The 270,491-nt window shown below is 35.4% G+C and overlaps 103 non-coding genes across 103 annotated transcripts; all 103 read right to left on the bottom strand.

The window, feature by feature from the left end:
- Nucleotides 1-3,636: 3,636 nt before the first annotated feature.
- Nucleotides 3,637-3,708, bottom strand: TRNAC-GCA (transfer RNA cysteine (anticodon GCA)). Its single transcript has one exon. It is a non-coding gene; the product is annotated as a tRNA-Cys (tRNA).
- Nucleotides 3,709-7,693: 3,985 nt separating this feature from the next.
- Nucleotides 7,694-7,765, bottom strand: TRNAC-GCA (transfer RNA cysteine (anticodon GCA)). The gene has a single exon. It is a non-coding gene; the product is annotated as a tRNA-Cys (tRNA).
- A 5,997-nt stretch (nt 7,766-13,762) lies between these two features.
- Nucleotides 13,763-13,834, bottom strand: TRNAC-GCA (transfer RNA cysteine (anticodon GCA)). The gene has a single exon. It is a non-coding gene; the product is annotated as a tRNA-Cys (tRNA).
- A 21,674-nt stretch (nt 13,835-35,508) lies between these two features.
- Nucleotides 35,509-35,580, bottom strand: TRNAC-GCA (transfer RNA cysteine (anticodon GCA)). The gene has a single exon. It is a non-coding gene; the product is annotated as a tRNA-Cys (tRNA).
- Nucleotides 35,581-36,016: 436 nt separating this feature from the next.
- Nucleotides 36,017-36,088, bottom strand: TRNAC-GCA (transfer RNA cysteine (anticodon GCA)). The gene has a single exon. It is a non-coding gene; the product is annotated as a tRNA-Cys (tRNA).
- Nucleotides 36,089-37,032: 944 nt separating this feature from the next.
- Nucleotides 37,033-37,104, bottom strand: TRNAC-GCA (transfer RNA cysteine (anticodon GCA)). The gene has a single exon. It is a non-coding gene; the product is annotated as a tRNA-Cys (tRNA).
- Nucleotides 37,105-37,540: 436 nt separating this feature from the next.
- Nucleotides 37,541-37,612, bottom strand: TRNAR-GCG (transfer RNA arginine (anticodon GCG)). The gene has a single exon. It is a non-coding gene; the product is annotated as a tRNA-Arg (tRNA).
- A 942-nt stretch (nt 37,613-38,554) lies between these two features.
- TRNAR-GCG (transfer RNA arginine (anticodon GCG)) lies at nt 38,555-38,626 on the bottom strand. Its single transcript has one exon. It is a non-coding gene; the product is annotated as a tRNA-Arg (tRNA).
- Nucleotides 38,627-39,564: 938 nt separating this feature from the next.
- On the bottom strand, nt 39,565-39,636 carry TRNAC-GCA (transfer RNA cysteine (anticodon GCA)). Its single transcript has one exon. It is a non-coding gene; the product is annotated as a tRNA-Cys (tRNA).
- A 434-nt stretch (nt 39,637-40,070) lies between these two features.
- Nucleotides 40,071-40,142, bottom strand: TRNAC-GCA (transfer RNA cysteine (anticodon GCA)). Its single transcript has one exon. It is a non-coding gene; the product is annotated as a tRNA-Cys (tRNA).
- Nucleotides 40,143-40,578: 436 nt separating this feature from the next.
- TRNAC-GCA (transfer RNA cysteine (anticodon GCA)) lies at nt 40,579-40,650 on the bottom strand. Its single transcript has one exon. It is a non-coding gene; the product is annotated as a tRNA-Cys (tRNA).
- A 17,283-nt stretch (nt 40,651-57,933) lies between these two features.
- TRNAC-GCA (transfer RNA cysteine (anticodon GCA)) lies at nt 57,934-58,005 on the bottom strand. The gene has a single exon. It is a non-coding gene; the product is annotated as a tRNA-Cys (tRNA).
- Nucleotides 58,006-58,440: 435 nt separating this feature from the next.
- On the bottom strand, nt 58,441-58,512 carry TRNAC-GCA (transfer RNA cysteine (anticodon GCA)). Its single transcript has one exon. It is a non-coding gene; the product is annotated as a tRNA-Cys (tRNA).
- A 1,447-nt stretch (nt 58,513-59,959) lies between these two features.
- TRNAC-GCA (transfer RNA cysteine (anticodon GCA)) lies at nt 59,960-60,031 on the bottom strand. The gene has a single exon. It is a non-coding gene; the product is annotated as a tRNA-Cys (tRNA).
- A 1,955-nt stretch (nt 60,032-61,986) lies between these two features.
- Nucleotides 61,987-62,058, bottom strand: TRNAC-GCA (transfer RNA cysteine (anticodon GCA)). Its single transcript has one exon. It is a non-coding gene; the product is annotated as a tRNA-Cys (tRNA).
- Nucleotides 62,059-64,016: 1,958 nt separating this feature from the next.
- On the bottom strand, nt 64,017-64,088 carry TRNAC-GCA (transfer RNA cysteine (anticodon GCA)). The gene has a single exon. It is a non-coding gene; the product is annotated as a tRNA-Cys (tRNA).
- Nucleotides 64,089-66,549: 2,461 nt separating this feature from the next.
- TRNAC-GCA (transfer RNA cysteine (anticodon GCA)) lies at nt 66,550-66,621 on the bottom strand. Its single transcript has one exon. It is a non-coding gene; the product is annotated as a tRNA-Cys (tRNA).
- Nucleotides 66,622-67,057: 436 nt separating this feature from the next.
- Nucleotides 67,058-67,129, bottom strand: TRNAC-GCA (transfer RNA cysteine (anticodon GCA)). The gene has a single exon. It is a non-coding gene; the product is annotated as a tRNA-Cys (tRNA).
- A 1,958-nt stretch (nt 67,130-69,087) lies between these two features.
- On the bottom strand, nt 69,088-69,159 carry TRNAC-GCA (transfer RNA cysteine (anticodon GCA)). The gene has a single exon. It is a non-coding gene; the product is annotated as a tRNA-Cys (tRNA).
- A 1,450-nt stretch (nt 69,160-70,609) lies between these two features.
- TRNAC-GCA (transfer RNA cysteine (anticodon GCA)) lies at nt 70,610-70,681 on the bottom strand. Its single transcript has one exon. It is a non-coding gene; the product is annotated as a tRNA-Cys (tRNA).
- A 941-nt stretch (nt 70,682-71,622) lies between these two features.
- Nucleotides 71,623-71,694, bottom strand: TRNAC-GCA (transfer RNA cysteine (anticodon GCA)). Its single transcript has one exon. It is a non-coding gene; the product is annotated as a tRNA-Cys (tRNA).
- Nucleotides 71,695-73,145: 1,451 nt separating this feature from the next.
- Nucleotides 73,146-73,217, bottom strand: TRNAC-GCA (transfer RNA cysteine (anticodon GCA)). Its single transcript has one exon. It is a non-coding gene; the product is annotated as a tRNA-Cys (tRNA).
- Nucleotides 73,218-74,666: 1,449 nt separating this feature from the next.
- On the bottom strand, nt 74,667-74,738 carry TRNAC-GCA (transfer RNA cysteine (anticodon GCA)). Its single transcript has one exon. It is a non-coding gene; the product is annotated as a tRNA-Cys (tRNA).
- A 436-nt stretch (nt 74,739-75,174) lies between these two features.
- Nucleotides 75,175-75,246, bottom strand: TRNAC-GCA (transfer RNA cysteine (anticodon GCA)). The gene has a single exon. It is a non-coding gene; the product is annotated as a tRNA-Cys (tRNA).
- Nucleotides 75,247-100,539: 25,293 nt separating this feature from the next.
- Nucleotides 100,540-100,611, bottom strand: TRNAC-GCA (transfer RNA cysteine (anticodon GCA)). Its single transcript has one exon. It is a non-coding gene; the product is annotated as a tRNA-Cys (tRNA).
- A 433-nt stretch (nt 100,612-101,044) lies between these two features.
- TRNAC-GCA (transfer RNA cysteine (anticodon GCA)) lies at nt 101,045-101,116 on the bottom strand. The gene has a single exon. It is a non-coding gene; the product is annotated as a tRNA-Cys (tRNA).
- Nucleotides 101,117-102,564: 1,448 nt separating this feature from the next.
- On the bottom strand, nt 102,565-102,636 carry TRNAC-GCA (transfer RNA cysteine (anticodon GCA)). Its single transcript has one exon. It is a non-coding gene; the product is annotated as a tRNA-Cys (tRNA).
- A 436-nt stretch (nt 102,637-103,072) lies between these two features.
- TRNAC-GCA (transfer RNA cysteine (anticodon GCA)) lies at nt 103,073-103,144 on the bottom strand. The gene has a single exon. It is a non-coding gene; the product is annotated as a tRNA-Cys (tRNA).
- A 1,448-nt stretch (nt 103,145-104,592) lies between these two features.
- TRNAC-GCA (transfer RNA cysteine (anticodon GCA)) lies at nt 104,593-104,664 on the bottom strand. The gene has a single exon. It is a non-coding gene; the product is annotated as a tRNA-Cys (tRNA).
- A 433-nt stretch (nt 104,665-105,097) lies between these two features.
- Nucleotides 105,098-105,169, bottom strand: TRNAC-GCA (transfer RNA cysteine (anticodon GCA)). Its single transcript has one exon. It is a non-coding gene; the product is annotated as a tRNA-Cys (tRNA).
- Nucleotides 105,170-110,298: 5,129 nt separating this feature from the next.
- Nucleotides 110,299-110,370, bottom strand: TRNAC-GCA (transfer RNA cysteine (anticodon GCA)). The gene has a single exon. It is a non-coding gene; the product is annotated as a tRNA-Cys (tRNA).
- A 941-nt stretch (nt 110,371-111,311) lies between these two features.
- Nucleotides 111,312-111,383, bottom strand: TRNAC-GCA (transfer RNA cysteine (anticodon GCA)). The gene has a single exon. It is a non-coding gene; the product is annotated as a tRNA-Cys (tRNA).
- Nucleotides 111,384-112,828: 1,445 nt separating this feature from the next.
- Nucleotides 112,829-112,900, bottom strand: TRNAC-GCA (transfer RNA cysteine (anticodon GCA)). Its single transcript has one exon. It is a non-coding gene; the product is annotated as a tRNA-Cys (tRNA).
- A 1,448-nt stretch (nt 112,901-114,348) lies between these two features.
- Nucleotides 114,349-114,420, bottom strand: TRNAC-GCA (transfer RNA cysteine (anticodon GCA)). The gene has a single exon. It is a non-coding gene; the product is annotated as a tRNA-Cys (tRNA).
- Nucleotides 114,421-115,864: 1,444 nt separating this feature from the next.
- On the bottom strand, nt 115,865-115,936 carry TRNAC-GCA (transfer RNA cysteine (anticodon GCA)). Its single transcript has one exon. It is a non-coding gene; the product is annotated as a tRNA-Cys (tRNA).
- Nucleotides 115,937-117,892: 1,956 nt separating this feature from the next.
- On the bottom strand, nt 117,893-117,964 carry TRNAC-GCA (transfer RNA cysteine (anticodon GCA)). The gene has a single exon. It is a non-coding gene; the product is annotated as a tRNA-Cys (tRNA).
- Nucleotides 117,965-119,920: 1,956 nt separating this feature from the next.
- On the bottom strand, nt 119,921-119,992 carry TRNAC-GCA (transfer RNA cysteine (anticodon GCA)). Its single transcript has one exon. It is a non-coding gene; the product is annotated as a tRNA-Cys (tRNA).
- Nucleotides 119,993-120,933: 941 nt separating this feature from the next.
- On the bottom strand, nt 120,934-121,005 carry TRNAC-GCA (transfer RNA cysteine (anticodon GCA)). Its single transcript has one exon. It is a non-coding gene; the product is annotated as a tRNA-Cys (tRNA).
- A 2,973-nt stretch (nt 121,006-123,978) lies between these two features.
- On the bottom strand, nt 123,979-124,050 carry TRNAC-GCA (transfer RNA cysteine (anticodon GCA)). Its single transcript has one exon. It is a non-coding gene; the product is annotated as a tRNA-Cys (tRNA).
- A 1,448-nt stretch (nt 124,051-125,498) lies between these two features.
- On the bottom strand, nt 125,499-125,570 carry TRNAC-GCA (transfer RNA cysteine (anticodon GCA)). The gene has a single exon. It is a non-coding gene; the product is annotated as a tRNA-Cys (tRNA).
- Nucleotides 125,571-127,018: 1,448 nt separating this feature from the next.
- TRNAC-GCA (transfer RNA cysteine (anticodon GCA)) lies at nt 127,019-127,090 on the bottom strand. The gene has a single exon. It is a non-coding gene; the product is annotated as a tRNA-Cys (tRNA).
- A 436-nt stretch (nt 127,091-127,526) lies between these two features.
- On the bottom strand, nt 127,527-127,598 carry TRNAC-GCA (transfer RNA cysteine (anticodon GCA)). The gene has a single exon. It is a non-coding gene; the product is annotated as a tRNA-Cys (tRNA).
- A 2,966-nt stretch (nt 127,599-130,564) lies between these two features.
- Nucleotides 130,565-130,636, bottom strand: TRNAC-GCA (transfer RNA cysteine (anticodon GCA)). Its single transcript has one exon. It is a non-coding gene; the product is annotated as a tRNA-Cys (tRNA).
- A 939-nt stretch (nt 130,637-131,575) lies between these two features.
- On the bottom strand, nt 131,576-131,647 carry TRNAC-GCA (transfer RNA cysteine (anticodon GCA)). The gene has a single exon. It is a non-coding gene; the product is annotated as a tRNA-Cys (tRNA).
- Nucleotides 131,648-133,092: 1,445 nt separating this feature from the next.
- On the bottom strand, nt 133,093-133,164 carry TRNAC-GCA (transfer RNA cysteine (anticodon GCA)). Its single transcript has one exon. It is a non-coding gene; the product is annotated as a tRNA-Cys (tRNA).
- A 1,954-nt stretch (nt 133,165-135,118) lies between these two features.
- TRNAC-GCA (transfer RNA cysteine (anticodon GCA)) lies at nt 135,119-135,190 on the bottom strand. The gene has a single exon. It is a non-coding gene; the product is annotated as a tRNA-Cys (tRNA).
- A 2,459-nt stretch (nt 135,191-137,649) lies between these two features.
- Nucleotides 137,650-137,721, bottom strand: TRNAC-GCA (transfer RNA cysteine (anticodon GCA)). Its single transcript has one exon. It is a non-coding gene; the product is annotated as a tRNA-Cys (tRNA).
- Nucleotides 137,722-143,732: 6,011 nt separating this feature from the next.
- TRNAC-GCA (transfer RNA cysteine (anticodon GCA)) lies at nt 143,733-143,804 on the bottom strand. Its single transcript has one exon. It is a non-coding gene; the product is annotated as a tRNA-Cys (tRNA).
- Nucleotides 143,805-146,772: 2,968 nt separating this feature from the next.
- TRNAC-GCA (transfer RNA cysteine (anticodon GCA)) lies at nt 146,773-146,844 on the bottom strand. Its single transcript has one exon. It is a non-coding gene; the product is annotated as a tRNA-Cys (tRNA).
- Nucleotides 146,845-148,294: 1,450 nt separating this feature from the next.
- On the bottom strand, nt 148,295-148,366 carry TRNAC-GCA (transfer RNA cysteine (anticodon GCA)). Its single transcript has one exon. It is a non-coding gene; the product is annotated as a tRNA-Cys (tRNA).
- Nucleotides 148,367-150,325: 1,959 nt separating this feature from the next.
- Nucleotides 150,326-150,397, bottom strand: TRNAC-GCA (transfer RNA cysteine (anticodon GCA)). The gene has a single exon. It is a non-coding gene; the product is annotated as a tRNA-Cys (tRNA).
- A 944-nt stretch (nt 150,398-151,341) lies between these two features.
- On the bottom strand, nt 151,342-151,413 carry TRNAC-GCA (transfer RNA cysteine (anticodon GCA)). Its single transcript has one exon. It is a non-coding gene; the product is annotated as a tRNA-Cys (tRNA).
- Nucleotides 151,414-152,357: 944 nt separating this feature from the next.
- Nucleotides 152,358-152,429, bottom strand: TRNAC-GCA (transfer RNA cysteine (anticodon GCA)). Its single transcript has one exon. It is a non-coding gene; the product is annotated as a tRNA-Cys (tRNA).
- A 942-nt stretch (nt 152,430-153,371) lies between these two features.
- Nucleotides 153,372-153,443, bottom strand: TRNAC-GCA (transfer RNA cysteine (anticodon GCA)). The gene has a single exon. It is a non-coding gene; the product is annotated as a tRNA-Cys (tRNA).
- A 436-nt stretch (nt 153,444-153,879) lies between these two features.
- TRNAC-GCA (transfer RNA cysteine (anticodon GCA)) lies at nt 153,880-153,951 on the bottom strand. The gene has a single exon. It is a non-coding gene; the product is annotated as a tRNA-Cys (tRNA).
- Nucleotides 153,952-154,893: 942 nt separating this feature from the next.
- TRNAC-GCA (transfer RNA cysteine (anticodon GCA)) lies at nt 154,894-154,965 on the bottom strand. Its single transcript has one exon. It is a non-coding gene; the product is annotated as a tRNA-Cys (tRNA).
- Nucleotides 154,966-157,429: 2,464 nt separating this feature from the next.
- On the bottom strand, nt 157,430-157,501 carry TRNAC-GCA (transfer RNA cysteine (anticodon GCA)). The gene has a single exon. It is a non-coding gene; the product is annotated as a tRNA-Cys (tRNA).
- Nucleotides 157,502-158,444: 943 nt separating this feature from the next.
- TRNAC-GCA (transfer RNA cysteine (anticodon GCA)) lies at nt 158,445-158,516 on the bottom strand. Its single transcript has one exon. It is a non-coding gene; the product is annotated as a tRNA-Cys (tRNA).
- A 1,957-nt stretch (nt 158,517-160,473) lies between these two features.
- TRNAC-GCA (transfer RNA cysteine (anticodon GCA)) lies at nt 160,474-160,545 on the bottom strand. Its single transcript has one exon. It is a non-coding gene; the product is annotated as a tRNA-Cys (tRNA).
- Nucleotides 160,546-161,483: 938 nt separating this feature from the next.
- Nucleotides 161,484-161,555, bottom strand: TRNAC-GCA (transfer RNA cysteine (anticodon GCA)). The gene has a single exon. It is a non-coding gene; the product is annotated as a tRNA-Cys (tRNA).
- A 1,449-nt stretch (nt 161,556-163,004) lies between these two features.
- On the bottom strand, nt 163,005-163,076 carry TRNAC-GCA (transfer RNA cysteine (anticodon GCA)). The gene has a single exon. It is a non-coding gene; the product is annotated as a tRNA-Cys (tRNA).
- Nucleotides 163,077-165,538: 2,462 nt separating this feature from the next.
- On the bottom strand, nt 165,539-165,610 carry TRNAC-GCA (transfer RNA cysteine (anticodon GCA)). Its single transcript has one exon. It is a non-coding gene; the product is annotated as a tRNA-Cys (tRNA).
- Nucleotides 165,611-166,046: 436 nt separating this feature from the next.
- Nucleotides 166,047-166,118, bottom strand: TRNAC-GCA (transfer RNA cysteine (anticodon GCA)). Its single transcript has one exon. It is a non-coding gene; the product is annotated as a tRNA-Cys (tRNA).
- Nucleotides 166,119-168,077: 1,959 nt separating this feature from the next.
- TRNAC-GCA (transfer RNA cysteine (anticodon GCA)) lies at nt 168,078-168,149 on the bottom strand. Its single transcript has one exon. It is a non-coding gene; the product is annotated as a tRNA-Cys (tRNA).
- A 942-nt stretch (nt 168,150-169,091) lies between these two features.
- On the bottom strand, nt 169,092-169,163 carry TRNAC-GCA (transfer RNA cysteine (anticodon GCA)). The gene has a single exon. It is a non-coding gene; the product is annotated as a tRNA-Cys (tRNA).
- Nucleotides 169,164-169,597: 434 nt separating this feature from the next.
- Nucleotides 169,598-169,669, bottom strand: TRNAC-GCA (transfer RNA cysteine (anticodon GCA)). The gene has a single exon. It is a non-coding gene; the product is annotated as a tRNA-Cys (tRNA).
- Nucleotides 169,670-170,613: 944 nt separating this feature from the next.
- On the bottom strand, nt 170,614-170,685 carry TRNAC-GCA (transfer RNA cysteine (anticodon GCA)). Its single transcript has one exon. It is a non-coding gene; the product is annotated as a tRNA-Cys (tRNA).
- A 942-nt stretch (nt 170,686-171,627) lies between these two features.
- Nucleotides 171,628-171,699, bottom strand: TRNAC-GCA (transfer RNA cysteine (anticodon GCA)). Its single transcript has one exon. It is a non-coding gene; the product is annotated as a tRNA-Cys (tRNA).
- Nucleotides 171,700-172,135: 436 nt separating this feature from the next.
- Nucleotides 172,136-172,207, bottom strand: TRNAC-GCA (transfer RNA cysteine (anticodon GCA)). The gene has a single exon. It is a non-coding gene; the product is annotated as a tRNA-Cys (tRNA).
- A 1,449-nt stretch (nt 172,208-173,656) lies between these two features.
- Nucleotides 173,657-173,728, bottom strand: TRNAC-GCA (transfer RNA cysteine (anticodon GCA)). Its single transcript has one exon. It is a non-coding gene; the product is annotated as a tRNA-Cys (tRNA).
- Nucleotides 173,729-174,162: 434 nt separating this feature from the next.
- Nucleotides 174,163-174,234, bottom strand: TRNAC-GCA (transfer RNA cysteine (anticodon GCA)). Its single transcript has one exon. It is a non-coding gene; the product is annotated as a tRNA-Cys (tRNA).
- A 1,450-nt stretch (nt 174,235-175,684) lies between these two features.
- On the bottom strand, nt 175,685-175,756 carry TRNAC-GCA (transfer RNA cysteine (anticodon GCA)). Its single transcript has one exon. It is a non-coding gene; the product is annotated as a tRNA-Cys (tRNA).
- Nucleotides 175,757-176,192: 436 nt separating this feature from the next.
- Nucleotides 176,193-176,264, bottom strand: TRNAC-GCA (transfer RNA cysteine (anticodon GCA)). The gene has a single exon. It is a non-coding gene; the product is annotated as a tRNA-Cys (tRNA).
- A 943-nt stretch (nt 176,265-177,207) lies between these two features.
- On the bottom strand, nt 177,208-177,279 carry TRNAC-GCA (transfer RNA cysteine (anticodon GCA)). The gene has a single exon. It is a non-coding gene; the product is annotated as a tRNA-Cys (tRNA).
- A 1,450-nt stretch (nt 177,280-178,729) lies between these two features.
- Nucleotides 178,730-178,801, bottom strand: TRNAC-GCA (transfer RNA cysteine (anticodon GCA)). The gene has a single exon. It is a non-coding gene; the product is annotated as a tRNA-Cys (tRNA).
- Nucleotides 178,802-179,744: 943 nt separating this feature from the next.
- TRNAC-GCA (transfer RNA cysteine (anticodon GCA)) lies at nt 179,745-179,816 on the bottom strand. Its single transcript has one exon. It is a non-coding gene; the product is annotated as a tRNA-Cys (tRNA).
- A 1,960-nt stretch (nt 179,817-181,776) lies between these two features.
- On the bottom strand, nt 181,777-181,848 carry TRNAC-GCA (transfer RNA cysteine (anticodon GCA)). Its single transcript has one exon. It is a non-coding gene; the product is annotated as a tRNA-Cys (tRNA).
- A 1,450-nt stretch (nt 181,849-183,298) lies between these two features.
- TRNAC-GCA (transfer RNA cysteine (anticodon GCA)) lies at nt 183,299-183,370 on the bottom strand. Its single transcript has one exon. It is a non-coding gene; the product is annotated as a tRNA-Cys (tRNA).
- Nucleotides 183,371-184,313: 943 nt separating this feature from the next.
- TRNAC-GCA (transfer RNA cysteine (anticodon GCA)) lies at nt 184,314-184,385 on the bottom strand. The gene has a single exon. It is a non-coding gene; the product is annotated as a tRNA-Cys (tRNA).
- A 1,451-nt stretch (nt 184,386-185,836) lies between these two features.
- Nucleotides 185,837-185,908, bottom strand: TRNAC-GCA (transfer RNA cysteine (anticodon GCA)). Its single transcript has one exon. It is a non-coding gene; the product is annotated as a tRNA-Cys (tRNA).
- Nucleotides 185,909-189,387: 3,479 nt separating this feature from the next.
- On the bottom strand, nt 189,388-189,459 carry TRNAC-GCA (transfer RNA cysteine (anticodon GCA)). The gene has a single exon. It is a non-coding gene; the product is annotated as a tRNA-Cys (tRNA).
- Nucleotides 189,460-192,434: 2,975 nt separating this feature from the next.
- TRNAC-GCA (transfer RNA cysteine (anticodon GCA)) lies at nt 192,435-192,506 on the bottom strand. Its single transcript has one exon. It is a non-coding gene; the product is annotated as a tRNA-Cys (tRNA).
- A 3,479-nt stretch (nt 192,507-195,985) lies between these two features.
- On the bottom strand, nt 195,986-196,057 carry TRNAC-GCA (transfer RNA cysteine (anticodon GCA)). Its single transcript has one exon. It is a non-coding gene; the product is annotated as a tRNA-Cys (tRNA).
- Nucleotides 196,058-198,016: 1,959 nt separating this feature from the next.
- TRNAC-GCA (transfer RNA cysteine (anticodon GCA)) lies at nt 198,017-198,088 on the bottom strand. Its single transcript has one exon. It is a non-coding gene; the product is annotated as a tRNA-Cys (tRNA).
- Nucleotides 198,089-202,068: 3,980 nt separating this feature from the next.
- Nucleotides 202,069-202,140, bottom strand: TRNAC-ACA (transfer RNA cysteine (anticodon ACA)). The gene has a single exon. It is a non-coding gene; the product is annotated as a tRNA-Cys (tRNA).
- Nucleotides 202,141-205,616: 3,476 nt separating this feature from the next.
- On the bottom strand, nt 205,617-205,688 carry TRNAC-GCA (transfer RNA cysteine (anticodon GCA)). Its single transcript has one exon. It is a non-coding gene; the product is annotated as a tRNA-Cys (tRNA).
- A 434-nt stretch (nt 205,689-206,122) lies between these two features.
- Nucleotides 206,123-206,194, bottom strand: TRNAC-GCA (transfer RNA cysteine (anticodon GCA)). Its single transcript has one exon. It is a non-coding gene; the product is annotated as a tRNA-Cys (tRNA).
- Nucleotides 206,195-212,199: 6,005 nt separating this feature from the next.
- TRNAC-GCA (transfer RNA cysteine (anticodon GCA)) lies at nt 212,200-212,271 on the bottom strand. Its single transcript has one exon. It is a non-coding gene; the product is annotated as a tRNA-Cys (tRNA).
- A 1,449-nt stretch (nt 212,272-213,720) lies between these two features.
- Nucleotides 213,721-213,792, bottom strand: TRNAC-GCA (transfer RNA cysteine (anticodon GCA)). Its single transcript has one exon. It is a non-coding gene; the product is annotated as a tRNA-Cys (tRNA).
- A 435-nt stretch (nt 213,793-214,227) lies between these two features.
- On the bottom strand, nt 214,228-214,299 carry TRNAC-GCA (transfer RNA cysteine (anticodon GCA)). The gene has a single exon. It is a non-coding gene; the product is annotated as a tRNA-Cys (tRNA).
- Nucleotides 214,300-214,733: 434 nt separating this feature from the next.
- Nucleotides 214,734-214,805, bottom strand: TRNAC-GCA (transfer RNA cysteine (anticodon GCA)). The gene has a single exon. It is a non-coding gene; the product is annotated as a tRNA-Cys (tRNA).
- A 435-nt stretch (nt 214,806-215,240) lies between these two features.
- TRNAC-GCA (transfer RNA cysteine (anticodon GCA)) lies at nt 215,241-215,312 on the bottom strand. Its single transcript has one exon. It is a non-coding gene; the product is annotated as a tRNA-Cys (tRNA).
- A 436-nt stretch (nt 215,313-215,748) lies between these two features.
- On the bottom strand, nt 215,749-215,820 carry TRNAC-GCA (transfer RNA cysteine (anticodon GCA)). The gene has a single exon. It is a non-coding gene; the product is annotated as a tRNA-Cys (tRNA).
- A 1,957-nt stretch (nt 215,821-217,777) lies between these two features.
- Nucleotides 217,778-217,849, bottom strand: TRNAC-GCA (transfer RNA cysteine (anticodon GCA)). Its single transcript has one exon. It is a non-coding gene; the product is annotated as a tRNA-Cys (tRNA).
- Nucleotides 217,850-219,294: 1,445 nt separating this feature from the next.
- On the bottom strand, nt 219,295-219,366 carry TRNAC-GCA (transfer RNA cysteine (anticodon GCA)). Its single transcript has one exon. It is a non-coding gene; the product is annotated as a tRNA-Cys (tRNA).
- A 940-nt stretch (nt 219,367-220,306) lies between these two features.
- On the bottom strand, nt 220,307-220,378 carry TRNAC-GCA (transfer RNA cysteine (anticodon GCA)). Its single transcript has one exon. It is a non-coding gene; the product is annotated as a tRNA-Cys (tRNA).
- Nucleotides 220,379-259,205: 38,827 nt separating this feature from the next.
- Nucleotides 259,206-259,277, bottom strand: TRNAC-GCA (transfer RNA cysteine (anticodon GCA)). The gene has a single exon. It is a non-coding gene; the product is annotated as a tRNA-Cys (tRNA).
- Nucleotides 259,278-259,907: 630 nt separating this feature from the next.
- On the bottom strand, nt 259,908-259,979 carry TRNAC-GCA (transfer RNA cysteine (anticodon GCA)). The gene has a single exon. It is a non-coding gene; the product is annotated as a tRNA-Cys (tRNA).
- Nucleotides 259,980-264,830: 4,851 nt separating this feature from the next.
- TRNAC-GCA (transfer RNA cysteine (anticodon GCA)) lies at nt 264,831-264,902 on the bottom strand. Its single transcript has one exon. It is a non-coding gene; the product is annotated as a tRNA-Cys (tRNA).
- Nucleotides 264,903-266,351: 1,449 nt separating this feature from the next.
- TRNAC-GCA (transfer RNA cysteine (anticodon GCA)) lies at nt 266,352-266,423 on the bottom strand. Its single transcript has one exon. It is a non-coding gene; the product is annotated as a tRNA-Cys (tRNA).
- Nucleotides 266,424-267,365: 942 nt separating this feature from the next.
- On the bottom strand, nt 267,366-267,437 carry TRNAC-GCA (transfer RNA cysteine (anticodon GCA)). Its single transcript has one exon. It is a non-coding gene; the product is annotated as a tRNA-Cys (tRNA).
- Nucleotides 267,438-267,873: 436 nt separating this feature from the next.
- Nucleotides 267,874-267,945, bottom strand: TRNAC-GCA (transfer RNA cysteine (anticodon GCA)). The gene has a single exon. It is a non-coding gene; the product is annotated as a tRNA-Cys (tRNA).
- Nucleotides 267,946-269,385: 1,440 nt separating this feature from the next.
- TRNAC-GCA (transfer RNA cysteine (anticodon GCA)) lies at nt 269,386-269,457 on the bottom strand. The gene has a single exon. It is a non-coding gene; the product is annotated as a tRNA-Cys (tRNA).
- Nucleotides 269,458-270,491: the final 1,034 nt, after the last annotated feature.

Raw genomic sequence — 270,491 nt, 5'->3', positions numbered from 1 at the left:
TAAGTTCAACCTATTATGGATAAGCTGTCTAACTGATATTATTGTAAGGTGTGAAAAAGGTTACATTTTTATGAAAACCATTCTACAGGGGGAACTCGGATTTGAACCAAGGACCTCGTGATCTGCAATCAAATGCTCTGCCACTGAGCTATACCCCTTACATACTAATTAAAGAAATAATGTTTTTTTGGTTTTGATACATAAAATTTAAAGATTTTTAGAAACTTTTACATTGTGGTGCACTTCCTTTACTCTGATGTGCTTTAGTCTTTCCAAAAAAGACTTTGATGATTGCATAAAGCACACAAAATACTCAAGAATTTTTATAACACAGAATGACTCTTTGTTTTAGAGAGTCCGATGTATTAAATGAAACGATTTACATAATTTTTTTAATCACCATTTAAAAGAAAGAATTTTCCGTTTTATTCCTTAATTTTCTTATTTACACTTTATAGAAAGAGAGCAAATTTACTTCATAAGTCACGTTTAAATAAAACTTGTGCTAAGTTCAGCTTGATATGGATAAGCTGTCTAAATGATATTATTGAAAGGTTTGAAAACTGTTACATTTTTATGAAAACCATACTACAGAGGGCACTCGGATTTGAAACAAAGACCTCTTTATCTGCAGTCAAATGCTCTCCACTGAGATATACCCCCTACATAATAATAAAAGTAATAAAGTTTTTTTGTTTTTGATACATAAAATTTAAAGATTTTTAGAAACTTTTACATTGTGGTGCACTTCCTTTACTTTGGTATGCTTTAGTCTTTCCAAAAAAAAGACTTTGATGATTGCATAAAGCACACAAAATACTCAAGAATTTTTATTACACAGAATGACTCTTTGTTTTAGAGAGTCCGATGTATTAAATGAAACGATTTACATAATTTTTTTAATCACCATTTAAAAGAAAGAATTTTCCATTTTATTCCTTAATTTTCTTATTAAAACTTTATAGAAAGAAAGCAAAATTACTTTATAAGTCACGTTTAAATAAAACTTGTGCTAAGTTCAGCCTGATATGGATAAGCTGTCTAAATGATAATATTGAAAGGTTTGAAAATTGTTACATTTTTTTGAAAACCATACTACAGGGGGCACTCGGATTTGAGCCAAGGACCTCTTCATCTGCAGTCAAATAGCTCTCCACTGAGCTATACCCCCTACATATTAATAAATGAAATAATGTTTTTTTCTTTTTGATACATAAAATTTAAAGATTTTTAGAAACTTTTACATTGTGGTGCACTTCCTTTACTCTGATGTGCTTTAGTCTTTCCAAAAAAAGACTTTGATGATTGCATAAAGCACACAAAATACTCAAGAATTTTTATTACACAGAATGACTCTTTGTTTTAGAGAGTCCGATGTATTAAATGAAACGATTTACATAATTTTTTTAATCACCATTTAAAAGAAAGAATTTTCCATTTTATTCCTTAATTTTCTTATTTAAACTTTATAGAAAGAAAGCAAATTTACTTCATAAGTCACGTTTAAATAAAACTTGTTCTAAGTTCAACCTATTATGGATAAGCTGTCTAACTGATATTATTATAAGGTGTGAAAAAGGTTACATTTTTCTGAAAACCATACTACAGGGGGCACTTGGATTTGAACCAAGGACCTCTTCATCTGCAGTCAAATGCTCTGCCACTGAGATATACCCCCTACATATTAATAAAAGAAATAATGTTTATTTGTTTTTGATACATAAAATTTGAAGATTTTTAGAAACTTTTACATTGTGGTGCACTTCCTTTACTCTGATGTGCTTTAGTCTTTCAAAAAAAAAGACTTTGATGATTGCATAAAGCACACAAAATACTCAAGAATTTTTATTACACAGAATGACTCTTTGTTTTAGGGAGTCCGATGTATTAAATGAAATGATTTACAGAATTTTTTTAATCACTATTTAAAGGAAATAATTTTCCATTTTATTCCTTAATTTTCTTATTTAAACTTTATAGAAAGAAAGCAAATTTACTTCATAAGTCATGTTTAAATAAAACTTGTGCTAAGTTCAACCTATTATGGATAAGCTGTATAACTGATATTATTGTAAGGTGTGAAAAAAGTTACATTTTTATGAAAACCATTCTACAGGGGGCACTCTGATTTGAGCCAAGGACCTCTTCATCTGCAGTCAAATGCTCTCCACTGAGCTATACCCCCTACATATTAATAAATGAAATAATGTTTTTTTGTTTTTGATACATAAAATTTAAAGATTTTTAGAAACTTTTACATTGTGGTGCACTTCCTTTACTCTGATGTGCTTTAGTCTTTCCAAAAAAAAGACTTTGATGATTGCATAAAGCACACAAAATACTCAAGAATTTTTATTACACAGAATGACTATTTGTTTTAGAGAGTCCGATGTATTAAATGAAACAATTTACATAATTTTTTTTAATCACCATTTAAAAGAAAGAATTTTCCATTTTATTCCTTAATTTTCTTATTTAAACTTTATAGAAAGAGAGCAAATTTACTTTATAAGTCACGTTTAAAGAAACTTGTGCTAAGTTCAGCCTGATATGGATAAGCTGTCTAAATGATATTATTGAAAGGTTTGAAAATTGTTACATTTTTATGAAAACCATACTACAGGGGGCACTCAGATTTGAACCAAGGACCTCTATCATCTGCAGTCAAATGCTCTCCACTGAGATATACCCCCTACATATTATTAAAAGAAATAATGTTTTTTTGTTTTTGATACATAAAATTTAAAGGTTTTTAGAAACTTTTACATTGTGGTGCACTTCCTTTACTCTGATGTTCTTTAGTCTTTAAAAAAAAAAGACTTTGATGATTGCATAAAGCACACAAAATACTCAAGAATTTTTATTACACCGAATGACTCTTTGTTTTAGAGAGTCCGATGTATTAAATGAAACAATTTACATAATTTTTTTAATCACCATTTAAAAGAAAGAATTTTCCATTTTATTCCTTAATTTTCTTCTTTAAACTTTATAGAAAGAAAGCAAATTTACTTCATAAGTCACGTTTAAATAAAACTTGTTCTAAGTTCAACCTATTATGGATAAGCTGTCTAACTAATATTATTGTAAGGTGTGAAAAAGGTTTCCTCTATTATGAAAACCATACTACAGGGGGCACTCGGATTTGAACTAAGGACCTCTTGATCTGCAGTCAAATGCTCTGCCAATGAGCTATACCCCCTACATATTAATAAAGGAAATAATGTTTTTTTGTTTTTGATACATAAAATTTGAAGATTTTTAGAAACTTTTACATTGTGGTGCACTTCCTTTACTCTGATGTGCTTTAGTCTTTCCAAAAAAGACTTTGATGATTGCATAAAGCACACAAAATACTCAAGAATTTTTATTACACAGAATGACTCTTTGTTTTAGAGAGTCCGATGTATTAAATGAAACGATTTACATAATTTTTTAAATCACCATTTAAAAGAAAGAATTTTCCATTTTATTCCTTAATTTTCTTCTTTAAACTTTATAGAAAGAAAGCAAATTTACTTCATAAGTCACGTTTAAATAAAACTTGTGCTAAGTTCAGCCTATTATGGATAAGCTGTATAACTGATATTATTGTAAGGTGTGAAAAAGGTTACATTTTTATGAAAACCATACTGCAGGGGGTACTTGGATTTGAGCCAAGGACCTCTTGATCTGCAGTCAAATGCTCTGCCACTGAGCTATACCCCCTACATATTAATAAAAGAAATAATGTTTTTTTGTTTTTGCTACATAAAATTTGAAGATTTTTAGAAACTTTTACATTGTGGTGCACCTCCTTTACTCTGATATGCTTTAGTCTTTCCAAAAAAAAGACTTTGATGATTGCATAAAGCACACAAAATACTCAAGAATTTTTATTACACAGAATGACTCTTTGTTTTAGAGAGTCCGATGTATTAAATGAAACGATTTACATAATTTTTTTAATCACCATTTAAAAGAACGAATTTTCCATTTTATTCCTTAATTTTCTTATTTAAACTTTATAGAAAGAAAGCAAATTTACTTCATAAGTCACGTTTAAATAAAACTTGTGCTAAGTTCAGCCTGATATGGATAAGCTGTCTAAATGATATTATTGAAAGGTTTGAAAATTGTTACATTTTTATGAAAACTATACTACAGGGGGCACTCGGATTTGAGCCAAGGACCTCTTCATCTGCAGTCAAATGCTCTCCACTGAGCTATACCCCCTACATATTAATAAAAGAAATAATGTTTTTTTGTTTTTGATACATAAAATTTGAAGATTTTTAGAAACTTTTACATAGTGGTGCACTTCCTTTACTCTGATGTGCTTTAGTTTTTCCAAAAAAGACTTTGATGATTGCATAAAGCACACAAAATACTCAAGAATTTTTATTACACAGAATGACTCTTTGTTTTAGAGAGTCCGATGTATTAAATGAAACGATTTACATAATTTTTTTAATCACTATTTAAAGGAAATAATTTTCCATTTTATTCCTTCATTTTCTTATTTAAACTTTATAGAAAGAAAGCAAATTTACTTCATAAGTCACGTTTAAATAAAACTTGTGCTAAGTTCAACCTATTATGGATAAGCTGTCTAACTGATATTATTGTAAGGTGTGAAAAAGGTTACATTTTTATGAAAACCATTCTACAGGGGGAACTCGGATTTGAACCAAGGACCTCGTGATCTGCAATCAAATGCTCTGCCACTGAGCTATACCCCTTACATACTAATTAAAGAAATAATGTTTTTTTGGTTTTGATACATAAAATTTAAAGATTTTTAGAAACTTTTACATTGTGGTGCACTTCCTTTACTCTGATGTGCTTTAGTCTTTCCAAAAAAGACTTTGATGATTGCATAAAGCACACAAAATACTCAAGAATTTTTATAACACAGAATGACTCTTTGTTTTAGAGAGTCCGATGTATTAAATGAAACGATTTACATAATTTTTTTAATCACCATTTAAAAGAAAGAATTTTCCGTTTTATTCCTTAATTTTCTTATTTACACTTTATAGAAAGAGAGCAAATTTACTTCATAAGTCACGTTTAAATAAAACTTGTGCTAAGTTCAGCTTGATATGGATAAGCTGTCTAAATGATATTATTGAAAGGTTTGAAAACTGTTACATTTTTATGAAAACCATACTACAGAGGGCACTCGGATTTGAAACAAAGACCTCTTTATCTGCAGTCAAATGCTCTCCACTGAGATATACCCCCTACATAATAATAAAAGTAATAAAGTTTTTTTGTTTTTGATACATAAAATTTAAAGATTTTTAGAAACTTTTACATTGTGGTGCACTTCCTTTACTTTGGTATGCTTTAGTCTTTCCAAAAAAAAGACTTTGATGATTGCATAAAGCACACAAAATACTCAAGAATTTTTATTACACAGAATGACTCTTTGTTTTAGAGAGTCCGATGTATTAAATGAAACGATTTACATAATTTTTTTAATCACCATTTAAAAGAAAGAATTTTCCATTTTATTCCTTAATTTTCTTATTAAAACTTTATAGAAAGAAAGCAAAATTACTTTATAAGTCACGTTTAAATAAAACTTGTGCTAAGTTCAGCCTGATATGGATAAGCTGTCTAAATGATAATATTGAAAGGTTTGAAAATTGTTACATTTTTTTGAAAACCATACTACAGGGGGCACTCGGATTTGAGCCAAGGACCTCTTCATCTGCAGTCAAATAGCTCTCCACTGAGCTATACCCCCTACATATTAATAAATGAAATAATGTTTTTTTCTTTTTGATACATAAAATTTAAAGATTTTTAGAAACTTTTACATTGTGGTGCACTTCCTTTACTCTGATGTGCTTTAGTCTTTCCAAAAAAAGACTTTGATGATTGCATAAAGCACACAAAATACTCAAGAATTTTTATTACACAGAATGACTCTTTGTTTTAGAGAGTCCGATGTATTAAATGAAACGATTTACATAATTTTTTTAATCACCATTTAAAAGAAAGAATTTTCCATTTTATTCCTTAATTTTCTTATTTAAACTTTATAGAAAGAAAGCAAATTTACTTCATAAGTCACGTTTAAATAAAACTTGTTCTAAGTTCAACCTATTATGGATAAGCTGTCTAACTGATATTATTATAAGGTGTGAAAAAGGTTACATTTTTCTGAAAACCATACTACAGGGGGCACTTGGATTTGAACCAAGGACCTCTTCATCTGCAGTCAAATGCTCTGCCACTGAGATATACCCCCTACATATTAATAAAAGAAATAATGTTTATTTGTTTTTGATACATAAAATTTGAAGATTTTTAGAAACTTTTACATTGTGGTGCACTTCCTTTACTCTGATGTGCTTTAGTCTTTCCAAAAAAAAGACTTTGATGATTGCATAAAGCACACAAAATACTCAAGAATTTTTATTACACAGAATGACTCTTTGTTTTAGGGAGTCCGATGTATTAAATGAAATGATTTACAGAATTTTTTTAATCACTATTTAAAGGAAATAATTTTCCATTTTATTCCTTAATTTTCTTATTTAAACTTTATAGAAAGAAAGCAAATTTACTTCATAAGTCATGTTTAAATAAAACTTGTGCTAAGTTCAACCTATTATGGATAAGCTGTATAACTGATATTATTGTAAGGTGTGAAAAAAGTTACATTTTTATGAAAACCATTCTACAGGGGGCACACTGATTTGAGCCAAGGACCTCTTCATCTGCAGTCAAATGCTCTCCACTGAGCTATACCCCCTACATATTAATAAATGAAATAATGTTTTTTTGTTTTTGATACATAAAATTTAAAGATTTTTAGAAACTTTTACATTGTGGTGCACTTCCTTTACTCTGATGTGCTTTAGTCTTTCCAAAAAAAAGACTTTGATGATTGCATAAAGCACACAAAATACTCAAGAATTTTTATTACACAGAATGACTATTTGTTTTAGAGAGTCCGATGTATTAAATGAAACAATTTACATAATTTTTTTTAATCACCATTTAAAAGAAAGAATTTTCCATTTTATTCCTTAATTTTCTTATTTAAACTTTATAGAAAGAGAGCAAATTTACTTTATAAGTCACGTTTAAAGAAACTTGTGCTAAGTTCAGCCTGATATGGATAAGCTGTCTAAATGATATTATTGAAAGGTTTGAAAATTGTTACATTTTTATGAAAACCATACTACAGGGGGCACTCAGATTTGAACCAAGGACCTCTATCATCTGCAGTCAAATGCTCTCCACTGAGATATACCCCCTACATATTATTAAAAGAAATAATGTTTTTTTGTTTTTGATACATAAAATTTAAAGGTTTTTAGAAACTTTTACATTGTGGTGCACTTCCTTTACTCTGATGTTCTTTAGTCTTTAAAAAAAAAAGACTTTGATGATTGCATAAAGCACACAAAATACTCAAGAATTTTTATTACACCGAATGACTCTTTGTTTTAGAGAGTCCGATGTATTAAATGAAACAATTTACATAATTTTTTTAATCACCATTTAAAAGAAAGAATTTTCCATTTTATTCCTTAATTTTCTTCTTTAAACTTTATAGAAAGAAAGCAAATTTACTTCATAAGTCACGTTTAAATAAAACTTGTTCTAAGTTCAACCTATTATGGATAAGCTGTCTAACTAATATTATTGTAAGGTGTGAAAAAGGTTTCCTCTATTATGAAAACCATACTACAGGGGGCACTCGGATTTGAACCAAGGACCTCTTGATCTGCAGTCAAATGCTCTGCCAATGAGCTATACCCCCTACATATTAATAAAGGAAATAATGTTTTTTTGTTTTTGATACATAAAATTTGAAGATTTTTAGAAACTTTTACATTGTGGTGCACTTCCTTTACTCTGATGTGCTTTAGTCTTTCCAAAAAAGACTTTGATGATTGCATAAAGCACACAAAATACTCAAGAATTTTTATTACACAGAATGACTCTTTGTTTTAGAGAGTCCGATGTATTAAATGAAACGATTTACATAATTTTTTAAATCACCATTTAAAAGAAAGAATTTTCCATTTTATTCCTTAATTTTCTTCTTTAAACTTTATAGAAAGAAAGCAAATTTACTTCATAAGTCATGTTTAAATAAAACTTGTGCTAAGTTCAGCCTGATATGGATAAGCTGTCAAAATGATATTATTGAAAGGTGTGAAAATTGTTACATTTTTATGAAAACCATTTTATAGGGGGCACTCGGATTTGAACCAATGACCTCTTGATCTGCAGTCAAATGCTCTGCCACTGAGATATACCCCCTACATATTAATGAAAGAAATAATGTTTTTTTGTTTTTGATACATAAAATTTAAAGATTTTAAGAAACTTTAACATTATGGTGCACTTCCTGTACTCTGATGTGCTTTAGTCTTTCCAAAAAAGACTTTGATGATTGCATAAAGCACACAAAATACTCAAGAATATTTATTACACAGAATGACTCTTTGTTTTAGAGAGTCCGATGTATTAAATGAAACGATTTACAAAATTTTTTTAATCACTATTTAAAGGAAATAATTTTCCATTTTATTCCTTCATTTTCTTATTTAAACTTTATAGAAAGAAAGCAAATTTACTTCATAAGTCATGTTTAAATAAAACTTGTGCTAAGTTCAACCTATTATGGATAAGCTGTATAACTGATATTATTGTAAGGTGTGAAAAAGGTTACATTTTTATGAAAACCATACTGCTGGGGGTACATGGATTTGAGCTAAGGACCTCTTGATTTGCAGTCAAATGCTCTGCCACTGAGATACACCCCCTACATATTAATAAAATAAATAATGTTTTTTTGTTTTTGATACATAAAATTTGAAGATTTTTAGAAACCTTTACATTGTGGTGCACTTCCTTTACTCTGATGTGCTTTAGTCTTTCCAAAACAGACTTTGATGATTGCATAAAGCACACAAAATACTCAAGAATTTTTATTACACTGAATGACTCTTTGTTTTAGAGAGTTCGATGTATTAAATGAAACGATTTACATAATTTTTTTAATCACTATTTAAAAGAAAGAATTTTCCATTTTATTCCTTAATTTTCTTATTTAAACTTTATAGAAAGAAAGCAAATTTACTTCATAAGTCACGTTTAAAGAAAACTTGTGCTAAGTTCAGCCTGATATGGATAAGCTGTCTAAATGATATTATTGAAAGATTTGAAAATTGTTACATTTTATGAAAACCATACTCCAGGGGGCACTCGGATTTGAGCCAAGGACCTCTTCATCTGCAGTCAAATGCTCTCCACTGAGCTATGCCCCCTACATATTAATAAAAGAAATAATGTTTTTTTGTTTTTGATACATAAAATTTAAAGATTTTTAGAAACTTTTACATTGTGGTGCACTTCCTTTACAATGATGTGCTTTAGTCTTTCCAAAAAAAAGACTTGATGATTGCATAAAGCACACAAAATACTCGAGAATTTTTATTACACAGAATGACTCTTTGTTTTAGAGAGTCCGATGTATTAAATGAAACGATTTACATAATTTTTTTAATCACCATTTAAAAGAAAGAATTTTCCATTTTATTTTTTAATTTTCTTATTTAAACTTTATAGAAAGAAAGCAAATTTACTTCATAAGTCACGTTTAAATAAAACTTGTTCTAAGTTCAACCTTTAATGGATAAGCTGTCTAACCGATATTACTGTAAGGTGTGAAAAAGGTTACATTTTTATTAAAACCATTCTACAGGGGGCACTCGGATTTAGACCAAGGACCTATAGATCTGCAATCAAATGCTCTGCCACTGAGCTATACTCCCTACATACTAATAAAAGAAATAATGTTTTTTTGTTTTTGATACATAAAATATAAAGATTTTTAGAAACTTTTACATTGTTGTGCACTTCCTTTACTCTGATGTGCTTTAGTCTTTCCAAAAAAGACATTGATGATTGCATAAAGCACACAAAATACTCAAGAATTTTTATTAAACAGAATGACTCTTTGTTTTAGAGAGTCCGATGTATTAAATGAAACGATTTACATAATTTTTTTAATCACTATTTAAAAGAAAGAATTTTCCGTTTTATTCCTTAATTTTCTTATTTAAACTTTATAGAAAGAAAGCAAATTTACTTCATAAGTCACGTTTAAATAAAACTTGTGCTAAGTTCAGCCTGATGTGGATAAGCTGTCTAAATGATATTATTAAAAGGCTTGAAAACTGTTACATTTTTATGAAAACCATATTACAGGGTGCACTCTGATTTGAACCAAGAACCTCTTCATTTGCAGTCAAATGCTCTCCACTGAGCTATACCCCCTACATATTAATAAAAGAAATAATGTTTTTTTGTTTTTGACACATAAAATTTAAAGATTTTTAGAAACTTTTACATTGTGGTGCACTTCCTTTACAATGATGTGCTTTAGTCTTTCCAAAAAAAAGATTTGATGATTGCATAAAGCACACAAAATACTCAAGAATTTTTATTACACAGAATGACTCTTTGTTTTAGAGAGTCCGATGTATTAAATGAAACGATTTACATAATTTTTTTAATCACCATTTAAAAGAAAGAATTTTCCATTTTATTCCTTAATTTTCCTATTTAAACTTTATAGAAAGAAAGCAAATTTACTTCATAAGTCACGTTTAAATAAAACTTGTTCTAAGTTCAACCTATTATGGATTAGCTGTCTAACTGATATTATTGTAAGGTGTCAGAAAGGTTACATTTTTATGAAAACCATTCTACAGGGGGCACTCGGATTTGAACCAAGAACCTATTGATCTGCAATCAAATGCTCTGCCACTGAGCTATCCCCCTACATACTAACTAAGAAATAATGTTTTTTTGTTTTTGATACATAAAATTTAAAGATTTTTAGAAACTTTTACATTGTGGTGCACTTCCTTTACTCTGATGTGCTTTAGTCTTTCAAAAAAAAAGACTTGATGATTGCATAAAGCACACAAAATACTCAAGAATTTTTATTACACAGAATGACTCTTTGTTTTAGAGAGTCCAATATATTAAATGAAACGATTTACATAATTTTTTTAATCACTATTTAAAAGAAAGAATTTTCCATTTTATTCCTTAATTTTCTTATTTAAACTTTATAGAAAGAAAGCAAATTTACTTCATAAGTCACGTTTAAATAAAACTTGTGCTAAGTTCAGCCTGATATGGATAAGCTGTCTAAATGATATTATTGAAAGGTTTGAAAATTGTTACATTTTTATGAAACCCATACTACAGGGGGCACTCGGATTTGAACCAAGGACCTCATGATCTGCAGTTAAATGCTCTGCCACTGAGTTATACCCCCTACATATTAATAAAAGAAATAATGTTTTTTTGTTTTTGATACATAAAATTTGAAGATTTTTAGAAACTTTTACATTGTGGTGCACTTCCTTTACTCTGATGTGCTTTAGTCTTTCCAAAAAAGACTTTGATGATTGCATAAAGCACACAAAATACTCAAGAATTTTTATTACACAGAATGACTCTTTGTTTTAGAGAGTCCGATGTATTAAATGAAACGATTTACATAATTTTTTTAATCACTATTTAAAGGAAATAATTTTCTATTTTATTCCTTCATTTTCTTATTTAAACTTTATAGAAAGAAAGCAAATTTACTTCATAAGTCATGTTTAAATAAAACTTGTGCTAAGTTCAACCTATTATGGATAAGCTGTCTAACTGATATAATTGTAAGGTGTGAAAAAGGTTACATTTTTATGAAAACCATACTACAGGGGGCACTCGGATTTGAACCATGGACCTCTTCATCTGCAGTCAAATGCTCTCCACTGAGCTATACCCCCTACATATTAAGAAAAGAAATAATGTTTTTTGTTTTTGATACATAAAATTTAAAGATTTTTAGAAACTTTTACATTGTGGTGCACTTCCTTTACTCTGATGTGCTTTAGTCTTTCCAAAAAAAAGACTTTGATGATTGTATAAAGCACACAAAATACTCAAGAATTTTTATTACACAGAAAAACTCTGTGTTTTAGAGAGTCCGATGTATTAAATTAAACGATTTACATAATTTTCCTAATCACTATTTAAAAGAAAGAATTTTCCATTTTATTCCTTAATTTTCTTATTTAAACTGTATAGAAAGAAAGCAAATTTACTTCATAAGTCACGTTTAAATAAAACTTGTGCTAAGTTCAACCTATTATGGATAGGCTGTATATCTGATATTATTGTAAGGTGTGAAAAAGGTTACATTTTTATGAAAACCATTCTACAGGGGACACTCGGATTTGAACCAAGGACCTCTTGATCCGCAGTCAAATCCTCTGCCACTGACCTGCACCCACTACATACTAATAAAAGAAATAATGTTTTTTTGTTTTTGATACAAAAAATTTAAAGATTTTTAGAAACTTTTACATTGTGGTGCACTTCCTTTACTCTGATGTGCTTTCGTCTTTCCAAAAAAGACTTTGATGATTGCATAACGCACACAAAATACTCAAGAATTTTTATTACACAGAATAACTCTTTGTTTTAGAGAGTCCGATGTATTAAATGAAACGATTTACATAATTTTTTTAATCATTATTTAAAAGAAATAATTTTCCATTTTATTCCTTAATTTTCTTATTTAAACTTTATAGAAAGAAAGCCAATTTACTTCATAAGTCACGTTTAAATAAAACTTGTGCTAAGTTCAGCCTGATATGGATAAGCTGTCTAAATGATATCATTAAAAGGTGTGAAAATTGTTACATTTTTATGAAAACCATACTACAGGGGGCACTCGGATTTGCACCAAGGACCTCTTGATCTGCAGTCAAATGCTCTGCCACTGAGCTATACCCCCTACAAATTAATAAAAGAAATAATGTTTTTCTGTTTTTGATACAAAAAATTTTAAGATTTTTAGAAACTTTTACATTGTGGTGCACTTCCTTTACTCTGATGTGCTTTCGTCTTTCCAAAAAAGACTTTGATGATTGCATAACGCACACAAAATACTCAAGAATTTTTATTACACAGAATAACTCTTTGTTTTAGAGAGTCCGATGTATTAAATGAAACGATTTACATAATTTTTTAATCACCATTTAAAAGAAAGAATTTTTCATATTATTCCCTAATTTTCTTATTTAAACTTTATAGAAAGAGAGCAAATTTACTTCATAAGTCATGTTTAAACAAAAGTTGTGCTAAGTTCAGCCTGATATGGATAAGCTGTCTAAATGATATTATTGAAAGGTGTGAAAAAGGTTACATTTTTATGAAAACCATACTACAGGGGGCATTCGGATTTGCACCAAGGACCTCTTGATCTGCAGTCAAAAGCTCTGCCACTGAGCTATACCCCCTACATACCAATAAAAGAAATAATGTTTTTTTATTTTTGATACATAAAATTTAAAGATTTTTGGAATTTTTTACATTGTGGTGCACTTCCTTTACTCTGATGTGCTTTAGTCTTTCCAAAAAAGACTTTGATGATTGCATAAAGCACAAAAAATACTCAAGAATTTTTATTACACAGAATGACTCTTTGTTTTAGAGAGTCCGATGTATTAAATGAAACGATTTACATAATTTTTTTAATCACTATTTAAAAGAAAGAATTTTCCGTTTTATTCCTTAATTTTCTTATTTAAACTTTATAGAAAGAAAGCTAATTTACTTCATAAGTCACAATTAAATAAAACTTGTTCTAAGTTCAACCTATTATGGATAAGCTGTCTAACTGATATTATTGTAAGGTGTGAAAAAGGTTACATTTTTATGAAAACCATACTACAGGGGGCACTCGGATTTGAACCAAGGACCTCTTGATCTGCAGTCAAATAATCTACCACTGAGCTATACCCCCTACATATTAATAAAAGAAATAATGTTTTTTTGTTTTTGATACATAAAATTTAAAGATTTTTAGAAACTTTTACATTGTGGTGCACTTCCTTTACTCTTATGTGCTTTAGTCTTTCCAAAAAAGACTTTGATGATTGCATAAAGCACACAAAATACTCAAGAATTTTTATTACACAGAATGACTCTTTGTTTTAGAGTCCGATGTATTAAATGAAACGATTTACATAATTTTTTTAATCACCATTTAAAAGAAAGAATTTTCCATTTTATTCCTTAATTTTCTTATTTAAACTTTATAGAAAGAAAGCAAATTTACTTCATAAGTCACGTTTAAATAAAACTTGTGCTATGTTCAGTAGAGTTGAGCGCGGTTCGCGGTTCGAGGTTCTCCAGTTCTAGGCTCGAGTGATTTTGGGGCCTGTTCTAGATCGAACTAGAACTCGAGCTTTTTGCAAAAGCTCGATAGTTCTAGAAACGTTCGAGAACGGTTCTAGCAGCAAAAAAACAGCTAATTCCTAGCTGGCTTTCCACTGTAATAGTGTAAGTCACTCTGTGACTCACACTATTATGACATTTCAGTGTATAGTGTGCGTGAACAGCGCCTTCAGATAACTTCTGTTTGTATAATGGCGATCGCCATTTTTTTTTTTTTTTTCCTTGTCTTCCTTCCCCAAGCGCGCGCGTCTTGTTGGGCGGGCCAGCATGTCAGCCAATCCCAGACACACACACAGCTAAGTGGACTTTTAGCCAGAGAAGCAACGGCATGTGTGATAGGATGTCCATGTCACATGTCCCTGCATTATAAAAACGAGTATCTGCCCGTCCGGACGCCATTATCTCTTCTGCGTCCTTGGTGTCAGACATCACTGGCGCAGCTCCGTCCTTTGTCCTATCGCTGATACAGCTGTATGCACTCCATACACAGCGCTGGACAGCTTAGGGAGAGCATTTTCTATCAGTCTTTTTAAGGGCTCAAACCGGCAGGGTCAGAGCCATAGGTCACAGGTCCTGAAAACAGCGACAGCGTCTGTGTAGCAAAGGTCAGGGATTTCCTCCCTGCATTTCCCTATTAGGAGGGAATAGAAAGGCAGGCTTCCTTTCCTCTACCCAGAGCCCCACAATCCTGGCACTGTACCCTCCTGTCCTCTGCGCACTCCAACACATTATAACTAAGCCATTATACTAGCAAACACTCAGTGTACCTAGTGGCATCCTAAACGTGGCAATTGGACTTTGCTATAGTCCCACTAGTGCAAAGACATTTGCAGCACCTCTGCCTGCATTGCACACTCCAACTCATTATAACTAAGCCATTATACTAGCAAACACTCAGTGTACCTAGTGGCATCCTAAACGTGGCTATTGGACATTTGTCTAGTCCCACTAGTGCAAAGATATTTGCAGCACCTCTGCCTGCATTGCACACTCCAACTCATTATAACTAAGCCATTATACTAGCAAACACTCAGTGTACCTAGTGGCATCCTAAACGTGGCTATTGGACATTTGTCTAGTCCCACTAGTGCAAAGACATTTGCAGCACCTCTGCCTGCATTGCACACTCCAACTTATTATAACTAAGCCATTATACTAGCAAACACTCAGTGTACCTAGTGGCATCCTAAACGTGGCAATTGGACTTTGCTATAGTCCCACTAGTGCAAAGATATTTGCAGCACCTCTGCCTGCATTGCACACTCCAACTCATTATAACTAAGCCATTATACTAGCAAACAGTCGGTGTACCTAGTGGCATCCTAAACGTGGCTATTGGACTTTTGTGTAGTCAAACTAGTGGAAAGATATTTGCAGCACGTCTGCCTGCATTGCACACTCCAACTCTTTTTAACTAAGCCATTATACTAGCAAACAGTCAGTGTACCTAGTGGCATCCTAATTGTGGCTATTGGACTTTTGTGTAGTCAAACTAGTGGAAAGATATTTGCCGCACGTCTGCCTGCATTGCACACTCAAACTCTTTTTAACTAAGCCATTATACTAGCAAACACTCAGTGTACCTAGTGGCCTCCTAAACGTGACTATTGTACTTTTGTCTAGTCAAACTAGTGCAAAGATATTTGCAGCACGTCTGCCTGCATTGCACACTCAAACTTTTTTTAACTAAGCCATTATACTAGCAAACAGTCAGTGTACCTAGTTGCATCCTAAACGTGGCTATTGTACTTTTGTCTAGTCACACTATTGCAAAGATATTTGCAGCACGTCTGCCTGCATTGCACACTCCAACTTTTTTTAACTAAGCCATTATACTAGCAAACAGTCAGTGTACCTAGTGGCATGCTAAACGTGGCTATTGGACTTTTGTGTAGTCAAACTAGTGGAAAGATATTTGCAGCACGTCTGCCTGCATTGCACACTCCAACTCTTTTTAACTAAGCCATTATACTAGCAAACAGTCAGTGTACCTAGTGGCATCCTAAACGTGGCTATTGGACTTTTGTGTAGTCAAACTAGTGGAAAGATATTTGCCGCACGTCTGCCTGCATTGCACACTCAAACTCTTTTTAACTAAGCCATTATACTAGCAAACAGTCAGTGTACCTAGTGGCATCCTAAACGTGGCTATTGTACTTTTGTCTAGTCACACTATTGCAAAGATATTTGCAGCACGTCTGCCTGCATTGCACACTCCAACTTTTTTTAACTAAGTTATTATTCTAGCAAACAGTCAGTGTACCTAGTGGCATGCTAAACGTGGCTATTGGACTTTTGTGTAGTCAAACTAGTGGAAAGATATTTGCAGCACGTCTGCCTGCATTGCACACTCCAACTCTTTTTAACTAAGCCATTATACTAGCAAACACTCAGTGTACCTAGTGGCATCCTAAACGTGGCTATTGGACTTTTGTCTAGTCAAACTAGTGCAAAGATATTTGCAGCACGTCTGCCTGCATTGCACACTCAAACTTTTTTTAACTAAGCCATTATACTAGCAAACAGTCAGTGTACCTAGTGGCATCCTAAACATGGCTATTGTACTTTTGTCTAGTCACACTATTGCAAAGATATTTGCAGCACGTCTGCCTGCATTGCACACTCAAACTCTTTTTAACTAAGCCATTATACTAGCAAACAGTCAGTGTACCTAGTGGCATCCTAAACGTGGCTATTGGACTTTTGTGTAGTCAAACTAGTGGAAAGATATTTGCCGCACGTCTGCCTGCATTGCACACTCAAACTCTTTTTAACTAAGCCATTATACTAGCAAACACTCAGTGTACCTAGTGGCATCCTAAACGTGGCTATTGGACTTTTGTGTAGTCAAACTAGTGGAAAGATATTTGCAGCACGTCTGCCTGCATTGCACACTCCAACTCTTTTTAACTAAGCCATTATACTATCAAACAGTCAGTGTACCTAGTGGCATCCTAAACGTGGCTATTGGACTTTTGTGTAGTCAAACTAGTGGAAAGATATTTGCAGCACGTCTGCCTGCATTGCACACTCCAACTCTTTTTAACTAAGCCATTATACTAGCAATCAGTCAGTGTACCTAGTGGCATCCTAAACGTGGCTATTGGACTTTTGTGTAGTCAAACTAGTGGAAAGATATTTGCCGCACGTCTGCCTGCATTGCACACTCAAACTCTTTTTAACTAAGCCATTATACTAGCAAACACTCAGTGTACCTAGTGGCCTCCTAAACGTGGCTATTGTACTTTTGTCTAGTCAAACTAGTGCAAAGATATTTGCAGCACGTCTGCCTACATTGCACACTCAAACTTTTTTTAACTAAGCCATTATAGTAGCAAACAGTCAATGTACCTAGTGGCATGCTAAACGTGGCTATTGGACTTTTGTGTAGTCAAACTAGTGGAAAGATATTTGCAGCACGTCTGCCTGCATTGCACACTCCAACTCTTTTTAACTAAGTCATTATACTAGCAAACACTCAGTGTACCTAGTGGCATCCTAAACGTGGTTATTGTACTTTTGTCTAGTCAAACTAGTGCAAAGATATTTGCAGCACGTCTGCCTGCATTGCACACTCAAACTTTTTTTAACTAAGCCATTATACTAGCAAACACTCAGTGTACCTAGTGGCATCCTAAACGTGGCTATTGGACTTTTGTGTAGTCAAACTAGTGGAAAGATATTTGCAGCACGTCTGCCTGCATTGCACACTCCAACTCTTTTTAACTAACCATTATACTAGCAAACAGTCAGTGTACCTAGTTTCATCCTAAACGTGGCTATTGGACTTTTGTGTAGTCAAACTAGTGGAAAGATATTTGCCGCACGTCTGCCTTCATTGCACACTCAAACTCTTTTTAACTAAGCCATTTTACTAGCAAACACTCAGTGTACCTAGTGGCCTCCTAAACGTGGCTATTGTACTTTTGTCTAGTCAAACTAGTGCAAAGATATTTACAGCACGTCTGCCTGCATTGCACACTCAAACACATTGTTACTAAGCCATTATAATACCAAACACTGAGTAAACTTAGTGGCATCCTAAAAGTGGCTGTTAGACTTCATTAGTGTCCCACTGGTGCAAAGCTATTTATAGCACCTCTGCATGACACCCTCCTGCTCTGTTTTTAATAAGCTATAATGATAGCAAAAAATGCTGCCATTTAGTGGCATACAAGAACTGGCTGTTGTATTCCATTAGTGCCCCACTGGTGCCAAGCTATTTATAGCACCTCTACATGACACCCTCATGCACATTTTGCTACGCTAATGTTATAGCAAACTCAGGGTATTCATTGCTGCATTTGATAAGTCAGAGGGATAGAAAGTCAGGCTTCCTTTAGCTTTTCCTTCTGTTCATAGACAGCATCTCCAAGAGCAATTTCTCCTCCACGTCTAAGTGTGGAGAGGCAGCTAGTGCGCATGCGTGTGCCGATTTACCCCAGCTGCAGCCTAACTACAGTGTTTCGCCTAGTGAGTATGCTCAGCCTGACTGTGCCATTCCTGACGCTAAGTCTTCATTTCGGGATACAGCGCATGCTCCCACACTAAGTGTCAAAAGCCTCTTTGCACAGGTACTTGCATTCCGTGCCGGGTCTAAGTCCTGTTTTGTGCCTAGACACCATGCTAAAGCTGATAGTCTTTTTTCAGAGACTGTATTTCATGCTACTGAGCATGCTCAGGCACTTACTGCATCAGAGACTAGGTCCGGTAATGAACTCTTTGGCCCTGCCCCTGATGTGGGGGTCCCATATAGACCACAGGGCATCAGGTGTCCTCCCAAATGGCTTGCAGAGGCCCACCCCTATGACTTGTCACTGCATTATTGATGGTCAGAAGATGACTGGTGAGGTGTTTGGGTCATGGCAGCCATGAGGTCATCATTGAAGTTGCAGTTCCAAATAGGACGCTAGTTATGCCACTCATGACGTGTCACTCTACTTTTGTCTCCAGGAGGTTCATTGTGGTTCACCCTGGTTTGGGGCGGACCCAGGTTATAAAAGGGGCTGGAGCCAACAAGGAGGTGCGCATTCTTCTATTATGCTACGAAAGAGCACACCTCCATGTGTTGAACCCATTGCGGCTTTAGGACAGAGGTAGGAAGAGATAGGGTGTCGATGCAGGCCACCACCACAGTTGGTAACGGAGAACGGTTAAGAACAGCTCCTGTCCTACCAGTCCTGCTTGTGCAGCCCAGTGGCATTAACAGGCCTGCTGCTGCTGATGCGCCTGCTGTCCACAGGTGTGGCCCCTACGCACACGGTCAGCGTACTCAATGGCTCCTGTGTTGTTAACAGGGAGTTCCTGTGCTGGGTGGGCATGTGGACCCTGTGACGCTAACAGGGCTCCCAGTCTCTAGATCCGAATGGCGTCTAACAGATGGTGTTTCTTCATCAAATGTTACTTTTGCTTAACCACCAAATCCACGGACCAAAACTTTTTTCCCCTTTCCAACACACCTGTTCCCCTTTCCACCAGCATCTGTCCTTTTTCAACTCATTTTGGTATATGACCAAAAGTGCAACTCTACAGGGACACCGTACTCAACGCCATCTCAGCACAGCAGCCATCCCTCGGTCCCTCCGATGTGGACAAGGAAAAGACCATTTCCTCCTATCCATGACAAAGCGTTGAGATTCACTCTGTGCAGCACTGGTGTTTAGTGGAAAAGCAGATCTAAGATTGCGTACCACATTCTGCAGATACTCCTGTATACGTGCGTCCATTTCTATGGCAGGAATTATTTCGCCAAATTTTGTCTTGTACCGGGGATCTAACAGTGTGGCAACCCAGTATTCAGGATTACTTCGAATTCGTACAATCCGAGGGTCATGTAGGTAGTGCAGCAAGAAGGCGCTCATGTGTCTTGTGCATCCAGGAGGACCAAGTCCTTGGTGTGTTGGTGGCAGAGGTGAGAATCGTGCCTCCTTCCTCTGCCCTCTCCCCACAACCTCGCACAAACGAAATGTGAGCAAGCTCTCACTCATCTGCTGAGTCTTCCATGCCCATCGCCAGTTCGTCCTCCATTTCTTCATGGGCTCCTGCACTTTCCTCAACACTTTTTGCTGATACTATGCGCCCTTGTTAATCCCTCTCCCTCACCATGACTGCCGCATAGGTGCCGCTGACCATCTGGACCTCGTAGATCTTGTTATCCCTTCCGCATATGACTCCTCCTGTACTTCCTCCCCTTCCTCTTGTCCCAACACCTGACTCCGAATAATAATTACAGTGTGCTCCATCATGTAGATGACCAGAATTGTCACGCTGAGAATGACATTGCCAGTGCTAAACATCTTCGTCGACATTTGTAAACTGTGTAGCAGGGTGCATATTTCCTTGATATGACACCACTCCAGCAGCGTGATCTGCACCACCTCTGGATCAAGTTATCCCAGGCTATATGTCATAACGTATTGCAGCAGGGTTCGGCGGTGCTGCCACAAATGCTGCAACATGTGCAGATTCAAATTCCTGCGTGTGGGCACATCGCATTTCAGGCGTTTAACAACCAGACCTAAAGACTTCTGTAGCGACGAAAGTTGTTGAGCTGCTGTGTGCGCACGATGGAAGTGAGCACATAGCGAGCGTGCCCGCTGCACAAGGCCATGTAGGCCGTGATGGTGTTTTAAAAATTGCTGGAGAATTAGGTTCAACACGTGAGCCATACAAGGCACGTGTGTCACATTGCCCTGACGATGGCCCGCAGCCAGGTTTGCATCATTGCCGCACACGGCTGTTAAGTCACCAACGGAGTCCGCTCCGTCAATTTGTACTCCGGTCGCCAGGTGACAACGTGTTCCTTTCATGCATAGTGCTGATGACGGGAGAGGAGTCGATGCCAGCGGCGCAGGTGGACGCAGGTTATGCTCACCCACTGGGCTGCATTACCTTGACAGATGCAGAATCTCTGGCTGAATGTAGCTGGTGGGTATCTCACAGATGAAATACCATCATTCAGCTACAACCAATGGGAAGACACCACACCCTTTTTTATGCCCATCCTGTCAGCAGACCACTGCCAGACATTGCTCTGCTTTTACCCCCAGTTCAGTTTTATGATTTTGTGTGCTTGTTACCTGACTACTTTTCCTGCTTGCTGTTTATGTACCTTGTTGGCCGATCCGCATTTCACCTCTGCTTGTTTTCTGATTAAGTCCTGGCCGTCCCATTCTGTTCCTGTTCCTCAATTAATGTTTTGACCCTGCCTGACTACTATTCTCTGGAACTGCAGCCTTCCACAGGTATTAATCACCTTGGGCCCTGTGTAATTCCTAATCCCTGTATAGGGGTTAAAGGGTTTCAGGGTTCTAGGGGTCCTGCTTGGTGAGTGGCTTCCCTCTAGCCTATCATTTACAGCCCATCTGAGTGTGTGGATCAAGGAAGGTGTTACACCGTGCTCTCTGCAGAAGGCCATGTGGGCCAGGATAGTGCTTTAAAAATTGCTGGACAACCAGGTTCAACACGTGAACCACACAAGGCACGTGTGTCACATTGTCACAGCGAAGGGCCGCACCCATGTTTGCATCATTGTCGCACCCGGCCTTCCCTGGCTGCTGGTTGAGTGGAGACAACCATTGATGAAACTCGGTCTCCAGAGCTAACCGTCCACAACTTCTCAGCGTTGTGACTCACATTTCCCATACATTTCAAAGTAAACCTTTGACCGCCTGATGGCATTGAGCTCTGCTGCCAGCATAGTAAGGAGGTGTGTGGTAGTCCTTGTGCGCAGTTACAAGGAAGGGTGGCCTGACCACACAGGGTTTGCGCCAAGGTGGAGGACCCACATGAGGTTGAAGAGGCAGAAGCAGTGTATTAACTTCTACATACAGAAGGATTGAAACAACTCGTGGGGACGGCAAGACTTGTACAGCAGACCCTTCTCCATCTCTCCCCACAGTAACCCATTGCCCAGTCAGCGACATGTAACGCCCCTGTCCATGCTTACTGGGCCAATTATCTGTGGTGAAATGCACCCTGTCACACAGAGTTTCTCAAGGAATCAGTGATGTTTAGTGCGACATGCTGGTGTAGCGCGTGCACGCCTTTGTTGGAGAAGGAGTGGCGCCTGGGCATCGGCTCTTGGGGCACTGCGATGGGCATAAGGTCTCGAAAATCCTCGGTTAAAAAGGTTGGAAAGGCAGCATTTTGGTAGCCAACAGTTTCCAGATGCTGAAAGTCAACCTCTAAGCCATGTCATGCCCTTCTAAAAGCATGTAAAACACAGTAAGGGGACTCCAACCACAGTCTCCCTCGTAGCCAGTAATTGGGCCACACACACCCCACTTGACTGGCATCGGTTGAGCCCCCTTTTGAAAAAGAAAAAGATGCTTTGCATGAAGCACTCTCAAAAATACGCGTGCCTTTCCCGTCCCCTGGCTGACCCAGGGGAAGAAAAGTCCTCTGAGAGCCATGACTTGTTCATCTTGGTTCTTTTAGAAACACAGCGAGGGGACTCCAACCACAGTCTCCCTCGTTGCCACTAATTGGGCCACACACACCCCACTTGACTGGCATCGGTTGAGCCCCCTTTTGAAAAAGAAAAAGATGCTTTGCATGAAGCACTCTCAAAAATACGCGTGCCTTTCCCGTCCCCTGGCTGACCCAGGGGAAGAAAAGTCCTCTGAGAGCCATGACTTGTTCATCTTGGTTCTTTTAGAAACACAGCAAGGAGACTCCAACCACAGTCTCCCTTGTTGCCACTAATTGGGCCACACACACCCCACTTGACTGGCATCGGTTGAGCCCCCTTTTGAAAAAGAAAAAGATGCTTTGCATGAAGCACTCTCAAAAATATGCGTGCCTTTCCCGTCCCCTGGATGACCGAGGGGAAGAAAAGTCCTCTGAGAGCCATGACTTGTTCATCTTGGTTCTTTTAGAAACACAGCGAGGGGACTCCAACCACAGTCTCCCTCATTGCCACAAATTGGGCCACACAAACCCCACTTGACTGGCATCGGTTGAGCCCCCTTTTGAAAAAGAAAAAGATGCTTTGCATGAAGCACTCTCAAAAATACGCGTGCCTTTCCCGTCCCCTGGCTGACCCAGGGGAAGAAAAGTCCTCTGAGAGCCATGACTTGTTCATCTTGGTTCTTTTAGAAACACAGCGAGGGGACTCCAACCACAGTCTCCCTCGTTTCCACTAACTGGGCCACACACACCCCACTTGACTGGCATCGGTTGAGCCCCCTTTTGAAAAAGAAAAAGATGCTTTGCATGAAGCACTCTCAAAAATACGCGTGCCTTTCCCGTCCCCTGGCTGACCCAGGGGAAGAAAAGTCCTCTGAGAGCCATGACTTGTTCATCTTGGTTCTTTTAGAAACACAGCAAGGAGACTCCAACCACAGTCTCCCTTGTTGCCACTAATTGGGCCACACACACCCCACTTGACTGGCATCGGTTGAGCCCCCTTTTGAAAAAGAAAAAGATGCTTTGCATGAAGCACTCTCAAAAATACGCGTGCCTTTCCCGTCCCCTGGCTGACCCAGGGGAAGAAAAGTCCTCTGAGAGCCATGACTTGTTCATCTTGGTTCTTTTAGAAACACAGCGAGGGGACTCCAACCACAGTCTCCCTCGTAGCCAGTAATTGGGCCACACACACCCCACTTGACTGGCATCGGTTGAGCCCCCTTTTGAAAAAGAAAAAGATGCTTTGCATGAAGCACTCTCAAAAATACGCGTGCCTTTCCCGTCCCCTGGCTGACCCAGGGGAAGAAAAGTCCTCTGAGAGCCATGACTTGTTCATCTTGGTTCTTTTAGAAACACAGCGAGGGGACTCCAACCAGTCTCCCTCGTTGCCACTAATTGGGCCACACACACCCCACTTGACTGGCATCGGTTGAGCCCCCTTTTGAAAAAGAAAAAGATGCTTTGCATGAAGCACTCTCAAAAATACGCGTGCCTTTCCCGTCCCCTGGCTGACCCAGGGGAAGAAAAGTCCTCTGAGAGCCATGACTTTTTCATCTTGGTTCTTTTAGAAACACAGCGAGGGGACTCCAACCACAGTCTCCCTCGTTTCCACTAACTGGGCCACACACACCCCACTTGACTGGCATCGGTTGAGCCCCCTTTTGAAAAAGAAAAAGATGCTTTGCATGAAGCACTCTTCAAAATACGCGTGCCTTTCCCGTCCCCTGGCTGACCCAGGGGAAGAAAAGTCCTCTGAGAGCCATGACTTGTTCATCTTGGTTCTTTTAGAAACACAGCGAGGGGACTCCAACCACAGTCTCCTTCGTTGCCACTAATTGGGCCACACATACCCCACTTGACTGGCATCGGTTGAGCCCCCTTTTGAAAAAGAAAAAGATGCTTTGCATGAAGCACTCTCAAAAATACACGTGCCTTTCCCGTCCCCTGGGTGACTGAGGGGAAGAAAAGTCCTCTGAGAGCCATGACTTGTTCATCTTGGTTCTTTTAGAAACACAGCGAGGGGACTCCAACCACAGTCTCCCTCGTTGCCACTAATTGGGCCACACACACCCCACTTGACTGGCATCGGTTGAGCCCCCTTTTGAAAAAGAAAAAGATGCTTTGCATGAAGCACTGTCAAAAATACGCGTGCCTTTCCCGTCCCCTGGCTGACCCAGGGGAAGAAAAGTCCTCTGAGAGCCATGTCAACATTGTCAGTGGACAGACACGTGTGCTTATCTTCCAGCAGACCCCCAGCAGCACTGAAGACAAGTTCCGAGAGAACGCTGGCTGCAGGACACGACAAGATCCCTAAGGCGTACGTGGCGAGCTCAGGCAATTTATCAAGATTGGAAGCCTAAAATGAGCAGGGCTCAAGTTGCACAATAATGGAATCGATGTTTCCTTGCATATAGTCATATATCTGTGTGTCCTCCTCTTTTTCCTTGTCCAGCTGTTTTGTTTTCGCATGAGTATATGTCCTTGTCACTTTCCATTTGTTTGTGTTGTGTTGTAAGTTGTTTGTCACCTTTTGGACATATTTGAGGGTGTTTTCTAGGTGTTTTTATGTGTTTTTGATTGCCTGCCATTGTTTCCTATGCAGTTCGAGTTCGGTTCGTCGAACGTTCGACGAGCCGAACTTGAACGGGACCTCCGTACGGCGAACCGACCTCGAGCCGAACCGGGACCGGTTCGCTCATCTCTAATGTTCAGCCTGATATGGATAAGCTGTCTAAATGATATTATTGAAAGGTGTGAAAATTGTTACATTTTTATGAAAACCATACTACAGGGGGCACTCGGATTTGACCTCTTCATCTGCAGTCAAATGCTCTCCACTGAGCTATACCCCCTACATATTAATAAAAGAAATTTTCTTATTTAAACTTTATAGAAAGAAAGCAAATTTACTTCATAAGTCATGTTTAAATAAAACTTGTGCTAAGTTCAACCTATTATGGATAAGCTGTATAACTGATATTATTGTAAGGTGTGAAAAAGGTTACATTTTTATGAAAACTATACTACAGGGGGCACTTGGATTTGAGCCAAGGACCTCTTGATATGCAGTCAAATGCTCTGCCACTGAGATATACCCCCTACATTTTAATAAAAGAAATAATGTTTTTTTGTTTTTGATACATAAAATTTGAAGATTTTTAGAAACTTTTACATTGTGGTGCACTTTCTTTACTCTGATGTGCTTTAGTCTTTCCAAAAAAGACTTTGATGATTGCATAAAGCACACAAAATACTCAAGAATTTTTATTACACAGAATGACTCTTTGTTTTAGAGAGTCCGATGTATTAAATGAAACGATTTACATAATTTTTTTAATCACTATTTAAAAGAAAGAATTTTCCTTTTTTTGCCTTAATTTTCTTATTTAAACTTTATAGACAGAAAGCAAATTTACTTCATAAGTCACGTTTAAATAAAACTTGTGCTAAGTTCAGCCTGATATGGATAAGCTGTCTAAATGATATTATTGAAAGGTTTGAAAATTGTTACATTTTTATGAAAACCATACTACACGGGGCACTCAGATTTGAACCAAGGACCTCTTGATCTGCAGTCAAATGCTCTGCCACTGAGCTATACCCCCAATATATTAATAAAAGAAATAATGTTTTTTTGTTTTTGATACATAAAATTTAAAGATTTTTAGAGACTTTTACATTGTGGTGCACTTCCTTTACTCTGATGTGCTTTAGTCTTTCCAAAAAAAGACTTTGATGATTGCATTAATCAGACAAAATACTTAAGAATTTTTATTACACAGAATGACTCTTTGTTTTAGAGAGTCCGATGTATTAAATGAAACGATTTACATAATTTTTTTAATCACTATTTAAAAGAAAGAATTTTCCATTTTATTCCTTAATTTTCTTATTTAAACTTTATAGAAAGAAAGCAAATTTACTTCATAAGTCACGTTTAAACAAAACTTGTGCTAAGTTCAGCCTGATATGGATAAGCTATCTAAATGATATTATTGACAGGTGTGAAAAAGGTTACATTTTTATGAAAACCATACTACAGGGGGCACTTGGATTTGAGCCAAGGACCTCTTGATCTGCAGTCAAATGCTCTGCCACTGAGTTATACCCCCTACATATTAATAAAAGAACTAATGTTTTTTTGTTTTTGATACATAAAATTTGAAGATTTTTAGAAACTTTTACATTGTGGTGCACTTCCTTTACTCTGATGTGCTTTAGTCTTTCCAAAAAAGACTTTGATGATTGCATAAAGCACACAAAATACTCAAGAATTTTTATTACACAGAATGACTCTTTGTTTTAGAGAGTCCGATGTATTAAATTAAACGATTTACATAATTTTTTTAATCACTATTTAAAAGAAAGAATTTTCCAGTTTAAATATTACTTGTGCTAAGTTCAGCCTGATATGGATAAGCTGTCTAAATGATATTATTGAAAGGTGTGAAAATTGTTACATTTTTATGAAAACCATACTACAGGGGGCACTTGGATTTGAGCCAAGGACCTCTTAATCTGCAGTCAAATGCTCTGCCACTGAGCTATACCCCCTACATATTAATAAAAGAAATAATGTTTTTTTGTTTTTGATACATAAAATTTGAAGATTTTTCGAAACATTTACATTGTGGTGCACATCCTTTACTCTGATGTGCTTTATTCTTTCCAAAAAAGACTTTGATGATTGCATAAAGCACACAAAATACTCAAGAATTTTTATTACACAGAATGACTCTTTGTTTTAGAGAGTCCGATGTATTAAATTAAACGATTTACATAATTTTTTTAATCACTATTTAAAAGAAAGAATTTTCCAGTTTAAATATTACTTGTGCTAAGTTCAGCCTGATATGGATAAGCTGTCTAAATGATATTATTGAATGGTGTGAAAATTGTTACATTTTTATGAAAACCATACTACAGGGGGCACTTGGATTTGAGCCAAGGACCTCTTAATCTGCAGTCAAATGCTCTGCCACTGAGCTATACCCCCTACATATTAATAAAAGAAATAATGTTTTTTTGTTTTTGATACATAAAATTTGAACATTTTTCGAAACATTTACATTGTGGTGCACATCCTTTACTCTGATGTGCTTTATTCTTTCCAAAAAAGACTTTGATGATTGCATAAAGCACACAAAATACTCAAGAATTTTTATTACACAGAATGACTCTTTGTTTTAGAGAGTCCGATGTATTAAATGAAACGATTTACATAATTTTTTTAATCACTATTTAAAAGAAAGAATTTTCCATTTTATGCCTTAATTTTCTTATTTAAACTTTATAGAAAGAAAGCAAATTTACTTCATAAGTCACGTTTAAACAAAACTTGTGCTAAGTTCAGCCTGATATGGATAAGCTGTATAACTGATATTATTGTAAGGTGTGAAAAAGGTTACATTTTTATGAAAACCATACTACAGGGGGCACGTGGATTTGAGCCAAGGACCTCTTGATATGCAGTCAAATGCTCTGCCACTGAGATATACCCCCTACATTTTAATAAAAGAAATAATGTTTTTTTTGTTTTTGATACATAAAATTTGAAGATTTTTAAAAACTTTTACATTGTGGTGCACTTCCTTTACTCTGATGTGCTTTAGTCTTTCCAAAAAAGACTTTGATGATTGCATAAAGCACACAAAATACTCAAGAATTTTTATTACACAGAATGACTCTTTGTTTTAGAGAGTCCGATGTATTAAATGAAACGATTTACATAATTTTTTTAATCACTATTTAAAAGAAATAATTTTCCATTTTATTCCTTAATTTTCTTATTTAAACTTTATAGAAAGAAAGCAAATTTACTTCATAAGTCACGTTTAAATAAAACTTGTGCTAAGTTCAGCCTGATATGGATAAGCTGTCTAAATGATATTATTGAAAGGTGTGAAAATTGTTACATTTTTATGAAAACCATACTACAGGGGGCACTCGGATTTGAACCAAGGACCTCTTGATCTGCAGTCAAATGCTCTACCACTGAGTTATACCACCTACATATTAATCAAAGAAATAATTGTTTTTTGTTTTTGATACATAAAATTTAAAGATTTTTAGAAACTTTTACATTGTGGTGCACTTCCTTTACTCTGATGTGCTTTAGTCTTTCCAAAAAAGACTTTGATGATTGCATAAAGCACACAAAATTCTCAATAATTTTTATTACACAGAATGACTCTTTGTTTTAGAGAGTCCGATGTATTAAATGAAACGATTTACATAATTTTTTTAATCACTATTTAAAAGAAAGAATTTTCCATTTTATTCCTTAATTTTCTTATTTAAACTTTATAGAAAGAAAGCAAATTTACTTCATAAGGAACGTTTAAATAAAACTTGTGCTAAGTTCAGCCTGATATGGATAAGCTGTCTAAATGATATTATTGAAAGATGTGAAAATTGTTACATTTTTATGAAAACCATACTACAGGGGGCACTCGGATTTGAACCAAAGACCTCTTGATCAGCAGTCAAATGCACTGCCACTGAGCTATACCCCCTACATATTAATAAAAGAAATAATGTTTTTTTGTTTTTGATACATAAAATTTAAAGATTTTAGAAACTTTTACATTGTGGTGCACTTCCTTTACTCTGATGTGCTTTAGTCTTTCCAAAAAAAAGACTTTGATGATTGCATTAATCACACAAAATACTCAAGAATTTTTATTACACAGAATGACTCTTTGTTTTAGAGAGTCCGATGTATTAAATGAAACAATTTACCTAATTTTTTTAATCACTATTTAAAAGAAAGAATTTTCCATTTTATTCCTTCATTTTCTTATTTAAACTTTATAGAAAGAAAGCAAATCTACTTCATAAGTCACGTTTAAACAAAACTTGTGCTAAGTTCAGCCTGATATGGATAAGCCATCTAAATGATATTATTGAAAGGTGTGAAAAAGGTTACATTTTTATGAAAACCATATTACAGGGGGCACTTGGATTTGAGCCAAGGACCTCTTGATCTGCAGTCAAATGCTCTGCCACTGAGTTATACCCCCTACATATTAATAAAAGAAATAATGTTTTTTTGTTTTTGATACATAAAATTTGAAGATTTTTAGAAACTTTTACATTGTGGTGCACTTCCTTTACTCTGATGTGCTTTAGTCTTTCCAAAAAAGACTTTGATGATTGCATAAAGCACACAAAATACTCAAGATTTTTTATTACACAGAATGACTCTTTGTTTTAGAGAGTCCGATGTATTAAATGAAACGATTTACATAATTTTTTTAATCACTATTTAAAAGAAAGAATTTTCCATTTTATTCCTTAATTTTCTTATTTAAACTTTATAAAAAAAAAGCAAATTTACTTCATAAGTCACGTTTAAACAAAACTTGTGCTAAGTTCAGCCTGATATGGATAAGCTATCTAAATGATATTATTGAAAGGTGTGAAAAAGGTTACATTTTTATGAAAACCATGCTACAGGGGGCACTTGGATTTGAGCCAAGGACCTCATGATCTGCAGTCAAATGCTCTGCCACTGAGTTATACCCCCTACATATTAATAAAAGAACTAATGTTTTTTTGTTTTTGATACATAAAATTTGAAGATTTTTAGAAACTTTTACATTGTGGTGCACTTCCTTTACTCTGATGTGCTTTAGTCTTTCCAAAAAAGACTTTGATGATTGCATAAAGCACACAAAATACTCAAGATTTTTTATTACACAGAATGACTCTTTGTTTTAGAGAGTCCGATGTATTAAATGAAACGATATACATAATTTTTTAATCACTATTTAAAAGAAAGAATTTTCCATTTTATTCCTTAATTTTCTTATTTAAACTTTATAAAAAAAAAGCAAATTTACTTCATAAGTCACATTTAAACAAAACTTGTGCTAAGTTCAGCCTGATATGGATAAGCTATCTAAATGATATTATTGAAAGGTGTGAAAAAGGTTACATTTTTATGAAAACCATACTACAGGGGGCACTTGGATTTGAGCCAAGGACCTCTTGATCTGCAGTCAAATGCTCTGCCACTGAGTTATACCCCCTACATATTAATAAAAGAAATAATGTTTTTTGTTTTTGATACATAAAATTTGAAGATTTTTAGAAACTTTTACATTGTGGTGCACTTCCTTTACTCTGATGTGCTTTAGTCCTTCCAAAAAAGACTTTGATGATTGCATAAAGCACACAAAATACTCAAGAATTTTTATTACACAGAATGACTCTTTGTTTTAGAGAGTCCGATGTATTAAATTAAACGATTTACATATTTTTTTTAATCACTATTTAAAAGAAAGAATTTTCCAGTTTAAATATTACTTGTGCTAAGTTCAGCCTGATATGGATAAGCTGTCTAAATGATATTATTGAAAGGTGTGAAAATTGTTACATTTTTATGAAAACCATACTACAGGGGGCACTTGGATTTGAGCCAAGGACCTCTTAATCTGCAGTCAAATGCTCTGCCACTGAGCTATACCCCCTACATATTAATAAAAGAAATAATGTTTTTTTGTTTTTGATACATAAAATTTGAAGATTTTTAGAAACATTTACATTGTGGTGCACTTCCTTTACTCTGATGTGCTTTAGTCTTTCCAAAAAAGACTTTGATGATTGCATAAAGCACACAAAATACTCAAGAATTTTTATTACACAGAATGACTCTTTGTTTTAGAGAGTCCGATGTATTAAATGAAACGATTTACATAATTTTTTTAATCACTATTTAAAAGAAAGAATTTTCCATTTTATGCCTTAATTTTCTTATTTAAACTTTATAGAAAGAAAGCAAATTTACTTCATAAGTCACGTTTAAACAAAACTTGTGCTAAGTTCAGCCTGATATGGATAAGCTGTATAACTGATATTATTGTAAGGTGTGAAAAAGGTTACATTTTTATGAAAACCATACTACAGGGGGCACGTGGATTTGAGCCAAGGACCTCTTGATATGCAGTCAAATGCTCTGCCACTGAGATATACCCCCTACATTTTAATAAAAGAAATAATGTTTTTTTTGTTTTTGATACATAAAATTTGAAGATTTTTAGAAACTTTTACATTGTGGTGCACTTCCTTTACTCTGATGTGCTTTAGTCTTTCCAAAAAAGACTTTGATGATTGCATAAAGCACACAAAATACTCAAGAATTTTTATTACACAGAATGACTCTTTGTTTTAGAGAGTCCGATGTATTAAATGAAACGATTTACATAATTTTTTTAATCACTATTTAAAAGAAAGAATTTTCCATTTTATTCCTTCATTTTCTTATTTAAACTTTATAGAAAGAAAGCAAATCTACTTCATAAGTCACGTTTAAACAAAACTTGTGCTAAGTTCAGCCTGATATGGATAAGCCATCTAAATGATATTATTGAAAGGTGTGAAAAAGGTTACATTTTTATGAAAACCATACTACAGGGGGCACTTGGATTTGAGCCAAGGACCTCTTGATCTGCAGTCAAATGCTCTGCCACTGAGTTATACCCCCTACATATTAATAAAAGAAATAATGTTTTTTTGTTTTTGATACATAAAATTTGAAGATTTTTAGAAACTTTTACATTGTGGTGCACTTCCTTTACTCTGATGTGCTTTAGTCTTTCCAAAAAAGACTTTGATGATTGCATAAAGCACACAAAATACTCAAGATTTTTTATTACACAGAATGACTCTTTGTTTTAGAGAGTCCGATGTATTAAATGAAACGATTTACATAATTTTTTTAATCACTATTTAAAAGAAAGAATTTTCCATTTTATTCCTTAATTTTCTTATTTAAACTTTATAAAAAAAAAAGCAAATTTACTTCATAAGTCACGTTTAAACAAAACTTGTGCTAAGTTCAGCCTGATATGGATAAGCTATCTAAATGATATTATTGAAAGGTGTGAAAAAGGTTACATTTTTATGAAAACCATACTACAGGGGGCACTTGGATTTGAGCCAAGGACCTCTTGATCTGCAGTCAAATGCTCTGCCACTGAGTTATACCCCCTACATATTAATAAAAGAACTAATGTTTTTTTGTTTTTGATACATAAAATTTGAAGATTTTTAGAAACTTTTACATTGTGGTGCACTTCCTTTACTCTGATGTGCTTTAGTCTTTCCAAAAAAGACTTTGATGATTGCATAAAGCACACAAAATACTCAAGAATTTTTATTACACAGAATGACTCTTTGGTTTAGAGAGTCCGATGTATTAAATTAAACGATTTACATAATTTTTTTAATCACTATTTAAAAGAAAGAATTTTCCAGTTTAAATATTACTTGTGCTAAGTTCAGCCTGATATGGATAAGCTGTCTAAATGATATTATTGAAAGGTGTGAAAATTGTTACATTTTTATGAAAACCATACTACAGGGGGCACTTGGATTTGAGCCAAGGACCTCTTAATCTGCAGTCAAATGCTCTGCCACTGAGCTATACCCCCTACATATTAATAAAAGAAATAATGTTTTTTTGTTTTTGATACATAAAATTTGAAGATTTTTAGAAACTTTTACATTGTGGTGCACTTCCTTTACTCTGATGTGCTTTAGTCTTTCCAAAAAAGACTTTGATGATTGCATAAAGCACACAAAATACTCAAGATTTTTTATTACACAGAATGACTCTTTGTTTTAGAGAGTCCGATGTATTAAATGAAACGATTTACATAATTTTTTTAATCACTATTTAAAAGAAAGAATTTTCCATTTTATTCCTTAATTTTCTTATTTAAACTTTATAAAAAAAAAAGCAAATTTACTTCATAAGTCACGTTTAAACAAAACTTGTGCTAAGTTCAGCCTGATATGGATAAGCTATCTAAATGATATTATTGAAAGGTGTGAAAAAGGTTACATTTTTATGAAAACCATACTACAGGGGGCACTTGGATTTGAGCCAAGGACCTCTTGATCTGCAGTCAAATGCTCTGCCACTGAGTTATACCCCCTACATAATAATAAAAGAACTAATGTTTTTTTGTTTTTGATACATAAAATTTGAAGATTTTTAGAAACTTTTACATTGTGGTGCACTTCCTTTACTCTGATGTGCTTTAGTCTTTCCAAAAAAGACTTTGATGATTGCATAAAGCACACAAAATACTCAAGAATTTTTATTACACAGAATGACTCTTTGTTTTAGAGAGTCCGATGTATTAAATTAAACGATTTACATAATTTTTTTAATCACTATTTAAAAGAAAGAATTTTCCAGTTTAAATATTACTTGTGCTAAGTTCAGCCTGATATGGATAAGCTGTCTAAATGATATTATTGAAAGGTGTGAAAATTGTTACATTTTTATGAAAACCATACTACAGGGGGCACTTGGATTTGAGCCAAGGACCTCTTAATCTGCAGTCAAATGCTCTGCCACTGAGCTATACCCCCTACATATTAATAAAAGAAATAATGTTTTTTTGTTTTTGATACATAAAATTTGAAGATTTTTAGAAACATTTACATTGTGGTGCACTTCCTTTACTCTGATGTGCTTTAGTCTTTCCAAAAAAGACTTTGATGATTGCATAAAGCACACAAAATACTCATGAATTTTTATTACACAGAATGACACTTTGTTTTAGAGAGTCCGATGTATTAAATGAAATGATTTACATAATTTTTTTAATCACTATTTAAAAGAAAGAATTTTCCATTTTATTCCTTAATTTTCTTATTTAAACTTTATAGAAAGAAAGCAAATTTACTTCATAAGTCACGTTTAAATAAAACTTGTGCTAAGTTCAGCCTGATATGGATAAGCTGTCTAAATGATATTATTGAAAGGTGTGAAAATTGTTACATTTTTATGAAAACCATACTACAGGGGGCACTCGGATTTGAACCAAGGACCTCTTGATCTGCAGTCAAATGCTCTGCCACTGAGTTATACCCCCTACATATTAATAAAAGAAATAATGTTTTTTTGTTTTTGATACATAAAATTTAAAGATTTTTAGAAACTTTTACATTGTGGTGCACTTCCTTTACTCTGATGTGCTTTTGTCTTTCCAAAAAAAAGACTTTGATGATTGCATAAATCACACAAAATACTCAAGAATTTTTATTACACAGAATGACTCTTTGTTTTAGAGAGTCCGATGTATTAAATGAAACGATTTACATAATTTTTTTAATCACTATTTAAAAGAAATAATTTTCCATTTTATTCCTTAATTTTCTTATTTAAACTTTATAGAAAGAAAGCAAATTTACTTCATAAGTCACAATTAAATAAAACTTGTGCTAAGTTCAGCCTGATATGGATAAGCTGTCTAAATGATATTATTGAAAGGTGTGAAAATTGTTACATTTTTATGAAAACCATACTACAGGGGGCACTCGGATTTGAACCAAGGACCTCTTGATCTGCAGTCAAATGCTCTGCCACTGAGTTATACCCCTACATATTAATAAAAGAAATAATTTTTTTTGGTTTTTGATACATAAAATTTGAAGATTTTTAGAAACTTTTACATTGTGGTGCACTTCCTTTACTCTGATGTGCTTTAGTCTTTCCAAAAAAGACTTTGATGATTGCATAAAGCACACAAAATACTCAAGAATTTTTATTACACAGAATGACTCTTTGTTTTAGAGAGTCTGATGTATTAAATGAAACGACATACATAATTTTTTAATCACTATTTAAAAGAAAGAATTTTCCATTTTATTCCTTAATTTTCTTATTTAAACTTTATAGAAAGAAAGCAAATTTACTTCATAAGTCACGTTTAAACAAAACTTGTGCTAAGTTCAGCCTGATATGGATAAGCTGTCTAAATGATATTATTGAAAGGTGTGAAAATTGTTACATTTTTATGAAAACCATACTACAGGGGGCACTCGGATTTGAACCAAGGACCTCTTGATCTGCAGTCAAATGCTCTGCCACTGAGCTATACCCACTACATATTAATAAAAGAAATAACGTTTTTTTGTTTTTGATACATAAAATTTAAAGATTTTTAGAAACTTTTACATTGTGGTGCACTTCCTTTACTCTGATGTGCTTTAGTCTTTCCAAAAAAAAGACTTTGATGATTGCATAAATCACACAAAATATTCAAGAATTTTTATTACACAGAATTACTCTTTGTTTTAGAGAGTCCGATGTATTAAATGAAACGATTTACATAATTTTTTTAATCACTATTTAAAAGAAAGAATTTTCCATTTTATTCCTTAATTTTCTTATTTAAACTTTATAAAATGAAAGCAAATTTACTTCATAAGTCACGTTTAAACAAAACTTGTGCTAAGTTCAGCCTGATATGGATAAGCTGTCTAAATGATATTATTGAAAGGTGTGAAAATTGTTACATTTTTATGAAAACCATACTACAGGGGGCACTCGGAATTGAACCAAGGACCTCTTGATCTGCAGTCAAATGCTCTGCCACTGAGCTATACCCCCTACATATTAATAAAAGAAATAATGTTTTTTTGTTTTTGATACATAAAATTTAAAGCTTTTTAGAAACTTTTACATTGTGGTGCACTTCCTTTCCTCTGATGTGCTTTAGTCTTTCCAAAAAAAAGACTTTGATGATTGCATAAATCACACAAAATACTCAAGAAATTTTATTACACAGAATGACTCTTTGTTTTACAGAGTCCGATGTATTAAATGAAACGATTTACATAATTTTTTTAATCACTATTTAAAAGAAAGAATTTTCCATTTTATTCCTTAATTTTTTTATTTAAACTTTATAGAAAGAAAGCAAATTTACTTCATAAGTCACGTTTAAACAAAACTTGTGCTAAGTTCAGCCTGATATGGATAAGCTGTCTAAATGATATTATTGAAAGGTGTCAAAAAGGTTACATTTTTATGAAAACCATACTACAGGGGGCACTTGGATTTGAGCCAATGACCTCTTGATCTGCAGTCAAATGCTCTGCCACTGAGATATACCCCCTACATATTAATAAAAGGAATAATGTTTTTTTTGTTTTTGATACATAAAATTTAAAGATTTTTAGAAACTTTTACATTGTGGTGCACTTCCTTTACTCTGATGTGCTTTAGTCTTTCCAAAAAAAGACTTTGATGATTGCATAAATCACAGAAAATACTCAAGAATTTTTATTACACAGAATGACTCTTTGTTTTAGAGAGTTAGATGTATTAAATGAAACGATTTACATAATTTTTTTAATCACTATTTAAAAGAAAGAATTTTCCATTTTATTCCTTAATTTTCTTATTTAAACTTTATAGATAGAAAGCAAATTTACTTCATAAGTCACGTTTAAACAAAACTTGTGCTAAGTTCAGCCTGATATGGATAAGCTGTCTAAATGATATTATTGAAAGGTGTGAAAATTGTTACATTTTTATGAAAACCATACTACAGGGGGCACTCGGATTTGAACCAAGGACCTCTTGATCTGCAGTCAAATGCTCTGCCACTGAGCTATACCCCCTACATATTAATAAAAGAAATAATGTTTTTTTGTTTTTGATACTTAAAATTTTAAGATTTTTAGAAACTTTTACATTGTGGTGCACTTCCTTTACTCTGATGTGCTTTAGTCTTTCAAAAAAAAAGACTTTGATGATTGCATTAATCACACAAAATACTCAAGAATTTTTATTACACAGAATGACTCTTTGTTTTAGAGAGTCCGATGTATTAAATGAAATGATTTACATAATTTTTTTAATCACTATTTAAAAGAAAGAATTTTCCATTTTATTCCTTAATTTTCTTATTTAAACTTTATAGAAAGAAAGCAAACTTACTTCATAAGTCACAATTAAATAAAACTTGTGCTAAGTTCAGCCTGATATGGATAAGCTGTCTAAATGATATTATTGAAAGGTGTGAAAAAGGTTACATCTTTATGAAAACCATACTACAGGGGGCACTTGGATTTGAGCCAAGGACCTCTTGATCCGCAGTCAAATGCTCTGCCACTGAGATATACCCCCTACATATTAATAAAAGAAATAATGTTTTTTTGTTTTTGAAACTTAAAATTTAAAGATTTTTAGAAACTTTTACATTGTGGTGCACTTCCTTTACTCTGATGTGCTTTAGTCTTTCCAAAAAAAAGACTTTGATGATTGCATAAAGCACACAAAATACTCAAGTATTTTTATTACACAGAATGACTCTTTGTTTTAGAGAGTCCGATGTATTAAATGAAACGATTTACATAATTTTTTTAATCACTATTTAAAAGAAAGAATTTTCCATTTTATTCCTTAATTTTCTTATTTAAACTTTATAGAAAGAAAGCAAATTTACTTCATAAGTCACGTTTAAACAAAACTTGTGCTAAGTTTAGCCTGATATGGATAAGCTGTCTAAATGATATTATTGAAAGGTGTGAAAAAGGTTACATTTTTATGAAAACCATACTACATGGGGGACTTGGATTTGAGCCAAGGACCTCTTGATCCGCATTCAAACGCTCTGTCACTGAGATATACCCCCTACATATTAATAAAAGAAATAATGTTTTTTTGTTTTTGATACATAAAATTTGAAGATTTTTAGAAACTTTTACATTGTAATGCACTTCCTTTACTCTGATGTGCTTTAGTCTTTCCAAAAAAGACTTTGATGATTGCATAAAGCACACAAAATACTCAAGAATTTTTATTACACAGAATGTCTCTTTGTTTTAGAGAGTCCGATGTATTAAATGAAATGATTTACATAATTTTTTTAATCACTATTTAAAAGAAAGAATTTTCCATTTTATTCCTTAATTTTCTTATTTAAACTTTATAGAAAGAAAGCAAACTTACTTCATAAGTCACAATTAAATAAAACTTGTGCTAAGTTCAGCCTGATATGGATAAGCTGTCTAAATGATATTATTGAAAGGTGTGAAAAAGGTTACATCTTTATGAAAATCATACTACAGGGGGCACTTGGATTTGAGCCAAGGACCTCTTGATCCGCAGTCAAATGCTCTGCCACTGAGATATACCCCCTACATATTAATAAAAGAAATAATGTTTTTTTGTTTTTGATACATAAAATTTGAAGATTTTTAGAAACTTTTACATTGTGGTGCGCTTCCTTTACTCTGATGTGCTTTAGTCTTTCCAAAAAAGACTTTGATGATTGCATAAAGCACACAAAATACTCAAGATTTTTTATTACACAGAATGACTCTTTGTTTTAGAGAGTCCGATGTATTAAATGAAACGATTTACATAATTTTTTTAATCACTATTTAAAAGAAAGAATTTTCCATTTTATTCCTTAATTTTCTTATTTAAACTTTATAGAAAGAAAGCAAATTTACTTCATAAGTCACGTTTAAACAAAACTTGTGCTAAGTTCAGCCTGATATGGATAAGCTGTCTAAATGATATTATTGAAAGGTGTGAAAAAGGTTACATTTTTATAAAAACTATACTACAGGGGGCACTTGGATTTGAGCCAAGGACCTCTTGATCTGCAGTCAAATGCTCTGCCACTGAGTTATACCCCCTACATATTAATAAAAGAAATAATGTTTTTTTGTTTTTGATACATAAAATTTGAAGATTTTTAGAAACTTTTACATTGTGGTGCACTTCCTTTACTCTGATGTGCTTTAGTCTTTCCAAAAAAGACTTTGATGATTGCATAAAGCACACAAAATACTCAAGAATTTTTATTACACAGAATGACTTTGTTTTAGAGAGTCCGATGTATTAAATTAAACGATTTACATAATTTTTTTAATCACTATTTAAAAGAAAGAATTTTCCATTTTATTCCTTAATTTTTTTATTTAAACTTTATAGAAAGAAAGCAAATTTACTTCATAAGTCACGTTTAAATATTACTTGTGCTAAGTTCAGCCTGATATGGATAAGCTGTCTAAATGATATTATTGAAAGGTGTGAAAATTGTTACATTTTTATGAAAACCATACTACAGGGGGCACTTGGATTTGAGCCAAGGACCTCTTGATCTGCAGTCAAATGCTCTGCCACTGAGCTATACCCCCTACATATTAATAAAAGAAATAATGTTTTTTTGTTTTTGATACATAAAATTTGAAGATTTTTAGAAACATTTACATTGTGGTGCACTTCCTTTACTCTGATGTGCTTTAGTCTTTCCAAAAAAGACTTTGATGATTGCATAAAGCACACAAAATACTCATGAATTTTTATTACACAGAATGACACTTTGTTTTAGAGAGTCCGATGTATTAAATGAAATGATTTACATAATTTTTTTAATCACTATTTAAAAGAAAGAATTTTCCATTTTATTCCTTAATTTTCTTATTTAAACTTTATAGAAAGAAAGCAAATTTACTTCATAAGTCACGTTTAAATAAAACTTCTGCTAAGTTCAGCCTGATATGGATAAGCTGTCTAAATGACATTATTGAAAGGTGTGAAAATTGTTACATTTTTATGAAAACCATACTACAGGGGGCACTTGGATTTGAACCAAGGACCTCTTGATCTGCAGTCAAATACTCTGCCACTGAGCTATACCCCCTACATATTAATAAAATAAATAATGTTTTTTTGTTTTTGATACATAAAATGTAAAGATTTTTAGAAACTTTTACATTGTGGTGCACTTCCTTTACACTGATGTGCTTTAGTCTTTCAAAAAAAAAGACTTTGATGATTGCATAAATCACACAAAATACTCAAGAATTTTTATTACACAGAATGACTCTTTGTTTTAGAGAGTCCGATGTATTAAATGAAACGATTTACATAATTTTTTTAATCACTATTTAAAAGAAATAATTTTCCATTTTATTCCTTAATTTACTTATTTAAACTTTATAGAAAGAAAGCAAATTTACTTCATAAGTCACAATTAAATAAAACTTGTGCTAAATTCAGCCTGATATGGATAAGCTGTCTAAATGATATTATTGAAAGGTGTGAAAATTGTTACATTTTTATGAAACCCATACTACAGGGGGCACTCGGATTTGAACCAAGGACCTCTTGATCTGCAGTCAAATGCTCTGCCACTGAGCTATACCCCCTACATATTAATAAAAGAAATAATGTTTTTTTGTTTTTGATACATAAAATTTAAAGATTTTTAGAAACTTTTACATTGTGGTGCACTTCTTTTACTCTGATGTGCTTTAGTCTTTCCAAAAAAAAGACTTTGATGATTGCATAAATCACACAAAATACTCAAGAATTTTTATTACACAGAATGACTCTTTGTTTTAGAGCGTCCGATGTATTAAATGAAACGATTTACATAATTTTTTTAATCACTATTTAAAAGAAAGAATTTTCCATTTTATTCCTTAATTTTCTTATTTAAACTTTATAGAAAGAAAGCAAATTTACTTCATAAGTCACGTTTAAACAAAACTTGTGCTAAGTTCAGCCTGATATGGATAAGCTGTCTAAATGATATTATTAAAAGGTGTGAAAAAGGTTACATTTTTATGAAAACCATACTACAGGGGGCACTTGGATTTGAGCCAAGGACTAGAGTTGAGCGCGGTTCGTGGTTCGTGGTTCTCCAGTTCGCGGCTCGAGTGATTTTGGGGCATGTTCTAGATCGAACTAGAACTCGAGCTTTTTGCAAAAGCTCGGTAGTTCTAGAAACGTTCGAGAACGGTTCTAGCAGCCAAAAAACAGCTAAATCATAGCTTGGTTTCTGCTGTAATAGTGTAAGTCACTCTGTGAATCAAACTATTATCACATTTCAGTGTATAGTGTGCGTGAACAGCGCCTTCAGATCACTGCTGTTTCTATAATGGCGATCGCCATTTTTTTTTTTTTTTTTCTTGTCTTCCTTCCCTAAGCGCGCGCGTCTTGTGGGGCGGGCCAGCATGTCAGCCAATCCCAGACACACACACAGCTAAGTGGACTTTGAGCCAGAGAAGCAACGGCATGTGTGATAGGATCTGCATGTCACATGTCCCTGCATTATAAAACCGGACATTTTCTTCACGGACGCCATTATCTGCCTTCTGCGTCTTTGGTGTCAGACATCACTGTCGCAGCTCCGTCTTCCTGAGTCCTATAGCCGATACAGCTGTATGCGCTGCATACACAGCGTTAGACAGCTTAGGGAGAGCACTTTATAGCAGTCCTTTTAAGGGCTCCAACCGGCAGGGTCAGAGAGCCATAGGTGACAGGTCCTGCAAACAGCAACAGCGTCTGTGTAGCCCAGGTCAGGGATTTCCTACCTGCATTTCACCATTAGGAGGGAATAGAAAGGCAGGCTTCCATTCCTCTACCCAGAGCACCACAATCCTGCCACTGTACCCTCTTGTCCTCTGCACACTCCAACTGATAACTAAGCCATTATACTAGCAAACACTCAGTGTACCTAGTGGCATCCTATACGTGGCTATTGGACTTTGCTATAGTCCCACTAGTGCAAAGACATTTGCAGAGCGCGTCTGCCTGCATTGCACACTACAACTCATTCTAACCAAGCCATTATACTAGCAAACACTCAGTGTACCTAGTGGCATCCTATACGTGGCTATTGGACTTTGCTATAGTCCCACTAGTGCAAAGACATTTGCAGAGCGCGTCTGCCTGCATTGCACACTACAACTCATTCTAACCAAGCCATTATACTAGCAAACACTCAGTGTACCTAGTGGCATCCTATACGTGGCTATTGGACTTTGCTATAGTCCCACTAGTGCAAAGACATTTGCAGAGCGCGTCTGCCTGCATTGCACACTCCAACTCATTAAAACCAAGCCATTATACTAGCAAACACTCAGTGTACCTAGTGGCATCCTATACGTGGCTATTGGACTTTGCTATAGTCCCACTAGTGCAAAGACATTTGCATAGCGCGTCTGCCGGCATTGCACACTCAAACTCATTTTAACTAAGCCATTATACTAGCAAACACTCAGTGTACCTAGTGGCATCCTATACGTGGCTATTGGACTTTGCTATAGTCCCACTAGTGCAAAGACATTAGCAGAGCACATCTGCCTGCATTGCACACTACAACTCATTCTAACCAAGCCATTATACTAGCAAACACTCAGTGTACCTAGTGGCATCCTATACGTGGCTATTGGACTTTGCTATAGTCCCACTAGTGCAAAGACATTTGCATAGCGCGTCTGCCTGCATTGCACACTCAAACTCATTTTAACTAAGCCATTATACTAGCAAACACTCAGTGTACCTAGTGGCATCCTATACGTGGCTATTGGACTTTGCTATAGTCCCACTAGTGCAAAGACATTAGCAGAGCACATCTGCCTGCATTGCACACTACAACTCATTCTAACCAAGCCATTATACTAGCAAACACTCAGTGTACCTAGTGGCATCCTATACGTGGCTATTGGACTTTGCTATAGTCCCACTAGTGCAAAGACATTTGCAGAGCGCGTCTGCCTGCATTGCACACTCCAACTCATTAAAACCAAGCCATTATACTAGCAAACACTCAGTGTACCTAGTGGCATCCTATACGTGGCTATTGGACTTTGCTATAGTCCCACTAGTGCAAAGACATTTGCATAGCGCGTCTGCCTGCATTGCACACTCAAACTCATTTTAACTAAGCCATTATACTAGCAAACACTCAGTGTACCTAGTGGCATCCTATACGTGGCTATTGGACTTTGCTATAGTCCCACTAGTGCAAAGATATTAGCAGAGCACATCTGCCTGCATTGCACACTCCAACTTTTTTAAACTAAGCAATTTTACTAGCAAACACTCAGTGTACCTAGTGGCATCCTAAACGTGGCTATTGGACTTTGCTATAGTCCCACTAGTGCAAAGACATTTGCAGAGCACGTCTGCCTGCATTGCACACTACAACTCATTGTTACTAAGCCATTATACTAGCAAACACTCAGTGTACCTAGTTGTATCCTAAACGTGGCTATTGTACTTTTGTCTATTCACAGTATTGGAACGATATTTGCAGCACGTCTGCCTGCATTGCACACTCTAACTTTTTTAAACTCAGCCATTTATAGTAGCAAACACTCAGTGTACCTAGTTGTATCCTAAACGTGGCTATTGTACTTTTGTCAATTCACAGTATTGGAACGTTATTTGCAGCACGTCTGCCTGCATTGCACACTCAAACTTTTTTAAACTCAGCCATTTATAGTAGCAAACACTCAGTGTACCTAGTTGTATCCTAAACGTGGCTATTGTACTTTTGTCTATTCACAGTATTGGAACGATATTTGCAGCACGTCTGCCTGCATTGCACACTCTAACTTTTTTAAACTCAGCCATTATACTAGCAAACACTCAGTGTACCTAGTGGCATCCTATACGTGGCTATTGGACTTTGCTATAGTCCCACTAGTGCAAAGACATTAGCAGAGCACATCTGCCTGCATTGCACACTACAACTCATTCTAACCAAGCCATTATACTAGCAAACACTCAGTGTACCTAGTGGCATCCTATACGTGGCTATTGGACTTTGCTATAGTCCCACTAGTGCAAAGACATTTGCAGAGCGCGTCTGCCTGCATTGCACACTCCAACTCATTAAAACCAAGCCATTATACTAGCAAACACTCAGTGTACCTAGTGGCATCCTATACGTGGCTATTGGACTTTGCTATAGTCCCACTAGTGCAAAGACATTTGCATAGCGCGTCTGCCTGCATTGCACACTCAAACTCATTTTAACTAAGCCATTATACTAGCAAACACTCAGTGTACCTAGTGGCATCCTATACGTGGCTATTGGACTTTGCTATAGTCCCACTAGTGCAAAGATATTAGCAGAGCACATCTGCCTGCATTGCACACTCCAACTTTTTTAAACTAAGCAATTTTACTAGCAAACACTCAGTGTACCTAGTGGCATCCTAAACGTGGCTATTGGACTTTGCTATAGTCCCACTAGTGCAAAGACATTTGCAGAGCACGTCTGCCTGCATTGCACACTACAACTCATTGTTACTAAGCCATTATACTAGCAAACACTCAGTGTACCTAGTTGTATCCTAAACGTGGCTATTGTACTTTTGTCTATTCACAGTATTGGAACGATATTTGCAGCACGTCTGCCTGCATTGCACACTCTAACTTTTTTAAACTCAGCCATTTATAGTAGCAAACACTCAGTGTACCTAGTTGTATCCTAAACGTGGCTATTGTACTTTTGTCTATTCACAGTATTGGAACGATATTTGCAGCACGTCTGCCTGCATTGCACACTCTAACTTTTTTAAACTCAGCCATTATACTAGCAAACACTCAGTGTACCTAGTTGTATCCTAAACGTGGCTATTGTACTTTTGTCAATTCACAGTATTGGAACGTTATTTGCAGCACGTCTGCCTGCATTGCACACTCAAACTTTTTTAAACTCAGCCATTTATAGTAGCAAACACTCAGTGTACCTAGTTGTATCCTAAACGTGGCTATTGTACTTTTGTCAATTCACAGTATTGGAACGTTATTTGCAGCACGTCTGCCTGCATTGCACACTCAAACTTTTTTAAACTCAGCCATTTATAGTAGCAAACACTCAGTGTACCTAGTTGTATCCTAAACGTGGCTATTGTACTTTTGTCTATTCACAGTATTGGAACGTTATTTGCAGCACGTCTGCCTGCATTGCACACTCTAACTTTTTTAAACTCAGCCATTATACTAGCAAACACTCAGTGTACCTAGTTGTATCCTAAACGTGGCTATTTTACTTTTGTCTATTCACAGTATTGGAACGATATTTGCAGCACGTCTGCCTGCATTGCACACTCTAACTTTTTTAAACTCAGCCATTATACTAGCAAACACTCACTGTACCTAGTTGTATCCTAAACGTGGCTATTGTACTTTTGTCAATTCACAGTATTGGAACGTTATTTGCAGCACGTCTGCCTGCATTGCACACTCAAACTTTTTTAAACTCAGCCATTATACTAGCAAACACTCACTGTACCTAGTTGTATCCTAAACGTGGCTATTGTACTTTTGTCAATTCACAGTATTGGAACGTTATTTGCAGCACGTCTGCCTGCATTGCACACTCAAACTTTTTTAAACTCAGCCATTATACTAGCAAACACTCACTGTACCTAGTTGTATCCTAAACGTGGCTATTGTACTTTTGTCAATTCACAGTATTGGAACGTTATTTGCAGCACGTCTGCCTGCATTGCACACTCAAACTTTTTTAAACTCAGCCATTTATAGTAGCAAACACTCAGTGTACCTAGTTGTATCCTAAACGTGGCTATTGTACTTTTGTCTATTCACAGTATTGGAACGTTATTTGCAGCACGTCTGCCTGCATTGCACACTCTAACTTTTTTAAACTCAGCCATTATACTAGCAAACACTCAGTGTACCTAGTTGTATCCTAAACGTGGCTATTTTACTTTTGTCTATTCACAGTATTGGAACGATATTTGCAGCACGTCTGCCTGCATTGCACACTCTAACTTTTTTAAACTCAGCCATTATACTAGCAAACACTCACTGTACCTAGTTGTATCCTAAACGTGGCTATTGTACTTTTGTCAATTCACAGTATTGGAACGTTATTTGCAGCACGTCTGCCTGCATTGCACACTCAAACTTTTTTAAACTCAGCCATTTATAGTAGCAAACACTCAGTGTACCTAGTTGTATCCTAAACGTGGCTATTGTACTTTTGTCTATTCACAGTATTGGAACGTTATTTGCAGCACGTCTGCCTGCATTGCACACTCTAACTTTTTTAAACTCAGCCATTATACTAGCAAACACTCACTGTACCTAGTTGTATCCTAAACGTGGCTATTGTACTTTTGTCAATTCACAGTATTGGAACGTTATTTGCAGCACGTCTGCCTGCATTGCACACTCAAACTTTTTTAAACTCAGCCATTATACTAGCAAACACTCACTGTACCTAGTTGTATCCTAAACGTGGCTATTGTACTTTTGTCAATTCACAGTATTGGAACGTTATTTGCAGCACGTCTGCCTGCATTGCACACTCAAACTTTTTTAAACTCAGCCATTATACTAGCAAACACTCACTGTACCTAGTTGTATCCTAAACGTGGCTATTGTACTTTTGTCAATTCACAGTATTGGAACGTTATTTGCAGCACGTCTGCCTGCATTGCACACTCAAACTTTTTTAAACTCAGCCATTTATAGTAGCAAACACTCAGTGTACCTAGTTGTATCCTAAACGTGGCTATTGTACTTTTGTCTATTCACAGTATTGGAACGTTATTTGCAGCACGTCTGCCTGCATTGCACACTCAAACTTTTTTAAACTCAGCCATTTATAGTAGCAAACACTCAGTGTACCTAGTTGTATCCTAAACGTGGCTATTGTACTTTTGTCTATTCACAGTATTGGAACGTTATTTGCAGCACGTCTGCCTGCATTGCACACTCAAACTTTTTTAAACTCAGCCATTATACTAGCAAACACTCACTGTACCTAGTTGTATCCTAAACGTGGCTATTGTACTTTTGTCAATTCACAGTATTGGAACGATATTTGCAGGACATCTGCCTGCATTGCACACTCAAACTTTTTTAAACTCAGCCATTATACTAGCAAACACTCACTGTACCTAGTTGTATCCTAAACGTGGCTATTGTACTTTTGTCTATTCACACTACTGCAAATCTATGTGCAGCACCTCTGCATGACAACCTCGTGCTCTGTTTTTAATAAGCTATAATGATAGCACAAAATACTGCCATTTTGTGGCATCATAGAACTGGCTGTTGTATTCCATTAGTGCCCCACTGGTGACAAGCTATTTCTAGCACCTCTACATCACACCCTCATGCACATTTAGCTACGCTAATGTTATAGCAAACTCATGGAATTCATTGCTGCATTTCATAATTCGGAGGGATAGAAAGTCAGGCTTCCTTTAGCTTTTCCTTCTGTTCATAGACAGCATCTCCAAGACAAATTTCCCCTCCACGTCTAAGTGTGGAGAGGCAGCTAGTGCGCATGCGTGTGCCGATGTACCCCAGCTGCAGCATAATTACAGTGTTTCGCCTAGTGAGTATGCTCAGCCTGACTGTGCCATTCCTGACGCTAAGTCTTCATTTCGGGATACAGCGCATGCTCCCACACTAAGTGTGAAAAGCCTCTTTGCACAGGTGCTTGCATTCTGTGCCGGGTCTAAGTCCTGTTTTGTGCCTAGACACCATGCTAAAGCTGATAGTCTTTTTTCAGAGACTGTATTTCATGCTACTGAGCATGCTCAGGCACTTCCTGCATCAGAGACTAGGTCCGGTAATGAACTCTTTGGCCCTGGCCCTGATGTGGGGGTCCCATATAGACCACAGGGCATCAGGTGTCCTCCCAAATGGCTTGCAGAGGCCCACACCTATGACTTGTCACCGCATTATTGATGGTCAGACGATGACTGGTGAGGTGTTTGGGTCATGGCAGCCATGAGGTCATCATTGAAGTTGCGTTTCCAAATAGGACGCTAGTTATGCCACTCATGACGTGTCACTCTGCTTTTGTCTCCAGGAGGTGCATTGTGGTTCACCCTGGTTTGGGGCGGACCCAGGTTATAAAAGGGGCTGGAGCCAACAAGGAGGTGCGCAGTCTTCTATTATGCTCCGAAAGAGCACACCTCCATGTGTTGAACCCATTGCGGCTTTAGGCCAGAGGTAGGCAGGGATAGGGTGGTGGATGCAGGCCACCACCACAGTTGGTAACGCAGAACGGTTAAGACCAGCTCCTGTCCTAACAGTCCTGCTTGTGCAGCCCAGTGGCATTAACAGGCCTGCTGCTGCTGATGCGCCTGCTGTCCACAGGTGTGGCCCCTACGCACACGGTCAGCGTACTCAATGGCCCCTGTGTTGTTAACAGGGAGTTCCTGGGCTGGGTGGGCATGTGGACCCTGTGACGCTAACAGGGCTCACAGTCTCCAGATCCGAATGGCGTCTAACTCGGTTCAGGCTACTATTAGTTTCATAGCCACACAGCTCTGTATCCTCCACCAAACCTTCAAGTTGCCAACCTCTCCTTTTCCAACTGGGAGCACGGTGGACACTGACTGCTGAAGGTGATATATACCTTTCTCTTTCTTTTCTTATTAATTTTTGTTATATAGCGGTCACAGATTATATACCACTTTATCCAAATCTGCCAGTCCCACTGTAACAGATGTTGTTTCTTCAGCAAATGTTACAGTTGTTTAACCACCAAATCCACGGACCAAAATTTTTTTCCCCTTTCCAACACACCTGTTCCCCTTTCCAACAGCATCTGTCCTTTTTCAACTCATTTTGGGATATGACCAAAAGTGCAACTGTGCAGGGACACCGTACTCAACGCCATCTCAGCACAGCAGCCATCCCTCGGTCCCTCCGATGTGGACAAGTAAAAGACCATTTCCTCCTATCCATGACAAAGTGTTGAGATTCACTCTGTGCAGCACTGGTGTTTAGTGGAAAAGTAGATCTAAGATTGCGTACCACATTCTGCAGATACTCCTGTATACGTGCGTCTATTTCTATGGCAGGAATTAGTTCGCCAAATTTTGTCTTGTACCGGGGATCTAACAGTGTGGCAACCCAGTATTCAGGATTACTTCAAATTCATACAATCCGAGGGTCATGTAGGTAGTGCAGCAAGAAGGCGCTCATGTGTCTTGTGCATCCAGGAGGACCAAGTCCTTGGTGTGTTGGTGGCAGAGAGGTGAGAATCGTGCATCCTTCCTCTGCCCTCTACCCACAACCTCGCACAACCGAAATGTGAGCAAGCTCTCACTCATCTGCTGAGTCTTCCATGCCCATCGCCAGTTCGTCCTCCATTTCTTCATGGGCTCCTGCACTTTCATCAACACTTTTTGCTGATACTATGCGCCCTTGTTAATCCCTCTCCCTCACCATGACTGCCGCATAGGTGCCGCTGACCATCTGGACCTCGTAGATCTTGTTATCCCTTCCGCATATGACTCCTCCTGTACTTCCTCCCCTTCCTCTTGTCCCAACACCTGACTCCGAATAATAATTACAGTGTGCTCCATCATGTAGATGACCAGAATTGTCACGCTGAGAATGACATTGCCAGTGCTAAACATCTTCGTCGACATTTCAAAACTGTGTAGCAGGGTGCATAGGTCCTTGATCTGACACCACTCCAGCAGCGTGATCTGCACCACCTCTGGATCAACTTATCCCAGGCTATATGTCTTACCGTATTTCAGCAGGGCTCTGCGGTGCTGCCACACACGCTGCAACATGTGCAGATTCCAATTCCTGCGTGTCGGAACATCGCATTTCCGGCGTTTAACTGCCAGACCCTAAGACTTCCGGAGTGATGAAAGTTGTTGAGCTGCTGTGTGCGCACGATGGAAGTGAGCACATAGCGAGCGTGCCCGCTGCACAAGGCCATGTAGGCCGTGATGGTGTTTTAAAAATTGCTGGAGAATTCGGATCAACATGTGAGCCATAAAAGGCACGTGTGTCACATTGCCCTGAGGATGGCCCGCAGCCAGGTTTGCATCATTGCCGCACACGGCTGTTAAGTCACCAACGGAGTCCGCTCCGTCAATTTGTACTCCGGTCGCCAGGTGACAACGTGTTCCTTTCATGAATAGTGCTGATGATGGGAGAGTAGTCGATGCCAGCGGCGCAGGTGGACGCAGGTTATGCTCACCCACTGGGCTGCATTACCTTGACAGATGCAGAATCTCTGGCTGAATGTAGCTGGTGGGTATCTCACAGATGAAATACCATCATTCAGCTACAACCAATGGGAAGACACCACACCCTTTTTTATGCCCATCCTGTCTGCAGACCACTGCCAGACATAGCTATGAACCTCTGGTTAATTTTACCCCCAGTTCAGTTTTATGATTTTGTGTGCTTGTTACCTGACTACTTTTCCTGCTTGCTGTTTATGTACCTTGTTGGCCGATACGCATTTCACCTCTGCTTGTTTTCTGATTAAGTCCTGGCCGTCCCATTCTGTTCCTGTTCCTCAATTAATGTTTTGACCCTGCCTGACTACTATTCTCTGTAATAGCGGTGTGACTCACATTTCCCATACATTTCAAAGTAAAACTTTGACCGCCTGATGGCATTGAGCTCTGCTGCCAGCATAGTAAGGAGGTGTGTGGTAGTCCTTGTGCGCAGTTGCAAGGAAGGGTGGCCTGACCACACAGGGTTTGCGCAAAGGTAGAGGACCCACACGAGGTTGAAGAGGCAGAAGCAGTGTATTAACTTCTACATACAGAACAAGGATTGAAACAACTCGTGGGGACGGCAAGACTTGTACAGCAGACCCTTCTCCATCTCTCACCATAGTTTGCCAGTGCCCAGTCAGTGACATGTAATGACCCTGTCTATGCTTACTGGTCCAAGTATCTGTGTTGAAATGCACCCTGTCGCACACAGATTTTCTCAAGGAAGTGGTGATGTTGTGTGCGACATGCCGGTGTAGCGCGGGCATGCTTTTCTTGGAGAAGCAGTGGTGATTGGGCATCTGGTACTGGGGCACAGCGACAGACATAAGGTCTGTAAAATCCTGTGTGTCCACTACGCGTAAAGGCAGCATTTCGGTAGCCAACAGCTTACAGAGGGATAGAGTCAACCACTTAGCTTTGTCATGGGTCGCAGTAAGTGGCCTTTTATTTGACCACATCTGAGGGACAGAGATCTGGCTGCTGTCTGTAGACGGTGTTGAGTAGGGTGTCCCTGGAAAAATGCAGGTTTGTGAGAAAAGTGCAGGCGGAGACATGATGTTGGCTTCATCTTGCCTTCAGATCTGTTCATCTTGTATCATTTTTAAAAAACACAGCAAGCAAGGGTTACTCCAAGCGGAGTCTCCCTTTTTTTCCAAAAATTGGGCCCCACACAGACACCTTATCAGTGGCAGCACTTGTGCCCTAGTTGCAAACAGGATGTTTTGATTTGCATCAAGCACATTCCAAATCCACAAGCATTTACTCTCCCCAGGATGACACAGGGGTAGTAAATTCCTTCTGGATCCATGACTTGTTCATTTTGATGAACGTCAGTCTGTCCACATTGTCACTGGACAGACGCGTGCGCTTATCTGTCAGCACACACCCAGCAGCACTGAAGACACGTTCAGAGACAACGCTGGCAGCTGGACACGACAAAATCTTCGAGGCGTAACTGGAGAGCTCTTGACATTTTTCTAGATTTGAAGCACAAAAGGAGCAAGGCTCCATTTGCAAAGTCATTGCATCGATGTTCATTTGGAGATACTCCTGTATCATCCTCTCCATCCGTTGACTATGTGTCAGACTTGTTGTCTCTGGTGGCCTTGCAAAGGAGGGTCTAAAAAAATTATGAAAAGATTCCATAAAATTGCTGTTACCAGCACCAGATACGGTCCTACTGGTACGGGTAGACTGTTGAAGATGACGAGGCCGTCCCATGTTTGTCAAGTTACAACTGGGAGAATCACTCCCTTCACCTGCACGGTTGTTTGGTGGAAAAGCCGAGCTAAGATCGAGTAACAGCTTCTGCTGATACTCCTGCATACATGCGTCCCTTTCTATGGGTGGAATTATGTCACAAAATTTGGACTTGTCCCGGGGATCTAATAGTGTGGCAAGCCAGTAGTCATCATCACTTCTAATTTTGACAATACGAGGGTCATGTTGGAGGTAGTGCAACAAGAAGGCACTCATGTGTCTTGCGCAGCCATGCGCACCAAGTCCACGCTGTGTTTGTGGCATAGAGGTGCTAACCGTTCTTTCTTCCTCTGTCATCTCCCCCCAACCTCTTTCAACTGAAATTTGACCAAGGTCCCCCTCATCTGCTGAGTCTTCCATGTCCATGGACAGTTCGTCCTCCATATCTTCATGTCCTCCTGCACCTTCCTCAACATCTCACCTGCTACCATGCGCCCTTGTTGATCCCTGTCCCCCATGGTCCCATGCCTGCCGCGTTGGTGATGATGAACGTCTGGACCTTGGTGATGTTGTTGTGTCTTGCGCATATGAATCCTCCTGTAGTTCCTCCCCTTCCTGTTGTCCCACCCCCTGACTACGAATAGTGTTTAGCGTGTGCTCCAGCATGTAAATGACTGTAATCGTCATGCTGATAATGGCATTGTCAGCGCTAAACATATTCGTCGCCATGTCGAAACTGTGCAGAAGGGTGCATAGGTCCTTGATCTGAGATCACTCCATCAGGGTGATCTGCCCCACTTCTGCATCTCGTTGGCCCAGGCTATACATCATGACGTATTGCACCAGGGCTCGCCGGTGCTGCCACAGTCGCTGTAACATGTGGAGAGTTGAATTCCAGCGTGTCGCCACATCGCATTTCAGGCGATGAACCGGCAGGCCGAAAGACTTCTGGAGCGATGCAAGTCGCTCAGGTGCGGCGGTTGAACGGCGGAAGTGAGCACTGCAGACAGTTTCCGTGCCCTGGTCAGAAGGCCATCTAGGCCGGGATAGTGTGTTAAAAATTGCTGGACAACAAGGTTAAACACGTGAGCCATACAAGGCACGTGTGTCACCTTGCCCAGGCGAAGGGCCGCACCCAGGTTTGCAGCATTGTCGCACACGGCCTTACCAGGCTGCAGGTTGAGTGGAGACAACCATTTATCAAAATCAGTCTCCAGAGCTGCCCACAACTCAGTCGCTGTGTGACTCCTATTTCAAAGACATGTCAAGCTAAAGACCGCCTGATGCCGTTGCGCTCTGCTACCAGCATAGTAATGAGGGGTGCGTGATTCCTTCTGCGCAGTGAGAACGCTGGTGGCCTGACCAGGCAGGCTTGGGGCGGAGGTGGAGGACCCAGATGAGGTGGAGGATGCAGAAGCAGTGGCGGAACTTGGACAGACAGAGGATTGACACACAAGTCGTGGGGACGGCAAGACTTGTGCAGCAGACCCTTCACCATCTATCACCATAGTTACCCAGTGGCCAGTCAGCGACATGTAACGTCCCTGTCCATGCTTACTGGTCCAAGTATCGGTGGTGAAATGCACCCGTTCACACACAGAGTTTCTCAAGGAAGCGGTGATGTTGTGTGCGACATGCTGGTGTAGCGCAGGCACACCTTTCTTAGAGAAGTAGTGGCGACTAGGCATCTGGTACTGGGGCACAGCGACAGACATAAGGTCTCTAAAATCCTGTGTGTCCACTAGGCGGAAAGGCAGCATTTCTGTAGTCAACAGCTTACAGAGGGATAGAGTCAACCTCTTCGCTTTGTCATGGGTCGCAGGAAGTGGCCTTTTATTTGACCACATCTGAGGGACAGAGATCTGGCTGCTGTGTGTAGACGGTGTTGAGTCGGGTGTCCCTGGAAAAATGCAGCTTTGTGAGGAAAGTGCAGGCGGAGACATGATGTTGCCTTCATCCAAAGTTGGTGCTATCGATGTCTGAGAGAGCTGTACACACTCACTTGTTTCCCCTTCCAAACCAACTGACGACCTACCAAGCAAACTGCCTGTTGCGGTTACAGTGGTGGAAGTTGTGGGTGGAAAAACAGGTGTGACAGCTGTCCCCACAGTCCTAGAAGATGACGAGCGCGCGGATGCACTGGAAGGGGCAGGCGGTGGATGGTTCGCTCCGCTAGGCCGCATTGCAGCACGGTGAGCTTCCCATCGGGCCATATGATATTTATTCATGTGACGATTCATGGAAGAAGTTGTCAAACTGCTGAGGTTTTGACCTCTACTAAGAGAACCATGACAAATTTTACAGATCACATAATTTGGGCGATCTTTTTCTATGTCAAAAAAGGACCTGGCTAGGCAAGGCTTAGAGGCCATGCGACCTGTTGATCCACCCCGAATAATGCTCAGAGGCAGAGTGGTGGCTGAGGATGCAGTTGTAGACGTGCTACCAGTGCTCCGACTGTGTCCAGGAAGGCGCCAGGTTACTTCGACGTCGGTTGCATCCTCCTCCACCGCCTCTGTTGACCTCCTCGAGTGTCTGACTGTGGGTTGACAGTAGGTGTGATCTAGAACTTAATCATCAATTGTTGTGTTTGCACTCCCCTACCCCTCAGACCGAGTTTCTTCTTGCCCTGACCGAATATTTAAGTTGTCATCCCAATCGGGTATCTGCGTCTCATCTTCATCAGTATGTTCCTCATTGCCTATAACCACAGTTGTTGGAAAGGCAGCATTTTGGTAGCCAACAGTTTGCATATGATGAAAGTCAACCTCCAAGCCATTTCATGCCCTTCTAAAAGCATGTAAAACACAGCGAGGGGACTCCAACCACAGTCTCCCTCGTTGCCACTAACTGGGCCACACACACCCCACTTGACTGGCATCGGTTGAGCCCCCTTTTGAAAAAGAAAAAGATGCTTTGCATGAAGCACTCTCAAAAATACGCGTGCCTTTCCCGTCCCCTGGCTGACCCAGGGGAAGAAAAGTCCTCTGAGAGCCATGACTTGTTCATCTTGGTTCTTTTAGAGACACAGCGAGGGGACTCCAACCACAGTCTCCCTCGTTGCCACTAACTGGGCCACACACACCCCACTTGACTGGCATCGGTTGAGCCCCCTTTTGAAAAAGAAAAAGATGCTTTGCATGAAGCACTCTCAAAAATACGCGTGCCTTTCCCGTCCCCTGGCTGACCCAGGGGAAGAAAAGTCCTCTGAGAGCCATGACTTGTTCATCTTGGTTCTTTTAGAGACACAGCGAGGGGACTCCAACCACAGTCTCCCTCGTTGCCACTAACTGGGCCACACACACCCCACTTGACTGGCATCGGTTGAGCCCCCTTTTGAAAAAGAAAAAGATGCTTTGCATGAAGCACTCTCAAAAATACGCGTGCCTTTCCCGTCCCCTGGCTGACCCAGGGGAAGAAAAGTCCTCTGAGAGCCATGACTTGTTCATCTTGGTTCTTTTAGAGACACAGCGAGGGGACTCCAACCACAGTCTCCCTCGTTGCCACTAACTGGGCCACACACACCCCACTTGACTGGCATCGGTTGAGCCCCCCTTTTGACAAAGAAAAAGATGCTTTGCATGAAGCACTCTCAAAAATACGCGTGCCTTTCCCGTCCCCTGGCTGACCCAGGGGAAGAAAAGTCCTCTGAGAGCCATGACTTGTTCATCTTGGTTCTTTTAGAGACACAGCGAGGGGACTCCAACCACAGTCTCCCTCGTTGCCACTAACTGGGCCACACACACCCCACTTGACTGGCATCGGTTGACCCCCCCTTTTGACAAAGAAAAAGATGCTTTTCATGAAGCACTCTCAAAAATACGCGTGCCTTTCCCGTCCCCTGGCTGACCCAGGGGAAGAAAAGTCCTCTGAGAGCCATGACTTGTTCATCTTGGTTCTTTTAGAGACACAGCGAGGGGACTCCAACCACAGTCTCCCTCGTTGCCACTAACTGGGCCACACACACCCCACTTGACTGGCATCGGTTGAGCCCCCTTTTGACAAAGAAAAAGATGCTTTTCATGAAGCACTCTCAAAAATACGCGTGCCTTTCCCGTCCCCTGGCTGACCCAGGGGAAGAAAAGTCCTCTGAGAGCCATGACTTGTTCATCTTGGTTCTTTTAGAGACACAGCGAGGGGACTCCAACCACAGTCTCCCTCGTTGCCACTAACTGGGCCACACACACCCCACTTGACTGGCATCGGTTGACCCCCCCTTTTGACAAAGAAAAAGATGCTTTGCATGAAGCACTCTCAAAAATACGCGTGCCTTTCCCGTCCCCTGGCTGACCCAGGGGAAGAAAAGTCCTCTGAGAGCCATGACTTGTTCATCTTGGTTCTTTTAGAGACACAGCGAGGGGACTCCAACCACAGTCTCCCTCGTTGCCACTAACTGGGCCACACACACCCCACTTGACTGGCATCGGTTGACCCCCCCTTTTGACAAAGAAAAAGATGCTTTGCATGAAGCACTCTCAAAAATACGCGTGCCTTTCCCGTCCCCTGGCTGACCCAGGGGAAGAAAAGTCCTCTGAGAGCCATGACTTGTTCATCTTGGTTCTTTTAGAGACACAGCGAGGGGACTCCAACCACAGTCTCCCTCGTTGCCACTAACTGGGCCACACACACCCCACTTGACTGGCATCGGTTGAGCCCCCTTTTGAAAAAGAAAAAGATGCTTTGCATGAAGCACTCTCAAAAATACGCGTGCCTTTCCCGTCCCCTGGCTGACCCAGGGGAAGAAAAGTCCTCTGAGAGCCATGACTTGTTCATCTTGGTTCTTTTAGAGACACAGCGAGGGGACTCCAACCACAGTCTCCCTCGTTGCCACTAACTGGGCCACACACACCCCACTTGACTGGCATCGGTTGAGCCCCCCTTTTGACAAAGAAAAAGATGCTTTGCATGAAGCACTCTCAAAAATACGCGTGCCTTTCGCCTCCCCTGGCTGACCCAGGGGAAGAAAAGTCCTCTGAGAGCCAGGTCCACATTGTCAGTGGACAGACACGTGTGCTTATCTGCCAGCAGACCCCCAGCAGCACTGAAGACAGGTTCCGAGAGAACGCTGGCTGCAGGACACGACAAGATCCTCAAGGCGTACGTGGCGAGCTCAGGCAATTTATCCAGATTGGAAGCCTAAAATGAGCAGGGCTCAAGTTGCACAATAATGGAATCGATGTTTCTTTGCATATACTCATATATCTGTGTGTCTCCCTCTTTTTCCTTGTCCAGCTGTTTTGTTTTCACATGAGTATATGTCCTTGTCACTTTCCCATGTGTTTGTGTTATGTTGTGAGTTGTTTGTCACCTTTTGGACACCTTTCAGGGTGTTTTCTAGGTGTTTTACTGTGTTTGTGATTGCCTGCCATTGTTTCCTATGGGCTCGAGTTCGGTTCGTCGAACGTTCGACGAGCCGAACTCGAGCCAGACCCCCCGTTCGGCGAACCGCCTCGAGCCGAACCGGGACCGGTTCGCTCATCTCTACCAAGGACATCTTGATCTGCAATCAAATGCTCTGCCACTGAGCTATACCCCCTACATATTAATAAAAGAAATAATGTTTTTTTGTTTTTGATACATAAAATTTGAAGATTTTTAGAAACTTTTACATTGTGGTGCACTTCCTTTACTCTGATGTGCTTTAGTCTTTCCAAAAAAGACTTTGATGATTGCATAAAGCACACAAAATACTCAAGAATTCTTATTACACAGAATGACTCTTTGTTTTAGAGAGTCCGATGTATTAAATTAAACGATTTACATAATTTTTTTAATCACTATTTAAAAGAAATAATTTTCCATTTTATTCCTTAATTTACTTATTTAAACTTTAGAGAAAGAAAGCAAATTTACTTCATAAGTCACAATTAAATAAAACTTGTGCTAAGTTCAGCCTGATATGGATAAGCTGTCTAAATGACATTATTGAAAGGTGTGAAAATTGTTACATTTTTATGAAAACCATACTACAGGGGGCACTTGGATTTGAACCAAGGACCTCTTGATCTGCAGTCAAATGCTCTGCCACTGAGCTATACCCCTACATATTAATAAAAGAAATAATGTTTTTTTGTTTTTGATACATAAAGTTTGAAGATTTTTAGAAACTTCTACATTGTGGTGCACTTCCTTTACTCTGATGTGCTTTAGTATTTCCAAAAAAAAGACTTTGATGATTGCATAAATCACACAAAATACTCAAGAATTTTTATTACACAGAATGACTCTTTGTTTTAGAGAGTCCGATGTATTAAATGAAACGATTTACATAATTTTTTTAATCACTATTTAAAAGAAAGAATTTTCCATTTTATTCCTTAATTTTCTTATTTAAACTTTATAGAAAGAAAGCAAATTTACTTCATAAGTCACGTTTAAACAAAACTTGTGCTAAGTTCAGCCTGATATGGATAAGCTGTCTAAATGATATTATTGAAAGGTGTGAAAATTGTTACATTTTTATGAAAACCATACTACAGGGGGCACTCGGATTTGAACCAAGGATCTCTTGATCTGCAGTCAAATGCTCTACCACTGAGTTATACCCCCTACATATTAATAAAAGAAATAATGTTTTTTTGTTTTTGATACATAAAATTTGAAGATTTTTAGAAACTTTTACATTGTGGTGCACTTCCTTTACTCTGATGTGCTTTAGTCTTTCCAAAAAAGACTTTGATGATTGCATAAAGCACACAAAATACTCAAGAATTTTTATTACACAGAATGACTCTTTGTTTTAGAGAGTCCGATGTATTAAATGAAACGATTTACATAATTTTTTTAATCACTATTTAAAAGAAAGAATTTTCCATTTTATGCCTTAATTTTCTTATTTAAACTTTATAGAAAGAAAGCAAATTTACTTCATAAGTCACGTTTAAATAAAACTTGTGCTAAGTTCAGCCTGATATGGATAAGCTGTCTAAATGATATTATTGAAAGGTGTGAAAATTGTTACATTTTTAGGAAAACCATACTACAGGGGGCACTCAGATTTGAACCAAGGACCTCTTGATCTGCAGTTAAATGCTCTGCCACTGAGCTATACCCCCTACATATTAATAAAAGAAATAATGTTTTTTGGTTTTTGATACATAAAATTTAAAGATTTTTAGAAACTTTTACATTGTGGTGCACTTCCTTTACTCTGATGTGCTTTAGTCTTTCCAAAAAAAAGACTTTGATGATTGCATTAATCACACAAAATACTCAAGAATTTTTATTAAACAGAATGACTCTTTGTTTTAGAGAGTCCGATGTATTAAATTAAACGATTTACATAATTTTTTTAATCACTATTTAAAAGAAAGAATTTTCCATTTTATTCCTTAATTTTTTTATTTAAACTTTATAGAAAGAAAGCAAATTTACTTCATAAGTCACGTTTAAATATTACTTGTGCTAAGTTCAGCCTGATATGGATAAGCTGTCTAAATGATATTATTGAAAGGTGTGAAAATTGTTACATTTTTATGAAAACCATACTACAGGGGGCACTTGCATTTGAGCCAAGGACTTCTTGATCTGTAGTCAAATGCTCTGCCACTGAGCTACACCCCCTACATATTAATAAAAGAAATAATGTTTTTTTGTTTTTGATACATAAAATTTGAAGATTTTTAGAAACATTTATATTTTTGTGCACTTCCTTTACTCTGATGTGCTTTAGTCTTTCCAAAAAGACTTTGATGATTGCATAAAGCACACAAAATACTCATGAATTTTTATTACACAGAATGACACTTTGTTTTAGAGAGTCTGATGTATTAAATGAAATGATTTACATAATTTTTTTAATCACTATTTAAAAGAAAGAATTTTCCATTTTATTCCTTAATTTTCTTATTTAAACTTTATAGAAAGAAAGCAAATTTACTTCATAAGTCACGTTTAAATAAAACTTGTGCTAAGTTCAGCCTGATATGGATAAGCTGTCTAAATGATATTATTGAAAGGTGTGAAAATTGTTACATTTTTATGAAAACCATACTACAGGGGGCACTTGGATTTGAGCCAAGGACCTCTTGATCTGCAGTCAAATGCTCTGCCACTGAGCTATACCCCCTACATATTAATAAAAGAAATAATGTTTTTTTGTTTTTGATACATAAAATTTGAAGATTTTTAGAAACATTAACATTGTGGTGCACTTCCTTTACTCTGATGTGCTTTAGTCTTTCCAAAAAAGACTTTGATGATTGCATAAAGCACACAAAATACTCATGAATTTTTATTACACAGAATGACACTTTGTTTTAGAGAGTCCGATGTATTAAATGAAATGATTTACATAATTTTTTTAATCACTATTTAAAAGAAAGAATTTTCCATTTTATTCCTTAATTTTCTTATTTAAACTTTATAGAAAGAAAGCAAATTTACTTCATAAGTCACGTTTAAATAAAACTTGTGCAAAGTTCAGCCTGATATGGATAAGCTGTCTAAATGATATTATTGAAAGGTGTGAAAATTGTTACATTTTTATGAAAACCATACTACAGGGGGCACTTGGATTTGAGCCAAGGACCTCTTGATCTGCAGTCAAATGCTCTGCCACTGAGCTACACCCCCTACATGTTAATAAAAGAAATAATGTTTTTTTGTTTTTGATACATAAAATTTGAAGATTTTTAGAAACATTTACATTGTGGTGCACTTCCTTTACTCTGATGTGCTTTAGTCTTTCCAAAAAAAGACTTTGATGATTGCATAAAGCACACAAAATACTCATGAATTTTTATTACACAGAATGACACTTTGTTTTAGAGAGTCTGATGTATTAAATGAAACGATTTACATAATTTTTTTAATCACTATTTAAAAGAAAGAATTTTCCATTTTATTCCTTAATTTTCTTATTTAAACTTTATAAAAAGAAAGCAAATTTACTTCATAAGTCACGTTTAAACAAAACTTGTGCTAAGTTCAGCCTGATATGGATAAGCTGTCTAAATGATATTATTGAAAGGTGTGAAAAAGGTTACATTTTTATGAAAACCATACTACAGGGGGCACTTGGATTTGAGCCAAGGACCTCTTGATATGCAGTCAAATTTTCTGCCACTGAGATATACCCCCTACATTTTAATAAAAGAAATAATTTTTTTTGTTTTTGATACATAAAATTTAAAGATTTTTAGAAACTTTTACATTGTGGTGCACTTCCTTTACTCTGATGTGCTTTAGTCTTTCCAAAAAAAAGACTTTGATGATTGCATAAATCACACAAAATACTCAAGAATTTTTATTACACAGAATGACTCTTTGTTTTAGAGAGTCCGATGTATTAAATGAAACGATTTACATAATTTTTTTAATCACTATTTAAAAGAAAGAATTTTCCATTTTATTCCTTAATTTTCTTATTTAAACTTTATAAAAAGAAAGCAAATTTACTTCATAAGTCACGTTTAAACAAAACTTGTGCTAAGTTCAGCCTGATATGGATAAGCTGTCTAAATGATATTATTGAAAGGTGTGAAAAAGGTTACATTTTTATGAAAACCATACTACAGGGGGCACTTGGATTTGAGCCAAGGACCTCTTGATATGCAGTCAAATTTTCTGCCACTGAGATATACCCCCTACATTTTAATAAAAGAAATAATTTTTTTTGTTTTTGATACATAAAATTTAAAGATTTTTAGAAACTTTTACATTGTGGTGCACTTCCTTTACTCTGATGTGCTTTAGTCTTTCCAAAAAAAAGACTTTGATGATTGCATAAATCACACAAAATACTCAAGAATTTTTATTACACAGAATGACTCTTTGTTTTAGAGAGTCCGATGTATTAAATGAAACGATTTACATAATTTTTTTAATCACTATTTAAAAGAAAGAATTTTCCATTTTATTCCTTAATTTTCTTATTTAAACTTTATAGAAAGAAAGCAAATTTACTTCATAAGTCACGTTTAAATAAAACTTGTGCTAAGTTAAGCCTGATATGGATAAGCTGTCTAAATGATATTATTGAAAGGTGTGAAAATTGTTACATTTTTATGAAAACCATACTACAGGGGGCACTTGGATTTGAACCAAGGACCTCTTGATCTGCAGTCAAATGCTCTGCCACTGAGCTATACCCCCTACATATTAATAAAAGAAATAACGTTTTTTTGTTTTTGATACATAAAATTTAAAGATTTTTAGAAACTTTTACATTGTGGTGCACTTCCTTTACTCTGATGTGCTTTAGTCTTTCCAAAAAAAAGACTTTGATGATTGCATAAATCACACAAAATACTCAAGAATTTTTATTACACAGAATGACTCTTTGTTTTAGAGAGTCCGATGTATTAAATGAAACGATTTACATAATTTTTTTAATCACTATTTAAAAGAAAGAATTTTCCATTTTATTCCTTAATTTTCTTATTTAAACTTTATAGAAAGAAAGCAAATTTACTTCATAAGTCACGTTTAAATAAAACTTGTGCTAAGTTAAGCCTGATATGGATAAGCTGTCTAAATGATATTATTGAAAGGTGTGAAAATTTTTACATTTTTATGAAAACCATACTACAGGGGGCACTCGGATTTGAACCAAGGACCTCTTGATCTGCAGTCAAATGCTCTGCCACTGAGTTATACCCCCTACATATTAATAAAAGAAATAATGTTTTTTTGTTTTTGATACATAAAATTTAAAGATTTTTAGAAACTTTTACATTGTGGTGCACTTCCTTTACTCTGATGTGCTTTAGTCTTTCCAAAAAAAAGACTTTGATGATTGCATGAATCACACAAAATACTCAAGAATTTTTATTACACAGAATGACTCTTTGTTTTAGAGAGTCCGATGTATTAAATGAAACGATTTACATAATTTTTTTAATCACTATTTAAAAGAAAGAATTTTCCATTTTATTCCTTAATTTTCTTATTTAAACTTTATAAAAAGAAAGCAAATTTACTTCATAAGTCACGTTTAAACAAAACTTGTGCTAAGTTCAGCCTTATATGGATAAGCTGTCTAAATGATATTATTGAAAGGTGTGAAAAAGGTTACATTTTTATGAAAACCATACTACAGGGGGCACTTGGATTTGAGCCAAGGACCTCTTGATCTGCAGTCAAATGCTCTGCCACTGAGTTATACCCCCTACATATTAATTAAAGCAATAATGTTTTTTTGTTTTTGATACATAAAATTTAAAGATTTTTAGAAACTTTTACATTGTGGTGCACTTCCTTTACTCTGATGTGCTTTAGTCTTTCAAAAAAAAAGACTTTGATGATTGCATAAATCACAGAAAATACTCAAGAACTTTTATTACACAGAATGACTCTTTGTTTTAGAGAGTTAGATGTATTAAATGAAACGATTTACATAATTTTTTTAATCACTATTTAAAAGAAAGAATTTTCCATTTTATTCCTTAATTTTCTTATTTAAACTTTATAGAAAGAAAGCAAATTTACTTCATAAGTCACATTTAAACAAAACTTGTGCTAAGTTCAGCCTGAAATGGATAAGCTGTCTAAATGATATTATTGAAAGGTGTGAAAATTGTTACATTTTTATGAAAACCATACTACAGGGGGCACTTGGATTTGAGCCAAGGACCTCTTGATATGCAGTCAAATTCTCTGCCACTGAGATATACCCCCTACATTTTAATAAAAGAAATAATTTTTTTTGTTTTTGATACATAAAATTTGAAGATTTTTAGAAACATTTACATTGTGGTGCACTTCCTTTACTCTGATGTGCTTTAGTCTTTCCAAAAAAAGACTTTGATGATTGCATAAAGCGCACAAAATACTCATGAATTTTTATTACACAGAATGACACTTTGTTTTAGAGAGTCTGATGTATTAAATGAAATGATTTACATAATTTTTTTAATCACTATTTAAAAGAAAGAATTTTCCATTTTATTCCTTAATTTTCTTATTTAAACTTCATAGAAAGAAAGCAAATTTACTTCATAAGTCACGTTTAAACAAAACTTGTGCTAAGTTCAGCCTGATATGGATAAGCTGTCTAAATGATATTATTGAAAGGTGTGAAAATTGTTACATTTTTATGAAAACCATACTACAGGGGGCACTCGGATTTGAACCAAGGACCTCTTGATCTGCAGTCAAATGCTCTGCCACTGAGCTATACCCCCTACATATTAATAAAAGAAATAACGTTTTTTTGTTTTTGATACATAAAATTTAAAGATTTTTAGAAACTTTTACATTGTGGTGCACTTCCTTTACTCTGATGTGCTTTAGTCTTTCCAAAAAAAAGACTTTGATGATTGCATAAATCACACAAAATACTCAAGAATTTTTATTACACAGAATGACTCTTTGTTTTAGAGAGTCCGATGTATTAAATGAAATGATTTACATAATTTTTTTAATCACTATTTAAAAGAAAGAATTTTCCATTTTATTCCTTAATTTTCTTATTTAAACTTTATAGAAAGAAAGCAAATTTACTTCATAAGTCACGTTTAAACAAAACTTGTGCTAAGTTCAGCCTTATATGGATAAGCTGTCTAAATGATATTATTGAAAGGTGTGAAAAAGGTTACATTTTTATGAAAACCATACTACAGGGGGCACTTGGATTTGAGCCAAGGACCTCTTGATCTGCAGTCAAATGTTCTGCCACTGAGTTATACCCCCTACATATTAATTAAAGCAATAATGTTTTTTTGTTTTTGATACATAAAATTTAAAGATTTTTAGAAACTTTTACATTGTGGTGCACTTCCTTTACTCTGATGTGCTTTAGTCTTTCCAAAAAAGACTTTGATGATTGCATAAAGCACACAAAATACTCATGAATTTTTATTACACAGAATGACACTTTGTTTTAGAGAGTCCGATGTATTAAATGAAATGATTTACATAATTTTTTTAATCACTATTTAAAAGAAAGAATTTTCCATTTTATTCCTTAATTTTCTTATTTAAACTTTATAGAAAGAAAGCAAATTTACTTCATAAGTCACGTTTAAATAAAACTTGTGCAAAGTTCAGCCTGATATGGATAAGCTGTCTAAATGATATTATTGAAAGGTGTGAAAATTGTTACATTTTTATGAAAACCATACTACAGGGGGCACTTGGATTTGAGCCAAGGACCTCTTGATCTGCAGTCAAATGCTCTGCCACTGAGCTACACCCCCTACATGTTAATAAAAGAAATAATGTTTTTTTGTTTTTGATACATAAAATTTGAAGATTTTTAGAAACATTTACATTGTGGTGCACTTCCTTTACTCTGATGTGCTTTAGTCTTTCCAAAAAAAGACTTTGATGATTGCATAAAGCACACAAAATACTCATGAATTTTTATTACACAGAATGACACTTTGTTTTAGAGAGTCTGATGTATTAAATGAAACGATTTACATAATTTTTTTAATCACTATTTAAAAGAAAGAATTTTCCATTTTATTCCTTAATTTTCTTATTTAAACTTTATAAAAAGAAAGCAAATTTACTTCATAAGTCACGTTTAAACAAAACTTGTGCTAAGTTCAGCCTGATATGGATAAGCTGTCTAAATGATATTATTGAAAGGTGTGAAAAAGGTTACATTTTTATGAAAACCATACTACAGGGGGCACTTGGATTTGAGCCAAGGACGTCTTGATATGCAGTCAAATTTTCTGCCACTGAGATATACCCCCTACATTTTAATAAAAGAAATAATTTTTTTTGTTTTTGATACATAAAATTTGAAGATTTTTAGAAACTTTTACATTGTGGTGCACTTCCTTTACTCTGATGTGCTTTAGTCTTTCCAAAAAAGACTTTGATGATTGCATTAATCACACAAAATACTCAAGAATTTTTATTAAACAGAATGACTCTTTGTTTTAGAGAGTCCGATGTATTAAATTAAACGATTTACATAATTTTTTTAATCACTATTTAAAAGAAAGAATTTTCCATTTTATTCCTTAATTTTTTTATTTAAACTTTATAGAAAGAAAGCAAATTTACTTCATAAGTCACGTTTAAAACAAACTTGTGCTAAGTTCAGCCTGATATGGATAAGCTGTCTAAATGATATTATTGAAAGGTGTGAAAATTGTTACATTTTTATGAAAACCATACTACAGGGGGCACTTGGATTTGAGCCAAGGACCTCTTGATCTGCAGTCAAATGCTCTGCCACTGAGCTACACCCCCTACATGTTAATAAAAGAAATAATGTTTTTTTGTTTTTGATACATAAAATTTGAAGATTTTTAGAAACATTTACATTGTGGTGCACTTCCTTTACTCTGATGTGCTTTAGTCTTTCCAAAAAAAGACTTTGATGATTGCATAAAGCACACAAAATACTCATGAATTTTTATTACACAGAATGACACTTTGTTTTAGAGAGTCTGATGTATTAAATGAAATGATTTACATAATTTTTTTAATCACTATTTAAAAGAAAGAATTTTCCATTTTATTCCTTAATTTTCTTATTTAAACTTCATAGAAAGAAAGCAAATTTACTTCATAAGTCACGTTTAAACAAAACTTGTGCTAAGTTCAGCCTGATATGGATAAGCTGTCTAAATGATATTATTGAAAGGTGTGAAAATTGTTACATTTTTATGAAAACCATACTACAGGGGGCACTCGGATTTGAACCAAGGACCTCTTGATCTGCAGTCAAATGCTCTGCCACTGAGCTATACCCCCTACATATTAATAAAAGAAATAACGTTTTTTTGTTTTTGATACATAAAATTTAAAGATTTTTAGAAACTTTTACATTGTGGTGCACTTCCTTTACTCTGATGTGCTTTAGTCTTTCCAAAAAAAAGACTTTGATGATTGCATAAATCACACAAAATACTCAAGAATTTTTATTACACAGAATGACTCTTTGTTTTAGAGAGTCCGATGTATTAAATGAAACGATTTACATAATTTTTTTAATCACTATTTAAAAGAAAGAATTTTCCATTTTATTCCTTAATTTTCTTATTTAAACTTTATAGAAAGAAAGCAAATTTACTTCATAAGTCACGTTTAAATAAAACTTGTGCTAAGTTAAGCCTGATATGGATAAGCTGTCTAAATGATATTATTGAAAGGTGTGAAAATTGTTACATTTTTATGAAAACCATACTACAGGGGGCACTTGGATTTGAACCAAGGACCTCTTGATCTGCAGTCAAATGCTCTGCCACTGAGCTATACCCCCTACATATTAATAAAAGAAATAACGTTTTTTTGTTTTTGATACATAAAATTTAAAGATTTTTAGAAACTTTTACATTGTGGTGCACTTCCTTTACTCTGATGTGCTTTAGTCTTTCCAAAAAAAAGACTTTGATGATTGCATAAATCACACAAAATACTCAAGAATTTTTATTACACAGAATGACTCTTTGTTTTAGAGAGTCCGATGTATTAAATGAAACGATTTACATAATTTTTTTAATCACTATTTAAAAGAAAGAATTTTCCATTTTATTCCTTAATTTTCTTATTTAAACTTTATAGAAAGAAAGCAAATTTACTTCATAAGTCACGTTTAAATAAAACTTGTGCTAAGTTAAGCCTGATATGGATAAGCTGTCTAAATGATATTATTGAAAGGTGTGAAAATTTTTACATTTTTATGAAAACCATACTACAGGGGGCACTCGGATTTGAACCAAGGACCTCTTGATCTGCAGTCAAATGCTCTGCCACTGAGTTATACCCCCTACATATTAATAAAAGAAATAATGTTTTTTTGTTTTTGATACATAAAATTTAAAGATTTTTAGAAACTTTTACATTGTGGTGCACTTCCTTTACTCTGATGTGCTTTAGTCTTTCCAAAAAAAAGACTTTGATGATTGCATGAATCACACAAAATACTCAAGAATTTTTATTACACAGAATGACTCTTTGTTTTAGAGAGTCCGATGTATTAAATGAAACGATTTACATAATTTTTTTAATCACTATTTAAAAGAAAGAATTTTCCATTTTATTCCTTAATTTTCTTATTTAAACTTTATAAAAAGAAAGCAAATTTACTTCATAAGTCACGTTTAAACAAAACTTGTGCTAAGTTCAGCCTTATATGGATAAGCTGTCTAAATGATATTATTGAAAGGTGTGAAAAAGGTTACATTTTTATGAAAACCATACTACAGGGGGCACTTGGATTTGAGCCAAGGACCTCTTGATCTGCAGTCAAATGCTCTGCCACTGAGTTATACCCCCTACATATTAATTAAAGCAATAATGTTTTTTTGTTTTTGATACATAAAATTTAAAGATTTTTAGAAACTTTTACATTGTGGTGCACTTCCTTTACTCTGATGTGCTTTAGTCTTTCAAAAAAAAAGACTTTGATGATTGCATAAATCACAGAAAATACTCAAGAATTTTTATTACACAGAATGACTCTTTGTTTTAGAGAGTTAGATGTATTAAATGAAACGATTTACATAATTTTTTTAATCACTATTTAAAAGAAAGAATTTTCCATTTTATTCCTTAATTTTCTTATTTAAACTTTATAGAAAGAAAGCAAATTTACTTCATAAGTCACATTTAAACAAAACTTGTGCTAAGTTCAGCCTGAAATGGATAAGCTGTCTAAATGATATTATTGAAAGGTGTGAAAATTGTTACATTTTTATGAAAACCATACTACAGGGGGCACTTGGATTTGAGCCAAGGACCTCTTGATATGCAGTCAAATTCTCTGCCACTGAGATATACCCCCTACATTTTAATAAAAGAAATAATTTTTTTTGTTTTTGATACATAAAATTTGAAGATTTTTAGAATCATTTACATTGTGGTGCACTTCCTTTACTCTGATGTGCTTTAGTCTTTCCAAAAAAAGACTTTGATGATTGCATAAAGCGCACAAAATACTCATGAATTTTTATTACACAGAATGACACTTTGTTTTAGAGAGTCTGATGTATTAAATGAAATGATTTACATAATTTTTTTAATCACTATTTAAAAGAAAGAATTTTCCATTTTATTCCTTAATTTTCTTATTTAAACTTCATAGAAAGAAAGCAAATTTACTTCATAAGTCACGTTTAAACAAAACTTGTGCTAAGTTCAGCCTGATATGGATAAGCTGTCTAAATGATATTATTGAAAGGTGTGAAAATTGTTACATTTTTATGAAAACCATACTACAGGGGGCACTCGGATTTGAACCAAGGACCTCTTGATCTGCAGTCAAATGCTCTGCCACTGAGCTATACCCCCTACATATTAATAAAAGAAATAACGTTTTTTTGTTTTTGATACATAAAATTTAAAGATTTTTAGAAACTTTTACATTGTGGTGCACTTCCTTTACTCTGATGTGCTTTAGTCTTTCCAAAAAAAAGACTTTGATGATTGCATAAATCACACAAAATACTCAAGAATTTTTATTACACAGAATGACTCTTTGTTTTAGAGAGTCCGATGTATTAAATGAAATGATTTACATAATTTTTTTAATCACTATTTAAAAGAAAGAATTTTCCATTTTATTCCTTAATTTTCTTATTTAAACTTTATAGAAAGAAAGCAAATTTACTTCATAAGTCACGTTTAAACAAAACTTGTGCTAAGTTCAGCCTTATATGGATAAGCTGTCTAAATGATATTATTGAAAGGTGTGAAAAAGGTTACATTTTTATGAAAACCATACTACAGGGGGCACTTGGATTTGAGCCAAGGACCTCTTGATCTGCAGTCAAATGTTCTGCCACTGAGTTATACCCCCTACATATTAATTAAAGCAATAATGTTTTTTTGTTTTTGATACATAAAATTTAAAGATTTTTAGAAACTTTTACATTGTGGTGCACTTCCTTTACTCTGATGTGCTTTAGTCTTTCCAAAAAAAAGACTTTGATGATTGCATAAATCACAGAAAATACTCAAGAATTTTTATTACACAGAATGACTCTTTGTTTTAGAGAGTTAGATGTATTAAATGAAACGATTTACATAATTTTTTTAATCACTATTTAAAAGAAAGAATTTTCCATTTTATTCCTTAATTTTCTTATTTAAACTTTATAGAAAGAAAGCAAATTTACTTCATAAGTCACGTTTAAACAAAACTTGTGCTAAGTTCAGCCTGATATGGATAAGCTGTCTAAATGATATTATTGAAAGGTGTGAAAATTGTTACATTTTTATGAAAACCATACTACAGGGGGCACTTGGATTTGAGCCAAGGACCTCTTGATATGCAGTCAAATTCTCTGCCACTGAGATATACCCCCTACATTTTAATAAAAGAAATATTTTTTTTTGTTTTTGATACATAAAATTTGAAGATTTTTAGAAACTTTTACATTGTGGTGCACTTCCTTTACTCTGATGTGCTTTAGTCTTTCCAAAAAAGACTTTGATGATTGCATAAAACACACAAAATACTCAAGAATTTTTATTACACAGAATGACTCTTTGTTTTAGGGAGTCCGATGTATTAAATGAAACGATTTACATAATTTTTTTTAATCACTATTTAAAAGAAAGAATTTTCCATTTTATGCCTTAATTTTCTTATTTAAACTTTATAGAAAGAAAGCAAATTTACTTCATAAGTCACGTTTAAATAAAACTTGTGCTAGGTTCAGCCTGATATGGATAAGCTGTCTAAATGATATTATTGAAAGGTGTGAAAATTGTTACATTTTTATGAAAACCATACTACAGGGGGCACTCGGATTTGAACCAAGGACCTCTTGATCTGCAGTCAAATGCTCTGCCACTGAGCTATACCCCCTACATATTAATAAAAGAAATAATGTTTTTTGGTTTTTGATACATAAAATTTAAAGATTTTTAGAAACTTTTACATTGTGGTGCACTTCCTTTACTCTGATGTGCTTTAGTCTTTCCAAAAAAAAGACTTTGATGATTGCATTAATCACACAAAATACTCAAGAATTTTTATTAAACAGAATGACTCTTTGTTTTAGAGAGTCCGATGTATTAAATTAAACGATTTACATAATTTTTTTAATCACTATTTAAAAGAAAGAATTTTCCATTTTATTCCTTAATTTTTTTATTTAAACTTTATAGAAAGAAAGCAAATTTACTTCATAAGTCACGTTTAAAACAAACTTGTGCTAAGTTCAGCCTGATATGGATAAGCTGTCTAAATGATATTATTGAAAGGTGTGAAAATTGTTACATTTTTATGAAAACCATACTACAGGGGGCATTCGGATTTGATCCAAGGACCTCTTGATCTGCAGTCAAATGCTCTGCCACTGAGCTATACCCCTACATATTAATAAAAGAGATAATGTTTTTTTGTTTTTGATACATAAAATTTGAAGATTTTTAGAAACTTTTACATTGTGGTGCACTTCCTTTACTCTGATGTGCTTTAGTCTTTCCAAAAAAGACTTTGATGATTGCATAAAGCACACAAAATACTCAAGAATTTTTATTACACAGAATGACTCTTTGTTTTAGAGAGTCCGATGTATTAAATGAAACGATATACATAATTTTTTTAATCACTATTTAAAAGAAAGAATTTTCCATTTTATTCCTTAATTTTCTTATTTAAACTTTATAGAAAGAAAGCAAATTTACTTCATATGTCACGTTTAAACAAAACTTGTGCTAAGTTCAGCCTGATATGGATAAGCTGTCTAAATGATATTATTGAAAGGTTTGAAAATTGTTACATTTTTATGAAAACCATACTACAGGGGGCACTCGGATTTGAACCAAGGACCTCTTGATCTGCAGTCAAATGCTCTGCCACTGAGCTATACCCCCTACATATTAATAAAAGAAATAACGTTTTTTTGTTTTTGATACATAAAATTTAAAGATTTTTAGAAACTTTTACATTGTGGTGCACTTCCTTTACTCTGATGTGCTTTAGTCTTTCCAAAAAAAAGACTTTGATGATTGCATAAATCACACAAAATACTCAAGAACTTTTATTACACAGAATGACTCTTTGTTTTAGAGAGTCCGATGTATTAAATGAAACGATTTACATAATTTTTTTAATCACTATTTAAAAGAAAGAATTTTCCATTTTATTCCTTAATTTTCTTATTTAAACTTTATAGAAAGAAAGCAAATTTACTTCATAAGTCACGTTTAAATAAAACTTGTGCTAAGTTAAGCCTGATATGGATAAGCTGTCTAAATGATATTATTGAAAGGTGTGAAAATTTTTACATTTTTATGAAAACCATACTACATGGGGCACTCGGATTTGAACCAAGGACCTCTTGATCTGCAGTCAAATGCTCTGCCACTGAGTTATACCCCCTACATATTAATAAAAGAAATAATGTTTTTTTGTTTTTGATACATAAAATTTAAAGATTTTTAGAAACTTTTACATTGTGGTGCACTTCCTTTACTCTGATGTGCTTTAGTCTTTCCAAAAAAAAGACTTTGATGATTGCATGAATCACACAAAATACTCAAGAATTTTTATTACACAGAATGACTCTTTGTTTTAGAGAGTCCGATGTATTAAATGAAACGATTTACATAATTTTTTTAATCACTATTTAAAAGAAAGAATTTTCCATTTTATTCCTTAATTTTCTTATTTAAACTTTATAAAAAGAAAGCAAATTTACTTCATAAGTCACGTTTAAACAAAACTTGTGCTAAGTTCAGCCTGATATGGATAAGCTGTCTAAATGATATTATTGAAAGGTGTGAAAAAGGTTACATTTTTATGAAAACCATACTACAGGGGGCACTTGGATTTGAGCCAAGGACCTCTTGATCTGCAGTCAAATGCTCTGCCACTGAGTTATACCCCCTACATATTAATAAAAGCAATAATGTTTTTTTGTTTTTGATACATAAAATTTGAAGATTTTTAGAAACTTTTACATTGTGGTGCACTTCCTTTACTCTGATGTGCTTTAGTCTTTCCAAAAAAGACTTTGATGATTGCATAAAGCACACAAAATACTCAAGAATTTTTATTACACAGAATGACTCTTTGTTTTAGGGAGTCCGATGTATTAAATGAAACGATTTACATAATTTTTTTTAATCACTATTTAAAAGAAAGAATTTTCCATTTTATGCCTTAATTTTCTTATTTAAACTTTATAGAAAGAAAGCAAATTTACTTCATAAGTCACGTTTAAATAAAACTTGTGCTAGGTTCAGCCTGATATGGATAAGCTGTCTAAATGATATTATTGAAAGGTGTGAAAATTGTTACATTTTTATGAAAACCATACTACAGGGGGCACTCGGATTTGAACCAAGGACCTCTTGATCTGCAGTCAAATGCTCTGCCACTGAGCTATACCCCCTACATATTAATAAAAGAAATAATGTTTTTTGGTTTTTGATACATAAAATTTAAAGATTTTTAGAAACTTTTACATTGTGGTGCACTTCCTTTACTCTGATGTGCTTTAGTCTTTCCAAAAAAAAGACTTTGATGATTGCATTAATCACACAAAATACTCAAGAATTTTTATTAAACAGAATGACTCTTTGTTTTAGAGAGTCCGATGTATTAAATTAAACGATTTACATAATTTTTTTAATCACTATTTAAAAGAAAGAATTTTCCATTTTATTCCTTAATTTTTTTATTTAAACTTTATAGAAAGAAAGCAAATTTACTTCATAAGTCCCGTTTAAAACAAACTTGTGCTAAGTTCAGCCTGATATGGATAAGCTGTCTAAATGATATTATTGAAAGGTGTGAAAATTGTTACATTTTTATGAAAACCATACTACAGGGGGCACTTGGATTTGAGCCAAGGACCTCTTGATCTGCAGTCAAATGCTCTGCCACTGAGCTACACCCCCTACATGTTAATAAAAGAAATAATGTTTTTTTGTTTTTGATACATAAAATTTGAAGATTTTTAGAAACATTTACATTGTGGTGCACTTCCTTTACTCTGATGTGCTTTAGTCTTTCCAAAAAAAGACTTTGATGATTGCATAAAGCACACAAAATACTCATAAATTTTTATTACACAGAATGACACTTTGTTTTAGAGAGTCTGATGTATTAAATGAAATGATTTACATAATTTTTTTAATCACTATTTAAAAGAAAGAATTTTCCATTTCTTTCCTTAATTTTCTTATTTAAACTTTATAGAAAGAAAGCAAATTTACTTCATAAGTCACGTTTAAATAAAACTTGTGCTAAGTTCAGCCTGATATGGATAAGCTGTCTAAATGATATTATTGAAAGGTGTGAAAATTGTTACATTTTTATGAAAACCATACTACAGGGGGCACTCGGATTTGATTCAAGGACCTCTTGATCTGCAGTCAAATGCTCTGCCACTGAGCTATACCCCTACATATTAATAAAAGAGATAATGTTTTTTTGTTTTTGATACATAAAATTTGAAGATTTTTAGAAACTTTTACATTGTGGTGCACTTCCTTTACTCTGATGTGCTTTAGTCTTTCCAAAAAAGACTTTGATGATTGCATAAAGCACACAAAATACTCAAGAATTTTTATTACACAGAATGACTCTTTGTTTTAGAGAGTCCGATGTATTAAATGAAACGATATACATAATTTTTTTAATCACTATTTAAAAGAAAGAATTTTCCATTTTATTCCTTAATTTTCTTATTTAAACTTTATAGAAAGAAAGCAAATTTACTTCATAAGTCACGTTTAAACAAAACTTGTGCTAAGTTCAGCCTGATATGGATAAGCTGTCTAAATGATATTTTTGAAAGGTGTGAAAATTGTTACATTTTTATGAAAACCATACTACAGGGGGACACTCGGATTTGAACCAAGGACCTCTTAATCTGCAGTCAAATGCTCTGCCACTGAGCTATACCCCCTACATATTAATGAAAGAAATAACGTTTTTTTGTTTTTGATACATAAAATTTAAAGATTTTTAGAAACTTTTACATTGTGGTGCACTTCCTTTACACTGATGTGCTTTAGTCTTTCCAAAAAAAAGACTTTGATGATTGCATAAATCACACAAAATACTCAAGAATTTTTATTACACAGAATGACTCTTTGTTTTAGAGAGTCCGATGTATTAAATGAAACGATTTACATAATTTTTTTAATCACTATTTAAAAGAAATAATTTTCCATTTTATTCCTTAATTTACTTATTTAAACTTTATAGAAAGAAAGCAAATTTACTTCATAAGTCACAATTAAATAAAACTTGTGCTAAATTCAGCCTGATATGGATAAGCTGTCTAAATGATATTATTGAAAGGTGTGAAAATTGTTACATTTTTATGAAACCCATACTACAGGGGGCACTCGGATTTGAACCAAGGACCTCTTGATCTGCAGTCAAATGCTCTGCCACTGAGCTATACCCCCTACATATTAATAAAAGAAATAATTTTTTTTGTTTTTCATACATAAAATTTAAAGATTTTTAGAAACTTTTACATTGTGGTGCACTTCCTTTATAGAGTTGAGCGCGGTTCGTGGTTCGTGGTTCTCCAGTTCGCGGCTCGAGTGATTTTGGGGCATGTTCTAGATCGAACTAGAACTCGAGCTTTTTGCAAAAGCTCGGTAGTTCTAGAAACGTTCGAGAACGGTTCTAGCAGCCAAAAAACAGCTAAATCATAGCTTGGTTTCTGCTGTAATAGTGTAAGTCACTCTGTGAATCAAACTATTATCACATTTCAGTGTATAGTGTGCGTGAACAGCGCCTTCAGATCACTGCTGTTTCTATAATGGCGATCGCCATTTTTTTTTTTTTTTTTTCTTGTCTTCCTTCCCTAAGCGCGCGCGTCTTGTGGGGCGGGCCAGCATGTCAGCCAATCCCAGACACACACACAGCTAAGTGGACTTTGAGCCAGAGAAGCAACGGCATGTGTGATAGGATCTGCATGTCACATGTCCCTGCATTATAAAACCGGACATTTTCTTCACGGACGCCATTATCTGCCTTCTGCGTCTTTGGTGTCAGACATCACTGTCGCAGCTCCGTCTTCCTGAGTCCTATAGCCGATACAGCTGTATGCGCTGCATACACAGCGTTAGACAGCTTAGGGAGAGCACTTTATAGCAGTCCTTTTAAGGGCTCCAACCGGCAGGGTCAGAGAGCCATAGGTGACAGGTCCTGCAAACAGCAACAGCGTCTGTGTAGCCCAGGTCAGGGATTTCCTACCTGCATTTCACCATTAGGAGGGAATAGAAAGGCAGTCTTCCATTCCTCTACCCAGAGCACCACAATCCTGCCACTGTACCCTCTTGTCCTCTGCACACTCCAACTGATAACTAAGCCATTATACTAGCAAACACTCAGTGTACCTAGTGGCATCCTATACGTGGCTATTGGACTTTGCTATAGTCCCACTAGTGCAAAGACATTTGCAGAGCGCGTCTGCCTGCATTGCACACTACAACTCATTCTAACCAAGCCATTATACTAGCAAACACTCAGTGTACCTAGTGGCATCCTATACGTGGCTATTGGACTTTGCTATAGTCCCACTAGTGCAAAGAAATTTGCAGAGCGCGTCTGCCTGCGTTGCACACTACAACTCATTCTAACCAAGCCATTATACTAGCAAACACTCAGTGTACCTAGTGGCATCCTATACGTGGCTATTGGACTTTGCTATAGTCCCACTAGTGCAAAGACATTTGCAGAGCACGTCTGCCTGCGTTGCACACTACAACTCATTCTAACCAAGCCATTATACTAGCAAACACTCAGTGTACCTAGTGGCATCCTATACGTGGCTATTGGACTTTGCTATAGTCCCACTAGTGCAAAGACATTTGCAGAGCGCGTCTGCCTGCGTTGCACACTACAACTCATTCTAACCAAGCCATTATACTAGCAAACACTCAGTGTACCTAGTGGCATCCTATACGTGGCTATTGGACTTTGCTATAGTCCCACTAGTGCAAAGACATTTGCAGAGCGCGTCTGCCTGCGTTGCACACTACAACTCATTCTAACCAAGCCATTATACTAGCAAACACTCAGTGTACCTAGTGGCATCCTATACGTGGCTATTGGACTTTGCTATAGTCCCACTAGTGCAAAGACATTTGCAGAGCGCGTCTGCCTGCGTTGCACACTACAACTCATTCTAACCAAGCCATTATACTAGCAAACACTCAGTGTACCTAGTGGCATCCTATACGTGGCTATTGGACTTTGCTATAGTCCCACTAGTGCAAAGACATTTGCAGAGCGCGTCTGCCTGCGTTGCACACTACAACTCATTCTAACCAAGCCATTATACTAGCAAACACTCAGTGTACCTAGTGGCATCCTATACGTGGCTATTGGACTTTGCTATAGTCCCACTAGTGCAAAGACATTTGCAGAGCGCGTCTGCCTGCGTTGCACACTACAACTCATTCTAACCAAGCCATTATACTAGCAAACACTCAGTGTACCTAGTGGCATCCTATACGTGGCTATTGGACTTTGCTATAGTCCCACTAGTGCAAAGACATTTGCAGAGCGCGTCTGCCTGCGTTGCACACTACAACTCATTCTAACCAAGCCATTATACTAGCAAACACTCAGTGTACCTAGTGGCATCCTATACGTGGCTATTGGACTTTGCTATAGTCCCACTAGTGCAAAGACATTTGCAGAGCGCGTCTGCCTGCGTTGCACACTACAACTCATTCTAACCAAGCCATTATACTAGCAAACACTCAGTGTACCTAGTGGCATCCTATACGTGGCTATTGGACTTTGCTATAGTCCCACTAGTGCAAAGACATTTGCAGAGCGCGTCTGCCTGCGTTGCACACTACAACTCATTCTAACCAAGCCATTATACTAGCAAACACTCAGTGTACCTAGTGGCATCCTATACGTGGCTATTGGACTTTGCTATAGTCCCACTAGTGCAAAGACATTTGCAGAGCGCGTCTGCCTGCGTTGCACACTACAACTCATTCTAACCAAGCCATTATACTAGCAAACACTCAGTGTACCTAGTGGCATCCTATACGTGGCTATTGGACTTTGCTATAGTCCCACTAGTGCAAAGACATTTGCAGAGCGCGTCTGCCTGCATTGCACACTACAACTCATTCTAACCAAGCCATTATACTAGCAAACACTCAGTGTACCTAGTGGCATCCTATACGTGGCTATTGGACTTTGCTATAGTCCCACTAGTGCAAAGACATTTGCAGAGCGCGTCTGCCTGCGTTGCACACTACAACTCATTCTAACCAAGCCATTATACTAGCAAACACTCAGTGTACCTAGTGGCATCCTATACGTGGCTATTGGACTTTGCTATAGTCCCACTAGTGCAAAGACATTTGCAGAGCGCGTCTGCCTGCATTGCACACTACAACTCATTCTAACCAAGCCATTATACTAGCAAACACTCAGTGTACCTAGTGGCATCCTATACGTGGCTATTGGACTTTGCTATAGTCCCACTAGTGCAAAGACATTTGCAGAGCGCGTCTGCCTGCGTTGCACACTACAACTCATTCTAACCAAGCCATTATACTAGCAAACACTCAGTGTACCTAGTGGCATCCTATACGTGGCTATTGGACTTTGCTATAGTCCCACTAGTGCAAAGACATTTGCAGAGCGCGTCTGCCTGCGTTGCACACTACAACTCATTCTAACCAAGCCATTATACTAGCAAACACTCAGTGTACCTAGTGGCATCCTATACGTGGCTATTGGACTTTGCTATAGTCCCACTAGTGCAAAGACATTTGCAGAGCGCGTCTGCCTGCGTTGCACACTACAACTCATTCTAACCAAGCCATTATACTAGCAAACACTCAGTGTACCTAGTGGCATCCTATACGTGGCTATTGGACTTTGCTATAGTCCCACTAGTGCAAAGACATTTGCAGAGCGCGTCTGCCTGCGTTGCACACTACAACTCATTCTAACCAAGCCATTATACTAGCAAACACTCAGTGTACCTAGTGGCATCCTATACGTGGCTATTGGACTTTGCTATAGTCCCACTAGTGCAAAGACATTTGCAGAGCGCGTCTGCCTGCGTTGCACACTACAACTCATTCTAACCAAGCCATTATACTAGCAAACACTCAGTGTACCTAGTGGCATCCTATACGTGGCTATTGGACTTTGCTATAGTCCCACTAGTGCAAAGACATTTGCAGAGCGCGTCTGCCTGCGTTGCACACTACAACTCATTCTAACCAAGCCATTATACTAGCAAACACTCAGTGTACCTAGTGGCATCCTATACGTGGCTATTGGACTTTGCTATAGTCCCACTAGTGCAAAGACATTTGCAGAGCGCGTCTGCCTGCGTTGCACACTACAACTCATTCTAACCAAGCCATTATACTAGCAAACACTCAGTGTACCTAGTGGCATCCTATACGTGGCTATTGGACTTTGCTATAGTCCCACTAGTGCAAAGACATTTGCAGAGCGCGTCTGCCTGCGTTGCACACTACAACTCATTCTAACCAAGCCATTATACTAGCAAACACTCAGTGTACCTAGTGGCATCCTATACGTGGCTATTGGACTTTGCTATAGTCCCACTAGTGCAAAGACATTTGCAGAGCGCGTCTGCCTGCGTTGCACACTACAACTCATTCTAACCAAGCCATTATACTAGCAAACACTCAGTGTACCTAGTGGCATCCTATACGTGGCTATTGGACTTTGCTATAGTCCCACTAGTGCAAAGACATTTGCAGAGCGCGTCTGCCTGCGTTGCACACTACAACTCATTCTAACCAAGCCATTATACTAGCAAACACTCAGTGTACCTAGTGGCATCCTATACGTGGCTATTGGACTTTGCTATAGTCCCACTAGTGCAAAGACATTTGCAGAGCGCGTCTGCCTGCATTGCACACTCCAACTCATTAAAACCAAGCCATTATACTAGCAAACACTCAGTGTACCTAGTGGCATCCTATACGTGGCTATTGGACTTTGCTATAGTCCCACTAGTGCAAAGACATTTGCATAGCGCGTCTGCCGGCATTGCACACTCAAACTCATTTTAACTAAGCCATTATACTAGCAAACACTCAGTGTACCTAGTGGCATCCTATACGTGGCTATTGGACTTTGCTATAGTCCCACTAGTGCAAAGACATTAGCAGAGCACATCTGCCTGCATTGCACACTACAACTCATTCTAACCAAGCCATTATACTAGCAAACACTCAGTGTACCTAGTGGCATCCTATACGTGGCTATTGGACTTTGCTATAGTCCCACTAGTGCAAAGACATTTGCATAGCGCGTCTGCCTGCATTGCACACTCAAACTCATTTTAACTAAGCCATTATACTAGCAAACACTCAGTGTACCTAGTGGCATCCTATACGTGGCTATTGGACTTTGCTATAGTCCCACTAGTGCAAAGACATTAGCAGAGCACATCTGCCTGCATTGCACACTACAACTCATTCTAACCAAGCCATTATACTAGCAAACACTCAGTGTACCTAGTGGCATCCTATACGTGGCTATTGGACTTTGCTATAGTCCCACTAGTGCAAAGACATTTGCAGAGCGCGTCTGCCTGCATTGCACACTCCAACTCATTAAAACCAAGCCATTATACTAGCAAACACTCAGTGTACCTAGTGGCATCCTATACGTGGCTATTGGACTTTGCTATAGTCCCACTAGTGCAAAGACATTTGCATAGCGCGTCTGCCTGCATTGCACACTCAAACTCATTTTAACTAAGCCATTATACTAGCAAACACTCAGTGTACCTAGTGGCATCCTATACGTGGCTATTGGACTTTGCTATAGTCCCACTAGTGCAAAGATATTAGCAGAGCACATCTGCCTGCATTGCACACTCCAACTTTTTTAAACTAAGCAATTTTACTAGCAAACACTCAGTGTACCTAGTGGCATCCTAAACGTGGCTATTGGACTTTGCTATAGTCCCACTAGTGCAAAGACATTTGCAGAGCACGTCTGCCTGCATTGCACACTACAACTCATTGTTACTAAGCCATTATACTAGCAAACACTCAGTGTACCTAGTTGTATCCTAAACGTGGCTATTGTACTTTTGTCTATTCACAGTATTGGAACGATATTTGCAGCACGTCTGCCTGCATTGCACACTCTAACTTTTTTAAACTCAGCCATTTATAGTAGCAAACACTCAGTGTACCTAGTTGTATCCTAAACGTGGCTATTGTACTTTTGTCAATTCACAGTATTGGAACGTTATTTGCAGCACGTCTGCCTGCATTGCACACTCAAACTTTTTTAAACTCAGCCATTTATAGTAGCAAACACTCAGTGTACCTAGTTGTATCCTAAACGTGGCTATTGTACTTTTGTCTATTCACAGTATTGGAACGATATTTGCAGCACGTCTGCCTGCATTGCACACTCTAACTTTTTTAAACTCAGCCATTATACTAGCAAACACTCAGTGTACCTAGTGGCATCCTATACGTGGCTATTGGACTTTGCTATAGTCCCACTAGTGCAAAGACATTAGCAGAGCACATCTGCCTGCATTGCACACTACAACTCATTCTAACCAAGCCATTATACTAGCAAACACTCAGTGTACCTAGTGGCATCCTATACGTGGCTATTGGACTTTGCTATAGTCCCACTAGTGCAAAGACATTTGCAGAGCGCGTCTGCCTGCATTGCACATTCCAACTCATTAAAACCAAGCCATTATACTAGCAAACACTCAGTGTACCTAGTGGCATCCTATACGTGGCTATTGGACTTTGCTATAGTCCCACTAGTGCAAAGACATTTGCATAGCGCGTCTGCCTGCATTGCACACTCAAACTCATTTTAACTAAGCCATTATACTAGCAAACACTCAGTGTACCTAGTGGCATCCTATACGTGGCTATTGGACTTTGCTATAGTCCCACTAGTGCAAAGATATTAGCAGAGCACATCTGCCTGCATTGCACACTCCAACTTTTTTAAACTAAGCAATTTTACTAGCAAACACTCAGTGTACCTAGTGGCATCCTAAACGTGGCTATTGGACTTTGCTATAGTCCCACTAGTGCAAAGACATTTGCAGAGCACGTCTGCCTGCATTGCACACTACAACTCATTGTTACTAAGCCATTATACTAGCAAACACTCAGTGTACCTAGTTGTATCCTAAACGTGGCTATTGTACTTTTGTCTATTCACAGTATTGGAACGATATTTGCAGCACGTCTGCCTGCATTGCACACTCTAACTTTTTTAAACTCAGCCATTTATAGTAGCAAACACTCAGTGTACCTAGTTGTATCCTAAACGTGGCTATTGTACTTTTGTCTATTCACAGTATTGGAACGATATTTGCAGCACGTCTGCCTGCATTGCACACTCTAACTTTTTTAAACTCAGCCATTATACTAGCAAACACTCAGTGTACCTAGTTGTATCCTAAACGTGGCTATTGTACTTTTGTCAATTCACAGTATTGGAACGTTATTTGCAGCACGTCTGCCTGCATTGCACACTCAAACTTTTTTAAACTCAGCCATTTATAGTAGCAAACACTCAGTGTACCTAGTTGTATCCTAAACGTGGCTATTGTACTTTTGTCAATTCACAGTATTGGAACGTTATTTGCAGCACGTCTGCCTGCATTGCACACTCAAACTTTTTTAAACTCAGCCATTTATAGTAGCAAACACTCAGTGTACCTAGTTGTATCCTAAACGTGGCTATTGTACTTTTGTCTATTCACAGTATTGGAACGTTATTTGCAGCACGTCTGCCTGCATTGCACACTCTAACTTTTTTAAACTCAGCCATTATACTAGCAAACACTCAGTGTACCTAGTTGTATCCTAAACGTGGCTATTTTACTTTTGTCTATTCACAGTATTGGAACGATATTTGCAGCACGTCTGCCTGCATTGCACACTCTAACTTTTTTAAACTCAGCCATTATACTAGCAAACACTCACTGTACCTAGTTGTATCCTAAACGTGGCTATTGTACTTTTGTCAATTCACAGTATTGGAACGTTATTTGCAGCACGTCTGCCTGCATTGCACACTCAAACTTTTTTAAACTCAGCCATTATACTAGCAAACACTCACTGTACCTAGTTGTATCCTAAACGTGGCTATTGTACTTTTGTCAATTCACAGTATTGGAACGTTATTTGCAGCACGTCTGCCTGCATTGCACACTCAAACTTTTTTAAACTCAGCCATTATACTAGCAAACACTCACTGTACCTAGTTGTATCCTAAACGTGGCTATTGTACTTTTGTCAATTCACAGTATTGGAACGTTATTTGCAGCACGTCTGCCTGCATTGCACACTCAAACTTTTTTAAACTCAGCCATTTATAGTAGCAAACACTCAGTGTACCTAGTTGTATCCTAAACGTGGCTATTGTACTTTTGTCTATTCACAGTATTGGAACGTTATTTGCAGCACGTCTGCCTGCATTGCACACTCTAACTTTTTTAAACTCAGCCATTATACTAGCAAACACTCAGTGTACCTAGTTGTATCCTAAACGTGGCTATTTTACTTTTGTCTATTCACAGTATTGGAACGATATTTGCAGCACGTCTGCCTGCATTGCACACTCTAACTTTTTTAAACTCAGCCATTATACTAGCAAACACTCACTGTACCTAGTTGTATCCTAAACGTGGCTATTGTACTTTTGTCAATTCACAGTATTGGAACGTTATTTGCAGCACGTCTGCCTGCATTGCACACTCAAACTTTTTTAAACTCAGCCATTTATAGTAGCAAACACTCAGTGTACCTAGTTGTATCCTAAACGTGGCTATTGTACTTTTGTCAATTCACAGTATTGGAACGTTATTTGCAGCACGTCTGCCTGCATTGCACACTCAAACTTTTTTAAACTCAGCCATTTATAGTAGCAAACACTCAGTGTACCTAGTTGTATCCTAAACGTGGCTATTGTACTTTTGTCTATTCACAGTATTGGAACGTTATTTGCAGCACGTCTGCCTGCATTGCACACTCTAACTTTTTTAAACTCAGCCATTATACTAGCAAACACTCACTGTACCTAGTTGTATCCTAAACGTGGCTATTGTACTTTTGTCAATTCACAGTATTGGAACGTTATTTGCAGCACGTCTGCCTGCATTGCACACTCAAACTTTTTTAAACTCAGCCATTATACTAGCAAACACTCACTGTACCTAGTTGTATCCTAAACGTGGCTATTGTACTTTTGTCAATTCACAGTATTGGAACGTTATTTGCAGCACGTCTGCCTGCATTGCACACTCAAACTTTTTTAAACTCAGCCATTATACTAGCAAACACTCACTGTACCTAGTTGTATCCTAAACGTGGCTATTGTACTTTTGTCAATTCACAGTATTGGAACGTTATTTGCAGCACGTCTGCCTGCATTGCACACTCAAACTTTTTTAAACTCAGCCATTATACTAGCAAACACTCACTGTACCTAGTTGTATCCTAAACGTGGCTATTGTACTTTTGTCAATTCACAGTATTGGAACGTTATTTGCAGCACGTCTGCCTGCATTGCACACTCAAACTTTTTTAAACTCAGCCATTTATAGTAGCAAACACTCAGTGTACCTAGTTGTATCCTAAACGTGGCTATTGTACTTTTGTCTATTCACAGTATTGGAACGTTATTTGCAGCACGTCTGCCTGCATTGCACACTCAAACTTTTTTAAACTCAGCCATTATACTAGCAAACACTCACTGTACCTAGTTGTATCCTAAACGTGGCTATTGTACTTTTGTCAATTCACAGTATTGGAACGATATTTGCAGGACATCTGCCTGCATTGCACACTCAAACTTTTTTAAACTCAGCCATTATACTAGCAAACACTCACTGTACCTAGTTGTATCCTAAACGTGGCTATTGTACTTTTGTCTATTCACACTACTGCAAATCTATGTGCAGCACCTCTGCATGACAACCTCGTGCTCTGTTTTTAATAAGCTATAATGATAGCACAAAATACTGCCATTTTGTGGCATCATAGAACTGGCTGTTGTATTCCATTAGTGCCCCACTGGTGACAAGCTATTTCTAGCACCTCTACATCACACCCTCATGCACATTTAGCTACGCTAATGTTATAGCAAACTCATGGAATTCATTGCTGCATTTCATAATTCGGAGGGATAGAAAGTCAGGCTTCCTTTAGCTTTTCCTTCTGTTCATAGACAGCATCTCCAAGACAAATTTCCCCTCCACGTCTAAGTGTGGAGAGGCAGCTAGTGCGCATGCGTGTGCCGATGTACCCCAGCTGCAGCATAATTACAGTGTTTCGCCTAGTGAGTATGCTCAGCCTGACTGTGCCATTCCTGACGCTAAGTCTTCATTTCGGGATACAGCGCATGCTCCCACACTAAGTGTGAAAAGCCTCTTTGCACAGGTGCTTGCATTCTGTGCCGGGTCTAAGTCCTGTTTTGTGCCTAGACACCATGCTAAAGCTGATAGTCTTTTTTCAGAGACTGTATTTCATGCTACTGAGCATGCTCAGGCACTTCCTGCATCAGAGACTAGGTCCGGTAATGAACTCTTTGGCCCTGGCCCTGATGTGGGGGTCCCATATAGACCACAGGGCATCAGGTGTCCTCCCAAATGGCTTGCAGAGGCCCACACCTATGACTTGTCACCGCATTATTGATGGTCAGACGATGACTGGTGAGGTGTTTGGGTCATGGCAGCCATGAGGTCATCATTGAAGTTGCGTTTCCAAATAGGACGCTAGTTATGCCACTCATGACGTGTCACTCTGCTTTTGTCTCCAGGAGGTGCATTGTGGTTCACCCTGGTTTGGGGCGGACCCAGGTTATAAAAGGGGCTGGAGCCAACAAGGAGGTGCGCAGTCTTCTATTATGCTCCGAAAGAGCACACCTCCATGTGTTGAACCCATTGCGGCTTTAGGCCAGAGGTAGGCAGGGATAGGGTGGTGGATGCAGGCCACCACCACAGTTGGTAACGCAGAACGGTTAAGACCAGCTCCTGTCCTAACAGTCCTGCTTGTGCAGCCCAGTGGCATTAACAGGCCTGCTGCTGCTGATGCGCCTGCTGTCCACAGGTGTGGCCCCTACGCACACGGTCAGCGTACTCAATGGCCCCTGTGTTGTTAACAGGGAGTTCCTGGGCTGGGTGGGCATGTGGACCCTGTGACGCTAACGGGGCTCACAGTCTCCAGATCCGAATGGCGTCTAACTCGGTTCAGGCTACTATTAGTTTCATAGCCACACAGCTCTGTATCCTCCACCAAACCTTCAAGTTGCCAACCTCTCCTTTTCCAACTGGGAGCACGGTGGACACTGACTGCTGAAGGTGATATATACCTTTCTCTTTCTTTTCTTATTAATTTTTGTTATATAGCGGTCACAGATTATATACCACTTTATCCAAATCTGCCAGTCCCACTGTAACAGATGTTGTTTCTTCAGCAAATGTTACAGTTGTTTAACCACCAAATCCACGGACCAAAATTTTTTTCCCCTTTCCAACACACCTGTTCCCCTTTCCAACAGCATCTGTCCTTTTTCAACTCATTTTGGGATATGACCAAAAGTGCAACTGTGCAGGGACACCGTACTCAACGCCATCTCAGCACAGCAGCCATCCCTCGGTCCCTCCGATGTGGACAAGTAAAAGACCATTTCCTCCTATCCATGACAAAGTGTTGAGATTCACTCTGTGCAGCACTGGTGTTTAGTGGAAAAGTAGATCTAAGATTGCGTACCACATTCTGCAGATACTCCTGTATACGTGCGTCTATTTCTATGGCAGGAATTAGTTCGCCAAATTTTGTCTTGTACCGGGGATCTAACAGTGTGGCAACCCAGTATTCAGGATTACTTCAAATTCATACAATCCGAGGGTCATGTAGGTAGTGCAGCAAGAAGGCGCTCATGTGTCTTGTGCATCCAGGAGGACCAAGTCCTTGGTGTGTTGGTGGCAGAGAGGTGAGAATCGTGCATCCTTCCTCTGCCCTCTACCCACAACCTCGCACAACCGAAATGTGAGCAAGCTCTCACTCATCTGCTGAGTCTTCCATGCCCATCGCCAGTTCGTCCTCCATTTCTTCATGGGCTCCTGCACTTTCATCAACACTTTTTGCTGATACTATGCGCCCTTGTTAATCCCTCTCCCTCACCATGACTGCCGCATAGGTGCCGCTGACCATCTGGACCTCGTAGATCTTGTTATCCCTTCCGCATATGACTCCTCCTGTACTTCCTCCCCTTCCTCTTGTCCCAACACCTGACTCCGAATAATAATTACAGTGTGCTCCATCATGTAGATGACCATAATTGTCACGCTGAGAATGACATTGCCAGTGCTAAACATCTTCGTCGACATTTCAAAACTGTGTAGCAGGGTGCATAGGTCCTTGATCTGACACCACTCCAGCAGCGTGATCTGCACCACCTCTGGATCAACTTATCCCAGGCTATATGTCTTACCGTATTTCAGCAGGGCTCTGCGGTGCTGCCACACACGCTGCAACATGTGCAGATTCCAATTCCTGCGTGTCGGAACATCGCATTTCCGGCGTTTAACTGCCAGACCCTAAGACTTCCGGAGTGATGAAAGTTGTTGAGCTGCTGTGTGCGCACGATGGAAGTGAGCACATAGCGAGCGTGCCCGCTGCACAAGGCCATGTAGGCCGTGATGGTGTTTTAAAAATTGCTGGAGAATTCGGATCAACACGTGAGCCATAAAAGGCACGTGTGTCACATTGCCCTGAGGATGGCCCGCAGCCAGGTTTGCATCATTGCCGCACACGGCTGTTAAGTCACCAACGGAGTCCGCTCCGTCAATTTGTACTCCGGTCGCCAGGTGACAACGTGTTCCTTTCATGAATAGTGCTGATGATGGGAGAGTAGTCGATGCCAGCGGCGCAGGTGGACGCAGGTTATGCTCACCCACTGGGCTGCATTACCTTGACAGATGCAGAATCTCTGGCTGAATGTAGCTGGTGGGTATCTCACAGATGAAATACCATCATTCAGCTACAACCAATGGGAAGACACCACACCCTTTTTTATGCCCATCCTGTCTGCAGACCACTGCCAGACATAGCTATGAACCTCTGGTTAATTTTACCCCCAGTTCAGTTTTATGATTTTGTGTGCTTGTTACCTGACTACTTTTCCTGCTTGCTGTTTATGTACCTTGTTGGCCGATACGCATTTCACCTCTGCTTGTTTTCTGATTAAGTCCTGGCCGTCCCATTCTGTTCCTGTTCCTCAATTAATGTTTTGACCCTGCCTGACTACTATTCTCTGTAATAGCGGTGTGACTCACATTTCCCATACATTTCAAAGTAAAACTTTGACCGCCTGATGGCATTGAGCTCTGCTGCCAGCATAGTAAGGAGGTGTGTGGTAGTCCTTGTGCGCAGTTGCAAGGAAGGGTGGCCTGACCACACAGGGTTTGCGCAAAGGTAGAGGACCCACACGAGGTTGAAGAGGCAGAAGCAGTGTATTAACTTCTACATACAGAACAAGGATTGAAACAACTCGTGGGGACGGCAAGACTTGTACAGCAGACCCTTCTCCATCTCTCACCATAGTTTGCCAGTGCCCAGTCAGTGACATGTAATGACCCTGTCTATGCTTACTGGTCCAAGTATCTGTGTTGAAATGCACCCTGTCGCACACAGATTTTCTCAAGGAAGTGGTGATGTTGTGTGCGACATGCCGGTGTAGCGCGGGCATGCTTTTCTTGGAGAAGCAGTGGTGATTGGGCATCTGGTACTGGGGCACAGCGACAGACATAAGGTCTGTAAAATCCTGTGTGTCCACTACGCGTAAAGGCAGCATTTCGGTAGCCAACAGCTTACAGAGGGATAGAGTCAACCACTTAGCTTTGTCATGGGTCGCAGTAAGTGGCCTTTTATTTGACCACATCTGAGGGACAGAGATCTGGCTGCTGTCTGTAGACGGTGTTGAGTAGGGTGTCCCTGGAAAAATGCAGGTTTGTGAGAAAAGTGCAGGCGGAGACATGATGTTGGCTTCATCTTGCCTTCAGATCTGTTCATCTTGTATCATTTTTAAAAAACACAGCAAGCAAGGGTTACTCCAAGCGGAGTCTCCCTTTTTTTCCAAAAATTGGGCCCCACACAGACACCTTATCAGTGGCAGCACTTGTGCCCTAGTTGCAAACAGGATGTTTTGATTTGCATCAAGCACATTCCAAATCCACAAGCATTTACTCTCCCCAGGATGACACAGGGGTAGTAAATTCCTTCTGGATCCATGACTTGTTCATTTTGATGAACGTCAGTCTGTCCACATTGTCACTGGACAGACGCGTGCGCTTATCTGTCAGCACACACCCAGCAGCACTGAAGACACGTTCAGAGACAACGCTGGCAGCTGGACACGACAAAATCTTCGAGGCGTAACTGGAGAGCTCTTGACATTTTTCTAGATTTGAAGCACAAAAGGAGCAAGGCTCCATTTGCAAAGTCATTGCATCGATGTTCATTTGGAGATACTCCTGTATCATCCTCTCCATCCGTTGACTATGTGTCAGACTTGTTGTCTCTGGTGGCCTTGCAAAGGAGGGTCTAAAAAAATTATGAAAAGATTCCATAAAATTGCTGTTACCAGCACCAGATACGGTCCTACTGGTACGGGTAGACTGTTGAAGATGACGAGGCCGTCCCATGTTTGTCAAGTTACAACTGGGAGAATCACTCCCTTCACCTGCACGGTTGTTTGGTGGAAAAGCCGAGCTAAGATCGAGTAACAGCTTCTGCTGATACTCCTGCATACGTGCGTCCCTTTCTATGGGTGGAATTATGTCACAAAATTTGGACTTGTCCCGGGGATCTAATAGTGTGGCAAGCCAGTAGTCATCATCACTTCTAATTTTGACAATACGAGGGTCATGTTGGAGGTAGTGCAACAAGAAGGCACTCATGTGTCTTGCGCAGCCATGCGCACCAAGTCCACGCTGTGTTTGTGGCATAGAGGTGCTAACCGTTCTTTCTTCCTCTGTCATCTCCCCCCAACCTCTTTCAACTGAAATTTGACCAAGGTCCCCCTCATCTGCTGAGTCTTCCATGTCCATGGACAGTTCGTCCTCCATATCTTCATGTCCTCCTGCACCTTCCTCAACATCTCACCTGCTACCATGCGCCCTTGTTGATCCCTGTCCCCCATGGTCCCATGCCTGCCGCGTTGGTGATGATGAACGTCTGGACCTTGGTGATGTTGTTGTGTCTTGCGCATATGAATCCTCCTGTAGTTCCTCCCCTTCCTGTTGTCCCACCCCCTGACTACGAATAGTGTTTAGCGTGTGCTCCAGCATGTAAATGACTGTAATCGTCATGCTGATAATGGCATTGTCAGCGCTAAACATATTCGTCGCCATGTCGAAACTGTGCAGAAGGGTGCATAGGTCCTTGATCTGAGATCACTCCATCAGGGTGATCTGCCCCACTTCTGCATCTCGTTGGCCCAGGCTATACATCATGACGTATTGCACCAGGGCTCGCCGGTGCTGCCACAGTCGCTGTAACATGTGGAGAGTTGAATTCCAGCGTGTCGCCACATCGCATTTCAGGCGATGAACCGGCAGGCCGAAAGACTTCTGGAGCGATGCAAGTCGCTCAGGTGCGGCGGTTGAACGGCGGAAGTGAGCACTGCAGACAGTTTCCGTGCCCTGGTCAGAAGGCCATCTAGGCCGGGATAGTGTGTTAAAAATTGCTGGACAACAAGGTTAAACACGTGAGCCATACAAGGCACGTGTGTCACCTTGCCCAGGCGAAGGGCCGCACCCAGGTTTGCAGCATTGTCGCACACGGCCTTACCAGGCTGCAGGTTGAGTGGAGACAACCATTTATCAAAATCAGTCTCCAGAGCTGCCCACAACTCAGTCGCTGTGTGACTCCTATTTCAAAGACATGTCAAGCTAAAGACCGCCTGATGCCGTTGCGCTCTGCTACCAGCATAGTAATGAGGGGTGCGTGATTCCTTCTGCGCAGTGAGAACGCTGGTGGCCTGACCAGGCAGGCTTGGGGCGGAGGTGGAGGACCCAGATGAGGTGGAGGATGCAGAAGCAGTGGCGGAACTTGGACAGACAGAGGATTGACACACAAGTCGTGGGGACGGCAAGACTTGTGCAGCAGACCCTTCACCATCTATCACCATAGTTACCCAGTGGCCAGTCAGCGACATGTAACGTCCCTGTCCATGCTTACTGGTCCAAGTATCGGTGGTGAAATGCACCCGTTCACACACAGAGTTTCTCAAGGAAGCGGTGATGTTGTGTGCGACATGCTGGTGTAGCGCGGGCACACCTTTCTTAGAGAAGTAGTGGCGACTAGGCATCTGGTACTGGGGCACAGCGACAGACATAAGGTCTCTAAAATCCTGTGTGTCCACTAGGCGGAAAGGCAGCATTTCTGTAGTCAACAGCTTACAGAGGGATAGAGTCAACCTCTTCGCTTTGTCATGGGTCGCAGGAAGTGGCCTTTTATTTGACCACATCTGAGGGACAGAGATCTGGCTGCTGTGTGTAGACGGTGTTGAGTCGGGTGTCCCTGGAAAAATGCAGCTTTGTGAGGAAAGTGCAGGCGGAGACATGATGTTGCCTTCATCCAAAGTTGGTGCTATCGATGTCTGAGAGAGCTGTACACACTCACTTGTTTCCCCTTCCAAACCAACTGACGACCTACCAAGCAAACTGCCTGTTGCGGTTACAGTGGTGGAAGTTGTGGGTGGAAAAACAGGTGTGACAGCTGTCCCCACAGTCCTAGAAGATGACGAGCGCGCGGATGCACTGGAAGGGGCAGGCGGTGGATGGTTCGCTCCGCTAGGCCGCATTGCAGCACGGTGAGCTTCCCATCGGGCCATATGATATTTATTCATGTGACGATTCATGGAAGAAGTTGTCAAACTGCTGAGGTTTTGACCTCTACTAAGAGAACCATGACAAATTTTACAGATCACATAATTTGGGCGATCTTTTTCTATGTCAAAAAAGGACCTGGCTAGGCAAGGCTTAGAGGCCATGCGACCTGTTGATCCACCCCGAATAATGCTCAGAGGCAGAGTGGTGGCTGAGGATGCAGTTGTAGACGTGCTACCAGTGCTCCGACTGTGTCCAGGAAGGCGCCAGGTTACTTCGACGTCGGTTGCATCCTCCTCCACCGCCTCTGTTGACCTCCTCGAGTGTCTGACTGTGGGTTGACAGTAGGTGTGATCTAGAACTTAATCATCAATTGTTGTGTTTGCACTCCCCTACCCCTCAGACCGAGTTTCTTCTTGCCCTGACCGAATATTTAAGTTGTCATCCCAATCGGGTATCTGCGTCTCATCTTCATCAGTATGTTCCTCATTGCCTATAACCACAGTTGTTGGAAAGGCAGCATTTTGGTAGCCAACAGTTTGCATATGATGAAAGTCAACCTCCAAGCCATTTCATGCCCTTCTAAAAGCATGTAAAACACAGCGAGGGGACTCCAACCACAGTCTCCCTCGTTGCCACTAACTGGGCCACACACACCCCACTTGACTGGCATCGGTTGAGCCCCCTTTTGAAAAAGAAAAAGATGCTTTGCATGAAGCACTCTCAAAAATACGCGTGCCTTTCCCGTCCCCTGGCTGACCCAGGGGAAGAAAAGTCCTCTGAGAGCCATGACTTGTTCATCTTGGTTCTTTTAGAGACACAGCGAGGGGACTCCAACCACAGTCTCCCTCGTTGCCACTAACTGGGCCACACACACCCCACTTGACTGGCATCGGTTGACCCCCCCTTTTGACAAAGAAAAAGATGCTTTGCATGAAGCACTCTCAAAAATACGCGTGCCTTTCCCGTCCCCTGGCTGACCCAGGGGAAGAAAAGTCCTCTGAGAGCCATGACTTGTTCATCTTGGTTCTTTTAGAGACACAGCGAGGGGACTCCAACCACAGTCTCCCTCGTTGCCACTAACTGGGCCACACACACCCCACTTGACTGGCATCGGTTGAGCCCCCTTTTGAAAAAGAAAAAGATGCTTTGCATGAAGCACTCTCAAAAATACGCGTGCCTTTCCCGTCCCCTGGCTGACCCAGGGGAAGAAAAGTCCTCTGAGAGCCATGACTTGTTCATCTTGGTTCTTTTAGAGACACAGCGAGGGGACTCCAACCACAGTCTCCCTCGTTGCCACTAACTGGGCCACACACACCCCACTTGACTGGCATCGGTTGAGCCCCCCTTTTGACAAAGAAAAAGATGCTTTGCATGAAGCACTCTCAAAAATACGCGTGCCTTTCCCGTCCCCTGGCTGACCCAGGGGAAGAAAAGTCCTCTGAGAGCCATGACTTGTTCATCTTGGTTCTTTTAGAGACACAGCGAGGGGACTCCAACCACAGTCTCCCTCGTTGCCACTAACTGGGCCACACACACCCCACTTGACTGGCATCGGTTGACCCCCCCTTTTGACAAAGAAAAAGATGCTTTTCATGAAGCACTCTCAAAAATACGCGTGCCTTTCCCGTCCCCTGGCTGACCCAGGGGAAGAAAAGTCCTCTGAGAGCCATGACTTGTTCATCTTGGTTCTTTTAGAGACACAGCGAGGGGACTCCAACCACAGTCTCCCTCGTTGCCACTAACTGGGCCACACACACCCCACTTGACTGGCATCGGTTGAGCCCCCTTTTGAAAAAGAAAAAGATGCTTTGCATGAAGCACTCTCAAAAATACGCGTGCCTTTCCCGTCCCCTGGCTGACCCAGGGGAAGAAAAGTCCTCTGAGAGCCATGACTTGTTCATCTTGGTTCTTTTAGAGACACAGCGAGGGGACTCCAACCACAGTCTCCCTCGTTGCCACTAACTGGGCCACACACACCCCACTTGACTGGCATCGGTTGACCCCCCCTTTTGACAAAGAAAAAGATGCTTTGCATGAAGCACTCTCAAAAATACGCGTGCCTTTCCCGTCCCCTGGCTGACCCAGGGGAAGAAAAGTCCTCTGAGAGCCATGACTTGTTCATCTTGGTTCTTTTAGAGACACAGCGAGGGGACTCCAACCACAGTCTCCCTCGTTGCCACTAACTGGGCCACACACACCCCACTTGACTGGCATCGGTTGACCCCCCCTTTTGACAAAGAAAAAGATGCTTTGCATGAAGCACTCTCAAAAATACGCGTGCCTTTCCCGTCCCCTGGCTGACCCAGGGGAAGAAAAGTCCTCTGAGAGCCATGACTTGTTCATCTTGGTTCTTTTAGAGACACAGCGAGGGGACTCCAACCACAGTCTCCCTCGTTGCCACTAACTGGGCCACACACACCCCACTTGACTGGCATCGGTTGAGCCCCCTTTTGAAAAAGAAAAAGATGCTTTGCATGAAGCACTCTCAAAAATACGCGTGCCTTTCCCGTCCCCTGGCTGACCCAGGGGAAGAAAAGTCCTCTGAGAGCCATGACTTGTTCATCTTGGTTCTTTTAGAGACACAGCGAGGGGACTCCAACCACAGTCTCCCTCGTTGCCACTAACTGGGCCACACACACCCCACTTGACTGGCATCGGTTGACCCCCCCTTTTGACAAAGAAAAAGATGCTTTGCATGAAGCACTCTCAAAAATACGCGTGCCTTTCCCGTCCCCTGGCTGACCCAGGGGAAGAAAAGTCCTCTGAGAGCCATGACTTGTTCATCTTGGTTCTTTTAGAGACACAGCGAGGGGACTCCAACCACAGTCTCCCTCGTTGCCACTAACTGGGCCACACACACCCCACTTGACTGGCATCGGTTGAGCCCCCTTTTGAAAAAGAAAAAGATGCTTTGCATGAAGCACTCTCAAAAATACGCGTGCCTTTCCCGTCCCCTGGCTGACCCAGGGGAAGAAAAGTCCTCTGAGAGCCATGACTTGTTCATCTTGGTTCTTTTAGAGACACAGCGAGGGGACTCCAACCACAGTCTCCCTCGTTGCCACTAACTGGGCCACACACACCCCACTTGACTGGCATCGGTTGACCCCCCCTTTTGACAAAGAAAAAGATGCTTTGCATGAAGCACTCTCAAAAATACGCGTGCCTTTCCCGTCCCCTGGCTGACCCAGGGGAAGAAAAGTCCTCTGAGAGCCATGACTTGTTCATCTTGGTTCTTTTAGAGACACAGCGAGGGGACTCCAACCACAGTCTCCCTCGTTGCCACTAACTGGGCCACACACACCCCACTTGACTGGCATCGGTTGAGCCCCCTTTTGAAAAAGAAAAAGATGCTTTGCATGAAGCACTCTCAAAAATACGCGTGCCTTTCCCGTCCCCTGGCTGACCCAGGGGAAGAAAAGTCCTCTGAGAGCCATGACTTGTTCATCTTGGTTCTTTTAGAGACACAGCGAGGGGACTCCAACCACAGTCTCCCTCGTTGCCACTAACTGGGCCACACACACCCCACTTGACTGGCATCGGTTGACCCCCCCTTTTGACAAAGAAAAAGATGCTTTGCATGAAGCACTCTCAAAAATACGCGTGCCTTTCCCGTCCCCTGGCTGACCCAGGGGAAGAAAAGTCCTCTGAGAGCCATGACTTGTTCATCTTGGTTCTTTTAGAGACACAGCGAGGGGACTCCAACCACAGTCTCCCTCGTTGCCACTAACTGGGCCACACACACCCCACTTGACTGGCATCGGTTGAGCCCCCTTTTGAAAAAGAAAAAGATGCTTTGCATGAAGCACTCTCAAAAATACGCGTGCCTTTCCCGTCCCCTGGCTGACCCAGGGGAAGAAAAGTCCTCTGAGAGCCATGACTTGTTCATCTTGGTTCTTTTAGAGACACAGCGAGGGGACTCCAACCACAGTCTCCCTCGTTGCCACTAACTGGGCCACACACACCCCACTTGACTGGCATCGGTTGACCCCCCCTTTTGACAAAGAAAAAGATGCTTTGCATGAAGCACTCTCAAAAATACGCGTGCCTTTCCCGTCCCCTGGCTGACCCAGGGGAAGAAAAGTCCTCTGAGAGCCATGACTTGTTCATCTTGGTTCTTTTAGAGACACAGCGAGGGGACTCCAACCACAGTCTCCCTCGTTGCCACTAACTGGGCCACACACACCCCACTTGACTGGCATCGGTTGACCCCCCCTTTTGACAAAGAAAAAGATGCTTTGCATGAAGCACTCTCAAAAATACGCGTGCCTTTCCCGTCCCCTGGCTGACCCAGGGGAAGAAAAGTCCTCTGAGAGCCATGACTTGTTCATCTTGGTTCTTTTAGAGACACAGCGAGGGGACTCCAACCACAGTCTCCCTCGTTGCCACTAACTGGGCCACACACACCCCACTTGACTGGCATCGGTTGAGCCCCCTTTTGAAAAAGAAAAAGATGCTTTGCATGAAGCACTCTCAAAAATACGCGTGCCTTTCCCGTCCCCTGGCTGACCCAGGGGAAGAAAAGTCCTCTGAGAGCCATGACTTGTTCATCTTGGTTCTTTTAGAGACACAGCGAGGGGACTCCAACCACAGTCTCCCTCGTTGCCACTAACTGGGCCACACACACCCCACTTGACTGGCATCGGTTGACCCCCCCTTTTGACAAAGAAAAAGATGCTTTGCATGAAGCACTCTCAAAAATACGCGTGCCTTTCCCGTCCCCTGGCTGACCCAGGGGAAGAAAAGTCCTCTGAGAGCCATGACTTGTTCATCTTGGTTCTTTTAGAGACACAGCGAGGGGACTCCAACCACAGTCTCCCTCGTTGCCACTAACTGGGCCACACACACCCCACTTGACTGGCATCGGTTGACCCCCCCTTTTGACAAAGAAAAAGATGCTTTTCATGAAGCACTCTCAAAAATACGCGTGCCTTTCCCGTCCCCTGGCTGACCCAGGGGAAGAAAAGTCCTCTGAGAGCCATGACTTGTTCATCTTGGTTCTTTTAGAGACACAGCGAGGGGACTCCAACCACAGTCTCCCTCGTTGCCACTAACTGGGCCACACACACCCCACTTGACTGGCATCGGTTGACCCCCCCTTTTGACAAAGAAAAAGATGCTTTGCATGAAGCACTCTCAAAAATACGCGTGCCTTTCCCGTCCCCTGGCTGACCCAGGGGAAGAAAAGTCCTCTGAGAGCCATGACTTGTTCATCTTGGTTCTTTTAGAGACACAGCGAGGGGACTCCAACCACAGTCTCCCTCGTTGCCACTAACTGGGCCACACACACCCCACTTGACTGGCATCGGTTGAGCCCCCTTTTGAAAAAGAAAAAGATGCTTTGCATGAAGCACTCTCAAAAATACGCGTGCCTTTCCCGTCCCCTGGCTGACCCAGGGGAAGAAAAGTCCTCTGAGAGCCATGACTTGTTCATCTTGGTTCTTTTAGAGACACAGCGAGGGGACTCCAACCACAGTCTCCCTCGTTGCCACTAACTGGGCCACACACACCCCACTTGACTGGCATCGGTTGAGCCCCCCTTTTGACAAAGAAAAAGATGCTTTGCATGAAGCACTCTCAAAAATACGCGTGCCTTTCCCGTCCCCTGGCTGACCCAGGGGAAGAAAAGTCCTCTGAGAGCCATGACTTGTTCATCTTGGTTCTTTTAGAGACACAGCGAGGGGACTCCAACCACAGTCTCCCTCGTTGCCACTAACTGGGCCACACACACCCCACTTGACTGGCATCGGTTGACCCCCCCTTTTGACAAAGAAAAAGATGCTTTTCATGAAGCACTCTCAAAAATACGCGTGCCTTTCCCGTCCCCTGGCTGACCCAGGGGAAGAAAAGTCCTCTGAGAGCCATGACTTGTTCATCTTGGTTCTTTTAGAGACACAGCGAGGGGACTCCAACCACAGTCTCCCTCGTTGCCACTAACTGGGCCACACACACCCCACTTGACTGGCATCGGTTGAGCCCCCTTTTGAAAAAGAAAAAGATGCTTTGCATGAAGCACTCTCAAAAATACGCGTGCCTTTCCCGTCCCCTGGCTGACCCAGGGGAAGAAAAGTCCTCTGAGAGCCATGACTTGTTCATCTTGGTTCTTTTAGAGACACAGCGAGGGGACTCCAACCACAGTCTCCCTCGTTGCCACTAACTGGGCCACACACACCCCACTTGACTGGCATCGGTTGACCCCCCCTTTTGACAAAGAAAAAGATGCTTTGCATGAAGCACTCTCAAAAATACGCGTGCCTTTCCCGTCCCCTGGCTGACCCAGGGGAAGAAAAGTCCTCTGAGAGCCATGACTTGTTCATCTTGGTTCTTTTAGAGACACAGCGAGGGGACTCCAACCACAGTCTCCCTCGTTGCCACTAACTGGGCCACACACACCCCACTTGACTGGCATCGGTTGACCCCCCCTTTTGACAAAGAAAAAGATGCTTTGCATGAAGCACTCTCAAAAATACGCGTGCCTTTCCCGTCCCCTGGCTGACCCAGGGGAAGAAAAGTCCTCTGAGAGCCATGACTTGTTCATCTTGGTTCTTTTAGAGACACAGCGAGGGGACTCCAACCACAGTCTCCCTCGTTGCCACTAACTGGGCCACACACACCCCACTTGACTGGCATCGGTTGAGCCCCCTTTTGAAAAAGAAAAAGATGCTTTGCATGAAGCACTCTCAAAAATACGCGTGCCTTTCCCGTCCCCTGGCTGACCCAGGGGAAGAAAAGTCCTCTGAGAGCCATGACTTGTTCATCTTGGTTCTTTTAGAGACACAGCGAGGGGACTCCAACCACAGTCTCCCTCGTTGCCACTAACTGGGCCACACACACCCCACTTGACTGGCATCGGTTGAGCCCCCCTTTTGACAAAGAAAAAGATGCTTTGCATGAAGCACTCTCAAAAATACGCGTGCCTTTCGCCTCCCCTGGCTGACCCAGGGGAAGAAAAGTCCTCTGAGAGCCAGGTCCACATTGTCAGTGGACAGACACGTGTGCTTATCTGCCAGCAGACCCCCAGCAGCACTGAAGACAGGTTCCGAGAGAACGCTGGCTGCAGGACACGACAAGATCCTCAAGGCGTACGTGGCGAGCTCAGGCAATTTATCCAGATTGGAAGCCTAAAATGAGCAGGGCTCAAGTTGCACAATAATGGAATCGATGTTTCTTTGCATATACTCATATATCTGTGTGTCTCCCTCTTTTTCCTTGTCCAGCTGTTTTGTTTTCACATGAGTATATGTCCTTGTCACTTTCCCATGTGTTTGTGTTATGTTGTGAGTTGTTTGTCACCTTTTGGACACCTTTCAGGGTGTTTTCTAGGTGTTTTACTGTGTTTGTGATTGCCTGCCATTGTTTCCTATTGGCTCGAGTTCGGTTCGTCGAACGTTCGACGAGCCGAACTCGAGCCAGACCCCCCGTTCGGCGAACCGCCTCGAGCCGAACCGGGACCGGTTCGCTCATCTCTATTCCTTTACTCTGATGTGCTTTAGTCTTTCCAAAAAAAAGACTTTGATGATTGCATAAATCACACAAAATACTCAAGAATTTTTATTACACAGAATGAATCTTTGTTTTAGAGCGTCCGATGTATTAAATGAAACGATTTACATAATTTTTTTAATCACTATTTAAAAGAAAGAATTTTCCATTTTATTCCTTAATTTTCTTATTTAAACTTTATAGAAAGAAAGCAAATTTACTTCATAAGTCACGTTTAAACAAAACTTGTGCTAAGTTCAGCCTGATATGGATAAGCTGTCTAAATGATATTATTAAAAGGTGTGAAAAAGGTTACATTTTTATGAAAACCATACTACAGGGGGCACTTGGATTTGAGCCAAGGACGTCTTGATCTGCAATCAAATGCTCTGCCACTGAGCTATACCCCCTACATATTAATAAAAGAAATAATGTTTTTTTGTTTTTGATACATAAAATTTGAAGATTTTTAGAAACTTTTACATTGTGGTGCACTTCCTTTACTCTGATGTGCTTTAGTCTTTCCAAAAAAGACTTTGATGATTGCATAAAGCACACAAAATACTCAAGAATTCTTATTACACAGAATGACTCTTTGTTTTAGAGAGTCCGATGTATTAAATTAAACGATTTACATAATTTTTTTAATCACTATTTAAAAGAAAGAATTTTCCATTTTATTCCTTAATTTTCTTATTTAAACTTTATAGAAAGAAAGCAAATTTACTTCATAAGTCACATTTAAATAAAACTTGTGCTAAGTTCAGCCTGATATGGATACGCTGTCTAAATGATATTATTGAAAGGTGTGAAAAAGGTTACATTTTTATGAAAACCATACTACAGGGGGAACTTGGATTTGAGCCAAGGACCTCTTCATCCGCAGTCAAATGCTCTGCCACCGAGATATACCCCCTACATATTAATAAAATAAATAAATATTTTTGTTTTTGATACATAAAATGTAAAGATTTTTAGAAACTTTTACATTGTGGTGCACTTCCTTTACTCTGATGTGCTTTAGTCTTTCCAAAAAAAAGACTTTGATGATTGCATAAATCACACAAAATACTCAAGAATTTTTTTTACACAGAATGACTCTTTGTTTTAGAGAGTCCGATGTATTAAATGAAACTATTTACATAATTTTTTTAATCACTATTTAAAAGAAATAATTTTCCATTTTATTCCTTAATTTACTTATTTAAACTTTAGAGAAAGAAAGCAAATTTACTTCATAAGTCACAATTAAATAAAACTTGTGCTAAGTTCAGCCTGATATGGATAAGCTGTCTAAATGATATTATTGAAAGGTGTGAAAATTGTTACATTTTTATGAAAACCATACTACAGGGGGCACTTGGATTTGAACCAAGGACCTCTTGATCTGCAGTCAAATGCTCTGCCACTGAGCTATACCCCTACATATTAATAAAAGAAATAATGTTTTTTTGTTTTTGATACATAAAGTTTGAAGATTTTTAGAAACTTTTACATTGTGGTGCACTTCCTTTACTCTGATGTGCTTTAGTATTTCCAAAAAAGACTTTGATGATTGCATAAAGCACACAAAATACTCAAGAATTTTTATTACACAGAATGACTCTTTGTTTTAGAGAGTCCGATGTATTAAATGAAACGATATACATAATTTTTTTCATCACTATTTAAAAGAAAGAATTTTCCATTTTATTCCTTAATTTTCTTATTTAAACTTTATAGAAAGAAAGCAAATTTACTTCATAAGTCACGTTTAAACAAAACTTGTGCTAAGTTCAGCCTGATATGGATAAGCTGTCTAAATGATATTATTGAAAGGTGTGAAAATTGTTACATTTTTATGAAAACCATACTACAGGGGGCACTCGGATTTGAACCAAGGACCTCTTGATCTGCAGTCAAATGCTCTGCCACTGAGCTATACCCCCTACATATTAATAAAAGAAATAACGTTTTTTTGTTTTTGATACATAAAATTTAAAGATTTTTAGAAACTTTTACATTGTGGTGCACTTCCTTTACTCTAATATGCTTTAGTCTTTCCAAAAAAAAGACTTTGATGATTGCATAAATCACACAAAATACTCAAGAATTTTTATTACACAGAATGACTCTTTGTTTTAGAGAGTCCGATGTATTAAATGAAATGATTTACATAATTTTTTTAATCACTATTTAAAAGAAAGAATTTTCCATTTTATTCCTTAATTTTCTTATTTAAACTTTATAGAAAGAAAGCAAATTTACTTCATAAGTCCCGTTTAAAACAAACTTGTGCTAAGTTCAGCCTGATATGGATAAGCTGTCTAAATGATATTATTGAAAGGTGTGAAAATTGTTACATTTTTATGAAAACCATACTACAGGGGGCACTTGGATTTGAGCCAAGGACCTCTTGATCTGCAGTCAAATGCTCTGCCACTGAGCTACACCCCCTACATGTTAATAAAAGAAATAATGTTTTTTTGTTTTTGATACATAAAATTTGAAGATTTTTAGAAACATTTACATTGTGGTGCACTTCCTTTACTCTGATGTGCTTTAGTCTTTCCAAAAAAAGACTTTGATGATTGCATAAAGCACACAAAATACTCATAAATTTTTATTACACAGAATGACACTTTGTTTTAGAGAGTCTGATGTATTAAATGAAATGATTTACATAATTTTTTTAATCACTATTTAAAAGAAAGAATTTTCCATTTCTTTCCTTAATTTTCTTATTTAAACTTTATAGAAAGAAAGCAAATTTACTTCATAAGTCACGTTTAAATAAAACTTGTGCTAAGTTCAGCCTGATATGGATAAGCTGTCTAAATGATATTATTGAAAGGTGTGAAAATTGTTACATTTTTATGAAAACCATACTACAGGGGGCACTCGGATTTGATTCAAGGACCTCTTGATCTGCAGTCAAATGCTCTGCCACTGAGCTATACCCCTACATATTAATAAAAGAGATAATGTTTTTTTGTTTTTGATACATAAAATTTGAAGATTTTTAGAAACTTTTACATTGTGGTGCACTTCCTTTACTCTGATGTGCTTTAGTCTTTCCAAAAAAGACTTTGATGATTGCATAAAGCACACAAAATACTCAAGAATTTTTATTACACAGAATGACTCTTTGTTTTAGAGAGTCCGATGTATTAAATGAAACGATATACATAATTTTTTTAATCACTATTTAAAAGAAAGAATTTTCCATTTTATTCCTTAATTTTCTTATTTAAACTTTATAGAAAGAAAGCAAATTTACTTCATAAGTCACGTTTAAACAAAACTTGTGCTAAGTTCAGCCTGATATGGATAAGCTGTCTAAATGATATTTTTGAAAGGTGTGAAAATTGTTACATTTTTATGAAAACCATACTACAGGGGGCACTCGGATTTGAACCAAGGACCTCTTGATCTGCAGTCAAATGCTCTGCCACTGAGCTATACCCCCTACATATTAATGAAAGAAATAACGTTTTTTTGTTTTTGATACATAAAATTTAAAGATTTTTAGAAACTTTTACATTGTGGTGCACTTCCTTTACACTGATGTGCTTTAGTCTTTCCAAAAAAAAGACTTTGATGATTGCATAAATCACACAAAATACTCAAGAATTTTTATTACACAGAATGACTCTTTGTTTTAGAGAGTCCGATGTATTAAATGAAACGATTTACATAATTTTTTTAATCACTATTTAAAAGAAATAATTTTCCATTTTATTCCTTAATTTACTTATTTAAACTTTATAGAAAGAAAGCAAATTTACTTCATAAGTCACAATTAAATAAAACTTGTGCTAAATTCAGCCTGATATGGATAAGCTGTCTAAATGATATTATTGAAAGGTGTGAAAATTGTTACATTTTTATGAAACCCATACTACAGGGGGCACTCGGATTTGAACCAAGGACCTCTTGATCTGCAGTCAAATGCTCTGCCACTGAGCTATACCCCCTACATATTAATAAAAGAAATAATTTTTTTTGTTTTTCATACATAAAATTTAAAGATTTTTAGAAACTTTTACATTGTGGTGCACTTCCTTTACTCTGATGTGCTTTAGTCTTTCCAAAAAAAAGACTTTGATGATTGCATAAATCACACAAAATACTCAAGAATTTTTATTACACAGAATTAATCTTTGTTTTAGAGCGTCCGATGTATTAAATGAAACGATTTACATAATTTTTTTAATCACTATTTAAAAGAAAGAATTTTCCATTTTATTCCTTAATTTTCTTATTTAAACTTTATAGAAAGAAAGCAAATTTACTTCATAAGTCACGTTTAAACAAAACTTGTGCTAAGTTCAGCCTGATATGGATAAGCTGTCTAAATGATATTATTAAAAGGTGTGAAAAAGGTTACATTTTTATGAAAACCATACTACAGGGGGCACTTGGATTTGAGCCAAGGACGTCTTGATCTGCAATCAAATGCTCTGCCACTGAGCTATACCCCCTACATATTAATAAAAGAAATAATGTTTTTTTGTTTTTGATACATAAAATTTGAAGATTTTTAGAAACTTTTACATTGTGGTGCACTTCCTTTACTCTGATGTGCTTTAGTCTTTCCAAAAAAGACTTTGATGATTGCATAAAGCACACAAAATACTCAAGAATTCTTATTACACAGAATGACTCTTTGTTTTAGAGAGTCCGATGTATTAAATTAAACGATTTACATAATTTTTTTAATCACTATTTAAAAGAAAGAATTTTCCATTTTATTCCTTAATTTTCTTATTTAAACTTTATAGAAAGAAAGCAAATTTACTTCATAAGTCACATTTAAATAAAACTTGTGCTAAGTTCAGCCTGATATGGATACGCTGTCTAAATGATATTATTGAAAGGTGTGAAAAAGGTTACATTTTTATGAAAACCATACTACAGGGGGAACTTGGATTTGAGCCAAGGACCTCTTCATCCGCAGTCAAATGCTCTGCCACCGAGATATACCCCCTACATATTAATAAAATAAATAAATATTTTTGTTTTTGATACATAAAATGTAAAGATTTTTAGAAACTTTTACATTGTGGTGCACTTCCTTTACTCTGATGTGCTTTAGTCTTTCCAAAAAAAAGACTTTGATGATTGCATAAATCACACAAAATACTCAAGAATTTTTTTTACACAGAATGACTCTTTGTTTTAGAGAGTCCGATGTATTAAATGAAACGATTTACATAAATTTTTTAATCACTATTTAAAAGAAATAATTTTCCATTTTATTCCTTAATTTACTTATTTAAACTTTAGAGAAAGAAAGCAAATTTACTTCATAAGTCACAATTAAATAAAACTTGTGCTAAGTTCAGCCTGATATGGATAAGCTGTCTAAATGATATTATTGAAAGGTGTGAAAATTGTTACATTTTTATGAAAACCATACTACAGGGGGCACTTGGATTTGAACCAAGGACCTCTTGATCTGCAGTCAAATGCTCTGCCACTGAGCTATACCCCTACATATTAATAAAAGAAATAATGTTTTTTTGTTTTTGATACATAAAGTTTGAAGATTTTTAGAAACTTTTACATTGTGGTGCACTTCCTTTACTCTGATGTGCTTTAGTATTTCCAAAAAAGACTTTGATGATTGCATAAAGCACACAAAATACTCAAGAATTTTTATTACACAGAATGACTCTTTGTTTTAGAGAGTCCGATGTATTAAATGAAACGATATACATAATTTTTTTCATCACTATTTAAAAGAAAGAATTTTCCATTTTATTCCTTAATTTTCTTATTTAAACTTTATAGAAAGAAAGCAAATTTACTTCATAAGTCACGTTTAAACAAAACTTGTGCTAAGTTCAGCCTGATATGGATAAGCTGTCTAAATGATATTATTGAAAGGTGTGAAAATTGTTACATTTTTATGAAAACCATACTACAGGGGGCACTCGGATTTGAACCAAGGACCTCTTGATCTGCAGTCAAATGCTCTGCCACTGAGCTATACCCCCTACATATTAATAAAAGAAATAACGTTTTTTTGTTTTTGATACATAAAATTTAAAGATTTTTAGAAACTTTTACATTGTGGTGCACTTCCTTTACTCTAATATGCTTTAGTCTTTCCAAAAAAAAGACTTTGATGATTGCATAAATCACACAAAATACTCAAGAATTTTTATTACACAGAATGACTCTTTGTTTTAGAGAGTCCGATGTATTAAATGAAATGATTTACATAATTTTTTTAATCACTATTTAAAAGAAAGAATTTTCCATTTTATTCCTTAATTTTCTTATTTAAACTTTATAGAAAGAAAGCAAATTTACTTCATAAGTCACGTATAACCCCTTAAGGACGAAGCCAGTTTTGTACTTAATGACCAGGCCATTTTTTGCAATTCTGACCAGTGTCACTTTATGAGGTCATAACTCTGGAACGCTTCAACGGATCCCGGTGATTCTGACATTGTTTTTTCGTGACATATTGTACTTCATGATAGTTATAAATTTAGAACGATATTTTTTGCTTTTATTTGTGAAAAAATCGGAAATTTGATGAAAATTTTGAAAATTTTGCAATTTTCAAACTTTTAATTTTTATGCCCTTAACCCAGAGAGTTATGTCACACAAAACAGTTAATAAATAACATTTCCCACATGTCTACTTTACATTAGCGCAATTTCTGAAACAAAATGTTTTGGGGTTAGGAAGTTAGAAGGGGTCAAAGTTCATCAGCAATTTCCCATTTTTTCAACAAAATTCACAAAACCATTTTTTTAGGGACCACATCACATTTGAAGTGACTTTGAGAGGCCTAAGTGACAGAAAATACCTAAAAGTGACACCATTCTCAAAACAGCACGCCTCAAAGTACTCAAAACCACATCCAAGAAGTTTATTAACCCTTCAGGTGCTTCACAGGAACTAAAGCAAAGTGGAATGAAAAAAAGCAAAAAATAAAATTTTACCTAAAATGTTGCTCTACCCCAAATTTATTCACTTTTAGAAGAAATAACACAACAAAATGAACCCCAAAACTTGTTACCCACTTTCTTATGAACGCGCCAATACCCCACATGTGGTCAGAAACCTTTGTTTGGACAAATGGGAGGGCTCGGAACAGAAGGAGCAATATTTGAATTTTGGAAAGCAAATTTGGCTGAAATAGATTGCGGGCACCATGTTGCATTTACATGTCCGCCAAGGTAACTAAACAGCACAAACCCCTTACAAGTGACACCATTTTGGAAACTAGACCCCTTAAGGCTTCTATCTAGGGGTATAGTGAGCATTTTGGATCCACAGGTACTTCACAGATTTTGATAACGTTACGTTGTCACATTGAAAATTTTCATTTTTTTCTCAAAAATGTTGCTTTAGCATCAATTTTTTCACTTTTTCAAGAGGTAATTCCAAAAATTTGACCCCAATGTTTGTTACCCACTTTTTTATGAGCGCGGTGATACCTCACTTGTGGTCTGAAACCTTTGTTTGGAGAAATGGGAGGGCTTGGAACGGAAGGAGCAATATTTGAATTTTGGAAAGGAAATTTGGCTGAAAAAGATTGCGGGCACCATGTCGCATTTGGAGGACCCCTAAGGTATGTAAACAGCAGAAAAACACCACAAGTGACCCCATATTGGAAACTAGGCCCCTCAAGGAATTTATCTTGATGTTTGGTGAGTACCCTGAACCCCCAGGTGCTTTACAGAAGTTTATAACGTTGAGCCATGAAAATAAAAAAATAAAATTTTACCACAAAATTGTTACTTCAACCAGGTAGCTTTTTTTTCACAAGGGTAACAGGAAAAAAATCACCATGAAATTTACTGCGCAATTTCTCCTGAGTTTGTTGATATCTTGTATGTGGTGGAAATCAACTGTTTGGGCACACTACAGGGCTCAGAAGAGAAGGAGTGCAATTTGACTGCAAAATTGGCTGGAATCAATAGCGGACGCCATGTTGCATTAGGAGAACCCCTGAGGTGCCTAAGCAGTGGAGGTCCCCCACAAGTGACCCCATTCTGGAAATAAGACCCCTCAAGGCTTTAATCTAGGTGTATATTGAGCATTTTGAATCCACGAATACTTCACAGAATTTGATAAGCTTAGGTTGCCATATTGAAATTTTCATTTTTTTCACAAAAATGTTGATTTAGCGACACATTTTTCACTTTTTCAAGAGGCAACAACAAAACGTGTACCCCACAGGTTGTTATCTAATTTCTTGTGAGCGCAGGGATACCACACATGTGGCCAAAAACCTTTGTTTGGATAAATGGGAGGGCTTGGAATGGAAGGAGCACCATTTGAATTTTGGAAAAGTTGAAGTAAATTGCGCGCACCATGTCACATTAGCAGGGCCCCTTGGGCACCTATACATCAGAAACCCCCCACAAGTGACCTCATTTTGGAAACTGGACCCCTCAAGGATTTTATTCAGGAGTATAGTAAACATTTTGAATCCACAGGTACTTCACAAAACTGTTGCTGTAGCAAAAAATTTCTCACTGTTAAGGGGGCTTTACACGCTGCGACATCGCTAATGCGGAGTCGTTAGGGTCACGGAATTGGTGACGCACATCCGGCCGCATTAGCGATGTTGCTGCGTGTGACACCGATGAGCGATTTTGCATCGTTGCAAAAATGTGCAAAATCGCTCATCGGTGACATGGGGGTCCATTCTCGATTATCGTTACTGCAGCAGTAACGATGTAGTTCGTCGCTCCTGCGGCAGCACACATCGCTATGTGTGACGCCGCAGGAACGAGGAAGCTCTCCTTACCTGCCTCCCGGCCGCTATGAGGAAGGAAGGAGGTGGGCGGGATGTTCCGGCCACTCATCTCCGCCCCTCCGCTTCTATTGGGCGGCCGCTCAGTGACGTCACTGTGACGCCACACGGACCGCCCCCTTAGAAAGGAGGCGGTTTGCCGGTCACAGCGACGTCGCCGGGCAGGTAAGTATGTGTGACGCATCTGCGCGATGTTGTGCGGCACGGGCAGCGATTGCCCGTGTCGCACAACAGATGGGGGCGGGTACCCACGCTAGCGATATCGGGACCGATATCGCAGCGTGTAAAGTAGCCTTTAGGCTATGTGGCCATGATCCAGCGACACGGCGTCTAGTACCCAGTGTCAGCCTCCTGCAGAAATGTGAGTGTTGTCCACGGGAGAACGCAGCTGCCCATGCCCACGATTTGGGTTCAGGCTGCTGTGGACTTTAGTTCTTTTCTACCTGCAAAGAACACTCATCTCCGCAGCATAAATTGACATCCTGAGGCTCGGGAAGCTGCGCCACAGGTCGATTTATGCTGCGGAGAAAAGAAACACAGTGGGCACGGGATTTCTAAAAATCCTGCCACTGTGCTTCTACTGCACAACGCAGCGTTATGGACGCAGGGAAAACACTCTGCGCCCAAAACGTTGCAAACCCTGATTGTGGGCACACAGCGTAAAATGCTACAATGGATGAATGGATAGATGTCAAACATATATAACGTCCCACCCCCCTGCATATTCTAAGCTGGCGCCCTTTAGTGCCTTTCATGTGACACTAAAGGATGCCTAGCCTTGTATTTAGCCCAAAAAAAAAAAAAAGAATTAAAATAAATGACGTGGGGTCCCCCCTATTTTTGATAGCCAGCTAGGGTAAAGCAGACAGCTGTAGCCTGCAAACCACAGCTGACAGCTTCATCTTGTCTGGTGATCAATTTGGAGGGCTCCCCAAGCTGTTTTTTTTTTTTAATTATTTATAAATAAATAATTAAAAAAAAAAAACAAACGTGGGGTCCCCCCAAATTAGATCACCAGCCAAGGTGAAGCTGACAGCTGGGGTCTGGTATTCTCAGGATGGGAAGAGCCACGGTTATTGGACTCTTCCCAGCCTAAAAATAGCAGGCCGCAGCCGCCCCAGAAGTGGCGCATCCATTAGATGCGCCAATTCTGGCGCTTCGCCCCAGCTCATCCCGCGCCCTGGTGCGTTGGCTAACGGGGTAATGAATGGGGTTGATACCAGGTGTGTAATGTCACCTGGCATCAAGCCCAGCAATTAGTTATGTCACGGCGTCTATCAGATACCCGACATAACTAATTGACAGTAATAAAAAAAAAATTGACAACAAAAAAAAATTTATTTGAAAAAACACTCCCCAAAACATTCCCTGATTGACCAATTTATTGAAAAGAAAAAAAAAATCCACAATAATCCATTTGGACGTCCACGTCGCCTCTGGACCTTCTAGAATATGGGGGACACGTTCAGGGAACGTATCCCCCATTTTCTAGGAGGGCAGACCCTCCATTTGAGGAGAGTGGGTGCAAAGAATCTGCACCCACTCTCCCCGGGTCACAGCTGCAGACTCAGTGCAGCAGCAGCTGCAGCCAGCGTCCTGAACACAGGAAGCTGTAAGCTGCTCTGCACATGTGACCGGAGTCTGCAGAGAAGGAGCCGGAGGAGGGGGCCGCGGGGGATCAGCGCTCCGGTATGTATGACACCGGGGGACACCAGGGGGGGGGTAGGGGGGGACCCGGCAGGGCCTAGGGAGCAGGTTTCTGTCGTATGTGTTATGGCACATACGACAGAAACCATAGGAACAGTGGAAATGCGGCCGGCGCGCTGCTGTGATCGCCGGTGCGCGCGGCCATCTTGGATTTTCGGGAGGGGGTTGGGGGTCGGGGGGGGCACTTTGGGGACACCGGGGGACCGGAGGGAACCGGGAAAAAGATTTATCTCCCATCTGGCATGTTTGATCATGCCAGATGGGAGATAAATCATTTTTTACCGGAGCGGTCATTTACTATAACTTGATGATCGGTATACGGTGTATACCGGTCATCAGGTGAGCGGGGACCGGAAAAACCGGCCCGAATCATGATCTCCAGGGTCTCAGCTACCCCCGGCAGCTGAGACCCCGGAAATTTTCTGACTCTGGGGGGCGCTAGACCCTTTTTTCCGACCGCCGTTAAAAAGCGGCGGATCGGAAAAAGTACCCTTATTTACCGCCGTTAAAAGGCGTATCGGCGGTCGTAAAGGGGTTAAACAAAACTTGTGCTAAGTTCAGCCTGATATGGATAAGCTGTCTAAATGATATTATTGAAAGGTGTGAAAATTGTTACATTTTTATGAAAACCATACTACAGGGGGCACTCGGATTTGAACCAAGGATCTCTTGATCTGCAGTCAAATGCTCTACCACTGAGTTATACCCCCTACATATTAATAAAAGAAATAATGTTTTTTTGTTTTTGATACATAAAATTTAAAGATTTTTAGAAACTTTTACATTGTGGTGCACTTCCTTTACTCTGATGTGCTTTAGTCTTTCCAAAAAAAAGACTTTGATGATTGCATAAATCACACAAAATACTCAAGAATTTTTATTACACAGAATGACTCTTTGTTTTAGAGAGTCCGATGTATTAAATGAAACGATTTACATAATTTTTTTAATCACTATTTAAAAGAAAGAATTTTCCATTTTATTCCTTAATTTTCTTATTTAAACTTTATAAAAAGAAAGCAAATTTACTTCATAAGTCACGTTTAAACAAAACTTGTGCTAAGTTCAGCCTGATATGGATAAGCTGTCTAAATGATATTATTGAAAGGTGTGAAAAAGGTTACATTTTTATGAAAACCATACTACAGGGGGCACTTGGATTTGAGCCAAGGACCTCTTGATATGCAGTCAAATGCTCTGCCACTGAGATATACCCCCTACATTTTAATAAAAGAAATAATTTTTTTTGTTTTTGATACATAAAATTTGAAGATTTTTAGAAACTTTTACATTGTGGTGCACTTCCTTTACTCTGATGTGCTTTAGTCTTTCCAAAAAAGACTTTGATGATTGCATAAAGCACACAAAATACTCAAGAATTTTTATTACACAGAATGACTCTTTGTTTTAGAGAGTCCGATGTATTAAATGAAACGATTTACATAATTTTTTTAATCACTATTTAAAAGAAAGAATTTTCCATTTTATGCCTTAATTTTCTTATTTAAACTTTATAGAAAGAAAGCAAATTTACTTCATAAGTCACGTTTAAATAAAACTTGTGCTAAGTTCAGCCTGATATGGATAAGCTGTCTAAATGATATTATTGAAAGGTGTGAAAATTGTTACATTTTTATGAAAACCATACTACAGGGGGCACTCAGATTTGAACCAAGGACCTCTTGATCTGCAGTCAAATGCTCTGCCACTGAGCTATACCCCCTACATATTAATAAAAGAAATAATGTTTTTTTGTTTTTGATACATAAAATTTGAAGATTTTTAGAAACATTAACATTGTGGTGCACTTCCTTTACTCTGATGTGCTTTAGTCTTTCCAAAAAAGACTTTGATGATTGCATAAAGCACACAAAATACTCATGAATTTTTATTACACAGAATGACACTTTGTTTTAGAGAGTCCGATGTATTAAATGAAATGATTTACATAATTTTTTTAATCACTATTTAAAAGAAAGAATTTTCCATTTTATTCCTTAATTTTCTTATTTAAACTTTATAGAAAGAAAGCAAATTTACTTCATAAGTCACGTTTAAATAAAACTTGTGCAAAGTTCAGCCTGATATGGATAAGCTGTCTAAATGATATTATTGAAAGGTGTGAAAATTGTTACATTTTTATGAAAACCATACTACAGGGGGCACTTGGATTTGAGCCAAGGACCTCTTGATCTGCAGTCAAATGCTCTGCCACTGAGCTACACCCCCTACATGTTAATAAAAGAAATAATGTTTTTTTGTTTTTGATACATAAAATTTGAAGATTTTTAGAAACATTTACATTGTGGTGCACTTCCTTTACTCTGATGTGCTTTAGTCTTTCCAAAAAAAGACTTTGATGATTGCATAAAGCACACAAAATACTCATGAATTTTTATTACACAGAATGACACTTTGTTTTAGAGAGTCTGATGTATTAAATGAAACGATTTACATAATTTTTTTAATCACTATTTAAAAGAAAGAATTTTCCATTTTATTCCTTAATTTTCTTATTTAAACTTTATAAAAAGAAAGCAAATTTACTTCATAAGTCACGTTTAAACAAAACTTGTGCTAAGTTCAGCCTGATATGGATAAGCTGTCTAAATGATATTATTGAAAGGTGTGAAAAAGGTTACATTTTTATGAAAACCATACTACAGGCGGCACTTGGATTTGAGCCAAGGACCTCAGGATATGCAGTCAAATTCTCTGCCACTGAGATATACCCCCTACATTTTAATAAAAGAAATAATTTTTTTTGTTTTTGATACATAAAATTTGAAGATTTTTAGAAACTTTTACATTGTGGTGCACTTCCTTTACTCTGATGTGCTTTAGTCTTTCCAAAAAAGACTTTGATGATTGCATAAAGCACACAAAATACTCAAGAATTTTTATTACACAGAATGACTCTTTGTTTTAGAGAGTCCGATGTATTAAATGAAACGATTTACATAATTTTTTAATCACTATTTAAAAGAAAGAATTTTCCATTTTATGCCTTAATTTTCTTATTTAAACTTTATAGAAAGAAAGCAAATTTACTTCATAAGTCACGTTTAAATAAAACTTGTGCTAGGTTCAGCCTGATATGGATAAGCTGTCTAAATGATATTATTGAAAGGTGTGAAAATTGTTACATTTTTATGAAAACCATACTACAGGGGGCACTCGGATTTGAACCAAGGACCTCTTGATCTGCAGTCAAATGCTCTGCCACTGAGCTATACCCCCTACATATTAATAAAAGAAATAATGTTTTTTGGTTTTTGATACATAAAATTTAAAGATTTTTAGAAACTTTTACATTGTGGTGCACTTCCTTTACTCTGATGTGCTTTAGTCTTTCCAAAAAAAAGACTTTGATAATTGCATTAATCACACAAAATACTCAAGAATTTTTATTAAACAGAATGACTCTTTGTTTTAGAGAGTCCGATGTATTAAATTAAACGATTTACATAATTTTTTTAATCACTATTTAAAAGAAAGAATTTTCCATTTTATTCCTTAATTTTTTTATTTAAACTTTATAGAAAGAAAGCAAATTTACTTCATAAGTCACGTTTAAAACAAACTTGTGCTAAGTTCAGCCTGATATGGATAAGCTGTCTAAATGATATTATTGAAAGGTGTGAAAATTGTTACATTTTTATGAAAACCATACTACAGGGGGCACTTGGATTTGAGCCAAGGACCTCTTGATCTGCAGTCAAATGCTCTGCCACTGAGCTACACCCCCTACATGTTAATAAAAGAAATAATGTTTTTTTGTTTTTGATACATAAAATTTGAAGATTTTTAGAAACATTTACATTGTGGTGCACTTCCTTTACTCTGATGTGCTTTAGTCTTTCCAAAAAAAGACTTTGATGATTGCATAAAGCACACAAAATACTCATGAATTTTTATTACACAGAATGACACTTTGTTTTAGAGAGTCTGATGTATTAAATGAAATGATTTACATAATTTTTTTAATCACTATTTAAAAGAAAGAATTTTCCATTTTATTCCTTAATTTTCTTATTTAAACTTTATAGAAAGAAAGTAAATTTACTTCATAAGTCACGTTTAAATAAAACTTGTGCTAAGTTCAGCCTGATATGGATAAGCTGTCTAAATAATATTATTGAAAGGTGTGAAAATTGTTACATTTTTATGAAAACCATACTACAGGGGGCACTCGGATTTGATCCAAGGACCTCTTGATCTGCAGTCAAATGCTCTGCCACTGAGCTATACCCCTACATATTAATAAAAGAGATAATGTTTTTTTGTTTTTGATACATAAAATTTGAAGATTTTTAGAAACTTTTACATTGTGGTGCACTTCCTTTACTCTGATGTGCTTTAGTCTTTCCAAAAAAGACTTTGATGATTGCATAAAGCACACAAAATACTCAAGAATTTTTATTACACAGAATGACTCTTTGTTTTAGAGAGTCCGATGTATTAAATGAAATGATTTACATAATTTTTTTAATCACTATTTAAAAGAAAGAATTTTCCATTTTATGCCTTAATTTTCTTATTTAAACTTTATAGAAAGAAAGCAAATTTACTTCATAAGTCACGTTTAAATAAAACTTGTGCTAAGTTCAGCCTGATATGGATAAGCTGTCTAAATGATATTATTGAAAGGTGTGAAAATTGTTACATTTTTATGAAAACCATACTACAGGGGGCACTCAGATTTGAACCAAGGACCTCTTGATCTGCAGTCAAATGCTCTGCCACTGAGCTATACCCCCTACATATTAATAAAAGAAATAATGTTTTTTTGTTTTTGATACATAAAATTTGAAGATTTTTAGAAACATTAACATTGTGGTGCACTTCCTTTACTCTGATGTGCTTTAGTCTTTCCAAAAAAGACTTTGATGATTGCATAAAGCACACAAAATACTCATGAATTTTTATTACACAGAATGACACTTTGTTTTAGAGAGTCCGATGTATTAAATGAAATGATTTACATAATTTTTTTAATCACTATTTAAAAGAAAGAATTTTCCATTTTATTCCTTAATTTTCTTATTTAAACTTTATAGAAAGAAAGCAAATTTACTTCATAAGTCACGTTTAAATAAAACTTGTGCAAAGTTCAGCCTGATATGGATAAGCTGTCTAAATGATATTATTGAAAGGTGTGAAAATTGTTACATTTTTATGAAAACCATACTACAGGCGGCACTTGGATTTGAGCCAAGGACCTCAGGATATGCAGTCAAATTCTCTGCCACTGAGATATACCCCCTACATTTTAATAAAAGAAATAATTTTTTTTGTTTTTGATACATAAAATTTGAAGATTTTTAGAAACTTTTACATTGTGGTGCACTTCCTTTACTCTGATGTGCTTTAGTCTTTCCAAAAAAGACTTTGATGATTGCATAAAGCACACAAAATACTCAAGAATTTTTATTACACAGAATGACTCTTTGTTTTAGAGAGTCCGATGTATTAAATGAAACGATTTACATAATTTTTTTAATCACTATTTAAAAGAAAGAATTTTCCATTTTATTCCTTAATTTTCTTATTTAAATTTTATAAAAAGAAAGCAAATTTACTTCATAAGTCACGTTTAAACAAAACTTGTGCTAAGTTCAGCCTGATATGGATAAGCTGTCTAAATGATATTATTGAAAGGTGTGAAAAAGGTTACATTTTTATGAAAACCATACTACAGGGGGCACTTGGATTTGAGCCAAGGACCTCTTGATATGCAGTCAAATGCTCTGCCACTGAGATATACCCCCTACATTTTAATAAAAGAAATAATTTTTTTTGTTTTTGATACATAAATTTTGAAGATTTTTAGAAACTTTTACATTGTGGTGCACTTCCTTTACTCTGATGTGCTTTAGTCTTTCCAAAAAAGACTTTGATGATTGCATAAAGCACACAAAATACTCAAGAATTTTTATTACACAGAATGACTCTTTGTTTTAGAGAGTCCGATGTATTAAATGAAACGATTTACATAATTTTTTTAATCACTATTTAAAAGAAAGAATTTTCCATTTTATGCCTTAATTTTCTTATTTAAACTTTATAGAAAGAAAGCAAATTTACTTCATAAGTCACGTTTAAATAAAACTTGTGCTAAGTTCAGCCTGATATGGATAAGCTGTCTAAATGATATTATTGAAAGGTGTGAAAATTGTTACATTTTTATGAAAACCATACTACAGGGGGCACTCAGATTTGAACCAAGGACCTCTTGATCTGCAGTCAAATGCTCTGCCACTGAGCTATACCCCCTACATATTAATAAAAGAAATAATGTTTTTTTGTTTTTGATACATAAAATTTGAAGATTTTTAGAAACATTAACATTGTGGTGCACTTCCTTTACTCTGATGTGCTTTAGTCTTTCCAAAAAAGACTTTGATGATTGCATAAAGCACACAAAATACTCATGAATTTTTATTACACAGAATGACACTTTGTTTTAGAGAGTCCGATGTATTAAATGAAACGATTTACATAATTTTTTTAATCACTATTTAAAAGAAAGAATTTTCCATTTTATTCCTTAATTTTCTTATTTAAACTTTATAAAAAGAAAGCAAATTTACTTCATAAGTCACGTTTAAACAAAACTTGTGCTAAGTTCAGCCTGATATGGATAAGCTGTCTAAATGATATTATTGAAAGGTGTGAAAAAGGTTACATTTTTATGAAAACCATACTACAGGGGGCACTTGGATTTGAGCCAAGGACCTCTTGATCTGCAGTCAAATGCTCTGCCACTGAGTTATACCCCCTACATATTAATAAAAGCAATAATGTTTTTTTGTTTTTGATACATAAAATTTAAAGATTTTTAGAAACTTTTACATTGTGGTGCACTTCCTTTACTCTGATGTGCTTTAGTCTTTCCAAAAAAAAGACTTTGATGATTGCATAAATCACACAAAATACTCAAGAATTTTTATTACACAGAATGACTCTTTGTTTTAGAGAGTCCGATGTATTAAATGAAACGATTTACATAATTTTTTTAATCACTATTTAAAAGAAAGAAATTTCCATTTTATTCCTTAATTTTCTTATTTAAACTTTATAGAAAGAAAGCAAATTTACTTCATAAGTCACGTTTAAATAAAACTTGTGCTAAGTTAAGCCTGATATGGATAAGCTGTCTAAATGATATTATTGAAAGGTGTGAAAATTTTTACATTTTTATGAAAACCATACTACAGGGGGCACTCGGATTTGAACCAAGGACCTCTTGATCTGCAGTCAAATGCTCTGCCACTGAGTTATACCCCCTACAGATTAATAAAAGAAATAATGTTTTTTTGTTTTTGATACATAAAATTTAAAGATTTTTAGAAACTTTTACATTGTGGTGCACTTCCTTTACTCTGATGTGCTTTAGTCTTTCCAAAAAAAAGACTTTGATGATTGCATGAATCACACAAAATACTCAAGAATTTTTATTACACAGAATGACTCTTTGTTTTAGAGAGTCCGATGTATTAAATGAAACGATTTACATAATTTTTTTAATCACTATTTAAAAGAAAGAATTTTCCATTTTATTCCTTAATTTTCTTATTTAAACTTTATAGAAAGAAAGCAAATTTACTTCATAAGTCACGTTTAAACAAAACTTGTGCTAAGTTCAGCCTGATATGGATAAGCTGTCTAAATGATATTATTGAAAGGTGTGAAAATTGTTACATTTTTATGAAAACCATACTACAGGGGGCACTTGGATTTGAGCCAAGGACCTCTTGATATGCAGTCAAATTCTCTGCCACTGAGATATACCCCCTACATTTTAATAAAAGAAATAATTTTTTTTGTTTTTGATACATAAAATTTGAAGATTTTTAGAAACTTTTACATTGTGGTGCACTTCCTTTACTCTGATGTGCTTTAGTCTTTCCAAAAAAGACTTTGATGATTGCATAAAGCACACAAAATACTCAAGAATTTTTATTACACAGAATGACTCTTTGTTTTAGGGAGTCCGATGTATTAAATGAAACGATTTACATAATTTTTTTTAATCACTATTTAAAAGAAAGAATTTTCCATTTTATGCCTTAATTTTCTTATTTAAACTTTATAGAAAGAAAGCAAATTTACTTCATAAGTCACGTTTAAATAAAACTTGTGCTAGGTTCAGCCTGATATGGATAAGCTGTCTAAATGATATTATTGAAAGGTGTGAAAATTGTTACATTTTTATGAAAACCATACTACAGGGGGCACTCGGATTTGAACCAAGGACCTCTTGATCTGCAGTCAAATGCTCTGCCACTGAGCTATACCCCCTACATATTAATAAAAGAAATAATGTTTTTTGGTTTTTGATACATAAAATTTAAAGATTTTTAGAAACTTTTACATTGTGGTGCACTTCCTTTACTCTGATGTGCTTTAGTCTTTCCAAAAAAAAGACTTTGATGATTGCATTAATCACACAAAATACTCAAGAATTTTTATTAAACAGAATGACTCTTTGTTTTAGAGAGTCCGATGTATTAAATTAAACGATTTACATAATTTTTTTAATCACTATTTAAAAGAAAGAATTTTCCATTTTATTCCTTAATTTTTTTATTTAAACTTTATAGAAAGAAAGCAAATTTACTTCATAAGTCACGTTTAAAACAAACTTGTGCTAAGTTCAGCCTGATATGGATAAGCTGTCTAAATGATATTATTGAAAGGTGTGAAAATTGTTACATTTTTATGAAAACCATACTACAGGGGGCACTTGGATTTGAGCCAAGGACCTCTTGATCTGCAGTCAAATGCTCTGCCACTGAGCTACACCCCCTATATGTTAATAAAAGAAATAATGTTTTTTTGTTTTTGATACATAAAATTTGAAGATTTTTAGAAACATTTACATTGTGGTGCACTTCCTTTACTCTGATGTGCTTTAGTATTTCCAAAAAAAGACTTTGATGATTGCATAAAGCACACAAAATACTCATGAATTTTTATTACACAGAATGACACTTTGTTTTAGAGAGTCTGATGTATTAAATTAAATGATTTACATAATTTTTTTAATCACTATTTAAAAGAAAGAATTTTCCATTTTTTTCCTTAATTTTCTTATTTAAACTTTATAGAAAGAAAGCAAATTTACTTCATAAGTCACGTTTAAATAAAACTTGTGCTAAGTTCAGCCTGATATGGATAAGCTGTCTAAATGATATTATTGAAAGGTGTGAAAATTGTTACATTTTTATGAAAACCATACTACAGGGGGCACTCGGATTTGATCCAAGGATATCTTGATCTGCAGTCAAATGCTCTGCCACTGAGCTATACCCCTACATATTAATAAAAGAGATAATGTTTTTTTGTTTTTGATACATAAAATTTGAAGATTTTTAGAAACTTTTACATTGTGGTGCACTTCCTTTACTCTGATGTGCTTTAGTCTTTCCAAAAAAGACTTTGATGATTGCATAAAGCACACAAAATACTCAAGAATTTTTATTACACAGAATGACTCTTTGTTTTAGAGAGTCCGATGTATTAAATGAAACGATATACATAATTTTTTTAATCACTATTTAAAAGAAAGAATTTTCCATTTTATTCCTTAATTTTCTTATTTAAACTTTATAGAAAGAAAGCAAATTTACTTCATAAGTCACGTTTAAACAAAACTTGTGCTAAGTTCAGCCTGATATGGATAAGCTGTCTAAATGATATTATTGAAAGGTGTGAAAAAGGTTACATTTTTATGAAAACCATACTACAGGGGGCACTTGGATTTGAGCCAAGGACCTCTTGATCTGCAGTCAAATGCTCTGCCACTGAGTTATACCCCCTACATATTAATAAAAGCAATAATGTTTTTTTGTTTTTGATACATAAAATTTAAAGATTTTTAGAAACTTTTACATTGTGGTGCACTTCCTTTACTCTGATGTGCTTTAGTCTTTCCAAAAAAAAGACTTTGATGATTGCATAAATCACAGAAAATACTCAAGAATTTTTATTACACAGAATGACTCTTTGTTTTAGAGAGTTAGATGTATTAAATGAAACGATTTACATAATTTTTTTAATCACTATTTAAAAGAAAGAATTTTCCATTTTATTCCTTAATTTTCTTATTTAAACTTTATAGAAAGAAAGCAAATTTACTTCATAAGTCACGTTTAAATAAAACTTGTGCTAGGTTCAGCCTGATATGGATAAGCTGTCTAAATGATATTATTGAAAGGTGTGAAAATTGTTACATTTTTATGAAAACCATACTACAGGGGGCACTCGGATTTGAACCAAGGACCTCTTGATCTGCAGTCAAATGCTCTGCCACTGAGCTATACCCCCTACATATTAATAAAAGAAATAATGTTTTTTGGTTTTTGATACATAAAATTTAAAGATTTTTAGAAACTTTTACATTGTGGTGCACTTCCTTTACTCTGATGTGCTTTAGTCTTTCCAAAAAAAAGACTTTGATGATTGCATTAATCACACAAAATACTCAAGAATTTTTATTAAACAGAATGACTCTTTGTTTTAGAGAGTCCGATGTATTAAATTAAACGATTTACATAATTTTTTTAATCACTATTTAAAAGAAAGAATTTTCCATTTTATTCCTTAATTTTTTTATTTAAACTTTATAGAAAGAAAGCAAATTTACTTCATAAGTCACGTTTAAAACAAACTTGTGCTAAGTTCAGCCTGATATGGATAAGCTGTCTAAATGATATTATTGAAAGGTGTGAAAATTGTTACATTTTTATGAAAACCATACTACAGGGGGCACTCGGATTTGATCCAAGGACCTCTTGATCTGCAGTCAAATGCTCTGCCACTGAGCTATACCCCTACATATTAATAAAAGAGATAATGTTTTTTTGTTTTTGATACATAAAATTTGAAGATTTTTAGAAACTTTTACATTGTGGTGCACTTCCTTTACTCTGATGTGCTTTAGTCTTTCCAAAAAAGACTTTGATGATTGCATAAAGCACACAAAATACTCAAGAATTTTTATTACACAGAAAGACTCTTTGTTTTAGAGAGTCCGATGTATTAAATGAAACGATATACATAATTTTTTTAATCACTATTTAAAAGAAAGAATTTTCCATTTTATTCCTTAATTTTCTTATTTAAACTTTATAGAAAGAAAGCAAATTTACTTCATAAGTCACGTTTAAACAAAACTTGTGCTAAGTTCAGCCTGATATGGATAAGCTGTCTAAATGATATTATTGAAAGGTGTGAAAATTGTTACATTTTTATGAAAACCATACTACAGGGGGCACTCGGATTTGAACCAAGGACCTCTTGATCTGCAGTCAAATGCTCTGCCACTGAGCTATACCCCCTACATATTAATAAAAGAAATAACGTTTTTTTGTTTTTGATACATAAAATTTAAAGATTTTTAGAAACTTTTACATTGTGGTGCACTTCCTTTACTCTGATGTGCTTTAGTCTTTCAAAAAAAAAGACTTTGATGATTGCATAAATCACACAAAATACTCAAGAATTTTTATTACACAGAATGACTCTTTGTTTTAGAGAGTCCGATGTATTAAATGAAACGATTTACATAATTTTTTTAATCACTATTTAAAAGAAAGAATTTTCCATTTTATTCCTTAATTTTCTTATTTAAACTTTATAGAAAGAAAGCAAATTTACTTCATAAGTCACGTTTATATAAAACTTGTGCTAAGTTAAGCCTGATATGGATAAGCTGTCTAAATGATATTATTGAAAGGTGTGAAAATTTTTACATTTTTATGAAAACCATACTACAGGGGGCACTCGGATTTGAACCAAGGACCTCTTGATCTGCAGTCAAATGCTCTGCCACTGAGTTATACCCCCTACATATTAATAAAAGAAATAATGTTTTTTTGTTTTTGATACATAAAATTTAAAGATTTTTAGAAACTTTTACATTGTGGTGCACTTCCTTTACTCTGATGTGCTTTAGTCTTTCCAAAAAAAAGACTTTGATGATTGCATGAATCACACAAAATACTCAAGAATTTTTATTACACAGAATGACTCTTTGTTTTAGAGAGTCCGATGTATTAAATGAAACGATTTACATAATTTTTTTAATCACTATTTAAAAGAAAGAATTTTCCATTTTATTCCTTAATTTTCTTATTTAAACTTTATAAAAAGAAAGCAAATTTACTTCATAAGTCACGTTTAAACAAAACTTGTGCTAAGTTCAGCCTGATATGGATAAGCTGTCTAAATGATATTATTGAAAGGTGTGAAAAAGGTTACATTTTTATGAAAACCATACTACAGGGGGCACTTGGATTTAAGCCAAGGACCTCTTGATCTGCAGTCAAAAGCTCTGCCACTGAGTTATACCCCCTACATATTAATAAAAGCAATAATGTTTTTTTGTTTTTGATACATAAAATTTAAAGATTTTTAGAAACTTTTACATTGTTGTGCACTTCCTTTACTCTGATGTGCTTTAGTCTTTCCAAAAAAAAGACTTTGATGATTGCATAAATCACACAAAATACTCAAGAATTTTTATTACACAGAATGACTCTTTGTTTTAGAGAGTCCGATGTATTAAATGAAACGATTTACATAATTTTTTTAATCACTATTTAAAAGAAAGAATTTTCCATTTTATTCCTTAATTTTCTTATTTAAACTTTATAGAAAGAAAGCAAATTTACTTCATAAGTCACGTTTAAATAAAACTTGTGCTAAGTTAAGCCTGATATGGATAAGCTGTCTAAATGATATTATTGAAAGGTGTGAAAATTTTTACATTTTTATGAAAACCATACTACAGGGGGCACTCGGATTTGAACCAAGGACCTCTTGATCTGCAGTCAAATGCTCTGCCACTGAGTTATACCCCCTACATATTAATAAAAGAAATAATGTTTTTTTGTTTTTGATACATAAAATTTAAAGATTTTTAGAAACTTTTACATTGTGGTGCACTTCCTTTACTCTGATGTGCTTTAGTCTTTCCAAAAAAAAGACTTTGATGATTGCATGAATCACACAAAATACTCAAGAATTTTTATTACACAGAATGACTCTTTGTTTTAGAGAGTCCGATGTATTAAATGAAACGATTTACATAATTTTTTTAATCACTATTTAAAAGAAAGAATTTTCCATTTTATTCCTTAATTTTCTTATTTAAACTTTATAAAAAGAAAGCAAATTTACTTCATAAGTCACGTTTAAACAAAACTTGTGCTAAGTTCAGCCTGATATGGATAAGCTGTCTAAATGATATTATTGAAAGGTGTGAAAAAGGTTACATTTTTATGAAAACCATACTACAGGGGGCACTTGGATTTGAGCCAAGGACCTCTTGATCTGCAGTCAAATGCTCTGCCACTGAGTTATACCCCCTACATATTAATAAAAGCAATAATGTTTTTTTGTTTTTGATACATAAAATTTAAAGATTTTTAGAAACTTTTACATTGTGGTGCACTTCCTTTACTCTGATGTGCTTTAGTCTTTCCAAAAAAAAGACTTTGATGATTGCATAAATCACAGAAAATACTCAAGAATTTTTATTACACAGAATGACTCTTTGTTTTAGAGAGTTAGATGTATTAAATGAAACGATTTACATAATTTTTTTAATCACTATTTAAAAGAAAGAATTTTCCATTTTATTCCTTAATTTTCTTATTTAAACTTTATAGAAAGAAAGCAAATTTACTTCATAAGTCACGTTTAAACAAAACTTGTGCTAAGTTCAGCCTGATATGGATAAGCTGTCTAAATGATATTATTGAAAGGTGTGAAAATTGTTACATTTTTATGAAAACCATACTACAGGGGGCACTTGGATTTGAGCCAAGGACCTCTTGATATGCAGTCAAATTCTCTGCCACTGAGATATACCCCCTACATTTTAATAAAAGAAATAATTTTTTTTGTTTTTGATACATAAAATTTGAAGATTTTTAGAAACTTTTACATTGTGGTGCACTTCCTTTACTCTGATGTGCTTTAGTCTTTCCAAAAAAGACTTTGATGATTGCATAAAGCACACAAAATACTCAAGAATTTTTATTACACAGAATGACTCTTTGTTTTAGGGAGTCCGATGTATTAAATGAAACGATTTACATAATTTTTTTTAATCACTATTTAAAAGAAAGAATTTTCCATTTATGCCTTAATTTTCTTATTTAAACTTTATAGAAAGAAAGCAAATTTACTTCATAAGTCACGTTTAAATAAAACTTGTGCTAGGTTCAGCCTGATATGGATAAGCTGTCTAAATGATATTATTGAAAGGTGTGAAAATTGTTACATTTTTATGAAAACCATACTACAGGGGGCACTCGGATTTGAACCAAGGACCTCTTGATCTGCAGTCAAATGCTCTGCCACTGAGCTATACCCCCTACATATTAATAAAAGAAATAATGTTTTTTGGTTTTTGATACATAAAATTTAAAGATTTTTAGAAACTTTTACATTGTGGTGCACTTCCTTTACTCTGATGTGCTTTAGTCTTTCCAAAAAAAAGACTTTGATGATTGCATTAATCACACAAAATACTCAAAAATTTTTATTAAACAGAATGACTCTTTGTTTTAGAGAGTCCGATGTATTAAATTAAACAATTTACATAATTTTTTTAATCACTATTTAAAAGAAAGAATTTTCCATTTTATTCCTTAATTTTTTTATTTAAACTTTATAGAAAGAAAGCAAATTTACTTCATAAGTCACGTTTAAAACAAACTTGTGCTAAGTTCAGCCTGATATGGATAAGCTGTCTAAATGATATTATTGAAAGGTGTGAAAATTGTTACATTTTTATGAAAACCATACTACAGGGGGCACTTGGATTTGAGCCAAGGACCTCTTGATCTGCAGTCAAATGCTCTGCCACTGAGCTACACCCCCTACATGTTAATAAAAGAAATAATGTTTTTTTGTTTTTGATACATAAAATTTGAAGATTTTTAGAAACATTTACATTGTGGTGAACTTCCTTTACTCTGATGTGCTTTAGTCTTTCCAAAAAAAGACTTTGATGATTGCATAAAGCACACAAAATACTCATGAATTTTTATTACACAGAATGACACTTTGTTTTAGAGAGTCTGATGTATTAAATGAAATGATTTACATAATTTTTTTAATCACTATTTAAAAGAAAGAATTTTCCATTTTTTTCCTTAATTTTCTTATTTAAACTTTATAGAAAGAAAGCAAATTTACTTCATAAGTCACGTTTAAATAAAACTTGTGCTAAGTTCAGCCTGATATGGATAAGCTGTCTAAATGATATTATTGAAAGGTGTGAAAATTGTTACATTTTTATGAAAACCATACTACAGGGGGCACTCGGATTTGATCCAAGGACCTCTTGATCTGCAGTCAAATGCTCTGCCACTGAGCTATACCCCTACATATTAATAAAAGAGATAATGTTTTTTTGTTTTTGATACATAAAATTTGAAGATTTTTAGAAACTTTTACATTGTGGTGCACTTCCTTTACTCTGATGTGCTTTAGTCTTTCCAAAAAAGACTTTGATGATTGCATAAAGCACACAAAATACTCAAGAATTTTTATTACACAGAATGACTCTTTGTTTTAGAGAGTCCGATGTATTAAATGAAACGATATACATAATTTTTTTAATCACTATTTAAAAGAAAGAATTTTCCATTTTATTCCTTAATTTTCTTATTTAAACTTTATAGAAAGAAAGCAAATTTACTTCATAAGTCACGTTTAAACAAAACTTGTGCTAAGTTCAGCCTGATATGGATAAGCTGTCTAAATGATATTATTGAAAGGTGTGAAAATTGTTACATTTTTATGAAAACCATACTACAGGGGGCACTCGGATTTGAACCAAGGACCTCTTGATCTGCAGTCAAATGCTCTGCCACTGAGCTATACCCCCTACATATTAATAAAAGAAATAACATTTTTTTGTTTTTGATACATAAAATTTAAAGATTTTTAGAAACTTTTACATTGTGGTGCACTTCCTTTACACTGATGTGCTTTAGTCTTTCCAAAAAAAAGACTTTGATGATTGCATAAATCACACAAAATACTCAAGAATTTTTATTACACAGAATGACTCTTTGTTTTAGAGAGTCCGATGTATTAAATGAAACGATTTACATAATTTTTTTAATCACTATTTAAAAGAAATAATTTTCCATTTTATTCCTTAATTTACTTATTTAAACTTTATAGAAAGAAAGCAAATTTACTTCATAAGTCACGTTTAAAACAAACTTGTGCTAAGTTCAGCCTGATATGGATAAGCTGTCTAAATGATATTATTGAAAGGTGTGAAAATTGTTACATTTTTATGAAAACCATACTACAGGGGGCACTTGGATTTGAGCCAAGGACCTCTTGATCTGCAGTCAAATGCTCTGCCACTGAGCTACACCCCCTACATGTTAATAAAAGAAATAATGTTTTTTTGTTTTTGATACATAAAATTTGAAGATTTTTAGAAACATTTACATTGTGGTGAACTTCCTTTACTCTGATGTGCTTTAGTCTTTCCAAAAAAAGACTTTGATGATTGCATAAAGCACACAAAATACTCATGAATTTTTATTACACAGAATGACACTTTGTTTTAGAGAGTCTGATGTATTAAATGAAATGATTTACATAATTTTTTTAATCACTATTTAAAAGAAAGAATTTTCCATTTTTTTCCTTAATTTTCTTATTTAAACTTTATAGAAAGAAAGCAAATTTACTTCATAAGTCACGTTTAAATAAAACTTGTGCTAAGTTCAGCCTGATATGGATAAGCTGTCTAAATGATATTATTGAAAGGTGTGAAAATTGTTACATTTTTATGAAAACCATACTACAGGGGGCACTCGGATTTGATCCAAGGACCTCTTGATCTGCAGTCAAATGCTCTGCCACTGAGCTATACCCCTACATATTAATAAAAGAGATAATGTTTTTTTGTTTTTGATACATAAAATTTGAAGATTTTTAGAAACTTTTACATTGTGGTGCACTTCCTTTACTCTGATGTGCTTTAGTCTTTCCAAAAAAGACTTTGATGATTGCATAAAGCACACAAAATACTCAAGAATTTTTATTACACAGAATGACTCTTTGTTTTAGAGAGTCCGATGTATTAAATGAAACGATATACATAATTTTTTTAATCACTATTTAAAAGAAAGAATTTTCCATTTTATTCCTTAATTTTCTTATTTAAACTTTATAGAAAGAAAGCAAATTTACTTCATAAGTCACGTTTAAACAAAACTTGTGCTAAGTTCAGCCTGATATGGATAAGCTGTCTAAATGATATTATTGAAAGGTGTGAAAATTGTTACATTTTTATGAAAACCATACTACAGGGGGCACTCGGATTTGAACCAAGGACCTCTTGATCTGCAGTCAAATGCTCTGCCACTGAGCTATACCCCCTACATATTAATAAAAGAAATAACGTTTTTTTGTTTTTGATACATAAAATTTAAAGATTTTTAGAAACTTTTACATTGTGGTGCACTTCCTTTACACTGATGTGCTTTAGTCTTTCCAAAAAAAAGACTTTGATGATTGCATAAATCACACAAAATACTCAAGAATTTTTATTACACAGAATGACTCTTTGTTTTAGAGAGTCCGATGTATTAAATGAAACGATTTACATAATTTTTTTAATCACTATTTAAAAGAAATAATTTTCCATTTTATTCCTTAATTTACTTATTTAAACTTTATAGAAAGAAAGCAAATTTACTTCATAAGTCACAATTAAATAAAACTTGTGCTAAATTCAGCCTGATATGGATAAGCTGTCTAAATGATATTATTGAAAGGTGTGAAAATTGTTACATTTTTATGAAACCCATACTACAGGGGGCACTCGGATTTGAACCAAGGACCTCTTGATCTGCAGTCAAATGCTCTGCCACTGAGCTATACCCCCTACATATTAATAAAAGAAATAATGTTTTTTTGTTTTTGATACATAAAATTTAAAGATTTTTAGAAACTTTTACATTGGGGTGCACTTCCTTTACTCTGATGTGCTTTAGTCTTTCCAAAAAAAAGACTTTGATGATTGCATAAATCACACAAAATACTCAAGAATTTTTATTACACAGAATGACTCTTTGTTTTAGAGCGTCCGATGTATTAAATGAAACGATTTACATAATTTTTTTAATCACTATTTAAAAGAAAGAATTTTCCATTTTATTCCTTAATTTTCTTATTTAAACTTTATAGAAAGAAAGCAAATTTACTTCATAAGTCACGTTTAAACAAAACTTGTGCTAAGTTCAGCCTGATATGGATAAGCTGTCTAAATGATATTATTAAAAGGTGTGAAAAAGGTTACATTTTTATGAAAACCATACTACAGGGGGCACTTGGATTTGAGCCAAGGATGTCTTGATCTGCAATCAAATGCTCTGCCACTGAGCTATACCCCCTACATATTAATAAAAGAAATAATGTTTTTTTGTTTTTGATACATAAAATTTGAAGATTTTTAGAAACTTTTACATTGTGGTGCACTTCCTTTACTCTGATGTGCTTTAGTCTTTCCAAAAAAGACTTTGATGATTGCATAAAGCACACAAAATACTCAAGAATTCTTATTACACAGAATGACTCTTTGTTTTAGAGAGTCCGATGTATTAAATTAAACGATTTACATAATTTTTTTAATCACTATTTAAAAGAAAGAATTTTCCATTTTATTCCTTAATTTTCTTATTTAAACTTTATAGAAAGAAAGCAAATTTACTTCATAAGTCACATTTAAATAAAACTTGTGCTAAGTTCAGCCTGATATGGATACGCTGTCTAAATGATATTATTGAAAGGTGTGAAAAAGGTTACATTTTTATGAAAACCATACTACAGGGGGAACTTGGATTTGAGCCAAGGACCTCTTCATCCGCAGTCAAATGCTCTGCCACCGAGATATACCCCCTACATATTAATAAAATAAATAAATATTTTTGTTTTTGATACATAAAATGTAAAGATTTTTAGAAACTTTTACATTGTGGTGCACTTCCTTTACTCTGATGTGCTTTAGTCTTTCCAAAAAAAAGACTTGGATGATTGCATAAATCACACAAAATACTCAAGAATTTTTTTTACACAGAATGACTCTTTGTTTTAGAGAGTCCGATGTATTAAATGAAACGATTTACATAATTTTTTTAATCACTATTTAAAAGAAATAATTTTCCATTTTATTCCTTAATTTACTTATTTAAACTTTAGAGAAAGAAAGCAAATTTACTTCATAAGTCACAATTAAATAAAACTTGTGCTAAGTTCAGCCTGATATGGATAAGCTGTCTAAATGATATTATTGAAAGGTGTGAAAATTGTTACATTTTTATGAAAACCATACTACAGGGGGCACTTGGATTTGAACCAAGGACCTCTTGATCTGCAGTCAAATGCTCTGCCACTGAGCTATACCCATACATATTAATAAAAGAAATAATGTTTTTTTGTTTTTGATACATAAAGTTTGAAGATTTTTAGAAACTTTTACATTGTGGTGCACTTCCTTTACTCTGATGTGCTTTAGTCTTTCCAAAAAAGACTTTGATGATTGCATAAAGCACACAAAATACTCAAGAATTCTTATTACACAGAATGACTCTTTGTTTTAGAGAGTCCGATGTATTAAATTAAACGATTTACATAATTTTTTTAATCACTATTTAAAAGAAAGAATTTTCCATTTTATTCCTTAATTTTCTTATTTAAACTTTATAGAAAGAAAGCAAATTTACTTCATAAGTCACATTTAAATAAAACTTGTGCTAAGTTCAGCCTGATATGGATACGCTGTCTAAATGATATTATTGAAAGGTGTGAAAAAGGTTACATTTTTATGAAAACCATACTACAGGGGGAACTTGGATTTGAGCCAAGGACCTCTTCATCCGCAGTCAAATGCTCTGCCACCGAGATATACCCCCTACATATTAATAAAATAAATAAATATTTTTGTTTTTGATACATAAAATGTAAAGATTTTTAGAAACTTTTACATTGTGGTGCACTTCCTTTACTCTGATGTGCTTTAGTCTTTCCAAAAAAAAGACTTGGATGATTGCATAAATCACACAAAATACTCAAGAATTTTTTTTACACAGAATGACTCTTTGTTTTAGAGAGTCCGATGTATTAAATGAAACGATTTACATAATTTTTTTAATCACTATTTAAAAGAAATAATTTTCCATTTTATTCCTTAATTTACTTATTTAAACTTTAGAGAAAGAAAGCAAATTTACTTCATAAGTCACAATTAAATAAAACTTGTGCTAAGTTCAGCCTGATATGGATAAGCTGTCTAAATGATATTATTGAAAGGTGTGAAAATTGTTACATTTTTATGAAAACCATACTACAGGGGGCACTTGGATTTGAACCAAGGACCTCTTGATCTGCAGTCAAATGCTCTGCCACTGAGCTATACCCATACATATTAATTAAAGAAATAATGTTTTTTTGTTTTTGATACATAAAGTTTGAAGATTTTTAGAAACTTTTACATTGTGGTGCACTTCCTTTACTCTGATGTGCTTTAGTATTTCCAAAAAAGACTTTGATGATTGCATAAAGCACACAAAATACTCAAGAATTTTTATTACACAGAATGACTCTTTGTTTTAGAGAGTCCGATGTATTAAATGAAACGATATACATAATTTTTTTCATCACTATTTAAAAGAAAGAATTTTCCATTTTATTCCTTAATTTTCTTATTTAAACTTTATAGAAAGAAAGCAAATTTACTTCATAAGTCACGTTTAAACAAAACTTGTGCTAAGTTCAGCCTGATATGGATAAGCTGTCTAAATGATATTATTGAAAGGTGTGAAAATTGTTACATTTTTATGAAAACCATACTACAGGGGGCACTCGGATTTGAACCAAGGACCTCTTGATCTGCAGTCAAATGCTCTGCCACTGAGCTATACCCCCTACATAATAATAAAAGAAATAACGTTTTTTTGTTTTTGATACATAAAATTTAAAGATTTTTAGAAACTTTTACATTGTGGTGCACTTCCTTTACTCTGATGTGCTTTAGTCTTTCCAAAAAAGACTTTGATGATTGCATAAAGCACACAAAATACTCATGAATTTTTATTACACAGAATGACACTTTGTTTTAGAGAGTCCGATGTATTAAATGAAATGATTTACATAATTTTTTTAATCACTATTTAAAAGAAAGAATTTTCCATTTTATTCCTTAATTTTCTTATTTAAACTTTATAGAAAGAAAGCAAATTTACTTCATAAGTCACGTTTAAATAAAACTTGTGCAAAGTTCAGCCTGATATGGATAAGCTGTCTAAATGATATTATTGAAAGGTGTGAAAATTGTTACATTTTTATGAAAACCATACTACAGGGGGCACTTGGATTTGAGCCAAGGACCTCTTGATCTGCAGTCAAATTCTCTGCCACTGAGATATACCCCCTACATTTTAGTAAAAGAAATAATTTTTTTTGTTTTTGATACATAAAATTTGAAGATTTTTAGAAACTTTTACATTGTGGTGCACTTCCTTTACTCTGATGTGCTTTAGTCTTTCCAAAAAAGACTTTGATGATTGCATAAAGCACACAAAATACTCAAGAATTTTTATTACACAGAATGACTCTTTGTTTTAGAGAGTCCGATGTATTAAATGAAACGATTTACATAATTTTTTTAATCACTATTTAAAAGAAAGAATTTTCCATTTTATGCCTTAATTTTCTTATTTAAACTTTATAGAAAGAAAGCAAATTTACTTCATAAGTCACGTTTAAATAAAACTTGTGCTAGGTTCAGCCTGATATGGATAAGCTGTCTAAATGATATTATTGAAAGGTGTGAAAATTGTTACATTTTTATGAAAACCATACTACAGGGGGCACTCGGATTTGAACCAAGGACCTCTTGATCTGCAGTCAAATGCTCTGCCACTGAGCTATACCCCCTACATACTAATAAAAGAAATAATGTTTTTTGGTTTTTGATGCATAAAATTTAAAGATTTTTAGAAACTTTTACATTGTGGTGCACTTCCTTTACTCTGATGTGCTTTAGTCTTTCCAAAAAAAAGACTTTGATGATTGCATTAATCACACAAAATACTCAAGAATTTTTATTAAACAGAATGACTCTTTGTTTTAGAGAGTCCGATGTATTAAATTAAACGATTTACATAATTTTTTTAATCACTATTTAAAAGAAAGAATTTTCCATTTTATTCCTTAATTTTTTTATTTAAACTTTATAGAAAGAAAGCAAATTTACTTCATAAGTCACGTTTAAAACAAACTTGTGATAAGTTCAGCCTGATATGGATAAGCTGTCTAAATGATATTATTGAAAGGTGTGAAAATTGTTACATTTTTATGAAAACCATACTACAGGGGGCACTTGGATTTGAGCCAAGGACCTCTTGATCTGCAGTCAAATGCTCTGCCACTGAGCTACACCCCCTACATGTTAATAAAAGAAATAATGTTTTTTTGTTTTTGATACATAAAATTTGAAGATTTTTAGAAACATTTACATTGTGGTGCACTTCCTTTACTCTGATGTGCTTTAGTCTTTCCAAAAAAAGACTTTGATGATTGCATAAAGCACACAAAATACTCATGAATTTTTATTACACAGAATGACACTTTGTTTTAGAGAGTCTGATGTATTAAATGAAATGATTTACATAATTTTTTTAATCACTATTTAAAAGAAAGAATTTTCCATTTTATTCCTTAATTTTCTTATTTAAACTTTATAGAAAGAAAGTAAATTTACTTCATAAGTCACGTTTAAATAAAACTTGTGCTAAGTTCAGCCTGATATGGATAAGCTGTCTAAATGATATTGAAAGGTGTGAAAATTGTTACATTTTTATGAAAACCTTACTACAGGGGGCACTCGGATTTGATCCAAGGACCTCTTGATCTGCAGTCAAATGCTCTGCCACTGAGCTATACCCCTACATATTAATAAAAGAGATAATGTTTTTTTGTTTTTGATACATAAAATTTGAAGATTTTTAGAAACTTTTACATTGTGGTGCACTTCCTTTACTCTGATGTGCTTTAGTCTTTCCAAAAAAGACTTTGATGATTGCATAAAGCACACAAAATACTCAAGAATTTTTATTACACAGAATGACTCTTTGTTTTAGAGAGTCCGATGTATTAAATGAAACGATATACATAATTTTTTTAATCACTATTTAAAAGAAAGAATTTTCCATTTTATTCCTTAATTTTCTTATTTAAACTTCATAGAAAGAAAGCAAATTTACTTCATAAGTCACGTTTAAACAAAACTTGTGCTAAGTTCAGCCTGATATGGATAAGCTGTCTAAATGATATTATTGAAAGGTGTGAAAATTGTTACATTTTTATGAAAACCATACTACAGGGGGCACTCGGATTTGAACCAAGGACCTCTTGATCTGCAGTCAAATGCTCTGCCACTGAGCTATACCCCCTACATATTAATAAAAGAAATAACGTTTTTTTGTTTTTGATACATAAAATTTAAAGATTTTTAGAAACTTTTACATTGTGGTGCACTTCCTTTACTCTGATGTGCTTTAGTCTTTCCAAAAAAAAGACTTTGATGATTGCATAAATCACACAAAATACTCAAGAATTTTTATTACACAGAATGACTCTTTGTTTTAGAGAGTCCGATGTATTAAATGAAATGATTTACATAATTTTTTTAATCACTATTTAAAAGAAAGAATTTTCCATTTTATTCCTTAATTTTCTTATTTAAACTTTATAGAAAGAAAGCAAATTTACTTCATAAGTCACGTTTAAACAAAACTTGTGCTAAGTTCAGCCTGATATGGATAAGCTGTCTAAATGATATTATTGAAAGGTGTGAAAATTGTTACATTTTTATGAAAACCATACTACAGGGGGCACTTGGATTTGAGCCAAGGACCTCTTGATATGCAGTCAAATTCTCTGCCACTGAGATATACCCCCTACATTTTAATAAAATAAATAATTTTTTTTGTTTTTGATACATAAAATTTGAAGATTTTTAGAAACTTTTACATTGTGGTGCACTTCCTTTACTCTGATGTGCTTTAGTCTTTCCAAAAAAGACTTTGATGATTGCATAAAGCACACAAAATACTCAAGAATTTTTATTACACAGAATGACTCTTTGTTTTAGGGAGTCCGATGTATTAAATGAAACGATTTACATAATTTTTTTTAATCACTATTTAAAAGAAAGAATTTTCCATTTTATGCCTTAATTTTCTTATTTAAACTTTATAGAAAGAAAGCAAATTTACTTCATAAGTCACGTTTAAATAAAACTTGTGCTAGGTTCAGCCTGATATGGATAAGCTGTCTAAATGATATTATTGAAAGGTGTGAAAATTGTTACATTTTTATGAAAACCATACTACAGGGGGCACTTGGATTTGAGCCAACGACCTCTTGATCTGCAGTCAAATGCTCTGCCACTGAGCTACACCCCCTACATGTTAATAAAAGAAATAATGTTTTTTTGTTTTTGATACATAAAATTTGAAGATTTTTAGAAACATTTACATTGTGGTGCACTTCCTTTACTCTGATGTGCTTTAGTCTTTCCAAAAAAAGACTTTGATGATTGCATAAAGCACACAAAATACTCATGAATTTTTATTACACAGAATGACACTTTGTTTTAGAGAGTCTGATGTATTAAATGAAATGATTTACATAATTTTTTTAATCACTATTTAAAAGAAAGACTTTTCCATTTTATTCCTTAATTTTCTTATTTAAACTTTATAGAAAGAAAGTAAATTTACTTCATAAGTCACGTTTAAATAAAACTTGTGCTAAGTTCAGCCTGATATGGATAAGCTGTCTAAATGATATTATTGAAAGGTGTGAAAATTGTTACATTTTTATGAAAACCATACTACAGGGGGCACTCGGATTTGATCCAAGGACCTCTTGATCTGCAGTCAAATGCTCTGCCACTGAGCTATACCCCTACATATTAATAAAAGAGATAATGTTTTTTTGTTTTTGATACATAAAATTTGAAGATTTTTAGAAACTTTTACATTGTGGTGCACTTCCTTTACTCTGATGTGCTTTAGTCTTTCCAAAAAAGACTTTGATGATTGCATAAAGCACACAAAATACTCAAGAATTTTTATTACACAGAATGACTCTTTGTTTTAGAGAGTCCAATGTATTAAATGAAACGATATACATAATTTTTTTAATCACTATTTAAAAGAAAGAATTTTCCATTTTATTCCTTAATTTTCTTATTTAAACTTCATAGAAAGAAAGCAAATTTACTTCATAAGTCACGTTTAAACAAAACTTGTGCTAAGTTCAGCCTGATATGGATAAGCTGTCTAAATGATATTATTGAAAGGTGTGAAAATTGTTACATTTTTATGAAAACCATACTACAGGGGGCACTCGGATTTGAACCAAGGACCTCTTGATCTGCAGTCAAATGCTCTGCCACTGAGCTATACCCCCTACATATTAATAAAAGAAATAACGTTTTTTTGTTTTTGATACATAAAATTTAAAGATTTTTAGAAACTTTTACATTGTGGTGCACTTCCTTTACTCTGATGTGCTTTAGTCTTTCCAAAAAAAAGACTTTGATGATTGCATAAATCACACAAAATACTCAAGAATTTTTATTACACAGAATGACTCTTTGTTTTAGAGAGTCCGATGTATTAAATGAAACGATTTACATAATTTTTTTAATCACTATTTAAAAGAAAGAATTTTCCATTTTATTCCTTAATTTTCTTATTTAAACTTTATAAAAAGAAAGCAAATTTACTTCATAAGTCACGTTTAAACAAAACTTGTGCTAAGTTCAGCCTGATATGGATAAGCTGTCTAAATGATATTATTGAAAGGTGTGAAAATTGTTACATTTTTATGAAAACCATACTACAGGGGGCACTTGGATTTGAGCCAAGGACCTCTTGATATGCAGTCAAATTCTCTGCCACTGAGATATACCCTACATTTTAATAAAAGAAATAATTTTTTTTGTTTTTCATACATAAAATTTGAAGATTTTTAGAAACTTTTACATTGTGGTGCACTTCCTTTACTCTGATGTGCTTTAGTCTTTCCAAAAAAGACTTTGATGATTGCATAAAGCACACAAAATACTCAAGAATTTTTTTTACACAGAATGACTCTTTGTTTTAGGGAGTCCGATGTATTAAATGAAACGATTTACATAATTTTTTTTAATCACTATTTAAAAGAAAGAATTTTCCATTTTATGCCTTAATTTTCTTATTTAAACTTTATAGAAAGAAAGCAAATTTACTTCATAAGTCACGTTTAAATAAAACTTGTGCTAGGTTCAGCCTGATATGGATAAGCTGTCTAAATGATATTATTGAAAGGTGTGAAAATTGTTACATTTTTATGAAAACCATACTACAGGGGGCACTTGGATTTGAGCCAAGGACCTCTTGATCTGCAGGCAAATGCTCTGCCACTGAGTTATACCCCCTACATATTAATAAAAGAAATAATGTTTTTTGGTTTTTGATACATAAAATTTAAAGATTTTTAGAAACTTTTACATTGTGGTGCACTTCCTTTACTCTGATGTGCTTTAGTCTTTCCAAAAAAAAGACTTTGATGATTGCATTAATCACACAAAATACTCAAGAATTTTTATTAAACAGAATGACTCTTTGTTTTAGAGAGTCCGATGTATTAAATTAAACGATTTACATAATTTTTTTAATCACTATTTAAAAGAAAGAATTTTCCATTTTATTCCTTAATTTTTTTATTTAAACTTTATAGAAAGAAAGCAAATTTACTTCATAAGTCACGTTTGAAACAAACTTGTGCTAAGTTCAGCCTGATATGGATAAGCTGTCTAAATGATATTATTGAAAGGTGTGAAAATTGTTACATTTTTATGAAAACCATACTACAGGGGGCACTTGGATTTGAGCCAAGGACCTCTTGATCTGCAGTCAAATGCTCTGCCACTGAGCTACACCCCCTACATGTAATAAAAGAAATAATGTTTTTTTGTTTTTGATACATAAAATTTGAAGATTTTTAGAAACATTTACATTGTGGTGCACTTCCTTTACTCTGATGTGCTTTAGTCTTTCCAAAAAAAGACTTTGATGATTGCATAAAGCACACAAAATACTCATGAATTTTTATTACACAGAATGACACTTTGTTTTAGAGAGTCTGATGTATTAAATGAAATGATTTACATAATTTTTTTAATCACTATTTAAAAGAAAGAATTTTCCATTTTTTTCCTTAATTTTCTTATTTAAACTTTATAGAAAGAAAGCAAATTTACTTCATAAGTCACGTTTAAATAAAACTTGTGCTAAGTTCAGCCTGATATGGATAAGCTGTCTAAATGATATTATTGAAAGGTGTGAAAATTGTTACATTTTTATGAAAACCATACTACAGGGGGCACTCGGATTTGATCCAAGGACCTCTTGATCTGCAGTCAAATGCTCTGCCACTGAGCTATACCCCTACATATTAATAAAAGAGATAATGTTTTTTTGTTTTTGATACATAAAATTTGAAGATTTTTAGAAACTTTTACATTGTGGTGCACTTCCTTTACTCTGATGTGCTTTAGTCTTTCCAAAAAAGACTTTGATGATTGCATAAAGCACACAAAATACTCAAGAATTTTTATTACACAGAATGACTCTTTGTTTTAGAGAGTCCGATGTATTAAATGAAACGATATACATAATTTTTTTAATCACTATTTAAAAGAAAGAATTTTCCATTTTATTCCTTAATTTTCTTATTTAAACTTTATAGAAAGAAAGCAAATTTACTTCATAAGTCACGTTTAAACAAAACTTGTGCTAAGTTCAGCCTGATATGGATAAGCTGTCTAAATGATATTATTGAAAGGTGTGAAAATTGTTACATTTTTATGAAAACCATACTACAGGGGGCACTCGGATTTGAACCAAGGACCTCTTGATCTGCAGTCAAATGCTCTGCCACTGAGCTATACCCCCTACATATTAATAAAAGAAATAACGTTTTTTTGTTTTTGATACATAAAATTTAAAGATTTTTAGAAACTTTTACATTGTGGTGCACTTCCTTTACTCTGATGTGCTTTAGTCTTTCCAAAAAAAAGACTTTGATGATTGCATAAATCACACAAAATACTCAAGAATTTTTATTACACAGAATGACTCTTTGTTTTAGAGAGTCCGATGTATTAAATGAAACGATTTACATAATTTTTTTAATCACTATTTAAAAGAAAGAATTTTCCATTTTATTCCTTAATTTTCTTATTTAAACTTTATAGAAAGAAAGCAAATTTACTTCATAAGTCACGTTTAAATAAAACTTGTGCTAAGTTAAGCCTGATATGGAAAAGCTGTCTAAATGATGTTATTGAAAGGTGTGAAAATTTTTACATTTTTATGAAAACCATACTACAGGGGGCACTCGGATTTGAACCAAGGACCTCTTGATCTGCAGTCAAATGCTCTGCCACTGAGTTATACCCCCTACATATTAATAAAAGCAATAATGTTTTTTTGTTTTTGATACATAAAATTTAAAGATTTTTAGAAACTTTTACATTGTGGTGCACTTCCTTTACTCTGATGTGCTTTAGTCTTTCCAAAAAAAAGACTTTGATGATTGCATAAATCACAGAAAATACTCAAGAATTTTTATTACACAGAATGACTCTTTGTTTTAGAGAGTTAGATGTATTAAATGAAACGATTTACGTAATTTTTTTAATCACTATTTAAAAGAAAGAATTTTCCATTTTATTCCTTAATTTTCTTATTTAAACTTTATAGAAAGAAAGCAAATTTACTTCATAAGTCACGTTTAAACAAAACTTGTGCTAAGTTCAGCCTGATATGGATAAGCTGTCTAAATGATATTATTGAAAGGTGTGAAAATTGTTACATTTTTATGAAAACCATACTACAGGGGGCACTTGGATTTGAGCCAAGGACCTCTTGATATGCAGTCAAATTCTCTGCCACTGAGATATACCCCCTACATTTTAATAAAAGAAATAATTTTTTTTGTTTTTGATACATAAAATTTGAAGATTTTTAGAAACTTTTACATTGTGGTGCACTTCCTTTACTCTGATGTGCTTTAGTCTTTCCAAAAAAGACTTTGATGATTGCATAAAGCACACAAAATACTCAAGAATTTTTATTACACAGAATGACTCTTTGTTTTAGGGAGTCCGATGTATTAAATGAAACGATTTACATAATTTTTTTTAATCACTATTTAAAAGAAAGAATTTTCCATTTTATGCCTTAATTTTCTTATTTAAACTTTATAGAAAGAAAGCAAATTTACTTCATAAGTCACGTTTAAATAAAACTTGTGCTAGGTTCAGCCTGATATGGATAAGCTGTCTAAATGATATTATTGAAAGGTGTGAAAATTGTTACATTTTTATGAAAACCATACTACAGGGGGCACTTGGATTTGAGCCAAGGACCTCTTGATATGCAGTCAAATTCTCTGCCACTGAGATATACCCCCTACATTTTAATAAAAGAAATAATGTTTTTTGGTTTTTGATACATAAAATTTAAAGATTTTTAGAAACTTTTACATTGTGGTGCACTTCCTTTACTCTGATGTGCTTTAGTCTTTCCAAAAAAAAGACTTTGATGATTGCATTAATCACACAAAATACTCAAAAATTTTTATTAAACAGAATGACTCTTTGTTTTAGAGAGTCCGATGTATTAAATTAAACGATTTACATAATTTTTTTAATCACTATTTAAAAGAAAGAATTTTCCATTTTATTCCTTAATTTTTTTATTTAAACTTTATAGAAAGAAAGCAATTTTACTTCATAAGTCACGTTTAAAACAAACTTGTGCTAAGTTCAGCCTGATATGGATAAGCTGTCTAAATGATATTATTGAAAGGTGTGAAAATTGTTACATTTTTATGAAAACCATACTACAGGGGGCACTTGGATTTGAGCCAAGGACCTCTTGATCTGCAGTCAAATGCTCTGCCACTGAGCTACACCCCCTACATGTTAATAAAAGAAATAATGTTTTTTTGTTTTTGATACATAAAATTTGAAGATTTTTAGAAACATTTACATTGTGGTGCACTTCCTTTACTCTGATGTGCTTTAGTCTTTCCAAAAAAAGACTTTGATGATTGCATAAAGCACACAAAATACTCATGAATTTTTATTACACAGAATGACACTTTGTTTTAGAGAGTCTGATGTATTAAATGAAATGATTTACATAATTTTTTTAATCACTATTTAAAAGAAAGAATTTTCCATTTTTTTCCTTAATTTTCTTATTTAAACTTTATAGAAAGAAAGCAAATTTACTTCATAAGTCACGTTTAAATAAAACTTGTGCTAAGTTCAGCCTGATATGGATAAGCTGTCTAAATGATATTATTGAAAGGTGTGAAAATTGTTACATTTTTATGAAAACCATACTACAGGGGGCACTCGGATTTGATCCAAGGATCTCTTGATCAGCAGTCAAATGCTCTGCCACTGAGCTATACCCCTACATATTAATAAAAGAGATAATGTTTTTTTGTTTTTGATACATAAAATTTGAAGATTTTTAGAAACTTTTACATTGTGGTGCACTTCCTTTACTCTGATGTGCTTTAGTTTTTCCAAAAAAGACTTTGATGATTGCATAAAGCACACAAAATACTCAAGAATTTTTATTACACAGAATGACTCTTTGTTTTAGAGAGTCCAATGTATTAAATGAAACGATATACATAATTTTTTTAATCACTATTTAAAAGAAAGAATTTTCCATTTTATTCCTTAATTTTCTTATTTAAACTTTATAGAAAGAAAGCAAATTTACTTCATAAGTCACGTTTAAACAAAACTTGTGCTAAGTTCAGCCTGATATGGATAAGCTGTCTAAATGATATTATTGAAAGGTGTGAAAAAGGTTACATTTTTATGAAAACCATACTACAGGGGGCACTTGGATTTGAGCCAAGGACCTCTTGATCTGCAGGCAAATGCTCTGCCACTGAGTTATACCCCCTACATATTAATAAAAGCAATAATGTTTTTTTGTTTTTGATACATAAAATTTAAAGATTTTTAGAAACTTTTACATTGTGGTGCACTTCCTTTACTCTGATGTGCTTTAGTCTTTCCAAAAAAAAGACTTTGATGATTGCATAAATCACAGAAAATACTCAAGAATTTTTATTACACAGAATGACTCTTTGTTTTAGAGAGTTAGATGTATTAAATGAAACGATTTACATAATTTTTTTAATCACTATTTAAAAGAAAGAATTTTCCATTTTATTCCTTAATTTTCTTATTTAAACTTTATAGAAAGAAAGCAAATTTACTTCATAAGTCACGTTTAAACAAAACTTGTGCTAAGTTCAGCCTGATATGGATAAGCTGTCTAAATGATATTATTGAAAGGTGTGAAAATTGTTACATTTTTATGAAAACCATACTACAGGGGGCACTTGGATTTGAGCCAAGGACCTCTTGATATGCAGTCAAATTCTCTGCCACTGAGATATACCCCCTACATTTTAATAAAAGAAATAATTTTTTTTGTTTTTGATACATAAAATTTGAAGATTTTTAGAAACTTTTACATTGTGGTGCACTTCCTTTACTCTGATGTGCTTTAGTCTTTCCAAAAAAGACTTTGATGATTGCATAAAGCACACAAAATACTCAAGAATTTTTATTACACAGAATGACTCTTTGTTTTAGGGAGTCCGATGTATTAAATGAAACGATTTACATAATTTTTTTTAATCACTATTTAAAAGAAAGAATTTTCCATTTTATGCCTTAATTTTCTTATTTAAACTTTATAGAAAGAAAGCAAATTTACTTCATAAGTCACGTTTAAATAAAACTTGTGCTAGGTTCAGCCTGATATGGATAAGCTGTCTAAATGATATTATTGAAAGGTGTGAAAATTGTTACATTTTTATGAAAACCATACTACAGGGGGCACTTGGATTTGAACCAAGGACCTCTTGATCTGCAGTCAAATGCTCTGCCACTGAGTTATACCCCCTACATATTAATAAAAGAAAGAATGTTTTTTGGTTTTTGATACATAAAATTTAAAGATTTTTAGAAACTTTTACATTGTGGTGCACTTCCTTTACTCAGATGTGCTTTAGTCTTTCCAAAAAAAAGACTTTGATGATTGCATTAATCACACAAAATACTCAAGAATTTTTATTAAACAGAATGACTCTTTGTTTTAGAGAGTCCGATGTATTAAATTAAACGATTTACATAATTTTTTTAATCACTATTTAAAAGAAAGAATTTTCCATTTTATTCCTTAATTTTTTTATTTAAACTTTATAGAAAGAAAGCAAATTTACTTCATAAGTCACGTTTAAAACAAACTTGTGCTAAGTTCAGCCTGATATGGATAAGCTGTCTAAATGATATTATTGAAAGGTGTGAAAATTGTTACATTTTTATGAAAACCATACTACAGGGGGCACTTGGATTTGAGCCAAGGACCTCTTGATCTGCAGTCAAATTCTCTGCCACTGAGCTACACCCCCTACATGTTAATAAAAGAAATAATGTTTTTTTTGTTTTTGATACATAAAATTTGAAGATTTTTAGAAACATTTACATTGTGGTGCACTTCATTTACTCTGATGTGCTTTAGTCTTTCCAAAAAAAGACTTTGATGATTGCATAAAGCACACAAAATACTCATGAATTTTTATTACACAGAATGACACTTTGTTTTAGAGAGTCTGATGTATTAAATGAAATGATTTACATAATTTTTTTAATCACTATTTAAAAGAAAGAATTTTCCATTTTTTTCCTTAATTTTCTTATTTAAACTTTATAGAAAGAAAGCAAATTTACTTCATAAGTCACGTTTAAATAAAACTTGTGCTAAGTTCAGCCTGATATGGATAAGCTGTCTAAATGATATTATTGAAAGGTGTGAAAATTGTTACATTTTTATGAAAACCATACTACAGGGGGCACTCGGATTTGATCCAAGGACCTCTTGATCTGCAGTCAAATGCTCTGCCACTGAGCTATACCCCTACATATTAATAAAAGAGATAATGTTTTTTTGTTTTTGATACATAAAATTTGAAGATTTTTAGAAACTTTTACATTGTGGTGCACTTCCTTTACTCTGATGTGCTTTAGTCTTTCCAAAAAAGACTTTGATGATTGCATAAAGCACACAAAATACTCAAGAATTTTTATTACACAGAATGACTCTTTGTTTTAGAGAGTCCGATGTATTAAATGAAACGATATACATAATTTTTTTAATCACTATTTAAAAGAAAGAATTTTCCATTTTATTCCTTAATTTTCTTATTTAAACTTTATAGAAAGAAAGCAAATTTACTTCATAAGTCACGTTTAAACAAAACTTGTGCTAAGTTCAGCCTGATATGGATAAGCTGTCTAAATGATATTATTGAAAGGTGTGAAAATTGTTACATTTTTATGAAAACCATACTACAGGGGGCACTTGGATTTGAGCCAAGGACCTCTTGATATGCAGTCAAATTCTCTGCCACTGAGATATACCCCCTACATTTTAATAAAAGAAATAATTTTTTTTGTTTTTGATACATAAAATTTGAAGATTTTTAGAAACTTTTACATTGTGGTGCACTTCCTTTACTCTGATGTGCTTTAGTCTTTCCAAAAAAGACGTTGATGATTGCATAAAGCACACAAAATACTCAAGAATTTTTATTACACAGAATGACTCTTTGTTTTAGGGAGTCCGATGTATTAAATGAAACGATTTACATAATTTTTTTTAATCACTATTTAAAAGAAAGAATTTTCCATTTTATGCCTTAATTTTCTTATTTAAACTTTATAGAAAGAAAGCAAATTTACTTCATAAGTCACGTTTAAATAAAACTTGTGCTAGGTTCAGCCTGATATGGATAAGCTGTCTAAATGATATTATTGAAAGGTGTGAAAATTGTTACATTTTTATGAAAACCATACTACAGGGGGCACTCGGATTTGAACCAAGGACCTCTTGATCTGCAGTCAAATGCTCTGCCACTGAGCTACACCCCCTACATGTTAATAAAAGAAATAATGTTTTTTTGTTTTTGATACATAAAATTTGAAGATTTTTAGAAACATTTACATTGTGGTGCACTTCCTTTACTCTGATGTGCTTTAGTCTTTCCAAAAAAAGACTTTGATGATTGCATAAAGCACACAAAATACTCATGAATTTTTATTACACAGAATGACACTTTGTTTTAGAGAGTCTGATGTATTAAATGAAATGATTTACATAATTTTTTTAATCACTATTTAAAAGAAAGAATTTTCCATTTTTTTCCTTAATTTTCTTATTTAAACTTTATAGAAAGAAAGCAAATTTACTTCATAAGTCACGTTTAAATAAAACTTGTGCTAAGTTCAGCCTGATATGGATAAGCTGTCTAAATGATATTATTGAAAGGTGTGAAAATTGTTACATTTTTATGAAAACCATACTACAGGGGGCACTCGGATTTGATCCAAGGATCTCTTGATCTGCAGTCAAATGCTCTGCCACTGAGCTATACCCCTACATATTAATAAAAGAGATAATGTTTTTTTGTTTTTGATACATAAAATTTGAAGATTTTTAGAAACTTTTACATTGTGGTGCACTTCCTTTACTCTGATGTGCTTTAGTCTTTCCAAAAAAGACTTTGATGATTGCATAAAGCACACAAAATACTCAAGAATTTTTATTACACAGAATGACTCTTTGTTTTAGAGAGTCCGATGTATTAAATGAAACGATATACATAATTTTTTTAATCACTATTTAAAAGAAAGAATTTTCCATTTTATTCCTTAATTTTCTTATTTAAACTTTATAGAAAGAAAGCAAATTTACTTCATAAGTCACGTTTAAATAAAACTTGTGCTAAGTTAAGCCTGATATGGATAAGCTGTCTAAATGATATTATTGAAAGGTGTGAAAATTTTTACATTTTTATGAAAACCATACTACAGGGGGCACTCGGATTTGAACCAAGGACCTCTTGATCTGCAGTCAAATGCTCTGCCACTGAGTTATACCCCCTACATATTAATATAAGAAATAATGTTTTTTTGTTTTTGATACATAAAATTTAAAGATTTTTAGAAACTTTTACATTGTGGTGCACTTCCTTTACTCTGATGTGCTTTAGTCTTTCCAAAAAAAAGACTTTGATGATTGCATGAATCACACAAAATACTCAAGAATTTTTATTACACAGAATGACTCTTTGTTTTAGAGAGTCCGATTTATTAAATGAAACGATTTACATAATTTTTTTAATCACTATTTAAAAGAACGAATTTTCCATTTTATTCCTTAATTTTCTTATTTAAACTTTATAAAAAGAAAGCAAATTTACTTCATAAGTCACGTTTAAACAAAACTTGTGCTAAGTTCAGCCTGATATGGATAAGCTGTCTAAATGATAATATTGAAAGGTGTGAAAAAGGTTACATTTTTATGAAAACCATACTACAGGGGGCACTCGGATTTGAACCAAGGACCTCTTGATCTGCAGTCAAATGCTCTGCCACTGAGTTATACCCCCTACATATTAATAAAAGAAATAATGTTTTTTGTTTTTGATGCATAAAATTTAAAGATTTTTAGAAACTTTTACATTGTGGTGCACTTCCTTTACTCTGATGTGCTTTAGTCTTTCCAAAAAAAAGACTTTGATGATTGCATTAATCACACAAAATACTCAAGAATTTTTATTAAACAGAATGACTCTTTGTTTTAGAGAGTCCGATGTATTAAATTAAACGATTTACATAATTTTTTTAATCACTATTTAAAAGAAAGAATTTTCCATTTTATTCCTTAATTTTTTTATTTAAACTTTATAGAAAGAAAGCAAATTTACTTCATAAGTCACGTTTAAAACAAACTTGTGCTAAGTTCAGCCTGATATGGATAAGCTGTCTAAATGATATTATTGAAAGGTGTGAAAATTGTTACATTTTTATGAAAACCATACTACAGGAGGCACTTGGATTTGAGCCAAGGACCTCTTGATCTGCAGACAAATGCTCTGCCACTGAGCTACACCCCCTACATGTTAATAAAAGAAATAATGTTTTTTTGTTTTTGATACATAAAATTTGAAGATTTTTAGAAACATTTACATTGTGGTGCACTTCCTTTACTCTGATGTGCTTTAGTCTTTCCAAAAAAGACTTTGATGATTGCATAAATCACAGAAAATACTCAAGAATTTTTATTACACAGAATGACTCTTTGTTTTAGAGAGTTAGATGTATTAAATGAAACGATTTACATAATTTTTTTAATCACTATTTAAAAGAAAGAATTTTCCATTTTATTCCTTAATTTTCTTATTTAAACTTTATAGAAAGAAAGCAAATTTACTTCATAAGTCTCGTTTAAACAAAACTTGTGCTAAGTTCAGCCTGATATGGATAAGCTGTCTAAATGATATTATTGAAAGGTGTGAAAATGTTTACATTTTTATGAAAACCTTACTACAGGGGGCACTCGGATTTGAACCAAGGACCTCTTGATCTGCAGTCAAATGCTCTGCCACTGAGTTATACCCCCTACATATTAATAAAAGAAATAATGTTTTTTTGTTTTTGATACATAAAATTTAAAGATTTTTAGAAACTTTTACATTGTGGTGCACTTCCTTTACTCTGATGTGCTTTAGTCTTTCCAAAAAAAGACTTTGATGATTGCATGAATCACACAAAATACTCAAGAATTTTTATTACACAGAATGACTCTTTGTTTTAGAGAGTCCGATGTATTAAATGAAACGATTTACATAATTTTTTTAATCACTATTTAAAAGAAAGAATTTTCCATTTTATTCCTTAATTTTCCTTTTTAAACTTTATAAAAAGAAAGCAAATTTACTTCATAAGTCACGTTTAAACAAAACTTGTGCTAAGTTCAGCCTGATATGGATAAGCTGTCTAAATGATATTATTGAAAGGTGTGAAATAGGTTACATTTTTATGAAAACCATACTACAGGGGGCACTTGGATTTGAGCCAAGGACCTCTTGATCTGCAGTCAAATGCTCTGCCACTGAGCTATACCCCCTACATATTAATAAAAGCAATAATGTTTTTTTGTTTTTGATACATAAAATTTAAAGATTTTTAGAAACTTTTACATTGTGGTGCACTTCCTTTACTCTGATGTGCTTTAGTCTTTCCAAAAAAGACTTTGATGATTGCATAAAGCACACAAAATACTCAAGAATTTTTATTACACAGAATGTCTCTTTGTTTTAGAGAGTCCGATGTATTAAATGAAATGATTTACATAATTTTTTTAATCACTATTTAAAAGAAAGAATTTTCCATTTTATTCCTTAATTTTCTTATTTAAACTTTATAGAAAGAAAGCAAACTTACTTCATAAGTCACGTTTAAATAAAACTTGTGCTAAGTTCAGCCTGATATGGATAAGCTGTCTAAATGATATTATTGAAAGGTGTGAAAATTGTTACATTTTTATGAAAACCATATTACAGGGGGCACTCAGATTTGAACCAAGGACCTCTTAATCTGCAGTCAAATGCTCTGCCACTGAGCTATACCCCCTACATATTAATAAAAGAAATAATGTTTTTTTGTTTTTGATACATAAAATTTAAAGATTTTTAGAAACTTTTACATTGTGGTGCACTTCCTTTACTCTGATGTGCTTTAGTCTTTCCAAAAAAAAGACTTTGATGATTGCATAAATCACACAAAATACTCAAGAATTTTTATTACACAGAATGACTCTTTGTTTTAGAGAGTCCGATGTATTAAATGAAACGATTTACATAATTTTTTTAATCACTATTTAAAAGAAAGAATTTTCCATTTTATTCCTTAATTTTCTTATTTAAACTTTATAGAAAGAAAGCAAATTTACTTCATAAGTCACATTTAAATAAAACTTGTGCTAAGTTAAGCCTGATATGGATAAGCTGTCTAAATGATATTATTGAAAGGTGTGAAAATTTTTACATTTTTATGAAAACCATACTACAGGGGGCACTCGGATTTGAACCAAGGACCTCTTGATCTGCAGTCAAATGCTCTGCCACTGAGTTATACCCCCTACATATTAATAAAAGAAATAATGTTTTTTTGTTTTTGATACATAAAATTTAAAGATTTTTAGAAACTTTTACATTGTGGTGCACTTCCTTTACTCTGATGTGCTTTAGTCTTTCCAAAAAAAAGACTTTGATGATTGCATGAATCACACAAAATACTCAAGAATTTTTATTACACAGAATGACTCTTTGATTTAGAGAGTCCGATGTATTAAATGAAACGATTTACATAATTTTTTTAATCACTATTTAAAAGAAAGAATTTTCCATTTTATTCCTTAATTTTCTTATTTAAACTTTATAAAAAGAAAGCAAATTTACTTCATAAGTCACGTTTAAACAAAACTTGTGCTAAGTTCAGCCTGATATGGATAAGCTGTCTAAATGATATTATTGAAAGGTGTGAAAAAGGTTACATTTTTATGAAAACTATACTACAGGGGGCACTTGGATTTGAGCCAAGGACCTCTTGATCTGCAGTCAAATGCTCTGCCACTGAGCTATACCCCCTACATATTAATAAAAGCAATAATGTTTTTTTGTTTTTGATACATAAAATTTAAAGATTTTTAGAAACTTTTACATTGTGGTGCACTTCCTTTACTCTGATGTGCTTTAGTCTTTCCAAAAAAAAGACTTTGATGATTGCATAAATCACAGAAAATACTCAAGAATTTTTATTACACAGAATGACTCTTTGTTTTAGAGAGTTAGATGTATTAAATGAAACGATTTACATAATTTTTTTAATCACTATTTAAAAGAAAGAATTTTCCATTTTATTCCTTAATTTTCTTATTTAAACTTTATAGAAAGAAAGCAAATTTACTTCATAAGTCACGTTTAAACAAAACTTGTGCTAAGTTCAGCCTGATATGGATAAGCTGTCTAAATGATATTATTGAAAGGTGTGAAAATTTTTACATTTTTATGAAAACCATACTACAGGGGGCACTCGGATTTGAACCAAGGACCTCTTGATCTGCAGTCAAATGCTCTGCCACTGAGTTATACCCCCTACATATTAATAAAAGAAATAATGTTTTTTTGTTTTTGATACATAAAATTTAAAGATTTTTAGAAACTTTTACATTGTGGTGCACTTCCTTTACTCTGATGTGCTTTAGTCTTTCCAAAAAAAAGACTTTGACGATTGCATGAATCACACAAAATACTCAAGAATTTTTATTACACAGAATGACTCTTTGTTTTAGAGAGTCCGATGTATTAAATGAAACGATTTACATAATTTTTTTAATCACTATTTAAAAGAAAGAATTTTCCATTTTATGCCTTAATTTTCTTATTTAAACTTTATAGAAAGAAAGCAAATTTACTTCATAAGTCACGTTTAAATAAAACTTGTGCTAGGTTCAGCCTGATATGGATAAGCTGTCTAAATGATATTATTGAAAGGTGTGAAAAAGGTTACATTTTTATGAAAACCATACTACAGGGGGCACTTGGATTTGAGCCAAGGACCTCTTGATCTGCAGTCAAATGCTCTGCCACTGAGCTATATCCCCTACATATTAATAAAAGCAATAATGTTTTTTGTTTTTGATGCATAAAATTTAAAGATTTTTAGAAACTTTTACATTGTGGTGCACTTCCTTTACTCTGATGTGCTTTAGTCTTTCCAAAAAAAAGACTTTGATGATTGCATAAATCACACAAAATACTCAAGAATTTTTATTACACAGAATGACTCTTTGTTTTAGAGAGTCCGATGTATTAAATGAAACGATTTACATAATTTTTTTAATCACTATTTAAAAGAAAGAATTTTCCATTTTATTCCTTAATTTTCTTATTTAAACTTTATAGAAAGACAGCAAATTTACTTTATAAGTCACATTTAAATAAAACTTGTGCTAAGTTAAGCCTGATATGGATAAGCTGTCTAAATGATATTATTGAAAGGTGTGAAAATTTTTACATTTTTATGAAAACCATACTACAGGGGGCACTCGGATTTGAACCAAGGACCTCTTGATCTGCAGTCAAATGCTCTGCCACTGAGTTATACCCCCTACATATTAATAAAAGAAATAATGTTTTTTTGTTTTTGATACATAAAATTTAAAGATTTTTAGAAACTTTTACATTGTGGTGCACTTCCTTTACTCTGATGTGCTTTAGTCTTTCCAAAAAAAAGACTTTGATGATTGCATGAATCACACAAAATACTCAAGAATTTTTATTACACAGAATGACTCTTTGTTTTAGAGAGTCCGATGTATTAAATGAAACGATTTACATAATTTTTTTAATCACTATTTAAAAGAAAGAATTTTTCATTTTATTCCTTAATTTTCTTATTTAAACTTTATAAAAAGAAAGCAAATTTACTTCATAAGTCACGTTTAAACAAAACTTGTGCTAAGTTCAGCCTGATATGGATAAGCTGTCTAAATGATATTATTGAAAGGTGTGAAAAAGGTTACATTTTTATGAAAACCATACTACAGGGGGCACTTGGATTTGAGCCAAGGACCTCTTGATCTGCAGTCAAATGCTCTGCCACTGAGCTATACCCCCTACATATTAATAAAAGCAATAATGTTTTTTTGTTTTTGATACATAAAATTTAAAGATTTTTAGAAACTTTTACATTGTGGTGCACTTCCTTTACTCTGATGTGCTTTAGTCTTTCCAAAAAAAAGACTTTGATGATTGCATAAATCACAGAAAATACTCAAGAATTTTTATTACACAGAATGACTCTTTGTTTTAGAGAGTTAGATGTATTAAATGAAACGATTTACATAATTTTTTTAATCACTATTTAAAAGAAAGAATTTTCCATTTTATTCCTTAATTTTCTTATTTAAACTTTATAGAAAGAAAGCAAATTTACTTCATAAGTCACGTTTAAACAAAACTTGTGCTAAGTTCAGCCTGATATGGATAAGCTGTCTAAATGATATTATTGAAAGGTGTGAAAATTTTTACATTTTTATGAAAACCATACTACAGGGGGCACTCGGATTTGAACCAAGGACCTCTTGATCTGCAGTCAAATGCTCTGCCACTGAGTTATACCCCCTACATATTAATAAAAGAAATAATGTTTTTTTGTTTTTGATACATAAAATTTAAAGATTTTTAGAAACTTTTACATTGTGGTGCACTTCCTTTACTCTGATGTGCTTTAGTCTTTCCAAAAAAAAGACTTTGATGATTGCATGAATCACACAAAATACTCAAGAATTTTTATTACACAGAATGACTCTTTGTTTTAGAGAGTCCGATGTATTAAATGAAACGATTTACATAATTTTTTTAATCACTATTTAAAAGAAAGAATTTTCCATTTTATTCCTTAATTTTCTTATTTAAACTTTATAAAAAGAAAGCAAATTTACTTCATAAGTCACGTTTAAACAAAACTTGTGCTAAGTTCAGCCTGATATGGATAAGCTGTCTAAATGATATTATTGAAAGGTGTGAAAAAGGTTACATTTTTATGAAAACCATACTACAGGGGGCACTTGGATTTGAGCCAAGGACCTCTTGATCTGCAGTCAAATGCTCTGCCACTGAGCTATACCCCCTACATATTAATAAAAGCAATAATGTTTTTTTGTTTTTGATACATAAAATTTAAAGATTTTTAGAAACTTTTACATTGTGGTGCACTTCCTTTACTCTGATGTGCTTTAGTCTTTCCCAAAAAAAGACTTTGATGATTGCATAAATCACAGAAAATACTCAAGAATTTTTATTACACAGAATGACTCTTTGTTTTAGAGAGTTAGATGTATTAAATGAAACGATTTACATAATTTTTTTAATCACCATTTTCAAGAAAGAATTTTCCATTTTATTCCTTAATTTTCTTATTTAAACTTTATAGAAAGAAAGCAAATTTACTTCATAAGTCACGTTTAAACAAAACTTGTGCTAAGTTCAGCCTGATATGGATAAGCTGTCTAAATGATATTATTGAAAGGTGTGAAAATTTTTACATTTTTATTGAAACCATACTACAGGGGGCACTCGGATTTGAACCAAGGACCTCTTGATCTGCAGTCAAATGCTCTGCCACTGAGTTATACCCCCTACATATTAATAAAAGAAATAATGTTTTTTTGTTTTTGATACATAAAATTTAAAGATTTTTAGAAACTTTTACATTGTGGTGCACTTCCTTTACTCTGATGTGCTTTAGTCTTTCCAAAAAAAAGACTTTGATGATTGCATGAATCACACAAAATACTCAAGAATTTTTATTACACAGAATGACTCTTTGTTTTAGAGAGTCCGATGTATTAAATGAAACGATTTACATAATTTTTTTAATCACTATTTAAAAGAAAGAATTTTCCATTTTATGCCTTAATTTTCTTATTTAAACTTTATAGAAAGAAAGCAAATTTACTTCATAAGTCACGTTTAAATAAAACTTGTGCTAGGTTCAGCCTGATATGGATAAGCTGTCTAAATGATATTATTGAAAGGTGTGAAAAAGGTTACATTTTTATGAAAACCATACTACAGGGGGCACTTGGATTTGAGCCAAGGACCTCTTGATCTGCAGTCAAATGCTCTGCCACTGAGCTATACCCCCTACATATTAATAAAAGCAATAATGTTTTTTGTTTTTGATACATAAAATTTAAAGATTTTTAGAAACTTTTACATTGTGGTGCACTTCCTTTACTCTGATGTGCTTTAGTCTTTCCAGAAAAAAGACTTTGATGATTGCATAAATCACAGAAAATACTCAAGAATTTTTATTACACAGAATGACTCTTTGTTTTAGAGAGTTAGATGTATTAAATGAAACGATTTACATAATTTTTTTAATCACTATTTAAAAGAAAGAATTTTCCATTTTATTCCTTAATTTTCTTATTTAAACTTTATAGAAAGAAAGAAATTTACTTCATAAGTCACGTTTAAACAAAACTTGTGCTAAGTTCAGCCTGATATGGATAAGCTGTCTAAATGATATTATTGAAAGGTGTGAAAATTTTTACATTTTTATGAAAACCTTACTACAGGGGGCACTCGGATATGAACCAAGGACCTCTTGATCTGCAGTCAAATGCTCTGCCACTGAGTTATACCCCCTACATATTAATAAAAGAAATAATGTTTTTTTGTTTTTGATACATAAAATTTAAAGATTTTTAGAAACTTTTACATTGTGGTGCACTTCCTTTACTCTGATGTGCTTTAGTCTTTCCAAAAAAAAGACTTTGATGATTGCATGAATCACACAAAATACTCAAGAATTTTTATTACACAGAATGACTCTTTGTTTTAGAGAGTCCGATGTATTAAATGAAACGATTTACATAATTTTTTTAATCACTATTTAAAAGAAAGAATTTTCCATTTTATTCCTTAATTTTCTTATTTAAACTTTATAAAAAGAAAGCAAATTTACTTCATAAGTCACGTTTAAACAAAACTTGTGCTAAGTTCAGCCTGATATGGATAAGCTGTCTAAATGATATTATTGAAAGGTGTGAAAAAGGTTACATTTTTATGAAAACCATACTACAGGGGGCACTTGGATTTGAGCCAAGGACCTCTTGATCTGCAGTCAAATGCTCTGCCACTGAGCTATACCCCCTACATATTAATAAAAGCAATAATGTTTTTTTGTTTTTGATACATAAAATTTAAAGATTTTTAGAAACTTTTACATTGTGGTGCACTTCCTTTACTCTGATGTGCTTTAGTCTTTCAAAAAAAAAGACTTTGATAATTGCATAAATCACACAAAATACTCAAGAATTTTTATTACACAGAATGACTCTTTGTTTCAGAGAGTCCGATGTATTAAATGAAACGATTTACATAATTTTTTTAATCACTATTTAAAAGAAAGAATTTTCCATTTTATTCCTTAATTTTCTTATTTAAACTTTATAGAAAGAAAGCAAATTTACTTCATAAGTCACGTTTAAACAAAACTTGTGCTAAGTTCAGCCTGATATGGATAAGCTGTCTAAATGATATTATTAAAAGGTGTGAAAAAGGTTACATTTTTATGAAAACCATACTACAGGGGGCACTTGGATTTGAGCCAAGGACCTCTTGATCTGCAGTCAAATGCTCTGCCACTGAGCTATACCCCCTACATATTAATAAAAGAAATAATGTTTTTTTGTTTTTGATACATAAAATTTGAAGATTTTTAGAAACTTTTACATTGTGGTGCACTTCCTTTACTCTGAGGTGCTTTAGTCTTTCCAAAAAAGACTTTGATGATTGCATAAAGCACACAAAATACTCAAGAATTTTTATTACACAGAATGTCTCTTTGTTTTAGAGAGTCCGATGTATTAAATGAAATGATTTACATAATTTTTTTAATCACTATTTAAAAGAAAGAATTTTCCATTTTATTCCTTAATTTTCTTATTTAAACTTTATAGAAAGAAAGCAAACTTACTTCATAAGTCACGTTTAAATAAAACTTGTGCTAAGTTCAGCCTGATATGGATAAGCTGTCTAAATTATATTATTGAAAGGTGTGAAAATTGTTACATTTTTATGAAAACCATATTACAGGGAGCACTCAGATTTGAACCAAGGACCTCTTAATCTGCAGTCAAATGCTCTGCCACTGAGCTATACCCCCTACATATTAATAAAAGAAATAATGTTTTTTTGTTTTTGATACATAAAATTTAAAGATTTTTAGAAACTTTTACATTGTGGTGCACTTCCTTTACTCTGATGTGCTTTAGTCTTTCCAAAAAAAAGACTTTGATGATTGCATAAATCACACAAAATACTCAAGAATTTTTATTACACAGAATGACTCTTTGTTTCAGAGAGTCTGATGTATTAAATGAAACGATTTACATAATTTTTTTAATCACTATTTAAAAGAAAGAATTTTCCATTTTATTCCTTAATTTTCTTATTTAAACTTTATAGAAAGAAAGCAAATTTACTTCATAAGTCACGTTTAAACAAAACTTATGCTAAGTTCAGCCTGATATGGATAAGCTGTCTAAATGATATTATTAAAAGGTGTGAAAAAGGTTACATTTTTATGAAAACCATACTGCAGGGGGCACTTGGATTTGAGCCAAGGACCTCTTGATCTGCAGTCAAATGCTCTGCCACTGAGCTATACCCCCTACATATTAATAAAAGAAATAATTTTTTTTGTTTTTGATACATAAAATTTGAAGATTTTTAGAAACTTTTACATTGTGGTGCACTTCCTTTACTCTGATGTGCTTTAGTCTTTCCAAAAAAGACTTTGATGATTGCATAAAGCACACAAAATACTCAAGAATTTTTATTACACAGAATGACTCTTTGTTTTAGAGAGTCCGATGTATTAAATTAAACGATTTACATAATTTTTTTAATCACTATTTAAAAGAAAGAATTTTCCATTTTATTCCTTAATTTTCTTATTTAAACTTTATAGAAAGAAAGCAAATTTACTTCATAAGTCACGTTTAAATAAAACTTGTGCTAAGTTAAGCCTGATATGGATACGCTGTCTAAATGATATTATTGAAAGGTGTGAAAATTGTTACATTTCTATGAAAACTATACTACAGGGGGCACTCGCATTTGAACCAAGGACCTCTTGATCTGCAGTCAAATGCTCTGCCACTGAGCTATACCCCCTACATATTAATAAAAGAAATAATGTTTTTTTTGTTTTTGATACTTAAAATTTAAAGATTTTTAGAAACTTTTACATTGTGGTGCACTTCCTTTACTCTGATGTGCTTTAGTCTTTCCAAAAAAAAGACTTTGATGATTGCATAAATCACACAAAATACTCAAGAATTTTTATTACACAGAATGACTCTTTGTTTTAGAGAGTCCGATGTATTAAATGAAATGATTTACATAATTTTTTTAATCACTATTTAAAAGAAAGAATTTTCCATTTTATTCCTTAATTTTCTTATTTAAACTTTATAGAAAGAAAGCAAACTTACTTCATAAGTCACGTTTAAATAAAACTTGTGCTAAGTTCAGCCTGATATGGATAAGCTGTCTAAATGATATTATTGAAAGGTGTGAAAATTGTTACATTTTTATGAAAACCATATTACAGGGGGCACTCAGATTTGAACCAAGGACCTCTTAATCTGCAGTCAAATGCTCTGCCACTGAGCTATACCCCCTACATATTAATAAAAGAAATAATAATTTTTTGTTTTTGATACATAATATTTAAAGATTTTTAGAAACTTTTACATTGTGGTGCACTTCCTTTACTCTGATGTGCTTTAGTCTTTCCAAAAAAAAGACTTTGATGATTGCATAAATCACACAAAATACTCAAGAATTTTTATTACACAGAATGACTCTTTGTTTCAGAGAGTCCGATGTATTAAATGAAACGATTTACATAATTTTTTTAATCACTATTTAAAAGAAAGAATTTTCCATTTTATTCCTTAATTTTCTTATTTAAACTTTATAGAAAGAAAGCAAATTTACTTCATAAGTCACGTTTAAACAAAACTTGTGCTAAGTTCAGCCTGATATGGATAAGCTGTCTAAATGATATTATTAAAAGGTGTGAAAAAGGTTACATTTTTATGAAAACCATACTACAGGGGGCACTTGGATTTGAGCCAAGGACCTCTTGATCTGCAGTCAAATGCTCTGCTACTGAGCTATACCCCCTACATATTAATAAAAGAAATAATGTTTTTTTGTTTTTGATACATAAAATTTGAAGATTTTTAGAAACTTTTACATTGTGGTGCACTTCCTTTACTCTGATGTGCTTTAGTTTTTCCAAAAAAGACTTTGATGATTGCATAAAGCACACAAAATACTCAAGAATTTTTATTACACAGAATGACTCTTTGTTTTAGAGAGTCCGATGTATTAAATTAAACGATTTACATAATTTTTTTAATCACTATTTAAAAGAAAGAATTTTCCATTTTATTCCTTAATTTTCTTATTTAAACTTTATAGAAAGAAAGCAAATTTACTTCATAAGTCACGTTTAAATAAAACTTGTGCTAAGTTAAGCCTGATATGGATACGCTGTCTAAATGATATTATTGAAAGGTGTGAACATTTTTACATTTTTATGAAAACCATATTACAGGGGGCACTCAGATTTGAACCAAGGACCTCTTAATCTGCAGTCAAATGCTCTGCCACTGAGCTATACCCCCTACATATTAATAAAAGAAATAATGTTTTTTTGTTTTTGATACATAAAATTTAAAGATTTTTAGAAACTTTTACATTGTGGTGCACTTCCTTTACTCTGATGTGCTTTAGTCTTTCAAAAAAAAAGACTTTGATAATTGCATAAATCACACAAAATACTCAAGAATTTTTATTACACAGAATGACTCTTTGTTTCAGAGAGTCCGATGTATTAAATGAAACGATTTACATAATTTTTTTAATCACTATTTAAAAGAAAGAATTTTCCATTTTATTCCTTAATTTTCTTATTTAAACTTTATAGAAAGAAAGCAAATTTACTTCATAAGTCACGTTTAAACAAAACTTGTGCTAAGTTCAGCCTGATATGGATAAGCTGTCTAAATGATATTATTAAAAGGTGTGAAAAAGGTTACATTTTTATGAAAACCATACTACAGGGGGCACTTGGATTTGAGCCAAGGACCTCTTGATCTGCAGTCAAATGCTCTGCCACTGAGCTATACCCCCTACATATTAATAAAAGAAATAATGTTTTTTTGTTTTTGATACATAAAATTTGAAGATTTTTAGAAACTTTTACATTGTGGTGCACTTCCTTTACTCTGATGTGCTTTAGTCTTTCCAAAAAAGACTTTGATGATTGCATAAAGCACACAAAATACTCAAGAATTTTTATTACACAGAATGACTCTTTGTTTTAGAGAGTCCGATGTATTAAATTAAACGATTTACATAATTTTTTTAATCACTATTTAAAAGAAAGAATTTTCCATTTTATTCCTTAATTTTCTTATTTAAACTGTATAGAAAGAAAGCAAATTTACTTCATAAGTCACGTTTAAATAAAACTTGTGCTAAGTTAAGCCTGATATGGATACGCTGTCTAAATGATATTATTGAAAGGTGTGAAAATTGTTACATTTCTATGAAAACCATACTACAGGGGGCACTCGCATTTGAACCAAGGACCTCTTGATCTGCAGTCAAATGCTCTGCCACTGAGCTATACCCCCTACATATTAATAAAAGAAATAATGTTTTTTTTGTTTTTGATACTTAAAATTTAAAGATTTTTAGAAACTTTTACATTGTGGTGCACTTCCTTTACTCTGATGTGCTTTAGTCTTTCCAAAAAAAAGACTTTGATGATTGCATAAATCACACAAAATACTCAAGAATTTTTATTACACAGAATGACTCTTTGTTTTAGAGAGTCCGATGTATTAAATGAAACGATTTACATAATTTTTTTAATCACTATTTAAAAGAAAGAATTTTCCATTTTATTCCTTAATTTTCTTATTTAAACTTTATAAAAAGAAAGCAAATTTACTTCATAAGTCACGTTTAAACAAAACTTGTGCTAAGTTCAGCCTGATATGGATAAGCTGTCTAAATGATATTATTGAAAGGTGTGAAAATTGTTACATTTTTATGAAAACCATACTACAGGGGGCACTCGGATTTGAACCAAGGACCTCTTGATCTGCAGTCAAATGCTCTGCCACTGAGCTATACCCCCTACATATTAATAAAAGAAATAATGTTTTTTTGTTTTTGATACATAAAATTTGAAGATTTTTAGAAACTTTTACATTGTGGTGCACTTCCTTTACTCTGATGTGCTTTAGTCTTTCCAAAAAAAAGACTTTGATGATTGCATAAAGCACACAAAATACCCAAGTATTTTTATTACACAGAATGACTCTTTGTTTTAGAGAGTCCGATGTATTAAATGAAACGATTTACATAATTTTTTTAATCACTATTTAAAAGAAAGAATTTTCCATTTTATTCCTTAATTTTCTTATTTAAACTTTATAGAAAGAAAGCAAATTTACTTCATAAGTCATGTTTAAACAAAACTTGTGCTAAGTTTAGCCTGATATGGATAAGCTGTCTAAATGATATTATTGAAAGGTGTGAAAAAGGTTACATTTTTATGAAAACCATACTACAGGGGGCACTTGGATTTGAGCCAAGGACCTCTTGATCTGCAGTCAAATGCTCTGCCACTGAGTTATACCCCCTACATATTAATAAAAGAAATAATGTTTTTTTGTATTTGATACATAAAATTTGAAGATTTTTTGAAACTTTTACATTGTGGTGCACTTCCTTTACTCTGATGTGCTTTAGTCTTTCCAAAAAAAGACTTTGATGATTGCATAAAGCACACAAAATACTCAAGAATTTTTATTACACAGAATGACTCTTTGTTTTAGAGAGTCCGATGTATTAAATGAAATGATTTACATAATTTTTTAATCACTATTTAAAAGAAAGAATTTTCCATTTTATTCCTTAATTTTCTTATTTAAACTTTATAGAAAGAAAGCAAACTTACTTCATAAGTCACGTTTAAATAAAACTTGTGCCAAGTTCAGCCTGATATGGATAAGCTGTCTAAATTATATTATTGAAAGGTGTGAAAAAGGTTACATTTTTATGAAAACCATACTACAGGGGGCACTTGGATTTGAGCCAAGGACCTCTTGATCTGCAGTCAAATGCTCTGCCACTGAGTTATACCCCCTACATATTAATAAAAGAAATAATGTTTTTTTGTTTTTGATACATAAAATGTAAAGATTTTTAGAAACTTTTACATTGTGGTGCACTTCCTTTACTCTGATGTGCTTTTGTCTTTCCAAAAAAAAGACTTTGATGATTGCATAAATCACACAAAATACTCAAGAATTTTTATTACACAGAATGACTCTTTGTTTTAGAGAGTCCGATGTATTAAATGAAACGATTTACATAATTTTTTTAATCACTATTTAAAAGAAATAATTTTCCATTTTATTCCTTAATTTTCTTATTTAAACTTTATAGAAAGAAAGCAAATTTACTTCATAAGTCACAATTAAATAAAACTTGTGCTAAGTTCAGCCTGATATGGATAAGCTGTCTAAATGATATTATTGAAAGGTGTGAAAATTGTTACATTTTTATGAAAACCATACTACAGGGGGCACTCGGATTTGAACCAAGGACCTCTTGATCTGCAGTCAAATGCTCTGCCACTGAGTTATACCCAAACATATTAATAAAAGAAATAATTTTTTTTGGTTTTTGATACATAAAATTTGAAGATTTTTAGAAACGTTTACATTGTGGTGCACTTCCTTTACTCTGATGTGCTTTAGTCTTTCCAAAAAAAAGAATTTGATGATTGCATAAATCACACAAAATACTCAAGAATTTTTATTACACAGAATGACTCTTTGTTTTAGAGAGTCCGATGTATTAAATGAAACGATTTACATAATTTTTTTAATCACTATTTAAAAGAAAGAATTTTCCATTTTATTCCTTAATTTTCTTATTTAAACTTTATAGAAAGAAAGCAAATTTACTTCATAAGTCACGTTTAAACAAAACTTGTGCTAAGTTCAGCCTGATATGGATAAGCTGTCTAAATGATATTATTGAAAGGTGTGAAAATTGTTACATTTTTATGAAAACCATACTACAGGGGGCACTCGGATTTGAACCAAGGACCTCTTGATCTGCAGTCAAATGCTCTGCCATTGAGCTATACCCCCTACATATTAATAAAAGAAATAATGTTTTTTTGTTTTTGATACATAAAATTTGAAGATTTTTAGAAACATTTACATTGTGGTGCACTTCCTTTAATCTGATGTACTTTAGTCTTTCCAAAAAAGACTTTGATGATTGCATAAAGCACACAAAATACTCATGAATTTTTATTACACAGAATGACACTTTGTTTAAGAGAGTCCGATGTATTAAATGAAATGATTTACATAATTTTTTTAATCACTATTTAAAAGAAAGAATTTTCAATTTTATACCTTAATTTTCTTATTTAAACTTTATAGAAAGAAAGCAAATTTACTTCATAAGTCACGTTTAAATAAAACTTGTGCTAAGTTCAGCCTGATATGGATAAGCTGTCTAAATGATATTATTGAAAGGTGTGAAAATTGTTACATTTTTATGAAAACCATACTACAGGGGGCACTTGGATTTGAGCCAAGGACCTCTTGATCTGCAGTCAAATGCTCTGCCACTGAGTTATACCCCTACATATTAATAAAAGAAATAATTTTTTTGGTTTTTGATACATAAAATTTGAAGATTTTTAGAAACTTTTACATTGTGGTGCACTTCCTTATCTCTGATGTGCTTTAGTCTTTCCAAAAAAGACTTTGATGATTGCATAAAGCACACAAAATACTCAAGAATTTTTATTACACAGAATGACTCTTTGTTTTAGAGAGTCTGATGTATTAAATGAAACGACATACATAATTTTTTTAATCACTATTTAAAAGAAAGAATTTTCCATTTTATTCCTTAATTTTCTTATTTAAACTTTATAGAAAGAAAGCAAATTTACTTCATAAGTCACGTTTAAACAAAACTTGTGCTAAGTTCAGCCTGATATGGATAAGCTGTCTAAATGATATTATTGAAAGGTGTGAAAATTGTTACATTTTTATGAAAACCATACTACAGGGGGCACTCGGATTTGAACCAAGGACCTCTTGATCTGCAGTCAAATGCTCTGCCACTGAGCTATACCCCCTACATATTAATAAAAGAAATAACGTTTTTTTGTTTTTGATACATAAAATTTAAAGATTTTTATAAACTTTTACATTGTGGTGCACTTCCTTTACTCTGATGTGCTTTAGTCTTTCCAAAAAAAAGACTTTGATGATTGCATAAATCACACAAAATACTCAAGAATTTTTATTACACAGAATGACTCTTTGTTTTAGAGAGTCCGATGTATTAAATGAAACGATTTACATAATTCTTTTAATCACTATTTAAAAGAAAGAATTTTCCATTTTATTCCTTAATTTTCTTATTTAAACTTTATAGAAAGAAAGCAAATTTACTTCATAAGTCACGTTTAAATAAAACTTGTGCTAAGTTAAGCCTGATATGGATAAGCTGTCTAAATGATATTATTGAAAGGTGTGAAAATTTTTACATTTTTATGAAAACCATACTACAGGGGGCACTCGGATTTGAACCAAGGACCTCTTGATCTGCAGTCAAATGCTCTGCCACTGAGTTTTACCCCCTACAAATTAATAAAAGAAATAATGTTTTTTTGTTTTTGATACATAAAATTTAAAGATTTTTAGAAACTTTTACATTGTGGTGCACTTCCTTTACTCTGATGTGCTTTAGTCTTTCCAAAAAAAAGACTTTGATGATTGCATGAATCACACAAAATACTCAAGAATTTTTATTACACAGAATGACTCTTTGTTTTAGAGAGTCCGATTTATTAAATGAAACGATTTACATAATTTTTTTAATCACTATTTAAAAGAAAGAATTTTCCATTTTATTCCTTAATTTTCTTATTTAAACTTTATAAAAAGAAAGCAAATTTACTTCATAAGTCACGTTTAAACAAAACTTGTGCTAAGTTCAGCCTGATATGGATAAGCTGTCTAAATGATATTATTGAAAGGTGTGAAAATTGTTACATTTTTATGAAAACCATACTACAGGGGGCACTTGGATTTGAGCCAAGGACCTCTTGATATGCAGTCAAATTCTCTGCCACTGAGATATACCCCCTACATTTTAATAAAAGAAATAATTTTTTTTGTTTTTGATACATAAAATTTGAAGATTTTTAGAAACTTTTACATTGTGGTGCACTTCCTTTACTCTGATGTGCTTTAGTCTTTCCAAAAAAGACTTTGATGATTGCATAAAGCACACAAAATACTCAAGAATTTTTATTACACAGAATGACTCTTTGTTTTAGAGAGTCTGATGTATTAAATGAAACGATTTACATAATTTTTTTAATCACTATTTAAAAGAAAGAATTTTCCATTTTATGCCTTAATTTTCTTATTTAAACTTTATAGAAAGAAAGCAAATTTACTTCATAAGTCACAATTAAATAAAACTTGTGCTAGGTTCAGCCTGATATGGATAAGCTGTCTAAATGATATTATTGAAAGGTGTGAAAATTGTTACATTTTTATGAAAACCATACTACAGGGGGCACTCGGATTTGAACCAAGGACCTCTTGATCTGCAGTCAAATGCTCTGCCACTGAGCTATACCCCCTACATATTAATAAAAGAAATAATGTTTTTTGGTTTTTGATACATAAAATTTAAAGATTTTTAGAAACTTTTACATTGTGGTGCACTTCCTTTACTCTGATGTGCTTTAGTCTTTCCAAAAAAAAGACTTTGATGATTGCATTAATCACACAAAATACGCAAGAATTTTTATTAAACAGAAGGACTCTTTGTTTTAGAGAGTCCGATGTATTAAATTAAACGATTTACATAATTTTTTTAATCACTATTTAAAAGAAAGAATTTTCCATTTTATTCCTTAATTTTTTTATTTAAACTTTATAGAAAGAAAGCAAATTTACTTCATAAGTCACGTTTAAAACAAACTTGTGCTAAGTTCAGCCTGATATGGATAAGCTGTCTAAATGATATTATTGAAAGGTGTGAAAATTGTTACATTTTTATGAAAACCATACTACAGGGGGCACTTGGATTTGAGCCAAGGACCTCTTGATCTGCAGTCAAATGCTCTGCCACTGAGCTACACCCCCTACATGTTAATAAAAGAAATAATGTTTTTTTGTTTTTGATACATAAAATTTGAAGATTTTTAGAAACATTTACATTGTGGTGCACTTCCTTTACTCTGATGTGCTTTAGTCTTTCCAAAAAAAGACTTTGATGATTGCATAAAGCACACAAAATACTCATGAATTTTTATTACACAGAATGACACTTTGTTTTAGAGAGTCTGATGTATTAAATGAAATGATTTACATAATTTTTTAATCACTATTTAAAAGAAAGAATTTTCCATTTTATTCCTTAATTTTCTTATTTAAACTTTATAGAAAGAAAGCAAATTTACTTCATAAGTCACGTTTAAATAAAACTTGTGCTAAGTTCAGCCTGATATGGATAAGCTGTCTAAATGATATTATTGAAAGGTGTGAAAATTGTTACATTTTTATGAAAACCATACTACAGGGGGCACTCGGATTTGATCCAAGGACCTCTTGATCTGCAGTCAAATGCTCTGCCACTGAGCTATACCCCTACATATTAATAAAAGAGATAATTTTTTTTGTTTTTGATACATAAAATTTGAAGATTTTTAGAAACTTTTACATTGTGGTGCACTTCCTTTACTCTGATGTGCTTTAGTCTTTCCAAAAAAGACTTTGATGATTGCATAAAGCACACAAAATACTCAAGAATTTTTATTACACAGAATGACTCTTTGTTTTAGAGAGTCCGATGTATTAAATGAAACGATATACATAATTTTTTTAATCACTATTTAAAAGAAAGAATTTTCCATTTTATTCCTTAATTTTCTTATTTAAACTTTATAGAAAGAAAGCAAATTTACTTCATAAGTCACGTTTAAACAAAACTTGTGCTAAGTTCAGCCTGATATGGATAAGCTGTCTAAATCATATTATTGAAAGGTGTGAAAATTGTTACATTTTTATGAAAACCATACTACAGGGGGCACTCGGATTTGAACCAAGGACCTCTTGATCTGCAGTCAAATCCTCTGCCACTGAGCTATACCCCCTACATATTAATAAAAGAAATAACGTTTTTTTGTTTTTGATACATAAAATTTAAAGATTTTTAGAAACTTTTACATTGTGGTGCACTTCCTTTACTCTGATGTGCTTTAGTCTTTCCAAAAAAAAGACTTTGATGATTGCATAAATCACACAAAATACTCAAGAATTTTTATTACACAGAATGACTCTTTGTTTTAGAGAGTCCGATGTATTAAATGAAACGATTTACATAATTTTTTTAATCACTATTTAAAAGAAAGAATTTTCCATTTTATTCCTTAATTTTCTTATTTAAACTTTATAGAAAGAAAGCAAATTTACTTCATAAGTCACGTTTAAATAAAACTTGTGCTAAGTTAAGCCTGATATGGATAAGCTGTCTAAATGATATTATTGAAAGGTGTGAAAATTTTTACATTTTTATGAAAACCATACTACAGGGGGCACTCGGATTTGAACCAAGGACCTCTTGATCTGCAGTCAAATGCTCTGCCACTGAGTTATACCCCCTACATATTAATAAAAGAAATAATGTTTTTTTGTTTTTGATACATAAAATTTAAAGATTTTTAGAAACTTTTACATTGTGGTGCACTTCCTTTACTTTGATGTGCTTTAGTCTTTCCAAAAAAAAGACTTTGATGATTGCATGAATCACACAAAATACTCAAGAATTTTTATTACACAGAATGACTCTTTGTTTTAGAGAGTCCGATTTATTAAATGAAACGATTTACATAATTTTTTTAATCACTATTTAAAAGAAAGAATTTTCCATTTTATTCCTTAATTTTCTTATTTAAACTTTATAAAAAGAAAGCAAATTTACTTCATAAGTCACGTTTAAACAAAACTTGTGCTAAGTTCAGCCTGATATGGATAAGCTGTCTAAATGATATTATTGAAAGGTGTGAAAAAGGTTACATTTTTATGAAAACCATACTACAGGGGGCACTTGGATTTGAGCCAAGGACCTCTTGATCTGCAGTCAAATGCTCTGCCACTGAGCTATACCCCCTACATATTAATAAAAGCAATAATGTTTTTTTGTTTTTGATACATAAAATTTAAAGATTTTTAGAAACTTTTACATTGTGGTGCACTTCCTTTACTCTGATGTGCTTTAGTCTTTCCAAAAAAAAGACTTTGAGGATTGCATGAATCACACAAAATACTCAAGAATTTTTATTACACAGAATGACTCTTTGTTTTAGAGAGTCCGATGTATTAAATGAAACTATTTACATAATTTTTTTAATCACTATTTAAAAGAAAGAATTTTCCATTTTATTCCTTAATTTTCTTATTTAAACTTTATAGAAAGAAAGCAAATTTACTTCATAAGTCACGTTTAAATAAAACTTGTGCTAAGTTAAGCCTGATATGGATAAGCTGTCTAAATGATATTATTGAAAGGTGTGAAAAAGGTTACATTTTTATGAAAACCATACTACAGGGGGCACTTGGATTTGAGCCAAGGACCTCTTGATCTGCAGTCAAATGCTCTGCCACTGAGCTATACCCCCTACATATTAATAAAAGCAATAATGTTTTTTGTTTTTGATACATAAAATTTAAAGATTTTTAGAAACTTTTACATTGTGGTGCTTTTCCTTTACTCTGATGTGCTTTAGTCTTTCCAAAAAAAAGACTTTGATGATTGCATAAATCACAGAAAATATTTAAGAATTTTTATTACACAGAATGACTCTTTGTTTCAGAGAGTCCGATGTATTAAATGAAACGATTTACATAATTTTTTTAATCACTATTTAAAAGAAAGAATTTTCCATTTTATTCCTTAATTTTCTTATTTAAACTTTATAGAAAGAAAGCAAATTTACTTCATAAGTCACGTTTAAACAAAACTTGTGCTAAGTTCAGCCTGATATGGATAAGCTGTCTAAATGATATTATTGAAAGGTGTGAAAATTTTTACATTTTTATGAAAACCTTACTACAGGGGGCACTCGGATTTGAACCAAGGACCTCTTGATCTGCAGTCAAATGCTCTGCCACTGAGTTATACCCCCTACATATTAATAAAAGAAATAATGTTTTTTTGTTTTTGATACATAAAATTTAAAGATTTTTAGAAACTTTTACATTGTGGTGCACTTCCTTTACTCTGATGTGCTTTAGTCTTTCCAAAAAAAAGACTTTGATGATTGCATGAATCACACAAAATACTCAAGAATTTTTATTACACAGAATGACTCTTTGTTTTAGAGAGTCCGATGTATTAAATGAAACGATTTACATAATTTTTTTAATCACTATTTAAAAGAAAGAATTTTCCATTTTATTCCTTAATTTTCTTATTTAAACTTTATAAAAAGAAAGCAAATTTACTTCATAAGTCACGTTTAAACAAAACTTGTGCTAAGTTCAGCCTGATATGGATAAGCTGTCTAAATGATATTATTGAAAGGTGTGAAAAAGGTTACATTTTTATGAAAACCATACTACAGGGGGCACTTGGATTTGAGCCAAAGACCTCTTGATCTGCAGTCAAATGCTCTGCCACTGAGCTATACCCCCTACATATTAATAAAAGCAATAATGTTTTTTTGTTTTTGATACATAAAATTTAAAGATTTTTAGAAACTTTTACATTGTGGTGCACTTCCTTTACTCTGATGTGCTTTAGTCTTTCCAAAAAAAAGACTTTGATGATTGCATAAATCACAGAAAATACTCAAGAATTTTTATTACACAGAATGACTCTTTGTTTTAGAGAGTTAGATGTATTAAATGAAACGATTTACATAATTTTTTTAATCACTATTTAAAAGAAAGAATTTTCCATTTTATTCCTTAATTTTCTTATTTAAACTTTATAGAAAGAAAGCAAATTTACTTCATAAGTCACGTTTAAACAAAACTTGTGCTAAGTTCAGCCTGATATGGATAAGCTGTCTAAATGATATTATTGAAAGGTGTGAAAATTTTTACATTTTTATGAAAACCATACTACAGGGGGCACTCGGATTTGAACCAAGGACCTCTTGATCTGCAGTCAAATGCTCTGCCACTGAGTTATACCCCCTACATATTAATAAAAGAAATAATGTTTTTTTGTTTTTGATACATAAAATTTAAAGATTTTTAGAAACTGTTACATTGTGGTGCACTTCCTTTACTCTGATGTGCTTTAGTCTTTCCAAAAAAAAGACTTTGATGATTGCATGAATCACACAAAATACTCAAGAATTTTTATTACACAGAATGACTCTTTGTTTTAGAGAGTCCGATGTATTAAATGAAACGATTTACACAATTTATTTAATCACTATTTAAAAGAAAGAATTTTCCATTTTATGCCTTAATTTTCTTATTTAAACTTTATAGAAAGAAAGCAAATTTACTTCATAAGTCACGTTTAAATAAAACTTGTGCTAGGTTCAGCCTGATATGGATAAGCTGTCTAAATGATATTATTGAAAGGTGTGAAAATTGTTACATTTTTATGAAAACCATACTACAGGGGGCACTCGGATTTGAACCAAGGACCTCTTGATCTGCAGTCAAATGCTCTGCCACTGAGCTATACCCCCTACATATTAATAAAAGAAATAATGTTTTTTGGTTTTTGATACATAAAATTTAAAGATTTTTAGAAACTTTTACATTGTGGTGCACTTCCTTTACTCTGATGTGTTTTAGTCTTTCCAAAAAAAAGACTTTGATGATTGCATTAATCACACAAAATACTCAAGAATTTTTATTAAACAGAATGACTCTTTGTTTTAGAGAGTCCGATGTATTAAATTAAACGATTTACATAATTTTTTTAATCACTATTTAAAAGAAAGAATTTTCCATTTTATTCCTTAATTTTTTTATTTAAACTTTATAGAAAGAAAGCAAATTTACTTCATAAGTCACGTTTAAAACAAACTTGTGCTAAGTTCAGCCTGATATGGATAAGCTGTCTAAATGATATTATTGAAAGGTGTGAAAATTGTTACATTTTTATGGAAACCATACTACAGGGGGCACTTGGATTTGAGCCAAGGACCTCTTGATCTGCAGTCAAATGCTCTGCCACTGAGCTACACCCCCTACATGTTAATAAAAGAAATAATGTTTTTTTGTTTTTGATACATAAAATTTGAAGATTTTTAGAAACATTTACATTGTGGTGCACTTCCTTTACTCTGATGTGCTTTAGTCTTTCCAAAAAAGACTTTGATGATTGCATAAAGCACACAAAATACTCAAGAATTTTTATTACACAGAATGACTCTTTGTTTTAGAGAGTCCGATGTATTAAATGAAACGATATACATAATTTTTTTAATCACTATTTAAAAGAAAGAATTTTCCATTTTATTCCTTAATTTTCTTATTTAAACTTTATAGAAAGAAAGCAAATTTACTTCATAAGTCACGTTTAAACAAAACTTGTGCTAAGTTCAGCCTGATATGGATAAGCTGTCTAAATGATATTATTGAAAGGTGTGAAAATTGTTACATTTTTATGAAAACCATACTACAGGGGGCACTCGGATTTGAACCAAGGACCTCTTGATCTGCAGTCAAATGCTCTGCCACTGAGCTATACCCCCTACATATTAATAAAAGAAATAACGTTTTTTTGTTTTTGATACATAAAATTTGAAGATTTTTAGAAACTTTTACATTGTGGTGCACTTCCTTTACTCTGATGTGCTTTAGTCTTTCCAAAAAAGACTTTGATGATTGCATAAAGCACACAAAATACTCAAGAATTTTTATTACACAGAATGTCTCTTTGTTTTAGAGAGTCCGATGTATTAAATGAAATGATTTACATAATTTTTTTAATCACTATTTAAAAGAAAGAATTTTCCATTTTATTCCTTAATTTTCTTATTTAAACTTTATAGAAAGAAAGCAAATTTACTTCATAAGTCACGTTTAAACAAAACTTGTGCTAAGTTCAGCCTGATATGGATAAGCTGTCTAAATGATATTATTGAAAGGTGTGAAAAAGGTTACATTTTTATGAAAACCATACTACAGGGGGCACTTGGATTTGAGCCAAGGACCTCTTGATCTGCAGTCAAATGCTCTGCCACTGAGCTATACCCCCTACATATTAATAAAAGCAATAATGTTTTTTTGTTTTTGATACATAAAATTTAAAGATTTTTAGAAACTTTTACATTGTGGTGCACTTCCTTTACTCTGATGTGCTTTAGTCTTTCCAAAAAAAAGACTTTGATGATTGCATAAATCACAGAAAATACTCAAGAATTTTTATTACACAGAATGACTCTTTGTTTTAGAGAGTTAGATGTATTAAATGAAACGATTTACATAATTTTTTTAATCACTATTTAAAAGAAAGAATTTTCCATTTTATTCCTTAATTTTCTTATTTAAACTTTATAGAAAGAAAGCAAATTTACTTCATAAGTCACGTTTAAACAAAACTTGTGCTAAGTTCAGCCTGATATGGATAAGCTGTCTAAATGATATTATTGAAAGGTGTGAAAATTTTTACATTTTTATGAAAACCATACTACAGGGGGCACTCGGATTTGAACCAAGGACCTCTTGATCTGCAGTCAAATGCTCTGCCACTGAGTTATACCCCCTACATATTAATAAAAGAAATAATGTTTTTTTGTTTTTGATACATAAAATTTAAAGATTTTTAGAAACTGTTACATTGTGGTGCACTTCCTTTACTCTGATGTGCTTTAGTCTTTCCAAAAAAAAGACTTTGATGATTGCATGAATCACACAAAATACTCAAGAATTTTTATTACACAGAATGACTCTTTGTTTTAGAGAGTCCGATGTATTAAATGAAACGATTTACACAATTTATTTAATCACTATTTAAAAGAAAGAATTTTCCATTTTATGCCTTAATTTTCTTATTTAAACTTTATAGAAAGAAAGCAAATTTACTTCATAAGTCACGTTTAAATAAAACTTGTGCTAGGTTCAGCCTGATATGGATAAGCTGTCTAAATGATATTATTGAAAGGTGTGAAAATTGTTACATTTTTATGAAAACCATACTACAGGGGGCACTCGGATTTGAACCAAGGACCTCTTGATCTGCAGTCAAATGCTCTGCCACTGAGCTATACCCCCTACATATTAATAAAAGAAATAATGTTTTTTGGTTTTTGATACATAAAATTTAAAGATTTTTAGAAACTTTTACATTGTGGTGCACTTCCTTTACTCTGATGTGCTTTAGTCTTTCCAAAAAAAAGACTTTGATGATTGCATTAATCACACAAAATACTCAAGAATTTTTATTAAACAGAATGACTCTTTGTTTTAGAGAGTCCGATGTATTAAATTAAACGATTTACATAATTTTTTTAATCACTATTTAAAAGAAAGAATTTTCCATTTTATTCCTTAATTTTTTTATTTAAACTTTATAGAAAGAAAGCAAATTTACTTCATAAGTCACGTTTAAAACAAACTTGTGCTAAGTTCAGCCTGATATGGATAAGCTGTCTAAATGATATTATTGAAAGGTGTGAAAATTGTTACATTTTTATGAAAACCATACTACAGGGGGCACTTGGATTTGAGCCAAGGACCTCTTGATCTGCAGTCAAATGCTCTGCCACTGAGCTACACCCCCTACATGTTAATAAAAGAAATAATGTTTTTTTGTTTTTGATACATAAAATTTGAAGATTTTTAGAAACATTTACATTGTGGTGCACTTCCTTTACTCTGATGTGCTTTAGTCTTTCCAAAAAAGACTTTGATGATTGCATAAAGCACACAAAATACTCAAGAATTTTTATTACACAGAATGACTCTTTGTTTTAGAGAGTCCGATGTATTAAATGAAACGATATACATAATTTTTTTAATCACTATTTAAAAGAAAGAATTTTCCATTTTATTCCTTAATTTTCTTATTTAAACTTTATAGAAAGAAAGCAAATTTACTTCATAAGTCACGTTTAAACAAAACTTGTGCTAAGTTCAGCCTGATATGGATAAGCTGTCTAAATGATATTATTGAAAGGTGTGAAAATTGTTACATTTTTATGAAAACCATACTACAGGGGGCACTCGGATTTGAACCAAGGACCTCTTGATCTGCAGTCAAATGCTCTGCCACTGAGCTATACCCCCTACATATTAATAAAAGAAATAACGTTTTTTTGTTTTTGATACATAAAATTTAAAGATTTTTAGAAACTTTTACATTGTGGTGCACTTCCTTTACTCTGATGTGCTTTTGTCTTTCCAAAAAAAAGACTTTGATGATTGCATAAATCACACAAAATACTCAAGAATTTTTATTACACAGAATGACTCTTTGTTTTAGAGAGTCCGATGTATTAAATGAAACGATTTACATAATTTTTTTAATCACTATTTAAAAGAAAGAATTTTCCATTTTATTCCTTAATTTTCTTATTTAAACTTTATAGAAAGAAAGCAAATTTACTTCATAAGTCACGTTTAAATAAAACTTGTGCTAAGTTAAGCCTGATATGGATAAGCTGTCTAAATGATATTATTGAAAGGTGTGAAAAAGGTTACATTTTTATGAAAACCATACTACAGGGGGCACTTGGATTTGAGCCAAGGACCTCTTGATCTGCAGTCAAATGCTCTGCCACTGAGCTATACCCCCTACATATTAATAAAAGCAATAATGTTTTTTGTTTTTGATACATAAAATTTAAAGATTTTTAGAAACTTTTACATTGTGGTGCACTTCCTTTACTCTGATGTGCTTTAGTCTTTCCAAAAAAAAGACTTTGATGATTGCATAAATCACAGAAAATACTCAAGAATTTTTATTACACAGAATGACTCTTTGTTTTAAAGAGTTAGATGTATTAAATGAAACGATTTACATAATTTTTTTAATCACTATTTAAAAGAAAGAATTTTCCATTTTATTCCTTAATTTTCTTATTTAAACTTTATAGAAAGAAAGCAAATTTACTTCATAAGTCACGTTTAAACAAAACTTGTGCTAAGTTCAGCCTGATATGGATAAGCTGTCTAAATGATATTATTGAAAGGTGTGAAAATTTTTACATTTTTATGAAAACCTTACTACAGGGGGCACTCGGATTTGAACCAAGGACCTCTTGATCTGCAGTCAAATGCTCTGCCACTGAGTTATACCCCCTACATATTAATAAAAGCAATAATGTTTTTTTGTTTTTGATACATAAAATTTAAAGATTTTTAGAAACTTTTACATTGTGGTGCACTTCCTTTACTCTGATGTGCTTTAGTCTTTCCAAAAAAAAGACTTTGATGATTGCATAAATCACAGAAAATACTCAAGGATTTTTATTACACAGAATGACTCTTTGTTTTAGAGAGTTAGATGTATTAAATGAAACGATTTACATAATTTTTTTAATCACTATTTAAAAGAAAGAATTTTCCATTTTATTCCTTAATTTTCTTATTTAAACTTTATAGAAAGAAAGCAAATTTACTTCATAAGTCACGTTTAAACAAAACTTGTGCTAAGTTTAGCCTGATATGGATAAGCTGTCTAAATGATATTATTGAAAGGTGTGAAAAAGGTTACATTTTTATGAAAACCATACTACAGGGGGCACTTGGATTTGAGCCAAAGACCTCTTGATCCGCAGTCAAATGCTCTGCCACTGAGATATACCCCCTACATATTAATAAAAGAAATAATGTTTTTTTGTTTTTGATACATAAAATTTGAAGATTTTTAGAAACTTTTACATTGTGGTGCACTTCCTTTACTCTGATGTGCTTTAGTCTTTCCAAAAAAGACTTTGATGATTGCATAAAGCACACAAAATACTCAAGAATTTTTATTACACAGAATGACTCTTTGTTTTAGAGAGTCCGATGTATTAAATGAAACGATATACATAATTTTTTTAATCACTATTTAAAAGAAAGAATTTTCCATTTTATTCCTTAATTTTCTTATTTAAACTTTATAGAAAGAAAGCAAATTTACTTCATAAGTCACGTTTAAACAAAACTTGTGCTAAGTTCAGCCTGATATGGATAAGCTGTCTAAATGATATTATTGAAAGGTGTGAAAATTGTTACATTTTTATGAAAACCATACTACAGGGGGCACTCGGATTTGAACCAAGGACCTCTTGATCTGCAGTCAAATGCTCTGCCACTGAGCTATACCCCCTACATATTAATAAAAGAAATAACGTTTTTTTGTTTTTGATACATAAAATTTGAAGATTTTTAGAAACTTTTACATTGTGGTGCACTTCCTTTACTCTGATGTGCTTTAGTCTTTCCAAAAAAGACTTTGATGATTGCATAAAGCACACAAAATACTCAAGAATTTTTATTACACAGAATGTCTCTTTGTTTTAGAGAGTCCGATGTATTAAATGAAATGATTTACATAATTTTTTTAATCACTATTTAAAAGAAAGAATTTTCCATTTTATTCCTTAATTTTCTTATTTAAACTTTATAGAAAGAAAGCAAATTTACTTCATAAGTCACGTTTAAACAAAACTTGTGCTAAGTTCAGCCTGATATGGATAAGCTGTCTAAATGATATTATTGAAAGGTGTGAAAAAGGTTACATTTTTATGAAAACCATACTACAGGGGGCACTTGGATTTGAGCCAAGGACCTCTTGATCTGCAGTCAAATGCTCTGCCACTGAGCTATACCCCCTACATATTAATAAAAGCAATAATGTTTTTTTGTTTTTGATACATAAAATTTAAAGATTTTTAGAAACTTTTACATTGTGGTGCACTTCCTTTACTCTGATGTGCTTTAGTCTTTCCAAAAAAAAGACTTTGATGATTGCATAAATCACAGAAAATACTCAAGAATTTTTATTACACAGAATGACTCTTTGTTTTAGAGAGTTAGATGTATTAAATGAAACGATTTACATAATTTTTTTAATCACTATTTAAAAGAAAGAATTTTCCATTTTATTCCTTAATTTTCTTATTTAAACTTTATAGAAAGAAAGCAAATTTACTTCATAAGTCACGTTTAAACAAAACTTGTGCTAAGTTCAGCCTGATATGGATAAGCTGTCTAAATGATATTATTGAAAGGTGTGAAAATTTTTACATTTTTATGAAAACCATACTACAGGGGGCACTCGGATTTGAACCAAGGACCTCTTGATCTGCAGTCAAATGCTCTGCCACTGAGTTATACCCCCTACATATTAATAAAAGAAATAATGTTTTTTTGTTTTTGATACATAAAATTTAAAGATTTTTAGAAACTGTTACATTGTGGTGCACTTCCTTTACTCTGATGTGCTTTAGTCTTTCCAAAAAAAAGACTTTGATGATTGCATGAATCACACAAAATACTCAAGAATTTTTATTACACAGAATGACTCTTTGTTTTAGAGAGTCCGATGTATTAAATGAAACGATTTACACAATTTATTTAATCACTATTTAAAAGAAAGAATTTTCCATTTTATGCCTTAATTTTTTTATTTAAACTTTATAGAAAGAAAGCAAATTTACTTCATAAGTCACGTTTAAAACAAACTTGTGCTAAGTTCAGCCTGATATGGATAAGCTGTCTAAATGATATTATTGAAAGGTGTGAAAATTGTTACATTTTTATGAAAACCATACTACAGGGGGCACTTGGATTTGAGCCAAGGACCTCTTGATCTGCAGTCAAATGCTCTGCCACTGAGCTACACCCCCTACATGTTAATAAAAGAAATAATGTTTTTTTGTTTTTGATACATAAAATTTGAAGATTTTTAGAAACATTTACATTGTGGTGCACTTCCTTTACTCTGATGTGCTTTAGTCTTTCCAAAAAAGACTTTGATGATTGCATAAAGCACACAAAATACTCAAGAATTTTTATTACACAGAATGACTCTTTGTTTTAGAGAGTCCGATGTATTAAATGAAACGATATACATAATTTTTTTAATCACTATTTAAAAGAAAGAATTTTCCATTTTATTCCTTAATTTTCTTATTTAAACTTTATAGAAAGAAAGCAAATTTACTTCATAAGTCACGTTTAAACAAAACTTGTGCTAAGTTCAGCCTGATATGGATAAGCTGTCTAAATGATATTATTGAAAGGTGTGAAAATTGTTACATTTTTATGAAAACCATACTACAGGGGGCACTCGGATTTGAACCAAGGACCTCTTGATCTGCAGTCAAATGCTCTGCCACTGAGCTATACCCCCTACATATTAATAAAAGAAATAACGTTTTTTTGTTTTTGATACATAAAATTTAAAGATTTTTAGAAACTTTTACATTGTGGTGCACTTCCTTTACTCTGATGTGCTTTTGTCTTTCCAAAAAAAAGACTTTGATGATTGCATAAATCACACAAAATACTCAAGAATTTTTATTACACAGAATGACTCTTTGTTTTAGAGAGTCCGATGTATTAAATGAAACGATTTACATAATTTTTTTAATCACTATTTAAAAGAAAGAATTTTCCATTTTATTCCTTAATTTTCTTATTTAAACTTTATAGAAAGAAAGCAAATTTACTTCATAAGTCACGTTTAAATAAAACTTGTGCTAAGTTAAGCCTGATATGGATAAGCTGTCTAAATGATATTATTGAAAGGTGTGAAAAAGGTTACATTTTTATGAAAACCATACTACAGGGGGCACTTGGATTTGAGCCAAGGACCTCTTGATCTGCAGTCAAATGCTCTGCCACTGAGCTATACCCCCTACATATTAATAAAAGCAATAATGTTTTTTGTTTTTGATACATAAAATTTAAAGATTTTTAGAAACTTTTACATTGTGGTGCACTTCCTTTACTCTGATGTGCTTTAGTCTTTCCAAAAAAAAGACTTTGATGATTGCATAAATCACAGAAAATACTCAAGAATTTTTATTACACAGAATGACTCTTTGTTTTAAAGAGTTAGATGTATTAAATGAAACGATTTACATAATTTTTTTAATCACTATTTAAAAGAAAGAATTTTCCATTTTATTCCTTAATTTTCTTATTTAAACTTTATAGAAAGAAAGCAAATTTACTTCATAAGTCACGTTTAAACAAAACTTGTGCTAAGTTCAGCCTGATATGGATAAGCTGTCTAAATGATATTATTGAAAGGTGTGAACATTTTTACATTTTTATGAAAACCTTACTACAGGGGGCACTCGGATTTGAACCAAGGACCTCTTGATCTGCAGTCAAATGCTCTGCCACTGAGTTATACCCCCTACATATTAATAAAAGAAATAATGTTTTTTTGTTTTTGATACATAAAATTTAAAGATTTTTAGAAACTTTTACATTGTGGTGCACTTCCTTTACTCTGATGTGCTTTAGTCTTTCCAAAAAAAAGACTTTGATGATTGCATGAATCACACAAAATACTCAAGAATTTTTATTACACAGAATGACTCTTTGTTTTAGAGAGTCCGATGTATTAAATGAAACGATTTACATAATTTTTTTAATCACTATTTAAAAGAAAGAATTTTCCATTTTATTCCTTAATTTTCTTATTTAAACTTTATAAAAAGAAAGCAAATTTACTTCATAAGTCACGTTTAAACAAAACTTGTGCTAAGTTCAGCCTGATATGGATAAGCTGTCTAAATGATATTATTGAAAGGTGTGAAAAAGGTTACATTTTTATGAAAACCATACTACAGGGGGCACTTGGATTTGAGCCAAGGACCTCTTGATCTGCAGTCAAATGCTCTGCCACTGAGCTATACCCCCTACATATTAATAAAAGCAATAATGTTTTTTTGTTTTTGATACATAAAATTTAAAGATTTTTAGAAACTTTTACATTGTGGTGCACTTCCTTTACTCTGATGTGCTTTAGTCTTTCCAAAAAAAAGACTTTGATGATTGCATAAATCACAGAAAATACTCAAGGATTTTTATTACACAGAATGACTCTTTGTTTTAGAGAGTTAGATGTATTAAATGAAACGATTTACATAATTTTTTTAATCACTATTTAAAAGAAAGAATTTTCCATTTTATTCCTTAATTTTCTTATTTAAACTTTATAGAAAGAAAGCAAATTTACTTCATAAGTCACGTTTAAACAAAACTTGTGCTAAGTTTAGCCTGATATGGATAAGCTGTCTAAATGATATTATTGAAAGGTGTGAAAAAGGTTACATTTTTATGAAAACCATACTACAGGGGGCACTTGGATTTGAGCCAAAGACCTCTTGATCCGCAGTCAAATGCTCTGCCACTGAGATATACCCCCTACATATTAATAAAAGAAATAATGTTTTTTTGTTTTTGATACATAAAATTTGAAGATTTTTAGAAACTTTTACATTGTGGTGCACTTCCTTTACTCTGATGTGCTTTAGTCTTTCCAAAAAAGACTTTGATGATTGCATAAAGCACACAAAATACTCAAGAATTTTTATTACACAGAATGTCTCTTTGTTTTAGAGAGTCCGATGTATTAAATGAAATGATTTACATAATTTTTTTAATCACTATTTAAAAGAAAGAATTTTCCATTTTATTCCTTAATTTTCTTATTTAAACTTTATAGAAAGAAACCAAACTTACTTCATAAGTCACGTTTAAATAAAACTTGTGCTAAGTTCAGCCTGATATGGATAAGCTGTCTAAATGATATTATTGAAAGGTGTGAAAATTGTTACATTTTTATGAAAACCATATTACAGGGGGCACTCAGATTTGAACCAAGGACCTCTTAATCTGCAGTCAAATGCTCTGCAACTGAGCTATACCCCCTACATATTAATAAAAGAAATAATGTTTTTTTGTTTTTGATACATAAAATTTAAAGATTTTTAGAAACTTTTACATTGTTGTGCACTTCCTTTACTCTGATGTGCTTTAGTCTTTCCAAAAAAAAGACTTTGATGATTGCATAAATCACACAAAATACTCAAGAATTTTTATTACACAGAATGACTCTTTGTTTCAGAGAGTCTGATGTATTAAATGAAACGATTTACATAATTTTTTTAATCACTATTTAAAAGAAAGAATTTTCCATTTTATTCCTTAATTTTCTTATTTAAACTTTATAGAAAGAAAGCAAATTTACTTCATAAGTCACGTTTAAACAAAACTTGTGCTAAGTTCAGCCTGATATGGATAAGCTGTCTAAATGATATTATTAAAAGGTGTGAAAAAGGTTACATTTTTATGAAAACCATACTACAGGGGGCACTTGGATTTGAGCCAAGGACCTCTTGATCTGCAGTCAAATGCTCTGCCACTGAGCTATACCCCCTACATATTAATAAAAGAAATAATGTTTTTTTGTTTTTGATACATAAAATTTGAAGATTTTTAGAAACTTTTACATTGTGGTGCACTTCCTTTACTCTGATGTGCTTTAGTCTTTCCAAAAAAGACTTTGATGATTGCATAAAGCACACAAAATACTCAAGAATTTTTATTACACAGAATGACTCTTTGTTTTAGAGAGTCCGATGTATTAAATTAAACGATTTACATAATTTTTTTAATCACTATTTAAAAGAAAGAATTTTCCATTTTATTCCTTAATTTTCTTATTTAAACTTTATAGAAAGAAAGCAAATTTACTTCATAAGTCACGTTTAAATAAAACTTGTGCTAAGTTAAGCCTGATATGGATACGCTGTCTAAATGATATTATTGAAAGGTGTGAAAATTGTTACATTTCTATGAAAACCATACTACAGGGGGCACTCGCATTTGAACCAAGGACCTCTTGATCTGCAGTCAAATGCTCTGCCACTGAGCTATACCCCCTACATATTAATAAAAGAAATAATGTTTTTTTTGTTTTTGATACTTAAAATTTAAAGATTTTTAGAAACTTTTACATTGTGGTGCACTTCCTTTACTCTGATGTGCTTTAGTCTTTCCAAAAAAAAGACTTTGATGATTGCATAAATCACACAAAATACTCAAGAATTTTTATTACACAGAATGACTCTTTGTTTCAGAGAGTCCGATGTATTAAATGAAACGATTTACATAATTTTTTTAATCACTATTTAAAAGAAAGAATTTTCCATTTTATTCCTTAATTTTCTTATTTAAACTTTATAGAAAGAAAGCAAATTTACTTCATAAGTCACGTTTAAACAAAACTTGTGCTAAGTTCAGCCTGATATGGATAAGCTGTCTAAATGATATTATTAAAAGGTGTAAAAAAGGTTACATTTTTATGAAAACCATACTACAGGGGGCACTTGGATTTGAGCCAAGGACCTCTTGATCTGCAGTCAAATGCTCTGCCACTGAGCTATACCCCCTACATATTAATAAAAGAAATAATGTTTTTTTGTTTTTGATACATAAAATTTGAAGATTTTTAGAAACTTTTACATTGTGGTGCACTTCCTTTACTCTGATGTGCTTTAGTTTTTCCAAAAAAGACTTTGATGATTGCATAAAGCACACAAAATACTCAAGAATTTTTATTACACAGAATGACTCTTTGTTTTAGAGAGTCCGATGTATTAAATTAAACGATTTACATAATTTTTTTAATCACTATTTAAAAGAAAGAATTTTCCATTTTATTCCTTAATTTTCTTATTTAAACTTTATAGAAAGAAAGCAAATTTACTTCATAAGTCACGTTTAAATAAAACTTGTGCTAAGTTAAGCCTGATATGGATACGCTGTCTAAATGATATTATTGAAAGGTGTGAACATTTTTACATTTTTATGAAAACCATATTACAGGGGGCACTCAGATTTGAACCAAGGACCTCTTAATCTGCAGTCAAATGCTCTGCCACTGAGCTATACCCCCTACATATTAATAAAAGAAATAATGTTTTTTTGTTTTTGATACATAAAATTTAAAGATTTTTAGAAACTTTTACATTGTGGTGCACTTCCTTTACTCTGATGTGCTTTAGTCTTTCCAAAAAAAAGACTTTGATAATTGCATAAATCACACAAAATACTCAAGAATTTTTATTACACAGAATGACTCTTTGTTTTAGAGAGTCCGATGTATTAAATGAAACGATTTACATAATTTTTTTAATCACTATTTAAAAGAAAGAATTTTCCATTTTATTCCTTAATTTTCTTATTTAAACTGTATAGAAAGAAAGCAAATTTACTTCATAAGTCACGTTTAAATAAAACTTGTGCTAAGTTAAGCCTGATATGGATACGCTGTCTAAATGATATTATTGAAAGGTGTGAAAATTGTTACATTTCTATGAAAACCATACTACAAGGGGCACTCGCATTTGAACCAAGGACCTCTTGATCTGCAGTCAAATGCTCTGCCACTGAGCTATACCCCCTACATATTAATAAAAGAAATAATGTTTTTTTTGTTTTTGATACTTAAAATTTAAAGATTTTTAGAAACTTTTACATTGTGGTGCACTTCCTTTACTCTGATGTGCTTTAGTCTTTCCAAAAAAAAGACTTTGATGATTGCATGAATCACACAAAATACTCAAGAATTTTTATTACACAGAATGACTCTTTGTTTTAGAGAGTCCGATGTATTAAATGAAACGATTTACATAATTTTTTTAATCACTATTTAAAAGAAAGAATTTTCCATTTTATTCCTTAATTTTCTTATTTAAACTGTATAGAAAGAAAGCAAATTTACTTCATAAGTCACGTTTAAATAAAACTTGTGCTAAGTTAAGCCTGATATGGATACGCTGTCTAAATGATATTATTGAAAGGTGTGAAAATTGTTACATTTCTATGAAAACCATACTACAAGGGGCACTCGCATTTGAACCAAGGACCTCTTGATCTGCAGTCAAATGCTCTGCCACTGAGCTATACCCCCTACATATTAATAAAAGAAATAATGTTTTTTTTGTTTTTGATACTTAAAATTTAAAGATTTTTAGAAACTTTTACATTGTGGTGCACTTCCTTTACTCTGATGTGCTTTAGTCTTTCCAAAAAAAAGACTTTGATGATTGCATGAATCACACAAAATACTCAAGAATTTTTATTACACAGAATGACTCTTTGTTTTAGAGAGTCCGATGTATTAAATGAAACGATTTACATAATTTTTTTAATCACTATTTAAAAGAAAGAATTTTCCATTTTATTCCTTAATTTTCTTATTTAAACTTTATAAAAAGAAAGCAAATTTACTTCATAAGTCACGTTTAAACAAAACTTGTGCTAAGTTCAGCCTGATATGGATAAGCTGTCTAAATGATATTATTGAAAGGTGTGAAAAAGGTTACATTTTTATGAAAACCATACTACAGGGGGCACTTGGATTTGAGCCAAGGACCTCTTGATCTGCAGTCAAATGCTCTGCCACTGAGCTATACCCCCTACATATTAATAAAAGCAATAATGTTTTTTTGTTTTTGATACATACAATTTAAAGATTTTTAGAAACTTTTACATTGTGGTGCACTTCCTTTACTCTGATGTGCTTTAGTCTTTCCAAAAAAAAGACTTTGATGATTGCATAAATCACAGAAAATACTCAAGGATTTTTATTACACAGAATGACTCTTTGTTTTAGAGAGTTAGATGTATTAAATGAAACGATTTACATAATTTTTTTAATCACTATTTAAAAGAAAGAATTTTCCATTTTATTCCTTAATTTTCTTATTTAAACTTTATAGAAAGAAAGCAAATTTACTTCATAAGTCACGTTTAAACAAAACTTGTGCTAAGTTTAGCCTGATATGGATAAGCTGTCTAAATGATATTATTGAAAGGTGTGAAAAAGGTTACATTTTTATGAAAACCATACTACAGGGGGCACTTGGATTTGAGCCAAAGACCTCTTGATCCGCAGTCAAATGCTCTGCCACTGAGATATACCCCCTACATATTAATAAAAGAAATAATGTTTTTTTGTTTTTGATACATAAAATTTGAAGATTTTTAGAAACTTTTACATTGTGGTGCACTTCCTTTACTCTGATGTGCTTTAGTCTTTCCAAAAAAGACTTTGATGATTGCATAAAGCACACAAAATACTCAAGAATTTTTATTACACAGAATGTCTCTTTGTTTTAGAGAGTCCGATGTATTAAATGAAATGATTTACATAATTTTTTTAATCACTATTTAAAAGAAAGAATTTTCCATTTTATTCCTTAATTTTCTTATTTAAACTTTATAGAAAGAAACCAAACTTACTTCATAAGTCACGTTTAAATAAAACTTGTGCTAAGTTCAGCCTGATATGGATAAGCTGTCTAAATGATATTATTGAAAGGTGTGAAAATTGTTACATTTTTATGAAAACCATATTACAGGGGGCACTCAGATTTGAACCAAGGACCTCTTAATCTGCAGTCAAATGCTCTGCAACTGAGCTATACCCCCTACATATTAATAAAAGAAATAATGTTTTTTTGTTTTTGATACATAAAATTTAAAGATTTTTAGAAACTTTTACATTGTGGTGCACTTCCTTTACTCTGATGTGCTTTAGTCTTTCCAAAAAAAAGACTTTGATGATTGCATAAATCACACAAAATACTCAAGAATTTTTATTACACAGAATGACTCTTTGTTTCAGAGAGTCTGATGTATTAAATGAAACGATTTACATAATTTTTTTAATCACTATTTAAAAGAAAGAATTTTCCATTTTATTCCTTAATTTTCTTATTTAAACTTTATAGAAAGAAAGCAAATTTACTTCATAAGTCACGTTTAAACAAAACTTGTGCTAAGTTCAGCCTGATATGGATAAGCTGTCTAAATGATATTATTAAAAGGTGTGAAAAAGGTTACATTTTTATGAAAACCATACTACAGGGGGCACTTGGATTTGAGCCAAGGACCTCTTGATCTGCAGTCAAATGCTCTGCCACTGAGCTATACCCCCTACATATTAATAAAAGAAATAATGTTTTTTTGTTTTTGATACATAAAATTTGAAGATTTTTAGAAACTTTTACATTGTGGTGCACTTCCTTTACTCTGATGTGCTTTAGTCTTTCCAAAAAAGACTTTGATGATTGCATAAAGCACACAAAATACTCAAGAATTTTTATTACACAGAATGACTCTTTGTTTTAGAGAGTCCGATGTATTAAATTAAACGATTTACATAATTTTTTTAATCACTATTTAAAAGAAAGAATTTTCCATTTTATTCCTTAATTTTCTTATTTAAACTTTATAGAAAGAAAGCAAATTTACTTCATAAGTCACGTTTAAATAAAACTTGTGCTAAGTTAAGCCTGATATGGATACGCTGTCTAAATGATATTATTGAAAGGTGTGAAAATTGTTACATTTCTATGAAAACCATACTACAGGGGGCACTCGCATTTGAACCAAGGACCTCTTGATCTGCAGTCAAATGCTCTGCCACTGAGCTATACCCCCTACATATTAATAAAAGAAATAATGTTTTTTTTGTTTTTGATACTTAAAATTTAAAGATTTTTAGAAACTTTTACATTGTGGTGCACTTCCTTTACTCTGATGTGCTTTAGTCTTTCCAAAAAAAAGACTTTGATGATTGCATAAATCACACAAAATACTCAAGAATTTTTATTACACAGAATGACTCTTTGTTTCAGAGAGTCCGATGTATTAAATGAAACGATTTACATAATTTTTTTAATCACTATTTAAAAGAAAGAATTTTCCATTTTATTCCTTAATTTTCTTATTTAAACTTTATAGAAAGAAAGCAAATTTACTTCATAAGTCACGTTTAAACAAAACTTGTGCTAAGTTCAGCCTGATATGGATAAGCTGTCTAAATGATATTATTAAAAGGTGTAAAAAAGGTTACATTTTTATGAAAACCATACTACAGGGGGCACTTGGATTTGAGCCAAGGACCTCTTGATCTGCAGTCAAATGCTCTGCCACTGAGCTATACCCCCTACATATTAATAAAAGAAATAATGTTTTTTTGTTTTTGATACATAAAATTTGAAGATTTTTAGAAACTTTTACATTGTGGTGCACTTCCTTTACTCTGATGTGCTTTAGTTTTTCCAAAAAAGACTTTGATGATTGCATAAAGCACACAAAATACTCAAGAATTTTTATTACACAGAATGACTCTTTGTTTTAGAGAGTCCGATGTATTAAATTAAACGATTTACATAATTTTTTTAATCACTATTTAAAAGAAAGAATTTTCCATTTTATTCCTTAATTTTCTTATTTAAACTTTATAGAAAGAAAGCAAATTTACTTCATAAGTCACGTTTAAATAAAACTTGTGCTAAGTTAAGCCTGATATGGATACGCTGTCTAAATGATATTATTGAAAGGTGTGAACATTTTTACATTTTTATGAAAACCATATTACAGGGGGCACTCAGATTTGAACCAAGGACCTCTTAATCTGCAGTCAAATGCTCTGCCACTGAGCTATACCCCCTACATATTAATAAAAGAAATAATGTTTTTTTGTTTTTGATACATAAAATTTAAAGATTTTTAGAAACTTTTACATTGTGGTGCACTTCCTTTACTCTGATGTGCTTTAGTCTTTCCAAAAAAAAGACTTTGATAATTGCATAAATCACACAAAATACTCAAGAATTTTTATTACACAGAATGACTCTTTGTTTTAGAGAGTCTGATGTATTAAATGAAACGATTTACATAATTTTTTTAATCACTATTTAAAAGAAAGAATTTTCCATTTTATTCCTTAATTTTCTTATTTAAACTGTATAGAAAGAAAGCAAATTTACTTCATAAGTCACGTTTAAATAAAACTTGTGCTAAGTTAAGCCTGATATGGATACGCTGTCTAAATGATATTATTGAAAGGTGTGAAAATTGTTACATTTCTATGAAAACCATACTACAAGGGGCACTCGCATTTGAACCAAGGACCTCTTGATCTGCAGTCAAATGCTCTGCCACTGAGCTATACCCCCTACATATTAATAAAAGAAATAATGTTTTTTTTGTTTTTGATACTTAAAATTTAAAGATTTTTAGAAACTTTTACATTGTGGTGCACTTCCTTTACTCTGATGTGCTTTAGTCTTTCCAAAAAAAAGACTTTGATGATTGCATAAATCACACAAAATACTCAAGAATTTTTATTACACAGAATGACTCTTTGTTTTAGAGAGTCCGATGTATTAAATGAAACGATTTACATAATTTTTTTAATCACTATTTAAAAGAAAGAATTTTCCATTTTATTCCTTAATTTTCTTATTTAAACTTTATAAAAAGAAAGCAAATTTACTTCATAAGTTACGTTTAAACAAAACTTGTGCTAAGTTCAGCCTGATATGGATAAGCTGTCTAAATGATATTATTGAAAGGTGTGAAAATTGTTACATTTTTATGAAAACCATACTACAGGGGGCACTCGGATTTGAACCAAGGACCTCTTGATCTGCAGTCAAATGCTCTGCCACTGAGCTATACCCCCTACATATTAATAAAAGAAATAATGTTTTTTTGTTTTTGATACATAAAATTTGAAGATTTTTAGAAACTTTTACATTGTGGTGCACTTCCTTTACTCTGATGTGCTTTAGTCTTTCCAAAAAAAAGACTTTGATGATTGCATAAAGCACACAAAATACTCAAGTATTTTTATTACACAGAATGACTCTTTGTTTTAGAGAGTCCGATGTATTAAATGAAACGATTTACATAATTTTTTTAATCACTATTTAAAAGAAAGAATTTTCCATTTTATTCCTTAATTTTCTTATTTAAACTTTATAGAAAGAAAGCAAATTTACTTCATAAGTCATGTTTAAACAAAACTTGTGCTAAGTTTAGCCTGATATGGATAAGCTGTCTAAATGATATTATTGAAAGGTGTGAAAAAGGTTACATTTTTATGAAAACCATACTACAGGGGGCACTTGGATTTGAGCCAAGGACCTCTTGATCTGCAGTCAAATGCTCTGCCACTGAGTTATACCCCCTACATATTAATAAAAGAAATAATGTTTTTTTGTATTTGATACTAAAATTTGAAGATTTTTAGAAACTTTTACATTGTGGTGCACTTCCTTTACTCTGATGTGCTTTAGTCTTTCCAAAAAAAGACTTTGATGATTGCATAAAGCACACAAAATACTCAAGAATTTTTATTACACAGAATGACTCTTTGTTTTAGAGAGTCCGATGTATTAAATGAAATGATTTACATAATTTTTTTAATCACTATTTAAAAGAAAGAATTTTCCATTTTATTCCTTAATTTTCTTATTTAAACTTTATAGAAAGAAAGCAAACTTACTTCATAAGTCACGTTTAAATAAAACTTGTGCCAAGTTCAGCCTGACATGGATAAGCTGTCTAAATTATATTATTGAAAGGTGTGAAAAAGGTTACATTTTTATGAAAACCATACTACAGGGGGAACTTGGATTTGAGCCAAGGACCTCCTGATCTGCAGTCAAATGCTCTGCCACTGAGCTATACCCCCTACATAATAATAAAAGAAATAATGTTTTTTTGTTTTTGATACATAAAATTTAAAGATTTTTAGAAACTTTTACATTGTGGTGCACTTCCTTTACTCTGATGTGCTTTAGTCTTTCCAAAAAAAAGACTTTGATGATTGCATAAATCACACAAAATACTCAAGATTTTTTATTACACAGAATGACTCTTTGTTTCAGAGAGTCCGATGTATTAAATGAAACGATTTACATAATTTTTTTAATCACTATTTAAAAGAAAGAATTTTCCATTTTATTCCTTAATTTTCTTATTTAAACTTTATAGAAAGAAAGCAAATTTACTTCATAAGTCACGTTTAAACAAAACTTGTGCTAAGTTCAGCCTGATATGGATAAGCTGTCTAAATGATATTATTAAAAGGTGTGAAAAAGGTTACATTTTTATGAAAACCATACTACAGGGGGAACTTGGATTTGAGCCAAGGACCTCTTGATCTGCAGTCAAATGCTCTGCCACTGAGCTATACCCCCTACATATTAATAAAAGAAATAATGTTTTTTCGTTTTTGATACATAAAATTTGAAGATTTTTAGAAACTTTTACATTGTGGTGCACTTCCTTTACTCTGATGTGCTTTAGTCTTTCCAAAAAAGACTTTGATGATTGCATAAAGCACACAAAATACTCAAGAATTTTTATTACACAGAATGACTCTTTGTTTTAGAGAGTCCGATGTAATAAATTAAAAGATTTACATAATTTTTTTAATCACTATTTAAAAGAAAGAATTTTCCATTTTATTCCTTAATTTTCTTATTTAAACTTTATAGAAAGAAAGCAAATTTACTTCATAAGTCACGTTTAAATAAAACTTGTGCTAAGTTCAGCCTGATATGGATACGCTGTCTAAATGATATTATTGAAAGGTGTGAAAATTGTTACATTTTTAAATAAACCATACTACAGGGGGCACTCGCATTTGAACCAAGGACCTCTTGATCTGCAGTCAAATGCTCTGACACTGAGCTATACCCCCTACATATTAATAAAAGAAATAATGTTTTTTTTGTTTTTGATACTTAAAATTTAAAGACTTTTAGAAACTTTTACATTGTGGTGCACTTCCTTTACTCTGATGTGCTTTAGTCTTTCCAAAAAAAAGACTTTGATAATTGCAAAAAGCACACAAAATACTCAAATATTTTTATTACACAGAATGACTCTTTGTTTTATAGAGTCCGATGTATTAAATGAAACAATTTACATAATTTTTTTAATCACTATTTAAAATAAAGAATTTTCCATTTTATTCCTTAATTTTCTTATTTAAACTTTATAGAAAGAAAGCAAATTTACTTCATAAGTCACGTTTAAACAAAACTTGTGCTAAGTTTAGCCTGATATGGATAAGCTGTCTAAATGATATTATTGAAAGGTGTGAAAAAGGTTACATTTTTATGAAAACCATACTACAGGGGGCACTTGGATTTGAACCAAGGACCTCTTGATCTGCAGTCAAATGCTCTGCCACTGAGTTATACCCCCTACATACTAATAAAAGAAATAATGTTTTTTTGTTTTTGATATATAAAATTTGAATATTTTTAGAAACTTTTACATTGTTGTGCACTTCCTTTACTCTGATGTGCTTTAGTCTTTCCAAAAAAGACTTTGATGATTGCATAAAGCACACAAAATACTCAAGAATTTTTATTACACAGAATGACTCTTTGTTTTAGAGAGTCCGATGTATTAAATTAAACGATTTAAATATTTTTTTTAATCACTATTTAAAAGAAATAATTTTCCATTTTATTCCTTAATTTTCTTATTTAAACTTTATAGAAAGAAAGCAAATTTACTTCATAAGTCACGTTTAAATAAAACTTGTGCTAAGTTCAGCCTGATATGGATAAGCTGTCTAAATGATATCATTAAAAGGTGTGAAAATTGTTACATTTTTATGAAAACCATACTACAGGAGGCACTCGGATTTGCACCAAGGACCTCTTGATCTGCAGTCAAATCCTCTGCCACTGAGCTATAACCCCTACATATTAATAAAAGAAATAATGTTTTTCTGTTTTTAAAACATAAAATTTAAAGATTTTTAGAAACTTTTACATTGTGGTGCACTTCCTTTACTCTGATGTGCTTTAGTCTTTCCAAAAAAAAGACTTTGATGATTGCATAAATCACAGAAAATACTCAAGAATTTTTATTACACAGAATGACTCTTTGTTTTAGAGAGTTAGATGTATTAAATGAAACGATTTACATAATTTTTTTAATCACTATTTAAAAGAAAGAATTTTCCATTTTATTCCTTAATTTTCTTATTTAAACTTTATAGAAAGAAAGCAAATTTACTTCATAAGTCACGTTTAAGCAAAACTTGTGCTAAGTTCAGCCTGATATGGATAAGCTGTCTAAATGATATTATTGAAAGGTGTGAAAATTCTTACATTTTTATGAAAACCATACTACAGGGGGCACTCGGATTTGAACCAAGGACCTCTTGATCTGCAGTCAAATGCTCTGCCACTGAGCTATACCCCCTACATATTAATAAAAGAAATAATGTTTTTTTGTTTTTGATACATAAAATTTGAAGATTTTTAGAAACTTTTACATTGTGGTGCACTTCCTTTACTCTGATGTGCTTTAGTCTTTCCAAAAAAAAGACTTTGATGATTGCATAAAGCACACAAAATACTCAAGTATTTTTATTACACAGAATGACTCTTTGTTTTAGAGAGTCCGATGTATTAAATGAAACGATTTACATAATTTTTTTAATCACTATTTAAAAGAAAGAATTTTCCATTTTATTCCTTAATTTTCTTATTTAAACTTTATAGAAAGAAAGCAAATTTACTTCATAAGTCACGTTTAAACAAAACTTGTGCTAAGTTTAGCCTGATATGGATAAGCTGTCTAAATGATATTATTGAAAGGTGTGAAAAAGGTTACATTTTTATGAAAACCATACTACAGGGGGCACTTGGATTTGAGCCAAGGACCTCTTGATCTGCAGTCAAATGCTCTGCCACTGAGTTATACCCCCTACATATTAATAAAAGAAATAATGTTTTTTTGTTTTTGATACATAAAATTTGAAGATTTTTAGAAACTTTTACATTGTGGTGCACTTCCTTTACTCTGATGTGCTTTAGTCTTTCCAAAAAAAAGATTTTGATGATTGCATAAAGCACACAAAATACTCAAGTATTTTTATTACACAGAATGACTCTTTGTTTTAGAGAGTCCGATGTATTAAATGAAATGATTTACATAATTTTTTTAATCACTATTTAAAAGAAAGAATTTTCCATTTTATTCCTTAATTTTCTTATTTAAACTTTATAGAAAGAAAGCAAACTTACTTCATAAGTCACGTTTAAATAAAACTTGTGCCAAGTTCAGCCTGATATGGATAAGCTGTCTAAATTATATTATTTTAAGGTGTGAAAAAGGTTACATTTTTATGAAAACCATACTACAGGGGGCACTTGGATTTGAGCCAAGGACCTCTTGATCTGCAGTCAAATGCTCTGCCACTGAGATATACCCCCTACATATTAATAAAAGAAATAATGTTTTTTTGTTTTTGATACATAAAATTTGAAGATTTTTAGAAACTTTTACATTGTGGTGCTTTTCCTTTACTCTGATGTGCTTTAGTCTTTCCAAAAAAGACTTTGATGATTGCATAAAGCACACAAAATACTCAAGAATTTTTATTACACAAAATGTCTCTTTGTTTTAGAGAGTCCGATGTATTAAATGAAATGATTTACATAATTTTTTTAATCACTATTTAAAAGAAAGAATTTTCCATTTTATTCCTTAATTTTCTTATTTAAACTTTATAGAAAGAAAGCAAACTTACTTCATAAGTCACGTTTAAATAAAACTTGTGCTAAGTTCAGCCTGATATGGATAAGCTGTCTAAATGTTATTATTGAAAGGTTTGAAAATTGTTACATTTTTATGAAAACCATATTACAGCGGGCACTCAGATTTGAACCAAGGACCTCTTAATCTGCAGTCAAATGCTCTGCCACTTAGCTATACCCCCTACATAATAATAAAAGAAATAATGTTTTTTTGTTTTTGATACATAAAATTTAAAGATTTTTAGAAACTTTTACATTGTGGTGCACTTCCTTTACTCTGATGTGCTTTAGTCTTTCCAAAAAAAAGACTTTGATGATTGCATAAATCACACATAATACTCAAGAATTTTTATTACACAGAATGACTCTTTGTTTCAGAGAGTCCGATGTATTAAATTAAACGATTTACATAATTTTTTTAATCACTATTTAAAAGAAAGAATTTTCCATTTTATTCCTTAATTTTCTTATTTAAACTTTATAGAAAGAAAGCAAATTTACTTCATAAGTCACGTTTAAATAAAACTTGTGCTAAGTTAAGCCTGATATGGATACGCTGTCTAAATGATATTATTGAAAGGTGTGAACATTTTTACATTTTTATGAAAACCATATTACAGGGGGCACTCAGATTTGAACCAAGGACCTCTTAATCTGCAGTCAAATGCTCTGCCACTGAGCTATACCCCCTACATATTAATAAAAGAAATAATGTTTTTTTGTTTTTGATACATAAAATTTAAAGATTTTTAGAAACTTTTACATTGTGGTGCACTTCCTTTACTCTGATGTGCTTTAGTCTTTCCAAAAAAAAGACTTTGATAATTGCATAAATCACACAAAATACTCAAGAATTTTTATTACACAGAATGACTCTTTGTTTTAGAGAGTCCGATGTATTAAATGAAACGATTTACATAATTTTTTTAATCACTATTTAAAAGAAAGAATTTTCCATTTTATTCCTTAATTTTCTTATTTAAACTGTATAGAAAGAAAGCAAATTTACTTCATAAGTCACGTTTAAATAAAACTTGTGCTAAGTTAAGCCTGATATGGATACGCTGTCTAAATGATATTATTGAAAGGTGTGAAAATTGTTACATTTCTATGAAAACCATACTACAGGGGGCACTCGCATTTGAACCAAGGACCTCTTGATCTGCAGTCAAATGCTCTGCCACTGAGCTATACCCCCTACATATTAATAAAAGAAATAATGTTTTTTTTGTTTTTGATACTTAAAATTTAAAGATTTTTAGAAACTTTTACATTGTGGTGCACTTCCTTTACTCTGATGTGCTTTAGTCTTTCCAAAAAAAAGACTTTGATGATTGCATAAATCACACAAAATACTCAAGAATTTTTATTACACAGAATGACTCTTTGTTTTAGAGAGTCCGATGTATTAAATGAAACGATTTACATAATTTTTTTAATCACTATTTAAAAGAAAGAATTTTCCATTTTATTCCTTAATTTTCTTATTTAAACTTTATAAAAAGAAAGCAAATTTACTTCATAAGTTACGTTTAAACAAAACTTGTGCTAAGTTCAGCCTGATATGGATAAGCTGTCTAAATGATATTATTGAAAGGTGTGAAAATTGTTACATTTTTATGAAAACCATACTACAGGGGGCACTCGGATTTGAACCAAGGACCTCTTGATCTGCAGTCAAATGCTCTGCCACTGAGCTATACCCCCTACATATTATTAAAAGAAATAATGTTTTTTTGTTTTTGATACATAAAATTTGAAGATTTTTAGAAACTTTTACATTGTGGTGCACTTCCTTTACTCTGATGTGCTTTAGTCTTTCCAAAAAAAAGACTTTGATGATTGCATAAAGCACACAAAATACTCAAGTATTTTTATTACACAGAATGACTCTTTGTTTTAGAGAGTCCGATGTATTAAATGAAACGATTTACATAATTTTTTTAATCACTATTTAAAAGAAAGAATTTTCCATTTTATTCCTTAATTTTCTTATTTAAACTTTATAGAAAGAAAGCAAATTTACTTCATAAGTCATGTTTAAACAAAACTTGTGCTAAGTTTAGCCTGATATGGATAAGCTGTCTAAATGATATTATTGAAAGGTGTGAAAAAGGTTACATTTTTATGAAAACCATACTACAGGGGGCACTTGGATTTGAGCCAAGGACCTCTTGATCTGCAGTCAAATGCTCTGCCACTGAGTTATACCCCCTACATATTAATAAAAGAAATAATGTTTTTTTGTATTTGATACTAAAATTTGAAGATTTTTAGAAACTTTTACATTGTGGTGCACTTCCTTTACTCTGATGTGCTTTAGTCTTTCCAAAAAAAGACTTTGATGATTGCATAAAGCACACAAAATACTCAAGAATTTTTATTACACAGAATGACTCTTTGTTTTAGAGAGTCCGATGTATTAAATGAAATGATTTACATAATTTTTTTAATCACTATTTAAAAGAAAGAATTTTCCATTTTATTCCTTAATTTTCTTATTTAAACTTTATAGAAAGAAAGCAAACTTACTTCATAATTCACGTTTAAATAAAACTTGTGCCAAGTTCAGCCTGACATGGATAAGCTGTCTAAATTATATTATTGAAAGGTGTGAAAAAGGTTACATTTTTATGAAAACCATACTACAGGGGGCACTTGGATTTGAGCCAAGGACCTCCTGATCTGCAGTCAAATGCTCTGCCACTGAGCTATACCCCCTACATAATAATAAAAGAAATAATGTTTTTTTGTTTTTGATACATAAAATTTAAAGATTTTTAGAAACTTTTACATTGTGGTGCACTTCCTTTACTCTGATGTGCTTTAGTCTTTCCAAAAAAAAGACTTTGATGATTGCATAAATCACACAAAATACTCAAGATTTTTTATTACACAGAATGACTCTTTGTTTCAGAGAGTCCGATGTATTAAATGAAACGATTTACATAATTTTTTTAATCACTATTTAAAAGAAAGAATTTTCCATTTTATTCCTTAATTTTCTTATTTAAACTTTATAGAAAGAAAGCAAATTTACTTCATAAGTCACGTTTAAACAAAACTTGTGCTAAGTTCAGCCTGATATGGATAAGCTGTCTAAATGATATTATTAAAAGGTGTGAAAAAGGTTACATTTTTATGAAAACCATACTACAGGGGGAACTTGGATTTGAGCCAAGGACCTCTTGATCTGCAGTCAAATGCTCTGCCACTGAGCTATACCCCCTACATATTAACAAAAGAAATAATGTTTTTTCGTTTTTGATACATAAAATTTGAAGATTTTTAGAAACTTTTACATTGTGGTGCACTTCCTTTACTCTGATGTGCTTTAGTCTTTCCAAAAAAGACTTTGATGATTGCATAAAGCACACAAAATACTCAAGAATTTTTATTACACAGAATGACTCTTTGTTTTAGAGAGTCCGATGTAATAAATTAAACGATTTACATAATTTTTTTAATCACTATTTAAAAGAAAGAATTTTCCATTTTATTCCTTAATTTTCTTATTTAAACTTTATAGAAAGAAAGCAAATTTACTTCATAAGTCACGTTTAAATAAAACTTGTGCTAAGTTCAGCCTGATATGGATACGCTGTCTAAATGATATTATTGAAATGTGTGAAAATTGTTACATTTTTAAATAAACCATACTACAGGGGGCACTCGCATTTGAACCAAGGACCTCTTGATCTTCAGTCAAATGCTCTGCCACTGAGCTATACCCCCTACATATTAATAAAAGAAATAATGTTTTTTTTGTTTTTGATACTTAAAATTTAAAGACTTTTAGAAACTTTTACATTGTGGTGCACTTCCTTTACTCTGATGTGCTTTAGTCTTTCCAAAAAAAAGACTTTGATAATTGCAAAAAGCACACAAAATACTCAAATATTTTTATTACACAGAATGACTCTTTGTTTTATAGAGTCCGATGTATTAAATGAAACAATTTACATAATTTTTTTAATCACTATTTAAAATAAAGAATTTTCCATTTTATTCCTTAATTTTCTTATTTAAACTTTATAGAAAGAAAGCAAATTTACTTCATAAGTCACGTTTAAACAAAACTTGTGCTAAGTTTAGCCTGATATGGATAAGCTGTCTAAATGATATTATTGAAAGGTGTGAAAAAGGTTACATTTTTATGAAAACCATACTACAGGGGGCACTTGGATTTGAACCAAGGACCTCTTGATCTGCAGTCAAATGCTCTGCCACTGAGTTATACCCCCTACATACTAATAAAAGAAATAATGTTTTTTTGTTTTTGATATATAAAATTTGAATATTTTTAGAAACTTTTACATTGTTGTGCACTTCCTTTACTCTGATGTGCTTTAGTCTTTCCAAAAAAGACTTTGATGATTGCATAAAGCACACAAAATACTCAAGAATTTTTATTACACAGAATGACTCTTTGTTTTAGAGAGTCCGATGTATTAAATTAAACGATTTAAATATTTTTTTTAATCACTATTTAAAAGAAATAATTTTCCATTTTATTCCTTAATTTTCTTATTTAAACTTTATAGAAAGAAAGCAAATTTACTTCATAAGTCACGTTTAAATAAAACTTGTGCTAAGTTCAGCCTGATATGGATAAGCTGTCTAAATGATATCATTAAAAGGTGTGAAAATTGTTACATTTTTATGAAAACCATACTACAGGAGGCACTCGGATTTGCACCAAGGACCTCTTGATCTGCAGTCAAATCCTCTGCCACTGAGCTATAACCCCTACATATTAATAAAAGAAATAATGTTTTTCTGTTTTTAAAACATAAAATTTAAAGATTTTTAGAAACTTTTACATTGTGGTGCACTTCCTTTACTCTGATGTGCTTTAGTCTTTCCAAAAAAAAGACTTTGATGATTGCATAAATCACAGAAAATACTCAAGAATTTTTATTACACAGAATGACTCTTTGTTTTAGAGAGTTAGATGTATTAAATGAAACGATTTACATAATTTTTTTAATCACTATTTAAAAGAAAGAATTTTCCATTTTATTCCTTAATTTTCTTATTTAAACTTTATAGAAAGAAAGCAAATTTACTTCATAAGTCACGTTTAAGCAAAACTTGTGCTAAGTTCAGCCTGATATGGATAAGCTGTCTAAATGATATTATTGAAAGGTGTGAAAATTCTTACATTTTTATGAAAACCATACTACAGGGGGCACTCGGATTTGAACCAAGGACCTCTTGATCTGCAGTCAAATGCTCTGCCACTGAGCTATACCCCCTACATATTAATAAAAGAAATAATGTTTTTTTGTTTTTGATACATAAAATTTGAAGATTTTTAGAAACTTTTACATTGTGGTGCACTTCCTTTACTCTGATGTGCTTTAGTCTTTCCAAAAAAAAGACTTTGATGATTGCATAAAGCACACAAAATACTCAAGTATTTTTATTACACAGAATGACTCTTTGTTTTAGAGAGTCCGATGTATTAAATGAAACGATTTACATAATTTTTTTAATCACTATTTAAAAGAAAGAATTTTCCATTTTATTCCTTAATTTTCTTATTTAAACTTTATAGAAAGAAAGCAAATTTACTTCATAAGTCACGTTTAAACAAAACTTGTGCTAAGTTTAGCCTGATATGGATAAGCTGTCTAAATGATATTATTGAAAGGTGTGAAAAAGGTTACATTTTTATGAAAACCATACTACAGGGGGCACTTGGATTTGAGCCAAGGACCTCTTGATCTGCAGTCAAATGCTCTGCCACTGAGTTATACCCCCTACATATTAATAAAAGAAATAATGTTTTTTTGTTTTTGATACATAAAATTTGAAGATTTTTAGAAACTTTTACATTGTGGTGCACTTCCTTTACTCTGATGTGCTTTAGTCTTTCCAAAAAAAAAGATTTTGATGATTGCATAAAGCACACAAAATACTCAAGTATTTTTATTACACAGAATGACTCTTTGTTTTAGAGAGTCCGATGTATTAAATGAAATGATTTACATAATTTTTTTAATCACTATTTAAAAGAAAGAATTTTCCATTTTATTCCTTAATTTTCTTATTTAAACTTTATAGAAAGAAAGCAAACTTACTTCATAAGTCACGTTTAAATAAAACTTGTGCCAAGTTCAGCCTGATATGGATAAGCTGTCTAAATTATATTATTTTAAGGTGTGAAAAAGGTTACATTTTTATGAAAACCATACTACAGGGGGCACTTGGATTTGAGCCAAGGACCTCTTGATCTGCAGTCAAATGCTCTGCCACTGAGATATACCCCCTACATATTAATAAAAGAAATAATGTTTTTTTGTTTTTGATACATAAAATTTGAAGATTTTTAGAAACTTTTACATTGTGGTGCTTTTCCGTTACTCTGATGTGCTTTAGTCTTTCCAAAAAAGACTTTGATGATTGCATAAAGCACACAAAATACTCAAGAATTTTTATTACACAGAATGTCTCTTTGTTTTAGAGAGTCCGATGTATTAAATGAAATGATTTACATAATTTTTTTAATCACTATTTAAAAGAAAGAATTTTCCATTTTATTCCTTAATTTTCTTATTTAAACTTTATAGAAAGAAAGCAAACTTACTTCATAAGTCACGTTTAAATAAAACTTGTGCTAAGTTCAGCCTGATATGGATAAGCTGTCTAAATGATATTATTGAAAGGTTTGAAAATTGTTACATTTTTATGAAAACCATATTACAGCGGGCACTCAGATTTGAACCAAGGAACTCTTAATCTGCAGTCAAATGCTCTGCCACTTAGCTATACCCCCTACATAATAATAAAAGAAATAATGTTTTTTTGTTTTTGATACATAAAATTTAAAGATTTTTAGAAACTTTTACATTGTGGTGCACTTCCTTTACTCTGATGTGCTTTAGTCTTTCCAAAAAAAAGACTTTGATGATTGCATAAATCACACATAATACTCAAGAATTTTTATTACACAGAATGACTCTTTGTTTCAGAGAGTCCGATGTATTAAATGAAACGATTTACATAATTTTTTTAATCACTATTTAAAAGAAAGAATTTTCCATTTTATTCCTTAATTTTCTTATTTAAACTTTATAGAAAGAAAGCAAATTTACTTCATAAGTCACGTTTAAACAAAACTTGTGCTAAGTTCAGCCTGATATGGATAAGCTGTCTAAATGATATTATTAAAAGGTGTGAAAAATGTTACATTTTTATGAAAACCATACTACAGGGGGCACTTGGATTTGAGCCAAGGACCTCTTGATCTGCAGTCAAATGCTCTGCCACTGAGCTATACCCCCTACATATTAATAAAAGAAATAATGTTTTTTTGTTTTTGAAACATAAAATTTGAAGATTTTTAGAAACTTTTACATTGTGGTGCACTTCCTTTACTCTGATGTGCTTTAGTCTTTCCAAAAAAGACTTTGATGATTGCATAAAGCACACAAAATACTCAAGAATTTTTATTACACAGAATGACTCTTTGTTTCAGAGAGTCCGATGTATTAAATGAAACGATTTACATAATTTTTTTAATCACTATTTAAAAGAAAGAATTTTCCATTTTATTCCTTAATTTTCTTATTTAAACTTTATAGAAAGAAAGCAAATTTACTTCATAAGTCACGTTTAAACAAAACTTGTGCTAAGTTCAGCCTGATATGGATAAGCTGTCTAAATGATATTATTAAAAGGTGTGAAAAATGTTACATTTTTATGAAAACCATACTACAGGTGGCACTTGGATTTGAGCCAAGGACCTCTTGATCTGCAGTCAAATGCTCTGCCACTGAGTTATACCCCCTACATATTAATAAAAGAAATAATGTTTTTTTGTTTTTGATACATAAAATTTGAAGATTTTTAGAAACTTTTACATTGTGGTGCACTTCCTTTACTCTGATGTGCTTTAGTCTTTCCAAAAAAGACTTTGATGATTGCATAAAGCACACAAAATACTCAAGAATTTTTATTACACAGAATGACTCTTTGTTTTAGAGAGTCCGATGTATTAAATTAAACGATTTACATATTTTTTTTAATCACTATTTAAAAGAAATAATTTTCCATTTTATTCCTTAATTTTCTTATTTAAACTTTATAAAAAGAAAGCAAATTTACTTCATAAGTCACGTTTAAATAAAACTTCTGCTAAGTTCAGCCTGATATGGATAAGCTGTCTAAATGATATCATTAAAAGGTGTGAAAATTGTTACATTTTTATGAAAGCCATACTACAGGAGGCACTCGGATTTGCACCAAGGACCTCTTGATCTGCAGTCAAATCCTCTGCCACTGAGCTATACCCCCTACATATTAATAAAAGAAATAATGTTTTTCTGTTTTTGATACATAAAATTTAAAGATTTTTAGAAACTTTTACATTGTGGTGCACTTCCTTTACTCTGATGTGCTTTAGTCTTTCCAAAAAAAAGACTTTGATGATTGCATAAATCACAGAAAATACTCAAGAATTTTTATTACACAGAATGACTCTTTGTTTTAGAGAGTTAGATGTATTAAATGAAACGATTTACATAATTTTTTTAATCACTATTTAAAAGAAAGAATTTTCCATTTTATTCCTTAATTTTCTTATTTAAACTTTATAGAAAGAAAGCAAATTTACTTCATAAGTCACGTTTAAACAAAACTTGTGCTAAGTTCAGCCTGATATGGATAAGCTGTCTAAATGATATTATTGAAATGTGTGAAAATTGTTACATTTTTATGAAAAATACACTACAGAGGGAACTCGGATTTGAACCAAGTACCTCTTAATCTGCAGTCAAATGCTCAGCCACTGAGCTATACCCCCTACATATTAATAAAAGAAATAATGTTTTTTTGTTTTTGATACATAAAATTTGAAGATTTTTAGAAACTTTTACATTGTGGTGCACTTCCTTTACTCTGATGTGCTTTAGTCTTTCCAAAAAAAGACTTTGATTGCATAAAGCACACAAAATACTCAAGAATTTTTATTACACAGAATGACTCTTTGTTTTAGAGAGTCCGATGTATTAAATGAAATGATTTACATAATTTTTTTAATCACTATTTAAAAGAAAGAATTTTCCATTTTATTCCTTAATTTTCTTATTTAAACTTTATAGAAAGAAAGCAAACTTACTTCATAAGTCACGTTTAAATAAAACTTGTGCCAAGTTCAGCCTGATATGGATAAGCTGTCTAAATTATATTATTGAAAGGTGTGAAAAAGGTTACATTTTTATGAAAACCATACTACAGGGGGCACTTGGATTTGAGCCAAGGACCTCTTGATCTGCAGTCAAATGCTCTGCCACTGAGATATACCCCCTACATATTAATAAAAGAAATAATGTTTTTTTGTTTTTGATACATAAAATTTGAAGATTTTTAGAAACTTTTACATTGTGGTGCACTTCCTTTACTCTGATGTGCTTTAGTCTTTCCAAAAAAAAGACTTTGATGATTGCATAAAGCACACAAAATACTCAAGTATTTTTATTACACAGAATGACTCTTTGTTTTAGAGAGTCCGATGTATTAAATGAAACGATTTACATAATTTTTTTAATCACTATTTAAAAGAAAGAATTTTCCATTTTATTCCTTAATTTTCTTATTTAAACTTTATAGAAAGAAAGCAAATTTACTTCATAAGTCACGTTTAAACAAAACTTGTGCTAAGTTTAGCCTGATATGGATAAGCTGTCTAAATGATATTATTGAAAGGTGTGAAAAAGATTACATTTTTATGAAAACCATACTACAGGGGGCACTTGGATTTGAGCCAAGGACCTCTTGATCTGCAGTCAAATGCTCTGCCACTGAGTTATACCCCCTACATATTAATAAAAGAAATAATGTTTTTTTGTTTTTGATACATAAAATTTGAAGATTTTTAGAAACTTTTACATTGTGGTGCACTTCCTTTACTCTGATGTGCTTTAGTCTTTCCAAAAAAAAGACTTTGATGATTGCATAAAGCACACAAAATACTCAAGTATTTTTATTACACAGAATGACTCTTTGTTTTAGAGAGTCCGATGTATTAAATGAAATGATTTACATAATTTTTTAATCACTATTTAAAAGAAAGAATTTTCCATTTTATTCCTTAATTTTCTTATTTAAACTTTATAGAAAGAAAGCAAACTTACTTCATAAGTCACGTTTAAATAAAACTTGTGCCAAGTTCAGCCTGATATGGATAAGCTGTCTAAATTATATTATTGAAAGGTGTGAAAAAGGTTACATTTTTATGAAAACCATACTACAGGGGGCACTTGGATTTGAGCCAAGGACCTCTTGATCTGCAGTCAAATGCTCTGCCACTGAGATATACCCCCTACATATTAATAAAAGAAATAATGTTTTTTTGTTTTTGATACATAAAATTTGAAGATTTTTAGAAACTTTTACATTGTGGTGCTTTTCCTTTACTCTGATGTGCTTTAGTCTTTCCAAAAAAGACTTTGATGATTGCATAAAGCACACAAAATACTCAAGAATTTTTATTACACAGAATGTCTCTTTGTTTTAGAGAGTCCGATGTATTAAATGAAATGATTTACATAATTTTTTTAATCACTATTTAAAAGAAAGAATTTTCCATTTTATTCCTTAATTTTCTTATTTAAACTTTATAGAAAGAAAGCAAACTTACTTCATAAGTCACGTTTAAATAAAACTTGTGCTAAGTTCAGCCTGATATGGATACGCTGTGTAAATGATATTATTGAAAGGTGTGAAAATTGTTACATTTCTAAGAAAACCATACTACAGGGGGGACTCGCATTTGAACCAAGGACCTCTTCATCTGCAGTCAAATGCTCTGCCACTGAGCTATACCCCCTACATATTAACAAAAGAAATAATGTTTTTTTTGTTTTTGATACATAAAATTTAAAGATTTTTAGAAACTTTTACATTGTGGTGCACTTCCTTTACTCTGATGTGCTTTAGTCTTTCCAAAAAAGACTTTGATGATTGCATAAATCACACAAAATACTCAAGAATTTTTATTACACAGAATGACTCTTTGTTTTAGAGACTCGGATGTATTAAATGAAACGATTTACATAATTTTTTTAATCACTATTTAAAAGAAAGAATTTTCCATTTTATTCCTTAATTTTCTTATTTAAACTTTATAGAAAGAAAGCAAATTTACTTCATAAGTCACGTTTAAACAAAACTTGTGCTAAGTTCAGCCTGATATGGATAAGCTGTCTAAATGATATTATTGAAAGGTGTGAAAAAGGTTACATTTTTATGAAAACCATACTACAGGGGGCACTTGGATTTGAGCCAAGGACCTCTTTATCTGTAGTCAAATGCTCTGCCACTGAGCTATACCCCCTACATATTAATAAAAGAAATAATGTTTTTTTGTTTTTGATACATAAAATTTAATGATTTTTAGAAACTTTTACATTGTGGTGCACTTCCTTTACTCTGATGTGCTTTAGTCTTTCCAAAAAAAAGACTTTGATGATTGCATAAATCACACAAAATACTCAAGAATTTTTATTACACAGAATGACTCTTTGTTTTAGAGAGTCCGATGTATTAAATGAAACGATTTACATAATTTTTTTAATCACTATTTAAAAGAAAGAATTTTCCATTTTATTCCTTAATTTTCTTATTTAAACTTTATAGAAAGAAAGAAAATTTACTTCATAAGTCACGTTTAAACAAAACTTGTGCTAAGTTCAGCCTGATATGGATAAGCTGTCTAAATGATATTATTGAAAGGTGTGAAAAAGGTTACATTTTTATGAAAACCATACTACCGTGGGCACTTGGATTTGAGCCAAGGACCTCTTGATCTGCAGTCAAATGCTCTGCCACTGAGCTATACCCCCTACATATTAATAAAAGAAATAATGTTTTTTTGTTTTTGATACATACAACTTGAAGATTTTTAGAAACTTTTACATTGTGGTGCACTTCCTTTACTCTGATGTGCTTTAGTCTTTCCAAAAAAGACTTTGATATTTGCATAAATCACACAAAATACTCAAGTATTTTTATTACACAGAATGACTCTTTGTTTTAGAGAGTCCGATGTATTAAATTAAACGATTTACATAATTTTTTTAATCACTATTTAAAAGAAAGAATTTTCCATTTTATTCCTTAATTTTCTTATTTAAACTTTATAGAAAGAAAGCAAATTTACTTCATAAGTAACGTTTAAACAAAACTTGTGCTAAGTTTAGCCTGATATGGATAAGCTGTCTAAATGATATTATTGAAAGGTGTGAAAAAGGTTACATTTTTATGAAAACCATACTACAGGGGGCACTTGGATGTGAGCCAAGGACCTCTTGATCCGCAGTCAAATGCTCTGCCACTGAGATATACCCCCTACATATTAATAAAAGAAATAATGTTTTTTTGTTTTTGATACATAAAATTTGAAGATTTTTAGAAACTTTTACATTGTGGTGCACTTCCTTTACTCTGATGTGCTTTAGTCTTTCCAAAAAAGACTTTGATGATTGCATAAAGCACACAAAATACTCAAGAATTTTTATTACACAGAATGACTCTTTGTTTTAGAGAGTCCGATGTATTAAATTAAACGATTTACATATTTTTTTTAATCACTATTTAAAAGAAATAATTTTCCATTTTATTCCTTAATTTTCTTATTTAAACTTTATAGAAAGAAAGCAAATTTACTTCATAAGTCACGTTTAAATAAAACTTGTGCTAAGTTCAGCCTGACATGGATAAGCTGTCTAAATGATATTATTAAAAGGTGTAAAAATTGTTACATTTTTATGAAAACCATACTACAGGGGGCACTCGGATTTGCACCAAGGACCTCTTGATCTGCAGTCAAATGCTCTGCCACTGAGTTATACCCCCTACATATTAATAAAAGAAATAATGTTTTTTTGTTTTTGATACATAAAATTTGAAGATTTTTAGAAACTTTTACATTGTGGTGCACTTCCTTTACTCTGATGTGCTTTAGTCTTTCCAAAAAAGACTTTGATGATTGCATAAAGCACACAAAATACTCAAGAATTTTTATTACACAGAATGACTCTTTGTTTTAGAGAGTCCGATGTATTAAATTAAACGATTTACATAATTTTTTTAATCACTATTTAAAAGAAAGAATTTTCCATTTTATTCCTTAATTTTCTTATTTAAACTTTATAGAAAGAAAGCAAATTTACTTCATAAGTCACGTTTAAATAAAACTTGTGCTAAGTTCAGCCTGATATGGATACGCTGTCTAAATGATATTATTGAAAGGTGTGAAAATTGTTACATTTCTAAGAAAACCATACTACAGGGGGCACTCGCATTTGAACCAAGGACCTCTTGATCTGCAGTCAAATGCTCTGCCACTGAGCTATACCCCCTACATATTAATAAAAGAAATAATGTTTTTTTTTGTTTTTGATACTTAAAATTTAAAGACTTTTAGAAACTTTTACATTGTGGTGCACTTCCTTTACTCTGATGTGCTTTAGTCTTTCCAAAAAAGACTTTGATGATTGCATAAATCACACAAAATACTCAAGTATTTTTATTACACAGAATGACTCTTTGTTTTAGAGAGTCCGATGTATTAAATGAAACAATTTACATAATTTTTTTAATTACTATTTAAAATAAAGAATTTTCCATTTTATTCCTTAATTTTCTTATTTAAACTTTATAGAAAGAAAGCAAATTTACTTCATAAGTCACGTTTAAACAAAACTTGTGCTAAGTTTAGCCTGATATGGATAAGCTGTCTAAATGATATTATTGAAAGGTGTGAAAAAGGTTACATTTTTATGAAAACCATACTACAGGGGGCACTTGGATTTGAGCCAAGGACCTCTTGATCTGCAGTCAAATGCTCTGCCACTGAGTTATACCCCCTACATATTAATAAAAGAATTAATGTTTTTTTGTTTTTGATACATAAAATTTGAAGATTTTTAGAAACTTTTACATTGTTGTGCACTTCCTTTACTCTGATGTGCTTTAGTCTTTCCAAAAAAGACTTTGATGATTGCATAAAGCACACAAAATACTCAAGAATTTTTATTACACAGAATGACTCTTTGTTTTAGAGAGTCTGATGTATTAAATTAAACGATTTACATATTTTTTTTAATCACTATTTAAAAGAAATAATTTTCCATTTTATTCCTTAATTTTCTTATTTAAACTTTATAGAAAGAAAGCAAATTTACTTCATAAGTCACGTTTAAATAAAACTTGTGCTAAGTTCAGCCTGATATGGATAAGCTGTCTAAATGATATCATTAAAAGGTGTGAAAATTGATACATTTTTATGAAAACCATACTACAGGAGGCACTCGGATTTGCACCAAGGACCTCTTGATCTGCAGTCAAATCCTCTGCCACTGAGCTATACCCCCTACATGTTAATAAAAGAAATAATGTTTTTCTGTTTTTGATACATAAAATTTAAAGATTTTTAGAAACTTTTACATTGTGGTGCACTTCCTTTACTCTGATGTGCTTTAGTCTTTCCAAAAAAAAGACTTTGATGATTGCATAAATCACACAAAATACTCAAGAATTTTTATTACACAGAATGACTCTTTGTTTTAGAGAGTCCGATGTATTAAATGAAATGATTTACATAATTTTTTTAATCACTATTTAAAAGAAAGAATTTTCCATTTTATTCCTTAATTTTCTTATTTAAACTTTATAGTAAGAAAGCAAATTTACTTCATAAGTCACGTTTAAACAAAACTTGTGCTAAGTTCAGCCTGATATGGATAAGCTGTCTAAATGATATTATTGAAATGTGTGAAAAAGGTTACATTTTTATGAAAACCATACTACAGGGGGCACTTGGATTTGAGCCAAGGACCTCTTGATCTGCAGTCAAATGCTCTGCCACTGAGCTATACCCCCTACATATTAATAAAAGAAATAATGTTTTTTTGTTTTTGATACATAAAATTTGAAGATTTTTAGAAACTTTTACATTGTGGTGCACTTCCTTTACTCTGATGTGCTTTAGTCTTTCCAAAAAAGACTTTGATGATTGCATAAAGCACACAAAATACTCAAGAAATTTTATTACACAGAATGACTCTTTGTTTTAGAGAGTCCGATGTATTAAATTAAACGATTTACATAATTTTTTTAATCACTATTTAAAAGAAAGAATTTTCCATTTTATTCCTTAATTTTCTTATTTAAACTTTATAGAAAGAAAGAAAATTTACTTCATAAGTCACGTTTAAACAAAACTTGTGCTAAGTTCAGCCTGATATGGATAAGCTGTCTAAATGATATTATTGAAAGGTGTGAAAAAGGTTACATTTTTATGAAAACCATACTACCGGGGGCACTTGGATTTGAGCCAAGGACCTCTTGATCTGCAGTCAAATGCTCTGCCACTGAGCTATACCCCCTACATATTAATAAAAGAAATAATGTTTTTTTGTTTTTGATACATACAACTTGAAGATTTTTAGAAACTTTTACATTGTGGTGCACTTCCTTTACTCTGATGTGCTTTAGTCTTTCCAAAAAAGACTTTGATGATTGCATAAAGCACACAAAATACTCAAGAATTTTTATTACACAGAATGACTCTTTGTTTTAGAGAGTCCGATGTATTAAATTAAACGATTTACATATTTTTTTTAATCACTATTTAAAAGAAATAATTTTCCATTTTATTCCTTAATTTTCTTATTTAAACTTTATAGAAAGAAAGCAAATTTACTTCATAAGTCACGTTTAAATAAAACTTGTGCTAAGTTCAGCCTGATATGGATAAGCTGTCTAAATGATATCATTAAAAGGTGTGAAAATTGTTACATTTTTATGAAAACCATACTACAGGGGGCACTCGGATTTGCACCAAGGACCTCTTGATCTGCAGTCAAATCCTCTGCCACTGAGCTATACCCCTACATATTAATAAACGAAATAATGTTTTTCTGTTTTTGATACATAAAATTTGAAGATTTTTAGAAACTTTTACATTGTGGTGCACTTCCTTTACTCTGATGTGCTTTAGTCTTTCCAAAAAAGACTTTGATGATTGCATAAAGCACACAAAATACTCAAGAATTTTTATTACACAGAATGACTCTTTGTTTTAGAGAGTCCGATGTATTAAATTAAACGATTTACATATTTTTTTTAATCACTATTTAAAAGAAATAATTTTCCATTTTATTCCTTAATTTTCTTATTTAAACTTTATAGAAAGAAAGCAAATTTACTTCATAAGTCACGTTTAAATAAAACTTGTGCTAAGTTCAGCCTGATATGGATAAGCTGTCTAAATGATATTATTAAAAGGTGTGAAAATTGTTACATTTTTATGAAAACCATACTACAGGGGGCACTCGGATTTGCACCAAGGACCTCTTGATCTGCAGTCAAATGCTCTGCCACTGAGCTATACCCCCTACATATTAATAAAAGAAATAATGTTTTTTTGTTTTTGATACATAAAATTTGAAGATTTTTAGAAACTTTTACATTGTGGTGCACTTCCTTTACTCTGATGTGCTTTAGTCTTTCCAAAAAAGACTTTGATGATTGCATAAAGCACACAAAATACTCAAGAATTTTTATTACATAGAATGACTCTTTGTTTTAGAGAGTCCGATGTATTAAATTAAACGATTTACATAATTTTTTTAATCACTATTTAAAAGAAATAATTTTCCATTTTATTCCTTAATTTTCTTATTTAAACTTTATAGAAAGAAAGCAAATTTAGTTCATAAGTCACGTTTAAATAAAACTTGTGCTAAGTTCAGCCTGATATGGATACGCTGTCTAAATGATATTATTGAAAGGTGTGAAAATTGTTACATTTCTAAGAAAACCATACTACAGGGGGCACTCACATTTGAACCAAGGACCTCTTGATCTGCAGTCAAATGCTCTGCAACTGAGCTATACCCCTTACATATTAATAAAAGAAATAATGTTTTTTTTGTTTTTGATACTTAAAATTTAAAGACTTTTAGAAACTTTTACATTGTGGTGCACTTCCTTTACTCTGATGTGCTTTAGTCTTTCCAAAAAAAAGACTTTGATGATTGCAAAAAGCACACAAAATACTCAAGTATTTTTATTACACAGAATGACTCTTTGTTTTAGAGAGTCCGATGTATTAAATGAAACAATTTACATAATTTTTTTAATTACTATTTAAAATAAAGAATTTTCCATTTTATTCCTTAATTTTCTTATTTAAACTTTATAGAAAGAAAGCAAATTTACTTCATAAGTCACGTTTAAACAAAACTTGTGCTAAGTTTAGCCTGATATGGATAAGCTGTCTAAATGATATTATTGAAAGGTGTGAAAAAGGTTACATTTTTATGAAAACCATACTACAGGGGGCACTTGGATTTGAGCCAAGGACCTCTTGATCTGCAGTCAAATGCTCTGCCACTGAGTTATACCCCCTACATATTAATAAAAGAAACAATGTTTTTTTGTTTTTGATACATAAAATTTGAAGATTTTTAGAAACTTTTACATTGTTGTGCACTTCCTTTACTCTGATGTGCTTTAGTCTTTCCAAAAAAGACTTTGATGATTGCATAAAGCACACAAAATACTCAAGAATTTTTATTACACAGAATGACTCTTTGTTTTAGAGAGTCTGATGTATTAAATTAAACGATTTACATATTTTTTTTAATCACTATTTAAAAGAAATAATTTTCCATTTTATTCCTTAATTTTCTTATTTAAACTTTATAGAAAGAAAGCAAATTTACTTCATAAGTCACGTTTAAATAAAACTTGTGCTAAGTTCAGCCTGATATGGATAAGCTGTCTAAATGATATCATTAAAAGGTGTGAAAATTGTTACATTTTTATGAAAACCATACTACAGGAGGCACTCGGATTTGCACCAAGGACCTCTTGATCTGCAGTCAAATGCTCTGCCACTGAGCTATACCCCCTACATATTAATAAAAGAAATAATGTTTTTTTGTTTTTGATACATAAAATTTGAAGATTTTTAGAAACTTTTACATTGTGGTGCACTTCCTTTACTCTGATGTGCTTTAGTCTTTCCAAAAAAGACTTTGATGATTGCATAAAGCACACAAAATACTCAAGAATTTTTATTACACAGAATGACTCTTTGTTTTAGAGAGTCCGATGTATTAAATTAAACGATTTACATAATTTTTTTAATCACTATTTAAAAGAAAGAATTTTCCATTTTATTCCTTAATTTTCTTATTTAAACTTTATAGAAAGAAAGCAAATTTAGTTCATAAGTCACGTTTAAATAAAACTTGTGCTAAGTTCAGCCTGATATGGATACGCTGTCTAAATGATATTATTGAAAGGTGTGAAAATTGTTACATTTCTAAGAAAACCATACTACAGGGGGCACTCACATTTGAACCAAGGACCTCTTGATCTGCAGTCAAATGCTCTGCCACTGAGCTATACCCCCTACATATTAATAAAAGAAATAATGTTTTTTTTGTTTTTGATACTTAAAATTTAAAGACTTTTAGAAACTTTTATATTGTGGTGCACTTCCTTTACTTTGATGTGCTTTAGTCTTTCCAAAAAAAAGACTTTGATGATTGCAAAAAGCACACAAAATACTCAAGTATTTTTATTACACAGAATGACTCTTTGTTTTAGAGAGTCCGATGTATTAAATGAAACAATTTACATAATTTTTTTAATTACTATTTAAAATAAAGAATTTTCCATTTTATTCCTTAATTTTCTTATTTAAACTTTATAGAAAGAATGCAAATTTACTTCATAAGTCACGTTTAAACAAAACTTGTGCTAAGTTTAGCCTGATATGGATAAGCTGTCTAAATGATATTATTGAAAGGTGTGAAAAAGGTTACATTTTTATGAAAACCATACTACAGGGGGCACTTGGATTTGAGCCAAGGACCTCTTGATCTGCAGTCAAATGCTCTGCCACTGAGTTATACCCCCTACATATTAATAAAAGAAACAATGTTTTTTTGTTTTTGATACATAAAATTTGAAGATTTTTAGAAACTTTTACATTGTTGTGCACTTCCTTTACTCTGATGTGCTTTAGTCTTTCCAAAAAAGACTTTGATGATTGCATAAAGCACACAAAATACTCAAGAATTTTTATTACACAGAATGACTCTTTGTTTTAGAGAGTCTGATGTATTAAATTAAACGATTTACATATTTTTTTTAATCACTATTTAAAAGAAATAATTTTCCATTTTATTCCTTAATCTTCTTATTTAAACTTTATAGAAAGAAAGCAAATTTACTTCATAAGTCACGTTTAAATAAAACTTGTGCTAAGTTCAGCCTGATATGGATAAGCTGTCTAAATGATATCATTAAAAGGTGTGAAAATTGATACATTTTTATGAAAACCATACTACAGGAGGCACTCGGATTTGCACCAAGGACCTCTTGATCTGCAGTCAAATCCTCTGCCACTGAGCTATACCCCCTACATATTAATAAAAGAAACAATGTTTTTCTGTTTTTGATACATAAAATTTAAAGATTTTTAGAAACTTTTACATTGTGGTGCACTTCCTTTACTCTGATGTGCTTTAGTCTTTCCAAAAAAGACTTTGATGATTGCATAAATCACACAAAATACTCAAGAATTTTTATTACACAGAATGACTCTTTGTTTTAGAGACTCGGATGTATTAAATGAAACGATTTACATAATTTTTTTAATCACTATTTAAAAGAAAGAATTTTCCATTTTATTCCTTAATTTTCTTATTTAAACTTTATAGAAAGAAAGCAAATTTACTTCATAAGTCACGTTTAAATAAAACTTGTGCTAAGTTCAGCCTGATATGGATAAGCTGTCTAAATGATATCATTAAAAGGTGTGAAAATTGTTACATTTTTATGAAAACCATACTACAGGGGGCACTCGGATTTGCACCAAGGACCTCTTGATCTGCAGTCAAATCCTCTGCCACTGAGCTATACCCCTACATATTAATAAACGAAATAATGTTTTTCTGTTTTTGATACATAAAATTTAAAGATTTTTAGAAACTTTTACATTGTGGTGCACTTCCTTTACTCTGATGTGCTTTAGTCTTTCCAAAAAAGACTTTGATATTTGCATAAATCACACAAAATACTCAAGTATTTTTATTACACAGAATGACTCTTTGTTTTAGAGAGTCCGATGTATTAAATTAAACGATTTACATAATTTTTTTAATCACTATTTAAAAGAAAGAATTTTCCATTTTATTCCTTAATTTTCTTATTTAAACTTTATAGAAAGAAAGCAAATTTACTTCATAAGTAACGTTTAAACAAAACTTGTGCTAAGTTTAGCCTGATATGGATAAGCTGTCTAAATGATATTATTGAAAGGTGTGAAAAAGGTTACATTTTTATGAAAACCATACTACAGGGGGCACTTGGATGTGAGCCAAGGACCTCTTGATCCGCAGTCAAATGCTCTGCCACTGAGATATACCCCCTACATATTAATAAAAGAAATAATGTTTTTTTGTTTTTGATACATAAAATTTGAAGATTTTTAGAAACTTTTACATTGTGGTGCACTTCCTTTACTCTGATGTGCTTTAGTCTTTCCAAAAAAGACTTTGATGATTGCATAAAGCACACAAAATACTCAAGAATTTTTATTACACAGAATGACTCTTTGTTTTAGAGAGTCCGATGTATTAAATTAAACGATTTACATATTTTTTTTAATCACTATTTAAAAGAAATAATTTTCCATTTTATTCCTTAATTTTCTTATTTAAACTTTATAGAAAGAAAGCAAATTTACTTCATAAGTCACGTTTAAACAAAACTTGTGCTAAGTTCAGCCTGATATGGATAAGCTGTCTAAATGATATTATTGAAAGGTGTGAAAAAGGTTACATTTTTATGAAAACCATACTACAGGGGGCACTTGGAATTGAGAAAAGGACCTCTTGATCTGCAGTCAAATGCTCTGCCACTGAGCTATACCCCCTACATAATAATAAAAGAAATAATGTTTTTTTGTTTTTGATACATAAAATTTAAAGATTTTTAGAAACTTTTACATTGTGGTGCACTTCCTTTACTCTGATGTGCTTTAGTCTTTCCAAAAAAAAGACTTTGATGATTGCATAAATCACACAAAATACTCAAGAATTTTTATTACACAGAATGACTCTTTGTTTTAGAGAGTCCGATGTATTAAATGAAACGATTTACACAATTTTTTTAATCACTATTTAAAAGAAAGAATTTTCCATTTTATTCCTAATTTTCTTATTTAAACTTTATAGAAAGAAAGCAAATTTACTTCATAAGTCACGTTTAAACAAAACTTGTGCTAAGTTCAGCCTGATATGGATAAGCTGTCTAAATGATATTATTGAAAGGTGTGAAAAAGGTTACATTTTTATGAAAACCATACTACAGGGGGCACTTGGATTTGAGCCAAGGACCTCTTGATCTGCAGTCAAATGCTCTGCCACTGAGCTATACCCCCTACATATTAATAAAAGAAATAATGTTTTTTTGTTTTTGATCCATAAAATTTAAAGATTTTTAGAAACTTTTACATTGTGGTGCACTTCCTTTACTCTGATGTGCTTTAGTCTTTCCAAAAAAGACTTTGATGATTGCATAAATCACACAAAATACTCAAGAATTTTTATTACACAGAATGACTCTTTGTTTTAGAGAGTCCGATGTATTAAATTAAACGATTTACATAATTTTTTTAATCACTATTTAAAAGAAAGAATTTTCCATTTTATTCCTTAATTTTCTTATTTAAACTTTATAGAAAGAAAGCAAATTTACTTCATAAGTCACGTTTAAACAAAACTTGTGCTAAGTTCAGCCTGATATGGATAAGCTGTCTAAATGATATTATTGAAAGGCGTGAAAAAGGTTACATTTTTATGAAAACCATACTACAGGGGCCACTTGGATTTGAGCCAAGGACCTCTTGATCTGCAGTCAAATGCTCTGCCACTGAGCTATACCCCCTACATAATAATAAAAGAAATAATGTTTTTTTGTTTTTGATACATAAAATTTAAAGATTTTTAGAAACTTTTACATTGTGGTGCACTTCCTTTACTCTGATGTGCTTTAGTCTTTCCAAAAAAAAGACTTTGATGATTGCATAAATCACACAAAATACTCAAGAATTTTTATTACACAGAATGACTCTTTGTTTTAGAGAGTCCGATGTATTAAATGAAATGATTTACATAATTTTTTTAATCACTATTTAAAAGAAAGAATTTTCCATTTTATTCCTAATTTTCTTATTTAAACTTTATAGAAAGAAAGCAAATTTACTTCATAAGTCACGTTTAAACAAAACTTGTGCTAAGTTCAGCATGATATGGATAAGCTGTCTATATGATATTATTGAAAGGTGTGAAAAAGGTTACATTTTTATGAAAACCATACTACAGGGGGCACTTGGATTTGAGCCAAGGACCTCTTGATCTGCAGTCAAATGCTCTGCCACTGAGTTATACCCCCTACATATTAATAAAAGAAATAATGTTTTTTTGTTTTTGATCCATAAAATTTAAAAATTTTTAGAAACTTTTACATTGTGGTGCACTTCCTTTACTCTGATGTGTTTTAGTCTTTCCAAAAAAAAGACTTTGGTGATTGCATAAATCACACAAAATACTCAAGAATTTTTATTACACAGAATGACTCTTTGTTTTAGAGAGTCCGATGTATTAAATGAAACGATTTACATAATTTTTTTAATCACTATTTAAAAGAAAGAATTTTCCATTTTATTCCTTAATTTTCTTATTTAAACTTTATAGAAAGAAAGCAAATTTACTTCATAAGTCACGTTTAAACAAAACTTGTGCTAAGTTCAGCCTGATATGGATAAGCTGTCTAAATGATATTATTGAAAGGTGTGAAAAAGGTTACATTTTTATGAAAACCATACTACAGGGGGCACTTGGATTTGAGCCAAGGACCTCTTGATCTGCAGTCAAATGCTCTGCCACTGAGCTATACCCCCTACATAATAATAAAAGAAATAATGTTTTTTTGTTTTTGATACATAAAATTTAAAGATTTTTAGAAACTTTTACATTGTGGTGCACTTCCTTTACTCTGATGTGCTTTAGTCTTTCCAAAAAAAAGACTTTGATGATTGCATAAATCACACAAAATACTCAAGAATTTTTATTACACAGAATGACTCTTTGTTTTAGAGAGTCCGATGTATTAAATGAAACGATTTACATAATTTTTTTAATCACTATTTAAAAGAAAGAATTTTCCATTTTATTCCTAATTTTCTTATTTAAACTTTATAGAAAGAAAGCAAATTTACTTCATAAGTCACGTTTAAACAAAACTTGTGCTAAGTTCAGCCTGATATGGATAAGCTGTCTAAATGATATTATTGAAAGGTGTGAAAAAGGTTACATTTTTATGAAAACCATACTACAGGGGGCACTTGGATTTGAGCCAAGGACCTCTTGATCTGCAGTCAAATGCTCTGCCACTGAGCTATACCCCCTACATATTAATAAAAGAAATAATGTTTTTTTGTTTTTGATCCATAAAATTTAAAGATTTTTAGAAACTTTTACATTGTGGTGCACTTCCTTTACTCTGATGTGCTTTAGTCTTTCCAAAAAAGACTTTGATGATTGCATAAATCACACAAAATACTCAAGAATTTTTATTACACAGAATGACTCTTTGTTTTAGAGAGTCCGATGTATTAAATTAAACGATTTACATAATTTTTTTAATCACTATTTAAAAGAAAGAATTTTCCATTTTATTCCTTAATTTTCTTATTTAAACTTTATAGAAAGAAAGCAAATTTACTTCATAAGTCACGTTTAAACAAAACTTGTGCTAAGTTCAGCCTGATATGGATAAGCTGTCTAAATGATATTATTGAAAGGCGTGAAAAAGGTTACATTTTTATGAAAACCATACTACAGGGGGCACTTGGATTTGAGCCAAGGACCTCTTGATCTGCAGTCAAATGCTCTGCCACTGAGCTATACCCCCTACATAATAATAAAAGAAATAATGTTTTTTTGTTTTTGATACATAAAATTTAAAGATTTTTAGAAACTTTTACATTGTGGTGCACTTCCTTTACTCTGATGTGCTTTAGTCTTTCCAAAAAAAAGACTTTGATGATTGCATAAATCACACAAAATACTCAAGAATTTTTATTACACAGAATGACTCTTTGTTTTAGAGAGTCCGATGTATTAAATGAAACGATTTACATAATTTTTTTAATCACTATTTAAAAGAAAGAATTTTCCATTTTATTCCTAATTTTCTTATTTAAACTTTATAGAAAGAAAGCAAATTTACTTCATAAGTCACGTTTAAACAAAACTTGTGCTAAGTTCAGCATGATATGGATAAGCTGTCTATATGATATTATTGAAAGGTGTGAAAAAGGTTACATTTTTATGAAAACCATACTACAGGGGGCACTTGGATTTGAGCCAAGGACCTCTTGATCTGCAGTCAAATGCTCTGCCACTGAGCTATACCCCCTACATATTAATAAAAGAAATAATGTTTTTTTGTTTTTGATCCATAAAATTTAAAAATTTTTAGAAACTTTTACATTGTGGTGCACTTCCTTTACTCTGATGTGTTTTAGTCTTTCCAAAAAAAAGACTTTGGTGATTGCATAAATCACACAAAATACTCAAGAATTTTTATTACACAGAATGACTCTTTGTTTTAGAGAGTCCGATGTATTAAATGAAACGATTTACATAATTTTTTTAATCACTATTTAAAAGAAAGAATTTTCCATTTTATTCCTTAATTTTCTTATTTAAACTTTATAGAAAGAAAGCAAATTTACTTCATAAGTCACGTTTAAACAAAACTTGTGCTAAGTTCAGCCTGATATGGATAAGCTGTCTAAATGATATTATTGAAAGGTGTGAAAAAGGTTACATTTTTATGAAAACCACACTACAGGGGGCACTTGGATTTGAGCCAAGGACCTCTTGATCTGCAGTCAAATGCTCTGCCACTGAGCTATACCCCCTACATAATAATAAAAGAAATAATGTTTTTTTGTTTTTGATACATAAAATTTAAAGATTTTTAGAAACTTTTACATTGTGGTGCACTTCCTTTACTCTGATGTGCTTTAGTCTTTCCAAAAAAAAGACTTTGATGATTGCATAAATCACACAAAATACTCAAGAATTTTTATTACACAGAATGACTCTTTGTTTTAGAGAGTCCGATGTATTAAATGAAACGATTTACATAATTTTTTTAATCACTATTTAAAAGAAAGAATTTTCCATTTTATTCCTTAATTTTCTTATTTAAACTTTATAGAAAGAAAGCAAATTTACTTCATAAGTCACGTTTAAACAAAACTTGTGCTAAGTTCAGCCTGATATGGATAAGCTGTCTAAATGATATTATTGAAAGGTGTGAAAAAGTTTACATTTTTATGAAAACCATATTACAGGGGGCACTCGGAATTGAACTAAGGACCTCTTCATCTGCAGTCAAATGCTCTCCACTGAGCTATACCCCCTACATATTAATAAAACAAACAATTTTTTTTTGTTTTTGATACATAAAATTTGAAGATTTTTAGAAACTTTTACATTGTGGTGCACTTCCTTTACTCTGATGTGCTTTAGTCTTTCCAAAAAAAAGACTTTGATGATTGCATAAAGCACACAAAATACTCAAGAATTTTTATTACATAGAATGACTCTTTGTTTTAGAGAGTCCGATGTATTAAATGAAACGATTTACATAATTTTTTTAATCACTATTTAAAATAAAGAATTTTCCATTTTATTCCTTAATTTTCTTATTTAAACTTTATAGAAAGAAAGCAAATTTACTTCATAAATCACGTTTAAATAAAACTTGTGCTAAGTTCAGCCTGATATGGATAAGCTGTCTAAATTATATTATTGAAAGGTTTGAAAATTGTTACATTTTTATGAAAACCATACTACAGGGGGCACTCAGATTTGAACCAAAGACCTTGAGATTTGCAGTCAAATGCTCTGCCACTGAGCTATAACCCCTACATATTAATAAAAGAAATAATGGTTTTTTGTTTTTGATACATAAAATTTGAAGATTTTTAGAAACTTTTACATTGAGGTTCACTTCCTTTACTCTGATGTGCTTTAGTCTTTCCAAAAAAGACTTTGATGATTGCATAAAGCACACAAAATACTCAAGAATTTTTATTACACAGAATGACTCTTTGTTTTAGAGAGTCCGATGTATTAAATTAAACGATTTACATAATTTTTTTAATCACTATTTAAAGGAAATAATTTTCCATTTTATTCTTTCATTTTCTTATTTAAACTTTATAGAAAGAAAGCAAATTTACTTCACAAGTCATGTTTAAATAAAACTTGTGCTAAGTTCAACCTATTATGGATAAGCTGTATAACTAATATTATTGTAAGGTTTGAAAAAGGTTACATTTTTATGAAAACCATACTACAGGGAGCACTTGGATTTGAACCAAGGACCTCTTGATCTGCAGTCAAATGCTCTGCCACTGAGATATACCACCTACATAATAATAAAATAAATAATGTTTTTTTGTTTTTGATACATAAAATTTAAAGATTTTTAGAAACTTTTACATTGTGGTGCACTTCCTTTACTCTGATGTGCTTTAGTCTTTCCAAAAAAAAGACTTTAATGATTGCATAAATCACACAAAATACTCAAGAATTTATATTACACAGAATGACTCTTTGTTTTAGAGAGTCCGATGTATTAAATGAAACGATTTACAAAATTTTTTTAATCACTATTTAAAAGAAAAAATTTTCAAATTTATTCCTTAATTTTCTTATTTAAACTTTATAGAAAGAAAGCAAATTTACTTCATAAGTCACGTTTAAACAAAACTTGTGCTAAGTTCAGCCTGATATGGATAAGCTGTCTAAATGATATTATTGAAAGGTTTGAAAAATGTTACATTTTTATGAAAACCTTACTACAGAGGGCACTCGGATTTGAACCAAGGACCTCTTGATCTGCAGTCAAATGCTCTGCCACTGAGCTATACCCCCTACATATTAATAAAAGAAATAATGTTTTTTTGTTTTTGATACATAAACTTTAAAGATTTTTAGAAACTTTTACATTGTGATGCACTTCCTTTACTCTGATGTGCTTTATTCTTTCCAAAAAAGACTTTGATGATTGCATAAAGCACACAAAATACTCAATAATTTTTATTACACAGAATGACTCTTTGTTTTAGAGAGTCCGATGTATTGAATAAAACGATTTACATAATTTTTTTAATCACTATTTAAAAGAAAGAATTTTCCATATTATTCCTTAATTTTCTTATTTAAACTTTATAGAAAGAAAGCAAATTTACTTCATAAGTCATGTTTAAATAAAACTTGTGCTAAGTTCAACCTATTATGGATAAGCTGTATAACTGATATGATTGTAAGGTGTAAAAAAGGTTACATTTTTATGAAAAACATTCTACAAGGGACACTCGGATTTGAACCAAGGACCTCTTGATCTGCAGTCAAATGCTCTGCCACTGACCTGCACCCACTACATACTAATAAAAGAAATAATGTTTTTTTGTTTTTGATACATAAAATTTAAAGATTATTAGAAACTTTTACATTGTGGTGCACTTCTTTTACTCTGATGTGCTATCGTCTTTCCAAAAAAGACTTTGATGATTGCATAAAGCACACAAAATACTCAAGAATTTTTATTACACAGAATGACTCTTTGTTTTAGAGAATCCGATGTATTAAATGAAACGATTTACATAATTTTTTAATCACTATTTAAAAGAAAGAATTTTCCATTTTATTCCTTAATTTTCTTATTTAAACTTTATAGAAAGAAAGCAAATTTACTTCATAAGTCACGTTTAAACAAAACTTGTGCTAAGTTCAGCCTGATATGGATAAGCTGTCTAAGTGATATTATTAAAAGGTGTGAAAATTGTTACATTTTTATGAAAACCATACTACAGGAGGCACTTGGATTTGCACCAAGGACCTCTTGATCTGCAGTCAAATGCTCTGCCACTGAGCTATACCCACTACATATTAATAAAAGAAATAATGTTTTTCTGTTTTTGATACATAAAATTTAAAGATTTTTAGAAACTTTTACATTGTGGTGCACTTCCTTTACTCTAATGTGCTTTAGTCTTTCCAAAAAAGACTTTGATGATTGCATAAATCACACAAAATACTCAAGAATTTTTATTACACAGAATGACTCTTTGTTTTAGAGAGTCGGATGTATTAAATGAAACGATTTACATAATTTTTTTAATCACTATTTAAAAGAAAGAATTTTCCATTTTATTCCTTAATTTTCTTATTTAAACTTTATAGAAAGAAAGCAAATTTACTTCATAAGTCACGTTTAAACAAAACTTGTGCCAAGTTCAGCCTGATATGGATAAGCTGTCTAAATTATATTATTGAAAGGTGTGAAAAAGGTTACATTTTTATGAAAACCATACTACAGGGGGCACTTGGATTTGAGCCAAGGACCTCTTGATCTGCAGTCAAATGCTCTGCCACTGAGCTATACCCCCTACATATTAATAAAAGAAATAATGTTTTTTTGTTTTTGATACATAAAATTTAAAGATTTTTAGAAACTTTTACATTGTGGTGCACTTCCTTTACTCTGATGTGCTTTCGTCTTTCCAAAAAAGACTTTGATGATTGCATAAAGCACACAAAATACTCAAGAATTTTTATTACACAGAATGACTCTTTGTTTTAGAGAATCCGATGTATTAAATGAAACGATTTACATAATTTTTTTAATCACTATTTAAAAGAAAGAATTTTCCATTTTATTCCTTAATTTTCTTATTTAAACTTTATAGAAAGAAAGCAAATTTACTTCATAAGTCACGTTTAAACAAAACTTGTGCTAAGTTCAGCCTGATATGGATAAGCTGTCTAAATTATATTATTAAAAGGTGTGAAAATTGTTACATTTTTATGAAAACTATACTACAGGGGGCACTCAGATTTGCACCAAGGACCTCTTGATCTGCAGTCAAATGCTCTGCCACTGAGCTATACCCCCTACATATTAATAAAATAAATAATGTTTTTCTGTTTTTGATACATAAAATTTGAAGATTTTTAGAAACTTTTACATTGTGGTGCACTTCCTTTACTCTGATGTGCTTTAGTCTTTCCAAAAAAGACTTTGATGATTGCATAAATCACACAAAATACTCAAGAATTTTTATTACACAGAGTGACTCTTTGTTTTAGAGAGTCGGATGTATTAAATGAAACGATTTACATAATTTTTTTAATCACTATTTAAAAGAAAGAATTTTCCATTTTATTCCTTAATTTTCTTATTTAAACTTTATAGAAAGAAAGCAAATTTACTTCATAAGTCACGTTTAAACAAAACTTGTGCTAAGTTCAGCCTGATATGGATAAGCTGTCTAAATGATATTATTGAAAGGTGTGAAAAAGGTTACATTTTTATGAAAACCATACTACAGGGGGCACTTGGATTTGAGCCAAGGACCTCTTGATCTGCAGTCAAATGCTCTGCCACTGAGCTATACCCCCTACATATTAATAAAAGAAATAATGTTTTTTTGTTTTTGATACATAAAATTTAAAGATTTTTAGAAACTTTTACATTGTGGTGCACTTCCTTTACTCTGATGTGCTTTAGTCTTTCCAAAAAAAAGACTTTGATGATTGCATAAATCACACAAAATACTCAAGAATTTTTATTACACAGAATGACTCTTTGTTTTAGAGAGTCCGATGTATTAAATGAAACGATTTACATAATTTTTTTAATCACTATTTAAAACAGGGGTGGGGAACCTCCGGCCCGCGGGCCGCATGCGGCCCGCCATGACCTTTTATGTGGCCCCCGGGCAGATTCCCGGGGGAGGCAGTGCTGGTGCTGTCACCGCGGTTTGCTGCCGCCGGCCCTTTAAATCCACACATTGCTGTTTGTGCTGCAATGTGTTCTCCCGTCGGCCAGTGCCAATTGCCAATGGGCGGGTCTACAGCAGCCTCAGCTTCCAGCCTTGTGTGTCCGCCCCCTGCCCTCCGGAGATCAGTGCCTGCCTTCTCCTTCTGACGCAGTGTCCGGCTCCTGCACTCCGGTGATGTGAGTGCAATGCTGCTGTGAGTCCAGCGCCGACCCTCTGCTGCTATGTGCCCTGCCCAATGCTTTGTGCCTCCCCACACCTGTTCTGTAAACCCTCTCCCCCAGAGTTGCATGAAACTCTCAGCGCAGTGTGGCCCCCAATGTCCTGTGTGCACCCCTCCCCCAGTCCTGTGTGCAGCCCCCCAATGTCCTGTGTGCAGCCCATCACCCAGTAGTCCTGTTTGCACCCCCCCCAATCCTGTGTGCACCCCTCCCCCAGTCCTGTGTGCAGCCCCCCAATGTCCAGTGTGCACCCCCACACAATCCTATGTGCAGCCCATCACCCAGTCCTGTGTGCACCCCCTCAGTCCTGTGTGCACCCCCTCAGTCCTGTGTGCACCCCCCCAGTCCTGTGTGCACCCCCCCAGTCCTGTGTGCAGCCCCCCCCAGTCCTGTGTGCAGCCCCCCCCAGTCCTGTGTGCAGCCCCCCCCAGTCCTGTGTGCAGCCCCCCCCAGTCCTGTGTGCAGCCCCCCCCAGTCCTGTGTGCAGCCCCCCCCAGCCCTGTGTGCAGCCCCCCCCAGTCGTGTGTGTAGCCCCCCCAGTCGTGTGTGCAGCCCCCCCCAGTCGTGTGTGCAGCCCCCCCCAGTCGTGTGTGCAGCCCCCCCCAGTCGTGTGTGCAGCCCCCCCCAGTCGTGTGTGCAGCCCCCCCCAGTCGTGTGTGCAGCCCCCCCAGTCGTGTGTGCAGCCCCCCCCAGTCGTGTGTGCAGCCCCCCCAGTCGTGTGTGCAGCCCCCCCAGTGATGTCTGTGCCTCCCCCCCAGTGGTGTCTGTGCCTCCCCCCCAGTGGTGTCTGTGCCTCCCCCCCAGTGGTGTCTGTGCCTCCCCCCCAGTGGTGTCTGTGCCTCCCCCCCAGTGGTGTCTGTGCCTCCCCCCCAGTGGTGTCTGTGCCTCCCCCCCAGTGGTGTCTGTGCCTCCCCCCCAGTGGTGTCTGTGCCTCCCCCCCAGTGGTGTCTGTGCCTCCCCCCCAGTGGTGTCTGTGCCTCCCCCCCAGTGGTGTCTGTGCCTCCCCCCAGTGGTGTCTGTGCCTCCCCCCCAGTGGTGTCTGTGCCTCCCCCCCAGTGGTGTCTGTGCCTCCCCCCCAGTGGTGTCTGTGCCTCCCCCCCAGTGGTGTCTGTGCCTCCCCCCCAGTGGTGTCTGTGCCTCCCCCACAGTGGTGTCTGTGCCTCCCCCACAGTGGTGTCTGTGCCTCCCCCACAGTGGTGTCTGTGCCTCCCCCACAGTGGTGTCTGTGCCTCCCCCACAGTGGTGTCTGTGCCTCCCCCACAGTGGTGTCTGTGCCTCCCCCACAGTGGTGTCTGTGCCTCCCCCACAGTGGTGTCTGTGCCCCCAGCCCCGCGTGTGGTGTCTGTGCCCCCAGCCCCGCATGTGGTGTCTGTGCCCCCAGCCCCGCGTGTGGTGTCTGTGCCCCCAGCCCCGCGTGTGGTGTCTGTGCCCCCAGCCCCATGCCCCCAGTTAATTAATTGCTTCACCCAATATAGCAGGGTCATTTAAACATTGATAATTTTGTGCGGCCCCCGAAGGTTGGTAGAAATTTCCAAATGGCCCCCGACAGAAAAAAGGTTCCCCACCCCTGATTTAAAAGAAAGAATTTTCCATTTTATTCCTTAATTTTCTTATTTAAACTTTATAGAAAGAAAGCAAATTTACTTCATAAGTCACGTTTAAACAAAACTTGTGCTAAGTTCAGCCTGATATGGATAAGCTGTCTAAATGATATTATTGAAAGGTGTGAAAAAGGTTACATTTTTATGAAAACCATACTACAGGGGGCACTTGGATTTGAGCCAAGGACCTCTTGATCTGCAGTCAAATGCTCTGCCACTGAGCTATACCACCTACATATTAATAAAAGAAATAATGTTTTTTTGTTTTTGATACATAAAATTTGAAGATTTTTTGAAACTTTTACATTGTGGTGCACTTCCTTTACTCTGATGTGCTTTAGTCTTTCCAAAAAAGACTTTGATGATTGCATAAAGCACACAAAATACTCAAGAATTTTTATTACACAGAATGACTCTTTGTTTTAGAGAGTCCGATGTATTAAATGAAACAATTTACATAATTTTTTTAATCACTATTTAAAATAAATAATTTTCCATTTTATTCCTTAATTTTCTTATTTAAACTTTATAGAAAGAAAGCAAATTTACTTCATAAGTCACGTTTAAACAAAACTTGTGCTAAGTTCAGCCTGATATGGATAAGCTGTCTAAATGATATTATTGAAAGGTGGGAAAAAGGTTAAATTTTTATGAAAACCATACTACAGGTGGCACTTGGATTTAAGCCAAGGACCTCTTGATCTGCAGTCAAATGCTCTGCCACTGAGCTATACCCCCTACATATTAATAAAAGAAATAATGTTTTTTTTGTTTTTGATACATAAAATTTGAAAATTTTTAGAAACTTTTACATTCTGGTGCACTTCCTTTACTCTGATGTGCTTTAGTCTTTAAAAAAAAAAGACTTTGATGATTGCATTAATCACACAAAATACTCAAGAATTTTTATTACACAGAATGACTCTTTGTTTTAGAGAATCCGATGTATTAAATGAAACGATTTACATAATTTTATTAATCACTATTTAAAAGAAAGAATTTTCCATTTTATTCCTTAATTTTCTTATTTAAACTTTATAGAAAGATAGCAAATTTACTTCATAAGTCACATTTAAATAAAACTTGTGCTAAGTTCAGCCTGATATGGATAAGCTGTCTAAATTATATTATTGAAAGGTGTGAAAATTGTTACATTTTTATGAAAACCATACTACAGTGGGCACTCGGATTTGAACCAAGGACCTCTTGATCTGCAGTCAAATGCTCTGCCACTGAGATATACCCCCTACATATTAATAAAAAAAAAATGTTTTTTTGTTTTTGATACATACAATTTGAAGATTTTTAGAAACTTTTACATTGTGGTGCACTTCCTTTACTCTGATGTGCTTTAGTCTTTCCAAAAAAGACTTTGATGATTGCATTAATCACACAAAATACTCAAGAATTTTTATTACACAGAATGACTCTTTGTTTTAGAGAGTCCGATGTATTAAATTAAACGATTTACATAATTTTTTTAATCACTATTTAAAAGAAAGAATTTTCCATTTTATTCCTTAATTTTCTTATTTAAACTTTATAGAAAGAAAGCAAATTTACTTCATAAGTCACGTTTAAATAAAACTTGTGCTAAGTTAAGCCTGATATGGATACGCTGTCTAAATGATATTATTGAAAGGTGTGAACATTTTTACATTTTTATGAAAACCATACTACAGGGGGCACTTGAATTTGAGCCAAGGACCTCTTGATTAGAGTTGAGCGCGGTTCGTGGTTCGTGGTTCTCCAGTTCTAGGCTCGAGTGATTTTGGGGCATGTTCTAGATCGAACTAGAACTCGAGCTTTTTGCAAAAGCTCGATAGTTCTAGAAACGTTCGAGAACGGTTCTAGCAGCCAAAAAACAGCTAAATCATAGCTTGGTTTCTGCTGTAATAGTGTAAGTCACTCTGTGAATCAAACTATTATCACATTTCAGTGTATAGTGTGCGTGAACAGCGCCTTCAGATCACTGCTGTTTCTATAATGGCGATCGCCATTTTTTTTTTTTTTTTCTTGTCTTCCTTCCCTAAGCGCGCGCGTCTTGTGGGGCGGGCCAGCATGTCAGCCAATCACAGACACACACACAGCTAAGTGGACTTTGAGCCAGAGAAGCAACGGCATGTGTGATAGGATCTGCATGTCACATGTCCCTGCATTATAAAACCGGACATTTTCTTCACGAACGCCATTATCTGCCTTCTGCGTCTTTGGTGTCAGACATCAGTGTCGCAGCTCCGTCCTCCTGAGTCCTATAGCCGATACAGCTGTATGCACTGCATACACAGCGTTAGACAGCTTAGGGAGAGCACTTTCTAGCAGTCCTTTTAAGGGCTCAAAGCGGCAGAGTCAGAGAGCCATAGGTGACAGGTCCTGCAAACAGCAACAGCGTCTGTGTAGCCCAGGTAAGGGATTTCCTCCCTGCATTTCACCATTAGGAGGGAATAGAAAGGCAGGCTTCCATTCCTCTACCCAGAGCACCACAATCCTGCCACTGTACCCTCTTGTCCTCTGCACACTCCAACTCATTCTAACTAAGCCATTATACTAGCAAACACTCAGTGTACCTAGTGGCATCCTATCTGTGGCTATTGGACTTTGCTATAGTCCCCCTAGTGCAAAGACATTTGCAGAGCACGTCTGCCTGCATTGCACACTACAACTTTTTTAAACTAAGCAATTTTACTAGCAAACACTCAGTGTACCTAGTGGCATCCTATACGTGGCTATTGGACTTTGCTATAGTCCCACTAGTGCAAAGACATTTGCAGAGCACGTCTGCCTGCATTGCACACTACAACTCATTGTTACTAAGCCATTATACTAGCAAACACTCAGTGTACCTAGTGGCATCCTATACGTGGCTATTAGACTTTGCTATAGTCCCACTAGTGCAAAGACATTTGCAGAGCACATCTGCCTGCATTGCACACTCCAACTTTTTTAAACTAAGCAATTTTACTAGCAAACACTCAGTGTACCTAGTGGCATCCTAAAAGTGGCTATTGGACTTTGCTATAGTCCCACTAGTGCAAAGACATTAGCAGAGCACATCTGCCTGCATTGCACACTCCAACTTTTTTAAACTAAGCAATTTTACTAGCAAACACTCAGTGTACCTAGTGGCATCCTATACGTGGCTATTGGACTTTGCTATAGTCCCACTAGTGCAAAGACATTTGCAGAGCACGTCTGCCTGCATTGCACACTACAACTCATTGTTACTAAGCCATTATACTAGCAAACACTCAGTGTACCTAGTAGCATCCTAAACGTGGCTATTGGACTTTGCTATAGTCCCACTAGTGCAAAGACATTTGCAGAGCACGTCTGCCTGCATTGCACACTACAACTCATTGTTACTAAGCCATTATACTAGCAAACACTCAGTGTACCTAGTGGCATCCTATACGTGGCTATTGTACTTTTGTCAATTCACAGTATTGGAACGTTATTTGCAGCACGTCTGCCTGCATTGCACACTCTAACTTTTTTAAACTCAGCCATTATACTAGCAAACACACAGTGTACCTAGTTGTATCGTAAACGTGGCTTTTGTACTTTTGTCTATTCACAGTATTGGAACGTTATTTGCAGCACGTCTGCCTGCATTGCACACTCTAACTTTTTTAAACTCAGCCATTATACTAGCAAACACACAGTGTACCTAGTTGTATCGTAAACGTGGCTTTTGTACTTTTGTCTATTCACAGTATTGGAACGTTATTTGCAGCACGTCTGCCTGCATTGCACACTCTAACTTTTTTAAACTCAGCCATTATACTAGCAAACACACAGTGTACCTAGTTGTATCCTAAACGTGGCTTTTGTACTTTTGTCTATTCACAGTATTGGAACGTTATTTGCAGCACGTCTGCCTGCATTGCACACTCTAACTTTTTTAAACTCAGCCATTATACTAGCAAACACTCACTGTACCTAGTTGTATCCTAAACGTGGCTATTGTACTTTTGTCAATTCACAGTATTGGAACGTTATTTGCAGCACGTCTGCCTGCATTGCACACTCTAACTTTTTTAAACTCAGCCATTATACTAGCAAACACTCACTGTACCTAGTTGTATCCTAAACGTGGCTATTGTACTTTTGTCAATTCACAGTATTGGAACGTTATTTGCAGCACGTCTGCCTGCATTGCACACTCTAACTTTTTTAAACTCAGCCATTATACTAGCAAACACTCACTGTACCTAGTTGTATCCTAAACGTGGCTATTGGACTTTTGTCAATTCACAGTATTGGAACGTTATTTGCAGCACGTCTGCCTGCATTGCACACTCTAACTTTTTTAAACTCAGCCATTATACTAGCAAACACTCACTGTACCTAGTTGTATCCTAAACGTGGCTATTGTACTTTTGTCAATTCACAGTATTGGAACGTTATTTGCAGCACGTCTGCCTGCATTGCACACTCTAACTTTTTTAAACTCAGCCATTATACTAGCAAACACACAGTGTACCTAGTTGTATCGTAAACGTGGCTTTTGTACTTTTGTCTATTCACAGTATTGGAACGTTATTTGCAGCACGTCTGCCTGCATTGCACACTATAACTTTTTTAAACTTAGCCATTATACTAGCAAACACACAGTGTACCTAGTTGTATCCTAAACGTGGCTATTGTACTTTTGTCAATTCACAGTATTGGAACGTTATTTGCAGCACGTCTGCCTGCATTGCACACTCTAACTTTTTTAAACTCAGCCATTATACTAGCAAACACTCACTGTACCTAGTTGTATCCTAAACGTGGCTATTGGACTTTTGTCAATTCACAGTATTGGAACGTTATTTGCAGCACGTCTGCCTGCATTGCACACTCTAACTTTTTTAAACTCAGCCATTATACTAGCAAACACTCACTGTACCTAGTTGTATCCTAAACGTGGCTATTGGACTTTTGTCAATTCACAGTATTGGAACGTTATTTGCAGCACGTCTGCCTGCATTGCACACTCTAACTTTTTTAAACTCAGCCATTATACTAGCAAACACTCACTGTACCTAGTTGTATCCTAAACGTGGCTATTGGACTTTTGTCAATTCACAGTATTGGAACGTTATTTGCAGCACGTCTGCCTGCATTGCACACTCTAACTTTTTTAAACTCAGCCATTATACTAGCAAACACTCACTGTACCTAGTTGTATCCTAAACGTGGCTATTGTACTTTTGTCTATTCACACTACTGCAAATCTATGTGCAGCACCTCTGCATGACAACCTCGTGCTCTGTTTTTAATAAGCTATAATGATAGCACAAAATACTGCCATTTTGTGGCATCATATAACTGGCTGTTGTATTCCATTAGTGCCCCACTGGTGACAAGCTATTTCTAGCACCTCTACATCACACCCTCATGCACATTTTGCTACGCTAATGTTATAGCAAACTCATGGAATTCATTGCTGCATTTCATAATTCGGAGGGATAGAAAGTCAGGCTTCCTTTAGCTTTTCCTTCTGTTCATAGACAGCATCTCCAAGACAAATTTCCCCTCCACGTCTAAGTGTGGAGAGGCAGCAAGTGCGCATGCGTGTGCCGATGTACCCCAGCTGCAGCATAATTACAGTGTTTCGCCTAGTGAGTATGCTCAGCCTGACTGTGCCATTCCTGACGCTAAGTCTTCATTTCGGGATACAGCGCATGCTCCCACACTAAGTGTGAAAAGCCTCTTTGCACAGGTGCTTGCATTCCGTGCCGGGTCTAAGTCCTGTTTTGTGCCTAGACACCATGCTAAAGCTGATAGTCTTTTTTCAGAGACTGTATTTCATGCTACTGAGCATGCTCAGGCACTTCCTGCATCAGAGACTAGGTCCGGTAATGAACTCTTTAGCCCTGGCCCTGATGTGGGGGTCCCATATAGACCACAGGGCATCAGGTGTCCTCCCAAATGGCTTGCAGAGGCCCACACCTATGACTTGTCATCGCATTATTGATGGTCAGACGATGACTGGTGAGGTGTTTGGGTCATGGCAGCCATGAGGTCATCATTGAAGTTGCGTTTCCAAATAGGACGCTAGTTATGCCACTCATGACGTGTCACTCTACTTTTGTCTATAGGAGGTGCATTGTGGTTCACCATGGTTTGGGGCGGACCCAGGTTATCAAAGGGGCTGGAGCCAACAAGGAGGTGCACAGTCTTCTATTATGCTCCGAAAGAGCACACCTCCATGTGTTGAACCCATTGCGGCTTTAGGCCAGAGGTAGGCAGGGATAGGGTGGTGGATGCAGGCCACCACCACAGTTGGTAACGCAGAACGGTTAAGACCAGCTCCTGTCCTAACAGTCCTGCTTGTGCAGCCCAGTGGCATTAACAGGCCTGCTGCTGCTGATGCGCCTGCTGTCTACAGGTGTGGCCCCTACGCACACGGTCAGCGTACTCAATGGCCCCTGTGTTGTTAACAGGGAGTTCCTGGGCTGGGTGGGCATGTGGACCCTGTGACGCTAACAGGGCTCACAGTCTCCAGATCCGAATGGCGTCTAACTCGGTTCAGGCTACTATTAGTTTCATAGCCACACAGCTCTGTATCCTCCACCAAACCTTCCAGTTGCCAACCTCTCCTTTTCCAACTGGGAGCACGGTGGACACTGACTGCTGATGGGGATATATACCTTTCTCTTTCTTTTCTTATTAATTTTCGTTATATAGCGGTCACAGATTATATACCACTTTATCCAAATCTGCCAGTCCCACTGTAACAGATGTTGTTTCTTCAGCAAATGTTACAGTTGCTTAACCACCAAATCCACGGACCAAAATTTTTTTCCCCTTTCCAACACACCTGTTCCCCTTTCCAACAGCATCTGTCCTTTTCCAACTCATTTTGGGATATGACCAAAAGTGCAACTGTGCAGGGACACCGTACTCAACGCCATCTCAGCACAGCAGCCATCCCTCGGTCCCTCAGATGTGGACAAGTAAAAGACCATTTCCTCCTATCCATGACAAAGCGTTGAGATTCACTCTGTGCAGCACTGGTGTTTAGTGGAAAAGTAGATCTAAGATTGCGTACCACATTCTGCAGATACTCCTGTATACGTGCGTCTATTTCTATGGCAGGAATTAGTTCGGCAAATTTTGTCTTGTACCGGGGATCTAACAGTGTGGCAACCCAGTATTCTGGATTACTTTGAATTCGTACAATCCGAGGGTCATGTTGTAGGTAGTGCAGCAAGAATCCGCTCATGTGTCTTGTGCATCCAGGAGGACCAAGTCCTTGGTGTGTTGGTGGCAGAGAGGTGAGAATCGTGCATACTTCCTCTGTCCTCTACCCACAACCTCGCACAACCGAAATGTGAGCAAGCTCTCACTCATCTGCTGAGTCTTCCATGCCGATCGCCAGTTCGTCCTCCATTTCTTCATGGGCTCCTGCACTTTCATCAACACTTTTTGCTGATACTATGCGCCCTTGTTAATCCCTCTCCCTCACCATGACTGCCGCATAGGTGCCGCTGACCATCTGGACCTCGTAGATCTTGTTATCCCTTCCGCATATGACTCCTCCTGTACTTCCTCCCCTTCCTCTTGTCCCAACACCTGACTCTGAATAATAATTACAGTGTGCTCCATCATGTAGATGACCAGAATTGTCACCCTGAGAATGACATTGCCAGTGCTAAACATCTTCGTCGACATTTCAAAACTGTGTAGCAGGGTGCATAGGTCCTTGATCTGACACCACTCCAGCAGCGTGATCTGCACCACCTCTGGATCAAGTTATCCCAGGCTATATGTCTTACCGTATTTCAGCAGGGCTCTGCGGTGCTGCCACACACGCTGCAACATGTGCAGATTCCAATTCCTGCGTGTCGGAACATCGCATTTCCGGCGTTTAACTGCCAGACCCTAAGACTTCCGGAGTGATGAAAGTTGTTGAGCTGCTGTGTGCGCACGATGGAAGTGAGCACATAGTGAGCGTGCCCGCTGCACAAGTCCATGTAGGCCGTGATGGTGTTTTAAAAATTGCTGGAGAATTCGGTTCAACACGTGAGCCATACAAGGCACGTGTGTCACATTGCCCTGACGATGGCCCACAGCCAGGTTTGCATCATTGCCGCACACGGCTGTTAAGTCACCAACGTAGTCCGCTCCGTCAATTTGTACTCCGGTTGCCAGGTGACAACGTGTTCCTTTCATGAATAATGCTGATGATGGGGGAGTAGTCAATGCCAGCGGCGCAGGTGGACGCAGGTTATGCTCACCCACTGGGCTGCATTACCTTGACAGATGCAGAATCTCTGGCTGAATGTAGCTGGTGGGTATCTCACAGATGAAATACCATCATTCAGCTACAACCAATGGGAAGACACCACACCCTTTTTTATGCCCATCCTGTCTGCAGACCACTGCCAGACATAGCTATGAACCTCTGGTTAATTTTACCCCCAGTTCAGTTTTATGATTTTGTGTGCTTGTTACCTGACTACTTTTCCTGCTTGCTGTTTATGTACCTTGTTGGCCGATACGCATTTCACCTCTGCTTGTTTTCTGATTAAGTCCTGGCCGTCCCATTCTGTTCCTGTTCCTCAATTAATGTTTTGACCCTGCCTGACTACTATTCTCTGGAATAGCGGTGTGACTCACATTTCCCATACATTTCAAAGTAAAACTTTGACTGCCTGATGGCATTGAGCTCTGCTGCCAGCATAGTAAGGAGGTGTGTGGTAGTCCTTGTGCGCAGTTGCAAGGAAGGGTGGCCTGACCACACAGGGTTTGCGCCAAGGTAGAGGACCCACACGAGGTTGAAGAGGCAGAAGCAGTGTATTAACTTCTACATACAGAACAAGGATTGAAACAACTCGTGGGGACGGCAAGACTTGTACAGCAGACCCTTCTCCATCTCTCACCATAGTTTGCCAGTGCCCAGTCAGTGACATGTAATGACCCTGTCTATGCTTACTGGTCCAAGTATCTGTGTTGAAATGCACCCTGTCGCACACAGATTTTCTCAAGGAAGTGGTGATGATGTTGTGTGCGACATGCTGGTGTAGCGCGGGCATGCTTTTCTTGGAGAAGCAGTGGTGATTGGGCATCTGGTACTGGGGCACAGCGACAGACATAAGGTCTGTAAAATCCTGTGTGTCCACTACGCGTAAAGGCAGCATTTCGGTAGCCAACAGCTTACAGAGGGATAGAGTCAACCACTTAGCTTTGTCATGGGTCGCAGTAAGTGGCCTTTTATTTGACCACATCTGAGGGACAGAGATCTGGCTGCTGTCTGTAGACGGTGTTGAGTAGGGTGTCCCTGGAAAAATGCAGGTTTGTGAGAAAAGTGCAGGCGGAGACATGATGTTGGCTTCATCTTGCCTTCAGATCTGTTCATCTTGTATCATTTTTAAAAAACACAGCAAGCAAGGGTTACTCCAAGCGGAGTCTCCCTTTTTTTCCAAAAATTGGGCCCCACACAGACACCTTATCAGTGGCAGCACTTGTGCCCTAGTTGCAAACAGGAATGTTTTGATTTGCATCAAGCACATTTCAAATCCACAAGCATTTACTCTCCCCAGGATGACACAGGGGTAGTAAATTCCTTCTGGATCCATGACTTGTTCATTTTGATGAACGTCAGTCTGTCCACATTGTCTCTGGACAGACGCGTGCGCTTATCTGTCAGCACACACCCAGCAGCACTGAAGACACGTTCAGAGACAACGCTGGCAGCTGGACACGACAAAATCTCCAAGGCGTAACTGGAGAGCTCTGTCAATTTTTCTAGATTTGAAGCCCAAAAGGAGCAAGGCTCCATTTGCAAAGTCATTGCATCGATGTTCATTTGGAGATACTCCTGTATCATCCTCTCCATCCGTTGACTATGTGTCAGACTTGTTGTCTCTGGTGGCCTTGCAAAGGAGGGTCTAAAAAAATTATGAAAAGATTCCATAAAATTGCTGTTACCAGCACCAGATACGGTCCTACTGGTACGGGTAGACTGTTGAAGATGACGAGGCCGTCCCATGTTTGTCAAGTTACAACTGGGAGAATCACTCCCTTCACCTGCACGGTTGTTTGGTGGAAAAGCCGAGCTAAGATCGAGTAACAGCTTATGCTGATACTCCTGCATACGTGCGTCCCTTTCTATGGGTGGAATTATGTCACAAAATTTGGACTTGTCCCGGGGATCTAATAGTGTGGCAAGCCAGTAGTCATCATCACTTCTAATTTTGACAATACGAGGGTCATGTTGGAGGTAGTGCAACAAGAAGGCACTCATGTGTCTTGCGCAGCCATGCGGACCAAGTCCACGCTGTGTTTGTGGCATAGAGGTGCTAACCGTTCTTTCTTCCTCTGTCATCTCCCCCCAACCTCTTTCAACTGAAATTTGACCAAGGTCCCCCTCATCTGCTGAGTCTTCCATGTCCATGGACAGTTCGTCCTCCATATCTTCATGTCCTCCTGCACCTTCCTCAACATGTCGCCTGCTACCATGCGCCCTTGTTGATCCCTGTCCCCCATGGTCCCATGCCTGCCGCGTTGGTGATGATGAACGTCTGGACCTTGGTGATGTTGTTGTGTCTTGCGCATATGAATCCTCCTGTAGTTCCTCCCCTTCCTGTTGTCCCACCCCCTGACTACGAATAGTGTTTAGCGTGTGCTCCAGCATGTAAATGACGGTAATCGTCATGCTGATAATGGCATTGTCAGTAGAGTTGAGCGCGGTTCGTGGTTCGTGGTTCTCCAGTTCGCGGCTCGAGTGATTTTGGGGCATGTTCTAGATCGAACTAGAACTCGAGCTTTTTGCAAAAGCTCGGTAGTTCTAGAAACGTTCGAGAACGGTTCTAGCAGCCAAAAAACAGCTAAATCATAGCTTGGTTTCTGCTGTAATAGTGTAAGTCACTCTGTGAATCAAACTATTATCACATTTCAGTGTATAGTGTGCGTGAACAGCGCCTTCAGATCACTGCTGTTTCTATAATGGCGATCGCCATTTTTTTTTTTTTTTTTCTTGTCTTCCTTCCCTAAGCGCGCGCGTCTTGTGGGGCGGGCCAGCATGTCAGCCAATCCCAGACACACACACAGCTAAGTGGACTTTGAGCCAGAGAAGCAACGGCATGTGTGATAGGATCTGCATGTCACATGTCCCTGCATTATAAAACCGGACATTTTCTTCACGGACGCCATTATCTGCCTTCTGCGTCTTTGGTGTCAGACATCACTGTCGCAGCTCCGTCTTCCTGAGTCCTATAGCCGATACAGCTGTATGCGCTGCATACACAGCGTTAGACAGCTTAGGGAGAGCACTTTATAGCAGTCCTTTTAAGGGCTCCAACCGGCAGGGTCAGAGAGCCATAGGTGACAGGTCCTGCAAACAGCAACAGCGTCTGTGTAGCCCAGGTCAGGGATTTCCTACCTGCATTTCACCATTAGGAGGGAATAGAAAGGCAGGCTTCCATTCCTCTACCCAGAGCACCACAATCCTGCCACTGTACCCTCTTGTCCTCTGCACACTCCAACTGATAACTAAGCCATTATACTAGCAAACACTCAGTGTACCTAGTGGCATCCTATACGTGGCTATTGGACTTTGCTATAGTCCCACTAGTGCAAAGACATTTGCAGAGCGCGTCTGCCTGCATTGCACACTACAACTCATTCTAACCAAGCCATTATACTAGCAAACACTCAGTGTACCTAGTGGCATCCTATACGTGGCTATTGGACTTTGCTATAGTCCCACTAGTGCAAAGACATTTGCAGAGCGCGTCTGCCTGCATTGCACACTACAACTCATTCTAACCAAGCCATTATACTAGCAAACACTCAGTGTACCTAGTGGCATCCTATACGTGGCTATTGGACTTTGCTATAGTCCCACTAGTGCAAAGACATTTGCAGAGCGCGTCTGCCTGCATTGCACACTCCAACTCATTAAAACCAAGCCATTATACTAGCAAACACTCAGTGTACCTAGTGGCATCCTATACGTGGCTATTGGACTTTGCTATAGTCCCACTAGTGCAAAGACATTTGCATAGCGCGTCTGCCGGCATTGCACACTCAAACTCATTTTAACTAAGCCATTATACTAGCAAACACTCAGTGTACCTAGTGGCATCCTATACGTGGCTATTGGACTTTGCTATAGTCCCACTAGTGCAAAGACATTAGCAGAGCACATCTGCCTGCATTGCACACTACAACTCATTCTAACCAAGCCATTATACTAGCAAACACTCAGTGTACCTAGTGGCATCCTATACGTGGCTATTGGACTTTGCTATAGTCCCACTAGTGCAAAGACATTTGCATAGCGCGTCTGCCTGCATTGCACACTCAAACTCATTTTAACTAAGCCATTATACTAGCAAACACTCAGTGTACCTAGTGGCATCCTATACGTGGCTATTGGACTTTGCTATAGTCCCACTAGTGCAAAGACATTAGCAGAGCACATCTGCCTGCATTGCACACTACAACTCATTCTAACCAAGCCATTATACTAGCAAACACTCAGTGTACCTAGTGGCATCCTATACGTGGCTATTGGACTTTGCTATAGTCCCACTAGTGCAAAGACATTTGCAGAGCGCGTCTGCCTGCATTGCACACTCCAACTCATTAAAACCAAGCCATTATACTAGCAAACACTCAGTGTACCTAGTGGCATCCTATACGTGGCTATTGGACTTTGCTATAGTCCCACTAGTGCAAAGACATTTGCATAGCGCGTCTGCCTGCATTGCACACTCAAACTCATTTTAACTAAGCCATTATACTAGCAAACACTCAGTGTACCTAGTGGCATCCTATACGTGGCTATTGGACTTTGCTATAGTCCCACTAGTGCAAAGATATTAGCAGAGCACATCTGCCTGCATTGCACACTCCAACTTTTTTAAACTAAGCAATTTTACTAGCAAACACTCAGTGTACCTAGTGGCATCCTAAACGTGGCTATTGGACTTTGCTATAGTCCCACTAGTGCAAAGACATTTGCAGAGCACGTCTGCCTGCATTGCACACTACAACTCATTGTTACTAAGCCATTATACTAGCAAACACTCAGTGTACCTAGTTGTATCCTAAACGTGGCTATTGTACTTTTGTCTATTCACAGTATTGGAACGATATTTGCAGCACGTCTGCCTGCATTGCACACTCTAACTTTTTTAAACTCAGCCATTTATAGTAGCAAACACTCAGTGTACCTAGTTGTATCCTAAACGTGGCTATTGTACTTTTGTCAATTCACAGTATTGGAACGTTATTTGCAGCACGTCTGCCTGCATTGCACACTCAAACTTTTTTAAACTCAGCCATTTATAGTAGCAAACACTCAGTGTACCTAGTTGTATCCTAAACGTGGCTATTGTACTTTTGTCTATTCACAGTATTGGAACGATATTTGCAGCACGTCTGCCTGCATTGCACACTCTAACTTTTTTAAACTCAGCCATTATACTAGCAAACACTCAGTGTACCTAGTGGCATCCTATACGTGGCTATTGGACTTTGCTATAGTCCCACTAGTGCAAAGACATTAGCAGAGCACATCTGCCTGCATTGCACACTACAACTCATTCTAACCAAGCCATTATACTAGCAAACACTCAGTGTACCTAGTGGCATCCTATACGTGGCTATTGGACTTTGCTATAGTCCCACTAGTGCAAAGACATTTGCAGAGCGCGTCTGCCTGCATTGCACACTCCAACTCATTAAAACCAAGCCATTATACTAGCAAACACTCAGTGTACCTAGTGGCATCCTATACGTGGCTATTGGACTTTGCTATAGTCCCACTAGTGCAAAGACATTTGCATAGCGCGTCTGCCTGCATTGCACACTCAAACTCATTTTAACTAAGCCATTATACTAGCAAACACTCAGTGTACCTAGTGGCATCCTATACGTGGCTATTGGACTTTGCTATAGTCCCACTAGTGCAAAGATATTAGCAGAGCACATCTGCCTGCATTGCACACTCCAACTTTTTTAAACTAAGCAATTTTACTAGCAAACACTCAGTGTACCTAGTGGCATCCTAAACGTGGCTATTGGACTTTGCTATAGTCCCACTAGTGCAAAGACATTTGCAGAGCACGTCTGCCTGCATTGCACACTACAACTCATTGTTACTAAGCCATTATACTAGCAAACACTCAGTGTACCTAGTTGTATCCTAAACGTGGCTATTGTACTTTTGTCTATTCACAGTATTGGAACGATATTTGCAGCACGTCTGCCTGCATTGCACACTCTAACTTTTTTAAACTCAGCCATTTATAGTAGCAAACACTCAGTGTACCTAGTTGTATCCTAAACGTGGCTATTGTACTTTTGTCTATTCACAGTATTGGAACGATATTTGCAGCACGTCTGCCTGCATTGCACACTCTAACTTTTTTAAACTCAGCCATTATACTAGCAAACACTCAGTGTACCTAGTTGTATCCTAAACGTGGCTATTGTACTTTTGTCAATTCACAGTATTGGAACGTTATTTGCAGCACGTCTGCCTGCATTGCACACTCAAACTTTTTTAAACTCAGCCATTTATAGTAGCAAACACTCAGTGTACCTAGTTGTATCCTAAACGTGGCTATTGTACTTTTGTCAATTCACAGTATTGGAACGTTATTTGCAGCACGTCTGCCTGCATTGCACACTCAAACTTTTTTAAACTCAGCCATTTATAGTAGCAAACACTCAGTGTACCTAGTTGTATCCTAAACGTGGCTATTGTACTTTTGTCTATTCACAGTATTGGAACGTTATTTGCAGCACGTCTGCCTGCATTGCACACTCTAACTTTTTTAAACTCAGCCATTATACTAGCAAACACTCACTGTACCTAGTTGTATCCTAAACGTGGCTATTTTACTTTTGTCTATTCACAGTATTGGAACGATATTTGCAGCACGTCTGCCTGCATTGCACACTCAAACTTTTTTAAACTCAGCCATTATACTAGCAAACACTCACTGTACCTAGTTGTATCCTAAACGTGGCTATTGTACTTTTGTCAATTCACAGTATTGGAACGTTATTTGCAGCACGTCTGCCTGCATTGCACACTCAAACTTTTTTAAACTCAGCCATTATACTAGCAAACACTCACTGTACCTAGTTGTATCCTAAACGTGGCTATTGTACTTTTGTCAATTCACAGTATTGGAACGTTATTTGCAGCACGTCTGCCTGCATTGCACACTCAAACTTTTTTAAACTCAGCCATTTATAGTAGCAAACACTCAGTGTACCTAGTTGTATCCTAAACGTGGCTATTGTACTTTTGTCTATTCACAGTATTGGAACGTTATTTGCAGCACGTCTGCCTGCATTGCACACTCTAACTTTTTTAAACTCAGCCATTATACTAGCAAACACTCAGTGTACCTAGTTGTATCCTAAACGTGGCTATTTTACTTTTGTCTATTCACAGTATTGGAACGATATTTGCAGCACGTCTGCCTGCATTGCACACTCTAACTTTTTTAAACTCAGCCATTATACTAGCAAACACTCACTGTACCTAGTTGTATCCTAAACGTGGCTATTGTACTTTTGTCAATTCACAGTATTGGAACGTTATTTGCAGCACGTCTGCCTGCATTGCACACTCAAACTTTTTTAAACTCAGCCATTTATAGTAGCAAACACTCAGTGTACCTAGTTGTATCCTAAACGTGGCTATTGTACTTTTGTCAATTCACAGTATTGGAACGTTATTTGCAGCACGTCTGCCTGCATTGCACACTCAAACTTTTTTAAACTCAGCCATTTATAGTAGCAAACACTCAGTGTACCTAGTTGTATCCTAAACGTGGCTATTGTACTTTTGTCTATTCACAGTATTGGAACGTTATTTGCAGCACGTCTGCCTGCATTGCACACTCTAACTTTTTTAAACTCAGCCATTATACTAGCAAACACTCACTGTACCTAGTTGTATCCTAAACGTGGCTATTGTACTTTTGTCAATTCACAGTATTGGAACGTTATTTGCAGCACGTCTGCCTGCATTGCACACTCAAACTTTTTTAAACTCAGCCATTATACTAGCAAACACTCACTGTACCTAGTTGTATCCTAAACGTGGCTATTGTACTTTTGTCAATTCACAGTATTGGAACGTTATTTGCAGCACGTCTGCCTGCATTGCACACTCAAACTTTTTTAAACTCAGCCATTATACTAGCAAACACTCACTGTACCTAGTTGTATCCTAAACGTGGCTATTGTACTTTTGTCAATTCACAGTATTGGAACGTTATTTGCAGCACGTCTGCCTGCATTGCACACTCAAACTTTTTTAAACTCAGCCATTATACTAGCAAACACTCACTGTACCTAGTTGTATCCTAAACGTGGCTATTGTACTTTTGTCAATTCACAGTATTGGAACGTTATTTGCAGCACGTCTGCCTGCATTGCACACTCAAACTTTTTTAAACTCAGCCATTTATAGTAGCAAACACTCAGTGTACCTAGTTGTATCCTAAACGTGGCTATTGTACTTTTGTCTATTCACAGTATTGGAACGTTATTTGCAGCACGTCTGCCTGCATTGCACACTCAAACTTTTTTAAACTCAGCCATTATACTAGCAAACACTCACTGTACCTAGTTGTATCCTAAACGTGGCTATTGTACTTTTGTCAATTCACAGTATTGGAACGATATTTGCAGGACATCTGCCTGCATTGCACACTCAAACTTTTTTAAACTCAGCCATTATACTAGCAAACACTCACTGTACCTAGTTGTATCCTAAACGTGGCTATTGTACTTTTGTCTATTCACACTACTGCAAATCTATGTGCAGCACCTCTGCATGACAACCTCGTGCTCTGTTTTTAATAAGCTATAATGATAGCACAAAATACTGCCATTTTGTGGCATCATAGAACTGGCTGTTGTATTCCATTAGTGCCCCACTGGTGACAAGCTATTTCTAGCACCTCTACATCACACCCTCATGCACATTTAGCTACGCTAATGTTATAGCAAACTCATGGAATTCATTGCTGCATTTCATAATTCGGAGGGATAGAAAGTCAGGCTTCCTTTAGCTTTTCCTTCTGTTCATAGACAGCATCTCCAAGACAAATTTCCCCTCCACGTCTAAGTGTGGAGAGGCAGCTAGTGCGCATGCGTGTGCCGATGTACCCCAGCTGCAGCATAATTACAGTGTTTCGCCTAGTGAGTATGCTCAGCCTGACTGTGCCATTCCTGACGCTAAGTCTTCATTTCGGGATACAGCGCATGCTCCCACACTAAGTGTGAAAAGCCTCTTTGCACAGGTGCTTGCATTCTGTGCCGGGTCTAAGTCCTGTTTTGTGCCTAGACACCATGCTAAAGCTGATAGTCTTTTTTCAGAGACTGTATTTCATGCTACTGAGCATGCTCAGGCACTTCCTGCATCAGAGACTAGGTCCGGTAATGAACTCTTTGGCCCTGGCCCTGATGTGGGGGTCCCATATAGACCACAGGGCATCAGGTGTCCTCCCAAATGGCTTGCAGAGGCCCACACCTATGACTTGTCACCGCATTATTGATGGTCAGACGATGACTGGTGAGGTGTTTGGGTCATGGCAGCCATGAGGTCATCATTGAAGTTGCGTTTCCAAATAGGACGCTAGTTATGCCACTCATGACGTGTCACTCTGCTTTTGTCTCCAGGAGGTGCATTGTGGTTCACCCTGGTTTGGGGCGGACCCAGGTTATAAAAGGGGCTGGAGCCAACAAGGAGGTGCGCAGTCTTCTATTATGCTCCGAAAGAGCACACCTCCATGTGTTGAACCCATTGCGGCTTTAGGCCAGAGGTAGGCAGGGATAGGGTGGTGGATGCAGGCCACCACCACAGTTGGTAACGCAGAACGGTTAAGACCAGCTCCTGTCCTAACAGTTCTGCTTATGCAGCCCAGTGGCATTAACAGGCCTGCTGCTGCTGATGCGCCTGCTGTCCACAGGTGTGGCCCCTACGCACACGGTCAGCGTACTCAATGGCCCCTGTGTTGTTAACAGGGAGTTCCTGGGCTGGGTGGGCATGTGGACCCTGTGACGCTAACGGGGCTCACAGTCTCCAGATCCGAATGGCGTCTAACTCGGTTCAGGCTACTATTAGTTTCATAGCCACACAGCTCTGTATCCTCCACCAAACCTTCAAGTTGCCAACCTCTCCTTTTCCAACTGGGAGCACGGTGGACACTGACTGCTGAAGGTGATATATACCTTTCTCTTTCTTTTCTTATTAATTTTTGTTATATAGCGGTCACAGATTATATACCACTTTATCCAAATCTGCCAGTCCCACTGTAACAGATGTTGTTTCTTCAGCAAATGTTACAGTTGTTTAACCACCAAATCCACGGACCAAAATTTTTTTCCCCTTTCCAACACACCTGTTCCCCTTTCCAACAGCATCTGTCCTTTTTCAACTCATTTTGGGATATGACCAAAAGTGCAACTGTGCAGGGACACCGTACTCAACGCCATCTCAGCACAGCAGCCATCCCTCGGTCCCTCCGATGTGGACAAGTAAAAGACCATTTCCTCCTATCCATGACAAAGTGTTGAGATTCACTCTGTGCAGCACTGGTGTTTAGTGGAAAAGTAGATCTAAGATTGCGTACCACATTCTGCAGATACTCCTGTATACGTGCGTCTATTTCTATGGCAGGAATTAGTTCGCCAAATTTTGTCTTGTACCGGGGATCTAACAGTGTGGCAACCCAGTATTCAGGATTACTTCAAATTCATACAATCCGAGGGTCATGTAGGTAGTGCAGCAAGAAGGCGCTCATGTGTCTTGTGCATCCAGGAGGACCAAGTCCTTGGTGTGTTGGTGGCAGAGAGGTGAGAATCGTGCATCCTTCCTCTGCCCTCTACCCACAACCTCGCACAACCGAAATGTGAGCAAGCTCTCACTCATCTGCTGAGTCTTCCATGCCCATCGCCAGTTCGTCCTCCATTTCTTCATGGGCTCCTGCACTTTCATCAACACTTTTTGCTGATACTATGCGCCCTTGTTAATCCCTCTCCCTCACCATGACTGCCGCATAGGTGCCGCTGACCATCTGGACCTCGTAGATCTTGTTATCCCTTCCGCATATGACTCCTCCTGTACTTCCTCCCCTTCCTCTTGTCCCAACACCTGACTCCGAATAATAATTACAGTGTGCTCCATCATGTAGATGACCAGAATTGTCACGCTGAGAATGACATTGCCAGTGCTAAACATCTTCGTCGACATTTCAAAACTGTGTAGCAGGGTGCATAGGTCCTTGATCTGACACCACTCCAGCAGCGTGATCTGCACCACCTCTGGATCAACTTATCCCAGGCTATATGTCTTACCGTATTTCAGCAGGGCTCTGCGGTGCTGCCACACACGCTGCAACATGTGCAGATTCCAATTCCTGCGTGTCGGAACATCGCATTTCCGGCGTTTAACTGCCAGACCCTAAGACTTCCGGAGTGATGAAAGTTGTTGAGCTGCTGTGTGCGCACGATGGAAGTGAGCACATAGCGAGCGTGCCCGCTGCACAAGGCCATGTAGGCCGTGATGGTGTTTTAAAAATTGCTGGAGAATTCGGATCAACACGTGAGCCATAAAAGGCACGTGTGTCACATTGCCCTGAGGATGGCCCGCAGCCAGGTTTGCATCATTGCCGCACACGGCTGTTAAGTCACCAACGGAGTCCGCTCCGTCAATTTGTACTCCGGTCGCCAGGTGACAACGTGTTCCTTTCATGAATAGTGCTGATGATGGGAGAGTAGTCGATGCCAGCGGCGCAGGTGGACGCAGGTTATGCTCACCCACTGGGCTGCATTACCTTGACAGATGCAGAATCTCTGGCTGAATGTAGCTGGTGGGTATCTCACAGATGAAATACCATCATTCAGCTACAACCAATGGGAAGACACCACACCCTTTTTTATGCCCATCCTGTCTGCAGACCACTGCCAGACATAGCTATGAACCTCTGGTTAATTTTACCCCCAGTTCAGTTTTATGATTTTGTGTGCTTGTTACCTGACTACTTTTCCTGCTTGCTGTTTATGTACCTTGTTGGCCGATACGCATTTCACCTCTGCTTGTTTTCTGATTAAGTCCTGGCCGTCCCATTCTGTTCCTGTTCCTCAATTAATGTTTTGACCCTGCCTGACTACTATTCTCTGTAATAGCGGTGTGACTCACATTTCCCATACATTTCAAAGTAAAACTTTGACCGCCTGATGGCATTGAGCTCTGCTGCCAGCATAGTAAGGAGGTGTGTGGTAGTCCTTGTGCGCAGTTGCAAGGAAGGGTGGCCTGACCACACAGGGTTTGCGCAAAGGTAGAGGACCCACACGAGGTTGAAGAGGCAGAAGCAGTGTATTAACTTCTACATACAGAACAAGGATTGAAACAACTCGTGGGGACGGCAAGACTTGTACAGCAGACCCTTCTCCATCTCTCACCATAGTTTGCCAGTGCCCAGTCAGTGACATGTAATGACCCTGTCTATGCTTACTGGTCCAAGTATCTGTGTTGAAATGCACCCTGTCGCACACAGATTTTCTCAAGGAAGTGGTGATGTTGTGTGCGACATGCCGATGTAGCGCGGGCATGCTTTTCTTGGAGAAGCAGTGGTGATTGGGCATCTGGTACTGGGGCACAGCGACAGACATAAGGTCTGTAAAATCCTGTGTGTCCACTACGCGTAAAGGCAGCATTTCGGTAGCCAACAGCTTACAGAGGGATAGAGTCAACCACTTAGCTTTGTCATGGGTCGCAGTAAGTGGCCTTTTATTTGACCACATCTGAGGGACAGAGATCTGGCTGCTGTCTGTAGACGGTGTTGAGTAGGGTGTCCCTGGAAAAATGCAGGTTTGTGAGAAAAGTGCAGGCGGAGACATGATGTTGGCTTCATCTTGCCTTCAGATCTGTTCATCTTGTATCATTTTTAAAAAACACAGCAAGCAAGGGTTACTCCAAGCGGAGTCTCCCTTTTTTTCCAAAAATTGGGCCCCACACAGACACCTTATCAGTGGCAGCACTTGTGCCCTAGTTGCAAACAGGATGTTTTGATTTGCATCAAGCACATTCCAAATCCACAAGCATTTACTCTCCCCAGGATGACACAGGGGTAGTAAATTCCTTCTGGATCCATGACTTGTTCATTTTGATGAACGTCAGTCTGTCCACATTGTCACTGGACAGACGCGTGCGCTTATCTGTCAGCACACACCCAGCAGCACTGAAGACACGTTCAGAGACAACGCTGGCAGCTGGACACGACAAAATCTTCGAGGCGTAACTGGAGAGCTCTTGACATTTTTCTAGATTTGAAGCACAAAAGGAGCAAGGCTCCATTTGCAAAGTCATTGCATCGATGTTCATTTGGAGATACTCCTGTATCATCCTCTCCATCCGTTGACTATGTGTCAGACTTGTTGTCTCTGGTGGCCTTGCAAAGGAGGGTCTAAAAAAATTATGAAAAGATTCCATAAAATTGCTGTTACCAGCACCAGATACGGTCCTACTGGTACGGGTAGACTGTTGAAGATGACGAGGCCGTCCCATGTTTGTCAAGTTACAACTGGGAGAATCACTCCCTTCACCTGCACGGTTGTTTGGTGGAAAAGCCGAGCTAAGATCGAGTAACAGCTTCTGCTGATACTCCTGCATACGTGCGTCCCTTTCTATGGGTGGAATTATGTCACAAAATTTGGACTTGTCCCGGGGATCTAATAGTGTGGCAAGCCAGTAGTCATCATCACTTCTAATTTTGACAATACGAGGGTCATGTTGGAGGTAGTGCAACAAGAAGGCACTCATGTGTCTTGCGCAGCCATGCGCACCAAGTCCACGCTGTGTTTGTGGCATAGAGGTGCTAACCGTTCTTTCTTCCTCTGTCATCTCCCCCCAACCTCTTTCAACTGAAATTTGACCAAGGTCCCCCTCATCTGCTGAGTCTTCCATGTCCATGGACAGTTCGTCCTCCATATCTTCATGTCCTCCTGCACCTTCCTCAACATCTCACCTGCTACCATGCGCCCTTGTTGATCCCTGTCCCCCATGGTCCCATGCCTGCCGCGTTGGTGATGATGAACGTCTGGACCTTGGTGATGTTGTTGTGTCTTGCGCATATGAATCCTCCTGTAGTTCCTCCCCTTCCTGTTGTCCCACCCCCTGACTACGAATAGTGTTTAGCGTGTGCTCCAGCATGTAAATGACTGTAATCGTCATGCTGATAATGGCATTGTCAGCGCTAAACATATTCGTCGCCATGTCGAAACTGTGCAGAAGGGTGCATAGGTCCTTGATCTGAGATCACTCCATCAGGGTGATCTGCCCCACTTCTGCATCTCGTTGGCCCAGGCTATACATCATGACGTATTGCACCAGGGCTCGCCGGTGCTGCCACAGTCGCTGTAACATGTGGAGAGTTGAATTCCAGCGTGTCGCCACATCGCATTTCAGGCGATGAACCGGCAGGCCGAAAGACTTCTGGAGCGATGCAAGTCGCTCAGGTGCGGCGGTTGAACGGCGGAAGTGAGCACTGCAGACAGTTTCCGTGCCCTGGTCAGAAGGCCATCTAGGCCGGGATAGTGTGTTAAAAATTGCTGGACAACAAGGTTAAACACGTGAGCCATACAAGGCACGTGTGTCACCTTGCCCAGGCGAAGGGCCGCACCCAGGTTTGCAGCATTGTCGCACACGGCCTTACCAGGCTGCAGGTTGAGTGGAGACAACCATTTATCAAAATCAGTCTCCAGAGCTGCCCACAACTCAGTCGCTGTGTGACTCCTATTTCAAAGACATGTCAAGCTAAAGACCGCCTGATGCCGTTGCGCTCTGCTACCAGCATAGTAATGAGGGGTGCGTGATTCCTTCTGCGCAGTGAGAACGCTGGTGGCCTGACCAGGCAGGCTTGGGGCGGAGGTGGAGGACCCAGATGAGGTGGAGGATGCAGAAGCAGTGGCGGAACTTGGACAGACAGAGGATTGACACACAAGTCGTGGGGACGGCAAGACTTGTGCAGCAGACCCTTCACCATCTATCACCATAGTTACCCAGTGGCCAGTCAGCGACATGTAACGTCCCTGTCCATGCTTACTGGTCCAAGTATCGGTGGTGAAATGCACCCGTTCACACACAGAGTTTCTCAAGGAAGCGGTGATGTTGTGTGCGACATGCTGGTGTAGCGCGGGCACACCTTTCTTAGAGAAGTAGTGGCGACTAGGCATCTGGTACTGGGGCACAGCGACAGACATAAGGTCTCTAAAATCCTGTGTGTCCACTAGGCGGAAAGGCAGCATTTCTGTAGTCAACAGCTTACAGAGGGATAGAGTCAACCTCTTCGCTTTGTCATGGGTCGCAGGAAGTGGCCTTTTATTTGACCACATCTGAGGGACAGAGATCTGGCTGCTGTGTGTAGACGGTGTTGAGTCGGGTGTCCCTGGAAAAATGCAGCTTTGTGAGGAAAGTGCAGGCGGAGACATGATGTTGCCTTCATCCAAAGTTGGTGCTATCGATGTCTGAGAGAGCTGTACACACTCACTTGTTTCCCCTTCCAAACCAACTGACGACCTACCAAGCAAACTGCCTGTTGCGGTTACAGTGGTGGAAGTTGTGGGTGGAAAAACAGGTGTGACAGCTGTCCCCACAGTCCTAGAAGATGACGAGCGCGCGGATGCACTGGAAGGGGCAGGCGGTGGATGGTTCGCTCCGCTAGGCCGCATTGCAGCACGGTGAGCTTCCCATCGGGCCATATGATATTTATTCATGTGACGATTCATGGAAGAAGTTGTCAAACTGCTGAGGTTTTGACCTCTACTAAGAGAACCATGACAAATTTTACAGATCACATAATTTGGGCGATCTTTTTCTATGTCAAAAAAGGACCTGGCTAGGCAAGGCTTAGAGGCCATGCGACCTGTTGATCCACCCCGAATAATGCTCAGAGGCAGAGTGGTGGCTGAGGATGCAGTTGTAGACGTGCTACCAGTGCTCCGACTGTGTCCAGGAAGGCGCCAGGTTACTTCGACGTCGGTTGCATCCTCCTCCACCGCCTCTGTTGACCTCCTCGAGTGTCTGACTGTGGGTTGACAGTAGGTGTGATCTAGAACTTAATCATCAATTGTTGTGTTTGCACTCCCCTACCCCTCAGACCGAGTTTCTTCTTGCCCTGACCGAATATTTAAGTTGTCATCCCAATCGGGTATCTGCGTCTCATCTTCATCAGTATGTTCCTCATTGCCTATAACCACAGTTGTTGGAAAGGCAGCATTTTGGTAGCCAACAGTTTGCATATGATGAAAGTCAACCTCCAAGCCATTTCATGCCCTTCTAAAAGCATGTAAAACACAGCGAGGGGACTCCAACCACAGTCTCCCTCGTTGCCACTAACTGGGCCACACACACCCCACTTGACTGGCATCGGTTGAGCCCCCTTTTGAAAAAGAAAAAGATGCTTTGCATGAAGCACTCTCAAAAATACGCGTGCCTTTCCCGTCCCCTGGCTGACCCAGGGGAAGAAAAGTCCTCTGAGAGCCATGACTTGTTCATCTTGGTTCTTTTAGAGACACAGCGAGGGGACTCCAACCACAGTCTCCCTCGTTGCCACTAACTGGGCCACACACACCCCACTTGACTGGCATCGGTTGAGCCCCCTTTTGAAAAAGAAAAAGATGCTTTGCATGAAGCACTCTCAAAAATACGCGTGCCTTTCCCGTCCCCTGGCTGACCCAGGGGAAGAAAAGTCCTCTGAGAGCCATGACTTGTTCATCTTGGTTCTTTTAGAGACACAGCGAGGGGACTCCAACCACAGTCTCCCTCGTTGCCACTAACTGGGCCACACACACCCCACTTGACTGGCATCGGTTGAGCCCCCTTTTGAAAAAGAAAAAGATGCTTTGCATGAAGCACTCTCAAAAATACGCGTGCCTTTCCCGTCCCCTGGCTGACCCAGGGGAAGAAAAGTCCTCTGAGAGCCATGACTTGTTCATCTTGGTTCTTTTAGAGACACAGCGAGGGGACTCCAACCACAGTCTCCCTCGTTGCCACTAACTGGGCCACACACACCCCACTTGACTGGCATCGGTTGACCCCCCCTTTTGACAAAGAAAAAGATGCTTTGCATGAAGCACTCTCAAAAATACGCGTGCCTTTCCCGTCCCCTGGCTGACCCAGGGGAAGAAAAGTCCTCTGAGAGCCATGACTTGTTCATCTTGGTTCTTTTAGAGACACAGCGAGGGGACTCCAACCACAGTCTCCCTCGTTGCCACTAACTGGGCCACACACACCCCACTTGACTGGCATCGGTTGAGCCCCCTTTTGAAAAAGAAAAAGATGCTTTGCATGAAGCACTCTCAAAAATACGCGTGCCTTTCCCGTCCCCTGGCTGACCCAGGGGAAGAAAAGTCCTCTGAGAGCCATGACTTGTTCATCTTGGTTCTTTTAGAGACACAGCGAGGGGACTCCAACCACAGTCTCCCTCGTTGACACTAACTGGGCCACACACACCCCACTTGACTGGCATCGGTTGACCCCCCCTTTTGACAAAGAAAAAGATGCTTTGCATGAAGCACTCTCAAAAATACGCGTGCCTTTCCCGTCCCCTGGCTGACCCAGGGGAAGAAAAGTCCTCTGAGAGCCATGACTTGTTCATCTTGGTTCTTTTAGAGACACAGCGAGGGGACTCCAACCACAGTCTCCCTCGTTGCCACTAACTGGGCCACACACACCCCACTTGACTGGCATCGGTTGAGCCCCCTTTTGAAAAAGAAAAAGATGCTTTGCATGAAGCACTCTCAAAAATACGCGTGCCTTTCCCGTCCCCTGGCTGACCCAGGGGAAGAAAAGTCCTCTGAGAGCCATGACTTGTTCATCTTGGTTCTTTTAGAGACACAGCGAGGGGACTCCAACCACAGTCTCCCTCGTTGCCACTAACTGGGCCACACACACCCCACTTGACTGGCATCGGTTGACCCCCCCTTTTGACAAAGAAAAAGATGCTTTGCATGAAGCACTCTCAAAAATACGCGTGCCTTTCCCGTCCCCTGGCTGACCCAGGGGAAGAAAAGTCCTCTGAGAGCCATGACTTGTTCATCTTGGTTCTTTTAGAGACACAGCGAGGGGACTCCAACCACAGTCTCCCTCGTTGCCACTAACTGGGCCACACACACCCCACTTGACTGGCATCGGTTGAGCCCCCTTTTGAAAAAGAAAAAGATGCTTTGCATGAAGCACTCTCAAAAATACGCGTGCCTTTCCCGTCCCCTGGCTGACCCAGGGGAAGAAAAGTCCTCTGAGAGCCATGACTTGTTCATCTTGGTTCTTTTAGAGACACAGCGAGGGGACTCCAACCACAGTCTCCCTCGTTGCCACTAACTGGGCCACACACACCCCACTTGACTGGCATCGGTTGACCCCCCCTTTTGACAAAGAAAAAGATGCTTTGCATGAAGCACTCTCAAAAATACGCGTGCCTTTCCCGTCCCCTGGCTGACCCAGGGGAAGAAAAGTCCTCTGAGAGCCATGACTTGTTCATCTTGGTTCTTTTAGAGACACAGCGAGGGGACTCCAACCACAGTCTCCCTCGTTGCCACTAACTGGGCCACACACACACCCCACTTGACTGGCATCGGTTGACCCCCCCTTTTGACAAAGAAAAAGATGCTTTTCATGAAGCACTCTCAAAAATACGCGTGCCTTTCCCGTCCCCTGGCTGACCCAGGGGAAGAAAAGTCCTCTGAGAGCCATGACTTGTTCATCTTGGTTCTTTTAGAGACACAGCGAGGGGACTCCAACCACAGTCTCCCTCGTTGCCACTAACTGGGCCACACACACCCCACTTGACTGGCATCGGTTGAGCCCCCTTTTGAAAAAGAAAAAGATGCTTTGCATGAAGCACTCTCAAAAATACGCGTGCCTTTCCCGTCCCCTGGCTGACCCAGGGGAAGAAAAGTCCTCTGAGAGCCATGACTTGTTCATCTTGGTTCTTTTAGAGACACAGCGAGGGGACTCCAACCACAGTCTCCCTCGTTGCCACTAACTGGGCCACACACACCCCACTTGACTGGCATCGGTTGACCCCCCCTTTTGACAAAGAAAAAGATGCTTTTCATGAAGCACTCTCAAAAATACGCGTGCCTTTCCCGTCCCCTGGCTGACCCAGGGGAAGAAAAGTCCTCTGAGAGCCATGACTTGTTCATCTTGGTTCTTTTAGAGACACAGCGAGGGGACTCCAACCACAGTCTCCCTCGTTGCCACTAACTGGGCCACACACACCCCACTTGACTGGCATCGGTTGAGCCCCCTTTTGAAAAAGAAAAAGATGCTTTGCATGAAGCACTCTCAAAAATACGCGTGCCTTTCCCGTCCCCTGGCTGACCCAGGGGAAGAAAAGTCCTCTGAGAGCCATGACTTGTTCATCTTGGTTCTTTTAGAGACACAGCGAGGGGACTCCAACCACAGTCTCCCTCGTTGCCACTAACTGGGCCACACACACCCCACTTGACTGGCATCGGTTGAGCCCCCTTTTGAAAAAGAAAAAGATGCTTTGCATGAAGCACTCTCAAAAATACGCGTGCCTTTCCCGTCCCCTGGCTGACCCAGGGGAAGAAAAGTCCTCTGAGAGCCATGACTTGTTCATCTTGGTTCTTTTAGAGACACAGCGAGGGGACTCCAACCACAGTCTCCCTCGTTGCCACTAACTGGGCCACACACACCCCACTTGACTGGCATCGGTTGAGCCCCCTTTTGAAAAAGAAAAAGATGCTTTGCATGAAGCACTCTCAAAAATACGCGTGCCTTTCCCGTCCCCTGGCTGACCCAGGGGAAGAAAAGTCCTCTGAGAGCCATGACTTGTTCATCTTGGTTCTTTTAGAGACACAGCGAGGGGACTCCAACCACAGTCTCCCTCGTTGACACTAACTGGGCCACACACACCCCACTTGACTGGCATCGGTTGACCCCCCCTTTTGACAAAGAAAAAGATGCTTTGCATGAAGCACTCTCAAAAATACGCGTGCCTTTCCCGTCCCCTGGCTGACCCAGGGGAAGAAAAGTCCTCTGAGAGCCATGACTTGTTCATCTTGGTTCTTTTAGAGACACAGCGAGGGGACTCCAACCACAGTCTCCCTCGTTGCCACTAACTGGGCCACACACACCCCACTTGACTGGCATCGGTTGACCCCCCCTTTTGACAAAGAAAAAGATGCTTTGCATGAAGCACTCTCAAAAATACGCGTGCCTTTCCCGTCCCCTGGCTGACCCAGGGGAAGAAAAGTCCTCTGAGAGCCATGACTTGTTCATCTTGGTTCTTTTAGAGACACAGCGAGGGGACTCCAACCACAGTCTCCCTCGTTGCCACTAACTGGGCCACACACACCCCACTTGACTGGCATCGGTTGACCCCCCCCTTTTGACAAAGAAAAAGATGCTTTGCATGAAGCACTCTCAAAAATACGCGTGCCTTTCCCGTCCCCTGGCTGACCCAGGGGAAGAAAAGTCCTCTGAGAGCCATGACTTGTTCATCTTGGTTCTTTTAGAGACACAGCGAGGGGACTCCAACCACAGTCTCCCTCGTTGCCACTAACTGGGCCACACACACCCCACTTGACTGGCATCGGTTGAGCCCCCTTTTGAAAAAGAAAAAGATGCTTTGCATGAAGCACTCTCAAAAATACGCGTGCCTTTCACGTCCCCTGGCTGACCCAGGGGAAGAAAAGTCCTCTGAGAGCCATGACTTGTTCATCTTGGTTCTTTTAGAGACACAGCGAGGGGACTCCAACCACAGTCTCCCTCGTTGCCACTAACTGGGCCACACACACCCCACTTGACTGGCATCGGTTGACCCCCCCTTTTGACAAAGAAAAAGATGCTTTGCATGAAGCACTCTCAAAAATACGCGTGCCTTTCCCGTCCCCTGGCTGACCCAGGGGAAGAAAAGTCCTCTGAGAGCCATGACTTGTTCATCTTGGTTCTTTTAGAGACACAGCGAGGGGACTCCAACCACAGTCTCCCTCGTTGCCACTAACTGGGCCACACACACCCCACTTGACTGGCATCGGTTGACCCCCCCTTTTGACAAAGAAAAAGATGCTTTTCATGAAGCACTCTCAAAAATACGCGTGCCTTTCCCGTCCCCTGGCTGACCCAGGGGAAGAAAAGTCCTCTGAGAGCCATGACTTGTTCATCTTGGTTCTTTTAGAGACACAGCGAGGGGACTCCAACCACAGTCTCCCTCGTTGCCACTAACTGGGCCACACACACCCCACTTGACTGGCATCGGTTGAGCCCCCTTTTGAAAAAGAAAAAGATGCTTTGCATGAAGCACTCTCAAAAATACGCGTGCCTTTCCCGTCCCCTGGCTGACCCAGGGGAAGAAAAGTCCTCTGAGAGCCATGACTTGTTCATCTTGGTTCTTTTAGAGACACAGCGAGGGGACTCCAACCACAGTCTCCCTCGTTGCCACTAACTGGGCCACACACACCCCACTTGACTGGCATCGGTTGACCCCCCCTTTTGACAAAGAAAAAGATGCTTTGCATGAAGCACTCTCAAAAATACGCGTGCCTTTCCCGTCCCCTGGCTGACCCAGGGGAAGAAAAGTCCTCTGAGAGCCATGACTTGTTCATCTTGGTTCTTTTAGAGACACAGCGAGGGGACTCCAACCACAGTCTCCCTCGTTGCCACTAACTGGGCCACACACACCCCACTTGACTGGCATCGGTTGAGCCCCCTTTTGAAAAAGAAAAAGATGCTTTGCATGAAGCACTCTCAAAAATACGCGTGCCTTTCCCGTCCCCTGGCTGACCCAGGGGAAGAAAAGTCCTCTGAGAGCCATGACTTGTTCATCTTGGTTCTTTTAGAGACACAGCGAGGGGACTCCAACCACAGTCTCCCTCGTTGCCACTAACTGGGCCACACACACCCCACTTGACTGGCATCGGTTGAGCCCCCCTTTTGACAAAGAAAAAGATGCTTTGCATGAAGCACTCTCAAAAATACGCGTGCCTTTCGCCTCCCCTGGCTGACCCAGGGGAAGAAAAGTCCTCTGAGTGCCAGGTCCACATTGTCAGTGGACAGACACGTGTGCTTATCTGCCAGCAGACCCCCAGCAGCACTGAAGACAGGTTCCGAGAGAACGCTGGCTGCAGGACACGACAAGATCCTCAAGGCGTACGTGGCGAGCTCAGGCAATTTATCCAGATTGGAAGCCTAAAATGAGCAGGGCTCAAGTTGCACAATAATGGAATCGATGTTTCTTTGCATATACTCATATATCTGTGTGTCTCCCTCTTTTTCCTTGTCCAGCTGTTTTGTTTTCACATGAGTATATGTCCTTGTCACTTTCCCATGTGTTTGTGTTATGTTGTGAGTTGTTAGTCACCTTTTGGACACCTTTCAGGGTGTTTTCTAGGTGTTTTACTGTGTTTGTGATTGCCTGCCATTGTTTCCTATGGGCTCGAGTTCGGTTCGTCGAACGTTCGACGAGCCGAACTCGAGCCAGACCCCCCGTTCGGCGAACCGCCTCGAGCCGAACCGGGACCGGTTCGCTCATCTCTAATTGTCAGCGCTAAACATATTCGTCGCCATGTCGAAACTGTGCAGAAGGGTGCATAGGTCCTTGATCTGAGATCACTCCATCAGGGTGATCTGCCCCACTTCTGCATCTCGTTGGCCCAGGCTATACATCATGACGTATTGCACCAGGGCTCGCCGGTGCTGCCACAGTCGCTGTAACATGTGGAGAGTTGAATTCCAGCGTGTCGCCACATCGCATTTCAGGCGATGAACCGGCAGGCCGAAAGACTTCTGGAGCGATTCAAGTCGCTCTGCTGCGGCGCTTGAACGGCGGAAGTGAGCTGACAGTTTTCGTGCCCTGTTCAGAAGGCCATCTAGGCCGGGATAGTGTGTTAAAAATTGCTGGACGTACGTGTGTCACCTTGCCCAGGCGAAGGGCCGCACCCAGGTTTGCAGCATTGTCGCACACGGCCTTACCAGGCTGCAGGTTGAGTGGAGACAACCATTTATGAAACTCGGACCGCAGAGCTGACCACAACTCCTCAGCTGTGTGACTCTTATTCCCAAGACATGTCAAGCTAAAGACCGCCTGATGCCGTTGCGCTCTGCTGCCAGCATAGTAATGAGGGGTGCGTGATTCCTTCTGCGCAGTGAGAACGCTGGTGGCCTGACCAGGCAGGCTTGGGGCGGAGGTGGAGGACACAGATGAGGTGGAGGATGCAGAAGCTGTGGCGGAACTTGGACAGACATAGAATTGACACACAAGTCGTGGGGACGGCAAGACTTGTGCAGCAGACCCTTCACCATCTATCACCATAGTTACCCAGTGCCCAGTCAGCGACATGTAACGTCCCTGTCCATGCTTACTGGTCCAAGTATCGGTGGTGAAATGCACCCGTTCACACACAGAGTTTCTCAAGGAAGCGGTGATGTTGTGTGCCACATGCCGGTTTGCGCGGGCACACCTTTCTTAGAGAAGTAGTGGCGACTAGGCATCTGGTACTGGGGCACAGCGACAGATATAAGGTCTCTAAAATCCTGTGTGTCCACTAGGCGGAAAGGCAGCATTTCTGTAGCCAACAGCTTACAGAGGGATAGAGTCAACCTCTTCGCTTTGTCATGGGTCGCAGGAAGTGGCCTTTTATTTGACCACATCTGAGGGACAGAGATCTGGCTGCTGTGTGTAGACGGTGTTGAGTAGGGTGTCCCTGGAAAAATGCAGCTTTGTGAGGAAAGTGCAGGCGGAGACATGATGTTGCCTTCATCCAAAGTTGGTGCTATCGATGTCTGAGAGAGCTGTACACACTCACTTGTTTCCCCTTCCAAACCAACTGACGACCTACCAAGCAAACTGCCTGTTGCGGTTACAGTGGTGGAAGTTGTGGGTGGAAAAACAGGTGTGACAGCTGTCCCCACAGTCCTAGAAGATGACGAGCGCGCGGATGCCCTGGAAGGGGCAGGCGGTGGATGGTTGGCTCCACTAGGCCGCATTGCAGCACGGTGAGCTTCCCACCAGGCCATATGATATTTATTCATGTGACGATTCATGGAAGAAGTTGTCAAACTGCTGAGGTTTTGACCTCTACTAAGATAACCATGCCAAATGTTACAGATCACATAATTTGGCCGATCTTTTTTTATGTCAAAAAAGGACCAGGCTAGGCAAGGCTTAGAGGCCATGCGACCTGTTGATCCACCCCGAATAATGCTCAGAGGCAGAGTGGTGGCTGAGGATGCAGTTGTAGACGTGCTACCAGTGCTCCGACTGTGTCCAGGAAGGCGCCAGGTTACTTCGACGTCGGTTGCATCCTCCTCCACCGCCTCTATTGACCTCCTCGAGTGTCTGACTGTGGGTTGACAGTAGGTGGGATCTAGAACTTCATCATCAATTGTTGTGTTTGCACTCCCCTCCCCCTCAGACCGAGTTTCTTCTTGCCCTGACCGAATATTTAAGTTGTCATCCCAATCGGGTATCTGCGTCTCATCTTCATCAGTATGTTCCTCATTGCCTATAACCACAGTTGTTGGAAAGGCAGCATTTTGGTAGCCAACAGTTTGCATATGATGAAAGTCAACCTCCAAGCCATGTCATGCCCTTCTAAAAGCATGTAAAACACAGCGAGGGGACTCCAACCACAGTCTCCCTCGTTGCCACTAACTGGGCCACACACACCCCACTTGACTGGCATCGGTTGAGCCCCCTTTTGAAAAAGAAAAAGATGCTTTGCATGAAGCACTCTCAAAAATACGCGTGCCTTTCCCGTCCCCTGGCTGACCCAGGGGAAGAAAAGTCCTCTGAGAGCCATGACTTGTTCATCTTGGTTCTTTTAGAAACACAGCGAGGGGACTCCAACCACAGTCTCCCTCGTTGCCACTAACTGGGCCACACACACCCCACTTGACTGGCATCGGTTGAGCCCCCTTTTGAAAAAGAAAAAGATGCTTTGCATGAAGCACTCTCAAAAATACGCGTGCCTTTCCCGTCCCCTGGCTGACCCAGGGGAAGAAAAGTCCTCTGAGAGCCATGACTTGTTCATCTTGGTTCTTTTAGAAACACAGCGAGGGGACTCCAACCACAGTCTCCCTCGTTGCCACTAACTGGGCCACACACACCCCACTTGACTGGCATCGGTTGAGCCCCCTTTTGAAAAAGAAAAAGATGCTTTGCATGAAGCACTCTCAAAAATACGCGTGCCTTTCCCGTCCCCTGGCTGACCCAGGGGAAGAAAAGTCCTCTGAGAGCCATGACTTGTTCATCTTGGTTCTTTTAGAAACACAGCGAGGGGACTCCAACCACAGTCTCCCTCGTTGCCACTAACTGGGCCACACACACCCCACTTGACTGGCATCGGTTGAGCCCCCTTTTGAAAAAGAAAAAGATGCTTTGCATGAAGCACTCTCAAAAATACGCGTGCCTTTCCCGTCCCCTGGCTGACCCAGGGGAAGAAAAGTCCTCTGAGAGCCATGACTTGTTCATCTTGTTTCTTTTAGAAACACAGCGAGGGGACTCCAACCACAGTCTCCCTCGTTGCCACTAACTGGGCCACACACACCCCACTTGACTGGCATCGGTTGAGCCCCCTTTTGAAAAAGAAAAAGATGCTTTGCATGAAGCACTCTCAAAAATACGCGTGCCTTTCCCGTCCCCTGGCTGACCCAGGGGAAGAAAAGTCCTCTGAGAGCCATGACTTGTTCATCTTGGTTCTTTTAGAAACACAGCGAGGGGACTCCAACCACAGTCTCCCTCGTTGCCACTAACTGGGCCACACACACCCCACTTGACTGGCATTGGTTGAGCCCCCTTTTGAAAAAGAAAAAGATGCTTTGCATGAAGCACTCTCAAAAATACGCGTGCCTTTCCCGTCCCCTGGCTGACCCAGGGGAAGAAAAGTCCTCTGAGAGCCATGACTTGTTCATCTTGGTTCTTTTAGAAACACAGCGAGGGGACTCCAACCACAGTCTCCCTCGTTGCCACTAACTGGGCCACACACACCCCACTTGACTGGCATCGGTTGAGCCCCCTTTTGAAAAAGAAAAAGATGCTTTGCATGAAGCACTCTCAAAAATACGCGTGCCTTTCCCGTCCCCTGGCTGACCCAGGGGAAGAAAAGTCCTCTGAGAGCCATGACTTGTTCATCTTGGTTCTTTTAGAAACACAGCGAGGGGACTCCAACCACAGTCTCCCTCGTTGCCACTAAGTGGGCCACACACACCCCACTTGACTGGCATCGGTTGAGCCCCCTTTTGAAAAAGAAAAAGATGCTTTGCATGAAGCACTCTCAAAAATACGCGTGCCTTTCCCGTCCCCTGGCTGACCCAGGGGAAGAAAAGTCCTCTGAGAGCCATGACTTGTTCATCTTGGTTCTTTTAGAAACACAGCGAGGGGACTCCAACCACAGTCTCCCTCGTTGCCACTAACTGGGCCACACACACCCCACTTGACTGGCATCGGTTGAGCCCCCTTTTGAAAAAGAAAAAGATGCTTTGCATGAAGCACTCTCAAAAATACGCGTGCCTTTCCCGTCCCCTGGCTGACCCAGGGGAAGAAAAGTCCTCTGAGAGCCATGACTTGTTCATCTTGGTTCTTTTAGAAACACAGCGAGGGGACTCCAACCACAGTCTCCCTCGTTGCCACTAACTGGGCCACACACACCCCACTTGACTGGCATCGGTTGAGCCCCCTTTTGAAAAAGAAAAAGATGCTTTGCATGAAGCACTCTCAAAAATACGCGTGCCTTTCCCGTCCCCTGGCTGACCCAGGGGAAGAAAAGTCCTCTGAGAGCCATGACTTGTTCATCTTGGTTCTTTTAGAAACACAGCGAGGGGACTCCAACCACAGTCTCCCTCGTTGCCACTAACTGGGCCACACACACCCCACTTGACTGGCATCGGTTGAGCCCCCTTTTGAAAAAGAAAAAGATGCTTTGCATGAAGCACTCTCAAAAATACGCGTGCCTTTCCCGTCCCCTGGCTGACCCAGGGGAAGAAAAGTCCTCTGAGAGCCATGACTTGTTCATCTTGGTTCTTTTAGAAACACAGGGAGGGGACTCCAACCACAGTCTCCCTCGTTGCCACTAACTGGGCCACACACACCCCACTTGACTGGCATCGGTTGAGCCCCCTTTTGAAAAAGAAAAAGATGCTTTGCATGAAGCACTCTCAAAAATATGCGTGCCTTTCCCGTCCCCTGGCTGACCCAGGGGAAGAAAAGTCCTCTGAGAGCCATGACTTGTTCATCTTGGTTCTTTTAGAAACACAGCGAGGGGACTCCAACCACAGTCTCCCTCGTTGCCACTAACTGGGCCACACACACCCCACTTGACTGGCATCGGTTGAGCCCCCTTTTGAAAAAGAAAAAGATGCTTTGCATGAAGCACTCTCAAAAATACGCGTGCCTTTCCCGTCCCCTGGCTGACCCAGGGGAAGAAAAGTCCTCTGAGAGCCATGACTTGTTCATCTTGGTTCTTTTAGAAACACAGCGAGGGGACTCCAACCACAGTCTCCCTCGTTGCCACTAACTGGGCCACACACACCCCACTTGACTGGCATCGGTTGAGCCCCCTTTTGAAAAAGAAAAAGATGCTTTGCATGAAGCACTCTCAAAAATACGCGTGCCTTTCCCGTCCCCTGGCTGACCCAGGGGAAGAAAAGTCCTCTGAGAGCCATGTCCACATTGTCAGTGGACAGACACGTGTGCTTATCTGCCAGCAGACCCACAGCAGCACTGAAGACAGGTTCCGAGAGAACGCTGGCTGCAGGACACGACAAGATCCCCAAGACGTACGTGGCGAGCTCAGGCAATTTATCAACATTGGAAGCCTAAAATGAGCAGGGCTCAAGTTGCACAATAATGGAATCGATGTTTCCTTGCATATACTCATATATCTGTGTGTCCTACTCTTTTTCCTTGTCCAGCTCTTTTGTTTTCGCATGAGTATATGTCCTTGTCACTTTCCCATGTGTTGTGAGTTGTTTGTGACCTTTTGGACACCTTTGAGGGTGTTTTCTAGGTGTTTTTCTGTGTTTGTGATTGCCTGCCATTGTTTCCTATGCAGTTCGAGTTCGGTTCGTCGAACGTTCGACGAACCGAACTCGAACGGGAGGTCCGTTCGGCGAACCAACCTCGAGCCGAACCGCGACCGGTTCGCTCATCTCTACTCTTGATCTGCAGTGAAATGCTCTGCCACTGAGATATACCCCCTACATATTAATAAAAGAAATAATGTTTTTTTGTTTTTGATACATAAAATTTGAAAATTTTTAGAAACTTTTACATTCTGGTGCACTTCCTTTACTCTGATGTGCTTTAGTCTTTCCAAAAAAGACTTTAAAGATTGCATAAAGCACACAAAATACTCAAGAATTTTTATTACACAGAATGACTCTTTGTTTTAGAGAGTCCGATGTATTAAATGAAACGATTTACATAATTTTTTTAATCACTATTTAAAAGAAAGAATTTTCCATTTTATTCCTTAATTTTCTTATTTAAACTTTATAGAAAGAAAGCAAATTTACTTTATAAGTCACGTTTAAATAAAACTTGTGCTAAGTTCAGCCTGATATGGATAAGCTGTCTAAATGATATTATTGAAAGGTGTGAAAATAGTTACATTTTTATGAAAACCATACTACCGGGGGCACTCGGATTTGAACCAAGGACCTCTTGATCTGCAGTCAAATGCTCTGCCACTGAGCTATAACCCCTACATATTAAAAAAAAAGAAATAATGTTTTTTTTGTTTTTGATACATAAAATTTAAAGATTTTTAGAAACTTTTACATTGTGGTGCACTTCCTTTACTCTGATGTGCTTTAGTCTTTCCAAAAAAGACTTTGATGATTGCATAAAGCACACAAAATACTCAAGAATTTTTATTACACAGAATGACTCTTTGTTTTAGAGAGTCCGATGTATTAAATTAAACGATTTACATAATTTTTTTAATCACTATTAAAAAGAAAGAATTTTCCATTTTATTCCTTAATTTTCTTATTTAAACTTTATAGAAAGAAAGCCAATTTACTTCATAAGTCACGTTTAAACAAAACTTGTGCTCAAGAATTTTTATTACACAGAATGACTCTTTGTTTTAGAGAGTCCGATGTATTAAATTAAACGATTTACATAATTTTTTTAATCACTATTTAAAAGAAAGAATTTTCCATTTTATTCCTTAATTTTCTTATTTAAACTTTATAGAAAGAAAGCAAATTTACTTCATAAGTCACGTTTAAACAAAACTTGTGCTAAGTTCAGCATGATATGGATACGCTGTCTAAATGATATTATTGAAAGGTGTGAAAAAGGTTACATTTTTATGAAAACCATACTACAGGGGGCACTCGGATTTGAGCCAAGGACCTCTTGATCTGCAGTCAAATGCTCTGCCACTGAGCTATACCCCCTACATATTAATAAAAGAAATAATGTTTTTTGTTTTTGATACATAAAATTTGAAGATTTTTAGAAACTTTTACATTGTTGTTCACTTCCTTTACTCTGATGTGCTTTAGTCTTTCAAAAAATAAGACTTTGATGATTGCATTAATCACAAAATACTCAAGAATTTTTATTACACAGAATGACTCTTTGTTTTAGAGAGTCCGATGTATTAAATGAAACGATTTACATAATTTTTTTAATCACTATTTAAAAGAAAGAATTTTCCATTTTATTCCTTAATTTTCTTTATTAAACTTTATAGAAAGAAAGCCAATTTACTTCATAAGTCACGTTTAAACAAAACTTGTGTTAAGTTCAGCCTGATATGGATACGCTGTCTAAATGATATTATTGAAAGGTGTGAAAAAGGTTACATTTTTATGAAAACCATACTACAGGGGGCACTCGTATTTGAGCCAAGGACCTCTTGATCTGCAGTCAAATGCTCTGCCACTGAGCTATACCCCCTACATATTAATAAAAGAAATAATGTTTTTTTGTTTTTGATACATAAAATTTAAAGATTTTTAGAAACTTTTACATTGTGGTGCACTTTTTTTACTCTGATGTGCTTTAGTCTTTCAAAAAAAAAGACTTTAATGATTGCATAAATCACACAAAATACTCAAGAATTTTTATTACACAGAAGGACTCTTTGTTTTAGAGAGTCCGATGTATTAAATGAAACGATTTACATAATTTTTTTAATCACTATTTAAAAGAAAGAATTTTCCATTTTATTCCTTAATTTTCTTATTTAAACTTTATAGAAAGAAAGCAAATTTACTTCATAAGTCACGTTTAAACAAAACTTGTGCTAAGTTCAGCCTGATATGGATAAGCTGTCTAAATGATATTATTGAAAGGTGTGAAAAAGGTTACATTTTTATGAAAACCATATTACAGGAGACACTTGGATTTGAGCCAAGGACCTCTTGATCTGCAGTCAAATGCTCTGCCACTGAGATATACCCCCTACATATTAATAAAAAAAATAATGTTTTTTTGTTTTTGATACATACAATTTGAATATTTTTAGAAACTTTTACATTGTGGTGCACTTCCTTTACTCTGATGTGCTTTAGTCTTTCCAAAAAAAAGACTTTGATGATTGCATAAAGCACACAAAATACTCAAGAATTTTTATTACACAGAATGACTCTTTGTTTTAGAGAGTCCGATGTATTAAATGAAACGATTTACATAATTTTTTTAATCACTATTTAAAAGAAAGAATTTTCCATTTTATTCCTTAATTTTCTTATTTAAACTTTATAGAAAGAATACAAATTTACTTCATAAGTCACGTTTAAACAAAACTTGTGCTAAGTTCAGCCTGATATGGATAAGCTGTCTAAATGATATTATTGAAAGGTGGGAAAAAGGTTACATTTTTATGAAAACCATACTACAGGGGGCACTCGGATTTGAACCAAGGACCTATTTACCTGCAGTCAAATGCTCTGCCACTGAGCTATAGCCCCTAGGTATTAATAAAAGAAATAATGTTTTTTTGTTTTTGATACATAAAATTTGAAGATTTTTAGAAACTTTTACATTGTGGTGCACTTCCTTTGGTGCTTTAGGGTATGTGCGCACGTTGCTTTTTACCTGCTTTTTACCTGCTTTTTTGTTGCTTTTTCTTCTGCGCTGTTTAATGCCAGAATGGATGTGTTCTTCTATTCAAGCAAAGTCTATGGGAATTTGGGTTTCTTGTTCACACTATGTTGTTCAAAATGCTGCCTTTTTGTGGCAGAACTTTGGTCAAAAACTCAGCTTTGCAGTGCAAAACCCAAATGGCAAAAACAATTGACATGTTGCTTCTTTGGTCAAAAACTCAGCTTTTCAAAGTTCTGCCACAAAAAGGCAGCATTTTGAACAACATAGTGTGAACAAGAAACCCAAATTCCCATAGACTTTGCTTGAATAGAAGAACACATCCATTTTGGCACTAAACAGCGCAGAAGAAAAAGCAGCAAAAAAGCAGGTAAAAAGCAGGTAAAAAGCAACGTGCGCACATACCCTTAGTCTTTCCAAAAAAGACTTTGATGATTGCATAAAGCACACAAAATACTCAAGAATTTTTATTACACAGAATGACTCTTTGTTTTAGAGAGTCCGATGTATTAAATGAAACGATTTACATAATTTTTTTAATCACTATTTAAAAGTAAGAATTTTCCATTTTATTCCTTAATTTTCTTATTTAAACTTTATAGAAAGAAAGCAAATTTACTTCATAAGTCACGTTTAAACAAAACTTGTGCTAAGTTCAGCCTGATATGGATAAGCTGTCTAAATGATATTATTGAAAGGTGGGAAAAAGGTTACATTTTTATGAAAACCATACTACAGGGGGCACTTGGATTTAAGCCAAGGACCTCTTGATCTGCAGTCAAATGCTCTGCCACTGAGCTATACCCCCTACAAATTAATTAAAGAAATAATGTTTTTTTGTTTTTGATACATAAAATTTGAACATTTTTAGAAACTTTTACATTGTGGTGCACTTCCTTTACTCTGATGTGCTTTAGTCTTTCCAAAAAAGACTTTGATTATTGCATAAAGCACACAAAATACTCAAGAATTTTTATTACACAGAATGACTCTTTGTTTTAGAGAGTCCGATGTATTAAATGAAATGATTTACATAATTTTTTTAATCACTATTTAAAATAAATAATTTTCCATTTTATTCCTTAATTTTCTTATTTAAACCTTATAGAAAGAAAGCAAATTTACTTCATAAGTCACGTTTAAATAAAACTTGTGCTAAGTTCAGCCTGATATGGATAAGCTGTCTAAATGATATTATTGAAAGGTGTGAAAATTGTTACATTTTTATGAAAACCATACTACAGGGGGCACTCGGATTTGAACCAAGGACCTCTTGACCTGCAGTCAAATGCTCTGCCACTGAGATATACCCCCTACATATTAATAAAAAAAATAATGTTTTTTTGTTTTTGATACATACAATTTGAATATTTTTAGAAACTTTTACATTGTGGTGCACTTCCTTTACTCTGATGTGCTTTAGTCTTTCCAAAAAAAAGACTTTGATGATTGCATAAAGCACACAAAATACTCAAGAATTTTTATTACACAGAATGACTCTTTGTTTTAGAGAGTCCGATGTATTAAATGAAACGATTTACATAATTTTTTTAATCACTATTTAAAAGAAAGAATTTTCCATTTTATTCCTTAATTTTCTTATTTAAACTTTATAGAAAGAAAGCAAATTTACTTCATAAGTCACGTTTAAACAAAACTTGTGCTAAGTTCAGCCTGATATGGATAAGCTGTCTAAATGATATTATTGAAAGGTGGGAAAAAGGTTACATTTTTATGAAAACCATACTACAGGGGGCACTCGGATTTGAACCAAGGACCTATTTACCTGCAGTCAAATGCTCTGCCACTGAGCTATAGCCCCTAGGTATTAATAAAAGAAATAATGTTTTTTTGTTTTTGATACATAAAATTTGAAGATTTTTAGAAACTTTTACATTGTGGTGCACTTCCTTTGGTGCTTTAGGGTATGTGCGCACGTTGCTTTTTACCTGCTTTTTACCTGCTTTTTTGTTGCTTTTTCTTCTGCGCTGTTTAATGCCAGAATGGATGTGTTCTTCTATTCAAGCAAAGTCTATGGGAATTTGGGTTTCTTGTTCACACTATGTTGTTCAAAATGCTGCCTTTTTGTGGCAGAACTTTGGTCAAAAACTCAGCTTTGCAGTGCAAAACCCAAATGGCAAAAACAATTGACATGTTGCTTCTTTGGTCAAAAACTCAGCTTTTCAAAGTTCTGCCACAAAAAGGCAGCATTTTGAACAACATAGTGTGAACAAGAAACCCAAATTCCCATAGACTTTGCTTGAATAGAAGAACACATCCATTTTGGCACTAAACAGCGCAGAAGAAAAAGCAGCAAAAAAGCAGGTAAAAAGCAGGTAAAAAGCAACGTGCGCACATACCCTTAGTCTTTCCAAAAAAGACTTTGATGATTGCATAAAGCACACAAAATACTCAAGAATTTTTATTACACAGAATGACTCTTTGTTTTAGAGAGTCCGATGTATTAAATGAAACGATTTACATAATTTTTTTAATCACTATTTAAAAGTAAGAATTTTCCATTTTATTCCTTAATTTTCTTATTTAAACTTTATAGAAAGAAAGCAAATTTACTTCATAAGTCACGTTTAAACAAAACTTGTGCTAAGTTCAGCCTGATATGGATAAGCTGTCTAAATGATATTATTGAAAGGTGGGAAAAAGGTTACATTTTTATGAAAACCATACTACAGGGGGCACTTGGATTTAAGCCAAGGACCTCTTGATCTGCAGTCAAATGCTCTGCCACTGAGCTATACCCCCTACAAATTAATTAAAGAAATAATGTTTTTTTGTTTTTGATACATAAAATTTGAACATTTTTAGAAACTTTTACATTGTGGTGCACTTCCTTTACTCTGATGTGCTTTAGTCTTTCCAAAAAAGACTTTGATTATTGCATAAAGCACACAAAATACTCAAGAATTTTTATTACACAGAATGACTCTTTGTTTTAGAGAGTCCGATGTATTAAATGAAACGATTTACATAATTTTTTTAATCACTATTTAAAATAAATAATTTTCCATTTTATTCCTTAATTTTCTTATTTAAACCTTATAGAAAGAAAGCAAATTTACTTCATAAGTCACGTTTAAATAAAACTTGTGCTAAGTTCAGCCTGATATGGATAAGCTGTCTAAATGATATTATTGAAAGGTGTGAAAATTGTTACATTTTTATGAAAACCATACTACAGGGGGCACTCGGATTTGAACCAAGGACCTCTTGACCTGCAGTCAAATGCTCTGCCACTGAGCTATACCCCCTACATATTAATAAAAGAAATAATGTTTTTTTGTTTTTGATACATAAAATTTTAAGATTTTTAGAAACTTTTACATTGTGGTGCACTTCCTTTACTCTGATGTGCTTTAGTCTTTCAAAAAAAAAGACTTTGATGATTGCATTAATCACACAAAATACTTAAGAATTTTTATTACACAGAATGACTCTTTGTTTTAGAGAGTCCGATGTATTAAATTAAACGATTTACATAATTTTTTAATCACTATTTAAAATAAATAATTTTCCATTTTATTCCTTAATTTTCTTATTTAAACCTTATAGAAAGAAAGCAAATTTATTTCATAAGTCACGTTTAAACAAAACTTGTGCTAAGTTCAGCCTGATATGGATAAGCTATCTAAATGATATTATTGAAAGGTGTGAAAAAGGTTACATTTTTATGAAAACCATACTACAGGGGGCACTTGGATTTGAGCCAAGGACCTCTTGATCTGCAGACAAATGCTCTGCCACTGAGTTATACCCCCTACATGTTAATAAAAGAAATAATGTTTTTTTGTTTTTGATACATAAAATTTGAAGATTTTTAGAAACTTTTACATTGTGGTGCACTTCCTTTACTCTGATGTGCTTTAGTCTTTCCAAAAAAGACTTTGATGATTGCATAAAGCACACAAAATACTCAAGAATTTTTATTACACAGAATGACTCTTTGTTTTAGAGAGTCCGATGTATTAAATTAAACGATTTACATAATTTTTTTAATCACTATTTAAAAGAAAGAATTTTCCATTGTATTCCTTAATTTTCTTATTTAAACTTTATAGAAAGAAAGCAAATTTACTTCATAAGTCACGTTTAAACAAAACTTGTGCTAAGTTCAGCCTGATATGGATAAGCTATCTAAATGATATTATTGAAAGGTGTGAAAAAAGTTACATTTTTATGAAAATCATACTACAGGGGGCACTTGGATTTAAGCCAAGGACCTCTTGATCTGCAGTCAAATGCTCTGCCACTGAGTTATACCCCCTACATATTAATAAAAGAAATTATGTTTTTTTGTTTTTGATACATACAATTTAAAGATTTTTAGAAACTTTTACATTGTGGTGCACTTCCTTTACTCTGATGTGCTTTAGTCTTTCAAAAAAAAAGACTTTGATGATTGCATAAATCACACAAAATACTTAAGAATTTTTATTACACAGAATGACTCTTTGTTTTAGAGAGTCCGATGTATTAAATGAAACGATTTACATAATTTTTTTAATCACTATTTAAAAGAAAGAATTTTCCATTTTATTCCTTAATTTTCTTATTTAAACTTTATAGAAAGAAAGCAAATTTACTTCATAAGTCACGTTTAAACAAAACTTGTGCTAAGTTCAGCCTGATATGGATAAGCTGTCTAAATGATATTATTGAAAGGTGTGAAAAAGGTTACATTTTTATGAAAACCATACTACAGGGGGCACTTGGATTTGAGCCAAGGACCTCTTGATCTGCAGTCAAATGCTCTCCCACTGAGCTATACCCCCTACATATTAATAAAAGAAATAATGTTTTTTTGTTTTTGATACATAAAATTTGAAGATTTTTAGAAACTTTTACATTGTGGTGCACTTCCTTTACTCTGATGTGCTTTAGTCTTTCCAAAAAAGACTTTGATGATTGCATAAAGCACACAAAATACTCAAGACTTTTTATTACACAGAATGACTCTTTGTTATAGAGAGTCCGATGTAATAAATGAAACGATTTACATAATTTTTTTAATCACTATTTAAAAGAAAGAATTTTCCATTTTATTCCTTAATTTTCTTATTTAAACTTTATAGAAAGAAAGCAAATTTACTTCATAAGTCACGTTTAAACAAAACTTGTGCTAAGTTCAGCCTGATATGGATAAGCTGTCTAAATGATATTATTGAAAGGTGTGAAAAAGGTTACATTTTTATGAAAACCATACTACAGTGGGCACTCGGATTTGAGCCAAGGACCTCTTGATCTGCAGTCAAATGCTCTGCCACTGAGCTATACCCCCTACATATTAATAAAAGAAATAATGTTTTTTTGTTTTTGATACATAAAATTTAAAGATTTTTAGAAACTTTTACATTGTGGTGCACTTCCTTTACTCTGATGTGCTTTAGTCTTTCCAAAAAAAAGACTTTGATGATTGCATAAATCCCACAAAACACTCAAGAATTTTTATTACACAGAATGACTCTTTGTTTTAGAGAGTCCGATGTATTAAATGAAATGATTTACATAATATTTTTAATCACTATTTAAAAGAAAGAATTTTCCATTTTATTCCTTAATTTTCTTATTTAAACTTTATAGACAGAAAGCAAATTTACTTCATAAGTGACGTTTAAATAAAACTTGTGCTAAGTTCAGCCTGAAATGGATAAGCTGTCTAAATGATATTATTGAAAGGTGTGAAAATTGTTACATTTTTATGAAAACCATACTACAAGGGGCACTCGGATTTGAACCAAGGACCTCTTGATCTGCAGTCAAATGCTCTGCCACTGAGCTATACCCCCTACATATTAATAAATTAAATAATGTTTTTTTGTTTTTGATACATAAAATTTAAAGATTTTTAGAAACTTTTACATTGTGGTGCACTTCCTTTACTCTGATGTGCTTTAGTCTTTCCAAAAAAAAGACTTTGATGATTGCATAAATCCCACAAAACACTCAAGAATTTTTATTACACAGAATGACTCTTTGTTTTAGAGAGTCCGATGTATTAAATGAAACGATTTACATAATTTTTTTAATCACTATTTAAAAGAAAGAATTTTCCATTTTATTCCTTAATTTTCTTATTTAAACTTTATAGAAAGAAAGCAAATTTACTTCATAAGTCACGTTTAAATAAAACTTGTGCTAAGTTCAGCCTGAAATGGATAAGCTGTCTAAATGATATTATTGAAAGGTGTGAAAATTGTTACATTTTTATGAAAACCATACTACAGGGGGCACTCAGATTTGAACCAAGGACCTCTTGATCTGCAGTCAAATGCTCTGCCACTGAGCTATACCCCCTACATATTAATAAAATAAATAATGTTTTTTTGTTTTTGATACATAAAATTTAAAGATTTTTAGAAACTTTTACATTGTGGTGCACTTCCTTTACTCTGATGTGCTTTAGTCTTTCAAAAAAAAGACTTTGATGATTGCATAAATCACACAAAATACTCAAGAATTTTTATTACACAGAATGACTCTTTGTTTTAGAGAGTCCGATGTATTAAATGCAACGATTTACATAATTTTTTTAATCACTATTTAAAAGAAAGAATTTTCCATTTTATTCCTTAATTTTCTTATTAAACTTTATAGAAAGAAAGCAAATTTACTTCATAAGTCACGTTTAAACAAAACTTGTGCTAAGTTCAGCCTAATATGGATAAGCTGTCTAAATGATATTATTGAAAGGTGTGAAAAAGGTTACATTTTTATGAAAACCATACTACAGGGGGCACTTGGATTTGAGCCAAGGACCTCTTGATCTGCAGTCAAATGCTCTAGCACTGAGCTATACCCCCTACATATTAATAAAAGAAATAATGTTTTTTTGTTTTTGATACATAAAATTTGAAGATTTTTAGAAACTTTTACATTGTGGGGAACTTCCTTTAGTCTGATGTGCTTTAGTCTTTCCAAAAAAGACTTTGATGATTGCATAAAGCACACAAAATACTCAAGAATTTTTATTACACAGAATGACTCTTTGTTTTAGAGAGTCCGATGTATTAAATGAAACGATTTACATAATTTTTTTAATCACTATTTAAAAGAAAGAATTTTCCATTTTATTCCTTAATTTTCTTATTTAAACTTTATAGAAAGAAAGCAAATTTACTTCATAAGTCACGTTTAAATAAAACTTGTGCTAAGTTCAGCCTGATATGGATAAGCTGTCTAAATGATATTATTGAAAGGTGTGAAAAAGGTTACATTTTTATGAAAACCATACTACAGGGGGCACTCGGATTTGAGCCAAGGACTTCTTGATCTGCAGTCAAATGCTCTGCCACTGAGCTATATCCCCTACATATTAATAAAAGAAATAATGTTTTTTTGTTTTTGATACATAAAATTTGAAGATTTTTAGAAACTTTTACATTGTTGTGTACTTTCTTTACTCTGATGTGCTTTAGTCTTTCCAAAAAAGACTTTGATGATTGCATAAAGCACACAAAATACTCAAGAATTTTTATTACACAGAATAACTCTTTGTTTTAGAGAGTCCGATGTATTAAATGAAATGATTAACATAATTTTTTTAATCTAAAAGAAATAATTTTCCATTTTATTCCTTAATTTTCTTATTTAAACTTTATAGAAAGAAAGCAAATTTACTTCATAAGTCACGTTTAAATAAAACTTGTGCTAAGTTCAGCCTGATATGGATATGCTGTCTAAATGATATTATTGAAAGGTGTGAAAAAGGTTACATTTTTATGAAAATGATACTACAGGGGGCACTTGGATTTGAACCAAGGACCTCTTGATCTGCAGTCAAATGCTCTGCCACTGAGCTATACCCCCTACATATTAATAGAATAAATAATGTTTTTTTGTTTTTGATACATAAAATTTAAAGATTTTTAGAAACTTTTACATTGTGGTGCACTTCCTTTACTCTGATGTGCTTTAGTCTTTCCAAAAAAAAGACTTTGATGATTGCATAAATCACACAAAATACTCAAGAATTTTTATTACACAGAATGACTCTTTGTTTTAGAGAGTCCGATGTATTAAATGAAATGATTTACATAATTTTTTTAATCACTATTTAAAAGAAAGAATTTTCCATTTTATTCCTTAATTTTCTTATTTAAACTTGATAGAAAGAAAGCAAATTTACTTCATAAGTCACGTTTAAACAAAACTTGTGCTAAGTTCAGCCTGATATGGATAAGCTGTCTAAATGATATTATTGAAAGGTGTGAAAAAGGTTACATTTTTATGAAAACCATACTACAGGGGGAACTTGGATTTGAGCCAAGGACCTCTTGATCTGCAGTCAAATGCTCTGCCACTGAGCTATACCCCCTACATATTAATAAAAGAAATAATGTTTTTTTGTTTTTGATACATAAAATTTGAAGATTTTTAGAAACTTTTACATTGTGGTGCACTTCCTTTAGTCTGATGTGCTTTAGTCTTTCCAAAAAAGACTTTGATGATTGCATAAAGCACACAAAATACTCAAGAATTTTTATTACACAGAATGACTCTTTGTTTTAGAGAGTCCGATGTATTAAATGAAACGATTTACATAATTTTTTTAATCACTATTTAAAAGAAAGAATTTTCCATTTTATTCCTTAATTTTCTTATTTAAAATTTATAGAAAGAAAGCAAATTTACTTCATAAGTCACGTTTAAATAAAACTTTTGCTAAGTTCAGCCTGATATGGATATGCTGTCTAAATGATATTATTGAAAGGTGTGAAAAAGGTTACATTTTTATGGAAACCATACTACCGGGGGCACTTGGATTTGAGCCAAGGACCTCTTGATCTGCGGTCAAATGCTCTGCCACTGAGCTATACCCCATAAATATTAATAAAAGAAAT

This window comes from Anomaloglossus baeobatrachus, chromosome 1 (genome assembly GCF_048569485.1).
Source record: "Anomaloglossus baeobatrachus isolate aAnoBae1 chromosome 1, aAnoBae1.hap1, whole genome shotgun sequence".
NCBI classification, from domain to species: Eukaryota; Metazoa; Chordata; class Amphibia; order Anura; family Aromobatidae; genus Anomaloglossus; species Anomaloglossus baeobatrachus.
Note: the sequence above shows the minus strand (reverse complement) of the source record. Positions and strands in the feature narration are given on the sequence as shown.